At 35.8% G+C, this 288358-nt stretch overlaps 1 protein-coding gene, 1 long non-coding RNA gene and 1 pseudogene across 4 annotated transcripts; 1 reads left to right on the top strand and 2 right to left on the bottom strand.

The window, feature by feature from the left end:
• Positions 1-87499: 87499 nt before the first annotated feature.
• Positions 87500-221910, bottom strand: USP25 (ubiquitin specific peptidase 25). 3 transcript variants are annotated; one of them, XM_058522943.1, is made up of 26 exons: positions 221846-221910; positions 197459-197536; positions 193910-194054; positions 182163-182286; positions 171070-171232; positions 162284-162370; positions 156545-156682; positions 154599-154675; positions 148641-148714; positions 146661-146809; positions 141183-141310; positions 140676-140771; positions 139379-139540; positions 138523-138749; positions 135525-135595; positions 134584-134812; positions 132945-133145; positions 123481-123620; positions 118726-118839; positions 116087-116182; positions 105455-105633; positions 103339-103417; positions 100301-100380; positions 95953-96076; positions 91391-91586; positions 87500-91069 (listed from the first exon to the last, which is right to left on the bottom strand). In XM_058522943.1, exons 1-26 carry the CDS (start codon positions 221888-221890, stop codon positions 90897-90899), a joined length of 3375 nt encoding a protein of 1124 aa, XP_058378926.1. In that variant the 5' UTR covers positions 221891-221910; the 3' UTR covers positions 87500-90896. The 3 variants fall into 3 exon arrangements, with proteins under 3 accessions (XP_058378926.1, XP_058378924.1, XP_058378925.1); XM_058522941.1 differs by lacking the exons at positions 116087-116182; positions 118726-118839 and adding an exon at positions 189735-189818; XM_058522942.1 differs by lacking the exons at positions 116087-116182; positions 118726-118839.
• Positions 221911-244502: 22592 nt separating this feature from the next.
• Positions 244503-246436, bottom strand: LOC131392775 (uncharacterized). The gene is made up of 3 exons (XR_009215767.1): positions 246241-246436; positions 244969-245034; positions 244503-244794 (listed from the first exon to the last, which is right to left on the bottom strand). It is a non-coding gene; the product is annotated as an uncharacterized LOC131392775 (long non-coding RNA).
• A 2936-nt stretch (positions 246437-249372) lies between these two features.
• Positions 249373-251209, top strand: LOC131423048 (UV excision repair protein RAD23 homolog B-like; annotated as a pseudogene).
• The last annotated feature ends 37149 nt before the right edge of the window (positions 251210-288358 follow it).

Raw genomic sequence — 288358 nt, 5'->3', positions numbered from 1 at the left:
AAGGTTTTAATAATATACATGCACTTTCCTAGTCCCATAATTTACCTAGAGAACAAGAAGATAAGAAATGGGAAAAGTTGTACAACCTCTCTCTTGGTTCTAGGATTTCTTAACATTGGCAATATGAGGTCTTGTACTCAATCTCCTCTTTATCACCTTCCTTTATCCCATGGATTGAGCAGCTTTCTGGAGAAATCATATTAAATGATAGCTAGAAGCATGTACTTCTAGCCTTAGGACTGTTAATCCCATATGAGTGGTCCTAAAGTCCCCATCTGTCTGTGGGTCCAACAATTCTTGCATAAAAATGTTTCCCTAGGACCTTTGAACTGTAAGTAGAATAATTACAAAGTTTTGCGGGTAGTAAAAAAAAAAAAGAAGATTCCACTAAGAAATAAAATTTGTTTCCAATACTTTCAATTATTGTAAATAAACTGAGACAGATATATAAAGTCTCATACCTAATAAATCCTTTTTTTTCCTTTTTGAAATTATCTTTTTTTCTTCCCTGATCACACAAGTAACTATGGATCACTGTCAAATGTCACAAAGAAAAAATTAAAAAGAAATAATCACCCGTGATGCCAGTACTTAGAGATAACTACAGTTGGTATTGTGAAGTATATTCTCCCAGATTTTTATATTTATATATGCGTGTGTTTACCAAACTAGGACCTGTTAAACAGACTATTTTTTAATTTGCTCTATTTTACCTAAAACAACATAAACAATTTTAATGTACATAAATAAAAATGAGCTCCTTCGCTTTTAACCACATTGCATTTCACTGGAAGTATGCACCGTAATTATTTATGCAATCTTCTACTGATGGGTATTTAGGCTGCAAAATTATTTTCATTATTATACACTCTAACATGAACATTTCAGTACACATATTTGAGTGAGTTTGCCCTATTATTTCCCTTAGGGTAAATTCCCAGAAATGCAATTTTCCATGTTGAAGAGTATCTAAATTTAATATTTTGAATTATATTAATAAATAACCCTCTAGAAAAGTTGTAACAATTTACTCTCTCTCCCTAAGTGTCCAATAAGAGTATGTTTAAATAAATTATGGTATTTCCACAGACTAAAATAATATGTTGCAAAAATTAATGACATGGCAAACTATACATAGGGCTGTATCAAGTAAAACAAGATACAAGATATAATAAAGCATACCATTGATGTGATATGTTACCATATAAATTATAATATATATATAGAGAGAGGAATATATATATATGACAGCAAGTGCCATAACTGAGGGAAAGGATTAGAGCAAATTTTTAAAATTTCATTTATGCTCTTCTATATTTGTTAAATTTTCTAGAATGGGTGCATATTTTACTTGCAATCTGAAAAACAATATGTTAAGAAAATATTGAAAATCACAAAAGTGAAGAAAGAAGTCTTTACATATTTCGTAGTTCACCTGATGTTAGACATATAATTACAGCACTGAAACCTCAAATGTGCTCTAGTCCAGAATGTTTAAACATAATGAAATACTTTTGCCCAACAAAGAACTTGTTTTAACTCATGAAAAGTCTTCATGCCTAACCGCAAGCAGGATAAAACCTTTCTCTTCTCCATCAAGAGAAACCAGTAAGAGCAAAACTGTGAGTCCTTGAAAACAGAAAGAAAAGGCTCCTAGAACGAGCTAGAAGTCCCCGGCTGCAGGCATTTTGGGAAGCATTCTGGAGGGGAACAAAGCATTAACAAAGACCCAGTACTTACAGTGACCTTTGAGCAATTCCAGATGTAGACACGGAAACTTTTCCACAAATAATAAAGAAGGGTTGGCTACGAGAAGGGACAGTCAGAACAGGCTTGCAGGCGGCTAGAATTACACAGGACACAGAAAAGAGACTGGCAGAAACGAAACTTCGCAAAATGAATCCCGATCCTTGACCTAACATAACCAGAGGTAGATTCTCTCACAAGAGTTTTTACCAGGTCCTTAGTGAGGAGGAAATATAAGCTATTTTATATTTTCTGGATATGATTATGGTTTCATTGGTCTTTGAGATGTACTTCTTCTCCATCCTATCACTATGCTAAGTTTTTATACAGAGTAATTCATTTAATTCTCACATAAACCCAACTTGGTAGAGACTATTATTCACGTTCTATAATTAGAAAAGTGAGACCCAGAAACTTAGGTAGCTTGTCCAAGATCATGCATCTAGAATAGGGATCAGCCAACTTTTTCTTTAAGGGCCAGAGAGTGAACATTGGACTTGCTGGTCATAGGTCTCGGTCACAACTGCTCAACCCTGCTGCATGGTTCATAGACAATACTGAAATGAGTGAACATGGCTGTGTTACCCAAATGGCATGGTGGGGAGTGGGGGGAGGGGGCACTGGTCCACTGGCTGTGATTTGCCAGCCCCTGATCTAGAAAGTGGTAAAGCAAGACTCAAACTCAGGTCTATGCCTTTAATAATTAAACACCCATACAATAAGAGAAAATAAAATAAATGTGGTTCTCCTTCCACAGTATGGGCTCGCTCATTCTCAAATATTCTTTTGCCTCTCTATACAGTCTTGTTCTAAAGAAACCTATCAGTTAATGTGAATTGTTACTTATTGTGATTTTGGGGGCAGAAAGCTTTGGATGCACAGAGAGCATAAACAAGATATATAGATAAGATAAGCTCCACACATGAAACATACCATTTCAGGGATAACATTACATATGTTTTGCAGTTTCAAGAAATTATCAACACAGTATCAGGGACACCCTGCCCTCTACTGTCAGAATTACAGTTTTGCATGTTTAACTAAATAGTTAAATCACTTCGTTTAAGATCCAAGTTTTTTCTCTCCATGTTTTGATGTGTAAACATTCTGTTTTTATTCTATTAGCTGTTTTCTTATAAAAGGTAATGTGTATCTTTCACTTAAATACTAAAGTTAATTAAAATTTTTATACTGCTCCTAAACAAAGGAACTCAGAATGTTTTCATGCTAACCAGTCATTTCTCCATTTATAGTCTCTCGTTGTTCCGTACTAATTTCTCTTGATTTTTACCCCATCAATTAGAAAACGCTGTAATTATATCATATGGCAAATGTTTGCATAAAGTTGCACAGATATTTTCTATTTTATGGCTCACCTCTCCTTCTTGCATCTCAGACCTTCCTTTAAAATCAGTTCATCTTTAGTGCGGGTCTGCTGGTGTGAAATGCCCTCCATTTTATTTGTCTGCAAAAATCATTAGTTTGTCCTTTTTCTTGAGAGGTTCAGTGGAATACAATTCTAGATTAACAATTATTTTCCCTCACTATTTGAAGATAATATTCTTCTGTCTTCTAGCTTCCACTGTTGCTGTTGATAACCACTCATCTCCACACTCCAGTTGGTCTCTCTGGCTCCATTTAGCAGTTTTCCAATAAATTGTCCCACTAACAACCTCGCAGTCTAGTCAAGCTCTTGTCAGTGCTGATTTGGTGAGTTTAGAGTTTTGTTGAGAAACCTCACTTTTTTATTGGCTCTCTACTTCACCTGTGTTGTAGGTTCCTCAATTCTATTTGGTTTCTCTGGGTATCTGTCATTTCTTACAGTTTCCAGAATTTTCCTACAATGTAATCTCTAAAAGTTAGCTTAAAATATATGCAGATTTAAAATGTATGGTTTACATCATCTGCATTTATGTCAATGAAGAGGAAACATGTTAATGCATCACAATTTAGTATTTCACATCATCTCTGTATTCTGGATATCTATCGATGGTGGTCTTGTACAGTAATATTCAAAATGTTTACAATCACGTACTTGTATTTGTCATAAAAAATGGAGCATTCCCCCAATGTATTATACTTATTTGCAAATTACATGCATGTTCTACTATCAATCTTACGTTAAATAGTAGTGAAATATATTTTTATTTTTAGACAAATAAATTTAAATAGAATATATGGAATAGATTTTGCATATATTCTGAAGTGCATGTCCCACTGGTATCACAAAGGGTCTGAGAAGCTCTTACATATGCAGGCTTTCTGTTGAGCAATCCACCTTACAGTTGAGCTAGCTCTGTCCTTTGGACACTCTAGATATTTTCAGAGCCTTTTAGATAATTTAAGAAATGTCTGAAAAAAATGCACACAAAGTATTATTGTGTTCAATTACTAAATATGGTATTACTCAAATCACATTATGTTCCAACCAATACAGAAATGAAATAGGTGAAATCTTACCACTAGTCAAAGTACCCCTCATTAATTCAACAAAATTTGCTTTATGCCTGTAATGTGCTTGGTACTATGCTAGGTGCAAATGACAGAGCGATGAAAACGTGGACCTGGTCTGAGGTCACAGATTGTAAGGGCTCTTACGAAAGACTGACAATTATCAAGCCAGTTCAGTCGAGTCTGATGAGTGCCATGATAGGAGAAGAACAGCACATGATGTGAGTACATAATTTCAGAAACATTTTGAAAAGGTTCCAGCTCTTTGGATTTGGCTTGAGATTACACCATAGACAGAACCTTGAAAAGCATCTGTTTTATTTCTTAGCCCTGAGAATCACATCATAACTCATTTGTTCTCTCTGCATTATTTGAAATCCTAGATGGCCACTAAAAACAGTTCATAAAAAATTAAAACTTATTAAAAACGTTAGTAATGATTTACAAACAAAGCTTGGTACAGATAGTTGCAAGTCAATACAATTTTGAAAGGGCATCTGCTGTGATGGATGTGTTCACTCAAAGTGCAGATTATTGGAGATTTAGTGAATCATACAAATATATCTGGGTTCTCTGAAATCAAGACAGAGTGAGAACACAGCAACTAAAATAGGTAGGAGATGATATATGAACCAAATATACTTTTAAAAGGTACTGTACCAGTTTAAAATTTAATTTGGTATAACATGGTCCTGCACAAATTTAAAGAGCGTCACGTGATACAAGGTTGTCATGATTAGAGACTCATCAAAATGGAGGTTCTATTTTAAGTACAACAACCCAATAAGCATCATCTTGCAATGAAGTGAAATGACTCATTTTCTTTTTCTTTGTCTTTTCTGAACACAGAGAGGTGAAGGTAGCAAGGGCTAGTGCATATACACACTCTTAGAGGGATGTGGTGATGTGTCTGAGAGTTCACCAAATCGGAGCAAAAATACAGTTCACCTTCCTGGCACATAACATTTCTCTAATTGTATATAACTGAAACATTTAGATAGATTATGTGGAACGCGTACATTTGTATGAAATTTCGCAATTGGATATATGACTACATGGTTGACTTGTGTTTGCGGCTGGCCATGTCTGGTTGTGGCCTTATCTTGGGGGTACATGAACACAGCCTATTTTGGTGTATTTCAAGAGATCTGAAACAACTATGACTAGAAGAAGCACTCAAACAGATACAGAAGCCCTGGGTTTGATGATCTCTCTTCCACTGAGTCCAGGGCTGTGGATAAGGCCCCGAACCTCTGGGCCATTTGTCACAGTGTCCAAATTCCTCAAATGGGATCTCTGAGGTCCTTCACACTCTCGCATTCTGTGTTTCTATGTGGTTTCTGCTGATGCTTATTGAGTCTCAAGAGCACAGGAAGTCCACCTTCCCAACAAAATATCTTGAGGACCCCAGTATAATAATGAACTATGTTTATTCATTGCCAACACATGTTCAAGGAATTTATAAGCTTGGTGGCAACTGGGAATGGTGGAGCAGGGCTAATGAGGGACACATATTCATAAATATCTATTCTCAATATTGTCTTGTACTTCTTAGTCCTCTAATGGTTATTTTGCAGAAAATGATTTCATCCCAGATTGTAAATTTACATTGTAGGAATTATATCATACTGTTATTCTGCTACCCAGACAGTAAGTTCTCAGTAACTTCTTGATTAATCTCTAAGCCAGCTTTAAAAATAATCAAGTAATTATTTGGCACATAGAGTTTTTACCCACTTTAATTCAGACAAAGTTACTGAAGTGGATTTCTTAAATACAAAATAAGAAGATAAATAATACTTACTGGAAAAGAAAGGTAAAGAAAAAAGAGTGAAACGTGTAATTCCAAAACAAGAGTGGACAACACTCTCGTTTTATTAATACAAAACCGCACCTGGCTTTTCATGTTAAATATTTATTAGTAGTAAGTTGGAACATGAATTATTGGTAAGGAACTTTTTCATGAGGAAAACGGCCTTTAAAATACATCTTGTGTGTGAAAGTATACGGTCAAGGAGGGAAGGCAACCCCCACAGGAGACAGCTGCCGGGCTCTTAGGTATGAACATAAAAAATCTCCTCTCATTTCACCCCTTTCCTGAGGGCCAGATTGTTCTGAGAACTGAACCCATTCCAACCTGAATATGCTTAATATAAATGAACATTATAGAAAATGTGTTAACAAGGCCAAATTCTGCTACCACAAAAATTTTAAAACAAATAATCACCATAAGGAAAATAGTCATAATCTCTAGCTTGTGGACCATGCTCGCTTGAGTTTTTAAAATTTGCTACTCAAAATAATTCCACACAATTTTATCAAGTCCTTAGCACTCATTACTCCAGTGGCTTTTAACTTTTTACTGTGACTACATTTTACGTGTAGGCATGTACATTTTACAAAAAGTACATTTTACATCATGGCCAAGTATATGTATGTACATCTATGTGTATGTATGTATCTGTCTATCTATATACATGCATATATGTGTTATGTATAGTTATATATATGTAAACCTTATATATTTATAAATGTGAAATTATAAAATGGAAAAAAATTTCATAAAACAATGCCTACCCTTACTACATGCTATACACTCTGGTATTTTATATTCTCTTCTATTTCCTTTTAAAAGATGCGTTTGAGTCTCAGTTAGTTGATTTTGCAACTCAGTCCTATATCATGGACCGACGCACAATAGAAAATAAATAGGGACAAAATATTGTCTCCAAGAAAATGGAGAAAGAGCAAACGAAGAAGTAAAAGGAAATAGGGTGGAGAGAGGGGAAAGAAAAGAACAGCTGAACACCATAGAGAAAAGAAGTCAAGGCACTTTGGAAATGGGTATGGCTGAAGAGAAGAAAAGATCATCAGCCAGAAGACGAAGAAAAATTACAGAAAATTGTCAGGGTTGATCTTTAGGGTTTGAAAAGTGAATATAATCTTAAATATTTTCCTCCCAGATACAAGAAAACTCAAAATTTCACAGATTAACCATTACATTCATTAAATACATAAACTACATCGAAACTACAGGCCAGATGAAAACCAGGGTACCCTTGTGATTTTTTAAATTATGGCATATTAATTTTTGTGTAATATGGAGAATTTTTTATGATTCATGAACTTTGAGTCAAGAATAACTATACATCTCATTCAATAACTCTGAGGCCTCGAGTGCTTTCAGTATAATTGATAAATTCCTATGTCCTCAACTGGCACTCAGTTCATAAGATTAGCCAACTGTGTAAAGAGCATAGACTTCAGAGTTGGAAGACCAACTTTGTGTTTGAGTCTAGGTTTTACGATGCTGTAAAAGGGATTTTTACCACAGCCCGGGTTCGCTTCCCGTCAGGGAACCACATCACCTGTCCGTCGGTTGTCATACTGTGGCGGCTGCATGTTGCTGTGATGCTGAAAGCTATGCCACTGGGATTTCAAATACCAGCAGGATCACTCATGGTGGACATGTTGCAGTGGAGCTTCTAGACTAACACAGACTAGGAAGAAGGACCTGGCCACCCACTTCTGAAAAAATTGGCCATGAAAACCCTATGAATACAGCAGAGCATTGTCTGATATGGTGTTGGAAGGTGAGAGGGTGGTGCAAAAAGACCGGCGGGGTTCCCTGCTGCTGTACACGGGGTCCTAGGAGTTGGAACTGACTGGAGGACACTAACAACAAGAAAAAATGGGTACATAACAAAATATGGTAGAAACACTTTGTAAATCAGATCCCCCAAAGCAATGTAGCTAATCCTCAACCAACTTATAGTGCCATTATATTTTCATAATTGTTTAGAGTTAGAAAAAACTTTCCCATAGGTGAGCCCATTTATAAGTTGAATCTGTTTCTCCTTTTTCCCCCAATCATTCTAAAATCTTTCCATTTAATTTCCCCACTGCAAAATATTCTGTTCAGGAGATTTGACTTCATACTTGCCTGTTACTTTTTCAGAAATTCCCTCTTCTCATCTGCAAAGATTCAGCAAATATCATCTTGAGATCTATCCCAATGAAAACAAATGTTTGTTAGATTATCTTTTGAAATTAAATAAATCAGGACATGCTACATTGAAAATATTTCAGTGAAGCAGTGGTCTTGCCTCTTCTTCTATTACACTGAGACTTAGTAAAAAAGTCTATGCCCTAGTGTACTTTATTATCTTCATTATTCATTATTTTCTAGTTACTCTACTTCTGTAGTTCTCAAGGCTAATTGTAGGTTTGAATCCCCTAAGGAGCTGTCAAAAACTACGGAATGGATCAGAGAGTATCGTTTATCTGCCCTGGATGGGGTTTGGGCATTGACTGTTTTCAAGTCTGCAGGTGACTCTACTGGGCAGACAAGACTGAGAACTGCTGCTTTAGTTTTTCCTCTAATCAAAAAGCAGCTAAGAGGGGCCGGCCCCACGGCTGAGTGGTTAAATTTCTGCACACTCCGCTTTGGCGGCCTGGGGTTCACGGATTCAGGTCCTGGGTGCAGACCTACTCCCCTCATCAGCCATGCTGCGGAGGCATCCCGCAGATGCCTCAGATTAATCCCGCAGATTAGCTCGGAGACAATCTTCCTCAAGCAAAAAAACAGGAAGATTGCCAATGGATGCTTCCTCAGGGCGAATCTTCCTCACCGAAAAAAAAAAAAAAGCAAATAAAAAACAGTAGCTAAGAGACTCAAAATTCAGTCAAAAGACTCAAAATTGATTCAGTCAAGAAACTCAAAAATTACATCCTTCCATTCTGATGGAAGAAAGTTATGACCATATCAAAGATATACCAAGAGTAATTATCCTCATTCCTGCATCAGTAATTTTTCCTCTGAATATTCTGAATTTTCCTCTGAATAGAAACTATCTTTTGTCCCACAAAATTATTAAAAATAAAAACCTCTCCTAATCACACAACCCCTTCCCACCCCCACTTCATTTCTTTGTTTTTCTTGATAGCAAAACTCCTCAAAAAAATGGTTTATACAAGCTATTTCCAATTTCTCTTCTCATTCTCTCTGGAACTTACTCCATTTTGGCTTTCCTCACTACTAGGACTTCATTGAAACTGTTTGTTTCAAAGTCACCCATAATTGGTGTGATCCTGAATTAAATGGCCAGTCCTCAGGCTTCACTTCACTTGATGCTTCTGCAGCACTTGGTGCACTTGGCAGTAGTTAGATCATGCCTCCCTTCATGACACACTTTCTGCACTCCCTTCTGGATAACGCTTCCCCAGGAGCTATTCCTTCTCAATTCCCTTTGCTGGCCTCTCCTTTCTAACCGAGCCCCAAGCTCTAACCAAATCCTCCGTGCTCAGTCATTGGACCTCCTCTCCTTTCTGTGCTCATTCCCTTTCTGGTTCTCAATCTCTCTTAGAGCTTTAAATATCATCTATGTATTGAGAACCAACTAATTTAAATCTCCAGCTCTTCTCTCCTCCGCAGTGTTCTTATACCCAACAGCCTACATGATGTCTCAGTTGAATATCTATTAGGCATTCCAAACTTAATGTGTATTAACACAAACTCATTATTATCCCAGACTTGCTCTGTATACTGGCCTTCCATCTCATCTTCATCATCTTTCTAGCTCTTCATGCCAAAAACCTGGAATCATCTAGGACTACTCCTGCTTTTATTCCTCACATTCCTTCTTTCAGCAAGCTCTATTGATCTTACGTTTATAAATATATCCACAGTTCAACCACATCCCACCACCTCCACTGCTTCCTCCCTGGTCCAAGTTACATCACCTTTCACCTGTGGCATTGCAACAGCTTTCTAAATGAATCTCATTTCTTCCCTTACTGTCTACATCCACGTAGAAGCCAGAGAAAGCATTTTAAAATACATATCATATTTTGCCTTTTCTTTATCCAAAACAATTCTATATTTCATTTCACTAAGGGCAGAATTCAAAGGATTTACAATTGTTTATAAGATCCTATGTGATTTAACTCCCCATTTTCTCTCTAAACTCTTTTCCTGTGCTTTCCCACCATGCATGCTGCTCCCGCCACACCGGCCTCCATGCTTTTCTTAGAAACTACAGAAATCATGTCATGTCATGGTCTTTATATTGGGCTCTTCCATTTGCTGGAAATGCTTTTGCAATACTCCCCCCAGTACACTTAGGTATCTCCAATGGCTTCTCTCTCAGTTCCTTCAGGTCTTGCTCAATGATCTTATCCTGCCGAGTTATTTAAAATCATAATATCTCTCATAATCTCTATACCCCTTTCCTGTGTAGCTGATATATAGCATAACTTATCATCATCTGATGTACTGTTGGTTTAATTGTGTGACTCTCATTTCCACTAGAATGTAAACTCCATGAGGGAAGGAATTTTTTGTTTTGTTTTTTGTCTTTTTTTAAGTTCTAATTATTTTTTCCAGCTTTATTGAGGTATAAATGACAAGTTGTAAGATATTTAAAGTGCACAATGTGCACTTTGAAAGGATTCCCACCACCGAATTAATTAATACATCCATCACCTCACATATTTAGCTTTTTACCTTTTTTTGGTACAAATATTTAAGTTCTACTCTCTTAGCAAATTTCAATTATACAATACAATGTTATCAACTATAGCCACCATGTTATACATTAGATCCTTGTAACTTATTCATCTTATAACTGAAAGTTTGTACCCTTTAACCCAACTCCCCCTCGTTTCCCCACCCCCTAGCCCTTGACAACCACTTTTCTACTCTGTTTCTATGAATTCGACTTTTTTTTAAGATTCCACTTACAAGATTTGTCTATTTCGTTTATCTTTTCAAAAATCCAGCTCTTATTTTTATTGATCTTTTCTATTGTCTTTTTAGTCTCTATTATTTCCACTCTGATCTTTGTTTTTTCCCTCCTTCTACTAACTTTGGACTTAGTTTGTTCTTCTTTTTCTAGTTACTTGAGGTGTAAAGTTAGTTGTTTATTTAAGATCTTTTTTTTTTTTTCCTTAATGAAGGCATTTATGGCTATAAACGTCCCTCTTAGAACTGCTTTTGCTGCATCCCATAAGTTTTGGTATGTTGTGTTTCCATTTTTTTTCTCTCAAGATAACTTTTTATTTCTTCTTTGACCCATTGATTGTTCAGGAGCATGTTTTAAACCTACATTTATTAGTGAATTTTCCAGTTTTCTTCTTGTAACAGATTTCTAGTTTTGTACTGTTGTGGTCAAGAAAGATACTTGAGATGATTTCAGTTTTAAATCTACTGAGACTTGTTTTGTGGACTAACATATGATCTATCCTGAAGATAGAGACTCATGAGGATAACATATGGACTAACATATGATCTATCCTTTGTGGACTAACATATGATCTAGCCTGAAGATAGATTCCCATGTGCACTTGAGAAGAATGTGTATTCTGCTGCTGTTGGATGGAATGTTCTATAAATATCTGTTAAGTCCATCTGGTCTAATGTGTAGTTTAAGTTCAATGTTTCTTTATTGATTTTTCTGTCTGAATGATCTGGATGATCTATCCATTGTTGAAAGTGGGGTATTGAAGTCCCCTGCTATCATTGTATTGCTGTCTATTTCTCCCTTCAATAATATTAATATTTGCTTTATATATTTAGGCGCTCCTATTTGGGGTGTATAAGTATTTACTAATGTTGTACCTTCTTGATGAATTGATTCCTTTATCATTATATAATGGCCTTCTTTGTCTCTTGTTACATTCTTTGGCCTAAAGTCTGTTTTGTCTGATATAAATATAGCTATCCCTGTGTTTTGGTTTCCATTTACATGGAATATTTTTTTCTATCCCTTCACTTTCAGTCTATGTGTATCCTTAAAGCTGAAGTTAGCCTCTTATAGGCACTGTGCCAGGGGTGGGGTTCATGGTGAGAATGTGTCTCAGTGTTTTCTACCCTTTTTGACATGGGTATTTTCTCATTCGCCTAATGTGTGGGAATCACTCAGCTAGCTTCTGGATTTCTTTCACGTAATTATTCCATGTGTAGCTGTACATTTGGTGTGTGCGTGGGAGGAGGATTAGTTCAGGAGACTGTCTGTCACCTTGGTCCAGTCAGCTTGTTCTTCTTTAGCAGTGTTAATCCCAGCGCCTAGAACTATGCTGGGCACATAGTTGGTACTCGATATTTATTTGTTGAACAAATCAATGAAAAGTTTCAACTTTGTACTGGACACTTTAATCTCTTACTTTAAAATTTTTACCTAACCTGTAGATTGATAATCTCTAAATCCCCTTCAAGTTCTAGAGTTCTGTGACTCTAACATGAACATGTGCTCAGTTGGCTTGATGACTCCCTTTCTGATCCACTCAAGCCAAGTTAATTTATTGTCCCCCTCTTTGCTCCTACAGCACCATATTCTTGATTATAATATTATCATTTATCATAATATTTTCTTCCCAATTAGGACAAGGTGTGTTTTTATCTGTTTCTTCATACCCTCGCTATAATATACCGTGGTGTCTGGCACTCTTATTGTTAGGCTATCAATAAATATTTACTGTTGAGTGAGTGAGACTTGTATAAAATAATGCTTTTGGGGCTGGGAGAAGGATAATGTTTCTTTTATTTTTTTAAACATCTAGCTGAAGAGCATAAACTGGAGGGAAATATCTCTATAGTGGGTTACTAAGGAGCTTTTTTTTTTTTTTTTGTGAGGAGATCAGCCCTGTGCTAACATCTGCCAATCCTCCTCTTTTTTTGCTGAGGAAGACTGGCCCGGGGCTAACATCCGTGCCCATCTTCCTCTACTTTATATGGGACGCTGCCACAGCATGGCTTGCCAAGCAGTGCATTGGTGCATGCCTGGGATCCGAACTGGCGAACCCTGGACCGCTGCAGCGGAGCGCGTGCACTTAACTGCTTGCGCCACTGGGCCAGCTCCTTTTTTTTTTTTTTTAACTGATGTTTCAATAGTTTATAACATTGTGTAATTTTTGGTTGTACCTTTTTGTTTGTCCATCACCATATACATGTCTCCCTTCACCCCTTGTGCCCACCTCCTACCCCCACTGCCCCTGGTAACCACACTACAGTTTTCTCTGTCCATGTGCTGGTTTATATTCCACATATGAGTGACATCATACAGTGTTTGTCTTTCTCTTTCTGGCTTATTTCACTTAACATAATACCCTCCAGGCCCATCCATGTTGTTGCAAATAGGACGATTTTGTCTTTTTTTATGGCTGAGTAGTATTCCATTGTATATATATACCACATCTTCTTGATCCAATCACCAGTCGAGGGACACTTGGGTTGATCTTCTGCTTCTGGGCTATAGTGAATAATGCTGCAATGAACATTGGAGTGCATAAGCCTCTTTGGATTGTTGATTTCAGGTTCGTTGGATACATTCCCAGTAGTGGGATAGCTAGATCATAGGGTATTTCTATTTTTAATTTTTTGAGGAATCTCCTTACTGTTTTCCATAGAGACTGCACTAAGGAGATTTTTAGATTTTCATTATTCCCCACTCGTGAAATCCAAGTACTCAAGCAGCAGATTTTTTTCTGCTCTATGATGTTTTCTTTTGGAGGAATTCACAAGTCATCATATCCTCTACTGGACTGTTAGGAAATTAGAAGTCTCATTTAAAATGACAGAAACATATCTAAGTCTACCCAGATAACTGAGAACCTATTCCAAAGATTTCCAGAAATAGATATTGCTGAATTCCCCATTTTTATATTTTATTTCAATAATTTTTTTAAAAGAAACAAACTAGGAAATACATATCACTGAATATCATTTTTCACTGCACGCTCTAAATAATAATATTTAAAGAAAATAAAGAGAAAGACATAACTTTGTATAATAAGAACAAATTTTAAAGAAATTTTGTTTGATTTACATGTCTAATCTTAAGGAACTGGCAAGAAAATTTAGGTATTTAGTCCATTTGTGCAACTACAATATGAATTCATACTTCACTAGTCATTGCAGTACAAAATATCATCATTCTGTTAAACGAATGAGGTTCAAACATGTTTGAGTTTATCATCATTCCTTTCCTAAAACTTATTTGTTATGCATACAGAATAAACGAAATTTATTCACAGTATGAGTTTTCTCCTCTTTGAAAATAAAAATATCTCACCTTCATTGAAACAAGTATCAGAGTTCTCTTTACTTCATGTTTTGTTTTTTAACTTTCCATAACTAAAAGTACTGACTCACTCTAATTGCAAAATATATGCAGATTTATTCAAAAAGTAGAAAAATCAATTATAATACTAACCACATCTAAATCTATTCTTAAGTTGAAAGAAGATCTTACTAGCGTTCATTTAGAATTTGCACTCAAACTCAAAAGAAAGTTGTGATGTAAAGCTTTTTCTGATAGAAATTTCTTTTCATATTCAAAATAGTTATCATTACTTTTGAGATAGAATTTTATGTTTTTAATCACAACTGAAATCAAACACTCTTAAAAATGTCTTCTCTAAGACAAATAAAGCTATGCTTTCATTGGAGGACATGATTATCCTTAATACTGAATCAATATTTTCTAAAAATTCCAAAATGATGAGTTGCTATCATGTAATGACTTTCATCTAAATGCCTTTCATTAGTCATTTTACTAATGAAAGCAGAGGACTCTCAGAATCACCTTGAGAGGATCTCTCCTGACCAGCCCCATGCTCTGTCAGACATTTATGCATCCTATAATCCTTTATCAAGCAATTTCTACTATTGGGTATCAAGTCCTCTGCTAGGCATAGAGGTTTTAAAGATATACATATATACCATTGGTTCTGTTTCTCTGGAAAACCCTGACAAACACAACTGATATAAACAAGACAAAGAATTCCATAAGGTAGTTAAGACTAGAATGTCTAAATTAATATTCATACATACTTAATCCAGTCTGTATGTTTGACATATGCTAGTTGAGATATGCCATGAGGGAACAAAGGCAAATCCCATCTATAAACAAACAATTGTGAATGTTAAAGTTGGTCCACGTTACAGAAAAGGAAAATGAAACGCAGTAGGGTTAAACATTTTCCGAAAGACATACAACAAATCAGCGGCAGAACCATCAGTAGCACAACTTTTCTGAACCCTAGTCTAGTGTTCTACGCTTCACACCAGTCTTCTAATTCACACTTGTCTTTCCATACTTCAGTGGTTCAACATGCAAAATGACCTCTGAAGCTAACTCATACTCCCTATTTCATTTATTGTGCACATACTCATTCTAAAGAATGAGTATGAATAAGTGAATAAGTGAGGTCCTTGGGCTGGACAAGGAGTATACTTAAGCTTTAGAGAAGGTATGGCAAAGAGAGGCCAGGAGAGATGAGCAGGATGTGTCTGGCTTATGAGGGTCAGTCACAGAGAACCGTCTGTAGTCCACCCCAAGATGGGAAGGGAGTAAATACTGAGCTGGTGCCAAGGTATTTAGCTGAGCTGGTGCCTCAACTGCAAGGAGGGTGGGGGTAGAAATGCCAAGGCCTACAGGGAGGCATTATCCTGGTGGCCCTCTTAAATCAACCCGTCTCCAGAGAGCGCAGTGGTGACCTGAACATGCCATAAACAAAGGTGACACTGTTGCCACTAAGAAGCACAAAAATTTGCTTCAAGGCACTTTTCCTGCATATTCTTGTATGAGGCCCTCACTATCCGTCAACTACCTACTTTTGGTAAACTTCACCACTACCCTTATTCAATTTTCACACCCTTGGAAGTCTCACTCAATATTTAATGATATGCTGGGCTTGGCAAAATAAAAGAAACTGTAGATTATTTTTGCAAAACACATCTGCTTGCTATAGAAAAAAGTGTGGAAAGAAAAATAAGACATTGATTCAAATTTCCCTGGACAGCTTTTAAAGCCAGCTGAAAAAAATAAATCATATTAAAGAATACTTTCTAATTTTTAGGAAAGCAAATAAAACAGTCATTTAGTAAGTGTTTATCACAACTAGCTATATGTTTTTAGTCAAACCTATAATTAAAGTTTTATTTATATAACTGATATGTTCAGTATATTTTTCCCTACTCTGTGATTTTGAGCAAGCTTTTGCTAGTTTAAATTATTGTAGAATTTTATAGTTGTATGCTTTGCTCTGATTAATTTTATGTTGGGTCCTTGGTCAGAAACACAACACCTACCCCCACTACAATTGTTCCCACGGGAAAAATCAATCTTTTTGACAATGAAATAAGTTATGACAATTTCCATGAACATCCTCTTGTGAAAAGCAAGGATAGCCTGTTTTATGCCTCCACCACGTAGAAAAGACCAGAGGGGGCAATATCCTAGGGTTTGCTTTGGATAAATCACTCAGATTTTATGAGTCATTGCATAGATCCATTCACTATGCGAGAACCAGCCACATGTCCCTAAAAGGGTTTTATAGACCTCCAGGTGTTGCTGAGCTGTAGCGCTGCCTGTCCACAGAAGGAACATCAGTGTCCAGGACTACTTATGTGAAGTGTTTGACATATTCTGTGGTCAGTAAGCTGTGAATCCTAGGATATATTCAAGGGCTAGTTATTAGTGACCCTAACTGCATTCTCCTGGTGTCTCTCTCTTTGGGGTTGGGTGAGGGATATATCTGAGTGGGCTCACAAATGAAATCAAATGCTTAATCTGGGTGGTGGTGACATATCCAAGAAGAGAAGCAATTTTATTAGGAATAAAATATGCAAATATGAAGAATAAACTATATTACATAAACAAAAGTTATTTTTCCAGAAAGATATGTGGTTTAAAAGGTGTCTGTGACATCTAGATGTTTATTTTTTGACCCATCACTGTCATCAAGCCACACAACATGAATAAATGCATCATAAAATTATGACTTAAAAATTAGACTCTACTCAAAACTTTCGCTCCCATCTGATGCTAACTTCCGTTTTTACCCATCATACCAACCACTTAATAAAACCTGTCTATCAGTTCCTTGTCAGGAGTCACAAAAATCTGACAGTGGAAATTGATTGCTAAGTGAAATTATGAATTTTGCAAAAGATGTGAGATTTCATGAAGTCCATGAAAGTGATTTTGGAGGACTGCTTTTACTATGTGCACAGAAACTGACAAGGAAAATTTAGCGGGTTTACTCTAGTTAACAACTGAAGAAAAGACAATTGACTCAAAAGCAAATGACTAAGTATCAAAAGATTAGCAGCGGACTTTGGGAAAAGTTATGCAGCTTCCATTTTTTTTTCAAAGATAACTCTCTTAATAACCATAAAAGTCAAACGTGAAGTTAAAGCCCACTTGTCTTCAAAAAAATGTCTGAGAACTGTTGTTTTGTAGTACCTGTAAATGCTGAAAGAATTAAATCTTCTGAGCATTTACTCCCACTTCTATTGTGATCCAGTTAATCTACCACAACCTGACTTACCAAATAGCTCTCCTCTGTGCAGACTTTCTGTTTTCAGTTTCCTCATCTAAATATAGAGAAGAGTCTTTCTTGTGAAAATGAAGTGAGAACAGAAATTTACTTTCTATCCTGGAAAGAGGTTCATTCAACTGGTGATTTGTAATATAGAACAAAGCTGAGGGAAGACACTGGACTATCAGGTTGAAAGGTGGGAGAAAAAGAGGTATGTAGCTTGAAAACTATATTTAATGTGAGATTTATTTGAAATTTTACAAAGCAAACAAAATGTATTTTGTTGTACCATAATAGTAAATACAAACCACAAAAAATAAAGCTTATGAAATCTTCCTCATAAGTGGTAATATGCATATGATACAGTGATTTTTAAGAAGGTTTATCATAATCAGAGGGAAGGGAAATTTGAGAAATTTTTTTGAGATGTAAGTGTTTAGAAAAAGGGGGAGAAACACCCGTCTTTGTAAACAGGCAAAAAATATTTTAAAGGTGCGGAAAAAAATAAAATCCATTTGGTCATTTGAGGTTTGACTAAATCTATTCACTCTAATCTTTTCTTCTAATGAAATAATAAACAAACTGATTTAAATGTGGTGGATCTATTTTGACATTCTTTCTCCTCCCACCTGGATACAGACCTAGGCTCCAGAAGTGACTCCTTTATTTGATGAACAAGAATGGCCAGGTGAAGGGAAACACACACATTCCCGCTTTGCAAGCTCAATCTATGGCTAAGACACCCTAGTCTTTAAGGCAAGTCATGTATTCACATTGGTCTTAACTATATTTATAAAAGCAGAGCAGAGTTCCTCCCCTGATTGTATAACTCATTCTGAGTTCTGGAAGGTTTGTATAAAGGTCAGCTGTCATAATTGTTCATTTATTTGGGAATGTATTCTAACATTTTTATTGGGATTTTGGGATTCCAAATATAGGGATATATGTATATATTTTTTAACTAAAGCCTTTAGATAGGCTAGGAAATAGTACAGGATTTAAGCAACAGAATTTTGAAGGTAGAACAAATCTTAGCGGTCATTCAGTTTCTTCATTTTTATAAATATGAAAACTAAGGTCCAGAGAGTCCAAGCACATGCTTACACAATGATTCTGCAGAGGAAAAAGAAAGATTGCGGGATGTGTAAGCTCAGGCATCTGAATTCAAATCATCACTCCACCATTTACAACTGTGAGATACTGCGCAAATCACTTAATCCCAAAGGAAGATATTTTGACATGGCTAAAGGTAAATAATTTATCCATGCACCTCAGTTTATCCGTCTATAAAATTAGGACAATAATACCTATTGATAGGTTACTGATTAAAATACAGATAATGTATAAAAATGCTTCAAAAATCTTAACTGCTATTTTTATTTACTAGAAGAAATCCTGAATCTCAGCCCTTTGCTCTTTCTAACTAAGAGTATGATGGCAGTATAAGCTTTAAAAGTAAATTTATATTTTTAAAAATTCCTTTAGTAAAAAATCTCCTATTTCTTGAGACAATCTTCCCACCCTGTCATCATTAGGCCTAGATTATTGTTTGACAAAGAGTGGGTCTCAACGGTAGACTCCGGATGTTCCAGGAAAAATGAGGCAAATAATTCAGGAAATGCTATATATACCATGGCTCTAGAGTAAAGAGAAGCAGAGTTTACTAACATCCAAAAGGTTTCCGAAAATCCTGCAAGAAGTAAATCTGTGTGTACTAGCTTAACCAGTTTCTTTGGCAAATTAATAAATAACGTCCATTAATACCCCCACAGACTGGTGTTATGTGGACAACCTCCTTCCCTCAAAATGAAACGATATGGATATCATTTAGAAAATGCTTAGATAATGCTGCTAAAGGCACAAGTTAACTGAAATGATATGGATAACTCAAAAATAATGGCTTTAATTCCTTCTAAATGTTAAATAAATAATGTATCAAGTCAATTAATTAATTGTCACTTTGAAAATTTCACACGTGGGGCTAGGAGGCTGGGAGAGTGAGGAGAAACCATTGAATGGATACAAGATTTTATCTTGGGTAATGGAAGTATTTTGGAACTAGATGGTGGTGGTAACTGCACAATATTATGAATGTACTAAATGCCATTGAATTGTTTACTTTAAAATGGTTAATTTTATTATGTGATTTTCGCTTCAATAAATTATCTTTTAAAATTTCACATGTGCATAAAAAGTTCAATTTCAAAGTATTAAAACCTAAATATTTCAAGTGGTATATGAGAAACCTACAAAAAGTTTCACAGAGTTAAAACATGTATTACCACAAATATCAAATCATTACCGTGTAATCCCGAAACTAATAGAATATGTCAATTATACCTCAATTAAAAAAAAATGTATCACCAAATCAAAGAGCAAGTTTTCTTAATGGTCTCTAAAATGTCTGTATGTATTTATAGAAATAAAAATCAATATTTCTTTTGAGCTCTAAAATTGCAGAAGCTATATAATAAAGTCAATACTTGAAAAAAGGTATTTTCTACAGGTAGCTAATATTTTACAGGCAGATTACAAACCATCACAAGACACATATTGACAGAGATCGACTGTGGTGCTGTAACTTAATCTCAGCATTCGTGATCTCAAACCTCTTGAGTCTCACTTCATGGTTTATGATACAGTTACATCACAATCCCTCAATAGAATTACAGCTTTGTCACTAATCTCTCCCTATCAGTTATCTTGTAAGGCAGGAAGCTGGAAGGCACCACGAGAAAGAGGCAACGGCATGAATGATTGCACAGTCTCTTTCTACCACAATATCTGTAAGTCTGGGAGTGATAAATGGCACCCGAGTTATAAACGAGCAGCAAGGTCAGTAGCACCAAGCAGCCAAGAGTTCAAAGAAAAGTCACAATTCTGACGAGTTCAAGAAGAGGCCACATACTGCTGGCGTGCATTAGTAGGGATAAATCCTCGGAGACGCCTTACTGCAATTACAAAACAGAATTAGAAAAGCCTGTTACTGAAGAGCTAAGAGTTTTGTCCAGGACTTGAACAAAGAACATTGATTAGCATAAAAGTCATTCTTTTTCCAGAAAAATGATGAATTTAATAACATTCCAAGACCGGTCAAGAATCCTGGTAGAAAATACTTTCAAAATGTTAAATAATTCTTTGACGCTAAAAGATGTGTAACTGAACAACACTGATTTTCTTCTTGGTCTTCTCTCCTTAATCTCTTAAATACTTGTATAGAGTCCAAGAAGAGACATGGAGAAAAATGGCCTAACTCTCTAGAATTGTTTTAGCCTGAGTCTTCATCTCTTTATAAATTTCCTTAGGTGAATTGCATAAAATAAAAATGTGATCTTTTCTTGTAAACTAAAATATACAAATCTTGTAACAATATAATGAATAAAAACCACTCACGGAATCTTATAAGGGAAAGTCACCTGAGAAATTGCCTTGTTTGACTCTTTATGTACTGAAGACCCAGAAATTTTGAGGGTCTATCCCAAAGTCATGTCACTGTCAATTGGCAGATTTAGGATTAAAATCATCAGGCTCCTGATGCCTACTCCTATCTTCTTTCCACTGAAAATAACGTCCCCTCACATACCTAGCTACTGAAGGTCTTGTAGTATCTAGGTCTCTCGTTGGACAGGCTAGAGTCCTCAAATTTCATGCTGTATAGATTTGTAACAGATTTCAATAATCTTTTCTATTTCTCATTTATTTGTTCATGAAGATCAAGAAGAATTGTGTCATAATGGAAAATTAGCTAGCTTATCGTGATGCCAGGCTGGGGAAGACTACAAGAAGGGACAGTCATTGTAATCTCCCCGACTTCTCGGAGAAGGAAGCCTTAAACCAAAGGACTCTTGAAGATATTGGAAGAGCTTCTCTCCGCTTCCACTCCACTTCCTCACAAGGAGACTGACCATCCTCCTGAGATAGCCATGGAGATTTTCCTCCTTATTTTACACAGCCATGTTGGAGGATAAAAAATATTGTACCACATCTCCCCGGAGTGAGTAACATTAGGGTTATGATTTGCACAATGCTTTTCCCTTAAACCACAGAACGTGAGATGTTAAAAAGCTACTCATTGCATTCAGCAATGGAAATTTCAGGCACATTTTGTCTACCTATGCTTTTAAGATTCAAGATGAGGTTACAAGACTTTAACGACAGGACACTAATCAATGAGAAAAATATACTATATTTTCAACAGTGGCGTAAAACTGTAATCAGTTCTAATCAAAAGACATAGGAGCATTTATTATCCAAATTAGTGGACAACCCAAGAATTACTTACTTGTCTTTAAAGACTATTTTTACAAGCCGTTCTTCTGAGCATGTCTGATGTTCTGGAAGGACTTCAAACTAAGTATTGAAATTTTACCATGAAAGCTTTGAAGACTGGTTTTCTCTATTGTGTCCCATAACTGCCTCTACACCACTTTCCAACTCACTGTGAGAACCCACTCTGACTAGCACCGTGCTCAGGTCCAAAGAATTCCCGCAAACTTGCTGACTCACGCCTCTCCTTAATTTGTATAATAATGGTTTTGCTACAAAAGTATCTCTGTCCGTCCTATGCTGAACTTGAAAAACATAACATGACTATTTCAATTAAGTGCATAATTAAGATGTCTAGAATATGAAAGTGAGATTTTTTAACAGATAATGAGAAACATGGGTGATCAATAGAAAGCCACACAGCTTCAAATACACGTAAGAATTACAAAAAGTTGTCCTCTGATGGGAGAATAAGATCAATAGAAAACGTAGTCACTGAAGTGTTCTGTGTACTCTAGATTCTAGAAAAATTATAGTCTACGGCAAATCTTTCTACAACCACTTCAAAGATTGTCTAAATTCTTTCCTTGTGCTGGAATGTTCTAATTATTATGGCTAGAAAAACCAAATTGCAGGCTAATTAATCACCTCCTCCGTCAGAATCGGACTAAAATAAAACAGACTTCAAATGCTCCAGGACTTCTGTTGTCACCTTTTCTTTAATTTGGGTAGGTTCCTTCATAAATATGCAAAATAGAGAATTAATCATCATTTCTTTTCCCCATAAAATAAATTGCTCATGCTAATTTATCATGTAAGCAACACTGTGTACACTGCGTTGCTTTCCTCCTTTGCTGTGTGCTTCCAGAGAAGCTGTTTACCCCTCCTCACCCGAGTGTCACAGAAAGTGCTTCCTTTGGTTCTTGCTGAGCCAGAGCACCTGTGTTCCATTGTCATGGCAGAAGACCATGAATAGAGAGACATAACCTGGACAAAAGCACTTTTTAACTTAATTAAGACTAATATTGTAATGAGTACATTAAAGCACAAACATTGTCGGCAATCGGCTGCAGCTGAGAGACCTTTTTTAAAACCTGTAGTGGATTTTATTGTTATTATAATGGTTTTTTCCATAATGAAATTTAATGCATTACCAGGAAAAAGCCATGCCCTGTGGTAGGGTGCTGCTTATATTTCAAAACACGTTAGCATGAAGCTACAGTGAGATCTAATAATAGAAATGAACTTACCTAAAGATGCATTGATTTTTATATTAGGTCATGTTGAGAATTTACAAAAAACATCTAGTCCATGAAACAAAAATCCTCTTGAGAACAGCATTGATTGCAAGAAGGGTAATATTAGAAAAATGGAAATCCTCTCCTCCCGGAACGGTGTACATTCGTATAATGGATTAAGTGCACTAGGCAGTTTAGAAAAGGTCATCTTTCAGATAAATGATAAATTTCAGTAGATTTAATCACCCCCTGAGATTTGATCAAAACAACAATGGAGTAAGAAATAACCATCCATCTCACCCATATAATTTGCTTATTAAAAACAGGATTAATTTATTCTAACTTCTGAAATTATAAATACTATTTTTATCATGCCCTATTCAGTAAAATTTCTCACAAAATAAATTCCTACCATTTTAATACATACTTCAATCATTGGATGGCTTCAAAGAAGACAAGGAGATTCTCTCTTAGACAAAGTCCTGGTAAGAGAAGGAACAGAGAGTTAAGACAGTATTCAATTATATCTTTTATAAAACCAGAGATCCTCCCTAAGATGTAAGAGACTAGAAAGGAAGGGTTACTTTCTTATGCTCACATTATTAGACAGTTGAAATCAGCATTCTACAGTTTACAGATATATATTCAAAAACACTTTGCTAACAGTTCTCTTCAGAATAGTGTATTTCTCCATTTTCATCATTCTATTTTATGTCACTTATTCGTATTCTCTACTATAGTCCTAAAGTATTTTGTTTTGAGATAGGTTACAGTTTTCATCTCTTTGAGGTCATGTGTCTTGAACATTTTCCTTATCTGTAGGGATATTCTGGTACTCCGTACTCTCCTTTTTCCTATATTAAATTGGTATGAGATTCAGCCTACCTTTTTCTATTGCTTAATTTTAAGTAAAATGAGTTTTCGGGTCCTTTTTGAAAGAAGGGATGAGCCCTGCTATCTTTTCCAACTTCATGGCTCTAGAGCTCCCTCTTTTGTAGTTTTTGCAAAGTGATTAAAATAATAGGGAATCTTACTTTCTGAGATGGGCTTCCTTTGCTTCTCTTTCTCATTTTAACCTAGGTCAAGACAGACAAACTATTACCTACGGACCAAATATGGACCTCCGGCCTGTTTTTGTACTGCCCTCAAACTAAGAATGTTTTTCACATTTTTAAAACATTGTAGAAAAAGAAAAAGAAAAGAAAGAAGGGAGGGAGGGAGGAAAGAATGAAGAAAGACTCTGTGACAGAGAATGCATGTGGCCCCCAATAAAGCTTGCAAATTTACTATCTGGCCCTTTCCAGAAAAAGTTTGTCAACTCCTGAGTCCTGGATCAACATTTTCCTTTGAACTTGTTCACATTGTCCTATTCAGTCTGGATTCTATTCTGAGAATTTTCTCCTAGTTCAAGGCTTTGACCTGGAAGAGAGCTTCCATTTTTTTAGTATCAAGAGTTCTTGGAGTCCAGACCTCACAGTGGTCCCCAGGCACTAACCAGGACATTAGATCCCAAGAAATCCCTCCAGCTTTGACTGCTGTTTTCAGATTGCCACACTTTCCTGTTGGTTTTCTTCCCCTTCATTAGTGGGAAGATTCAGGGAGAACTGAAATTTAGGCTACCGCCTCCATCTTTCCAAAATCTCAGGTTAATTGTTTTCTTAACTGAATGATGAAGAGGACCTGAAAAGATGAGGAACATTTCTGCATTCTCTTTATGAACTGAAATGTGATTTTTTTTAAGGACCAGTATGCATTCAGTAAATGCTTATTAGCTTTATTTATTGCTTCTTTCTTTCTGATCTTTAATAAAAGTCAATTATTTGTTACATGTTTATAAAACTGATCAAACAAATAATTAAATTTCAATTTATATACCAATCACAATAAAATTAAATTTTCTTCAGAGAAAGCAGAGTATTTCCGCTGGGTTAATTTTATATCTCCTCTAATACTAAAGCGGCTCTCAGAGAGTTTAAGCTATTTTACTCTCTCTATTTCACATTTCCTTTTCAAGGATACAACATAATATGAACCTTCATAATTAAATTTATTCTACAAGAATGATGGAGTCACTTATATTGGACCTATCTACAGGTAACGATTCAAAATTCTGAACAAATATAAAAAGTGACTGAGGAGAATCTGGAGAGTGAACAAGAGCAGGAAGGAACTGGAGAGCATTTGACTCCTTCATGAAAGAAAGGAGCTGCACCAGGTAAAATCCTTGTTGACATAGCTTTCTGCTGAGGACAGTTCACCAGGCCACTCATGAGGAAGGGGGAAGGTGCCAAAACTCAAGCAAAGGCTCAGACTTGCTGGCTTCAAAAGTCAGAGAATGAAGTTTGGGAAGCTAATTGGCTAAAAATTGAGAGGGGAAAAATCAAAGAAAAAGGACCCAGTAGGAGAGATCCTCACACTGCATAAAAACTCCACCAAAATTCTTGGCTGATCCCTGGGTATGTCCAGGGTGGGATATGGGGAACTATTGGTTCACAACCTCAGGTGATCCCAGGGTAAAATCTGAAAACCGTGCCACATACAAGGAGGGCAAGGAGAGAGAGAAGAAAGAGGCAGACCACTCCAGGTTGGTAGGTGGGAGTTTTAATAAACAAGGAAACTTACTTAAGAGGCTCGTCTTGGGCGACCAAGAGACGAGGAGATCACTGCTCTTGCCTGCCAGAATCTTAAGAGTATATATAGAGACCTTAATGGGGTTCAGTCACATATGGTCTCAGTCCAGATGATGTCAATAACACATTAGTCTCTCAAAGCTGAGTCCTTGAGGTGGCTTCTAGTGCAGGAAAAGTGGGCAGAACACACATTCCAAAGAAAGGGGATGGGGTGCGGAGCCTCCAATTGCCTGAGTCTGGCTTACGGGTCAACCGGAGGTCACATCCCCTGGATGACCTCCTCGAAGAGGAACTTCAAGGTTTTATGTCAAAGGCAACAGCTGGGAATACTAAAAGAACTGAGCAGTTTCAGGAGCTGGCCATTTCAGGGGAGATAAGATTTTGGAATTTAAATCCAGCCAAATTAATTAACTGCTGCTAGAACAAAAATCAGCACTCTTGAGAAGATTACAGAACCCAGAGTCTCTCAGGAGAAAAAAACAGACAATAGACCAACCCTGCACCCCAATAACACAGATGTTGGAATTAGCAGACAAGAATTTTAAACTTCTATTATAAATATGTACAAGGACTTGAGGAAAAATATGGACATAATGAATGACTTGAGGAAATCACAGCAGAGAAAGGGAAAAATCTAAAAAAGAATGAAATGGAATACTTAGGACCAGAAAAGATAGTATTTTAAAAGAGAAAGTTATTGGATAACCTTTACAGCCAATTGGAAATGGCAGAAAAAAAGAGTGAAGCACATTTACCTCTCTGGATTAAAATTATTATTATTGTTATCACTATTATTATTATTTAATGTACTCATATGTGCTGAAATATAAACATTAATGACAAAAATTGCCAGCTACTGTAAAGGTCTGTTTCTTTATAAATACCAAGTCCTGGCATGCTACCTGGAACCCACTCTCCTTCGTATTAACTGAGCAGATCATCTAGAACAGATCACTACCAACACAGAGTCAGTTATTTGTCTGTGAAGCAGGAGACAAGAAAGATCATTATCTGGCTCTCATCAGTAGAAACTTTTCATATGAAGTCAGCTCAGACTGTCAACTTGAACCTTTAATCTTAAGGCCTGAAAGTATGATGATAAGAATTAACCTAGGTTAGAGAAACATGATTCCTAAAGCAAAAGTCTGGAAAAAAATTTTAAACTGCCTTAGCATCTTCAATTTAATATTTAACTACTCGCAATATACAGAATTTTACCTAAAGAAATCCCCCAATATCTCACCATTTATTTATTTCATAACTTTAGTGAAGACCTATTACATGCCCTGAGATGGGCAACACTGGAGATATGACGTGAATAGGATACGTTCTTAGCCTTGAAAAGAATTTACAATCTAGACTAGACACCAAGATGTACATATAACTATGCAAAAAAGCAGAGTATGATGAGTAATTCAAGGACGAAAGAACCAGGGAGTGGTGGTAGTTCAGAGAAGGGAATATTTACTTCCAGGGTGATTGTCTAGAGAAGATAGTGTTTTAGGCAACTTTCAAAAATGAAAAGCATGGTCATTGAGTTTTGACAGATGGATGTGTTTATATAGGTCATTTTAGTGGATAAGGTCATGTTAATAAAGGTACACAAGTCAGATTAAAGGACAGGTTGCAAGTTCAGACACTCTATTTTATACCATTATTATTCTGCCAAGGCTTATGCAATTTGAATTTCATGTAAGTTAAAAACAATTTATTTTAGATTCAGTCACAAACAAATCTCATCTCATTATTACTATTAAAACAAAATAATCATAGTTTCATCAGCAGCACATCCAAAAATTTCCTCATGGTTGCAATTTGAATTTTATGTAAGTTAAAAAACAATCTACTTTTATATTCAGTCATGAACAAATCTCACTACCTTATCTATATTATTAAAACCAAAGAAGCAGGTTTTAATCCTCAGCAATCCAAGAAGTTCCTCATGATTTACTCTTTTTAGAAATAAACAAAACGAAACAAAAAAATAAAATCATCCAAAGACCTGAAATCTATGCACGCTGCAGTTTATACACCAATTCTCAAGTGAAAAGAAACCAAATTGTTATTGAGCATCTTCCATATATCAAGTGTAACGGGAAAGCAATTTATCTGTATCATTATTTCATGTATGTGTCTATTCTGTGCAAAGCACTGTGCTAGATACTATAGAAAAAGAAGACAGGTTTCCTTCCTTAAGGAGTTTGCACATTAATAAGGGAAACACACATGAGCTCAGGTATGCATGAATGAGTTCTATGCATTTATCAGTCCAAAGTCATAAATATCCCTGGCTATTCAGAAAGAGGAAACATTTTTCCCTTACCCCTGTCAGGCTTACATCTCTTTCTTCAAAATCTCCATTATAGTACTGTTCCCATATTACAGCACTTCTTAGACTGTATTTTAATTGTGTACTTGACTTGCTCTGACGACAATGATAAGATATTAAAGGCAAAGACTGAGCCATAACCTCTTTTTGCCCCTCAGAATCTGAGAAGTCCTTGAGTATTCCATTATTCAATAAATATTTCATTAAAGGAGGACTAAATAAATGAATAATGACTTTAAAATAAATCATTTTTTATTGTAAATCCTTATTTAAGAAGAGAGCACTATCACAATCACAGAAATTACAGAGCTATAGAGAAGGATGGGACCTAAAAAGATCAATCCTTTTATTTTCTCAAGCTGACTTCCACAGTCCTCTCCCAAACCATTTTAAACATCTAAATTATTTTAAATATATATGCTGCAAAGCGTAACATATAACATGTTTTGGTATTATACCCCAAAGTTCAACTAAATATTTGGGTTCATATTTAATCTAAATTCTACTCATAGAAAAGTTCTCATCCTTTCTTCATTAGAAGAAAGAAATTAGAATTAGAAAACTATCATGTGATGGAAACCTCTTTTTAATAAAGTTTCCATGTCCTCCTTAGAACTTAGTATCAGTTCTTTCCTACTTTTTCTCCTTTTTTGAAAAAATACTTTATTTTTTAGAGTGGCTTACAACAAAATTGAGCAGAAGATACAGAAATATTTGTAGATTTCCCATATACTCCCTGCCCCACATACGCACAGCCTGCTCTACTATCAAAATTCTGCACCAGAGTGGTACATTTGTTAGAACTGATGAACCTACATTGACACATAATTATCATCCAAAGTCTATGGTCACATTAGGGTTCACTCTTGGTGTGGTACATTCTATAGGTTTTGACAAATGTGCAATGATATGTATCCACAATTATAGTATCATACAGAATATTTTCACTGCCCTAAAAATCCTCTGTGCTCTGCCTATTCATCCCTCCCACCCTCCCGCACCCTTGGCAACCGCTGATCTTTTTTTTTTATATACACTTTATTTTCTAGAGTAGTTTCAGGTGCACATCAAAATTGTGCAGAAGGGACAGAGATGTCCCCTGTAACCCCTGCAGCCACGCACATACTTTTGCTCTTTAATCATTTCCATTGCACAAAGAGAGATAAATGCAGAACCAGAAGCCAAATGTCCTAATTCTATCCTGTGTTCTTCCTTCTACTTTACAGCAAATCCACTTTTCTAAACACAGTAACTATGTAAAAGGCTGTGTCTACGGACCCACTCTGTACAAAGTCATTTGTGGGTGATTATGGCCCTAATTACTTTATTAAAAATTCTCCTGAGAAAATCATAAAATTTACCCTTTCAATCTTAACCAAATTTTAGTGAATACAAATATTTAGCATTCAATTATTTGTGAAGGCTCCTCAGAAAGAGTTTTGTGTATTCAGTTTGTGCTTTCTTTCAAAATTGCATTTCCTGTTAATAGTTTCATTGATAAATGAGGAGTCAGTCACCTGATTTCCTTCATTTGTAATAAAGGGCCTTTTGGACTAAATGATTTGTTTGTTTCTAGCAATAGAATTCAGTGATCACATGATCATTCCTTTCCCCCATAGAATCAGAATCTCTCAGAAAAAGCTTATTAATTTAAAAAATTTAAATATATTAATAAAATATTTTTCTATTCCAGAAGTGACATCGTCTCATAAGATTTAGCATGTGGGATAAAATTATATAGAAACAATTTAGCAATGTGTTGGATGACATTAAATAATCAAATTTATTATTTAGACAATAATTATAGTTATAGAGGTGACTGATAGTTTTTATAATGCTGATTATTAATAATAATTGTTGCTATTATTATTGTTATTAAAATGAATTGATGCCAATATCAGAGAATAAACAAAAATATTATCTCAATGGATAGCATTTATGTTTATAGAAAAGATGAGAGTATGATTGGAATCTGCTAGGAGATGGGAATTCTGAAGATGTTTCTCAGTTTTTCTCTTCAAATAACAGTTTTCCAGTTTCCAGAAATAGAGTGATTTGTTCAGATCCCAGCCTCTGGAGAATTAATTGGGGAAGGGACCTTGAACATATTGGAGAATAACTTTCCCTGTAAGCTGTTGATAAGACACCTAGAAGGGCAATGCACCTTCCAAAACAGTACATACGGCTGAAGTACAACATCTCCACCTACAAGAGAGACTAGTGAAAGCCCCTTGCATTTTAAGAGAAGGTGCTTAAGGCCAGAACCTCTCAGGAGCATTCTGTTGGCACCGCACCCAAGGCTGACGCTTCCTTTCATGCAGATTGCAGAGTTCACTTGGTTGAGCTAACCCAAAACTAAATGAGAAACCATGTGGATGGGGTGGGGGGTCAGGGGAGAAATCTGGAATTTGAGGATGAATAAATCTCTTTAAATTGAAATTTTGTGTCTTGAGGTGCCTTTCTTAAACTTTGCCTCTGAGATTGCACATGGCAAAAAAGAAAATAATTGTGTGGGTTTTTATCTTTATTTAGACATACTCCTTCATGCAACATTAAGGATGCTGGTTTTTCAAGATGCTTATATTTAGTAAAATTGGAGACTATCTGTAGTTTGACCCTGTTTTCATTTGAAAAAAGCTAACAAAGATAGAGGACTTTACAGGTTAAAATACGCAATGAAAGATTACATTCAGGTTACCATTCCAAATGTGAACATGAAGATGTAACTCTCTAAAAATATTGATTTTCAAAGTATTATCTAATGATTCCTATGACTATTCCATTTTTAATTGAAGCTATCAAGTGATTAAACTGGTTCCATAGAAACCAGCTTTTGGCTTATTAGGTGATATGGCTATCATCTATCCAGAAATCTGGCCCTCTGAAGGACTAGAATCACAGTGACCCTAGGAGACAAGGAAGAGAGAAGTCAATCGCTGCTTCCACTTTCAGAAAGAGACTTGACTTCTCATTTTCTTTCCAGAGCAGCTCCTAACACTTTGCAGGATGATAATTTACACTTCCTTTAATTAGAAGCTAGTGAGGTTGATTAGGTGATTGAAGCAATTACTTTTGCTAAAATAATAATATGCTTGAATGCTGATAAAATGTCAAAGGACATTGACTAAAACAGTAAAGATCATAATTTTCTGATTCTGAAAAAGTAGCCTAAGTGAAGGTTGCTTCAGCCCTTGCTTCAGTTAACTATCTATGTTGCTCACCAATCACGCAGTCAGACATTCTGTCATTAATTGAAGGAAAATAGGAAGTTCAACTAAGTTCAAATAAAGAATTTAAACAAGAAGGATGTTCAGAGCATGCATATATGATAGACTAGATTCAGCTAAATTCTCATATTTTCTATATCCAAAAAAAAGGACAATAATTGATTATAAAGATTAGCATGAAAAAATAATGATTAAAAGTTACATTGTTTTTGTCAACATATATATGGAGAGATATTTAAAACATTTGGGGGGGAGTTATCCATCAAAGAAATCTAAACGATGCTAATATTTACCGGGTCAGCTAGGGAATAATAGAATTTTTTAGAGCTGGAATGTGTTCTTGCCAATCAAATCTTCTGAAATCTTTGAAATTTTAATTATTCGTTACATCTTATTTCTCCAATGAATGAAGTCATTTTGAGTAAATAAAAATCCCAAAGTGAGTAAAAATATAAATCCAAAATTGAATAAAAATAAACCCCTATAGCACAGTGACCTAAATTTTTAAAAAACTAAAAACTCTCAAAAGCAGAAATTTAAATCAGTTGCACCAACTTTAAACCTATTGAAATACTATACTAAAGACACCCCTTTCCTGCTGTTGTCTGTCAAATTATTGTACATGTCACCACTTACTTGACAATGTGAAAGGTGTTAAGCAAAATATTTAACGTTAAAATTATGTTGTAGTTGGGGCCGGCCCTGTGGCTTAGCGGTTAAGTGCGCGTGCTCCGCTACTGGCAGCCCGGGTTCACATCCCGGACGCGCACCGACGCACTGCTTCTCCAGCCATCCTGAGGCCGCGTCCCACATACAGCAACTAGAAGGATGTGCAACTATGACATACAACTATCTACTGGGGCTTCGGGGAAAAAAAAAAGGAGGAGGATTGGCAATAGATGTTAGCTCAGAGCCGGTCTTCCTCAGCAAAAAGAGGAGGATTAGCATGGATGTTAGCTCAGGGCTGATCTTCCTCACAAATAAATAAATTAATTAAAAAAATAAAATTATGTTGTAGCATAACAGGGTCAACCCAGATATAATTTGTATCCCTGAGGCCTGCATTATACAATGGAATACGACTTTCTTCAACTACATCTACTCCTTTTTACCCTAACCCACTGCCCCAAATCCATCATATCCTATCTCTGCCTCACCCATCATCATAGACACATTCACTTACAACTGCCGTTCTTTGCCCTTCACTTCTAAAATCAAACACTCCTACATGTTTAAACAGTTTGCATAAACTCTCCCTTCTTACCCTAATTAAAGCCTGGCTCTCCCCTGAGTTTACCATTTTCTCTATAAACATTCTATAATTATAAAAGCCACTGTAATCCAGGTAATCTAGGGCTGTATCCTATCCCCATACAAGAAGTCTGTAAGACTTGAAGAGGAAACAGTAAAAGGGATTGATCTTGTGATTCTGCAAACCATTGGCATATACTCCTCACCATACTCACAATGTGGGTGTTTGATGATGATGATAATGATAGCTGACCAGGAAGGAAAGAAGATACTTCTCCTTTACATGTCCTTTATACCTCCTCTGCTCATCCACATTTACCCAAAGAGAGTTGACCTTAGATCCCAATGACAGATTAAGCTGTTCTTCATTCAAAGCTGTACAGAGTCCAAGAATGGAAACAAGAGTAGCAAAAACAACCTGATGCAGATACCTGCCAGCGTGTACCACACATTCTCCTGAAGGCCCAATCATATCCTGAAACAATAACTAAATCCCTGTTCCCCTTGTGTATCTTATACATTTTACAGACTCCGTCATCCACTTTCAAAGGTTTTTGTTTTCCATCAGGTGTCTGCTTGTATGCAGTGAAGATGGAGAAGCCTTGGCCTCATTGTCTGTTGGTTGGGGATATGAGGTATTCCACTTCAGGATGCAGCTTGAATCGTCTAAAGTATCTAAAGGAAAGCATCTCTCACTCTGTGAGAATTAATTTCCTTCAAATAATCTATATGAGATATTAAACTTTATCCTACTCAAGTAAGCTGATCTCCAAGAATGGCCCCAACAAATTTTCCCACTCTATATGCACATGTTAGTCTTCACATCAAGAAGTGAATCTGATTTCCTGTCTCCTTGAATCTGGACTGGTCTTGGAACTAGCTTTGACCAATGAAATGATGCAGAAGTGACATTCTGGGACTTCCACTTGAGTCTTTAAGAGGAATGACAGTTTTAATTTGTCACCTGCTATGAGAAGCTCAGGCTACATGGAGTGACCACATAGAGAAGAATGGAGACACTTGTCAGCAACCTCAGCTGAGCTACCAGCCAATAGTCAACAACAATTGCCAGCCATATGAAGAAGCCATCTTGGACATTCCAGCCCTTGTCAAGCCTCAGAGGCTGCAGATCTATTGTGAAGCAGAAGAACCACATAATTGAGTGCAGTCAACCTAAAGAATTGTGAGAGCTAATAAAAGTGGCTGCTGCTTTAAGCCACTATGCATTGCAATGATTTGTTATGCAGTAATAGATAACCCAAACACCTATTAACACAATTTTGACCTTATACCTTGGGAACTTAGTTTATTAAATGCATCAAGTAAACTAAGTGTTTTTTTCATTAATTCACTTTGACTGTATCTATGTACTTTCATCCAAAAATTATTCAATGACAATTTAAAGACCACAAAATAAATTATTACATTGAAATATGATTCCATATATATTGAAAATGACTAATTAGTTTATATTCTTGTACTTCACATAAGATCTTTATGTTTAGGTATTGTTAATGCATAATGATTAATTGGGATTTCAGGAAAGGCCAGTAACTAACATACCTCTTAGCTGCTTAAGTTCTAAACCAATTAAACAAAAAGCAAAAGAGTCAGTCCATGAAGACCAAAACATCACTTTTGTAACTGAGCGCGCTGATACTGGATTAAGCAGTCGTTGTATTCAGGAATGCTGAATAAGATCCTGAACCCAAGAATTAGACAGGTTTACGCAGTCACAGACATTGTTGGGCTCACAAGTTATATAGAATTTTGGGGAGAATGAGAGTTGATCCTAAAAGGAAAAAGGAAGAGTCTTGACGTGGCTCCCTAGGTTCTTCTTTCAAATTCCCCAGAGTATGCCATTCTTCCTCTTCTGTGAGAGAATGAGGAAGGATACACAGAGGTATAGGAATGTTGTGATAATGAACCTGCCTAAATATGAGAAATTACCAGAAGTAGGGAAGACAATTACCTTCTAACATCCACCTGCTATTGTTCTTTGAGTGGTATTAAAAGGCAACATTAATATGGACCAATGAACTTTCACCTTCAGTTGAATGTTGAAGGATATGGAAGAACTTTTCTCCAATTGTCATAACAAGAAAAACCCCAGATAACATTAAAAATCATACACTTTGATGGGGCTAGAGGAGAGCAGTGGATTCAAGAAAGTCTTAACTGATTCCATGAAAAATGAGCCCTTCATAGATGATCAGAGAGTTGCACCAGCATCAGTGAGCTCTAGGACAAGTTCAAGCAGCCTAATATATGTGCATATGGGAAGAGGGGGACAGAAAAAATATTTGAGGAAATAATGGCCAAAGATTTTCTAAATTTGATGAAAACTATAAACCTGCAGATCCAACAAGCTCAATGCACTCCAAAAACAAGAAACAAAAAGAAAAGTATACCACAGTATAGCATAATGAAACTCCTGAAAACTAGCAATAAAGAGAACTTAAAGCAAGCCAGAGTTAAAAAAAAAAAAAAAAAAAAGACATTACATACAGAGGAATAAAGTTAAAGATGACAGTAGATTTACAGCAGAATCAATGGAAGTCGAAAAAACAGTGGACCAGTATCTTTAAGGTCCTGAAAGATAAAACAGCCTAGAAGTCTATAACCAGTGAGACTATCTTTCAAAACAAAGTCAAAATAAAGACTTTTTCAGATGTACACATGCTGAAAAAATTTATCACCAGCAGACCTATAGTATAAGATGTATTAAAGAAGTCCTTCCAGTAGATGAAAAATAATAACAGATGAAAATTTATCTACCCAAAAGAATGAAGAGCACTGCAAATGGTAACTATGTATGTAAATATAAACAACTTTGTTTCTTGTTATTGTTTCAATCTCTTCACAAAATAATTGACTGTATAAAGACTCACCAAGTTCCTTGATAACTTGGTCAACAGCTTTGTCTACATTCTGAGTCAAAGTAAAAACTAATAATAATAATACCCTGTAAATAATCCATTTTGAAGCCTCAATTGGCTAGTTTAGTTCATCAATTAGGAATGCAATATGCTAGGGGGAAAAAAGTGTCCCAGAACACAGTAGTTTAAATAGAGAATCACCAAGAAGTCCGCAGGTAGATCAATACTGGATTTAGGCTGGCTGCTCTAGGATAACATCAAGGACAGAGGCTCTTTCCACTCTTTGTTCTCCCATCCTTGGTAGGGTGAGATGTTTTTCCTCATGCATGTAGCCTCCTGCTGCAAAAAAAGGCTGCTGCAGGTCCAATAGTCATGCTTACATTCAAGACAATAAAAGGGAAAAGGAAAGCAGCATCAGATATGCCTCTCACTTTCAGCAAAATCTTTCCCCAAATCCATCAGTGGATTTTCCTTACATCTTATTTGCTGAAATTTGGTCACGTGGTCTCTCTTAGGCACACTAGAGCCCTAAAATCCAGTATATGGCAAAGGGAGACACAAGTGCCAGGTGTGTGGCTCAGACCAATAATATTTTATGACATGGAGCAGGGAACATTGGCATCCTCCACAAAGCGGGGTTCTAGTCGCAAGGAAGAAGAGAGAAATGGACGTTGAAGAAGTCAGTGTGTTTACCAGTCAGGGGCTACAAATTACTCATTATGAAAAAACTTAAATGCTAAAAACTTATAGAACTGAAGAAAAAATGGAAAGTTAATATATTGTTCTTTATGAATGACTGCCAATGTTTTCACATTTCATTTCTTCAGTGTATTGTGTAATAATTTCATGAAATCTATAAAATGTGGCAAAATTTTTCTTTTCTTCTTTTTTTGTTTTGTGAGGAGATCAGCCCTATGCTAACATTTGCCAATCCTCCTCTTTTTTTGCTGAGGAAGATTGGCCCTGGGCTAACAACCATGCTCATCTTCCTCCATTTTATATGGGACGCCACCACAGCATGGCTTGCAAAGCAGTGCGTCGGTGTGCGCCAGGGATCGAACTGGCCAACCCTGGGCCACTGCAGCAGAGCGCATGCGCTTAACCACTTGTGCCACCCGGCTGGCCCCCAAAATTTTTCCAACACGATGAAAACCAAAGGAACATGATAGAGTGGAAAGTTTTGATTAAGGAAATGTTCATTGATTTCATCAAAGAAATTGCCTAGCCTGAGTTCCAATGCTTCTAGTGACCATCTACCAAGGCAATCTATTCCATATTTGGAATATGGACAGCAGTTATTTCTTATATTTAACCAAATGGAAATGTATTAATGGATTTATAGCTGTGCATAAAATAAAATTTCTATAATTTCTGGTAGAAAGTAGAAGTACCTCTTAGTAGGAGTTATGAGATTGAATTATAAGCACCATACAGAATAACTCTAATTTTTTACTCCTAAAGAATAAAAGGGGAGAAAGAGATGCTGTCATAAGATTAGCATGAGTGTCACAAATGCCAGAAAGGCACTAACTCCGATTGTTGGGGAATCAACAGAGACCACACAAGTAACCACCCCTCCCACCTTCACCAGGAGATCTCAGCATGACAGCCACCAGATGAAGCAACTGTATTAAGAAATAAGAAATAGGATGCTAGCCTATCCTTTTCCAGCACAACTTGAAAAATTCATTATAAGAAAAAAATAGTCATTATAAGAAAAAAATAGTCATTATATGAAGTGACAGGAATCATATGGAAAAAAATTAAATGGGAAATTTCGTGTCTTACAATCTCATAACTACTTCCATTTAGTTAAATCTCTTTCATTCTCTGGTGACTTCATTCTTTCTGACTCCATCCGGAAATATATTCCATTTCTTTGGGAGCTATTATATCTAATGGAAAAATAATTTTCTAGGCAGCTAAATAACAGTACTAGAAAATAGTGAATAAATAAGTTATATAATAAAATCCTTTGTTTAATAGCTTTCTATAACTGATTACGGAGTTTTTTTTAAATATGCTAAAACTCTGGAAAAATAGAGGCTTCTTTGCCTAATATTATTACTGCTGGGAGCAATTAGGTGACGGATAGGAGGTAAGATTCTTCTTCGATATCTACACAGCTCTAAAGGTGAAGAGCATGGTCACAGAGAAGCTAAATGAAGTCTTTTAAGTTAAGGACCTTTCATTTGCTTGTAGCCTTAAGCATAGGGGTGACAGTGATGCATCTCACCACTCAGAATTAGTCCAATTTAATCAACATACAATGACTACAGTTGGCTACATGTTAACTGATCAAACTAAGCAAAATTTATAAATGGTTGACAGGAATTCACCAAACACCAATGTTCTAATCAAGAGATGAATTCTATGACCAAATTTGAGTTGAGAATAAACAATATTAATAACATAATTTTAAAGTTACCAACAAAAGAATTAGTCAAAATAGAATATATTTTTAAAAGAGTTGGGTAAGAGATATTGAGCCTGGCCCAGAGTCTTTAGCAGAGTCTTGCCCTTCAGATAGAACATTAGGGCCACATTAGCAACGCCTTGTCTACAGGAGGGAGGAGTCTTTAAAGTTCTCTTGCCCAGGATAAATCCCTTATTCTGACTCTATACTTACTAAGCAAACTTCCAGTTATGATTTGGCTGCAGGTGCCTATAGGTAAAGAACATGATAGCCTGCCAACATCGTATCTGGTTTGTACAGAACTAACATTTATCTCAAAAACAAACAAAAAAATGGCATTCCAATCTATGCCTTAGACACCTGTGAATTTAGTTTAGTTTACATAAACAGTTATATACATTCTGGCCCTCCAAACTAGAAGACGGTGACCCTATCAGAAAACTTGCAGAGGGCGGGCTGCACCCCTCTTCCTCACCCTTTCAGGTCCACTATCCCCCACCATCCTCTGAATATGAAAATTATGTTACTAGTCCACTCTTAATAAGAGGCATCTAGTAATTTCCCCAGAATTTGGGGTAGATTGTGCTTAACCATCAATACATAGCCTTTTACCAATAGAATAAAACTGAAACTCAATTTTGGGAATAAGGATATAATCTATGGCCAATTATGGGAGAATGAACCTCTAACTTTAGCCTACTTAGTACCTACTGCCCACTCATTGGGTTATGAACCCAGATGTTATTCAATAAGGCAGCCTTGCTTGGCTGCCAGGGAGGACCTGGATCCCTGGGTAATGCTAGCAACATATTGAGACAATAGCCCCTTCTTATTTCCCCATGTACTGTTAAAATTTGATCATGGTCCTTTTCTATTGTTTTTCTTCTACTTCAACTACCTGCTACACTAATTATAATCACTATTACATTGATTTACATTTGCCTTAGCAAAAATTTCAATAATCTATAGTAAAATACACAGTATTTCGTGTCTATATGATGATCTGAAAGATTAGTCGACACCAATTAAGGCATTTGCTTTCCCTTTGCCTGGTACAAATATATGGATTCAAATACAGATCGTTAAGTAGCTTACAGAGACGATCAGTGAAGGGATAAAGGGAAGGATTTCTGATGTTTCTGAGACTTAACTCACTTTATGGCCTGTCCATATCACAATTGAGGCAATATTTGGGGCAGTGAGCCAGCTGAAGGAGAACCAAACTTGAATTGTAACAAACCTAGGAGAGGAGGCCCATGACAGGAAGCTGGAAGCAGTACAGTGTTGGCTAATGCCACACTCAATCATCTGCTAGATTAAGTTTGGCCAGGTCAGCTAGCAGGAGGAAAAATGTGAGGCAGAAACATGCTCATTATAGAGGTGTGAGTTGACTAAAAACAGAGTAATACTACTTAGTAATTACCGCCTTTTCCCCTCTCTGTCCCCTGCCCCCACCACGCACACACACATCTAATGAGTGGATATCTGGCATGAAAGTCTGGCCACAAGACAAACAAGCAAAGAGTCCAGGAAAAGTGCCCCAAGAAAGAACCCTAAAAACAGACACTCTGAAAATCTTCACTTTGCTTCTGTTGGTTTATCAATGATGTTGTCCCCAAAGGACCAAGTAAGATTCTCTTCCCAGATCCAGGAATCCTTCTAGGTTACCAAGAGACATCCTCTTTTTTCCAGACCAAAAACAAATGTTTTAAAGTACTTAGAGCTAAGAGGGGAAAAAAAACTTTTTAGTCTAACTCTGTAAATGTCTGTTTGCATTCATATTTTGTCTCCTAAAATTCTTGATAATGCACGGTAAAAGTAAAACAATAGGCAAAAAATAACGCTTTAAAGTCAATATGACAAAAGCTGGTTGAAGGATGTTGCCCTCTTCCATCTCTGAAACATAGGAAGATATCAACCCTGATATATATTAAATTAAGTATGTATGTCACTGCATTTACTAAGGGAGAAATGGGATATTTCCTAGAGATAGAAGAATTTAGACTAGACATTCATATTCATGTAGCACCATTGAGGAATTGTCAGGCTTTTTTGGGAAAATGACTTATTTCAGGTAAGAGCCAGAAATCAGTGCCATCAACAGCTGTACACAGCTGATTTTTTGTCCGTAAATTGCCATTATTACACCTCTGCTTTCTCTGTCTTCTCATTCTGTAACTGGCCCTATAATATGGTTTTAACCTGTTCCCTGCCTAATACCCCATGCCCACCCCTATAGCCTCCTACTACCTAGGGAATGAAGCCCTGTCCTGAACCCTAACCAGTATGAGGGCCCTAGGCTTATAGACAGGTCAGCTCTACAAACAATGACCACCTGTCCACTTGGCTCTCAGTATTTGCTGCTTTCTGGTTTACTCACTACCAATCTGACTGGAAAATAATTTTTTTCTGCAATTAAAATTAGACTGCAACACTCCTCAAAAATTGAGCCCTCCAGTTCATCACCCTTTTACCATCAGCATCTGTATCTGAGTCATTTCCCCTATGTCAGTTCTTCCCCAGAGAATAGGGTTTGTGCTACCACCTAAACCTGTGGAGGAGAGGTTTTTCCGCTCTGTCTTACTCTAGAAAGACCATCGATATTTGGGCATGAACTAGCCCAAGAAGTGACATTGTGGTAGGCATAATTCCAAAGATTCCCTCCCCCACAAGATTCCCTTCCCCTGGTTATTCAAACACTAATCTAGTCACTGTTAGTAGATGTGGTTAAGATTACGAATCAGTTGACCTTAAAATAGGGAGCTTATTCTGAATTATCTGAGTGAGCTCAACATAATCCTATGAAGAGAAAGATAGAAGAATCAGTTATAGAGATGCATTAGAGGAGGAAGAACAGAGATGTAGCAGAAAGAGGAAGTTAGATTCCAAGCAAGAGAAGGATTCAACTGCGCATGTTGCTGGCTCTGAGATGTAGGGGTCCACGTGCAAGGACCTCAGAAAGGTCTCTAGGAGCTAAGGGCAAATCCCAGCTCACAGCCAGCAAGGAAATGAGACTTTGGTCTTACAATCACAAGGAACTGGATTCTGCTAACAACCTGCAAGATCTTAGAAATGGATTCTTCCCCAGAGGATCCAGATAAGAGTCCAGGTCACTGACAACTTGATTCAGGTTTATGAGACTCAGAGCAAAGAAACCTATTAAGCTATTCTGGACATATGACCTGTAGAACGGTGAGGTCATAAAATTGTGTTGTTTTAAGACATTGACTTTATGGTAATTTGTTATGGCAGCAATAGGAAACCACTTACAGACGTACAATTCACTCATAAAATTTTTTGTGAAAAATAATTTCTTAGGGAAAAGACACCTCTGGTTAAGGTTAACATTAATATTCTTTTTTATATACACAGTTAGGAATTTATATTTCTTATAGTTCCTCCATTGCTTTGCTCTTAGAAGTTTTTTCTAACCAAGCCTGTCTTCACTCGTTAGACGTCTATTGGGCGTCTCCTACATCCAGAGGTCTGCGGCAGATACAAAAGATCCCTGCCTCTGGACTCCTTGTGTGGATGATCGGCTGACCCTCGCAGAACAAAGTCTAAATACCTTAACATGGTGTACACAGTGTTCAATCATCTACCTATGGCCCATAATTTTTCACTTGCCCCCTAAGATCCAGCCAGACATGACACCAGCTGCTTTTAATCCCTTGGTTTCCTTTCATATCTTTGAAACTTAGAACTTGCAGTTCCACACTCCAGGTGGCTTTTCCCTCTGTCTGGAACTTTCCTCCCCCAGATATCCAGATGGCTGTCTCACTCACCTTCTTCAAGTCTTTCCCACATTTTGCTCTTTAAAAGACTCTTACCCTATGGCTGACCCAGTGGCGTAGAGGTTAAGTTCGTGAACTCCACTTCAGCAACCTGGGGTTCACAGGTTCAGATCCTGGGCGTAGACCTATGCACTGCTTATCAAGCCATGCTGTGGCAGGAGTCCCACATATAAAATAGAGGGAAATGGGCACAGCTGTTAGCTCAGGACCAATCTTCCTCAGGAAAAAGAGGAGGATTGGCAACGGATGTTAGCTCAGGGCTAATCTTCCTCATAAAAAAAAAGAAAAAAGACTCTTACCCTGATCATTCTATTGAACATTGCAAACTACCATCACCTCCATCACCTCTAATTGCCCTTATCCCTGCACAAGTTCTACCCCATAATACTTAGCAATTTCTAATCTACTATATTATTCATTTATTATATCTGTTAGGTGTTGCCTCTCTCTTTCGCTAATGAAATATAATCTACACAAGAAAGTGACTTCTGTCTGCTCTGTTCACTGAGTTATCCTTAGCACTCAGAACAGTGCCTGGCTCCTAGTAAATAAAACTTTTTTGTAGAGCATTGAATGAATCTTATCAATACCACATATTTTCAACAGTTATTTGTAGGGTGTAGTTTGGCACAACTCAGTTGATGTCCATAAAAGTGGAAGACTTACTGACAGATCCACAGGTCACTTTGCTAAGACCAGAAAATGGACTTCAAAATTGTCATGTGTCTGGTATGCCCAGCATTCTTCTAGGACTAGTCTGGAAATATGGGAAGCATTGCTAGATAGGTTTTGGTGAAATGAGGGTCAACCTTGCATATATAGGATGCTACCAAAAATGAACATCTTTTGAATTCTTGAAAAAACAGAACAGTTTACTCATAAAAACCTTTCCCCAACTGTCCCTTTATGTTTCAATAAAGACATAAAAATAATACTTAATTGAATGCAATATTTATTACTTCTCCAGTGTCATTTCTATTGGCTGTCAGTCTACTTTCTGAGAAACGCTTCAATACACGAGTGACATTTTTTCTCTTATCTTTTTTTTTTTAAACCATTTTGACCTTAGTATTCATATACCAGGAATACAAGGATAAAAACTGTAAAAATTAGAAAAGACTTTTTCTTTCTCGTTACAAAAAGTTGTTCACTTTGAGGTTATTCTTTAACATTTTCTAATTGCTGACTCATTATTCTAAGTTGTACCTAGAAGAAAAAAGTTTGCAAAGAGCTATCAAACACCTATGAAGCCACATATGGCTCCCCACACATAAGCCAAAGCCAAAAATTGGTATTTATAAAATTTCAAAAGTTTCAGGAGGTTCTTCTGGGATATGTGGCTGAAAGGTACTGACAGTGTCAGTGACAAGGAGCTAGTGTGCTCACTGGTAAAGAAATTCTAGCTCATGCTGGCATTGGACAACGTGCTTGAACTCGCCCACCATTTAGTAGGTTATAGTTTGCCAACTCTACAAAGGAAAGGTTTATGAAGGAAAAATTTCAGCCTCTCCTTCTTTAGCCTTCTGTATCTTGTCCAAAGCAGTTTTGCCAAAGCCAAAGTTTTAAGGGTTGGGCTCAATTTCTCCATTTTAAATAGGGACCACAAATAAAACTGTCAACCAGTAAGAATAAATGTAGTGAGCTTCTTGCCCAAAGTGGTAGACTTAGTTTGGCTAGCAATGCCAGAGCAAATACACCCTTCGGGCTCATTCAAAGACTGGCAAATTTTGACTTGGTCCCAACAACAGCAAGTGGAAAAAATCAGTCCTCAAATCACCTCATTGTGGGTTTGCATGTTTTAAGTTATGCCTCTTGCTGCAAACTAAATAGCAGCTATTTCAGACATGTTTTCATCCCCCAAATCCTAAAATGGATCTAATCACATAGTTTCATACTTAAAAACACAGCAAGCAAACATGACCAATTTTTCTTTAAAGCTGGAGGCATAGCAGATAAACAAAGTTAGTCTGAAACTCAGCATGTTTAGACATGAGAAATGAAGGAAACAGTAATTTATTTCAAAAAAACTATGAAAAATCATTTTTTAAAAGAACTTCAACTTTTCCTGGCAAATTTCAATTTTAAAGGCAATCTCAGTCTGAAAACTTTATATTAGATGCTCCAAAGGATAGTCACAGTAGAACAATTGGTATGACTACGAAAGCATCTGATATTTGCATTTCCTAAGGTAATGGTTGTTAAAACTGAGTATTAGAATTACCTGAAGAGTTTTTAAAAATATCCTCTGCCCAGGGCCTACTTCAGACCAATTAAACTAGAATTTCTGGGAGCGAGATACGGGTGATTCTAAAGTCCAGCCAGAGCTGTAAAGTGAGATCTACAAATAAAGGAAAGGTAACAAGAATTGTGACAACAATGTTTCCCAAACTTGCCTGATGATCTGTGTCTCCTGGATGCTCCTTAACACCCACCCAGACCTACTATGCACCAATATCGGGGAAAAGCCTGGGAAATGTATTTCTAAACAGCGACACAATAATTATTATCATCAGGAACCTGGTGTCCTGGAAGGAAAAATGTGAGTAACTGTATAAAGGTTTTCACAGAGATCCGTGGAAAGCACACTTGAGAACAAAACATTATTTAACCTGACCTCCAAAGTACAACCTGAGCCTTTTTCAGGTAAGGTTTAAGGTCTACATTAACTGAGGCACATTGTAGAGGACGCTCTGCTTCCCCCTAATATTCTCATTGCACCCCCAAGGAAAAGGAGGTGTGAAAAAGGTCAAGAACAAGACAGAATCATCCGGGTCGCAGTGTGGGAGAACAGGTGGAGATTTCAGAGGGAAGAATTGGCTTGAGGCAAATCCTCTTGTGTGGTTTTCTTGTCTTCGCATAGAGTCACTCTCTTCACATCACATGGTGTGCTCTGTTCACTCTCTTCTGTTGTATTGAGTCAGGGCCTGGAGCACGTTCGGAGCAGCGGGTGCCTCCAACTTCACAAGGTACATGATACACATGATTTGGCCATTTATCAGCATACAGAAACATGGTCGTGATAAGTATCAGTTTAAATGGTTGCATTTTATCCAAGGTGTTTACTCTGGATTGTTTACGATTTTCCTCTTGCAACACTGGGGTATAGCAGCATTCTTTTAGTATCCCTCTAACAGACCATCACGTAAAGAGGGCAAAGGCAGGATTTTCCACTGTGCCATTGAATTTCCTGCATAATTTGCCCTGCAAGACCCCATGACATCAGTGACAATGCCCAATGGAGCAACGGAAAATCCTGGTGGGCATAGTAATATTTGCAACAGTCTGGTGGGATATGTAGTACCAGTAGGACATGGTGATACCAGGGACTGCATGGCAAGGAATGCCAAAGAGCATCTTGGGAACAAAGGGAGTAACCACCAGAAGATTCTCAGACATGACTTTGTTGTAATTTGAGCAAGACTTCAGGGTCTAGAAAGAAGGTGAAGCCAAAAGCCAGAAAAATGGGAGCGATTACCTTATCCACATCTCTACCCAATGGCAAAGAGGTCCAGAAATACTTGAATTTAATCAAAGTTTTTTTTTAAAATAGGATATAATAACATATATACAACAATTGCAGTTTTCTTAGAGAAATTTGGGTGCATATTTTTAAACTTCAATGATATAGAAGACACGGTTAACAGTGATTATCTCTGGGTAGTGGGTTTATGAGCAATTTTAGGGATTTTTTTTGCTTAATTTTATTTTCTAAGTGTTCTACAATGAATATTTATTTTTGCAATAAGACAAAGTATTAAAGTTATAAAAATATTGTGATTGTTCAAGATTTTTTGTACACTGTATATCTGTGGTTTAAGGAAGTTAATGTTTTCAAGCCTCACCATCTGAGGTAATTTGTTAGTTTAAGCCCTTCTCATAGCAACAGACTGTTAAAGAAATAAATATGTATTTTACGGAACTCAAGTTATACATCAAACCAACATGGTAGAGGAATAAGTAAGTATTCATGATCAAAATACAAGAAAATATGTAGTATTTTTTTGTTGTCAAATGCAAAGATTTTTCTGTAATAATTATCCACGGCATTGGTTAATATTTTTTTCACTCTCAACTTATTTTGTTAATCTAGCCTGTCTTACAAGGCATCAATAGTGTCAACATCATTGACTGTGAATAAATGCAAGACTCAGGCTCTTTAGTTCTGGCCCCCAAATCCTAGCACTAGCTCCACTGCCCAGCATGCTCGCCAATAGAGGAGGGGATGAGATGAGTTGAGAATAATTGTTTTAACTAAAAGTCATACTTTTTAAAGGCAGAGTAGAAAAATCTATAGTTCTATTCAGTTATTCCTTAAAAAAAACACAGAATTTTATAATATACTCCACTACAATCTATCTCCATTTACATTAAATTTAATCTATGACCTTTTTGAGCTTAGCCCAAAACAATTAATGTATTTTAATGAGTGAGTATTAAAAAGGGTTTGAAATATTCAACTACTTGTTACATGCAAGGATTATATGCAAGAAATGCCATATCTTGAGGGTTTTAATTATAATTTATATTTTCTCTTTGGTGAGAAAATGTTGAAGTTTTTGTATCATTCACAACTCAATATATGTCTTAGGAGAGAAGTAACAATAAGGTGGTTGGATGACAGTACTGGCAACAGAAATAATCTCCAACAACCCTCAGACCCCAGGCGGGGTGGTGGGTGGTGGAATGGGGAGGTAGAGTTATCATTTACCAGCATGGCATCATAAACTGAAAATTTCTAAATTTGCTCCTCTCTTCTCTTTATGATGGGGTACACTCTGAGATGGAATGACTTCATATCAGGCCCAGTAAGATTGAATTGTCTATTGATTTAAGAAAAGTATCTGATGAAAATTTAATTTAGCTAATTTTATTAAATAGAGAGAGATATAAAGGCACACCGAAAATGTTGCCATTTGAAACAATAAACTTACAGTATATATCATACATTTCATTATCCTGGTGATTGTTATCTATTTTATAGATAAGTTTCCAGAATATTGTTCTTGCCACTGTAATTCTGAAACAGAGTTTCCAGGATGGCATTTAAGAACAACATGCCCACACTTCCCCACAGCAAAAGTCGCCATCATCATCAACATTATCATTATCATCATCATAAAAATCATTATCATGATCATCCTAGTTATAGCAAATAAACTATATCCAGGAGGCATCATTTTGAATCTTACCTTTGGCCTAAGACATGGCTATGGCACCCTCCTGCCATGTAAGTTTAGCCTTTTAAGAAAGAATGTCCAAAATTAAAAACATGAAATGACAGTGAAAATCAGATAATATTTTACAAAATTATTTCAAATATTTACTTTAAATCATGAGAAAATAAGAATACAATGAAAGACACACAATTTTTGTATAAATTTTATTTTGTATTGCCTATTGAAAAGAAAAATGTCATACCGAAGCCCCTTCCTCTGTAACCTTATTCAGTATGCTTGGACATTATCATTTTTAGTCTACTATAGTAAAGAGTCTTTCATCAGAAAATAAGTTAAAACTATAGAGCTGGACATATAAAAATGTTGGCAGTATGATAAATATCATGTGTAGTAGTGAGAATAAAAATGAGTAAGTGAAACTAGAGAGGAAAAAACATGTGTAGAGATTCACTGAAATTCAGTAATAAACAGTACATAATAGGTGGAAAATCACTGTTGCCAACAGAACAGAATGTTCTGTAGCCATAAGAAAATTTATTGAGCTGTATTTTTAAGCAAAGCCTAAATATGTACACAGGAGGCATATTCCAATTATGATGGACACTTGGGTAGTGACTATAGTGACAGGTATTTGGAGAAAGACTATAGTTACAATCCGAAGCATAAAAGTCATCTCTGAAAATTGACCTTTTTAATCCTATCTGAACACATGGATCACATTTCCAATTCAAACCATACTCATCGTTACAAAAATGGGAAGATAACAGCATATGAGGGGCTGAAATACAGCTGTGTTGAACATTGCTAAAACATTAATATTAAACTAATCTGTTTTAAGGGAACGGATAGGCAAGAAAGAGTCAACCAAGAATATACAGGTGGAGGATCACTTGATGTATGTCAGTGACTAAAACACAGAATAATGAGAGAGTTAAACATCAGGCAATACAAAGGAACCAGCCCTCTTTTTGACTCAGAGATACTAAACGAGAAAGAAGCATCCACTAGAGAAAGTATCTACAGTAGTACTCCCCATGTGCTTGTCTTTTCAATTTCTTAATGATTTCACTTAAAGTTTAATTTTGTTCAAGTCCAAGTTATCAAATTTTCTTCATTGTGAATTATGTTTTTGATGCTATATCTAGGAAATTTTTACTTAACATGAGGTCATGAAGCTTTCCTCTTATGTTTTATTCTAGGGGTGTCATAGTTTTAGCCATGGCATTTAGATCTATGGTCTAGCAAAATTTATTGAGAAGGCCAGACTTTCCCAGTTGGATTACGTTGGCACATTTATCAAAAATCACTTAGCACAAGTTTAGTATTGTTAGGGTGGCAATACTCTGAAAATTCATCTACAGATTCAACCCAATCCCTATCAACATCCTAGTTGTTTTTTCTTTTTTGGAATTTGACAAGCTGATCATAAAATTCATGTAGAACTGAAAGGATTCCAGAATATCCAAAACAATCTTGAAAAAGGAGAACAAAGTTGGAGGAATCACACTTACTGATTTTAATACTGACTACAAAACTATAGTGAAGACAGTGTGATACTGGCTTAAGAATAGACATATAGATCAATGGAGCAGAATTGAGACCCCAGAAATAAACCCTTACATTTATGGTCCATTGATTTTCCACAAGGGTGCCAAGACCATTCAATGGAGAAAGAAAAGTCTTTTCAACAAATAGTTCTGAAATAACTGGATATCCACATGCAAAAAAATAAAGTTGGAACCCTTGTTTACACCATACATAAAAATTAACTCAAAATGAACCTAGACCTAAAGTAAGAGCTAAAACTATAAACTCTTAGACAAAAATATAGGAGTAAATCTTCATGACTTTAGAATAGGCAAAAGTCTTCAGAGATATGCCATGAAAGCACAAGAGACAGAAGAAATATTAGAAAAATTGGACTTTATCAAAATTAAAAATTTTTGTGATAAAAACTGTATCATCAAGAAAGCAAAAAGATAGCCCACAGAATGGGAGAAAATATTTATAAATCATATATATGATAAGGGAATTGTATCCAAAATATATAAAAGCTGTTATAACTCAATAATAAAAAGGCAAATAACTCAAGTAAAAAATGGGCAAAGGGTCTGAATAGACATTTCTCCGAAGAAGATACACAAATGACCAACAAGCACATGAAAAGATGGTCAACGTAATAAACCATTAGGGATATGCAAATAAAAACCGTAATGAGATGCTACTTCACATCCACCAGGATAGCTATAATGAAAAAGACAGATAATAGTAAGTATTGGTGAATATGTGGAGAAATTGGGACCCTCATACATTTCTGGTCAGAATGTACAATGATGCAGCCACTTGGAAAATTGTTTGGCATTTCTGCAAAATGTTAAACATAAAGTTACCATAAACCTAGTAATTACACTAAGTATATGTCCAAGAGAACTTAAAACACATGTCCACACAAATACTTATACACAAATGTTCATTGCAGTATTATTTGAAGAAACAAAATGTGAAACAACTCAAATGTCCATCAACTGATGAATGGATAAATAAATGTGATATACCAGTATAATAGAATATGATTCTGCCAAGTAATTCTTTGCAAAGGTGCAAAAACAATTCAATGGAGGAAAACTTTTTAACAAATGGTGCTAGAGCAACTGGACGTCTATAATTAAAAATTTGAATCTCAACTTGAACCTCACAGCTCATACAAAAATTGTCAGAATAGGTCACAAACTTAAATGTAAAATTATAAAATTTTTTAAAAAAACCTAGGAGAAAATCTTCAGGATCTAGGACTTTGTAGTTCTTAGACTTGATACCAAAAGTATGGCACATAAATATAAAAACTGATAAATTGGACCACATCTAAATTAAAATTATTTTGTGTTAAAAAACTCTCCTAAGAGGATGAAAAAACAAGCTATGGATTGGGTGAAATATTTGTAAAACACATGTCTAACAAAAGATTAATACCTAGAATACATAAACAACTCTCAAACTCAATAGTAATAAAACAAACAATCCAATTAGAAAATGGACAGACATTTCACTGAAGAACGTATATAGACAGCAAATAAGCACATGAAAACTTATTCAACATCATTAGCAATTAGGGAAATGCAAATTAAAACCAAAATGAGATATCACTTCTTACCTATCAGATTGGCTAAAATAAAAAATACTGACAACATCAAGTGCTGATGAAGATTCAGGGAAATGATCACTCATGCATTGCTGGCGGGAATGTAAAATGCTACAGCCACTCTTTAAAATAATTTGGCTGTTTCTTATGAAACTAAATATGTAACTACCATACAACCTAGCAATTGCACTTTGGGGCATTTATCTAAATGAAGTGTGATGCGTGAAGTTCAATGATGCTAAGACAGAGGCTGTTTGTCGGCTCTACCCTTTCTACCTTCCTCCTTTAACTTCAGTTTAGCCTGAAGGCTTTTTATTGGAATGATTTGGACAAAAATATATGGACGGAGGAGTGGAGAGGGAGAGAAGTGAGATTTACCTTGCAGTGTGCAGTGAATTTCATAAACTTCTGTCTTGCACAGCACTTATATTCTGATAATTCAGTAAATAAAATATTACATATGGAAAAAAATAAATTGCAAAGTACTATGAATGTATATAAAGATGTTCTTCATAAAAGGAATACTTTTTGCCAGAATTTTGTTAAACAGTATCCATAAGTTCAAAGTTATAAGATTTCAATTGCATAGGATATCGTACATGAGTGTTCAGTTATTGAGATTTGCTAGTATGTTTATAAAACATAATTTTATTAATTACAACAATGATATGGTATATTCTAATCTTATCAGCAGGCATTCTATTAGGTGAACATATTAATGGTATATTTCTAGAAAAGAAATCTCTTGGGACAAGAGTGCTGTTTTCTAAATTGCCACCCAAACATGAGATACTCTCAGTCCTAAAATCCAACAGAAAAGGTTATGTGAAGTGACTCATTTGGTTGAGATAACATTTTTTTACTTTGATGATTCTCATTTTATATTTTGCGTGAGCTTTAGTTTCAGAATAACACACATTTCTTTTGTATGTTTTTGTAATGATCCTTCTAAATAGTCAGTTCCATCAACATGTTCTTATTTTTATTACTTGGATAAAAACACTTTCCTAACAATACAGTTTTTGGGTTGAAAGTGATTGTGGAGGAATTTTAACAAGTTCTCCCATTGTATTTATGAAGAAACCATTCTTATCAATAGTTCAGACAATGGAAAATAGGGTAACAAATAATCACCCACTTATCCGTTAGTAATCTCCCTCGTCTGCATAGATATTGATTAATTACTTGTGATCATTTCATTATCTGTCATCACACCCTGAACACCCATAAGAGACACATTAGTGCACACTCTTTTCTCTTACTACCCTTTGCAAACTGCTTACATGAAGTTGATAATCCTTTCATGTTTATTAAACTCCCCAAGACTTGTCCACCTTTGAACACTTGGAATGGAAGGAGTTACTCTCAAGAAGTGTGTTTTCAAAGGCAGCAGAACGGGAAGGGCTGAGCTGCAGCCTAGTGAGCAAAGCGCTTAAGAGTTCCGCTCTCATCTCGACCCTGGTGACCCCTTGACTTCTCTTCCCTCAGCTGCAAAAACACAGAGCGTTGAGTTACCCTTTCTTACTCAGGGACATGAAAAAGAGGCCATGCAACAAAAATGAATGAAGGTCGGACTGGGCAGTGAAGTCTTGTGGAAAGAGGTGAGCTGAGAATAGAGGACCTGGACACACTTTTCCACTAATCAGGACTACATGAGCACAAACAAGTCGACACTTTCATTTCTTTATCACAAAATGGCCATAACCACAACAGAAAAAGTAAATGTGCAGACTTTTAAAAAAAGGAACACTTCCAAAAGTATTTCAAAATCTAAATATAGGGTGAATTAATTTGATATATTATTATAATTACCAAATAACAGAATAAGGTCTGACTTCATAATTCATTTTTCTAGATTTGAATAGGAACCAAATAATTTTTCAGTCTTACAGTAAATGTCCTTGAGTCAAAGGAGTTTTAAGGTTTTACTCAATAGGAAAATAGATTACCAAAAAACAAAAGAGCTTCTTAAGAACACTAGTTCTTGGATATCAAATAACCTCTAAAAACAAGGTTGTGATAATACATTGAAATGAATCAGACCCCAGTGGATTGTGTTCTGTCAAACGATTTTAGAAAGAGAGAAAAAGTTTACTCAGATATGGTAGGAATTTCAGGAAAGACAAACAGAATATATTTTATGCTGTGTTTCTGGTATTTAGTTTGCAGTAATGTGTTAAAACCATGTTAAATAAAGAGAAGATTTTTAAAAAGATGTCACTAACAAAATGTAGCAATTACTTTTAACCAGAAAATACCTATTAGCTACAATTAGGTAATTTCCTTTGTCATTTTTCAAATGCAAGGATTTTTAATGACTCTAGCAAATCAGCAGCTTAAAACACACATCGTTGTATGTGCACATTATCCTTATGTGGCAATTCCAACAAACAAAACTCAAGGTCAGTAGGAGCTAAGAATAATATCTGAGGAAGCTTACAAATGCAAGACAAAGACTTTCAACTTATCCACCTCTTTTCTTGATCGAAGACTACAAAATATCATATACTTATTGGCCATCCTTCTGGATATTAATAATAATACAGAAACATCATCTTGTTTTATTCTCCTAACTACTTACGGACTTTTATTCTCCTAAATACACTAGGATTTGATATTTTCAATTTGGATGGTGTTCAGATTATACGGGTATATTGACAGAAAATTGTTTTCAGGAAGAGTTCAAGTGACTTGAAGTCAAAACAGAGCTGAAAGGGAAGTGTCTCTTAGTTTTGCCCACAGTACCTGAAAATAAAGGTTGATATTGTAGTTCTCTTTTCCTTGCTGAGCTATTTGCTCTTCCATAGAAAATGAAATTATGCAAAAATTGCATGAAAAAGTGTGTCCCGTGACTTTAAAACGAGGGAGGGGGACAGAAAACCGCTTATGGGAAGTAGAAACTATAACAGGGAATCAGAATGCAAAAACCCAGAAAAAAACAATCACTGTACTTAAACATTATAATATATCTTTTACCAAAGTAATTATATAAACTGAAATCATAACCTAATTTTTGCCTAATTACACCTTATAATATAAAACACAATTATAATTGAATTTATGCCATGGTTAAGTGATTGCTGTTCTACCTTACACTACATGATCCATACAGCTCTGAAGCACTGACTCCCAATCGATGTTAACTCTATACGAAAGGAGGAAAAGTCTTCAGAAGTCTATTCATGCAAGTTTAGTAAGTTAACCTTGGAAAGTGTTTGAAACAATATCTAAGTGTGGGATATCCAAAACAGGGCTTATATCGGTGAGATTTTCCTTTTATACCATCGAATTAATAAAGACTTCAAAATAATTTTTAAAAATACACATGAAACTTTAAAATTCTTCCATTCATGGATCTGTAGAGACAAAATCATGATTACATCTAACCAAAATTATCTAAAGCATCTTTTCTATTGCTTAACCAAAATTAGCTTCTAAGTATTTTTTTCTACTCCTTACCCACTGGTGTCAAAAAAGGAAGGAAACTAATACTTCTAGCATCTTCTATGTTATAGGAACTTTCAAGTGCTTTCTTATTTATTCCTTACAACAATCTTAGGAGTCAGGTTTTATTATTTCTTTTCTACAAATGAGGAAACAGAGACACATAAGCAATTTTCCTAAGTAAATGACAGGACAGAGGTTCAAATTCACTTAGTTCAAGGAAATTTTATGGCAAAATGCTGAGAACGTGTGGTAAAAAGAATGTTATAAAGTGGCATTATTTCTTCTGTATGAGTGATTTTCATAATACAAATCACACAAGCTAAATAGGGGTCAGCAGATGATTTACCAAGCAACTAGTATATTTCAGAATCAGATCAGTGCAAGGGAGGACTAACCATCCCATATGGATCACTATCTTTTGAAATGATGCTCTGTATTGTTCTGCTATTGACACCAGTGCAATCTAAGCCAGATTTTCCACAACAGAGGCCCCGTGAGTTCTTTCGAATATTTTAAAAATTGTTTTATCATATTGATAATAATCTAAAAATCATTAATTAATTGCACGAGCACTGATACTGACTTCTTGCCTCAGTGCCTGCATTTCTCACGTGTAAGCTCTAATGATACCGCCTTCCTTTCACAGGCTAATGAGAAAACAGAAACCAACATAACGCTTAGTTGACGTGCTCACACCAAGTAAAAGCCAAATGATATCAAGTTATACTGTGTGAAGTATAGTATATGAATAGTTTCCTGGAAAAAGAGAAAGGCCTGGGAGAATTTAGTTATCAGGCAGTACCTGGAAATAGAGACATGCTAAATATTTTTTAATATACTATAGGAGTCAGAATTATCCTCTCATAAGCAGCATTTTAGTTTCAGGAAAAAAATCATCTGTCATATTAAATTAAAGAACAATGTATTATGATGTATTTATCACACACAAAAAAAGCACTTTGGGAATAATTTAACAACATATGAGCAAAACCCAAACATTGAAAACTGCAGAACACTGATATGAGAAATCAAAGAAGTCCTAAATGAATGGAGAGATAGACTATATTTGTGGGTAGGAAGAATAAATCTTGTTAAAATGTCAATTCTCCTCAAATTGATAGATAGATCCAACATAATCCTAAATAAAATCCAAGATGACTTGGAGAGGGAGGTAGAAACTGAAAAGATTCTAAAATTTGTATTAAAATATAAAGGACATAGAATAGCCAAAACAATTTTTTAAAGAAGGACCAATTTGAAAGACTTTTAAACTATCTGATTTCAGGACCTACTAGAAAGCTACAGTAATTAAGACAGTGTTGTATTGTAAGAAAAGACAAATAGATCATTGTAATCGATTAGAAAGTCTACAACTAGATCCACATATATGTAATCAATTTATTTTCAAGAAAGATACCAAGGTAATTCAATAGGGAAAGGATAGTTTTTTTCAACAAACAATGCTGAACCAATTAGGTATCAGTTTAGGACAAACTATTCTCAATGCTCACCTCACATTATGCAGAAAAATTAACTTAAAATGATCATAGATATAAATAGAAAAAGGCCTTATCAAATGTAAAAGCATTTGCTCTCAGAAAGACACTATTATCAAAATGAAAATGCAAACCACAGTCTAGGAGAAACTATCTGCAATTTACATATCTAGCACAGCATATGTATCCTGAATATATAAGGAACTCTTCCAACTCAATAATAAAATAAAATACAATATTTTAAAAAGAATTTGAATAAACATTTCATAAATAAAGACATATAAGTGGCTGAATAAACAGATAAAAAGATGCTAAACATGATTAATCATCATAGAAATACAAATTGAAACTACAATATGATATCACTATACACCCTAAAAAACAGGTAAAATTTAAAATGCAGACCATACCAAGTGTTGACAAGGAAGTAGAACAATGAAAATTCTCAAACATTGCTGGTAAAAGTATAAAATCGCACAATTTTGGTGAATTGTTTGACAATTTCTTATAAAGAAAAACACATACTTACCATGTTACCCAGTAATAAATAAAAAACAGATGTCCGAAAAAGACTTGTAAATGAAAGTTTATAACAGTTTTATTTAAAATAACAGCTTGAAACAATCCAAATGTTCACCAACTGTTGCATGGATAAAGAAATAATGATAGTATATGCATACAGTGAAATATCATTCAGAAATTCAAAGAATTAGATTACTGATATGCACGACAGAGATGAATCTCAAAAATATTATGCTTTCAAAAGAATGTAAATACAAAAGTGTATATATTGTATGATCTCATTCAGATGTAATTCTAGAACAGGTAAAACTAATCCATAGTGGCAGAAGGCAGATCAGTGATTGTCTGGGGCTGGGGGTGAATAGGGAGAAATTAACTACAAAGGGACAGGAGGGAGCTTTTTTAGATGATGAAAATGTTCTATATCTTGATTGGAATGGTGTCTGCATGGGTATATATGTTTGTCAAAATTCGTAAAACTGTACACTTAATATAGGTGCAATTCACTGTATGTAGATTATTCATCAAATAAAGTTTATTTAAAAAAACAAAACAGTACCTTGAATAAGGTAGATATAGGAAGTCATTGAGACTTGTTTTCTTGGTCAGAGTTGGAAAAACTTATCTTGGTTCCAAAGTGACTTCCAGCCCCCTCTTATTGAACTTTTCGTTATAATTGTTTTATCATCTGTTTCCAGAGTCTCAAATGTAGTTATGCCCCACCTTTAAAGCAGATCAAGGGGCCGGCCCCGTGGCTTAGCGGTTAAGTGCGTGCGCTCCGCTGCTGGCGGCCCAGGTTCGGATCCTGGGCGCGCACCGACGCACCGCTTGTCTGGCCATGCTGAGGCCGCGTCCCACATACAGCAACTAGAAGGCTGTGCAACTATGACATACAACTATTTACTGGGGCTTTGGGGGAAAACAATTAAAAAATAAATAAATAAAAAATAAAATCTTAAAAAAATAAAGCAGATCAACAACAATGGTGAGGATCTGTTGGCCTCTGTTGGTGCCCAGTATTTTTTTCTGCAGCTTTGGCTTAGGAAGGACAAAAAGAGGTTTTGAGAATAAAAAGGCCCCAGACTCCAGAGGAAATACTGATTATTCTATAGTCCTGGGAACATATAACCACCAGAACTGGTTTTAAACCTGTCTAATCCATCAATGACAGTTCTATAGCAATGATAACACCAGAATTGGTTTTCAATCTGTCTACTTGTTTGGGGACAATTAGCTTCAGTGAACATACCTTTGCAACCAAGACAAAACAGGCTCCAGGAATGCCACCACCCTACTTCTGCTTCTATTAGCAACACAAAACATGTTTCTAAGATTGACTTCAACCCACTCCTACCTTTATAACCAGCACAACCCAAAACAAAGTCTCCCTAAAGACTATTAATCTGCTTTGCTCTACAAGATTATGCCTAACCATCAGAGCTCTCCCTTGCTTATGCTGTAATTTTGGCACTTAAATTGCAGATATTGAGTAGTGGTCTTATCCTTTGGCAATTCCCGAATCCTATTTTACAGATGGAGAAAATGAGACATGAAAAAATTAAAGGTTTTGTTTTTAATATAACTAACAATCATATAACTAATATGATCCAGTAGGAACTAAATACCAGTCTACTGATAACAGGTCGGTATACGTTCTCCACCAGCATTCACATATACAAACATGCACACACATGCACATATGTAACGGACATAAAATTCTTTAAGATAATAGATGCTATATAATCAATTTCATGGTTATTTAATCTTTCTTGACTTAAGACATTAGGGATTCAAAGATGAACAATACTCCTCCTAATATCAAGGGGATCATGATTTAGTGAAGGAGATATAAGGTAAGAAATAATAGCAAAGTTGTGTGATAAATAGAAACCAAATAAACTAGATTTGTATTCTAGATTCATTGCTTATTAGCAATATAATGCTGGTTAAGTTACTTACCCTTTCAGAGTTTCAGTTTTCTTATCCATCAAATGCAAACAATAAAACATAATTTGAAAGAGTATTGGGGAGTTTGAAGATTCATGATAACATAGTTGAAAATCAGGGACCCAAACAAAAATAGTTGCCATTCTTATTTCATCAACATCATTATTCCCAATAAAATAGGTAGAAAGTGTTTAATCAACAGACATGAGGGAATGGTTGTCATTTTGAAAAGAAGGTGATATATGGTATGGGTTCGTGAGAGTGGATGAATAGGAATAATTTCAGCAGAAAGGAAGCCTGAGGTGGGAGTGGGAGGTGGTAAGGAAAGCATTCCAGGCACTGGCTAGAGCACATATAAATCTCCAGAAGCACAAATAATCGTTAAGTAACATTTACGGGATATATACTCTCCGCTAGGCATTGTGTTGTCATTAACATCTGACCGCATTCAATTCTCACAATGATCCTAAGATTTAGGTACTTCAATATTGCCATTTTACAGATGAGAAAACATGAGCACGGAAAGGTATTGTAACCTGCCCAAAGTCACAAAGCTATTCCATAGTAGGCCTAGGAATTGAACTTGAGTAGAATATGATCACCTATACGCTAAACCATTATGCAATAAAAAGTGTACTTTAAGGTATATGACTACTTCATATAATTTTCAGAGTATTTATGTCAGTTAAGTTTTTCAGAAGCCAATGAAGGCATTTGAAAGACTAGTATATCCAAAGAAGATTTAACAGATTCTTAATTTCTTTTGCAATATGATTTAAACGATTAACTATGGTACGAAACGCAGGATAAAAATTCAGGTGTGCACAAAATGCAATTTTATTTTTGTTACTCAGTTTATTTTCTATAACAAGCTTCCAAGGAGTCAGATCAAAAAAATTTAATATCCATTAAATATTCATTTGTCTTATCACTGTGTTTCAAATGCTGGGGTGGATAGGAGTTACTGAGCATTTGGCCCTTGTGTTATAATGTGTACATGCTGGCATCTCCTGAAATCAGCTGAGAAATTCATAATTCATTTTAGTCCATGGATTTCTGTCCAAACAAGTCACAGCTAAGTCATTCGTCCCTCCCATCCAAAATGCTCCTTCATGTATGCTCTTTCTAGGCAACTTCCCAGGACTTTTTAGAGTATATAGGATCTTTCTGCTGCTCCTCCTCGCACAATTCACACAGACTTACAGGATGAGAAGCTCCCTATGATCTCTCATTACTTCCCTGCTCCTCTTAGTTTCAGCAGATATTTGTACTTTTCAGGTACCAACCTGGGTTGTGAAGAAAGAACACGTTATCCTAAGTTGAGCAGAGATGTTTCTCCACCTAAATCTATTTTGACTTTTCCCTGGGCCAATATTCCATCCTCCCTTGCTGGGAGGTGTGGCCATGTAACTGAGTTTTAACCAATGGGAATGAGCAGAAATAATATGGGCCACTCTCAGCCTGGCCCACAAAACTTCCACACCTGCTCCTCTATGTTCTTTCCCTCTCTGTTGTCATGACACAGACAAATGAGGCCCTAGAGTCTGCAAAGATACAAGCTGTACAAGCTGGAAAGGACCTTGCTTCCTGAAAGATAGAGTGGAGATCCATCATCTGGAACACCCACGACGACTGGTATCGATCAAGAAATAAACTTCTGTTTTTGTCTAGCCATTACTAGATTAAGTCTGTTTCTTACCACAGGCTAGTGCATCCTCACTAATACACAGACCCATCTGATTAGGTATGTTAAACAGTGGGTTCTATTCTGTAACAGTGATGTCTCCATGGGGCGTACTTGGGGAAAGGAATACAGGCATCATTTGTACTCCAATCCCCCAAACCTATCTGGAGTGTCTGAATGACCCCCTGAGTTCATCCAAGAGAGAGGTCGTCCCTCTTTTCTAAAGGACTCTCATTATTTATCCACTCATTGCTTCTCCGTCTTGCTCTCTCTCTCCCCCAGCTCCAGGAATCTTTATTATTTTGTTGGGCAGGCAGAAAGTCTTGTGTTACTCATCAAATACTCCTTTTTTTTAACCATGTTGAAGAGATTAAAATATCATTAATTGAATATTTTGGAAATAAGTAAGAAAATAAATAAATAATCTCCCCCCCCAATTAATTGAGAGAGGAGCAAAGAGTACGAAGAAAAGCAAAGGTGGGGGAATCTCTGCAAATAGTTCCAAATATTACCCCACACCATTTGCAGTCCTCCGTCAAATGGACCACATGACTAGGACCTGCATTATCTTTTAGGATCTCAGTAATTAGCTTGAGTCCTACCCAGAATTGTGGGAACTTTGTTACTTGAAAATGATTAATATTTTTTGATAGTAAGGAATTTGGTCAATACACAAATGTTTATTGAATACCTACTACATATGCCAGCCACTGTTCCAGATATTGAAATCTCCAGAAGTACAAATACTTGTAATGAGTGACCAACAATCTCTATTTTTCTCCCAAGATGCAAGTACCCAATGGACATAAACCCCCTCCTTCAAGCATGACCCATGCTGAGATAGTAGAACAAGACAGAGACCAAGGCGAGGTTCTATAATTCTCCACAGATGTTTTTATGAAGTTGCTTGTGTGCCCTTGGAAACATCTAGGTGTGCTGATATGTGAAAAGATGAGTGCAGTTCCCCTTGCATTGCTTCTAGAAAGCAGTTAGTGCCATGGGCTGCTCAAGTCCAGTTCTTGACTTAAGGTACATTTCCTAGGACATACACAGGACTCAGATATTTAAGAAAATTGCCAACTGCCTCAAATTCTTCCAGGGCCTACCTCATTCCTCAAACTGAAAAGGGGCACATATTCAAACTATACTTGACACATGCTTGGATAAACTATAGTTTCCTGATTAAATATGCAGAATAAATTCCAACTTTGGTCCCAGGTGGTATGTTGGGTGTTAAGTTTCCTAAAATAATTTTTTTTCCAGTTTCTCAGTCGTGATTCTGTCTTGGTTTTAAACGTCAATCCATGTTGTACAAAGCCTCACCCCACCTGGCTAAGCTGAGAGAGAGAGAAATGAAAATTAGATATAATTCTCATGTAACAAATATGAAAATTGTGACTTCAATGAGGGAACATTGGAGAACTGAAGGATAGGGGATTTTTAGATTTCTGGAGAACTTACTTCTTTCAAAAACAACTTGATTTGCATGGGTTGGATATTTTGAGGTTATGGGCTGTGGGTTAAAATAAAATCTGAAGGCTCACAAGTCTGGTAAAACCACGAAGTTCTGTCTTAAATGGACTTTCTGGCAACACCAAGCTTTGCATTGCTTTTATCTGAAACCATAATGAGAGAAGTCAAGTTTGCACATGGGCAGAGAAAAGAGAAAATAAACAAACGACACTTGTTTATCACATAACCAAGCAAGCAGGCAGGCACACTGGTGCCAGATCTGCCTAGCACTTAGGCAAGAATCCTGGAGAAAGGTCCAAGAAGCCACCACTATTGCTTCAGCCAGTTTCTCCCCAAAGATTTGAGCATTCACATCCCCTCGTCCTGGGGGAGGGCATAGCGGTAAGTCTGCATATTTGCGGACAGTATGGCCTTGGTTGGGAAATACTGTTGTGGGAACATGCTGGTTACAACAGCCGATGTGCTGTCTCACCATATTCAGTCAAATTAATCCCTGTCTCCCCTCTCCCACTTTTTTGGCTTTCTTAGTAACTTCCTTCCTTCTCACTCCCATGTAGCTTAAGCCTTTTTTTTCTTTAATACCTTTACTACTGATCACTAAAAAATCATTCTCCGTTTTGGGAAGATGGAGGAGAGGCACATTTCCCTATTTCTCCCACCAAGTACAGCTAAACATCCTGGACTCTAAATAGAAAACAAACAAAAGAAGGCGTCTGAATGGTGGGGAGAAGACAGACTAGCTAAGGACTATGGACCCAAGGAATGACACCATGGTGAGATCCCTGGGTTTTCTTTCTGCCTCATATATTCCAGATTTGGAGCTGAAGAAGCCAGCAAGCAGGAAATGCTAATGCACACAGAAAAGCCTCAACAAAAGGTGATTTTTCTCTACCCAAAGGACCAGGGAAAGGGCAGCCTAGACAATAACAACTCAATTCCAAACAAACACCACAGAAAAAACTACTGCCTCATGCCCACCCCACCACCCAGGTCAGCAAAGGCTCAGTGGGAAGTCTAGCCTTCCATCCTGACCCAGGTGTAGAAGTTCCCCTCCACACCACACATCTGCTGGTGTGGTGTCAGAGAAGGCTGAATAAGGAGCTGAGAAGTCCAAATCCATCCAGCATTAATGAATCTCACCGTATCTGCAGGCATCAGTGGATACCACATGAGGAATCTGAACTTCTGCCCCCACGTTGTGGTAATAAAGCACACCTCCCCCTCCATGCTTCAGTGGTGTCAGACAAGGCCTAGTAGACAGTCAGAACTCTTACCACTGCCCAGAGGTAATGAGGCCACTCGTACCCTTGCCCTACATGTCAGTGAAGGCCATGTAGGAAGCAATAAGGAGGCATTCTAGCCAAGGAGGTATCAGTGAAGTTCTAGTGGGTGGCTTGAATTCTCACCTCCACCCAGAAGTAATGATGTATCCCTCAACAACCCACCCCTACATCGCGGTGTCAACAGAGGCCTGGTAGGAAACCTGGATTTCTACCCTCTCCTAGCAGTAATGAAGAGGTGCTCCCAGATCGTTTGCCAGTTTCAGAGGGGGCCTGCTAAAAAAAAAGATTTAAATAAGACCCAGTTTCATAGCATAATACAGTCATGTGCCACATAACAATGTTTGGGTGAACGACGGACTCATATGCAACACTGGTCCCATAAGATTAGTACCATAGAGCCTAGGTGTATAGTAGGCTATACCATCTAGGTTTGTGTAAACACACTCTATGATGTTTGCACAACAACAAAACCACCTAACAATGCATTTCTTAGAATATATCCCTGTCATTAAGTGACACATGATTGTACTCAAAATGTCCAGGATACAATCACAAATCACTCATCATACCTAGAACCAGCAAAATCTCAACATGAATGAGAAAAAACAATCAATAGATGCCAATATCAAGATGGCACAGATGTTGGAATTATCTGACAAGGAATTTAATATCATTCTTATTTGGCAGATTTACTGTAACCATTAGTTTCTCAGTGAAGTGGGCAGCTCCATTAAAATACATCTAATGGGGCCGGCCCCGTGGCTTAGCAGTTAAGTGCGTGCGCTCTGCTGCTGGCGGCCGGGTTCGCATCCCCAGGCGTGCACCGATGCACTGCTTCTCCAGCCATGCTGAGGCCACGTCCCACATACAGCAACTAGAAGGAAGTGAAACTATGACATACAACTATCTACTGGGGCTTTGAGGGAAAAATAAATAAATAAATAAATAAATAAATAAATAAATAAATAAAATTATATAAAAAAATACATCTAACGAATTATAATTCACATTTAATGAAATGTATTTATGAAAATGGTCATTTAGCACCAAGAACCATAAAGAAATTAATGACAGCAAACAGTGATGGTTTTTTACAAAATGAGACTGGAATTAGATTTAAAAAATTAAGAATCAGGTAATAAAGTATCCACGTTTTACTCCATCTATGCAAATTATTATCAAACCATTGCCAACTGAGTTATGGATTGGGGTTCATTTGTCCACAAATATTTAATTCCATGTCTTCTTTCACCATCCCTCCCAACTCCTGCACATACACCTCATAATCACTTACAAGCGCCTGCATACCTAATTGCTTATAAATTAGAATTATTCAAATATAGTCAAACACAATTATGAAGATTATTTGTGAGAATGGAACCTAGTGAAGATGTATTAGGGTTCTCCAGAGAAACAAAACTTATAGGAGATACTATAAATCTATATATATCCATCTATCTATCTATATCTATATATTTATATTTATACATATCTATATGTCTATATCTATGTATCTGTATATGCGTTGAGAGAGAGAGAGATTGATTTATTATGATGAATTAGCTCACAAGATTATGGAGGCTGAGAAGTCCCACAATCTGCTCTCTGCAAGCTGGAGACCCAGGAAAGCTGATGGTGTAGTTCGGAGTCCGAAGGCCTGAGAATCCAGGGAATCTGTGGTATAAGTCCCAGTCCAAGGGCAGGAGAAAACCAATGGCCCAGCTCAGCAGTCAGGCAGAAGGGGCAAATTCTCCCTTCCTCTGCCTATTTTGTTGTATTCAATGCATTGGATGATGCTCATCCACATTGGGGAGGGTAATCAGCTTTACTGAGTCCACCGATTCAAATGCTAACATCATCCAGAACCATTCTCACAGACACACCCAGAAGTAATGTTTAGCCAAATGTCTGGGCACCCCATGTTCTAGTCAAGTTGATACGTACGTATCACAAAAGACACGCGGCCCATCAAACTTTAAGTTAAATAATTAATTTCCCATTTACTCTGAACTACTTTCCTTCCTTCAAGAGGTCTCAGTATCTAGTTCCCTGAAAAACAAGCCCCAAATTATTTTACCAGATTTGATAGTCTTTAAGATACCATTTCACTGAAAATACTGTTTCTTCTCTCTCTTTTTATAGTCAAATTTTATTGAGTCTTTATTTATGAGATAATGTCATGATTCAGAAGCAATACAAGGCTTTTTATAGAACTTTTTTCCTCTGAGATAAGACTATAAAAGTTCTTGTAAACCTCCTCACTCTTAAAAGCAAGAGTTGGCAGATCCTGCTAGGGTTTCAGAACCATTGGATATCTTCAACTGCACAGTCATTTGTCTTAACATGATACCTTTCACCTGGTGTTTAATCTCAAGAGAAAAAAATCGTGGATGACTAACTTTTCTATTTAAACAAATGTAAAAAGATAAGTTTATCACTTTCCACTTATATTGGTTTTATTTGGAGATTTGTGAATATGCAGGACGAGTCCTGTTAGGGGAAAAAAGAGAGGGTACTCAATTTGAATATAAAATAAAAGAAGGAAGGAAGGAAGGAATGAAGTTCTTCTCTTATGCAGCTGTTCTAACATGTTACCATAATTGTAAGGAACCTTCCTTGTCTTATAAAACAAATAAAACCATCTGACTGTGTTGTGAATAGAGTTCTTGAAAATTGCCCAAAACACAGAAAATGGAACTTTTCTACCCTGTGCTGTGTAGTATTGCAGAGTTATCCGAGGTAGAGTACCAATAATTATAATTCTTTCCAAATTAGTAAACCACAAAAATGTAGGAAGCAGAAAATTACTTGCAAGCAAAATGAAACCAGTATTTATAGTAATTAAGAGATGAGGAGTTTGAGGGAATTAATTTAAGGAGGAGGAGAATCTACTTAATTAGATAACAGCACTATTATAGAAATTTTACAAAAACAGTATGTGCTAAACAGCCCAGGCTCCACTCTCTAGTATCCGAAACATCTACCCTTTCAGCTATACAGTTTAGTGGGAAATATGAGATTCAAACACTTTCGCTTCACCCATGCTGTATTTTCCTTTCTGCTTAAATTACAATTGATTGTGCGTGATTGGAAAACATGGTAATGATATTTGGAAACTCTTAAACCTTTATAAATTAACTTTGAGATATGGTTAATCCTTATATTAGAAGGTAAACTCTAGAGATCTTAGCACAAAAAGAAGCTCAACTGTATAAAACATTCTTTCTGACTTTTAGGATTCGGTAGTATTTCTGTGTAATATCCTGGGAAATAGCAAATCCTTGCTCCAATTTAGTTCTTCTCTGATTGGTTCTGCAGCCACCGCAAAACAAACTCTGAACAATAATGCTTCAGAACATTACAAAGGTGGCATGAAATGCCAGGATTTCTGGAGAAATGCCTGGGGGGTAGCTGCTATCTGAAGTTCTAATACTGTTCAGACCCACTTGGGAAGGAGTTAGTTTTCCTACAGAGGATATCTAGAATCTGTTATTTTATAGTAAACGCCAATAGTCAAAGAGTTATAAAGAGTAGATTGCAAACTGGCCCACCTGTTGTGTTCTGCCATGTCACATCAACAGCTTTCCAGAATTATTTCTGCAAGTAGAACTGGAAAAATTTTACGGCAGTTAAATGACACTAGAAAAAGCAGAGTCAAAACAGAAATCCTTCTGGAACAGCTTTTACATACTACTTTACAGTTTACAACGTGTTGTACATGCGACCTCAGCCCATGGCCTGTTTATTCCCATCCAATCACATTGGATGGAGTACAATTCCATGTCTTAGATGATTCAGCAGTACATAAAATCAGCTTGGCCCCAACCACGCAGATACAATCTCAACTCAATTTTTAAGAAACAACAGATTTTCCCCTTAGGAAATGGACCGTTTGGGGGCAAGCTGTCTCTTTTATAAGAAAATTATTTTCCAACAGAGCATTTTCACAGGCTAAAACTGAGAATTCCAGTACTTTCACTGCACAAATGTACCTAAATATTTCAAAGGAATATTTCAAAAACTAAACACGAATTATTTTTGTGTTTTTGTAGTTTAAACACCTATATGAAGCCCTATGTAAGATTCTACTCAAGGACGGATTTCTCTTATTGGATGAATCAATGGATTCCAAGTCTTGCAAAATCCCTTGCTTTCACTTAGAAAAGAGAAAGTAATCTCACTTACCTTGTGCCAGTTACCAGCTGATTACCTCTCATCTCCAAATCCACCTTCCACTGCCCTGCTTGTGATACTGGAGCTGGACCCTGTAAACATTTCTCTTTTCTCAGATGGCACAATGTTACGTGTTGTCAGCAGATGGCTCTAAAATACACTGCAGGAAAAAGAGGCTTTGTTCCAGTGTGTTTTTCTCTGCTTGCTCCTGTGATGCACAATATCCAGCAGTGCATGGGACACCCAGTGGTGGCCCTCCCCACCAGTGAATTCTGATGAATGGTACCTCCCCATGGGCAACTTCCTCTGGCACTTCAGAGGGCAGCTTCCCAGCAAATTCCATGAAGCAAGATTTCCCTATGGACAGTCTTCCAGGTACCCAGAAGGTGGCTTCTTAGCAATTTCAGCTGGCAATGTACCTCAGAGAGCTTCACCATCCAATGGGACATGGCCATGGCCACACCTTCTCCATTGGAGGGGAGAAGTACCTCTTCAAGATTTGTTCCTTTTTTTGGTGCTCTGCCTCAGGCCTAGAGGTAATGGCTTCTCCCCATATCCGTTCTTCCATTATTCTTTAGAGTTTTTTCTGTTGGTGGTGATCTAGATTGGTTATAGTTATTAATTCTTTATACTAAATTTTCTTTGTTAAAATTGTGATGTGATTTCAATCTCCTGATTGGATCCTGAATGATAATACCTTCAAACAGTTTTAAATTCAATACTAACTGTCAATACAAGTACAAAGTTATTTTTTAAAAAAATCATGATATAATAATGTAGGAAATCTTAAACACTTTCTCAAGAAAATATGATCCCACAACTTTTCTTTAAGTAGACATTATTTTTAAAGTACTCACTTATTGCCAACATAAATATACCATCTAATAAATAAGTATTATCAAACTAATTTGTTTATCTCTGCTGTTGGAAAGGAAATTTCCTTTAGCGGAAATGCTGTTGAAATACGCATGCAGGTATCGATCAGTAAAAATGCCAAACGAAATGAGATCAACTATGTACTTTTAAAAAGAAGTAGATTTGTATACATGTTAGATTACATAATTTAAAACACCTCTGAACTTACCAGAATGGAAAGCTGCTCCCGATCACTAATGTAGACATTTTAAGGCACATAGATCAAAGGAACTGAGATAATATTTAGAGATATTAAGGACCACTTTTGCCCTTAGCCAAATAAAAATGTAGGTTAACATTTCCTTTTGTAACTTTCCCATTAATGGTGCCCTCCTTTCCTTTCCTCCAAGTGCAGAATACCCTAAAGATGTCAGAACTTAGTTTTATTACTTCCTGTAGATTTAAGGTTATTTAGTTGCAAGCAGCAGAAACTTATGATGTCCAACTTAAGCAAGTATGAAATTTATTTTAATGTTATTGGGCAGCTTACAAAATTGGCAGGAAGTCTGGAGAGTCAGGCTTGGGGAAGACTTGGAACAAGAGCTTCTCTGGAGTTCCATGCAGCAGGCATACCATTGATCATTCTGTCAAGGGTAACTGGAAGAATTAATGAGCTCTGAACACTCTTCTGTCCTTAAGTCTCTTTACTCAAAAAGTCAGAGTCCTCAGAGGGCAAGCCCAGTTTCTCTAGCTTAGTTATATGCACATTCCTTGCTTAGAAGAGAAATCATTGTGATTTCAGTCTCACCAAAATGACACAAATTGAGAGAATTAATTAACTCAATGGAAATCAGGATGATATTAGCTAAAGTAGGGTGAAAGGATACTGGAAGGTCAAAAAACTTTTTCTGCTACATGGACCATTGAGGTCAAGTCTCTCATTCCTTAAGCACCACAGCTAGCAGGTAAGTGAGAGCTGAAATACACTCAAACAATAATTGACTGTAATAGTTTAAAGTCTGATAAACTTAGTCTCTTGTGGGCTATCTATACGTCAAAAGAGGAACATGGCAACTCCAAAAAACACTGTAGAGACAGGCCCCCTTTGCATGTTCCCACATGCATTTCTCATGGGGAACTACCATCAACATTTATCCCACCAAACCAAAAATATCAGACATGGTAGTGTGGCATCCATGCCTAAAATGTTCTCCCTTCTCCAAGAAGAAAAAAGGAGGTCTGGTGACTACTTAATTTCTTTCGTTGTCTTAAGGAGCCACTCAAAAAACATGCTCAAATGATCATGAGGACTTGCTGTCTGAATATATTAGTTTCCTGTGGCTACTGTAACAAATTATCACAAAATTGGTGGCTTCAAACAACAGAAATTTATTCTCTCACATTTCTGGAGGCCAGAAGTACAACATCAGTTTCCCTGAGCTGAAATCAAGGTGTTGGCAAGGCTACGCTACCTCTGAAGGCTCCACGACAGAATCCATTCCTTGCCTCTTTCAGCTATTGGTGGTTGCTGGTATTCCCTTGCTGTGACCATTGACTCCAATCTCCGCATCTATCTTTACATGGCTGTCTCCTTTTCTGTCCTCTCCTCTGTCTGTCTCAAATTTCCTTCTGCCTCTCTCTTATAAGTACACTTGTGATTTCATCTAAACCTCCTTCAGATAATCCAGGATACTCTCCAATGGCAAGATCCTTAATTTAATCACATATGCAAACACCTTTTTTCTTTACATGGTAACATTTGTAGGTTCCAGGGATTAGACTTAATATCTGTGGTTGGCCGTTATTCAGCCTATTACACTGAGCATCACCCAAAGAGCTTTGACCTTTGTCTGGATATGATAGCTGAATGACTTTGGGCTATTTCCCTTCGTGAGAGGGTAAATATGTTCTTTGCCTGGAAAGAAAAAGAAAGATTATGAAGCATCTGCCCCACTGGCATCTAGATGCAGCCACATGACTAGCGTTCGTTCAATGAAAGTGGGTGGAAGTGACTGACGTATGTCATTTTGGGCCAACTTATTAAGAAGCTAGTGTGCCTCCACAACAGTCTCTTTTCCCTTCTGCTGGCTGGATTAAGACTATGAAAAGTGAATCATTGAGAAACAGAAAGGAAGAACCTGAGTCCCTCAATGACTGTGAAAGAAAGGTATCAGCCAATATATCTCAAACAGGAAAAATACAAAGAAACATACACGTTTTTTGTAGTGAAAATGCAAACACCAAACACATAAAGAAGATCTTAAAAATATCAGAAGAAAGATAGACCACCTACACAGGCATGATAGATTGTCTGATGATAGTTAGATTAATGACAGAATTTTCAACAGTAACAAGGGAAGCCAGAAGACAGCGGAAAGACCTTAAAGTGTTGAGAGAAAATACATAACCACCAAGAATTGCATATCCAGCCAAACTCTATTACCGGAACAAGGGTGAAGTAAAGGAATTATAGAAATCAAAACCTTTGAATGTTTATCACCTTAACTAAAGGAACTTCAGACATACTACAATACAAGGAAAATTGATACAGGATGACAGCTGGAACATAAGAAATATTGAACAAATAAAATTGTAAATTTTTCTATAAACAAAATAATTTGTATGTATAAGTTATTAATGAAAGTATTTACTTTTGAAAGTTAAAAAAAAAAGAATAGAACTAAACTACTGGGTAGCTAGAGCATATGAGCTGCAAGGCTGTTATATTTGAGCCAACCGCCAATTATTAAATTTGAGTGTACATTCTGAATTTAGATTCTACCTCAGGTTACAGCGAAGACCTGGCTGAGGATGTCAATTAAAAGAAATAACCAAGAAAATTACTTATTTCTACAAAATACATTAATTGTCATTCACCAAGATAATTAAACAATCAATCAATTAAGCAAACAAGCTATGACAGCTGATAGACCGGGAAGAGATGTATTACCTCATTCCTATTATTTGGCCAGACATTCTATTTCCTTTGGCTGTTGTTTATTTGCAGCTGATCCATTGTTCACAAGTATTCTCTACCCAAGCAGCTCTAGGTGGTTGTAATAGCCTCACATAACTGTTTGCAGCAAGATCAATGTACTCTGGAGAGAGGCAGGGTGTACAGTGTTGTTCTTGTCTGTTGGGTGGCAGGCTAGGCACTTTATGCTAACCTGGGACCCGGGCATATTTTATATGTCTTACATTCTATTGGTTCAAATTAATGTCAACCCTACCAGTGGCTTTGGACTCAGAGTAAATAGGGTGTATACAACAGATGTTACTTGCTTACAAATTAAGTGTCTATCAGTATCAACTTTTTCAGAACTCTGGAGATTAACCAATCAGAAGGTTTCCATTTAATTTTGAAGGTTTCCATTAATGGTGGAATAATGTCACATCAGAGGACTCACCTCCCAAGAAGAAACTGTAAAACTTGGACTAATACAGGGCCGGCCCCGTGGCTTAGTGGTTAAGTGCGCGCGCTCCGCTGCTGGCGGCCCGGGTTCAGATCCCGGGCGCGCACCAATGCACCGCTTCTCCGGCCATGCTGAGGCCGCGTCCCACATACAGCAACTAGAAGGATGTGCAGCTATGACATACAACTATCTACTGGGGCTTTGGGGGTAAAAAAATAAATAAATAAAATCTTTGGAAAAAAAAAAAAAACTGGGACTAATACAAAAAGGCACTGGACAGTGAACTGAAGCAGACAGGTTTACATGTGGAATACACCCTCAACGGAAGGTAGTGGAGCCGTATGAAGTAAGCACCTATTTCTTTGACTTTTAGCCTAAAGTTGATTGCAGTCTTTGAGACCACCCAGTGGTAGTAGGAGGCACTTGTGGAAAATCATACTGTTTCTGGCTGGGGGAGCCAGAAAACTGATGCCAGAAAAATACCACTGAAGTGAGAAAAGACCCTAGAAGGGAAAGAGCCAGAGAAAGAAAATAAAATCCACGTCTCTCCTCTGAACAGATTCAAAATGGCCACCTTTTCTCAAGTATTTGCTGCCACAAATTCCAGCCATCTCAGCCTCTGTGTACTCTAATCTTTGCCTTCTCAATTTAGCAAGACCACCATGTTCTGCTTGGTTTCCTTTCTGTGAGAGATTAAGAACTTCTTTGGTCTTTCCTGGCCTGGGCACACCACAGCCCTGCCCACGTGTGTGACCTTCTAGATTCCCAGGAATATGTCAGGGCTTTTTAGAACCCCATACGGATATCTCATGCTCCAAATTTTTCTTTTATGTTTTTGGGCCAGCCTCTTGTTTGTCCCAACTGGTATTGCCAACTCAGTCGGCTACCTGGATGTTACATAATTGCCTCTGATTGTTTTTCACAAATGCTCTGGGTGTAGGACCTTTCCCACTGAGCAACTCCTGAGTCAGTTCAAATCAAGATAAGCCATTTGAAGTGGGCTTTTCCAAGAAGCTGCCAGATGGGTGAAGTAGTAACAATTATACGGGGATGGTGCTTTTTGGAGAGTACCAAACCCATCCTGGCCCCTTCAGGGGTTATTAAGTTGCCAGTTTTCAAGGCTATCATGGAGCTGGGGGAGAAGATGGGAATAGCGCAAGTTAAAATGCCACAGAGCTCACTTTTCTTATCAAGATTGTTGTTTTTCATGAATAAACACTTGTCAGATTGCCACAATCCTTTGATTAATTTCCAGAATTCTGATCATTTTTTCTAATGTTCTCATAGTTTTTATGGAGGAATATATTTTCAGAGGTCTCTACTCCACCATTCCAGAAGTGCTTCTTCTGCCATACATTTACTGTTTGTTTTGCTCTTCATTCTTTCTTACAACTCTAACTTCCATTTGAAATTTTCTATTTGCTATTTAATTCCTTGAATCTATTTATCACACATATTTTAAAGTCCTTGTGTGATCATTCCATGATCTGGATCTCCCATGTATCTTTTTCTAATGACTTTTTCCTTGTCATTTAAATTCAAAGTGAAGTCTTCTCTTATGCTAGTTTTTGTTGTATTTGTTTGCTGTCTGATTTGGTTTGCTTGAGGGCAGAATATTATATGTAAAGTTTGAAGAGACCATATCAAGCTCTGGATGATGCATCTTTACCCACAGAGGATTTACTTTTATTTCTGGCAGGCAGCTCAACTATGGGTGCTAGCAACCCCACTTCACATTAATCTCATCAGTCATTGAAATGATTCAAACCTGGGCTTTAGTCCCTTTGAGGGCCTATTTTTGTTTTCTCTTGTTCTTTTTTTTACATTATTTTATTGACGTCATATTGGTTTATACCATTGTGTAATTTCAGGTGTATATTATTATATATCACTTTCTGTATAGACTGCATCATGCTCACCCCCAATAGCCTAGTTTTTATCTGTCACCATACATATGTGCCCCTTTATCACTTTCGCTCTCCCCCACATCCCCTTCCCCTTTGGTAACCATGTGTTTGTTTATCTTCCACATGAGTGAAATCACACATTGTTCATCTTTCTCTGTCTGGCTTATTTCGCTTAATATGATACCTTCAGGGTGCATCCATGTTGCTGCAAATGGCACAATTTTGTCTTTTTTATGGCCAAGTAGTATTCCATTGCATATATATACCACATCTTCTTTATCCATTCATCAATTGATGGACACTTGGGTTGCTTCCATGTCTTGCTACTGTGAATAATGCTACAATATAATTAACAAGACAAAAAATAACAAATGTGGGAGAGGATGTGGAGAAAAGGGAACACTTGTATACTGCTGGTGGGAATGCAAATTGGTGCAGCCACTATGGAAAACAGTATGGAGATTTCTCAAAAAATTAAAATTAGGAATACCATACGATCTAGCTATCCCACTACTGGGTATTTATCTAAAGGACATGAAATTAATAATACAATAGATTTACTCTTGTTCTTAGAGTGTAACCCTTCAAGGTGACAGCACAATGTTTCTTCCAAGGTCTCTCCTCATATATGGGTACTGAACTCCAATCCCCCCAACCCATCCCTTCAGCACCACAAGTCAGCCTAAAGTGCTGCTCAGCTTCCCCACAGCTGTGCTGCCTCTATAGGAACTGGTAAAAGCATTGAAGAGAAAAGCAGACCCTAATTCTGGGCTCATCTACCTTGCCTTCCATTCTTTCCTGGATTCAAATCTGCACAAAGCCTCAATCCTCATTCCTTAGATAGCTCTCCAATGCCTTCATATAGATATATATCCTTTATTTTGTACAGCTTTTTTTTTCTTCTTTAAACAGGAAAGATTATTCTGAACCAACTGATTGTACCATTCCCAGAAATAAAAACTCCCCTCAGAATTTTAGTTCTTGACGTTGGGTTTCTGAATCTATTTGGGGGGAATTTTTTTTTTTAACCTCAAGGAAGAATCACTTCCTACCAGGTTTATAGAATTCAAAGAAAGGAATGCTGAACTTCTCATGCTGGTAGAGACCACCTTGATTAGAATCAGACCTACTGACCTCTGTGTGTTGTGCCCAGATTTGCATTCTACAAAGTTTTATTTTCATTTTTAAGCAAGAAAAGATTTGAGAACATTTCCACCAAAGGAAGAGACCAAAATGATCATCTAAGTGTTGGCTGGTATGTCAGTTTGCTAGGCCTACCATAACAAAGTACCACAGACTGAATGGCTTAAAATAATGGAAATTTATTTTCTCATAATTCTGTAGGCTAGAAGCCCAAGATCAAGGTATTGACAGGATTAGTTTCTTCTGAGGCCTCTCTCCTTGGATTGTAAATGGCCATCTTCTCCCTGTGTGTTCACATAGTCTTCCATCTCTACATGTTTGTGTACAAATTTCCTCTTCTTATAAGGTCACCAGTCATATTGAATTGGGGACCTAATCACTTAATCACCTCATTTTAACTTAAATACTTCTTTAATGACCCTATCCACAAATACAGTCACATTCCGAGGTACCTCAGGGTTAGGACTTCAACATATGAATTTTAAGGGCACATAATTCAGCCCATAACACCTGGAGTAATGGGTCTTGGCTCTCAGAAATATCATTATTTCTATACACTGGAGGCCACTACAATTTAGGGTCAAACCCAGAGAGCTCCTACAGAGCCTTCAGGAAATGGTTCTTCAAACCACTACACTCAATGCTAAAGTGAAGACACAACTTTCCCAGGGGAATGTCAATGGATGCTTATTGCTAAGTCCCTGAGATTGCCATACTTTCTTTCCTTTCAAAGGCCTGGGTCTTCAACATTTCCTTGAATGTAATGAGATGTCTCAGTATTTTTTTTAAATGATCTTTTTTTAACTTAAAACTATCTCATCTTAATTTTCAGAAAACAATAGAAAGTTAAAATTGCTTTAACTTCTTTAGCAGACTTTTAAAAAATAAGTGAAATATTTATAACTTTTTCCAGAGAATCTACAGCATTCCATTAAAGACTAACCCCATGGAGAGCACACATCTTCAGATTCCTGACTACTGAAGTATCACAGGCATTAAATTACCAAAATAATAGATCTCACACTGTAGACATCTAATCTCCAGGGTGTAGGAAGACTTCAAGGAGAGGCTAATTATTTAAACTTAAATAGTAGCACATTTATTCAACATGCATTTACCAAATATCTACTATATAATTTTGCATAGTAAAATATGCATTGTGGTGGTTACGAGAAACAAAACAACACTAATCCATGGGCCTTATCCTCAAAGGGTATATAATCTAGCTGGGGAGACACTAAATACATGGAATGTTACATGGAATGTTGAGAGTCATCCTTACACAGAGGCCATACTATCCTCTGAGCTACAACTATCTTAGTGTATGTATTGTATTGCCAAAGCAAATATAAGGATTACTGACATGTGAGGTAGGAAAATTAAGACTACATTCAATTCAACCAGAAATAGCTGGGTTTCCATCAACGTCAATCATTTATCATATAGATAGTTCCAAAGAGTAGCTAAAAGTAGAAAACATTTTGAGTGCAAAATAATGGTTCTAATGACAGGTCCTACACTCCTGTTTGATTTCCAGGACAAGAACAGTTTCTGTTTTCACATGTCTAAGATATGAGAGCAAAAGAAAGATCCTGGGAAATTTTTTTGGAAACGTTTTGGTCATCTTATTCTTTGACTGATCATGTAGTTTTGTATAACTCTAGAGAATAAAGGAATAAAATGCTATCACTTAGTATACACTTTCTTGTAAAAATGTGAATCAAAGAAACATATTATAGAGAATTAAGGCATTTATAATAGTGTCATCTTGGAAGAAAAAGTAAAGAAGCTTTTAAAATGAAAATACATACATTTGAGCAAGTAGATTAGTGTTTTCTTCTTTTTCCACTTTATGTCTTCCCTACACACAGTATTATGACACCACCTACTGGGAATTTAGAAGACAACAATCAAGTTATTTCAGTGTAACGATTCCTTCTTCAACTACAAGCATTTTTAAAATTATCAATAAAGTGATCAAAAGAAGGTCCAATATACCCACACTGGTGAAGGCATAGAGACATTTGACAAAATTATTAGTAAATTTTCACGTTAGGGGAGCCTCTAGTTCAACCATTTTTCTTTGCTATTTTGGGTACTCACTATTAACCAGGATGATCATACCTAGATGAACTAGTTTGTGTCATTGAAACTGATAATAGACTTATTTATTAACCCAAACGCTAATTTATTAACTTATACTGAGAGATAATTACTTATAAGATGAATTTGGCTCTATTTTTGCATCAACTTACTTGAGAAACCTAATCAAATCTAATTGGATAAATGTGTCGTACAGATTGAGTTTTCCCGGAAGCCCACACTGAGGCAGAGTTGGTGTGGATCAAAGCCTTGGCTAATCCAGTGGAGAACTCTGCAGCATATACGGCACTGCTTTGGGCCAAAATGGCCTGACCTTTACTCCGTGCATCCATGGGACCCCAGATGTGGGTGACCCCAAGAAGGGCATGCCCCTGAGTGAAGCAGCCCTCTACACTGAGGCAGACCCTGAAAGACCTGCCTGCAACAAGTGCCCCCTAGAAAGGAGATCTGGGTGGCTCCTCTCTGTGTCCACCTCAACATGGGATTAGAGACAGATTCTAAAGATATTTTAAGGCCACGTTTATTTGAAGATTTATCAACCTGATAAATGTGATCTTATCTATCATGCTATTTCAATCCTTTTACCTTTCTAAAATTCTTCTTTTCCTATGTATAACTGCCATCAAAACGGAGGAAAAATTGTGTTCCAGTATCAACATCTGAAGGCAGTCTTTATGCCAATTTCTGAAAATGTTTATGTTTATCTCTTGGTCATCGCTTATATAAAATCAATTTAAAAACTATGTTCCTCAGGGACTTTTTTTATTTTTAATCTTTCTGGGTGTAAGTTGCTTGACCCACAAAGGATGTGAATTTGCTACTGCCAGATTCCTGCTGTCACTACCAACCTGGAGCCCCTTGAAATGAAAAAGATCTCGTCTTGAGATATTTCAGACCATGTATGCAACGTCAATTCCTGCCTCAAACCCACATCCCCAGGTTAGCAGCTTGTGGTTGTGAATTTCTTCCTCCATCCAGAGGAAAGGATAAAAAAGACGTTTTTTCACTGTCTTCCTTGGGGAGAAGGTTTTCTCCCTCTTTCCTGATGCTTTTTCTTTTCGCCTGGGTGCTGCGCTTTATGTTCTTTCTTCTGCCTACTGGCCTGGATTAAGTTTTATGGGCCCAAAGACCCAGTTTACAGTGGGCGGAGGAACTTTTAAGTGAAAAATGTAAAATTATGCAGGAAAGTTAATACTTACTTAGAATAGGAAAAGAAATAGCAAAAGTTATAAAAATATGACAAATACCAACAAATATAATTAAATCCAGTCATCTCAATAATAGTTTTTCTGATATTTTTGGCTGCATCCCTTCATATGTTAACAGTTTTTTAATATTTTCTGTGAGGAGACTAGAAAAGTAATTTAGTTTTCCTTTTGGCATAGTTGATCAAAATGAATTCAGGCTTTCTTGATTCTTGGCCACTGAGAGTATTCTTCACTTCTTTCCCAGCCTAAGGGATGCGTTCGAACTTTTAATATTTTATCCAACATTGTAAGTATCTTGTTAATGGGAGTGTTTTCTAGCCATGTTCCTGGAAATATAACTCCCCGCTGAATTCTTGAAGCCACTCCAACATGCCTTCTGTCTACACCACTCCACTGAAATGACTCGTCAAGATAACTTCTTCTGCTGTCCTCATTTTACTCAGAAGCACTTATTGTAGGTGACCACTTTCTCCTTTCAGAAATATTCTGCTGTCTTGGACTAAGAGACACCAGACTTTCCTATTTCATTTGACATTCTTCTCTACTTCCTTTTCTGGTTTTTGCTCCAACGTAGCACCTTTTAATGCTTTTCAGAACTCAGTCCTAGGCCCTCCTCTCTCCTCTCTACGTCATTGTATACATATCATGAATTCCCTTGACTCGAACTGCATCTCAGAGCTGATGATTCTCAAATTTATATCGCTAGAGGACAATTCTGCTCCAAGCTGCAGACTTACAACTCCAGTTGCAAACTTACATACATATAGAAAATTAAAACATATCAAATCATATGAAATTGGAATCAAGTCCAGAGACCTCCTAGGTGTCCCTTTCCAATCATACTTCTTCCCTCCCTTTTAGAAGTTATCATTATCCTGATTTTAGTAATCCTAGTCTTTGCTGGTATAAATGCTTTTAAGAACATTTTTTTATGTGTAAGCTGAAACCGATGTACCCACATATCTTTAGTAAAAATACTCATGAATTGCTGAATAAGTACTCATAACTTCAGATGTTTTAAGATAATGCTAAATACTTTTCCAAGGTGGTTGTACTAATATACACATCCACGAGTGTAATTGAGTGTTCCTAATGCTACATATACATCATTACCAATATTAATTGGTAGTGCCAAGCATTAATTTTTTTTTTTGGTAGTGCCAATTTTTTTTTACCAATCTTGTGGACTTTTGGTGGTATCTCATTGTGGTTTTAATTTGCATTTTCCTGATTACTAATGAGATTGAGCACTTTTCCACGTTTTTCAGTCATTTGGATAGATTTTTTTGTAAATCCCCTGCCCAAGTCCATTTTTTAATTGTATTCTCAGGCATTTTTGTATGATATATATGTATAATTTTTTAAATTATTATTTTTTTGCTTTGTGGCTATGCTTTTCTTCTACGCCTTCATCATAGCCTGAACTGCGATAGCCTGAACTGTGTCAACTGTTAAAGTTGTAAGTCCATTTCTTACAATCTCTTTTTCCGTATGATTGGCCAAAAGAATTGCAAGATGAGGAAAGTAGAAGAATTAGCCTTTGTTCTCTAAAGGCCCTTAGTTAGATGTGGTGACTGACACATGCAGAGGTGCCCACAGGTTCTAGCTTGTACCTGCTCTCCTCCACTCCACCCTCAGCTCTTTGACTGCTAACTCTGTTCACCAGCAGTTGCCCTAGGCCCATCATCATGGTAGAAGTGGTAGCCATACAGGGCACACCTTCTCCCAGATTTCCCTATGGGCCTTCTCCTCAGAGTCCCACTTCAGCAGTTGGGCATGCTTCTCTTCCCAGGTTGACTGGTCAGTGACACCTTCTCTGATTCTCCAACTTCTGTCCTAGAACTTCACCTCCCAGATCCTCCCACAATTGTGTAAGTTTTAATTATTATAAGTATCTTATCTCACAACTCATAGTAGTTCTACTTCCCTCATTTAACCTCATAAATGTAGTTATTGGTATCAGAAGTGGTTCCAGGGTAACAGAATCTTGAATATGGTAATCTACAATTTTTATCTCCAATCTGATTAGATTAAAATGAATTAATGTTGCCTATCATAAAGGGGACACTGGTAGTCCATGGATTGCAGTGGCAAAATTGTGACTTATCACCTGAAATCACCTGCAATTAAATGCCTATAGAATGCAAGACTTTGGGTGACTAAGTAGCTGCTGCCATATTTTAATGAAAATTGGAATATAACGATTGATTGGTTGCTTCAAAGTGCACTGAAGAATTTGAAGAAAGAAAATGATGAGCTCAGGGCCTTAAATTCCCATCTCAAAGTGTGGGTAAAGAACAAGAAAGCTTCTGCAACTACCCTAAATGAAACCCTTGTCTCCTGACCACAAGGTCGTTTCTAAAACATACCTGAAGTTTAATCCTGTGGGTGGCTGAATTAAAAAGGAAATTGAATTCATAGTATTACAGGATCTGTTATGTTAAAGTTAGGTCACTGATTGTGAAAGAGTGGGACCCTGAAAATTGGAATGGGGAAACATGGGCAGTTTCCAACGAAGCTGAGGACCGTGAACCCCAACTCTCTGCTGAACCTTCAATAAGAAGGCCTTCCTCCCGTCTGAGGTTAGATTTCCTTTGTCTGAAGAACCTGTTACGGCCTCATCTGAGGTAGCTGTCTTGCAGGGAACTGATCTTCTTCAAGTTCTCACTTACCACCTCTCATTGCTTGTAGGCCTATATTCAGACTCAAGTCCCAGCAGGCCCCACAGTTAAACTACAAAGTGTGACCTAAGAGGAGACACCATACACATCAAAAGTAACGCAAAATTCTGCAATTTATATTGAGAGAAACCTGAGGACTCTGTGTGAGAATGGATGTTTGATCAGGGTAAAAGAATGTAATGTTGGATTGGGCTGAATCTATTGATATGGAAGCACTAAGCAGAGACTATATTTAATTGTTGGCTTCAATGGCTAGTAGCAGCTCTGTCAGTTTTCTTGGTTGGTTGACTGGAACTTGGACTCAAAAGTGGCTGCCACTGAATGAAGTTGAGCTGCAAGAACTTTCTTGGTATATTGTATATGGAATTGTCCAAAAGTTTTTGGAGATTGTAATGCTGGAGTAGATTTATTAGGTAAGACTTGCTCACCTACCTGCTATGCTCACTGGAGAGTCCAGAAGACACTCACTTCATCAAATCCTTGGGAAATATGTTGGTGAAGTGATCATGGGCATCCTTGAAGTTATTCTCTGTGCACCAGAAATGACAATGGGAAGTGCTGACCTCAAAACAGGTTCCCAGGATTCAATGGGAATAAAAGGATCCCAGAGAGGTAGGGGTCATGTAGCATCACTGAACTAGCAGAGCCGAGATGTGCATGGTTATTTTAATGGCAGCACAGCCAAAGTAACTGGAAGGTTTGATCTTTGGCAATGTCTAATTGTCATGGTCCCCTAGGACTGAAGTAGCTAAGTAGCCTATTTAGGAAGAAAAGCTTGTAAATCTGTTGAACAGAAGTTTGATTTGAATCACCAAAATGAAGAGTCATGCCCTGTCTACCAATTCCAAGACTTGAGCCAGTTTCAGCCCCAGAGTCTCTTGAATGAAAAGGAGAGCTAGTCCCTTTGAGAAAATTCCCAATTGTGCATCAGAAGTATCCATATTCTTAAGTCATACCTTTCCCCTAAAGGGACCTGTGCCCATTTACCAAGGTGACTGTGCATTGGGGAAAGGATATAATCAGGCATTTCAGGAATGATGGATACTATATCTGAACTGCTACTAATTCCTGGGGACGCCAGGAATGGTGTGGTATACCAGTAAGAGTAGGAATTTATGTAGGTCAGATGACTAATAGAGTTTGGGGTTAGGTCCATTTCAACTACCTTCTGTTCCCAGCAGGTTTTTGTCCAGGATGATCTCTGTCCTTCCGAAAGCTTTGTTTTTAAGCATATTTTATTTCCTTGAGGGTTAGACTGCCTCAGCACCCTCTGATTTTTTTGCAACACTTTCATGTCCATGTCTTTTTGTATTCATCCACAAACTGAAGCCAATGGAGCCTTCTCCGTTTTGCCAGCTGTTCTCAGATCTACCTGCAGAACATTCCAATCAGATTGGGGTCTACTTGCTTTATGGATATTTATTGGCAATCTCTGTTTTCTGAGGGTTTTAGGACACACAAAATTTCCTTTTCTTTACTCTGTTACCTCCTCACATCTGCTAAACCTGCCAAAGTCTTGCAAAAAATATTGTGGTTGCCTGTAGTTTGGCTCCAACCACTTGTATTTTGTGGCTTATGAGGATACCTTGTTACTTAATTTCATTGAAAAATGCAGTGCTTTTTTCTTTAGCTATCCTTGTTGCTTTTTTTTTTTTTTTTAAATGAAGAAAGGATCTGGGAACATTTCAGAAAGTATGTCATCATAATTATCTCATCCAAGCCATAAGTCCATTCTTTACATGATTTTATTACTGCTCGTTGCAGATATCTTTTCCCACTACATTACCTTGTTTTTCCCCTCTCTTTAGGGAATCTCTTGATGAACAGAATTCTTAATTGGGGTTAATTTTGTCAAAAATTTCCTTCATGTTTAATTCTTTTTGTGTTAGAAATTTGTGTTAAGAAATCTTGTTATTCGAAGATCTTAAAGATACTCCCCTATCCTATCTTCTAAAAGATTCATAGATTTCTGTGATTTAGCCCTTATGGAACAGCTAGTATCAGAATAACGTTCCTGCCATCAACAACCATAAAACTGGATAAAAATATGTGAAGCAACTCTTTTCAGTGTTTGACAATGGACAGTGCAAGGTTGCAATACTTGAGGGTAGTGAAGCACACCAGGTAAACTTTCTCCCTGAAGATATTTTCAAAATATGGGGTAAGGGAAGTGCAACCCAAGGAAAGAGAAGTTGTCTGATTGGGCGAAATTTCCAGGACTATTGAAGGCATACTGGAGTTCCAAACTGTTACACTTAGACGTTTTGATTTTTCTAAGAAATTAAGTGACCACTTTGAAAAATGATTCCTATCTTTTTTTAAATAATTGATATTTTAGTGCTTGCTAGTCCAAATTTTAAGTTAATTCTATGTGTTGTGTGGAAGTGTGAGGACGGCATAATTTTCATAATTGTTGTAAGGGGTGGGGCAGTTAAAATTGGTACTTCATTTCCTTTCAAGCCTCAGGCTTGTGATTTAAGCACAGCAGCCTCTAAAAGAAGGACCAGGCAGAAAATTTAGCTCTTTTTCACTGAAAATTTTTGTTAACATAAATGTTATGTTGATATTTTATCCTTTTAAAATTAATATAAATTTTTTACAGTTTCAACTTCTAATATGGTAAATATCAATAGATATAACCTGCCCAAACAAAAGCTCTTTTAGGCCCTAAATAATTTTAGATTGTGACGAGGTCCTGAGGCCAAAAAGTCAGAGAGCTGCTGTTCTATACCAATAATTTTCAATCAGAAAATATTTTTTTTGAGTGGGAAAAAGAAACATTCATAAATACCACAAAAAACATTAAAACACATTAAGATACCTACAATTAAAGACAAATGAAAATAATTTTAAAACTCTACTGAGGGACATATAAATCTAATAAAAGAACAGACAATATTTTTTTTTGGATAGAAAGACTCAATATTGTAAAGGCACCATGATTTCTCTATACGCCAACCTATGTAAGCCAATGTAACTACAATCAGAATGCCAACAGAATTTTTATTTGAAGGAATATTAAATAATTCTAAAGCTTATCTGTAAAAGAGTACATAAAATTCTGGAAAAAAATGAGTATTAAAGGCATGTATGTTTGGAAGTAACATGACATAGGAAAATGAATATTAGTTATAAAACAAATATTTCAAATCAATGTTAAAACAACAGTAATTAAATTAGTCATGGTAGTCAAATAGACAAAAACATAAATGGAACTGAATAGTGTTTATAAATATAAAATATGAAAATTTATTATCTAGTGGAGATTACATTTTAGATCAGTCAGGGAAAAGAGAAATTATTTTATAAATGGTATTAGACAACTAGATAACCTTGGCAGAATTTTGTGAATCTTTACCTCATCCCTTAAATTAATATAATTTCCAAATGCATTAAAAACTGACATAGAAAACAAAATCATAAAAATACCAGAAGAAAACATGGGTGAGTATTTTTATAATCTTGGACAGGGAACATTCTTTCTAAACATAGTGTCAAAGGCAGAAATTATAAAGCAGATCAACAGATTTGATCACATAAAGTTATAAAACAATAATATTATAAGCAAGCTTAAAATAAATGACAGAAAGAAAAATACTTGCAATGTGTGTAATAAAGGATTAATGATTCCAAATATGAGCTATTGCAAATTTATAAACACGAACACCCAAAAGAAAAAGTGCAAAGGGCATAAGCAGGTAGTTAAGTACACAATATATACAAACAGCCATTAATATATTCAAATATATTCACTCTCACTAAACATAAAAAATAGTACATTAAACTTTTGGCTGTCACTGAAAAATATTAAAGACTGCTAAACACATTCTCATGCACTGGAGGTGGCAGTGTAAACTGAATACTTTTGGTGAAGGACAGTTTGACAATTTAGCTCAAAATTTTAAATCTGTATACTCAGTAACTCAGGCAGAAATTATACATTTAACAATTTAGCAGAAAGACAAAAGGCATAAAAATAATACACACATAGAAATAAGTAGCGGTCTATATTTTATGTCCACGAATAAATTATAGTACATTTTCCTTATATTCAAATACTGTAGAGCAGTAAGAGAGATCTCCACACACTTTCTTGGAAACATGTCTACATTTATTATATTTTTAAAGTTTTATGAAAATCAGTTAGGTATAGTCGTGTGTGTGTGTGTGTACGTGTGCACATGCCTAGAAAGACATCCAGAGGCATCAACACAAAAATGTTAACAATGTCTAACTCTGGGTAGATAAATGGATTTAGGTGGATTATTGCTTTGGTCTTACTACTTGTTTATTTTGTTTTATATACGTACTATTGGGCAGACTGTGTGGCATGAGGCACGCACACAAATGTGTGAATAAATGGATGGGCATGAATTCATATTATATAAAAATCCCTTCACTGCTAATTTTAAAAATAAAGCATTAAATAGCATCATTAAAAGGTCTCATTTGATACAAAAGAGCAACAAGATTTTAACCAGAACTAGTGCGTTTACTCTTGAGCTCCCAGAGACAGCCTACAAACACATTCCTGAATAGTTAGCATTTTAGGGATTAACATCTTTGGATAAAAAGGAAATCTTCAAGAGGAAACTAGTGTGTTGGTTTCTTTACCTATGGTTTCTCAGCTCCAATTACACCCTCAATCCCCTGCTCTATGATGCTGGGGCTGGGACTCTGCCAATTGCATTTTCCCGACCCCATCGACTGCTGCGTTCCATTTAGGTCTTGCCAATATTCAAGTATTACAGGGAAGTTGGAAGGTAGAAGAGGAAATCAAGATTTACTTCTTCATCTTTGCTTGCCAATCCTACCAATGTTGACATAATAATGTCAGTTGATCCCAGTCTTCAACTACTTTCAGAACTTCTAGAATTATCTTCATTGCATCCCTCAGAAGTAGCAACAGTAGTTAGGTGGTAAACATCCTCAGAGGTCTGACCACCAACTCCATGGGGACCCCGTTTTTGGAGTTCCACAGTTCTGGTAACCCCAACTTTTTCCCTTTTGTTTCCCCACCCCTAGGAATAGTAGCTGCATCCCGTAGTTAGGATCTCTGGGTGATCCCCTAATGTCTCCACCACATCTCTTCTGGTCAAAGACTTAGTGTGGGCTTTCCTGATCGGACACATGCTGCTAGAGGTGCTATCTGAAGAGCAGATGTAGTCAAGTGGTTAATAGCTGGATCAAGATAAAGAGACATAAATGCTCAAGGCCGATTTGCTCAGGTTAGCACTTTGGAGGGTGTCTGAATGTTCCAGGGGTGTTAACAGAGGAAGATGTCCATATCAGCAAGGATCTGGGGCAGGTCTGTTTAACAGAACTTCCTGCAATGAAAATTTTGTAAAACGTGTTGCCAGTATGGTAGACAATAGTCACATGTGGCTATTGAACATTTGAAATGTGGCTGGCATGACCAAGTAATTTTAATTTTATTTGGTTTAAATTTAAATAGCCACATGTGACTAGTGGCTACCATACTGGACAATGCAGGTCTAAGGTAACTGGAGGGTTGGAGAACACGCAAGACTGCACCTCTATTAAGTTGCCAGATATTTTAACAGGTACTGGGGTTACAAAAATGAGACACTATCTTCCTCTAAAGGAGCTCAGTCCAGCAATGGAAGACAGACATGGAAAACCTCTTTGAAAGATGATTCTGCCAACAATGTGGAAGATGGATTGTAGAGGCAAGATCGAAGACAGAGAGGCAACTCAGGGCCAAATCCAATTGTCCAAATTAAGAGATGAGAGACCTCATCAATAGCAGTAGTGAAGGGATGCATGAGGAAGATATTAAAAAATCTGACCTGTCAACACTAGTTAATCAGTGGTAAATAAAAGTAGAATTGAGAATAATTCCCCATTTCTGGACTATTATATCATTCAGCAAGGGAATATAGAAAATCAGGCTTGGGAAGAAGTGGTGAAGGCAGTTTGGAAGTGCAAAGTTTAAAGTGCCTGTGAAACATCCATGTCAAACAGACAATTGGAAACACACATGGATCTAGAACTCACAAGGGAGGTTTCATTAGAAACATTGACTTGTGAATCATTAGCATGTAGGTAGCACAGGAAGATGAACTAGTAGACATGACCATCCAGGAATGGTGAGGAGTTAGAAAGGGGGCAAAGTATAGAATCTTGACAACACTGATATTTAAGAAGCAGAAAGAAAATAACAAGGAATGCAGGTAGGAATGAGTGTAGCCCAAAGAAGCCTGTCTCAAGAAGGCAGAGACTCTGAAAATCAGGAGTAACCAATAGTGACAAATTGTAAAGTGGGCTGACAATTATTGAACACTTATTATGTGGCAGACATTTTACCACTTTTATATATAGAAACCCACTTAAATCTATAATCCTCACTCCCCCCCCACCAAAAAAAACCACCAAAGAACTCTATAAGGTAGGTTATACTGTAATCCTATTTTATAGATAAAGAAACTGAGGCACAGACAAGTTAAAGAGCCCACTCAAGGTCAACATGCAGGTAGGAATAGCCAGGATCTGGACCTAGGCAGTCTGGTTCTAGAGCCTGCACTCTTAACCTCTCAGTAAAGAAAGAGAAAAGTCCAGTATGCAAAGGACTGAAAACCATTTGAGTGCAACTTTGGCTGGAGCACATGACAAAAAGGGCATGCTCCATGGTTGAAGGAGCCATCAGCAAATTTAATCCCTGCCTTTTCATATGATATACAATAATGCAAAAAGCAAATTTTTCCACCCTACTTTAGCCAGACTCAATTAGTCTCTCAAAGTAGAGCCATGAGTGAATCTTAGAAAAATTAAAAGTTGGAGCAGCACCTACCAAATGTTCTCAAACCAGTTCTTACTTTAAAAACCTTTAGGAATCCACATGATAAATAGGACCTTTTTAAGAAGAACACTCCTCATATGGGTGTGTTTTTTTTTTTTTTTTTGGTGAGGAAGATTGTCCCTGAGCTAACATCCGTGCCAATCTCCCTCTATTTTGTATATGGGACACCATCATAGCATGGCTTGATGAGCAGCGTGTAGAACTGTGCCCAGGATCTGAACCTGCAAATGCTGGGCCGCCGAAGTGGTGCGCATGAACTTAACCACTAACACCGGGCCAACCCCTCCTCATATGTTTTTGATGCACAACCGGGGTTTAAGAACACGAGTCTAGCTTGAGATTATTGAAGATGCAAGAACCACCTGCAAAAAGACAAACTGATGGTGTACAGGCGGTGGGCTAGCATAAGGCAAAAAAAAGTGAGGTGTTTTTTTGGTGAGGAAGATTGGCCCTGAGCTAACATCTGTTGCCAATCTTCCTCTATTTTGTATATGGGACGCTGCCACAGCATGGCTTATCAAGCGGTGTATAGGTCCACGCCCTGAATCCAAAACCCCTGAACTCCAGCCGCCATAGCAGAGTGTGCAAACCCAAGTGTAACTACACCACTGGGCTGGCCCCAAAAAGCAAGCTTTTTGAATTAATTCTGTAGAAGAATATGTCCCCCCAAATAATGGATGTACTTTTAACTAGATTTATAAGTTCATTTTATACATTTGCTTTTATTTATATTTTCCTCATAACACTCAATTATCAATAATGTGCATCCCCTTATTACATCCTGGTTAATAATTAACTGTAAATTTACAGGTATGGAGAAGAATAGTTGAAGGGGATCATACCCAATGCCACCAATTTTGTTGTGAGGCAAAGACAAGACAGGATCATCCTGTTTTACTGGAGCTGGCATTGAATTAGGAGGTTGAGCATGGCAGTGAAGGTTTGAAATAGCCATTGAGAAGAACTGTGCACGGAACGAATAAGGATATTTGAAACACTAGTCTGTGTGCAAGTGTGTATTCAATTGTGTATATAGTTCCTTCAATCATGGCTCTGTTACTTTTATTATTAGTGTTACAGTATTCATTATTATTTGATTATTCTAAGTCACCTCTATCAAAGCTAATTAGAAAAAGAAGGAACTGGAGGCTACAAAGTACAGAAGGGGGAAGGAGAAAGGATTTATAAAATAGATGGTTATTTTATTTTTGTAAAAGCAATGACCCTCTCCTCTTCCACTCCCTCCTCTCCCCAAAAAAACATCAACCACTGCTTATGTGTATACGCTGCATAACATTATCCAAACATGGAAAAATGTGGCCACAACGGTTAACAGTAGTACCTCCAGGCTGGGGGTGGAACTGAGGATGGCAAAGGGACATGGAGTAGGTAAGAATAAAACCACTAGCAAAATGGAAACAGACCCATGGTATAATGTGAAGTGAAACTGACGAAATAAACACATGAACAAGGACAAGTCAACATGGACTACGTCATTTATTCAGCAAAGATTTGTTCAATGAAAACACACTGAACTGATTAGATGAATGTATTGCGAGCAATTTCTAACTTGGTATACTGTAACTTTAATATAGTTTTGGAATAAAGTAAAAGAAAACAATAAAGCAGATGTTAAGAGCAGAAGTATGGATATTTGCACTGTAATCTTGAGGCTAAATGGAAGACACTAACAATCATACTTTTGCGCCCAGAAAGGAGGTATATAAAGTGGCCCATCACATACCGTGGACTGGTTGTGTTATCCACCCCCAAATTTGTATGTTGAAGCCATTATCCCAATGTGACTGTATTTGGAGGTAGAGTTTTTAAAGAGGTAATTACGATTAAAACAGGTCGTAAGGGTGGGGGCCCACTCTAGTATGACTGGTGTCCTTATACCAGAGATGCACGAGTGCAGAGAGAAAAGGCCATGTGAGGACAAAGCAAGAAGGCTACTGTCTGCAAGCCAAGGAGAGAGGCCTCAGGAGAAACTAAACTGCCAACACCTTGATCTTGGACTTTCAGCCTCCAGAACTGTGAGGAAATAAATTTCTCTTTTTTAAGCCACCTACTCAGTCTGTGGTATTTTGTTACGTCAGCCCTAGCTGACATTTTTAAATAAATTAAAAAAAAAAAAAAAGACTACATAAGGGTATGCCAACTCATTCCCCAAAAGCATGTGAGTGATGGTACTTTTTGGGGACGACAGTAGGACTCAGAGGCAGAAGTCAACAATTCTGAATCATAAAACAAGACACTGAACTTCTGGAGAACCAGATACAAGAGGAGAAAATCCACCTTAGTCTCAACAAATCTAAAACCAAGCAAAAGAATTTTTAGTTGCTTCCTCGAAATTGCAAGTGAGGGAATTACTGAAAAGCTTCCAAGAAACAAGGGATAAGTGAATGGAAATAAAACAGCGTCAATTTTAGGTGCTTAAAATGCTACTGATAGTCTTCTTTAGGGCCGTGCTTCTCAAACTTGAGCAGACATCAGAATCCTCTGAAGGACTTGCTGAAACTTGTTAAAACACTAGTTAAAACTTGACGAGTTTCTGAATCTGTAGTTTTGGTGTGGGGCTCAAGAATTTTCAGTTCTAACATGTTTCTAGCTGATGCTGAAGCTGCTGGTCTGGAAACCACATTTTGAGAACTACTGATTTAGCATTATTGTATTTTAATGAACCTGAAAAGTTATTACAGGGTCTCATAGGTTCACTTCTGGCTACAGTCTCCCTAAACACTGTGTTTATAAGAAGTTCCTACAAGTCTTTGATTTCTATCTATTTGAATTCTGCCCTAAATTATTTCAAAATGTAATTTTTGTGGAGGGGAAGGCACTACTATAGTCATCATAATTAGAGTCATTTAAATCAAAGTGAAATCTGCATGGCCAACAGTTCTATGAAGTTTCAATTTTTAAATTCCTAGCTATGTTATATTTAAACCAGTAAATAATGTAAGGAAATTTCACTGGCCTAAATCTTCAGACTAGATCAAAAGCTGATATCAAAACAAGTTGTTTCCCCAGGTCTTGAAAAAGGTCACTTTAAATAAGTACTTCAGATCCATTACTAGGAATGAATAAACTGGCTTTTAAGTACAAAGTAAATATAATAATAATACACTTACCTTCAGCATAAGAGCCACATATGGTTCCCTGGATGTGCCTTTTGAAAGGAGAAATTTCCACAAAGTGGTTGAGCACTTGTGTCTCAGCAGTCAATTACACACATAAACACAAACAACTTTACCGTTATGAGAGAATATCATAAAATACTGAAGATACTTTACAAACATTTTGATGACACACGTGAATGAAGTTTTTAAATTTTTGACAGCACTTGAAAACCAATGCAGAATACTGATTCTGCTCAGTAGAGAATTTAAAATCTAAACAAAAACATATTCTGACAGCTGCTTTATGCAAAATCTAACTTTACAACAGAAGTGGTACTTATCAGTACCTCAGAAGTACACCGATACGTTTATCAGGAGCATTATATAATAGCTTAATATTTTCTTCCTCCTCCTCCATCCAGGATCTTTTGTGAGAGGCACTTATAAAGAACAATAGTTTTGGCGACGCTATAACAAAACATACACATAATATAGTGATATATTTTACTATGCTAACAATCATTTATAAAGAAATTTTTATAAATTCAAAAATAGGTTGTTGGTAACATGATTACCTTAAAGCACTGATTTTCATTCACAATATTACTTCATTAATCTTAAACAGCAGTTCTATCTACAAAATGTTCTACAGCTTTTTCCTTTTTCAAAAGGAGGTAAATAAAAGCAGGTAAGATACTCAGAACTTTTAGTTCAACAATATCAACTTCATTTCACAGCACTGATTAGTAGAGAACATTTTCAATTAAAGTGGTATACAATTTACAAAAATAGAAAGATTATACAATGCAAAACATTGTCCTTCATATAAAGAATATGTGTGTGTGTGTGTGTGTGTGTGTATAGGTGTGTGTATGTATGTGTATATATACATATACATATTTCTTATAAGTTTCACTATTAAATAGCCCTTATTCAAGTAGCTTTTTTCTGGTATCTCTTGAAATAATCACCTTGCTATATTATTTGTAAATACATAAAAAAATAAAAGATTAATCTAAGAAAAGGTTAAAAGTTTCAGTGTGGTTGACTTAAATATCAGCCGCTCACTTTAGTGAAAACCTGATTTGAACTCAAAACAGGTTTAGGTGCCACACTAAGTTTAACAACTTAGTCGAAAATATAGATATATTTAAGTGTCAAAAACTTAGTACATTTTCAACGTGCTAACATTAGAGCAAAATTAAAAGTTTGTATTAATCTATACATCACCCAATCTTAAACAATCCCCAGACAAAATTCATTTATATAACTAAAATAATATACTAGTATACAATATACCTGCTTACAAACACGTAGGTAACCATAAATAAAACTTTATTCTTTCACTTCATTTACAAGCTACCAAGTTATGTATCGTACACAGTGCTGAACACTTAAATGGCTGTAGTCATGGAAGGATCCAGACCGAATGGAAAGCTGTAGATAAAGAAAAGATAAAAGCAAAGTAATACTGTAACAGAAAGGTGGCAAAAGCATAGTTTTGCCATCATAAGATCAATCAGATCTGTAATCATACATCAGTTTTGGTTAAAACAAAGTCTGAGCGCCATGCGATTCTCAGTTTTATTGTTTGCAGTCTGGCTAAAGTCTGTACAGTCATTTTGTCTTTGCAGTTATTAAAATTAAAAAAAAGTTAAAAACTATAGCAGCAACAAGCAAACCCTGTGACAGGAAGGCAAGGGTTAAGAACTAAAAAAAGTTTATACAGTGTGTTTAGGGGAAGTGTGGGTGCAGTTTATCTTCCATCAGCAGGAGTTCGACTGAGGGACAACATGATTCGGGCAAATCGCTCACAGAGTTCATGCGTGGAATATGAAGGTAACTTCGGTGGCTCGTGGAAACCTTTAATCTCCGTAGAACAATCGAGCAGTTTTGGCAGAAAATCTGTCAGCTTCTCTTGGAGGTTTGCTGCAAATACAAACAATTAGATGTAAGTGAAGATACAGAGAGAGGGAGAATAATTACCATCTTCAACATGATTTATTAATCTGGAGTGGTCAGTTGATGTGTCATTTCAAAATATGTAAAATAATTACCATTTTGGGGGAAGAGGTAAAATATAAATGACAACGGCAGTGTGCACAGCTTACTTTGTAAATAAGAAAACAGTAACGATATGAATGTAAAAATATTACACAATATAAAAAATGGTAAGAATAAATAACATCTAACTCTAAACTGCTTTTAATCCCAATAACTCAGGTGTCCACTAGCATTGTTTAAACTTACATTCCATTTCTTGTCCAAGATAGGAACACCATCGATTTCTCATATCTTCTACAGCAAGTATATCTTTCTCTTCCATTTCATCCACCAATAACATGGGCAAAAATGGGACAATAAACTCATTCATGATAATCAGACCATTGTTTACTTCTCGATCCTCTCCAGATTCAAACAGTTCTGCAGCTTGCTCATTTAATTTCTTAATGCAATGAGAAAAAGAACAGGTTTGTTTTCTTTTTTTAATTAAATAAAAACACCTGTAAGTGTTAATACTGAAGACAACATAATCAGTATATTCACAATCAGTATTACAACAAACGGCAATCAGGAAAACCAACCTCAACTATTCCAGCACAAAAAGTCTTAGAAAAAGCTATGCTCATAACAATAGAAACAAAAACAAAGTGGGGAAATATTGTCGTCACGTTTTTAAAGTTCATGCTCGGCTTAAATTACTTTGTTCATCCTTCTAGGAGTCATTTTTTATTTATTCTCCAGAGGTGAACTTCCCCTAGTTCTAAAATTTGATAAACACTCAAAGTAATTTTAAAAACAAATTCAGAATCCACATTAATTTTGAAAAACTCTTCATCACCTTCTCCATAAATGTCAACTGAATAAATACTGTTATATTCCTGATACAAAAACATAAAGGTAATCAATTAACTCATTTATTCCTTCAAAAAATACTGAGTACATGACATGTGCCAGAAATTGCTGTAGATGCAGGGGTACCCAAGTGATTATACAGAAAATTCTCATGGAGCTTACAATTTGGTACAGGGATTGACAAACTTTTTCTGTCAAGGATAAGACAGGAAATATTTTAGGCTTTAAGGGCCATTATAGTTTCTGTTGCAACTACTTAACTCTGCCATTGTTGTACAAAGGCAGCCATATCTAATATGTAAATGAATGCGGATGGCTATGTTTAAACAAAACTTTATTTGCAAAAACAAATGGTAGGCAGAGCAGAGGCCAAGTGTACTGACCTCTGATCTAGGAGAAGGGAGAAATCCATGAGATAAGAAATATAGATATAAGAGATAGACAAGGAATACAGGTAAAATAAGAGCTATACTATTTAAGTGTTTATGTCTGAACTCCTATGTTTATAGCATGATAAATATGATTTTTTATTTTGTTTAAACTAATTTAACACTAAATCATAGTTTTAAGCTGAATTTCAAATACAAAAATTTTATTATTTCTTATGTTTATATTATGCCATTCTTGCACAATTTATCTTGACTTTGTAGAGCAGCTTATGCTAAAAGTCCAACTCAGTAAGAAATTACCTAATTTTGAGCAAATAAGTAATCTCTTAGCTATAGTTTCTTTATACGAAAAATGGGATACCATTACCTTCCCTACATAGTAGCTAAGAGGACTAAATGAGATAAGTCTTGAAGTATCTAGTATAATTTTTACAATATGCATTCAAAGACATACTAGTTGTTATTAGTATCAAGAAATTTAATGTTAAGTTCACTGAATCAAAACATGTCCTAGAACCAACTTAAATATAGTACATTCAAAGCCAATCTTATTCATTCTCTTAGGAGTCCCCAAAGCCAAACACAAAACGAGAACGTTAGGCAGATTTGACGACGCTACTTCCTTCTTTCCACTTATCCAATAGTTACCAGGTCCCTCGACTTCATTTCATTCAGCGCCTTCTATAGCTTCTTCATACCCATTGTACTTCTGCCTTCCTTGAGACTCTCACCCTCCTTCCCCTGTCTCTCTCTCCAGGATGCTTGACTTCAATCGCTACTCCTTTCCAGTCCATCTTCTAGTATACTACTGTCAGAATTATTTTCTGAAAGCAAACTTGATCATGCCAAACCTAATCAAACCCACATTGGTGCAAACTCATTAGAATGGCACATAAGCTTCTTCCGAGTCTGACATCAATAAGTACTGTCAACTTCATCACTTCCACCTAACCTTGCTCCTCATAACCTAGCCACGATGGATTTATCTTCATTTTCTGTCATATACTTTCCATGCCTTTTCATATGGTGTCCCTTTGACTGGAATGCTCTTCTCCCTTCTCTGCAAGTCATAATACTCCTATTTATCCATCAAGATCCAGATCAGTGTTCATCTTATCTCTTAAGGTTCTCCCCAACAATTCCAGGTGTATTATTTTGCATATTTCTCATAAGGACACTTATTCTAAAACATAAAAGTTGTTTGTGTACATCTCTCACCAGACTGAGTTCCCTGAGGGCTGGAAATGGGTCTTACGTATCTTTATATCCCTCAGAATCTGAGGCTCAGTAAATACTCAATATGAAAAAACCTGAAAGGAACACTAAAATAATTCTCATGAGGTTTCATTTAGATCCCTATGTAAAACAACAAACTAAGTGTGGCTGGTTTACTGTAAAAAAAAAAAAATGGTAAGAGAAAGTCTACTACTTTTTAATGTTTTAAAGTAACCATCAAGTTTTCGTTGCATTTATGTTTAAAATAGCTTTACCAAAATATTTCCATATCCCAAGCCTTCAATGGTTTTATGTTAAAAATTGCTTTAATTCATTTAATGCAAAATTTTATATGTTTATATAAAATTGTATGCATATTTTTAAGCTGAAATATATATAATTCAGGTCTTCCTTCTCAGGAGTTGATTAAAAACCTTAGGAAAATGGCCAAATTGAGAATACCATCCTTGATGGAAACGAACTGTCAATAATTCAAGCTTTGAAATAGACTTGTGGAAATTAATAAAAGAAATCTTAATTAAACTGGAGTCGAGAAGGCCTGTAGGAGCTCTCATGCCCTATCATACATCGTCAATTACATCAAACAGGAAGAGAGGGAGGCTTCCATCTTGGACAGGAAGTAAAATCACTTTACTACTGAAGGAAGATTTCTCTCTCTACCTAGCAGCAGCCCAACCAATGAGAAATGCCACAGCTTGGCCAATGAGAAGCTGTTGCTGCCCTGAGCTGTTACTTTCCCCCAACAGACTTTCATTTAGAACAGCCCCTCCTTACTCCTCTTTTTTCTCTATAAAGGTAGCTCCCCTCCTTTGTTGGATTTGCCTTTGGTTTGCCATAGCACGCACATCCGGAACTGCAATTCTTATGGCTATTTCCAAATAAACCCATTTTGAGATAAAATAACAGGCAAATTTGCTTTTTAAGTTGACACACTGAAATGCAGTAAAATCAGCTGAGAGAAAAATAATAAGATTATAACCGTCTAACATTCCCATTTAAAAATTTTAAAGACATATTAGAGACTAGAGTTAGCATATACTATATAGTTCTACTGAAAGAAAACATTTCACCAGCATACCTAAAGTTTTTTCAAGTACACTTAAACCATGTAACTTACATAGTTTCAAAAGTCATACACTCTTAAATACCTTTCTCTCTATTTTTTTTTGTGAGGAAGATTGGTCCTGAGCTAACATCTGCCAATCCTCCTCTTTTTGCTGAGGAAGACTGGCCCTGGGCTAACATCCATGCCCATCTTCCTCCACTTTATATGGGACGCCACCACAGCACGGCTTGACAAGTGGTGCATTGGTGTGCGCCCGGGATCCGAACCGGTGAATCCTGGGCTGCCACAGCGGAGCACGCGCACTTAACCGCTTGCGCCACCAGGCTGGCCCCGTCTCTATTTTTTTTATAGAAAAAAAATTGCAACTTAGGAGTTTACAATATAGACTAGAGTGACATTAATAGTTAATTAAGAATGAAATCTAGCAGAAAAAAGTAGTATAAGGACGGAATTGGTGATTTTATACATAAAGGTTAGTTGACTCAAGGAACATTTACAAAGTACTCCAGACATCTAGAGAGTAAACTGCTGCAAAAAAACTGCTAAATAGATTTTAAAGTTACAATAGTACTATTTCAGCACATAGTGAAAATATTTGAGGAAATATATACCAATGATTAGGTGAAAAAAAAGATACTATATTGCAATGAATCCTTTGATATTATGTACACCAAATATACTGCTATTCATAAAAACTCAGAAAAATCTATTATTTTTCTGGAATAATAATAATGTTAATTCCTCATGCTCTATGCAGCTTTTCCTCTCCTATCAAAAAAGGGAACTGTAGAACAATGAAGAAATCTAAATATAAGAACGTAATCACTGGGCCAGCCCCTGTAGCCTAGTGGTTAAGTGTGGTGTGCTCAGCTTCAGCGACCTGGATTTGGTTTCTGGGTGCAGGTCTACACCACTCGTCTATCAGTGGCCACCGTGTGGTGGCAGCTCACATATGAAAAAAAAAGAGGAAGACTGGCAGCTGATGTTAGCTCAGGGTGAATCGTCCCCCCCCAAAAACATAATCATTCTGATCCCATTTCAAGAACATTTCTGGTTTATCATCTGCAATACTTAGACTCCATAAAGAAGGGATAAAGAATTGAGTGTATTCTCCCATCTTAAGGGAGTAGACCCAGATCACAGACATCATCATGACACTTACCCCATCAGAATTTAGAGTCAATCTCTTATACACAAGTCTGGAAAATCTGCCCAATGTAAGACAAAATGATAAAGTAAACACATACTATAAGCATTCAACTTACTAGTAAACATTCTCTTCTATAATGTGATAACAATTCTTCATCATGTCCTCTGTACTGGCCTTTGGACAAGAGTTCTTTGTTATTCTGATAAGCACAGATAAGGAACAGCAAGGAATCTATATAACTTAAAAATTAAGAGAAATATAAAGTATTAGTATTTCATCTTTATAAAAAAAAGTCAACTACAATTATAAAACACTTTAAGTATACATTTAAATTTTGGTTATCCAGAACATTACAGTAAAAAATATCATCTGATGTACTGTATGTCTGAGAGCATCCTTTTAGCAATAGCCGCCATCTGAAACCAGTAAATAGTTATGTTTTAGAAGTAAAAAACAGAGCCAGCCCTGACCGCCTAGTGGTTAAAGTTCAGTGTTCTCACTGCTTTGGTGGCCCAGGTTCATTTCTCGGTTGTAGAATCACACCACCCGTCTGTCAGTTGTTATACTGTGGCAGCGGCTCACATAGAGAACTAAAAACTAACAACTACAATACACAACCATGTACTGAAGTTTAAAAAAAAAAAAAGTAAAAATCAAACAAGCAAACAAAAAAATGGAGCTAAGAATTAAGAAAAGACTGGGAGAAAAAGGCCATTACTGATGACTTCAAAATAGTTCCTTCTGTTTTCTTTGGTATTCATTTTCCTGACATCTTCCATCTAGACTCAAAATTAAGACTGATGCGAAAGTCAACAATCTACATTTCAACAATATAATCTCATTTTTGTTTGAAGAAAGGATCAGGTTAGTTTGTTTCTTTATCACAAACATCATTTGGCTCATTCAGTGACTATTTAGTCAGGTTTTTTCCCATATGCAGGCACAGTTCTAGTCACTGAAAAGAATGTGATAGTCAGAGGGGAGAATATCCAAAGGAGACAGGGGAAGGGGAAAAGGGAGGCATGCTTCCCAACCTGGGAAATCTAGTGGGATGCAAACAAACAAAAAACCCACTAACATAAAAGGCTGGAAGGGGTAGGCCTTTGTTTTATATTTAATATAAGTAATATTAAGGTGTTATATTAATGTAAGTCCAGACATTATGGTGTTCAAACTAGGTTTTAAAAAGGGAGGAGGGGAAAAATGTTTGAGCGCTATACTTGCCTCTAAAATAATTATCCTTCTCCTAACATGCTGTCGAAAAAATACATACAGCTACATATTTGTGTAACTGAAATATGAAAAATATTTTAAGATATCTCCTTTGTGTCAGTTTTTCCAGTCATAACATATCTTCTCCTAGATTAATTCAGAAAAATATAACATCCTAAAAGGTACAATATTGTAAAGAAACACTATTTTAAAACTCTACGTTACACTGCCTGCCAATCAGTGTTAGTTTGTTAATTTCATGTGCTTCAGATATAAATCACTTTGTTACTCCAAATGTTAAATATAGAAATTATTTGGAAATTAATGTACACATTCATGACAAATCAAACTATGCACCTGAAACTATTTCATGAAAAATAAATTATTTTCAACATTTTTAAAAATGGCTTCTCCCAGGAATTTGTTTTTGAGAAAACTTAAGAGTACGACATTTTATTTTGAAATAATATGCATAATCCCAGCTTAAGATTCTATGTTTTACTTATGAAAGAAAAAAAAGAAGGGCATGATAATAACATTAAATGTTGTTTTCTGCTACTAAGTTAAGGTAGTTTGCTAGCACGGCTCCTTCTCTTGTATAGCTATTAAGTTTCCTGTTAAAAAGGCCTCCCTGAATGCCATTCATATCTGGCCTTCTAGACCTGAGTCACCTCTCTGAAAATAGCTCTGAAACCATGACTTTGTTCCAATTTTCTACTGAGGTACACAAAATATTCCACATTTTATCAACCTTTAAAGTGCTTACAAATATATTTTCACATAACTCAGAATAAGATTCAGCAGTCCAGTTACCACATTCTTACTTAAGATAAAATAAGACCATGTAAGCCTGGTAAGACTCTCTTTATCTTCACTTATACTACTATAAAATTATGGTTCCTAAAAATATGATTTCACTTCACTACTCATAGACTTGACAATGGTCCATCAATAAACATTCCATTCAAGGCTTTCAAGTGTTATGTTTTCATTAAAAACGAGTTTGACAGAACCTTTTAGCAATACTTTATACGCTGCTAGCTATGGTAACTGCTATATTCAAAGTGTAAAATTAACATTTCTTTTTACAATATTCCATAAATATTGTCACCATTACTAATTTTCTAGTTGATGTTTCCAACTTAACAAACATTTGCTATACTAGAATATTCACTTTCCAAACAAGTATATTTGAGAATAAGCAAATTATGAAATTTAACTATACTTCCAAGTTATATCTTAAAGTCCTTCAACAAACGTTAACTAAGAAAAACTAATTTAGGAGTAATGTAGAGAGCAAGAAAGTCACGGTTTCATCTTTTTAATTTTTTTTTTTTTTTTTGTGAGGAGGACCAGCCCTGAGCTAACATCCAATGCCAATCCTCCTCTTTTTTGCTGAGGAAGACTGGCCCTGGGCTAACATCCATGCCCATCTTCCTCTATTTTATATGGGACGCCGCCACAGCACGGCTTAACAAGGGGTGCGTCGGTGCGCACCCGGGATCCGAACCGGCGAACCCCGGGCCGCCGCAGCGGAACGTGCCCACTTAACCGCTTGTGCCACCAGGCCGGCCCCATCTTTTTAATTTTTATTGAGTGAGATAAGTGAATACTTTTTGTAATTATCTGATTTCATTAAATTATACAAGAATACAGGTCTCTATTTCAATTTTTCTCTCCCTAGTTAGTTGTGTGACTTTGACAAAATTATTGTATCTCTATGGAGCTTAGTTTCTTTATTTATAAAATGGAAATGCCTTTTTGATCTTAGACACTCTATTTAACTGTAAGATATTAATATTTTTCTCAGAAAAAATAATCTCAGATATCCTAAAGTGAATTTGAATATTCCTATTAAAGAAACAAAACTTTGGCCAAAACAATAACTCATAAAATGGAGCTACTGATTATGTTTTCTACTTCAGTGACCAAAGTGACTTACCTTATAAATTACACAATGACTAGGACTTTAATAATTTGTATCCAAGGAATAACATTAATTTTGTGTGATAACTTTAAAATTTTGATAAGTGTAAAAATGACAGCATTGTGCACTGTCCAAACAGAACGTTCCTCAATGATTAAAGTGTTATATTTGTGCTGGCCAATACAGTAGCCGCTAGCCACATGCGGCTACTGAACATTCTTAATGTGGCTAGCGTGACAGAGAAATACAGTAGCCGCTAGCCACATGCGGCTACTGAACATTCTTAATGTGGCTAGTGTGACAGAGAAACTAAGTTCTTAGTTTTAAAATTTTAACTAATTTAACTGTCATACGTGGCTGATGGCCACCATGCTGGACAGCATAGCTCTAGAAATAACAGTCCATGTTGTCATTAAAAAAAAATAGCATTATTACCTCAGTGGAGGTTTCTCACACTGTATATCAAATAAAGGAAAAGAAAAAAGCAAGGAAAAGAAAAAAAATTCAATATCCTTTTTACTTGGCTGCAATATTACAGTATATTTAAAATACAGCACGTTCCAAAAATAAATCACTAGTCAAGTAAATTAATGTTAAAGGATATGAAGTACAAAATACGTGAATAATAAGTAAATGCAAACTAGTGAATAATCTGTAATAGTAAATTATAGATTTATTAGTAACAATTAAAATACTAAACAATAAAATAATAACAATATTATAGTTTAATAAGTAGAAATTCCATTACAACTTTTAAAACCATCTGTAACCTAAACAAAAAATAATCCAAAATGTGTTTGCAGTCAGAATACTTAAAAGACACATGATCAGTTTTCTACAGCTATATTTTTTACAGCAACTGGAAGTTTGGACAAAGAGATAGAATGGACTATCTCTGATTGGAAGTCAAGATTAGACTCAGAAAGAATACGAACAAGGCTGGTGACTGAAGGCAGATGGTAGGGAACACAAAGAATTCCACGTGCTGGACTACTAGCTTCTTTGGTCCCCAGCAAACTTCTAGGCTTCAATCTAATCCTACTCCATCCTAAGCTTCAACTGTAGCGTTTGAGAGCTGATAAAAACAAAGACACTAATGCCAAACTTATAGACTTAAAGTGCAAAATATATTGCATGTGGGGTATATGAGAACTCGCTGTAGTAACTTTGCAATTTCTCTGTAAATCTAAAACTTTTCTAAAATAAAAAGTTTATTTAAAATGTACATTGTAGATAAAATCTTTTCTACAGATGAGATCATATCTAAATACAATCAAGTACAAAAATTAAGCTCTTCTTTTCATATTTGTCCACTTTGCCTTACCTTTCTCTTTGAAAATTTTCTAGCCCAATTATGAGATACATGGTTGTTTCCCTGAATTTTCTATAATCCTGATGCCACTCCTGTAAGTGAAAGAAAATATCAGAAGTATGCAGAGTAAAATTTAAAACTGTTCATAAAGTAATACATTGCTCTGATAACTATTTGAATTAATAGAAGCAAAGAGTTCAAAATTAAGATAAACTAGACCTAAATCAAGACTTTAATTTCTGACAAACAAGACTATTTATTAGTATAATAACCGATGTAAAAATTATTAGACATTGATGAGGAATTAAATAACAAAGATCTCACTAGAAGACAACAGAAATACAAAGGCAGGATAATCAATCAGGTTCTCTCTCAAAAATTCTTCAGTATAAATGCATATGATTAAAATATTATTATAGATCTACATCACATTGAATGTAGGAAGTAAATGGAGTTACTACACTAATATGAGTCAACACTGAAGACTGTTACTTGATACAGAATTTTAAGGAATTAAAAGAAAAAGAAAAATGTTACATCATAATAAATTTATTTAACCTTTTAATTTTGCCAAATTTGTGCTAAATTTGATTTCAAATGTGGTAGTTGAATACTTCATTCATCTGTGATATGGTGAAAAGGACAGAAGCATTTCAGATTTGAACTGCCTCTCCCTCCAAAAAAACCAATTATAGGGCACATGGGACTAAAACAACTCAGAGCTGACATCCTATAACTCCAAAAAACAACAAAATCAAAATTTTTTAACTTATTTAATAAAAATTGATTCAAGGAAAATCATAACTAAAATTCAATACAGGATTAACCTGAAACAGATACAGATTAATAAGTGTTAAAACTTTTACACACACATTATCGTAAGCAAATTAAAGTAAATAACATATAGACCCGTTATTGGCCAAATATATTCTCCTTGAAAATGAAACATTTAAATATTTTTTTAAATTTTTAATTTTGATTTTTTGAGGCATATTTTTCATACTATTAGTAAACCTTAATAACACATGAAGATAAAATTTGTCTTACAAGTATAAAGTTAGCTTTCCTGGGTAAAGTATTCAAATTGTCACTCTACTGTCATTCGAATTGCTTTAGAAGCTGTGGTAGGTAAACTTTCTGTAAAGGGCTAGACAATAAATGTTTTAGGCTTTGCAGGCCATGTATTCTCTGTTGTAATTACTCAACTCTGCGATCGTAGTGTGAAAACACTAATACACAATATGTGAACAAATGGCCGTGTTTCAGTAAAATTTTATTTATAAAAACAGGTAGTGAGCTGGATTTGGTCTATGGGCCAAAGTTGCTGATCCCTGACTTAGAGCAAGACATGCAGGACATACAGAATCCAAAAACATGTCTTGTAAATACCTGTAGATTTAATGGCTCTGCAGTAAGAATATGAGAATTTTTCAGAATAAAAATATGCTTAATCCAATCTAATGAAGCAACTTTGGGGAAGGACTGCAGAATCAAATCACAATTAACAATCAAGTCCCATGTAACTTGAATCTTGGGGACAGGAGTAGAGTGAGTAACCAATTTGCTTGCCATGTCTGGCATAGGTCATGTGTCCATTTATTTGTAGATATGTTCCTAGATTTTCTATTCTAATTTACCTATTCTTATGCTAATATTATTATAAAGAATAACAGCTAAGATAATATGCCTTGATTTCTAGTAGAATAAGCCTTCCTACCTTGTTCCTCTTCAAGAATGCCTGGGCTAGATTGAGATGTTTGCATTTCCATAACATTTTTGAATCAGCTTATCAAGCTCCATAAAATAACTTGTTAGAAGTTTGATAGGACTGCACTGAATCAATAAACCATTTTGGGGAAAACTGCCATCTTTACAACACCAAGTTTTCCAAACATAACATGTATATCCATTTATTTAGGTCTTCTAGAATGTCTCCTAAAGTCATGCACATCTTGTGTTAAATTTATTTCTAGGTACTCCATAGTTTTGGATGTTATTGTAAATGGCGTCATTTTTTAAAATTTAATTTTGATTGTTACTGGTATAATGGAATAAAATTGGTATTTGACATAGGTTTGCATGTTGCAAAGCTCTCTTACTAGTTTCAATAAATTTATCTGCAGAGTTTGTTTGCATTTTCTAGGTATAAAATCTGCAAATAACAATAACTTTGTTTCTTCTTTTCCAACTTTTTACTTTTTGCTTATTTTTGTTGCCTTACTGTCCCACTTGAACTTCCAGTACAATTCTGGATAGAAGTGGGGATAGCAGACATCCCTGTCTTTTTCCTGATCACAAAAGGAAAGCTTTCAATGTTCACAAATCTATGTATTTGCTGTAGTTTTGTTGTTTTTTTGAGACACTCTTCGGCAGATTAAGGTAGTTACCTTGTATTCCAGGTTAGCTAAGGGTTTTCATCAAAAATGAGTGTTTTTCTATATCTTTCCTCTTACTTGTTAATGTGGTCAATTACAAGGATTATTTAAGGGGATCTAAAGTAATTAAGTTTGTAAATGGGACCAAACATTAATCAAAGGCACACGAAATCAACTTAAAATTTACTAGATTTATAAATTTAAAAAGAATGTATAAATTTAAATTTAAAATCATGAATAAATACTAGGTGTTTGAATTAGTAAATTTAAAAAAAAAGTATAAATTTTAAAGCCAAAGTTAATACAAAGAGAATTCCATGCAAAGAAATTACCACAAGCACAATACGAGTGCTCACACGCGTGTTCTCTCTCACACAACACACCGTCCAATAATGACAAATACATACGGCACACAATGATTAAAATGAATTTTTAACTTCCCCTTTGATGAAGCAAACAAAAAAATATACAGCATGTCTTCAGTGTACTAAAGCATTTAAGAATGCAGGTTCTGCTAACCAAGTCGTAACCTGTGAGCTGTGAAAACTCTGGGCAGGTGACTTCACCCCACTACACCTCATTTTCTCGTGTGCTCAGCTGAGCTGAAATGAAAGGAAGATCAGTGGACTACAGAATTCCTCAGTCTACAGTTCAACCTCTCGAAAGACACATTACCTCATATTCCTCCAAGTTTACTTCTTCAGGTTTTATCATTTCAAGTTTGGCTTGAGCAACTTTCATTATGTTGTGACACCTTCAAATAAAAGAAACGTACTATTCATAACTCAAAAGCAAAATCTGTAAAAACTGAAAAATGTGTGTGACATAAAACTAAACTACCCAACACATATGAAAATGAAATCCATTGTCACTGAGCAATACATACTTTTTTGAGGAGATAACTCCTAAATAACCTTACGTGAAAAATGTCTTTTTTGGACCAATGTTGGATAGTTACAAAGTATATAAAGAAGATAGCATCAGTAATTCTAACTCAAATTTGCCATGTTATATTTACATATGGCCTTTAAATTACAGTCTAATAATAAAGATTGCATAAGTAAAAAAATGAAATGTGTTTTTTATAATGTATATCTATAAGCAAGCTCAAGAGACATTAAATCTTATTTTCCCCCTAAAGGCATTATTCACAAATAGTAAAAAGGACTACAAAATGTGCTTATCATTTTAGTAAGAATGGAAATATTCTGACAGATTTATCACCAGCATCATTACTAAAGAAATCCACACAAAATATATTTAGTTACCACATGTATCTTACTCTGTCTTTCAAGCAGAAGAGAAATTAGGTTATCAAAACAAATTGACTATTTGCAGTCCACAGGAAAAATAATTGCAAAAGATTGAAAAGTCAGTGTGATTACTCCATAAATATCTTCCCCAAATTCAATAGCATATATTCATTGGAACATAGTGCATTGACACCCCAGATAATGAGGGTCTGAGCTCTTTGTAGTCTAATGTAACAAAATAAGTGATGCCCACACTACTACTACTAGAAACAATAATAGCCAACATTCACTGAGCATTTCCTGTCTACCAGATCTTCAAAACCATTTACTCATACTATTTCACTTAATCCTAAATTTCACAGAAGATACACAGTAAGGCAGGAATTATTCTTTTTTTTTTTTTAAAGATTTTATTTATTTTTTTTCTCCCCAAAGCCCCAGTAGATAGTTGTATGTCATAGCTGCACATCCTTTTAGTTGCTGTATGTGGGACTCAGCCTCAGGATGGACGGAGAAGTGGTGCCTCGGTGCGCGCCCGGGATCCGAACCCGGGCCACCAGCCTCGGAGCGCGCGCACTTAACCACCAAGCCACGGGGCCGGCCAGGAATTATTCTTAAATGCTTTGTTTTTCCTCATATACTCTTCCACCACACATTTTTAATTCAGAATTTTTGAGACATTCATATAAAGATCATCATTTACTTTAGAATTAAAATGTGACTACACTGAACTCTAAGATAAATGTTTCTGTATTTTAAAATAACTTTTAATACTTTGGATCTTTACCTGAGGCTTAAATTTTCTTAAAGGTATTCATTCTAACTAGATTAAATTTTATTTTTTAACATTGGTAAATAGTTTTACAGGAGTTTCTAAGAGAAAACATTTTTGGGTAAACCAGAATTAATTTAACCATTCTAAGGCTTCTCTTTATGCCAAAGGTGTTTAATTACTTCATTTGTATATAGGATTAAATATTTTTCTCCAGTGATTCTCAAACATGGGTGATTTTGCTCCCTAAAGGGAATTCTGGCAACATCTGGAGACATTCTGGGTTGTCATCACTTGGGGGAGTGCTACTGGCATTTAGAGGGCAGAGATCAGAAACACTGCTAAATATTCAACAAATTATAGGATAGTGCCCTACAACTAAGAATTATCTGACTCAAAATATCCATAGTGTAGAGATAGAGAAATTTTTTATTTCTGTAAAATACTGAGTCCCAAAATGGCAGTAACTTATTTTATACTCTTCTGTGTATCCCTATATTCCTTAGCTCAGTACCTTGGTTCACACTTAAAATGTACTAAAATGATCTAAGTTATTTTCAGTTCAAATTTTAAAGGTCATGACTATAAACTCCAGAGAAATTACAGAGCAACTGTTCAAATTAAGTGAAGCCAAACTTTGTGCTGTATTTACCGAAATATGTCTTTGTGTATGTGTAAAATGAACATTCAAAAATTGCATTGGGAGCTATAAAAAGACAAGGACAGCCTGAGCATAGGAATTAGATATTTCACATTTTCAAATTACCTTTCATCAAAACTCAAATTTCTATCTCCAAATTGTTCTAGCAATGTTTTCTCAATGATTTTCTTTGGTGCCTGGTTCTGGATAAAGTAGACCACTACATGATGTAAACGATAATCTGTTTCTGGTGGGGTATCTTCTTGGCTCAATTTAACCAATCTTGAATACTCCAACTTAATTGCCTAGAAAATGCAACAAAATGCCAATTCGGGTTAATTATAATAATTAAAATTATTCAATACTATAACTTTAATTATTCTTGCATTCAAATACACTTCTTTCCTTTTAAAGTATTACAAACTAGGTAGTACATCCAAGAATATTGTCCCATGTTCCATAGTTTAAAAGAATTTCCAAAAACCTGACCACATGTGCCCTCCTTACCCCTTCAGTATATAAATGATCTTTTTCCACACAGAGAAGTGGTAAACTAAACAATACATCTAAGCTTACTAGGGGAATAGTTTTGTAAAACTTAGAGCCTGGTTAAAGTCTATTCAGGGACATGCTAACTGAGATACTAAGTACATCCTATCCTATACTTTCTAGTATCAGTCTGATGTATATCTCTAATATTCCAAATTCTAGGATTGAAATACAGCTCCCTAGAATACTCATATCTGAAAGAAAATGGCTGGCTCTTGAATGCATAATAATACCACTACAGTTAACTTTTAGCTGAATAACCCACAAATAAGGGATGAAAAAGCAAACCTTGAGATTGTAGTTACCATAGGATGATTTCCTTGTTGCTTCAAAAATATTTGAATTTTATTAGTGTAATAATTATTAATGAATATTATCACTATTACTGTCTTAACGCTTGAGCTTACTTTTTTTCTAAACAGAAACACCTCAGAATTTACAACTAATTATAATGGGAAATAATAAATACTAATACATATTTCCCCATATGAGCAAATGATTTGGAAAATATTTGCTCATATAGAAACATATGCAGAGTTATACATCAAATATTGCTGTATACAAGAAGCCCATATGATTAAAGGTAATACTTTTTAAAATATTCATTTATATTAGACTCATATCTAAATTCTAATTCTATTAACCATAAAACATTTTGGGACCATATGCAAAATATATTACAAAAAATCCACTCTATTGGAAAGGATTTCTTTAAACAATGCACGCCTTTCTTAAGCAATTCTTGGCCATCCAAATACACCTAGGTGGCTGTATTTTATAGAAGAGAGAAAACATAACTAACAAACAATACATGAAATATTCTAGTTACATATCCTTACATTTCATTAAATGGAAGGCTAATAAGTTTATATAGCTTAGCATTATAAATAGAATAAGATAATTACTTTATAGCTAAAATAAATTATTCCAACTTTTTTTTTAGGATATATATGTCATTCTAAAGTCTCATTGCTGTGGTTAAAATCAGCCATGAAAATTAACTATATTTTGACATATAAGATTACCAAGGCTCACTTCCCGCATACCTAATTAGCACACAAAAAGCTTTGCTTAGAACTCTTTGAAATATTCCTATATTCCCAATTTGAAAAATAAGGGACATATTCATTTAATAACCAAACTATACTGAATTTGAGAATAAATGCAAAGCAAAAATAATTAGTAACTGTTCTTCCTTATTATAGCCCTAAGACAATGATTGTCATAGGCTATTACAAAGTTTTTTGAACTTTCAAATATTTCGGATATCATGCTTTTGGCCAAACTTAGTATGACCAAATAAAATAAATTTGTACTGACTCTCTTAAAATAATATTGTAGGTTTAGAGATAAGGAATTATACTACTAAATGGTTATCCATTCTCCTACCTTCTTTCAAAATAGAGGCTGTGAATTTATTATAAATAGCAAATAGATTTCTACTATAGAGCTGGCATATATATCCTCTCCCACTCTAAGATTATGTTTATCTCTTGATTTTGCTCTATTTAAGATTCTCCTGGGTTGGCCCCGTGGCTTAGTGCTTAAGTGCGCGCGCTCCGCTACTGGCGGCCCGGGGTTCAGATCCCGGGTGCACACCAACGCACGGCTTCTCCAGCCATGCTGAGGCCACGTCCCACATACCGCAACTAGAAGAATGTGCAACTATGACATACAACTATCTACTGGGGCTTTGGGGAAAAAAAGGGAGGAGGATTGGCAATAGATGTTAGCTCAGAGCTGGTCTTCCTCAGCAAAAAGAGGAGGATTAGCATGGATGTTAGCTCAGGGCTGACCTTCCTCAAAAAAAAAAAAAAAGATTCTCCTAATTTTTACAAGTAATGTGAAAGTTACAATCTATAAGTGTTCAAACCAATAGAGGTAGAAAGGCACGTCTAAATTTCTAGGAGTAATTTTTCAAACACAAAAACACACTTTTTATCAGCATAAATTCATTTCTCAATTTTTTTTTTTATTTATGAACTTTCCTCAAGAAGTTTTCTGACTTTTAAGATATACTGCAATCATACCTATTCTCTCAAATTTTAAATAGATGTTCTATGCTGGTATATTTAGCAGAGCTCTACACAATTTATTGTTATGACTAAAGTTGACACTGCTCACTTGTTAAATTTGACTCATACTATTCCTCAGAATCCTGTTCTAGAATTACGTTTGTCCTTTCCATACTTTTTGGCAGCCTATGAAGGTAATTATTTAAGTTAATTATCAGAGATACTGCAATAAAACCACCACAAGTTTACAAAATGAAATGTGATGAAACTGCTTTGCATTTCATTTTTTAACTTTTTCACCAGACCTTTAACATGGTCCTACTAAACAGGCCCACCGTTACCTAGTCAGTCTTATTTCCTATTACTCTTCAACAAAGACCTCCTTCCACCTCACCTCGGTGAGGCTCATCTCCCCACAGATGCACACGTGCCTTTTTTCTTAAGTTCTCTGGATGCATGATCTCCTTTCTTGTTCATTCCCCATCTATCTACAGATGACCAATTCAATAAGACTAGTTTAAAGTCTCTTTTAAAATCACCTTCAGTCCTAAAGATCTAAATGAGCTCTACCTGGACTTTTTTCTTCTTTTCCAAATCATATTATAAAATCATATTCTAAATTTATAACTTTTTACAAACTTTATTTTGATGTAACTATACGTATATGTTAGAAGATACCAAATATACAAACATACAATGTACTCTGGAGGCAGTTAGATCTAAGGAAAAGTTGGCCCGACTAAGATTCAGAAAGCTAGGCATACCATTTACTAATTGTGACATAAAATAAGTCACATAATTCTCTAAGTCTGAATGCTCTTATCTCTAAAATAAAGTTAGTTGAGTTTAGAGAATGTATATACATGAAATGTTTATGGACAATTTTTAAAAAACTGACAGTGTACCAAGAGATGAAGAAAACCTACTTTAATTCCTGAGAATCAGAATCACATAAGCTATATTCTTTGACCACAATGCAATACAAATAGGAATTAAAGATAATTCTCAAGTTAAATACTTCAGAATTTAAAATTAAATACTGTTCTAAATTATTTTTGGGCCAAAGGAATCAAAATTATATTAATATTGGGAATGAGATATCAAAACCTATAGGATACAGCCAGACTGGCAAAGGAATATACAAACTTAACCAATATAGAATAAAATTTATTTCAAGAAGCTAGGAAAAGAAAAAAAATAAATGAAAATAAAGTAGAAGAAATAAAATAATGTGGCAACTGGATAAAAATTATCAAAGGCTTTTTCTTTCCAAAAAGCTGGATGGAAGACCAAAAAATGGAAGAAAAGTCAACACCAGAAATGAGGAAGTGGATAATACCAAAATACAGAAAAAAGTTTTAAAATTTATAAAAGAATAATAAATTTATTTAACATCTTGATTAAACAGATAATCATCTAGGAAAATATAAATTACCAGAATTGCGTTAAAGAGGTAGGAAAACTGAAGACTCAGCAAAACTACAGAAGAACTGAAAAGTTTGCCCAAGATCTGTACCCAATAAATGAATCAGGCCCACACTGTTTTAGAGCTGTGCTGCTATGTCAAATCTTCAAGGACCAGATGATTTCTATGATATCTAAACTGCCCCAAAGGCTGAAAAAGGGGATAACCAAGCCTAAGATAATCTGAATATCAAAAATTGACAAATATAAAAAAAGAAACTATAGACCAATTTACCTATGAACATAGATGCCAACATCTATATCTATTTTTGATAAACTACACTGTGTACAAAAACAATATATAGGAATAGTGTTTACAATGATTTACAAAGAAAAAAAAATCAATGATCTTTACATTCCAAGGATTAAGGAGAGATCTGTTCAGCATCTCAAATAGATGCATTAAAAAATTTCTAAATTCTAACACCAATCAGTTTAAAAGAAAACTCAACCATGAATTTAAGAAAGTGTTTTTAAATTTATAAGAGGGATCTATAAAAAAAAATACTACACATCATACTTTATAATAAAACACTAGAGATATTCTCATTAAAATCAGAAACTAGACAAAGGAGCTTACTACCATTATTTTAATATTTAAGTATATTCTCAAAAGTCTGATCAACATTAATAAAACCAGAAATGAAATAAAAAGTATAATGAAAATTATCCCAATAATGAGATAATTACTGGGAGACAGTTTACTGAAATAATCGAGAAAGTCAACTGAAAAATTATTAGAAAACACAAAGAGTTCAATGAGGTAACTGGATACAATATGAATACATAAAATTAATTTGCTCTCCCACTACCTACCCTATCAACAGGAATGAATTAAACAACAAAGCTATAAGGCCATTGTGAAGTAAAATTATAAAACCTTACTAAAGGACATAAGAAAGGACCAGATATTGAAGAGGCATATCATGTTCCTTTTTGGGAAGATTCAAAATACTAAAAAATATAATTCTCCATCTTACCCTAAATTAATGCAGAAATATAACGCAGGTACAAATTCTGAAAAGATGTGGGAAGGTGGCAATGGATTCTAAAAATCATCAAAAAAAGAAAAATGAGACTTGCCAAACTTTTTGTTTATAAGAGAAGAAAAATGAGAAAGTGTTTTTCCTAAAAAATGTCAAAATATATTACAAATGGTCCATAATGTAAATAGGTGTTCAAAAATAGAAAAATAGATCAGTGAACAGAGAGACCCAAACAGACCAGCTTATAAATGAGATTTAATATGTGATAAAGACGGTATTTCAGGGCCGGCCCCGTGGCTTAGTGGTTAAGTGCGCGCGCTCCGCCGCTGGCGGCCCGGGTTTGGATCCCGGGTGCGCACCGACGCACTGCTTCTCTGGTCACGCTGAGGCTGCATCCCACATACGGCAGCTAGAAGGATGTGCAGCTATGACATACAACTATCTACTGGGGCTTTGGGGGGAAAAATAAATAAATAAAATTATAAAAAAAAAAAAAAAAAAGACGGTATTTCAAGTCAGTGTAAAAAGGATGGCATTAGTCAAAATTTTATGTTTGGACTATGTGAAGATTTCTCTTTTTGGACAAAACTAAAATCCCCTATCTAGGAATCTAAACAAAAAGTAAAATCATGAAAATACTAAAATTAAAGATTTGCATAATTTTGGAAGTAAACATTAGCCCCCAAATCAATAAAGAAAACATTGCCATATTTTATAAGAGTTTAAAAATTCTGCACAGTAAGACACCAAAAATAAATTTAAAGATAAATGAAAAACCACAAAATACAATTTTGCAAATTATAGACGAATCAAATTTCTTAGCAGATCGAATCCTCATTTAATGTAAACAAAAAAAGCCTTTGAAATAAATGTCCAAAGATGAATAGGCAGTTAAGAAATATCAACTACCAAAAAATTTACAAAAAGACACTCACCCTCACCAAAGATCAAAGAAATACATAAAATAGTGGGATTTCAGATAGCCATCAATGGAAGGACAAACTAGTATAACTATTTGAAGGCAACTAGAAAATACTAGCAATATTTAAAATAAACAAACATTTTGACTTGGCATTTCTACTTTGCTATGTTCACGTAAGTTTTCAGCAACATATGCACAAGAATGTTCAGAAAAATACTGGGAGAGTATAGTGACATGAAGAAGAAATAAAGGTAGCTTTTGGAGTGCTGTAGTGTTCTACTTTTTGGCCCGATAGGTGGTTACATAGATATGTTTATTCTGTGATAATTCGCTGAGCTGTACACTCCTGCACTGTGTACTTTTCAACATGTTTTATGTTGTAATAAATATATTTTAATATCTTTTGAATAAACAAAGGGGTAATAATAATAGGTATTTCAAGAGTAAAAAAAGCGATCAAGTTATGTCAACTAGGAACAAATTGTTATGAAGCAACAAAATAACTAGTCAGTTAAAAAAAGTTTCGTTAATATAGAAATAAAATTCTATGGGCACTTTAATAGGTATAGACCAAAAAAATTTACAAAAAAGAAATTTTAATGTTTTTTAAAGTAAATGAAAAAAGTTATACTAATCCCACAATTATAATTATGGTATGGCTCTCCCACTTCCACCCCCATATGCACACATACAAGCAACTAGTACTTTGAGAACATTTATTCCTTTTTTTCCTTCTGGCTTTTATTTTTGCTCATCATAGTAGCCCTGTACTGCTAGGATTTCATTTTTACATGAGAAAAACTTCTCTCTTTAAGCCACTATTACTTGGGGATTTTCTGTTAACGATGGAAACTAATCCTAACAAATAAAGTCAATTTGAGAGAAGAATCTACGTGTCTTTCCTCATTTATTTTTCCAGATCTGCCTGCCTATCAACTCCTTCATACTGTATGTTTATGGAGCAGACTACCATATGGGAGGTCCTGTGATTGAAATGGTAACTGTGACTGACAGGGTTGGTAACTTTTCCTAATTAAGAGGATAAACCTTAGCAAGTCCACTTACCCAGATGTAGGTTTCATTCTCCAACTTATCTTTTTTATTTTTTTTATTGATGTCTTAATAGTTTATAACATTGTGAAATTTTGGTTGTACATTTTTGTTTGTCAATCACCATATACATGTCTCCCTTCAACCCTTGTGCCCACCACCCAGCCCCTTTGCCCCTGGTAACTACAATACAGTTCTTTCTGACCATGTGCCAACTTATCTTTTTGTTATTGGTAACAAAGCTAACACTTTCATCACATGGTTTTATCACTAGCAAACATATATAATATTTTAAAAATTGGTCTAATCATAATACATAAGGAAATCTATATTTAGAAATAGGCACACCTTCTTGTCATAGCCAAAAAGCTAATACAAAATAAACCCAACAAAGATTTTTTTGATAATGTGACAGGGTAGAAGATATATAAACCCTTTTCCCTCAATTCATAATAAACTGAGCATTAAAAAGATTAAAAATTAAAAATATATAATATCTAATTTAGGGAAAATAAGACAGAAGTGGGCATCATAAGTTAGATATTGTGCTATGCACATATTTTGTGAATTAATATCGAATGTTGATATTGATTAGATTCAACTGCCAAGAAAATATAGAACATTTAAATAGGCCAATCACTGTAGAAGGAACAAAAAAAAAAAACTGTCAAAAAATCTACAACCGAAAAAGGGGCTAGGCTCAAATGGTTTTAAAGTGAGTTCTAACTTAGTCTTACGGAACAAATAATTTCTATGTAAACCACACTAGAGTATAAGAAAAAAAGGAAAGCTCTCAAATTCACTTACTAAAGCTAACATAAGCATAATATCAAACCTGAAAAAGACAGCATAAAAAAGAAAAACACAACAAATTATTTTATTAATAAGGAATGTAGAAAGCTCAAATAAAATGCTACTGAGTTAAATGTAAATATATGTACATCTGAATTCATAAAATAAAAATTTACTAAGTGTTTTAAGAAAATACTGCAGAAAATTTATAATACCTTGGGTTGAGGAAAATTTTTTATACAGCAATGAAACTCCAGAATCCAGAAAGGAGGAAAAGATTTGAAAGCACAGTATTTTTAAAACTTCTTTATGGAAAAAGGTACCATAAACTAATTCAAACAGAAATGGCAGACTGGGAAAAAATACAGGACCTATGTCCATAAAAAGGGTAATACATAACAAATGAGAGTATATCTATACCACTGACTACTAAATGCAGGTAGTAAAGATAATGTGGTAGACATATTGCCTTAACTTTAAGAATGCCCACAACATATTTCGAAGTGATATAAGTTACAAAATAATATGAATAGTAAAATTTTAAAAATGAAAAAAGAAATTCTTCTTAAGCATGTTTGTATAAACAAAAGGAAAAAATCTGAAAGGCTACACGAGTGGTTACAACAAGGCAGTGGCAGAGACTGTCATTATTAGTTTTATTTTAGACACCTCTATATTATTGAATCATTGCATTTTGTATATATTACTTTTGTTATTTACATGACAAAGTTTCTAAAATTGTAGTTATCAGCTAGAATTTTCCAAATGTTAATCATTTACCTATACCAAAAATACACATTAATTATAAACAACTGATAATGTTTATGCAAGAATACACACATATACATTCCTCAATTACAGATCGGTGAAAATGTGCACAGATATAAACTTCAAAGATATGCTGCTGCCTCAAAAGCAGAAGGTAAACCAAAAAAGAAAAATACAGGAGATACAGAAAATACATAAAGGATGCAAAGGGCATGCCCAGGGTGATGACGAAAGAAGATCTCAACATATTAGGAGTAAAGGAGAACCAGTGCAGATTGGAGCAGGTCATAAAGCTCCAGAACAGACTTCCCCAAGAAGAAAAAATTGACAAATAAGAGAATAAGAGGAGATTTAAGCAACTGGTGGAGAGTTTGGAAGTGAATCAGTGATACACATAGAAAACTAAGCAAACCAAAAAACAAAACAACTAACTCCAAGGAAAATGAAACCTGCAGGGAAAAAAAGTAACAGCAATAATGTTTATGATTTAGCTCAATTCTGAGTAGCATCCACAGAAATAGCAATACAAACTGAGAATTCTGATTTAATCAAAATGACAAGATTTCACACATACGTCTGTGTGTGTCCGTTTGTGTATGTGTGTGTGTGTAGATGGAAGGATGGGAACTGTATATGTGTCAGTGTGTGTTTGTGGGGCAGGGCTAAAAGGAGGGTTCATTCTCATCACTCACATCCCTTAGCTGGGAATTCAGCAGGAACTGTGTAAACTAAGAATCACAAAAACAAAAGCATTCTACTTAAAAGATACAGAATTAATGCCAGAAGGAGGAGATAAAATAACTGGAAGCTGTTACCATGGTGGAGGGTGTTTGTGACTGTTTTTTGTAGTATGTATAATTAGTTGGCTCCTTAAAATATATGCAGATATTAATTTAATAAAAGTGAGATTTCCAATTTAACATCAAGATGCCCAACTTGACAAAAAATGGTAATGGCACTGTAAACAATAGATAACTTTTCCACAAAAAATAGATGAAAACTTTAGAAGACATATATTCAGTGTTTTTTAAGAAAAAAAACGTAGACTATCTGGGAATAAGGATGAATTTTTAAACAGAAAAGTTGCTTTTTAGTTTTTTTTAATAAGATAGTTTTTCAACCTCTCCTTAGGATATCTCCTCATGCTGGGACCAGTTTGCCAGGACTTCCACAGTTTCACACGTAAAGTCCCATACCGTACCCCAGGAAACCCCTCAGTCTCAGGCACACCAGGATGGCTGGTCACTCTAATCCTAACCAGTTCAGAAGCATTTATCTTATAGTGCCACGATGGACAAAGCCTTTGTTTTGTACTAAGTACTGAAAGAAACAGTGAAAATAGGCAGCTTTTTGAAGATCAAGTGGGATGATGGCAGAGTATAGCAAACTAAGGGAAAATTTTACATTCTTAATGTCAAGAAAGGGAACATGCAGCTTACTATAGGGAACTATACCTCAATAAAGCTGGTTTTTTTTGCTCCTGAGAAAAAACAAACACTAAAAAGCAGGAAGGAGTGAAAAAAACTTAACTTTTGGTTAATCTAAATAAAATGACAATACATACATAGTGTTTTCATCTTTCAAATCTGTAAAAGCAAATAATGTTGTATTCAAAACATTATAAAGATCTGGTATTAGAGGGAAAAAAGATCAAGCCATGGAATAACGCATCAACTTGATGGTTCAATGTATCTTGAAATGACTAGGTATCAAAAATAAATTATGGGGAAAACATAAGAAAATAAGAAACATAAAAAGATAATAAATTAAATAATTTTAAAAACAACCAAATGAAGAAAGCAATTTAGTATCAAATGATAACAAAATTAAAGAAAAATACTGTAATACTAAGAGTATTACCAATGAGGAGAAAATAAATACTACCGGAAGCAATTAGTTTCTACTTGTGCTCATCAATACTATTTATTTCCTTCAAATAAAAATATAACTCAAATTTCTGTTAACCAATCTGAGGTGCACTATTAGGGTAACTCAAGCAAAACGCTTTGTTTTTGTTGAATGATCTGTACTAAAAGAAAAAAATAATCAGTCAGATTCATGCATAAAAGAAACCCCCAGAACATCAGGTGGCCATGGTTATGATAGGAAAAGACAAATTATACAGGAAGCCAAATTTAATTCAAGGCAATAAAGAATTTTAATAACTTTAATTAAAAAAAATAAGAAAATAAAATGAAAATGTTAATTGTACCTTAAAGAACCCTGCTTCAGGGCCACACCTGTCATACACATTCCTGGATTTACCTATCGCCATGATAATACCTTGCATGTTCGGTGTCATCATGATCTGCCACAAGGGATTTAAAGTAACAGTTTTTGAATGGTTAACATAAAAAAAAAAAAATCCAAAATAATTCCTTTACATGCAAGTTAAAAGTCTTTTGTTTTTCACTATTTAGAAATCAAACGTTGCATTTTTTTTTATAGCAAATGTGATCTGATATGCATGTAAGTATCTTCAAAATCATCCATACAGGGCCACAGCTAGCTCATATGGTGCCTTTGTGCAAACTGCAAAAAGGCACCCTCTCAGAACTGAAGCATTTTAAAAAGGCAGCCCCTTCTTGATAAACAAATTAGAAAAATGTGCTGTTCTCTGAGAGAACCATTTAGAAAAAGCAACACTTTTTATTTATAAAGGTGCCTCTTCTTTAAGGCTTGGGGAGTTCAGTATAAGCTCAATTTCAATTCCACTTCTGCCTGTTGGCTCATCATCCCTGCACAATTGTACAACCTAAATACCCATAAGCAGCAGCCCCACATCATGTGACTTATTTTCAAAAGTTCCAAGGCACATGCACTGTTAAACTGTCACTCCAACGAATTAAAAACAACAAAAAAAGAACTCTGCCAACAGCATAAGCACTTGCAGAAAAGATAGTATTAAATGATTAATCACAATTCTACTTTTTTTTCTTCTTTTTTTTTTTTGCTGAGGAAGATTTGCCCTGAGCTAACACCTGCTGCCAATCTTCTTCTTTTTTTTTGTTTGAGGAAGATTAGCCCTGAGCTATCATCTGTGCCAATCTTCCTCTAATCTGTATGTGAGACGCCGCCACAGCATGTCTTGATGAGCAGTGTGTAGGTCCACGCCCAGGATCTGAACCCGTGAACCTTGGGCTGCCGAAACAGAGCATGCAAACTCAACCACTACACCACCTGGATGGCCCCACAATTTTACTTTTTTAAATGCCAGAAGGTTCACCCTAAAACAAGCACTCAGGTGCTTGATCAAAAATTAACACTTTTATTAAAAACACGCCAGTCTCCGTAATTTTCAAGCACCAACGTGGTAATAAAATAGTTAACTGGAACAACATACTTCTCTTCAGTACTAAATACTTAAGTACTTTGTTTTCATAACAGCTTATTATTTTTAGCTGTTTACATTTTAAAAATCTGCAAAATGAAATAACTGAAGGCATTATGAAGCTATCGTATTAGAGCAATCAAGAGATTGCATCCATTACTTCTCATTCACTGAACCTATTACCCATACTTTGGACTATACACTAAGAGTTGCAATATATCTAACATTATCCGCTTCAGCAAATCCTCCTGACCAGTTCCTACCTCACAAACCAGCTTCTTATTCCTTTTATGGTCCATGCTGTCTTACATTGGCACAGTAATATTAATCTCTTCATGACACCTCTGATTTGGGTGACTAACTCTTACACAATAGCTTAATTATAACCTTGGAATAAGTCTGAAAAAAAGCTACTTGGAAAAAACTACTTAATATATATTCAATTCTCATCCATGCCAGTAAAAACTAACAAATGATAGAATCCAAGGTCTTCTCTGTTGATACTATTCAGAAACAGCTTTACTGGTCTTCCCTCAAATATGTAAAAGATCAAACATAAGAGTCTTAGGAAAAACATGGAAAGGGGGGAAAAAATCTGATGGGACCAGGACAATAGCACATTTTCCTCTGGATTCCCAAGAACACACCATGAGAAACAAAAATGCCTCCATACTGTTAGGAAACTAAGTAGGTGAGAATTAACAGTGAAGAGATAAGAAGAATTAAGATGGAGGTACTACTGTGTTTTACATACAATAGTATATAGAGATTCTGTAGTGTTGATGAATCATTCAATTCACAATTCCAGGTTGCAGAAACAAAAATATCAATTATCTGTTTGCAATCAGGCTATAGGATCTTCTGGCAGGAAATGATAGGCAAAGTATTATAATAAATAATTTGAGTAAAACAGAAAAGGAAAATAAAAATTATCTTTTGTGTGTGTGAGGAAGCTTAGCCCTGAGCTAACATCTGATGCCAATCCCCCTCTTTTTCGTGAGGAAGACTAGCCCTGGGCTAACATCTGTGCCCATCTTCCTCTACTTTATATGGGATACTGCCACAGAATGGCTTGCCAAGCAGTGCGTCAGTCCACGCCCAGGGTCCGAACCCAGGAACCCCCGGCCACCGAAGGGGAGTGCATGCACTTAACTGCTATGCCACCGGGCCGGCCCCAATAAAAATTATTTTTAAATACTCAACCTGTTTGCTATTTAATTTAACAAACTTTATTGTAATCTATCAACCTGAGAGTAAAATGATCCTATGTCTGCATAAAAGAATAAACTCTAGAAACATAAAATTATTCTTTTGAAAAATTCCATAAGCTTTCTACTTAAATTTTCATTTGAAATTCAAAGTTCTGTTAGCAATCAGTAAGGTAATTTCAGACCATGGGTGGCAAAGCTGAATGTTATGCAGCAAAAGACACAAGTGTGAGGGTGCGGGCATGCCCAAAGTACTTGTATTAAATAGCAAAAAGTAAGTAGAAATAGTGCAGAGGACTATAATAAAGGTACCTCATCATCATAACCCCCCTCCTTTGACTCAATCATAAATTTCCCTACATGAGGAATCGCCACCTCTACAACTTGCTGGTTACAAGGTGGTTGGCTTGTGGTATTTTCAGGTTTCTGCAGAAGAAAATCATTAGTATGAACATTAGAAAAGAGAAAATCAAAGAGAAAACAATCAAAGCACCAAGTTTAAGTGCATAGACTCTTGAGTCTTTTAAAAACACCTGCATTTGCTTAGTATGAACTGAAACCACCTAAAACTGAACATCAGAAGCAAATGCACTAATCAAGTAATAATAGAAGATCTACAGCTTTCTCTTTACATCTCAACCACTAAATTAAGTTTTCATGTTTTTTCCACCAAGCATTTTGGACTCCAAATCCTTAAAAATACTAAATACTAGAGTTGTATTTCCTACTGCTGTCTATATAGCTGAAGGTTTTATTTTTTTAAAAATTCCACTAACTCCATAAAGCCTTTCTTGATATATCCATCAAAATAAGAAATGACCTCCTCTGAACCCAGAATTTGTAGGTTTTCTTTCTTATGGTCTTTACCTTTCTATCCTTTCTAGTAATCAACTGTATGTCCATTTATTGTGCATACTCTATTGTGTTTAACTCACTCTGTATAGCCTATGAGATTCTTATATGATATATTTACATAATAAGTGTCCAACGTTTTTGGAAAAGCTGTTGGAAAGTGATATCCATTTTTAACAACTCAGATTTATTTCATTTTCTCTTTTCTTTGTTAACAAATTCTATGAATTTCTCTAATCCACATTAGTAGAGTGGAAGCCAGTGTGAAATCCAGCAAAGTCCACTCAAAGATACTAATATGGTTCATTCAAAATACTGTTCAGATTTCAAAGGATCTTATTTTACTGAATAGACTTATAACTAGCAGATTCACTATTTACCTATAAACAAATTTCAAAAGAACCTAAGGTGCTTAAAAGCAGTTTGCTTAAGTAATTTCAATCTGCATCATAAAAGTTTTCCTAAGGAAAGATAAACTTTAATATTGATATAAAATAAACAGAAAATTTTAATAAGTACAATTAAAGGGGTTTTATTTTAATTTGAAATATAGGTAAATTTTAGCGATGAAACATTTTCTTACTTTCCAAAAGTACACATGCAGAAAGAGTTTAATTAAACAATAACACAAAACTAGTGGCCAAGACTGGCATTATCCTTTTTAAAACAAACGTTATTTTTAACTATACCATATTTAGAAAAGGTTCCCTTACTTTGAGTCCTCAACTTTTCAAGAGGAAATAACCAACCTGCATGGTTGTTGTGATCATGAGAGAGAATATTCAGCTAACTCAATATCTGGTACGTAATAGTTGTTCTATAAGTGACAAGTATTACCAATATTATTATATGATTATGCTACTTTAAATGGCTTATATTTGAATAGTTCTAACCCACTATTACTATCATACATATCCTATAGAGATATGCTTGGCCTATGACATTTAATTAAGGATTTTTAATCCTTTTAGTATAGGAGAGAAGAACAATTGTGCTAGGTCTCCATTCACAAGAGTGAAATATAAGCAGGTAAATTAAGAAATTTGTCTGGACTTTATACTGAAAAATTTCTCACAAGCAAACCAATCTAAAACAGTATTATCTTAAGAAGAGAAAATATAAATTTAAGGCAAGTAGCAACTGGAGAATTTATTACTTAGAATACTGATCCTTACAAAACAACATATTCCCTTTGGAAAAAAAAGAGACTTAGGAAAAATAAAAGTTTTATAAATCTTTCCAGTTACCACAGAAGAGTTTCAGCAGCATAATACTGACAAGTTACATGGGTGAAAGTTAAAAAAGGGTAGAAAAGGGTGCATATAATAATTCTGTTGTATGATTCATCAAGTTAAATATCCTAAGGTACCATAAAATTTTTTCATATAAAGAATTTAAGGATTCACTGAAGTCAAGCACATGCGTATTTACATTTTTCTAATATTGTCAGGCCCTATATGAACATCTTAACAAAGGCTATACTTGAAAAAGTTGAAAATAAGTTCTTCAGTTAACAGGTTGCAAAAATTATTAAAATAAGATTTTATTAATTGCCTGAAATCCATTAAATACATGATTTTTTTAAAAAAGTGTTCTCACAAAAGAACTGTTAGAAAGCTATATACAACTCTTCTGGCCCCCTTAATATGCTCATACCAGTAATTCAACTATGGGGAATGTATTCTAAAGAAATAACCTGAACTATGGAAAAAGCCTCATTTCTAGCAGCCTAAGTAGAAACAAATACACAACAGAGAAATGGGTAAGTAAACAAGAATTTAATCACTCAATGGAATAATACTCAACCATTAAATGTTTTTTACAAAAAGTTTTTAACATAGGGAAATGGTTATGCTATAATGTTAAATGATTAAAAGAAGAAAAGGCAAGATATAAAATTTTATATGCAGTAGTAACTGAACTACAAGAATAAATCCCAAACCCATATATAAAAATAAGAATGAAAGATAACATACCAACATATTAACAGCGATTAACTTTGGGTAGTGGGACTATGCATGATTCTTTCTTGGAGCATACTTTTCTATATTTTTCAAATTTTCTAAAATATTCCATTTAAAATTAAAGACATTATTCTAAAAAGTAAGCTGTCTAAACATTCGAAGAGTATCTCTGCATGGTTTCTGTGATTTTAGGCTTTCCAGGGAATTCTTCTTACACTAAGGTTAGAACTTAATATATTGGATATTTGTGAAATGATTAGGATTTAAGTAACAGAAGGAAAAACTTAATAGCTACTTAGTACCTACACTACATGCTAGGCACTTTCAAAAAAATGATCTTAATTAATCCCACAATCACTTCCATTTTACGTAAAAGAAAACTGAGGTTTAGAGAAATTAAGCAACTTATTCAAGTTTGTGTAGCTAGTAAGAAGTAATACCAATATTCAAAAACCCAGGACTATCTAATCCCAAAGTTTGAAGACTCTTTTCATCTATGCAATTTAGTTTCTAAGGTATACTTTAAATGAGAAAACCCAATAAGTGGTTATCATGATCCTAAGCAAGTGACCATGAGACCAAGAACCACAGGCTGCTTCAGACAGCCATGATGAACAGACAGCCACGATTAAGATATTCTTAAACATGCTGCAGGATTTATACAGACAGTGGGGCCAACTGTTCTGGTGCTTCTCCAGAACAAAAGCCAAATGGAAAATGCTCGCTGTCTGTCCTATTCTCTCAATGCCATCCTCTTTTCTCAAGCAAAGGGAAGCAGTAGGTTGCTAGTTTATAAGATGATATCCATACTAATAAACAAAGCAATCACCATTTACGTGCTGACTTCTACAAATTTAAAGACAGCAAAACTAAAAAAAATCATGATTCTACATTAAGCTAAGCAATGCTTTTGGCTTTCTAATACCTGTTAAAAGAATGATACTTATTAACCAGAATGTAGGTTGTTTAACAAACAAAAATTCTAATTAGCAAAGGCCCTGGCAAATTAATGTTTTATAGGCAAAACTATTTCTCACTTGTATCTCCTTCCTTGCTTTTCTCCCTCCCTAGGTGTTCCTCTTCTACCATCCTGAAGAAGCAGACATCCCAGATCCGTTAAAAGAAGCATTCTCCAGGAAGCGCTCTACAGTTAGCAGGTGTTCATCTCAAGCTCATTTAGAGTCTCTAGGGCATTTGCAAAATTTGGAATAATCAAAAACATCTTTCTATATTAATACATGGTTTTTTATGGTAAGATGATATATAATCAAAAATTTTCAGACAGAAAGTGAAATAAAAAAGTAATTTCTGATTATTATTTCATTCATCAAAACATAACTAGCAGAATACCCTATTAACTGAACATTCTGGTTAATAAAGGTTTTATCATATTAAAGACCTCATTGCAATTAGCAGGTTATTGGTGGGATTAAGTTCACTAAGTAGCAAATTGTCTGTTGAAAAATTATATGTCCTGTTCTCTTTAGTTCTCCAGGAGGGGAATCTTCAAATACTAGAATTAGCTATCATGAAACCTGCATTAGAGCTGCTTGTAGTCACTAATTAAAAAAAAAAGCCACAGCAACTGAATGATTTTGTAGCATAAAACTCTTGAAATAACATCTCTCAGATGTTATATTCACTGAAAACATAGTTCAATACCAATTTGCTCAATTTATTGCTATAAAAAGACCCACTTGAGAACTATAATACAGAAGGATTAGAATGACAATTTTATACAGGACACTCTATTGAAATATGCATAAACTATTTTGTAAGCGTATTTATCCTGCTAATAATACTCTAACCTAGATTATCTAGTATTTTACTGTTAAATACATTCCATGGAACAATGAAAATTATACCTTATATTCCCAACTATTCCAATGTAATATGACTAAAGATGGAGGGAGGGGTGAGGGAAAGGAGAAATAATGCTAAATTTTATACTTCTCTCTTGAAGTTGCAAATCAAATGACAAATTTAGTCTATGATTATGATTTTTCATAATTCTCTAACAGGAAAATAGAAACCTATCTTAAAAAAGAAGCATTTTAAAAATTACAGCTGAGGAAACAACAGCCTAGGGGTTAGGTGACGCCCCCACATCCCGTCACTCACTAATGATGTTCAGGGCAGAGTGGTCCCCTGGCCCGTCTCTCCTGACTCCCAGACAGGTCGCTCTCCATTACACTGCTAGGAAACGTTGTAAACATGACTATGTTCAGAGAGCTAAAAGAAAAGTTCTTACCGACTGCAAAACTGTTTCAGGACTTTTATCTTCATGTTCATGTGATGCCTTGGTAATTAATCGAATAGTTTCTTCTTTCAAGTGCTTTGAGAAATCACTTCTTGATGGCTGCTCTAGATATTCTGGTTCTCCTGCTTGTGCTTCATGAGAAAAGAATCAATTGTATATCTAATATAAATCACAGAAAGTCTACACTAAGATGAATTTGTTATTTATTTCTAATTCAGAGTGATATAGTAATCAATTTTACTCTTCTATTTAAAGTAATATATCCTTCAACATACAGCACTTTCCTCAGAATTTACCAAAAAAACCTAATAATAATAAATAAATCAGATCCAGTAGTAGTCAAATAATTACTGAACGAAGTACTCATTATCATATATGGTAAAGAATTCACAGTAAATTTGTCTGCCATGATAAGTATCAAAACCTCATTTTTGAAAATCATGAGCATTCTACCAAATGAAAAAAAAAAAAAAAAAAAGAATTTGGTTTGTATAACAATCCTAGTCAGTTTCCACAGAGAGCACAGTAGCTGTTTTTCTGGCCCCAGCATCCTTTTTCATAGCTACTTGATGAAACCATAACCCTGAAGGAACCCAATCTTTTATTTTTTCTGAACCTACCTCTGGCAGCTGAGTGTTGTCACAGGAAAAACAATTATAACTCGGCAAAATAGTATCAATACAAATTTAAGACTTCAAATACCATCCCTGCGAAGAACTCCCCAAGTTATATCAACTACCTGTGTTCTGAGCTCCAGACCCACAGATGCAACAATGTATGCTGAACGTCCACTGGGTGTTCCGTAGCCACCCCAAAGGTTTTACGTAAGTGGGCCTCTGCCTATCTCTCCAACATAACCTTGTGTCCTTTGCCCTTTGCTCAAAAACGAACATACACTAGCCTTTCTTCAGCTTATCTGAAACACATCAAAGAAGAGGTTTACCTTCCAGCCTTCAGATCTTTCCCTCATTTTCTTCCCTCTGCCTATATGTTCACCCACTCTCACTCCCCCATCTAATAACTTCAATATATTCTTTTGTTTAAATACCACTTCCTCATGGAAGTATTCCCGATTACACCACCTCTAGCGCAGGGCCTCCTCAGCCTCAGCACTATTGATATTTTGGTTTGGATGATTCTTTGGTGTGGAGAGCTGTCCTGTGCATCCTGGCCTCTACCCACTAGAAGCCAGTAGTACTGTCCCACCAGCTGTAACAACTAGAAGTGTCTCCAGTATTGTCAAATGTCCCCGGTGCGGGAAAAATCACTCTGAGGTGAGTACCACTGCTCTAAAGTAATTCATACTTTCTTTTTCATAGCACTTACCACAATTATGACTTAGTTATTGTTGTAGGTATCTGTTTCAAGCCCATATCTCCTGCTAGACTATAAGAATCTCAAGAGCAGGGATGCTATCTCCCTTTTCTTTGCTATTTCTTCAACACCTAGCATATAATAAGCACACAATAGTTTAATGGAGCAAATGAAATAATAAATAATTAATGATTGGACATGATGAATAAGAAAGTACACTAAAATGTTCCACAATGTTACTGGGATTGGTTAAGTGAGTCCCTAAGCTCAATCAACTGGTGAGTCCTTAAATTCAACCATAAACTCAAACAACTGATGGGACGTAACAGGGCTACTGTCATCCTTTCCAATATTTATTAATTTAAAAAAATCTCTCAAAGTAGAATATTATTCAAAAAGAAATACTATAATTTCAACATACATGTATGGTTATCCACTTATCCAATAAATTTTAATTAAGCATCTAACTATGTGCCAGGCACTGGGCTAGATATTGGGACCTCAAGGTAAATGAAGCAGCCAGTCTCTGCCTCCATAAAGTTTATACTCACCTATGGAGAAAGTCATTAACCAAAGACTCACACATATGAATTGGGACAATATTACAATAATATATATTCTAGGAATAAAATGGGGGAGGGGTAATTTAGATTATGTGATATGAGATAAACTGACTTTTTAGCTGAAGGATGATTGGTTGAATTTGCCAGAAGGAAGAATGAATAGCTCATGTGGTGAGCACGAGCTGGATGTGAGAGAAGGCCAGTGTGGCTGGACTCCAGGAGAAGAGGAAAGAGATGGCAAGAGATGATGCAGGCAGGGGCAAAATCATTAAGGGCCTTGGAGTCACATAAAAGTTTTGATAGCAAAAGGAAGTGAATAAAAGTTTTAAATACAATGGTAATGTGGCAAGTTTAAAAAAAATTATTCTGGTTACATTGTGAAGAATGGATTAGAGAGGAAATTAAAACTAGAAGTCAGTGAAGGTACTAGAAAGTACTAGAGCAATACAAGCAAGAGATGACTGTGCTTTTGGATAACAGAGATAGCAACAGAGGTAGAGAGAATAGGTGAGATTCAAAATGTATTTTGGACATAAACATTTGGAGACTGATGTGAAGATGACTCTAAGATTTTGGGCATGAGTAACTAGGATGATGGAGGTGAACTGTACTATGACGAGGAAAACTAGAGGAAGGGATGTTTACAATGTGTGTGACGAGGAGAGGAGTTAAAAGATGTTAATGTCCTCATTTCTGTATTTTCTGACTTTGGACTGCAATGTTCTTTCAGTGCCCCTATATGATGAATAAGGTAAAAAAAAAAGTCCTAGGCTACTCCTCCAGCTTAGCAGGGCTTCTGCTTCATGATCAGTGCTTAAGCCAGCTGCTTTCGGGCGTAACAGAGAGAAACTTCTTGTAGATAAAGTTTTTACTTGTGTTTGCCCCTCTTTGTTTCTTCTCACTATAACAAATAAAACACCAATGTTGATAGTAGGACATGAGCTTAATGCAACGAGGGTCGAGAAATTCACCTGGTCTGACATTGGTCTAACCCATTGAAATCTGGACAATCTACATAAAATAAGTCTTTAGGAACAAAAGTAATTTCATCTGATCAACACAGTCAAATATACCTTAGGTCATCAGGGTCAAGGTTTCCTTCCATACAGGGACTTGCGTACAAAAACCTTATGAGTAATGCTGAATGACTTTGCCTAAATGCCATACAGAACTATTTCCTCTGGAGTTTTCCCTGTGTAATATCTTCCATGGAACTTATTTGAGTAATGCCGTAGTCACAGTACGTGCAACTATAAGGAGTCAAGATCTGGGAGTTTGGAAACAAAAACCCAAACTTCATTCCCAACATGTTTATTGAGCCTGTGCCATTGTCAGTACTGTGCTAGGTAATAACAATGTAAAAAAAGAAGTTGACATAAATTCACTCATTTTAAGGAACTATTGATAAAAATCAGATAAATATATACTCCATTACAATACAACACACTGAATGCAATAATGGAGTTATGCACAAGGTTCTACAGAAGCACTGTGGACCCAATACACACACGTGGGATGATGTTGCATGTTAAGAAAGACTTTCTAGAAGAAATGCCAACTGAGCTAAGTCTTGAAGGATTTGTAGAGAGGATTATCTTGGAGATGAGAAAGAAGAAGGTTCCAAGCAGAAGGAATAGCATATGTAAAGGCACTGTAAGGACAGATAAAAGATTAACAAAATCTTTGCTATTAATGAGCCTTTACACTAGTAAGCAAGTCAAAATATAAGTACAACATAAATTTGGTAGTGAGAATAGATTGGGATTAAAAGGAAAAATATAACAGCTGCTACAGAGGTAATATCAGGGGAACTCATAAAGACTTTGGGATATGAGAAAGATCTTAAAGATTAGGCAAAATTTCAAGAATCAACGATTAGAGGACATTTTTTAAATGAAGGATACTTCATGAGCAAAGCCATAATGATACGAAAGTTCCCTATAAGCAAGAGTAATGGGGAATAATCTGATTTCGATATAACATAAGGTAATTCATAGGGAAGTCATCTTGGAAGAATTACAGGGAGTCAGTCAGATTATAAATAGAGGGTCTTCATAAAAAAGAAAAGAGGTTTTGGCTTGATTTTGTCAAACTGGAAGAGTAAAAAACATGATTACTAGAACAGACATATAACTAAAATGAGGAAAATCAAAAGCTCTTTCCACTACCCAGAGATAAGCAGTATTAATATTTTTAGTATTATATACTTTCAGACTTTATGCACATTTTTCAAACAAAAAGAATTATTCTGAATATAATGTTTTTAACTTAATACAACCTTTTTCATGTCAATATAATTTTTACTGGTTATATTGTGTTCTTCTGTATGGAGGGCTCATATAACTAATACCCTACTATACATTTAGGAAATTTCCATATCTTTGTTAAAAACAACTGTAGGACAAAAAGTTTGATTTTTTGTGTGTGTATATATACACACAATGGTTTTTGTTCATCCTGTAACCATAAAGAAGCCTTATCATTGCTGGCCTGTATAAATGGTAGGAACTCAATAAATAGAGACCACACTGCTTCTTTATGTATGTTCTAACTGGCACTTCATATACTAACTGGCCCCTCAGTTTAATATATTATTCAGGCTTCAGTTTGGAATACAGCTGGTAATTACTTGTGTACCATTGGTTATTCTTAATTCTTGGAAGTCTTCCTTGGTTCCCTAACTACAGCTACAAACTTCTAAATGCACGCATTTCACTGTGAGTGACCAGTTTTCTATGAAGGTATATAATATCCCTGTACCTAAAATATCTCTCAAATCATTTATTTGTTATATAGGGGCTTCACTGAGATTTCTGGATGGCTATCCTCCACATAAGAGATTTTCTAGCCATGCTCTATGGTGATGTATGAGCTTCATTCACCTGTGTGGCTGTTACAGAAGATCCAACATTCTGAGTACTCTGCTCCTCTGGTCCAAGTTCACGCTGAAAGTAAGGGATTGGGAGGGCCTGGGAGTGTTCTACTTATGTGTATTTCCTGGTTATGCTCTTCAACATTTTAAGAGGAGAGCCAACTCGACAACCAATTAGCTTTCTGTTAAAATGTAAAGATCTGCTCTTTAATCAACTATATATTAAAAAAAGGAGCAACATCTCATATCTTTAAGAAGTATTTGATACCTTGACTTACTAATGAGTCATACTTATTACATTCACATTTAGAAGAATATATAAAGAGGACTGCTTCAAAGATATGCAATCAATTCATTTCTAGAAATGTATTTAAAATCAATGATTCCAGGCCAGCCCCGTGGCTTAGCGGTTAAGTGCGCGCGCTCCGCTACCGGCAGCCCGGGTTCAGATCCCGGGCGCGCACCGATGCACATCTTCTCCGGCCATGCTGAGGTCGCGTCCCACATACAGCAACTAGAAGGATGTGCAACTATGACATACAACTATCTACTGGGGCTTTGGGGAAAATAAGGAGGAGGATTGGCAATAGATGTTAGCTCAGAGCCGGTCTTCCTCAGCAAAAAGAGGAGGATTAGCATGGATGTTAGCTCAGGGCTGACCTTCCTCACAAAAAAAAGAGAAAAAAAAAAAATCAATGATTCCCCAAAAAGCAGCTTAAAAGAGCTATGCTAGGCTAGCTGCCTAGAATCACCAGAGAAACTTTTAAGACTTCAAATTCCTGGGTGCCACCACAAACAGAATCTTAGGAATGTAGTGAGTAGAGGCTTAGGAACCAGAGTTAAACCTAAAATTTATCCAGGACAGAGCTGTATCTGCACCACACATTTTTAGCCTGCTTCCCTAATGTATAATTATTTTGGCTATGCTTTTAAAATGTTGGTATTCCCATGCACTGAAGATCACTCCTAGGAAACTCATTATTGGAATCTCCATAGGAAAGGAATTCAATTCAGAAAACATTCAAGGGGCATCTACCATACATCTTATATTATGCTGGAGATTCTGGAGATATAAATAAAATCATCACCCAGTCCCTGCTTCGAAATAACTTGAGAATACTGAGGATACTGTTCATTCTACCAGGTCTCTCTCAGGAACCAGCTGTACTTTCCTGGACCATCAGCTTATTTTTAACTTGTAGACAGTATTTGTAGAGAAGTCTCAGAGCCAATTCTGCATTCCACTTTAGGGGAGCTTATGAAATCTTATGGAATGCATTTCATACCAATATTAACAATTTTTACCGTATTTTTTTCTACCCTTATTTTTTTCCTTCAATTTATTATTTTTTAATCTTCTTTTTTAATGTATGTTGTAAGGACTTCAAATACTTTTTGAAAAAGATAGGAGTAACACAAGTAAAATAACTCAGGCAAAGCTCTTTTCTCCTTGAGAATAACTTCTCTGTTTTATAAATACAGCCTAAAGCCATGCTGCTTAACCAGAAGTACACCTCAGAATTATCTGAAGATCTTTTGAAAAATATATATTCTAGACCCTTCCTCCAGAGATTCTGATCCCAATAAGTCTTAGGTGGTCTTACGTGGGGTGTGCTGTTTATATTCAGAAAAAACCCCCCCAGGTATTTCTAATATATACACCCATAGTAAACGACTGCTAGCTAGATCTCTAAACGTAAGTGTTCAGGTAAGTTTCTTGGCAGTAAGTAAGTTTAAGGAGGTAGCGTGAGATGGACCAGATAATACTCTCCCATCATCTATTACCTAGTTTCAGTAAGACAATGAATGGGACTAGAGAAGTGATACCTATGGATTTCTTGGTCATATGATAGCAGAAGAGAAACAAACACTCATTTAATTAATACTATACAAATATATATTCTTATTTAGAATATCACTCAGACGAAATAGGATTTTAATGGTTCTTGTGATATAGCTTCATTGAGAAGATTTGCAGAGAGAATAAAATCACTTCAATTTTATGAACAAGATTTCCTTGTATTACTTCCACTAGTCACTCATAATCCTAGTACACACCTGACAGATTTAAATACAGGCTCTCTTTGATATTCTGAAAGTATTATACTAAATTAAAGAAATTACTTTTTTTTAACTGTATAGAAAACTGTGAAGAGAAATAGGAAGAAGATGGCATGTGCATTAAAGTAAAATTTCTCTGCTAATAATAGGGGATAAGCCCCTCCAATAAACATTATAATAAGTGCCCTTATTCAATTGTGATCTGTTAAATTCCCCTGCAACAAAGGATAGATTTCTTAATATATGTATGATAATATAGTAATAGAAACCACTCTTTTAAACGATAACCTCACTCCCCAAATTTATCGACTTAGTACAGACTATTTCCACTAACTCAAAGTGCCTATTTTTAGCATTTCTATAGAGGACACAATGTTTCCTACTGAGGCAATACTGCCACTACTTTCTAAAAACCCAGTCTGGAAGATAATGATCATAACAGTTATACATGAATTGACCAATTCCATCTTTTTATTTTTTAGTTATTTTAGCTCCTCTCAGAAATATATCTGCATCTCTTCAAGTTTTTTAATATTAAAAAGAGAGACATAAAAATATATGCCAAAACACCTACTACTGAATTATTTTTAATTACAAAACAGCATATGAAGTGTACGGTAGAAAGAAATGATCAGGATAAAAGGTGTGGGGCATACAGACGTGGCCTTTTTATACAGAGGGAATATAAGACGACAAATGTAAATGGTGGTGCAAAGTTCGCTAGTCCTGGCAGACAGGAATATCAGTAGGGAATAGGTATTAGTTTGACTTAGTAGAAATAAAATGTGTTAAGTCTGTAAACTTAAAGATTCTTGTGAGAAACAGACAAGATGAAGAGGAGGAGACTGTATAGACAGAATTTAATATTTTTGTGTCACAAAACAGGTGAGCCAAGAACAGAGTTGCAGCTTAACCAATGAATGGAGGATTCACCTTCGTCTGAGCGCTTAGGTATCACTACCACTTACGCCAATTATGCAGGTCTGTCCTTCCACTAACAGTAAGAACAGCTACAGGCAAATGGAGTACATAAAAGTTAGGGAAAGAATAACCCACTAGCTCTATCTTGGGGTAAGTTCTAGGGAGTGATTTGGGTAGGATATGTACAGAAGACGAAGATGAAATCACAAAGGAATGGAATTGGCTCAAAAATGAAAGGAACTATAAAGTAGTTACTACACTGTGATTTGAGCTCAGGAACCTCTTGATATCTACCTAGTTATTTCATTTCCTACTAATGTGGACAAAATCACTGTAATGAAACTGCACTGTTGTGAAACCACAGAGCTTCACCTGTTCTACATGGTGGTCCTTGATGTATGAGAAGAAAGTGCAGGTCTGCATAATGGTAGAGCTCACCAGAGTACAATGGTGGTGTTCAGATATACTGTATTGCATTTAAGTATCAAAATGTTGGTATAATACCATTATCTTGGTCTTTTAAAAATTCTGATTCAATGCCTCTTAAGAGCGAAATCAAGGACTCAACCTCTCAATTTATATGAAAACAAGTTAGTAAGTCTGGACAGATCTGTGCGTGCCTGCATCAGTCAAAATACCATACTGTGGTACCGTGAATCTCCCACTGAAAGAATTCCTTCTAAAGTTCAAACGAAAATGCTGAAACCCACCTAGGGAATGCTGCACAGGAATCTGTCAGTAAAGAGGAAATTAAACACACACCTAAAATACTTCCTTAAAAAATTAAAAAAAAAAAAAAAAACACACACAAACATTGCAAAAAAAAAAAAAAGATATTCAAAAAGGTCCACTCAGTTAAAAAAAGAGACAAATGAGTTTGAGGAAAACATCTGTGCTTAATTTATCTCTTCTCATTTCCCCAACTACTACAGAAAAAAAGCACTTTTTCTACAGTAGGAAATATGTTGCCCTAAAATATATTAACAAGTCAGTGATGATGAAATTAATCTTTAAAAAAAAAAAATCAGATGACACTCTATTTTCAATTTTGCTAGAGCATATTTTCTTTCTTTTTGTACAGTGTTTACTCTGAATATTTTATTGATTTCATCAGCTAAAAATTTTAGAATATTTTTTAATATTTATACTTTTACATCTATCTCTGTTTTAAGATCTATACACATTTTTACTTAGAAATATTAAATATTTAGTTTTGACGATTTTTGTTTTTAATTTTAAGAATTCTCAAAAGATTCTTAAAACACTCTACATTAATAATGCTATTTCAGTACTACACAAAATATATATGGATATAACAGTAGGATAATTTTGCTCAAACATGAAATTACTAGAGTTCATTCCCTTGATAGCTTTAGTGAATTGGTTTGAGTTACTTGCTGGTTTCACAGCTTTTCCAAGCTTCCTGCCAAGAAGGGTGAAGCCCCATCAAACGAGGCAGGATAGGTAGAAGGAGAGTTAGCAGAATCACCTCATTTAATTTGAGAAGGTAAATATGTATACAGCAGTATCTGGCAAACAGGAAACTAAATTGTTACCTGTGGTTATCTCTGAGTGATGGAATTTCAGATGATTTTTACTGGCTTCTTCAAACTTTAAGATAACTAAAGCTTTTTTTTCAATGATTATATCTTATTTTTATAATAAAACATCAATAATAAATATGACATTAATAATAAAATACAATTTAATAAAAATGGACTAACCTGTTGTTACAGAAGATTCTGACTCCCTCAATTTCTGAGATGCTAAAAGTTTTTCCTGCAAAGCTTTCTGGGCAAGTTGTGCATCCCATTCTTCTAGTTCTTTTTCAAATTGGTGGTTGTCTTCCTCAACAAAATCTCTTAAATCCGGTGGTAATGTTTCTATTCCAACAAGGGCCTGCCCAGTTTCTTTATTAAACTCCTCTGCAAATCATATTTCAAAAACTAGTATAAAATTAAGAAGTAAAGGAAAAATGCAAAGCTCAAAATTGAATGCATTTCGAATGGGATTGAAAGTATGAATTATTACCAATTAGCAAATCAGTGTTGCCTAAAAATTAAAAGAAAACTCAAACAAATGCTCAGAAAAGCAATGATGCAAATATTTAACAATCCATTATAAATAATGTTCTCAGCTTTTATTTTTAACCTGAAGAGTAAAAAAATGGAATAAGACATAAAGCCAAAACTGTATGCTATTCAAACACTGACACAGTACTACTTTTTCTATTATAAGAAAATATCAGGTCTTTGATTATTTGTTAAGTAAAACTTATCACAAAATGAGAATAACTCATAACATTAAGCTCAAAATAGAACTAAAATTCCTGTTCATCTGAAGCAGTTAAGCAGCAATACTATACTTATAGGGAATTTGAAAGAAATAAAGCAAGACTTTTTAAAACATTACATAAGTAGTATTTTTTTAAAAGAGTTAGTCAACTTCTACTACCACATACAAAATAAATTTTAGCTTTCAGTCATAAGTGGACCACCTAGTTAGTTTTGCTGCATGGTTAAATACAAAAGGAAAGTTGATTTTATCAGTTTCAACCAACCTTTATTCTTAACCTTTACATATTTTCTATACGTAAAGCCTATATTAGAATATGAGAAATAAAAAGATTAAGACAGAGTATGACCTGGTCCCTGGCTTTGAGCAGATCAAAGTAAAGGAGAAAGACAAGTCAACATACAATTCCAACACACAATAAGTGTCCAACAGAGGTAAGCTATGAGAACACAGGGAGGCAGACTTTCTGCCACGTCAAAAAAAACCTGTCAGAGCAGATGACCCCTGAATTGAATCTTTGACAGATGAGCAGGAATTAGACAAAAGAAGAAAGAAATAACAACATTACTGGCACAAAATAAAAATAAAAAACATAAGAACATATAGATATACATGTGTGAAATGATTTGGTGTGAGAAAACAGCAATAAGTTCAAATATCAGTAAAGTATAAAAGTTTGAAATGGACAATGGTTAAAAATGAAGCTGCAAGACAATCAGAGGCCAGAAAATGGAGGCCCTATATGTTGGGCTAACGAGCTTAAATATGGGTGAATGTGTGATGCAGTCTTTACAGGGGATTTTAGCAAGGAGAAACAGGTCAGACTTACATTTTATAATAGTCACTAAATAGTTAACGTTGAATACAAAATACATTCCAGTTCTCAGCCCTGGTCACATTACTTTTCAATTCCAGTTTTTGCACTTAAAAGAACTCAAGAGCACTTCCTAATCATATCCATCACCCTCTACGTGAATTACGCTTAACAAATCATACCAGAGACCAGAGTCACGTGAAAGGGCCACTTATTTAAAAATGTACACCACCCTATATATTTCATATTCTTACCTTGTATTAAGAATTGTGCCTTATCATTTATGTACATTAAACAGTATGCACTGGCATTTCTATAACCACCAAAAGAGTCCCTCACTAGCTCTTCCCATGATGATTTTGTCACAGCAATATCATTGTACTTCATCCACCTGTTTTCACGATGATCAAAAATGTATGCCCAGTAGTGCCCGGCATTCGCTTGGCCTTCATGAACTAAAACAGCATGTAAGCGATAAGGAACCTAAATATGAAAACAGAAGAGTTAAAGTGCAGTTAAGTAGTCTATTAGACCACATTCCATAAACCCCACAAACTCTCTGACTGGATGATACCATAGGAGCATATGGTTTTTACCAAGAGAAAAATGGCTGAGACTAAAATTTGAAAAAATTAAACTATGAAATAAAAAAAAGAAGTGGAAGGTAAATAAGCTCAAGACATGTAAAGCAGGCAGGTGTGTAAATAGGGTCATTTTCAAAGCTTTGAAAATGTATTTGTTATGTATGTATTTGTTGACCTATTTAAGTTATTTCTTGCAAATAAAGAACTTATGATGAACATTTTTATATACAGCACATGATTTGTCTAAATCTTCACAATTATAAATTGACGGCTGAGTTTAGCAAAATGGCTTATATAATGTATACGAAAAGTTAAAATGTAATTGACTCCTATACTTTCTCCCATAATCTTAATATCCTTAAACAACCATATAATTTCTCCCATAGGACTTTTTCTTTTAAACATTAAGGCCTTTTGGAAAATTCTGGTAACTTTTACTGTAAAATAAAAAGAGTAAGCAATAAATACTGTATGAGAACACAACTGAATGGGGGAAATGTTAATATGGAATCTTTAAGTTCAGCAATTTTACAACAAAACAGGTAAGGAGAATTAAGACAAATAAAAATATGTAAATAATTTTGATAATGCTGGCTTAAAATTTAACTTACTTGGATCATAGATTTGTCAGAGTACATTAGTTCAATTGTTCGATGGATTCTGGATATGCTTTCCTGCAAATCTAAGGATAGAAGACATCATTTAATGATTAACATCAACTATGCTTCTACTGAGACTTACAAGGTAGGGCCTAAAGGTTTTCCTACCAATATGTTAGAAGAATAAGAAAAAATTCCTAAAATTATTCTTAAAAACATTACTTTTTGTAGTCTGTATAAAATAAAATATAGTTCTCCTCAATAAAAGATACAGCACAAACACATAATTAAAACCAAAACAATTATGGTTCATCTAGAAAATGTGCAGAGCCAACAAAACTGAACTTCGTTCAAATCTATAAAGTTTCAATGAAAATTAAAGCTAAACCCCCTTACATATTTATATAAAACAGGAAAACTTCAGAATGAAATAACTTCACCACAAATCTTATATATACAAGTAATTTAATTAAAAAATCCACTTTAATCACCAATGGAAATAAAGTTATGTGACTCCCATTATTCATTATTTCCTCTTCCAGTAGAAATTCGCCCTACAAAATTATTCAAAGGCAGGGATATTCACAGCTATATTGTCCATAATAATTAAAAAAAACTGGAGACAACCTAAATATCTGTCAATAGGGAAATGGTTAAATTATAGGACAACCACACTATACTATGAAGCTTTGCAAAGAATGAGGAAGAAATCATGAAAGACTACCAAAAAATATTAGTAACTTTAGAGTGGTGAAAGGCCTTTCTAAGCCTGATAAAACAAACCCAGTAACGATAATGGAAAAGATAAGACTCCCTCCCCAAACTTAAGAAAATCTACATTATAAAAATAAAACAAACAAAAACCAATACAAGGAAAGTCAAATGATAAAGAAAAACTAGGAAAATAGTTATCTGCAGCATACACTACAGGCAACAGGTTAATACCCATGACATTAAAGTTTCTATTAAGCAATAACAGAAAGACAAATGGCTCAATATAAAATATAGATAGGTGTCACAAACAAGAAATTTATCATAAAATAGAATTTCACTCATAATTTAAGGAAATGCAAATTAAGACACTGAAATATTTTTTCAACTATCAGACTACCACAAATTAAAAAGTGCCCAGGACTAGGGAGTATGTTGGAAGACAGGTTCTCTCATACACAGCAAGAATGTAAACTGGATCAATGTTTTGGGGGGAAAATTTTAAAATAGTCAAAATTTAAAATATATATACCTTGGACCAGAAATGGTACTTTTAAGAATATACCCTACTCACAAAAGTGTGTCAATACGTATGTAGAAGGCCAGCACTATTTGCAGTGAGTATCAACATAGAAATTAAATTACATCATATTCGTATGTTGGAATACTATATAATACTTTAAAAAATAATGCTCACAGCTAATATCAACAAGGATGAAAGAGAGGAAAGAAATATTCCAAGGAAAATTTTCTTATAGATCACTATATAGCATTATTAAGGTCCAAAGTATTAAGCATTAAGGCTCAAAATCTCATTGCATGAATGACTCTCAAGTTCCTCAACTTTTAAAATGGCCAAAAGTGGACTCCCCATATTCCTACTTCCTCCCCCGAGGTGGGGACCTGCTCACCCACCTGTGTGCCCTTTTCCAAAGTGCATTCTATCTAGTTATTCATATTACTATGAATAACTAAGGGAATCATCCCTGATTCCTCCCCCTCTCTCTCATCTCTTGTCAATCAATGACCTATATCTGTCAGTTGTCTCCAAAGAGAATATCAAATTCATTCATTTCTTTCCTCCCTCAACCACTATCTTGGTGTCAAAAGCTTCCTAGCTTCCACCCTTCTGAATGTAATTTTATAAAGACCCTTCTGAATGTAATTTTATAAAGACAAACACAATCTGCCAAGTCCAGTAGGAAATTATCCAACACCTAGCACAGTGTTCAGGAAACACTATGTGCTTAATTTAATATTTGCTAATGAATTCTTATATTAAAAACTCCCTTATATATAAAAAATACTAAGAGAAATCTCTTTACAGTTACTAATGCTAATTGTTAGTCACCATCACATCCTATTTACTCTCTATTAAATTAAAACTGCTCTTTATTTACATATTGTCTAATAAAGAGTCAAGTTGGGCAACTAAAATCCAACAATCAATATTGTTTAATATAATTCCAATCTTCCGGTATGAAAGAGTAGCTCCTAGAATTTTCTTTTTTCAAGATCAATAAAATTAGGATAACATTGGGGGACAATAACAGGGTATTATATTTTGACATGTAAGGAAAAGTTATAATAAAATCTACCATAAAACATGGACAGTACTTCATTTAAAAAAAAAAGGACATTTTAACAATAGTAAGGTAGGAAGAAGATAATTTCAGATAAAAGGAGAGTTCCTTCCAAGAAAGGACAGATGGCAACTTAACCCCAACACACACACTTGCACGTGCACACATATACACGCCCCACACAGCACTGTCCTTATTTTTCTTACTTTGCAACATGCCAGTTAAAACTCATTACAGACTGGCACTGAGCTCACAGATCATATTTGGAAATCTCTGTTAGAGTAGACTGAAAATTAAAATTCACATTTCTAATTCTTAAATCTAAAGAAAATTTTCTATCACTTGAACTCATTGTGCAAATATCAGGGGAAGTACATAATTGATAGGCACAAAATTTGATGCTGTATGTTTCACAGTGGAGTAGCTGTGAATACAGGATGATATAAACTTAGAGCACTAAACTAGAAAATCAGATCCTCTGCTATGTCATTAATCAGCTAAGTAATACAGGGAAAATCTTTCAGTCTCTCCGAACCTGATATTAAGATCATAAAAACTGGAAGCCAGACTAGTTTATCTTATAGAAAACACTTTCTAGAAAAAAAAATACTTTATAATATTTACATATGAAATGCAGAGGTGATTTCCCTTCTCAATTGTAACGTTACACAGATCCATCTGAGGCGACCGTAGCTATGTTGTGAGACGCTTCTTACCTCTGGTGTCATTTTCTATTTCTGTCCTCCAGCGATGTAAACAGCTTTCTAGCACAGAAAGTTCTTCTTCTGTTATGTGCCTTGGTGCTGGATGCATGGGCAAATCTGGAGGTATCCGAGACTGCGTGAATGGTTTATGTATTACAGATCTCGATGAAATGGCAGCTACTGGTGCAGGTGACGTGCTTGGCAGTTCTGAAGAAGGAGTTCCCTGTTGTTCTGCTGTGCTGTATTTTTAAATCACAGAATATTTATTATTAAACTTGCCAAACTAAAGTTCTGGACAAAGACTGTACCAAACACGTAGTATTAAATTGGCTGATAATTTCAAAAGGAAAAGATCTTTTTTAAAAAAAGAGAAATATGTGGATTAATCTAATATACTAATGAGATTCTTAATATATGAGGGATGCAGTATTATAAGGATGAAATTATGGCTTTATAGTAGAAATGGTTTAATCATATTTACTTAAAGAAAACAAATCTCATGTATACTGGAATTATAAAACCTTCTCTTGCTAATACTTACCAGCATATATTATAGCAAAATAATCTAATTTATCGGTATTCTTTTCATGGATAAAAGGTTGAAACATTTAACATACCAAAACAACCTAAAGTATAATTTTGAACAGAAAAAAACATGACGAAAATTTCAATCCACAACTATAAAGTCTATTGAAACAACGAAATAAGAAAGCCCCCAGAAGACATACAATCTTCTAACTCAATCTAATCCTTTTAGAGTCCACTAAAATAAATCACAACATGCATTTCATAAAACCTTTACAAGCATCAATTACATTATTATGTGATATAGGTAACATAGCTGTCTTGCATCAAGAAAACTTTTTACCTTGGTAACGTCTGTGATGGTACGGAACCACTAGGTGGGGAACTAGCATCAATATCATCAACAGGAGAAGTGCAGACAGGTTTACTTGAGGCAAATTCCAACGCGTACTGTAGAACATCTACCAGGGGGAATCGTTTGGGACCCGAACCATAGCTTAAATATCTGTTAACCATAAAATGTATGAATGCTTTTATTTGTATATAAAGCACATTTGTTTTTTTCAATAATTGTTATAAAACATGATAAAAATATTTCAATAATCTTCCTCAACAATGAAATTAATTTTGCTTTCAGATGAAGACAGTAAAACTGAATATACACTCAGGAAATAAATTAAATGTTCTCCAAAGCTGATTAAGACTGAATGTGTGTATAAACTGTTAAAAATTTAAAATGCTGCTCTAAGTTGTAATCCAATAAGAAAATGAAGACTGACAGTTCCATCTCCTGAGACCATTTTTATTTTTAGATGTGTTATCTGGTCTCATGATCAAGATGGTGGCTAATATTATCCTCCTACCTTTTACTTCTGATTATTTCTTAGTATGATTACTAATACCTTTTAAGAATAAAAATTATTGAATATGATACATTATTTTTGTATAAAAAAGTTTTAGGCTATTAAATTTCAAATTAATACTAAAATGAGAGAATACAGATTAGATCTCTCAGGCCACATTTCAGCCTGTAGACTTTCATCTGATCTACAGAGCATCTGACAGTCTAGATTCTGGCATCTTTTGGAAACAATCCGAAGCTCCAGACAACGAGACAATATTCACACACGGCACCACCCACTAGTGCGGGTGGCAGCCACTTGCTCTCCACAGGGATGTGGTCTCTAGGCAACCCTTGCCCACCAGCTTACACGACTTGTTTCCCTTCTTTATACAGCCTCCATGAGGCATCTGAGCTAGTATCTTCTGTGTTAAGGAGAAAAAGTCACCATTTGTTTTAATGGAAATCTCAAGAGTAATATTTAGTCTCACACAATAAGAAACTTTAATAATAGATTAGTTTAACTTTATATCTATTTTCAGCCCATGAGCATTACTAATATGAGAATATTTAACTTAAAACGCTAAAATTATCTTCTTCCAATTATGCCAATTATGGATTATTTTAGTTTCTAACAAAACTCAAAACTAAACTATTCTAGCAAAATAGAAATCCAGAATGATTATCTACTCCTGGAATTATAAATCACTCAAGGCAAATTTAAAATTAAAGATTCTAGATAGTCACCAGAAATATGACTTTCTGCAGTTAGCTTATAATTTTGTAAAAGTTACAATACCTTTCTAGTCTCTGTTGTAATACTGTGAGGTAATCTTTTAGTCTCTTGATCTCTTCCCTCTTAATTCTTGTTATTTCTCTGTTTCTGTGCATGTATCTATCAGGAAAAAGAAAAATAGCAATCATTAGTATTTCTAAATATCATGGAAGTAGATACAATATTAAGTCTAGCCAACACCACTGAAGATCAATTCATTTGAAATTTTATGATAAAATATCAGACAATATAAAATAGTATTTTTTAAAACTCTGACAGAATTATAATACAAATACAAAAATAATTACTTTTTTAAAACTTCCTTATAACAATATTCCCAGTAACTATACTTCTCTAAATAGAAAGAGAACTCCATTTTCCTTGACAAATGGAATTAGATATATGATGCAAAAAATAAAAGATTTAATTCTAAGGAAATTAAGCAAAATTTTTCTCTAAACACAGTTAACAATTCTTCACTTGCTTATGAAACTGTTTCAAAAATAAGTCACGTTCTATTCCAAGCCATACCTGTCCAGATATAAAACTTGAGGAAATTCTAATTTGTTGTGAATTTTTTCTGGTCTTCCCAATGCCTGATTAAATTCAAATCTTGACAATTCAAATGTTAACACGGGTGGCAGTTCAGTAAACCAATGCTGAAAGAAAACAACAAAAAACCTGAATATCACCTGCTGTTTTCTCAATCACAACTTTAGGCACAGGATGTTAGCACTCGCATTTTAACATACATCGTCACAAATAATTGATCAGGTATGCAATTTAGTTAAAACTCAACCTCAACTTCTTTCTAAAAATTTTCCACACTTCTTGGAAATTCCAAGGATGGTGATAACACACGACCAGGAAAGAGAAAAATCTTCTAATTCTCATTTTTCCATGATAATCCTTTACATTAGAATTTCTAACCCAAAGAGAGAGACATTGGTTAATTTTTCATGGCTTAGTAGCTCAAGTCTTCCGGTTTCTTCAATATTATGTCACTATTACTACCACGAATGGTATATATGCTTATTACAATCAACCATATTGTCAAAAACCTAGGACAACGTAATTTTAAGATGTAGTACACAAAGGAAAAAAAATATTTTAATAGCTAAATGATCACAATTCTTATGCTAGAAACTAGAAGCTGATATTTTCCTGCCTTAAATTTAATCTTCCTACATGAATTTTGACTAATTTAAGAAAAAGATCTATGACTAACAAATATGGAGTTTATACTTAACGGTTAACTATATTTAAAATCTTTTTAAATGATTAGCGTTTAAATAATTAAATGCCTTAGTGGTAGGAGCCAACTCCTCCACAAACTTTGGCAACTGTTTAGTTAAGCATGAAATGCAACAAAACTTCAAAAGAAAATTATTTTCATAAAACAGGTTCAAGTTTTACATAAACACTATTTACTTAAAGAGAAAGAAAGATGAATAAATTGAGACTCAACAAATACAGAAGTATAAAATAATGTAACAAATACTTTTAAAGTGCTTATTATAAGCCGTGCAATGTACTACTATAGAAAGAAATTGCCACATACTATACCGTGTATGATATTTTCAAGTGCCACAAAATGCTACCACACAAATGTCAGTAAGCTAAGAGTACACTAATTCAAATTTCAAATTCAAACATCCAAAAAATGCAGGAATGATGCACACTTGACAAACTGGATTTGACTAAGACATTGAAAGTTGCTACTTTTCTCTAAATAAAGCTCATAATAGTAAATGGTTATTCAAAACTATTTCTGCCTCCAAAAATACTAATGATTACCTGAATTGATATTTCCTGAGTTGGATTTAGTTTATCTTTTACCCAAAGTTGAAGTTTAAGGAATTTGTTTTATATGGATGTTACCTGAAATTGACTAGAGAAAGTTATGAAAGATCAAATATCAGAAACTTCTCTTAAGTTTTAAAATTTCTTGAGCAAAGTCTGCTTATTTATTTTGTTCTTACATAGCACTTGCCAGAATTTTAGTTAGTTCTAATCCACACCTGAAATTACTACTAAGAATTAAAACATACTCCATATACATCACAAAGAAAACTTTTGATGCCTGAGGATAAATTCTCTATTCCATTTTCTGATACTCAAACAAGTAAACAGACTTCAAAAACTATTACTTTCACATTTTATTGCAATACTTCAAATGCCATCATTACAATTAAACAGTTACATACTTTAATTCATGGAAACCTACAATGGCCAATAGAAATCAAATGAACGAAATATGGTATACGCTTCTCTGTAGACCATCTAAAGTGCAGAAAATAGCTGCCATACCTCACAAAAGGATGTTCACAATATGTGAAGTTAATATATCTCTGTTGTGAATGCATTTCCTCTAACAGCAGTGACAGTTTATTCCTACTACAGGAGTAAAGGAATTTCAATTTCTCACTCCAAAGCTGATGGGAACAAGAAGAGAGAGCCAGACATTCCCTAAATTCATTTAAAAAAATATTATGGGTACATCTAGCTCTGCGATTTTAGGATGAGAAGTATAGCAGTACATAACCAGAATTTCAAATGATATAAAACAATGAGACTTTTTTTCCTTCAAAATATTTTTCCATTCAACAAAAAACTATATTTACTTCTCTAATCTAACTGGTATGCCATGCTTGTGACACACAGGTCATTAAATGTAAAAATGATGCTTATATTCTCCAAATCTCTAAACACATATTATTATTATTACATTATATAAGGAACTTTCAGGGATAAGAGATTAATACAGTTACTGAATAAAGAACTTACATAATCAGCATTAGCAACAAAAGTGCTCCTGAATTTATCATGACTATAAATCTGACCTGTTAATAGAAATATTTTATAGAGAGAATGCAGTCATTTTTATGAGTTATCATAGCTAATTTTCTATTAATATGTTGTAAATACCTTGCTTTTGTGAGATTACACGAATGCTGGGAAAAATACAGAAAAAAAACAGACCTACCATTTCAAATTCCCCACAGAATACCAAACAAAGCCAGGATGTAAACCAAGCATGAGAAGCAAAAACTTCCTATTCCAATTCAAAAATTAGTTTCAATCATTTAATTGTCATCACTCATTTGCCCTTTTCTTTTTAAAGATAAATTTCCCACGTAACATCTACATACATCTAATATGGCACATGTAGAGACTGTTTCTCTAATTTAGTTTCTAGTTAAAGTTCTGTTCAATTTTCTTTCAGCACTTTAATTACAACTTAGTACAACTTTGTGAAGGGAAATTCGGCAGTTTTAGATGAGTATGCCCTGTGACCCACAGATTCCACTTCTAACTATCCTTCATTCCTAAGTGCTCTGGATATTTATAGACAGACATTCTTTGAAATAATTCTTTGTCTAACTACTGTCATAGAAGAACTAAATCAATTTAATTTTATAAATACAAGCTATGAGATACTATGCAGGTTTTAAAAAGAATGGTGTAAAGCTATATATGGACATGGAACGATGCTATAATATGCTGCTGGTAAGTGAAAAATGAAAGTCTCAGGACAGTCCAAACAGATAAATACAAATATTTATAAGTGCATAGCAATAGTCTAAAATAATGTACAACACATTATTAGTAGTGAACACCCACACCAGAAGTGAGGTATTTACTATTCGAAATTTTTTTCCTCCAATAGGCAATCAAAAAATATCTCCAGGTTCCCTGGAGAGTTGGACTCATAATTTAAAATTTCATGATTTAGAAAAATATTTTGTAAGTAGTTATCTTACACAAAATCATTTCTAATTTACTCAGTTGTCCCTTAGTATATCATTCCAAAAATTTAAATTCTTATAGTCCACCGGATGTTTTAACATGACTGATTCTGGAGACTAAAGATCTTCCTATATTAGTTGAGTACAGCTATTTTAGCAAAAAAGATGTTTTCTATATCAAAGTAAAATCAACAATTTTTACTAAATAATAGTGTAAGAGATAAAAGGTGTTATCAAGGATTGCCAATTTAGAAACAAGCTAAAATGTTACTCATTGGTCTTTAAAGAGACTCAACAAGAAATAAAACAGTTATTCTGAAGGATGTAACGAAATGAGACTATAATTTGAGTATATTATTAAAAACTTGTAAGATAGTCTACTCTAGCAGGTTACAGTCTCTTAAACCAAGTTGATTTATTATTGAAACTAAGTGTCCAGCAAATCCAGGCAAATGGTACTGGGAATCACAGGTAACCAAATTTGCTATTACTGAGACTGCTTAGAAATTGCTAAATTCAGAGAAGACAAACAACTGTATTCCTTCGGTTGGAAAAACCTAGGCAGAAAACATATACTGTAGTATCAGGCATTCAGAGTGGAGCCAAAGATGGAGGACAAACTAGATTTTTTTAAAATAAATAACGAAATTCAGATTCGATGTAAGAAAAACATTTTTAAAGGCTAGGGATATGTGAGAAAGATTATTTACCAATTAATTATTAAATTATTTACCAATAAGCCATAGTGTATTTCACTCATAAGCTACTTTGACAATGTAAGGAAAATGCCACCCCTTCTTTCTCTTCCCAAACCCATCATCCTTTTATTTAATAGAAAACAGATCATACTTTGGGACAGGGGGGTCTGCTTTCTTGTTCCATTATGGGATCCTGGGAGAGTCCCAATCTTTGGAGATCTGTTTCCCAATCAATAAAATAAATAAGTTTAATTTAAATATTCTCAATTAGAAGTCTGTATCAGAATCAGTTGTGGAGCTGTAATGCCCAAGCACCATATTCCTACCCTAGATTCTGATTTGACAGCTTTGAATTGGGGCCTAGGCATCTGTTGAGAATCACTGAAGCAGATGACCTATTATGTACAGAGAAAAACTATTTCAAATATTTTCTTTCTCTGCTTCTTTTCCTCTTAAAAAAAAAAGTCAAAAGATAGTCAATATTATTTCTTTCTTTTTTGTTTGAGTGTGTGAGGGGAGAGAAGAAAATGAGGATGGAATAAGAAAAGGTTAATTACATCTTTTTTAAAAAAGCACATAATTCAGATAGAAGCAATTTATTCTTAAAAATACAAGAACCCAGTCCCTTTTTAGACAAACACAGTGATATCATCCCTTAATATTTATTAAGCACCTATTCAGGGATAAAGACCTCAGAAACTTTTTTTTTTGGTAACACTGAGACATTTCATTCAGTCCGTCAATAAATACGTGTTACATAATTCTATTTGCAGTCACCGTACTAACCACTAGGGATAGAGCAGTGAATGACACAGATGAAGATCCCTATCCTCATGCATGGAGCTTACAAACAGACAACTACCAGCAATTGCTTAATGATGACTGATTTTGGAGCACATGATTTGTCCTTTGCTTTCTATTACAGGAATACTCTCTGATGGATGAATATATGGATGGATGGATGGATATACAGATGGAGCTAGAGAGATGAACGGAGAGACAGAGGTGGGTGATGAAACACAGACCAGTGGACAAAGATAAACAGGTTTATAATATATTTTTAAAATTATTTCTTTCTTGAGAAAGCAAGTTCTGCTATCTGCCCTTCATGCAATTAAATTACACAGCAATTTTACAAAAAAAGGAGTCTCATGTTGCCTATTTAGGCATGAAGAAATTCCAACAATACTTGACGTAAGTAACATATGTCTACATAAAATTCCACCTTAATATCAGTGTTTTTCTTCTTTACTTCCAGGAGTAGCATGCTGTAATGACTAGTGCCTTGATTAAAAAGTCTGAAAAGACTGAACAATGTACTAAAGGAGGATTTTAACAGAAAATTTTGAGATAAATTGTGTGACTATTTAACATAGATTATAGACTGTATTGACGGTATAGGTCTCTCAAATATGTCTAAATTACCATAATGAAATCCAAATACATATTCTGAGTATTCTCTCAATTATTAGGTAGCTACAGAATTAAAGCCTTAAATTGTGCTTTACAGCACTATAAGAAAGACCTAGGGGGAAGGGGAATAATGAAGACGCTAAACTCACCTCTTGGCCTGATTTTCCTGAATTCTCTGAATGTAAAGACTCAATTTCTCCTTCAATCATAGCAGCTTCTAGGCACTCATGTAGATCTTTGAATCCATTGACCTGAAGTGGGTACTGACCAAACATTTCAGTATTTTCAAATTTTTTACCTATAGGAGGGGGGAAAGTTAATTAAATTAATATTCCTCACTATGGTCTTTTAGCTACTAAAAGTATACATGAATTATCTCCTGAACCTGAAACTATAACTCTGACAGGTTATGTTCCAGAGAGTAGTGCGTTAATGTGATTTCCTGTTGGTTTATACATGTACAGATGTACATTCATATCCAGCACAGATATTAATTACACACCTATATGTGTGTATATATATATTTATTCTTTCAAAAAGTGCCTTCTATGGGCAAGATACTGTGCTAAACACTGAGAATATGTATAGCAGTGAACAAAAGGGAAGGGATCTTGAGCTGAGAAAACTCTCAGCCTCATTCAGAAGAAAGACATACAAATTAATTGCACATGTAATTATGAACAAATAAGTACTATAAAAGGTATAGTGAGACAGAGTGCTGTGAGAGGGTATAACCTAGTCTTTGGGGCTGGAGGGTTGAGGAGGGAGGATTTCCATAGCAAAATGACATTTTCGCTGAGACTTGAACGGTGAGTGGAAGTTAGACAGGCCAGAGTGTCAGGGAGTTGTGAAGGATTCTTGGCCAAGGAATCACACACGCAAAGACGTTAAGGCTGCAAAGAACTTGGCATGCTTGAAAAACTAAGGGGAGGAGAGTACAGCTTAGGAGAGCAATACAGAGATGACGATGAAGAGTTAGGTAGAGGGTCAAAATCTACTAGCTCTTGTTAAGAATTTTTTTTCAGTATATTCTAAGTATAACAGAAAGTCATTGAATAATTATGTCTAGGAATAATAGAATCAGATTTATGTCTTTGAAACATCCTTATGGTTTCTGTATTAAATGGGTGGTAGACCGTTAGGAGACTATTACAGAATCCATCTAGAAATACAGGTAGCATGGTATTAATAGGGTATTAATAGCAAAAGTGTACAAAAACAGAAAAAATTACCCATACACACATTTATACATATATACAAGAGGGTGCACCAACAAGACCTGATTGACTGGCTCGTAGGCAGGATGGGGGACAGAGGAGTAAGGAAGGTATCAAGAATGATACTCAGATTTAGTATGAACAATTGGATTGATGTTTATGTACTGAAACGGATACCACTGAAGGAAGAGCAGAGGATTTTTTTTTCCTTTTGTTTTAAGGTAGTAGCGGCAATCGTTGTAGAATGGCCCATGAGATTTCAAGTTGAGAAGAGAGTTGGATATATGAGTCTGTAACTAAGATTAATCTTCTACTCTGAAGCTATAAATTGAAGAATTGCTGGCTTATTGATAGCAGGAAATCAAGAGAGTGAACGAAATTGCCTAAGGAATTAGCAGACAGGAGAAGGAAGAGGGCCTAAGCTGAGTCCCAAGATCTCCTACATTTAGATACAAGAAGAAGAAACTATAAATATAACTTCTAAGAAGTACCCAGAGAGGCGTGAAGAAAGCCAAGAAGAATATGACAAACAAAAATGTACAACCCAAAATTTCACAATGTTATAAACTATTAAAACATCAATTAAAAAAGAAAAAGTTCCACTAATTGCCGCTTAATCTCTATATCTCAACAATTCACAGTCACAGAAGCCTTCCCAGAGAAAGAACATCAGGATAACATTAAGTATCAATTAGCATGTGATAACACACTCTGTACCTTCCTTTTCATTCACTCAATTGTGTGCTTTCTATATAAATGATTAGTAGTAGCAATGCAACACGAACTACTAAACAAAGTAAGTCAAATTAAAATTAAAAACCATTCAACAAATAAAGAATTACTACCAAGACAAAGGAGTTAACAGATAATATCTCTTCAATTGTAATAAAAAGTAAACATGTGTAACTATACCTTCAAGTACTCCCACAGCTAGGAATCTTCCATAGAACAACTCTACCATGGGGTTCTTTGGCTTCTCTTCATCCCTAAAGCATGTTAAAAAATACAAATGTGGTTATAATTTTTGGATCTACAAATAACAGAGAAAACATTAAATAACAATTATATAACAAGATGATAACATTTATGTGATTATCACGTACTCAGCTCTGCTATTTACAGTGTCACCTTGGATGAGGTACTTAAATTTATTCTTCCATTTCTTTACCTGTCAACCGAAGATTATAATGGTAACTGAATCACAGGGCTGTCCTTCTTCACAAAAAAAAAAAAAAAGGAAGTGGATACAGTCATACCCAGAGAAAGCGGACTTCAAGATAAAAAAGATAACAAAAGACAAAGATGGACATTATATAATAACAAAAGGGAAATTCCACGAAGAAGACATAACACTTATTAACATATGCACCTCACACAGCAGCACTAAAGTATATAAAGCAACTATAAACACGGAGAAATTGACAGCAACACAATAATAGTAGGGTACCTCAACACCCCACTTACATCAGCCGATAGATCATCCAGACAGAAAGAAAACTCAGAAACAGTGGCCTTAAATGAAACACTAGACCAGATGGATTTAAGAGATATATATAGAACATTACATCCCAAAACAGCAGAATACACATTCCTCTCAAGTGCACATGAAACATTCCCAAAGACAGACCATACGGTGGAAAACAAGGCAAGCCTCAATAAATTTAAGAAGACTGAACTCATGTCAAGCATCTTTTCCAACCACAATGCTATGAAACTAGAAATCAACTACAAGAAAAAAGCTGGAAAAGTCACAAATATGTGGAGACTAAGCAATGCATTACTGAACAGCTGCTGTATCAATAAAGAAATCAAAGGAGAAATCAAAAAATACCTAGACACAAATGAAAATGAAAACACAATATACCAAAACTTATGGGATGCAGCAAAAGTGGTACTAAAGGGAAAATTTATAGCAATACAGGCTTACCTCAACAAACAAGAAAAATCTCAAAGAAACAAGCTTACCCTATACCTAAAAGAACTAGAAAAAGAAGAACAAAGCCCAAGTCAGTAGAAGGAAGGAAATAATAAAAATTAGAGCAGAAATAAACAAAATAGACTAAAAAAATAATAGAAAGGATCAATGAAACTAAGAGCTGGTTCTTGAGAAGATAATCAAAATTGACAAACCCTTAGCCAGCCTCACCAAAAAAAAAAGAGAGAAGAAGAGTCAAATAAATAAAATCAGAAATGAAAGAGGAGAAATTAGAACGGACACCACAGAAATACAAAGGATTGTAAGAGAATACTATGAAAAGCTATAGCCAACAAACAGGATAACCTAGAAGAAATGGATCAATTCTTAGAATAATACAACCTCCCAAAACTAAATCGAGAAGAAATAGAGAATCTGAATAGACCAATCATAAGCAAAGAGATTGAAACAATAATCAAAAACCTCCCAAAAAACAAAAGTCCAAGACCAATGGCTTCTCTGGTGGATTCTACCAAACATTTAAAGAAGATTTAATTGCAATGCTTCTCAAACTATTCTGAAAAACTGAAGGGGACAGGATGCTTCCTAACTCATTTTACAAGGCCAATATTACCCTGATACCAAAACCAGACAAGGATGACACCAAAAAAAAGAAAATTATAGGCCAATATCACTGATGAACATAGATGTGAAAATCTTCAACAAAATATTAGCAAATCAAATATAACAATACATTAAAAGGATCATACAACAATGAAGTGGGATTTATTCCAGGGATGCAGGGATGGTTCAACCTCCAAAAATCAATCAATGTGATACACCACATTAACAAAATGAGGAATAAAAATCATATGACCATCTCAATAGATGCAGAGAGAGCATGTGACAAGATCCAACATCCATATATGATAAAAACTCTAAACAAAATGGGTATAGAAGGAAAGCACCTCAACATAATAAACGTCATATATGACAAACCCACAGCCAACATCATACTCAATGGAGAAAAATTGAAAGCCATTCCTCTGAGAACAGGAACAAGACAAGGGATGCCTGCTGTCGCCACTCTTATTCAACACAATACTGGAAGTTTTAGCCAGAGCAACTGGGCCAGAAAAAGAAATAAAAGGCATCCAAATTAGAAAGGAAGAAGTGAAACTCTCACTATTTGCAGATGACATGATTCTATATATAGAAAACCCTAAAGAATTCACCAAAATACTATCAGAAATAATCAAAAAATACACTCAAGTTGCAGGATACAAAATCTACATACAAGAATCAGTTGCATTTCTATACTAATAATGAACTAACAGAAAAAGAAGTCAAGAATACAATCCCATTTACAATGGCAACAAAAAGAATAAAATATCTAGGAATAAATTTAACCAAGGAGGCAAAAGACCTATACACTGAAAGCTATCAGACATTATTAAAAGAAATTGAAAAAGACAAAGAAATTGAAAGATATTCTATGATCATGGATTGGAAGAATAAACATAGTTAAAATATCCATATTACCCAAAGCAATCTACAAATTCACTGCAATTCCCATCAGAATCCCAATGATATTCTTCACAGAGACAGAACAAAGAATCCTAAAATTTATATGGAACAACAAAAGATCCTGAATAGCCAAAGCAATCCTGAGAAAAAAAAACAAAGTTGGAGGTATCACACTCCCTGAATTCAAATTATACTACAAAGGCTATTGTAATCAAAAAAGCAAAAAAACAGACACACAGATCAATGGAACAGAATTAAGAGTCCAGAAATAAACCCACACATCTATGGACAGCTAATCTTTGACGAAGGAGCCAAGAACAGAGAATGGAGAAAGGAAAGTCTCTTCAATAAATGGTGTTAGGAAAACTGGACAGGCACATGCAAAAGAATGAAAGTAAACCATTATCTTACACCAGACACAAAAATTAACTCAAAATGGATTGTAAGACCTGAAACCATAAAACTCTTAGAAGAAAATACAGGCAGTACACTCTTTGACATTGGTCTTAGCAATATCTTTCCAAATATCATGTCTGACTAGGTAAGGGAAACAAAAGAAAAAATAAACAAATGAAACTACATCAGATTAAAAAGCTTCTGCAAAGCAAAGAAAACCATCAACAAAACGAAAAGACAACCCACCGACTGGGAGAACATCTTTGCAAATCATATATCAGACAAGGGGTTAATCTCCAAAATATACGAAGAACTCATACAACTCAACAACAAAAAAATGAACAACCCGATCAAAAAACGGGCAGAGGATATAAACAGATATTTTTCCAAATAAGATACAGATGGCCAACAGGCACACAAAAACATGTTCAATATCACTAATTATTAGGGAAATGCAAATCAAAACTACAATGAGATATCACTTCACTCCTGTCAGAGTGGCTATAATTAACAAGACAAGAAATAAGTGTTGGAGAGGATATGGAGAAAAGAGAACCCTCATACAGTGCTGATGGGAATGCCAACTGGTGCTCCTACTATGGAAAACAGTATGGAGATTTCTCAAAAAACTAAAAATAGAAATACCATATGATCCAGCTATCCCACTACTGGGTATTTATCTAAAGAACATGAAATCAACAATTCAAAAAGATTATGCAGCCCTATGTTCAACATAGCCTTATTCACAATAGCCAAGATGCAGGAGCAACCCAAATGCCTATCAACAGATGAATGGATAAAGAAGATGTGGTATATATATATGTTCAATGGAATACTACTCAGCCATAAAAAGACAAATTGTGCCATTTGCGACAACATGGATGGACCCTGAGGGTGTTATGCTATGCGAAGAAACTCATCCATCAAACAGGGCTGGTCCTACATGAGGCAGAAGCTAAGAAGCAGGTTAAACTGTTAAAAATTCAGCCAAACCTTCCTAAAAGAAGAATGAAAAAATATATATATATGTAACTGAACCCTAGAGGCATATCTTACCCAGAAAAAGACGTAGAGGGATGAAATATACTCAAGGCCTAGAACATGGAAAAGCTGAGGAAAGAGCATTATCAGAGATAATGATCTTCATTGGATGCTGGGACTCAGGGTTCAGAAGCATTAACAGCAGATTCAGTTCAGGAATACAATGGGGAAATTTTCCAGAGGAAACCAACATGAATAGAAGAGAGATATTAACATGAAGAGAAGAAAGAAACTAACCTAGGAGGCAGGTTTCACAGGCTGAAGCAGTTCCATACCAGAACGTGATGGCAGCAACTACTGTGGCATACACGCATGCCATTAGAAAGAGCTTGCACTCAGTGCAGCATTGGGGGTCAGCAAGCTGAAGCACATGGAAAATGCAACTGAGTTTTGGTGGACAGGAAAGAAGGGCATCTGATGACCAGAGCTGTCAGCATCATAAACCCCTAAACATACCAAGACGGAAACAGCTTTCAAATGCCACATTCTAAGATAGAGATAGAGTTTGCTAAAACAGAATTTTTTTCCCTCAGATATTGTAGATTTAATGCCAGTTAATCTCTTGAGTAATTTCTCCCAACTTAGTTTAAGCTCACAGGTAGTTGTCTGCAACCAACTGGCCCTTAATGACAGGCACCCTGGCAGAACTAAAGTGAAGATGATTTCTTCAGTTTAGAGCATTACCCTAAGTTTCTGCCACAGTTTTCAGCAACAATTTGAGTCTGAATTGCACTAAGTTCCAGGAATATTATAGTTGTGCCGACAGCTAAAGTGTTGAAGTTTTGCTTTTGTTTCAAAATTTCAAAGGACAGAGACCAATATTAATCGTGTGTGTCCTCATAATCCTCTGAAATCAAAAAGCATAAGAAATTCAACATTTGAAGGACCAAAGGAACTACACACATTCAAGTGAAAGAGGGTGCAGGCTGTGCTGTAGACTCCAACTCTACTCAGGCACAGAAACGACACGCTTGTAGCTAAGACCATACAACCTCAGAAACTCGGAAATGACTTTTCTTTTTGTTAGACTGCAACCACAAGGGCAAAAGAATCTGATTTTTAAGGATACTTTCTTTGGACTTGACCTTAAAAGATCAAGGGAACGTAGTTTGGGAACCTATCTTTTCCCTGGGAATTTGAGAATGAAAGAGGCGTCTCAAAGATTGCGACATCTCTTAATCGTTAACATTGTATAATTAGAATATTTTTACTTTAATTTAATCTCATTGTAGATCATGTTATAATGACTTTTATTGGACAATGAAGCTGGCCATAATTTAAAAGCAGACAAAAGAGAAGAGAGAGGATTTTCAGCCTTGCATTTCTACCTGGATTCTAGGTGTTAATTTAAGTACTGCACTTTGTAGAATCCCATCAGAGCCTGTCATGGCAAATCCTAAATGGTCCAGTAATGTTTCACACAAAGGAACCAATGGTTGGTATCAGGAGAGTGGCCTTATGAGAGTGGGAGTAGGACATCCTGAAAGTGTATGGATTTCTTTCTTGAGGGAGGCCTGCCACATGTTTTAAATAACCAAAGGCTTAATGGTTCAGCCTAATGGGTAGAAAATGAAAAGCTCGGGAGTGTTGAGGAGGAACTTCATATCCCTGTCCTCAGGATTCCAGGTAAAAGGACTTCATCAGAATTAACACTCCTGGCATTTCCCCACCACTAACCCATTCCTCCTCACAGAAAGTGATGGTTGAATGTAATGAAAAGAACTGGGCGGGTGGGATTAGCCCTTTCAGGGACTGCTTTTTACATCTTTCTGGCTAGATTCTGATCTTATAGTGGAAATCTAAAACTACCCAGCATTTGTGGCCACAAATTCTAACAGCTTCTCAATAACACTGACAACATTTGGGTTCCCATACACCTATCTCAGATTCCTATCTCTCTGTCGACATTGACACGTAAGAGGAAAAACATGAGTGTTACTCCTGAAAACCTATCTCCTAAAAACCAATCACCAAATTTCGTGGTAACTTACGTTTCCTCTTCAGCTTTCATTTGGAAGGCATCTTCTAACCAATCTAATAATTTGTGTGTAAACTCACTCACGTCTTGCTGTGGAAAGAAAAAAGTCTTGTTGATATTTGAGCCTACTAATAAAAATACTAAATATTACAACATAAAATTTACAGCCAGTCATTTCAAACATAAAATTACTGACTCCTCACAAAGGTATCATATGAGATGTTTCACATCCAATGAAGAAATATTTATAACTTAACCAGCGTACAAAATCAGTATCTGAGAAAAATAAGCATTATATTGATAATCACTATGATCGGATTTCACATTAAAAAAAGAAGAAAATATCTATATATACAACTCAAAATTCAAACTTACTAATGAGATTTTTAAAAAAGAATTATCACTCACCAAGAGCTCTATAATGAATCTTTATAAAATGAAGGGCCCACATTACCAAAGAGTTCTTCACTTTATCAAGAATTATTACTGGCTTCTCTCTTAGAAGGAAGATGTGCTTTTTGACAATTCATTTTCTTAATTCAGCTTTTACACACAACTTTTTAAGCCATATCTACTTTTACTAAGATACCTGTTAACTTGGACAGATTGTCCATTCTAACAAAACTGAAGTCTACCTAACAAAACTGAAGTCTACCTCTGTACATACAAGGCTCCTAATGTAGTTTGTGCTATCTCACTTTTAAATATGAAAAGATACCCAAAGATCACTCATCTATAGAAAGCTTCAACACCAAAGAGAGTAACCCAGAAAAAGACAAAGAAAAAGCAATTCCAGACGAGAAGTCAGGGAACAGAAGTGACTTTTTAAATTTAATTGTATACTCAAAGCCACTAGAGAAAATAGTGCACATACTAAATAAGGAAATAATGCTACAAAAAATAAAGAACACACCTAGAACCAGGAGTACCTGAAGTGGGGGTTTGGGATCATTTTTATGAATATTATTTCTTTTGACTTGTGTTAAGCATTGTTGTTAACAGATAAGATTAAGACACTAAACCTGATGGGCACTAGAACATTGTTAGAAATTTTTTTAAAACAACCAAAAAATAATTCTGATGTGAGCACCTTTTTTGTTCATTTACCTCTGCCATAAAATCTGAATTAAAAAACAAAATAAAAAGAACAAGGAAGGCAACAGCAGAATCAGACATCTTTCAGAACCCTCCTCCAAACACCCGCTCGACCCATCCACGTAACAGATACACATCCAAGAGCTACGGAAACCACACTGCTAGAGCACTGGCTTTTTGCATCTCTTCTGAAATACTGTTTTATCTACTATTCTTCCTCACTGCCGTATGTCCAACACAGTTGCTATTATTCTTTGCTACTTTCTTTGCTTGTCTTCTGTTATTGCTTCTTTAATTTCTCTTTCTCATTTATATGTGAAAATGTTAGTTTGTCTGTAGACGTTTCCTATTTTATAGGAAAATTCCCAATATTCTTTTTAAGAAATGGATTAAAAAGTCACCAAACAACACTACATAAAGATTGAAAAACAAAAGCAACAATAACAAAGTTAATATATTTCAGAGATCTTTTCTGAGTAATTCAGGAAAACTACTCCCTGCAGCAACAACAGGCACATAAAAGCATGGGTACTACTCTGGCAGCAGATTATCACACATTCGTGAAGGTTTCTAATTACACATTTGAGAACATTCTTAATTTTACCCATGGTTTTCACTTACCAATTTCGATCATAATATAAATTACAACTTCATTTATCTTAACACTTTCAAGATCATAATTACTTTTTTCTTAATTTAAAAGTAAATCTTCCAAATAATGTTTTAAATGGCTCTAGCTTACTTTTAATAAAGATGAACAACCATATCTTCAACTGTCATGTATCTTTGAAAAAACTGCTTATGGAAAGATCAAATAAAATAAAATTCAAATGGTTAACAAACAAACAAGTACAACAAAGCTACCTGCTGGGAGTCATTTGATTTGAAAGCATCTTTAAGAATTTCAACTGCTCTTGATGGATCAACATATTTCCTTTTAGTACCAACAAGAAGTGCAAACAAATACCTCAGCTCCCGCATAAAAGGCAAATTCCGATGCTCCTATTGGAATAAAAGAAAAAACCTTTAAGTGAAGATTGACAAAATCTTTACTGGTAAACAGATATTCATTTTAAAATTAACCAAAAATTTAACTAACATAGATCAGGGCTGAGTCCAGCACTCCTATATCATAATTAACCAAGAGTATTGGTGTCATCTAGGACTCTCAAAGAAAGAGTCAAGCACAAAAACAGCAGAGGACCTAGGCTAAGCTCACAATTCCAGCATAAATGCCACATATTCATAGCAAATCATGTCATTACCCAGCCAAGAACATCCCCCTTATTCAAGTCTGTTTACTATAGTCCTTTCCATTCAGCAAGGCCCAGCTGCTACTGAGGACAGCAATAACAACAGCTAACATTCAATGAGTGCTAACTACGTGCCAGGCACTGTTAAGTACTTTACCTCAATAAACCCATTTAGGCAAAAATCACCCGCCACCCCCGCCGAAGGCTTCCCAGACCCCTCAAAGTCAACAATCCCTTCAAACTCCAAATCTTCTGAAATGAATGTCTTTCACTGAGCAATGAATCACCATCTGCCACTGTCCTATGATCTTATTTATCAGATTAACATAAGTCTGACAAGTAATTGGACTAGATCCTAATATTAGACTAATGTATCCTCCTCCTAGTGTTCCTTTGAAATCTTATTTAACTTTTGTTCCTCAAAAAGACTCTAAGCTTCTCAAAGAGAACTTCCATATCTCTTCCACAACTTTTTGCTACACAAGGCAGGCATTCAATTCTTACTGGTAGATTAAACGAAACCCTCCAGAAAGAATAAAAACCCAGTATTAAATAACACGAACAATTTATTTTAAAACAAGAAGGAGACCTTTTTAGAAGAATGTAATTCACATACCTTATTAGTGAAATACTTTATGGCAACAAATCAGACAGGTAGTTCGTACTCTAGTTAGCTCTTGCAATAACAATTTTAACATATAAAGCTTATATATACTATTTAAATATTAGAAAACCTTTTCCAAGTCTGCATAGTTGGCGTCCTCAACATCATAAAATTATAGGGGGTGGGGGCGTGTGTATGTGTATAGTTGCCATCCAGAATAATAGGATCAACGTAGAAATAGTTGCTCCCAGAATGCATTAAAAAAAAAGGAATAGGTGTAGGGGTCGGCCCCATGGCCTAGTGGTTAAGTTAGCGTGCTCCGCTTCGGTGGCGTGGGTTCCATGCCTGGACACGGACCTACACCACTCATCAACAGCCATGCTATGGTGGTACCCACATACAAAATAGAGGAAGACTGGCACAGATGTTAGCTTAGGACAAATCTTCCTCAAGCAAAAAGAGGAAGATTGGCAACAGACGTTAGCTTAGGGTGAATCTTCCTCAGCAAAAAAAAAGGAATAGGTGTAAGAGAATAAAATGCTTATCATTTGATCCAAAATCTATATACCATTATAGCAATCACAAAGTGCACTGTCTGACATAAAAAATGCTAAGTTATGGAAAACACAGATTTTATTTAAGTATAATAAATTCCATGATCAATGATAAGGGTTAAAAGCAAAAGTTTTAAATGAGATTGAAAACTAATACATAGTTTTTCTGCGGGACTTCCTATTTCCCCACAATTGCCGTATATAAATAGGGTCTAAAAGTGTAAATACTAAGAATTTTAATCCACAAAATAATTTCCACAAATAGCTTTAATTTCCTGAGATCAATTTCTTCTTTTATCACTACACTTAAGTCAACGCAGCTTTTTGAGACATTCCTTGCCAAGTAACAAGGATGAAATAAATGACTTCTGAAAATTAAGTAAAATTCTGCTAAGAAGCATATTTGAAAAGTAAAATACTTCACTATAAAGAAACACTTTTGCTCTCAGCCAATTCCTGTGACTAGAAAATCTTTTTTAATTTCAAAAGGCAAAACTGTAAATGATGTTAAGAGCAGCTACTGCGTTTGGTTAAATTATGAAAATACTACCACATATAAAAACTATTCAAACACTATTCTTTGTCTATTTTTAAACAGCTTTATCAAGGTATACCTGATATACATTATACTGCACATTATAAAGTGTACAATTTTATGAGTTTCAGACATGTATACATCCATGAAAGCATCACCACAATCAAGATAACGTACCTATCCATCACCCACAAGTTTCCTCATTCCTCACTCCCCTACGTAATCATCCTCAGGCAACCATCGTCACTTTATATTTTCTAGCAATTTATATAAATCAAATCATACACTATATACTCATTTCATTCTCGTTTCTTGCAATACGCATATTTTGAGCTTCGTTCATACGATTGTGTGCATTAATAATTCATTCCGTTTTATTGCTCAGTGGTATTCCACTGTATGGATATACCACACTTATTTATCAATTAACCTGTTCCAGCTCCTGTGGATATTATTGTACATGTCTTTGTGTGAACATACACTTCCATTTCCCTTGAGTAAAAATCTGGAGGGAAAGGGCTAGGTTGCATGGTAGATGTTTTCAAGAAACAACCAAACTGTTTCCCAAAGGCATTATACTATTTATATTCCCACTGGCAGTGTAATGAGAGTTCTAGGTCCACATTCTACAACACTTAGATATGGGTTATATTTTTAACTTCAGTTTTTCCTGTGGGTACACGGTGGCACCTCTAGTTTTCATTTGTATTTTCCTAATAACTAATAATGTTGAGCACCTTTTCATGTAGTTATTTACAATCTGCATATCTTCGTTAGTGAATATTTGTTCACATATTTTCCCAATACAGTAATAGGTTATTTGTCTTATTATTGAGTTGTACAAGTTCTGTATATATTCTAGATACAATTCCTTTATCTGATATATGTTTTGCTAATATTTTCTCCCAGTCTGTGGCTTGCCTTTTCATTTTGTATGAATTTTTCAGAGATTACAAGTTTTTAATTTTGATGAAGTCCAATTTATCAATTTTTTCTTTTACGATTTGTGCCTTCTTATTGTCCTACTTCAGAAATCTTTTCTTAACCCAGGACACTAAAATTTTCTCCTATGCTTTCTTCAAGAATTTCTATGGCTTTAGTTCTTCCTTTTAGGTGTACATCCCATTATGAATTTTTTTTCCCAAATACAGTGTCCTGTAAGTGTTGAGAATTATTTTTCTGTTTATGACACCATTAGTTTAAAAGATTGTTCCTTTGCCTACTGAATTGTTTTGGCAACTTTGATTCAAATCAATTCACCCTGTATGTGTAGGTCTATTTCTGGACTCTATTCTGTTCCACTGATCTATATAACTATCTTTTCATCAATAACATAGTGTCTTGATCATTGTAGTCTGATAATTCCTCCAACATTGTCTTTCTTTTTAAAATTTCTATGGCTATTCTACATCCTTTGATTTACCATGTAAATTTTAGCATCAGTTTGTCAATTCCTATAACAAAGCCTGCTGCACTTATGACTGGGATTGCAGTGAATCTACAGATTAAACTGGGGACAGCTGATGTCTTCACAACATTGAATCACCTGCTCCATGAACATAATATATCACTTTATTTCTTTAACTTTTCTCAACATTTTGTGGTTTTCCACATATATCTTTTCCCCACTTTACCCCTAATATTCCATATTTTATGCTATTGTATATAAGTATTTTTTAAATTTAAAATTCTAATTGTGTGTGGCTAGTATTTAGAAATACAATTGATTTTTGTACGTTTGCCTTGTATCATGCAATCTTGCTGAATTCATTTCTTGGTTCTAGCATCTGGTTTTGGGGGGGAGTACTTAAGATTTTCTACATAGACAGTCAAGTCATATACATAAAGAAGACAGCTTTATTCCTTCCTTTCCAATATACATGTTATTTCTTTTTCTTGCTTTATAGCACTGGTTGAGAACTCCAGTTTAATGTTTAATAGAAATGATTGAGTGATGATATCCTTGCTTGATCCTGACCTTTGGGGAAAAGTATTCAGTCTATCAATATTAAATATTACATAAGTTGTAGATTTTTTTCATAAATGAGCTTTTATCAGGATCAGAAAGTTTCTTGCTATTCCTAGTTTCTGAGAGATTTTGCCATAAATATATGTTAGCTTTTGTCAAATCCTTTTTCTTCATCTACAAAGATGATCATATGGTTTTTCTTCTTTAGTCTGTTAATATGGTGAATTACACTGAATTCAGAACACTAAACCAATCTTGTAGTCTTGGATAAACCCCACTTGCCAATGAGGTACTATCCTTTACATATACTGAGGATTCAATTTGTGAAAAATCTGCTACATCTAAGAAATTAAAACTCAGTAAAGCACTAAAATCCAGGAACATAAAAGAAAAGGTCAAGATATATATGAATACTTAACTGGAAGTAATAATTCTAAATAACGTCACGTAAATTATAAACATACTTCAACTGAGACATCAGAAGAGAGAACCATTGATATTAACAAATTGCAATAAAGGAAGGCAATAGGTCTAAAAAGTTTTATGTACAAATTGTAATGATTGAAGGGGTTTTTCTTAATTTCTCTCGAGGTATGAGGGGTCGTCAGGTGATCTTAGTACCCTTTTGAAAATAGCTTGTTTATCAGCCTGACACTTTATAGCCCAAAGATTACTGCTTGAAAAGCGGGTTATAAATCAAGTTATATTCCCAGTAGCTTGCATTATAAATGTTTCATATGTCTGCAGTAAAAGCAGCTTTCAAAGTTATACACTAAAAGGAAAACATAATTTAATAATGTATCATTACTACTAACAATAGTTCACACAAAGTTCAACACTTTATTGAAACCTAAACTTTAACTTCTATGTCTTCGTGACCAGTTCCATTTAGGGCTACAAATTCTTTATGACAAGATCACAAAAGCCTTATACTCAAGCATATCATCTCCATAATTAATTTTTTTTCTATTAAGCATGAATTTCTGCATGCAAATCAGTCTTATCTTTTTAAAAGCTAATATGAACAATGTAATAACTAATAGCTGACATCTGGTACTTACTATGTACCAGGCACTTCTAAGCCCCTTAGGTGTTTTATCTCATTTAATTCTCACAGTAACTCTATAAAATAACTGCTATTATTACCTACACTTTTCAGTTAAGGAAAGTGAGCCGAGACAGATTAAGTAACTTGCTCTAGGTTCACAGCCAGAACCTAGGCAATCTGGCCCTGGTGTCTGAGCTCTCTGTCACATTATATTACCTAACAACATTAACTTACAAAACAGAAGTTACAGATTTGCACTGCAAAGACAGTCAGTGCAAAACTAATCTTTTAAAGGGCTCGTCTATAGAAACAATAGAAAAAATTTTTGATTTCCACACAATTTTTCAGGAGACAAGTGAGGAAAGACCTTGAATTGTAAATTGTAACCTATAAAGTTTACTGAAATTTGACAATCCAAAAAGAAGAAAAAGCAATTACTAAATGACACACAGGTGAATAAAAATTCATATTTACAACATACTGCCAAAGAATAGAAAGTTACTAATTGAGATTAATGGGTTGACATTCAAATTTGACATTGTTTCAGATTTGATGGGGCAAGTGCCCCGAAAGCAAGCATAGATAATAATATGAAGACCATATCGTATATACTCTGCTTAAAAATCTTTTATAATTTTACCTTTTGGTTTCGAGGTAAATCTTGAGCATTTGACGGAGGCTTATAATTCAGAACTAATCTTCTAAATTCCAAAAGATTGAATAATGACTGAAAAAGAACAACAATTTAAGATAACTAAGGGGAAATTCTATTAACAGAACTGTAAAAATATGACTAGTCTCAGAGATTTATTTTTGACAATTATACTAGTCATACACAGAATTGATGCAATTAGCATAAGAAGGCCTATTTTCTCCCTGAGAAAAAGTCAAATTTCTTATATTTTAACATACTATTCTTGATCATTAACAATATTTATTGTACTACAAAGCAGAAAAGTATACATGGACAACTCAAAAAAATATATACTATATTATATTACTAAAGCTTTCTTTCTTTATATTACTATTAGCTTAACAGCTTCCTCAAAATAAAAGATAAACAAACATAAAGTCTACAACTTTTTAGATATTTTATGTTCACTATGAGTTAGTTGTCTAGAGGTACCAATTCTACAAAAATATAGTATAAATAAATTTCCAGGCCAGATGCTCAGTGATAGAAACACTAAGAAATTACATATTATCTCTACGCCCAAGGAGAGACACAACCTAGAAAGAGACAGATACATAATTATAACAATACAAATGTGACTCCAAGATACTCTAATACTGATCATTACAGAGTATAGTGACAGCATATGAAAGATGCCCATGGAAAAGCTTCCTGAAGCTGTTTTTTAAACTATAGCTTATAATCCATTAATGTTATCATGATGAACATGGTTAAAAAATGAAATAAAATACAATGGAAAATATCAGAACATATCATACACAGTAAATGCACCACAGGGTATAGTTTGTAAAATTTTTGTTGTAGATATTTTACATACATGTGTACATGTAAAGTGTTTTACAATGTAAAATATATTCCTTTCTGTGAATCAGTTTACAAAATTTGAAAGTCACTGTACAGGAGGCAATAATGTATTAAATCTTAGTAAAGATGGGTTAGCCAACTTGACTAACACACAGATAAAGGTGGCATCACAAATGAAAACAAGGTTTTGTTTAGCAGTTGGGTGTTGGGAAAACTGGCCCAGTATATATAAAGAAATAGAGTCAGATATAGATATATAGATATAGATGTGGATTAAATGCCTAAATATGAAAGGCAAAACCATAAAACTGATAACTAAAAAATTTTCCTACAGTTTCTGTTATCTTGTGATCTGGAAGTATTTCTTAATTTAACAATATGAACATGAGATAATTCATTTATTTATTCATTTAACAAATATTTATGGAGCACTCACTACAGGCCAGACACAAGGAAGACAGGCAATGAGAATAAAATATATCAAGTCTCTGCTCTGATTACAATCTTGGGATTGCAGGTTAATACAATGAGAGTAGATATTATAAATCAGAAATAACGTGAATACAATAATAGTAGACCAAGATCAGAACCTTAGGTAAGAAGAAGCATTTAAAAGCCAGAGGAAAAAGAGCTATGAGAAGGACAAAATAAGAATAGTAAGGAAAGTGGAGAGTATGAGATCACAGAAGAAAAAGGAGTAGAGAAACCAAGAGCTTCCAAATATAGCTGTGTATCAGAATAACAGTGGAGCTTTAAAAAATACCTGTGGCAGGGGCCTCTCAACAAAGATACAAAGTACCACAGAAGATTCTGAAGTACATCGAAGATACAAAGTACCACAGAGGATTCTGAAGTACATGGAAGAATCACTTTAATTTTAAGAAGCACAAGATTAGCAATACTCTCAAAGGTTGCCACATTCCATGAAGGTAAGGGCAGGAAAATAACCTTTGGATTTGTCACTTGGGAAGCTACCTTTTCAGTAGAATGGTAGAAGACGACCAGCAGCAATGAGTACTGAAGAAATGGGATATAAGTAAGGGACAAATTATGGGCTGTTCTTATGAGGAATTTAAACTGGAAAGAGAACATTGACAAATTAGGAGAATCCCAATCCCACTTCTATGCTATGAGTATGCTATGAGTTCCCACTGGAGAACATTTTCCTTCTTCCTAAACACCCATTAGAATTTCCTCTGGTGTAGGTCTGCTGGTGATGAATTATTTCAGTTTCTGCTAGACTGACAATTGTTTTTTCTTCATTTTTGTAAATATTTTTGCTGGTTATAGAATTCTATACGGCTGGTTATTTTTTCCCAGCACTTTAAAGAATAGTGTTTCTGTTGAGAAGTCAGCTGTTAGACTTACTTTTGCTCCTTTTTAGAGGTGATATATATCTTTTCCATCTGGCTACTTTTAGGAATTTCTCTTTGTCTATAGTTTTTTCTGTCTTATTATGATGTGTGTTGGCACAGTATTCTTTATGTTCATACTACTTGATTCCTATGGCTTCCTGAATCTGCAGCTTGATCTTTCATCACGTTTAGAATATTCTCAGTCATTTCTTCAAATATTGCTTTTGCCCTATTGCCTTTTAACTCTCCCTCTGGAACCACAAATAGACTATGTGAGTACTATTCAACATGTTCAAAATATCTCATATGCTCTTATCTGTATTTCACGGCTTTAAGTCTGAAAATATTCTTCAGACCAACTGTCCAGCTGACTAATTCTCTCTTCGGTTGTGTCTAACATGCTGCTATAATTCATCCATTGATTTCTTAACTTTAGTATATTTTTCAGTTCTAAAATTTCTATTTGTTCTTTTTTATAGTTTTTAGTTTTCTATCAAAATTCTCAATCTTAAACAAACACATAGATAAGGAGAACAGATTTGTGGTTACCAGAGGAAAAGGGGGTGGGGGGAGGGCAAAAGGGGTACGTGTATGGTGATGGATAAAAACTAGACTGTTGGTGGTAAACACGATGCAATCTATACAAAAACTGAAATATAACAATGTACACCTGAAATTTACACAATGTTAAAAGCCAATATGATCTCAATAAAATAAAAATAAAAAATTCTCAATCTTGTTTTTAATTCCTTGAGCATATTAATAGTTATTATCATAAACAATTCAATTTTCAGGCTTCCTGTAAGTATATTTCTATTGCCCATTATTTTCTCTTAATTTTTAGAAACATCTTATTTCCTGGTACAACTGATCATGGCTGATTCGAGTGCTAGACATTATATGTGAAAAACTGGAGAAAATTGAAAGTTCTAGATGATATTACCTTCTAACAGAATTTACATTTGCTTCTGGCAGGCAGCAAGACTGGGGCCATCTGCAATCCCAGATCAACTTAATCTAATCAATTCTGAGATGAAGCAGGAATTCAGAAACTATAAAGCCTGGCCTATTTTCAGTTCTCAGTTAATCCTAGGTTCTAGGCCTTTAGAATTCTAACTGAAAGTCTGAGGTGTTTACTAGGGCTCCAAGTCTTGCTTAGCTTCCCAGCCATTCAGCAACCACTTCTGGAATTGCCTTAAGGATAAAATCAGCCCAAAATGTGAAGCTTACTCTCTGAACATCCTGTTCTCTCAGAGTTTAGCCTTAAAATTCCTCACTGCTTTAGGGTTACGTGATGCCTTCAAAAACTTGGTTTTATTTTTGTTTTGTTTTGTGGCCCAGCAAAATATGACCATGGTAGATGGTCTATAACAATCTAATAAGCTATTACCAAAGTAGAACTTGTGACCATTACAACAAATCATAGAAAATAATTTTTTTAAGTACAAAGCACTAGGTACTCTAAATCACAGTCATAACAGTATTGATCAACATATTCCTTCAGAAGGGGTGGGAAAGAGTAAATATCACTACTGGCTAAATTGTGTTTATGATTGATGCACGCTGAAAACAAGTATCCTTTCATTCAGTCTAAAGCTAAAATGTGAATTCTGAAGAGCACTTGCTAAAACAGAGTTTGGCTAAACTTTTGCTAAGAGCAGAGAGCTATTTGAGATTAGAGTTCAAACAATTTGTGGAAAACAAAAAAGAGTGATGACAAGAGAGCAAAGGAAGATATAAACTGTCTATAACGGAGGATACTAAGGAGAAGCAAGATAAATTCTCCTTGGTGGATTTAAAAAAAATGAAATGGTATCACGTAAGTTTCAAGGTGAGGTAGGGACGAAAGCAGATGGCATAATTAAAAGATGAAAGTCTGTATACAGAGCAATTAAATCCCTATGTCCTTCCCAGACCCAGAAAAGTCAGACAACTACTATCTCCTTCTGTGGAATATAGAAAATGTAGTCTTTGGATATAACTAAACTTAACTGACTCAGGTTCAGAAAAATCAGTCATAGAGTGTGTCAGGGTAGGGAGAGAGGGTGAGATTCACTGCTACAAATAGGAGGATTAAGTAAAAACCTGCAAACTGAGCCCCAATTGACCCTCCCCTAATCCCCTTTCTCTAGACCTGCTTTTGGAAACCCAGCAACCATGCTTAAAACACAAAAAATCAGAATCCAGTCTGGATTTGAGGCAGAGAAATCTTCTATGGTAAAGGAGTCCCCCCACCCCCCAAAAATGGATCTAATATGTTTGAGCAAATAAAACATATTGTTGATAAGACCATAACAGAGACGTTGGAGCATTTGGAGTTTTAAGAATGAATATATAGAAAATAGAAAGAAAAAAAAAGTGGCAAAGGAAAACAAAGGATTACAGAGGGGTAGTCCTAGTAAATCACTGTAATATTGACAAAGTCATAGAAAATGCCAACACTACTGACTATTTTTAACTTGTGATATAACTATGTTGGGAGATGAAAGGAAAGCCAATTCTAGGTAGGTGAAATGAAAAAGCTAAATCCTCATTTATCTCAGCAGGAGGGCATGCCATTTAAAAAAGTGAAGATAACAGGAGAAACAGCTAGAACTGGTTGTAGTTGCCTTTAAGAAGCAGGACTAGGCGGTGGGGAGGTTTGGGGCAGATTATTGCTATTTTTCACTGTAAGCTTTTTATTGCTATGAGATTTTTGGTTTTCTCTTTGAATTATGTACTTAGGTTCTCTGATGAAAATTAAAGAGATAAGAGCAAGTAATGTGAATAAATATGTTAAATGATATCCTGAAATTTTCTGAACACTTGCAGCATCTTTTCAATCCCATACATCATTAGGGTGATAGAAGCATCTTAAGTCTTCAATTCCACCATAAATAATATATGCTCCTTTTTGGTTCATTCATTTACTCATTCAATAATTACTTAAAGGGCTCCTCCAACGTGTCAGACATTGTACTATATACTGGTATAGAACAATAACCTAGAAGATGTGTTCTCTGCCCACAGGATGCTTGTATTTTAGTCAACCTGGAGTTATATGATTTATGAGTAAGGTGACCATATCCTTTATCATCCAACCCACAACTCTTCTGAGTATGAAAGAGGGCTTTAAGACTAATTAATAGGCACCGGTGGATCTACAATAGGAGTAAACTGGACTGTACCAGGCAAACTGAGAAGTATAAGCACCTTTCTTCTCAGCATCTCAGAAGCATCCAAATGCTAAGAATCATCATTAGAATCCACAGATTACACCCCAAACCAGCGAGAGAGGATAATATATACCTCTAAATAACTACCTCATTCACTGATACCCTAGTGGAGAAAGCAGCCCCAATTAGTACTTTCTACATAAAATTTCTATTTGAACAGGATAAAAATAGTCCTGACGAGATAAGGGGTAGGTACCCAATCTAAAGACAATCAGGCTAATATTGCTAGCATCCAAAAGATTATTTAAGCCATTCTCTGTAAAATCTTTTCTTTGCTTATAGTCCCTTTCTGACATTGTTTCCCTCTTTTCCCAAAATACTGTCCCACTATCTAAAAGAACAAGTATAACAAAGCTCTACCTTTTGTAGCCTACCCCTACTACCTACTCTGAAGTTAGAGGTTTATAATCTCAGTAAACTTCTAAAATTGGTACATATACTTACAAGGAAAAGAACTCCCAGTTGCTTCCTACTAGTCCTTCCAACTAAGTAAACTCCATCCCTGAGAAAATTTTGTAACTGAAAATTTATAGTACCTTTACGTCACAGTTTGAACAAGCTCCAACTCGTTTGGAAAACATAAAAAAATTTTCCAACACTAATACAGACTTCCTGCCCAACTTTTCTTTCATAAGTGAAAAGTTCCATTTATGATGATAAACTGTTACATCTCAGATTATGTCTATGAAATTAAACAATGTCAGAAAATGAAAAAATAGATTTTAATTACTAGAGATGAAAATGAAAAACTACTTAAAATATGATAATTACAGTAAAAAAAACAAAATGTGAAGTGATCTTTCAGACAAATATTTTTCTGACCCACAATATTCCAAAATGTGAGAGTTAAGGTTTTTTTCACATCCCAAAAGTCAATAGCTTAATACTTCATTATAACCCAAAATTTTCAAGGTTAGAGGTTACTTCTCCTAGGTGTCTAGATTTCTCCAAAAGAAAAAATAAATAATCCCAAGTACCTTATTCTTGCGTATGTTAGGAGTGTGGTAAAGCCACGCTACCAGTTAAGCAGCCACTAATCTAAGATAAAATTTAAAAATTAGGAAAATTACTTCAAATTTTAAAAACAACAAGCAATTTTTTCTAGTCCATTCTGCTCCCTACCAAAATACACCAAAAATTTGAAATGTAAAGCTAAGGTCAGCAAATACCACTTAGGGTAGAAATAGATGGACAAGGGCCGGCCCCATGGCTTAGCGGTTAAGTGCGTGCACTCCGCTACCGGTGGCCCAGGTTCGGATCCCGGGCGCGCACCAACGCACCACTTTTCCGGCCATGCTGAGGTGGCATCCCACATACAGCAACTAGAAGGATGTGCAACTATGATATACAACTATCTACTGGGGCTTTGGGGAGAAAAAGGGAAAAAAAAGGAGGAGGACTGGCAATAGATGTTAGCTCAGGGCTGGTCTTCCTCAGCAAAAAGAGGAGGACGGGCATGGATGTTAGCTCAGGGCTGATCTTCCTCACACACACACACACAAAAGAAATAGATGGACAACTGATTCAAATTTGAACTAAGATATTGAGAGAAGTTTACCTTATGAAAACAGAAAGGGGTGATCCCCGTATCTATTAATATTAATTCAGTTATCATTTCAAACAGGTCTTTCTTACAATATGGTATGGAGAAATAACAGAACTATTCTAACAAACATTGATTATTTCCAAGTTCTTTCTTCTTACAGTTTTCTAAGAGAAACTTCTAATCAATGAGCCTCATTTATTGGCCATAATAGTGCAGAGATAGCATTCACTTGTCCAAATAGAGACAGCAAAGAACACCACGAACACTCAGATCACAGCCTTAAAACTGAGCTTCATATTTTAAAATGATGTCTGAATTATAAAATTTAGATTGGACAATGAAATATAAAAACCTTACTAATAGTGCAAGTAAAGTAAAGCTATAGATAGCTTTCAAGCCTATCAAGAAGATCTAAGAGATTCTAGGATAGCAAATAAAATTTTAGATATTGTTGGCACGTAAGGGAATAATTAACATGCAATCAAGGCTAGGAACAAAGTTATTATTACAGAATTATGTTAATCCAGATATTCTTTAACATTTTAATAGCCTAGAAAACAAATAACATAGCATAGCACTCACTAATTAGTGTTTACCATGGTGTATTAAAGAGGTATAAATCCACAAAACTAAAGGAAATCAAATTATATGATATCATGTGCCAGAAGCCAAAAAAGGGGGGAAAAAAGTTGAAAATGGTAACACTGAAGTAGAAAAAATGTTAAAATTACAAATTAATATCCTAAACACAATTAACAACCTTGTAGAAAATGAACTACATAACCAGTTAGTTGTTTTAATATCATATGAAAATTTACGCTGTCATACATACAGGTTTCAAAAGGTTTCAAAAGCTACAAATGAAGAGATATTTTGAATATAAAAAGAAGTGGCATATACATCCAATGATTTAAAAAGTCCTCATCCGGAACACTAATTAATAAGCTACAATTCAATTGTATTAGGAAAATAAAGAAATATTAATTTTCTTAAAGGGTAATAAAAATTAAGAGCACATTATTACTCATAAATTGTTTTATTTAAGGAGATTTTCTAAGGTTTTACAATCTGACATCACATTATCAATGTCTATCAACACGAGAATGGCAAAGAATTACGACAACAGTCACATCACATAAAAGAGTAAAAAAAAAGAAAACTAGTTCAAATTGAGAAGAGGATAGATATCTATGCATACAAAGATTTTTCATTTTAGAATAAGGGGCTCAAAAAACATTCCGTTAAGGGCTTTCCAAGTTACAAAGAAAATGTGTTATTCTTGATGCATCAATATTTATTCTTCACATCACTCTTACATATATATTGAGAATTATTTGTCAATCTATACCCTCCTCAAATAAAATGCTTCCTTGTATTAAAAATAGTATTCAAATGACTATAATTCTATGAATAACATTTTCCATTATATACAAACAAATATAATCTCAAAAAAAAAAACAGTTGTGACTTCATATCTGGTTACATCCTTCCCTAAATTTGCAGGACATACAAAAATATTTTCCTTACATTCTGACAACAATTCCTAACAGCAGGGAGGAAGGAGAAATTAATTACAAATAATTCCAAATAAGGCACAGATAGTGTTCTATTGTTAAAACTCCATCCTGGGAGGGAGGAACAGAGCAGGGTGGGGAACACTGCAATCTCTAAACTAGTTCATTAGACAGAAAGGCATATTAAAACCTTACCTGAAGTTATGTTTAAAGTATATAACTTAAAAAAAAAGACAACCCCAAGCCACTTTCCATTGCTATCATGCCCACCAAACAAGATCTGCATAAAGATCCTTACCTGAATAACAGCACTAAACCAGCAAGTATTGCCAACATTCTTTAGACCAACAGGAGCTTTGTCCTGCCTTTTTCTATCATAAGGGTTTCGAGAATCTCTCCAAACTTCCGTAGGTGTCCTCTTCAAACATGCTTTATTTTCTGCTATGCTGGCTTCAAGAACTCTTCACAAATGGGGAGAAAATGATGGAAAAAAATACAGTATTAATTTAGTGCTGTACCCTAGGAAATAGCATACCATAAACTATTTTAATTACTTAAGCTCTGGATAATATATTTGAGGAAGTAATATTTAACGCTAACTTGATTCAAGTAGTGGTTAGCTTTCTTTAAGAATATAGTGGTGGCAATACCAACAGATCAAGAGACATACAGCTTTTTTCCCTAATAAAAATGAAATTTCAAATACAAAAAGACAGTGTTATAATATAGAAAGTGTGTTAAATTATGTTTCAACAAATTAGAGGTTTAGTGCAAGGAATATAGCACCTAGACAAGTTTTCTGAGCAATCATTGTATTAAAGTATATATTTACAATATAACATAATGACTAGTTTTTATAACAGTTACTTTGAATCATCAAGAAAATATTAAAAACTGGACAAATTGCACTTTTACTCCTCTAACCATTAATTTCCTTGCCCATAAAAAAAGTTAAATAAGGTAAATTCTGGGGTTCTTTTCAGTTCTAGACATCTATGACTCTACGACAGCTAAATAAAGGAAGAGAATACTTTTGTGTTAACTTCTTCACCCAAAAGTTTCCCTGGCAAAAAATCTAGTGGAATAAATATCTACATATCCGAATAATAAAAGATTAACCTCTTCAAAATAAATTCACTTACAGAATATCTTAAATATATCTAAACACGGCAAGAGTAATGCTACTTTGCTTAATGACCTTTTTCTTGCTCTTAAGCAAGAAAACCCTAATTCCCACATATGAACTAACCAAGCATTTTGCCTGCTCAAGACATGTGTTACTTAGTATTCTAAATAAGCATAAATAATATTCAGGTGTCTTGACCCATTTTGTGTTAATCACAAAAACCTCAGCAAGAATGAGTTTTTCCAACTTTTTGGCTTCTTGAGTAAATCTCATTTATGGTACATCATCTTTATCACAAAGATTTTGCATCACCAAATTAATGTTAAAATAATATAGCTATACTTCTTAATGATGGGGAAAAAGTAAACTATTCTTTTATCTCTAACAACAGTATTTACAACATGACATTAGATACAATGTAGTAGGATTCCAAACTATCATTACTTAAAATAACTTATGTGAATACAGAATAAAGTCTTTCCTTGGGAATCAATGAAACCACATATTTAAAAAAAGCAAGTAACAACAACATATGTTAAAACGTAAAGATCAAAGTAAACTCATATACTTAAACAGTTTACACCTCTGTCATTTTAAGCCTGATCCACCATTAGCAGCAATATTCTCTGCCCCAAAATCAACTCCCACATGCAGCCACAGCCCCCACCTAGGCTTTCTCTCTTAAACTATGTACCACTAAAATATACCAGAACTCTTTGGAAGGTATTTATTTAGATGAATTGGGGCAGAAGAAAATCAGAATTTATCCAGAACACCCCACAGTTGCCAGAAAGCAAGTTTTCAAGAACATAAGGGGGAGATAAAAAGTCAAAGAGCCAACTTGAGAGGGTTCCTACTATGCAATTGTACAGGTCAGCATAACATAATACAGTAACAATAATACACTGGAACTAACTGAATACGTACAAGGTAATTAGGTTATGCTCAAAAGAGAAAAGTTAACACACAGTACACAAAGGTAAACGTAACACAAAAGGCTGCTGTATATAAGAAGGTATATTTAATTTCTTATTGACATTCATAAACGGGAATGTTTTCATTTGAAAGTTTTTTTCCTTTTGTAATGCATATGTATATTTAGAAGTATAAATAAAGGAATCTTATTTCCATCTTGGTAATTAATTAGAGATGAATGAACAAAAACAAGCAATGAGTTTTGGGAGAAGTAGCAACAATACCATGAACAAGAGAGAAGAATTAGCGCCAGAGGTCATCTACAAGAGATAGAAGAGACATCCGGCAATTGACTAGCAACAGTGGGCATGTACAATAACCATTTAAAAAGAGGATTCTACAACATATTCTAACTGTATAAACTGGTCAAAAGTCTAGGAGAACTACACTCAATCCTGAATCTCCTGGTGGATGAACCTCTACCATTATATATATTTTTTACTACTATGATAATCAAATACTAATAAGAAATGAACCCTTCTGAATAATGCCTACAGACCAGATCACATATATCATAATGACCAGGCAATAGATCACATAGACATTTGTTATGAAAAACTTGAGAATACCTAATTTCTACAAAATACACCCAATCTGAAAAATTAAAATCTATATATGTCACATGAAATAATAACAAAAGGAGACTCAGTCTCAAGATCAGATGGATTAAAACTAGGTCTCATGTTCCCCACAGCTGTCAACAACCCAACCCAAATCTACAACCCAGACTGACCTGAGATAATGATATTCTTCTTATTCCAGAGAAGATTACTAAAACCCAGAAAGGTTTTTTTTTATGTTTCGATATTGTCAGTTCCCTCACTCTCTTCTTCTTCCCCTCCTCCCACAAAGAAAATACACCTCTTGATTTGTATGTTTACATACAAATAATGTAATGTAAACATTATTAACGGAATGAGATACTGTAAGCTTTTTGGTTCCCTTGCCTACTCTCTCCCCAACAGGATTTGAGAGAACGTATGACCTCAAACGTACTTTCTAGCATCAAGCAGCTTGCCTGCACTGTTTGTTATACTATTCCACAAACGAAGTTGGAAAGGAAAGAAAGTCAAGGATATAAACTGAAGACACCATCTCCCCAGCATTTCTATATACCCTTCTTTACAGAGGTAAAATTAGGTACAAACTGTAATAACTGTTTGATTAGGACTCAAGAGATACATGCTCATTGCTCCTCAAAGTAACCTAAGATATAAAAATAAAAGAATATCCATTTCCTAAATTATATTTATATTTTGTCTGTACATGTATAGGTATATATATAATTAAATATTCATATAACTTAATTCTGTCATATGGTAAATATCATTATCACAAAAGTATGGGTTTTAAAGAAATAGGTGGATTATAATACTCCTTAGCCACACCATATGGTGGAATTATGGTACTAAAAGATGGTGGATGAAAGAATGTCATGACTTTGTGATCTCTTTGATTTAGAGCTTATAACACATTCAGTTTTGTATCACCGGGGACTTACAACATGCTTCAGTAGGTTTCCTTCTACCGCCTCCTCCTGGCTACTAAAGGACTTCATAAACACATCTATCACACTGCACCAAAAACATTTATTAATTAACCAGTCTCTCCCATTAGCATCTGGAGCACAGAAACACAGATCTGTTTCATCCCTAGAGCCTACATGATATATATAGGGGCTAAACAAGTGTTTGAAGCAAATGGACAATCAAGATGTTAGATGCTGCTATACCTCTTTGTTATTTTTTTAGCAAAAGCCCAACCTCCAGCCAAATACTACTCTATTCCTAAGCCCTTGTCCCTTTCTATAGTCCAGTACTGGCATAATGAATACAAACTTTCTATCAAGTCAAGTCCTACGTAAGAGTTCCTTCCCTAGCCTCACCAAAGTAAAGCCAGTGATACTACACAGGCTTTGAATCAGCAGAGTATGCACTAGCTATATTCCAGGTATTAAGCCTGCTAGTAGAGAGAAAGAAAAAAAAATAAACACTGCAAATCTCAGAGAGCTCAGAAATAGCGTGTAACAAAATGTAGCATGCCAAGAGAGGCAACCCCAAAGCCACAATCAAAAACCAACCCGCCCCTACACATTACCTGCTTTCTTATCTTCCCAACACTGGTCATGACCATGGCATTCAGCAATATAAAAAGATAACAAAATGTTTTGCTGTTTCTTTTCCTCCCACACACTATACTGAACGTTTAGTGCACTTACTTATGGTATATGTTTACCTTCCCATTAAAATTTTGCTACACTGATGTGGGTTTGGGTTTTTTGCTTGTTTTATTTTGTATTGTTATTTAAATTGCATTACAGCAGTAATGTTGCCAACATTCCACTTTAGATCATCTAAGTCCATTTTGGGGAAGCGTCATACTCACTGGAAAACACGAATATCATTTAAGTTGCACAGATCAACCAAAAATAAAAGAAAAAAGAAGGAAGTGAGGGAGGAAAGGAGAGATGAAAGAAGGAAGGAATCATATTGTTAATTTACTTAAATAAAAACCAACTGGTGGGGCCAGCCCAGTGGCGCAAGCAGTTAAGTGTGTGCGCTCTGCTGCGGCGGCCCGGGGTTTGCAGGTTCAGATCTCGGGCAAGCACCGACGCACCGCTTGTCAGGCCATGCTGTGGCGGCGTCCCACATAAAGTGGAGGAAGATGGGCACGGATGTTAGCCCAGGGACAGTATTCCTCAGCAAAAAGAGGAGGACTGGCAGATGTTAGCTCAGGGCTGATCTTCCTCACAAAAAAAAAAAAAAAAAAAACCAACTGGTATCTTGATTGGATCACACTAAACCCATAAGTCAATTTAAGGAGAACTGATCAGTTTTACATGTTCAGTCCTCCAATTTGCAAAAGAAAACATATTTCCAATTACTTACATATTCATTAAAGTGTCTCAATGATATTTAACAATTTTCTTCTTGGAGTTCTTGCACATTTCTTATTAGATTTATTCCTGGTCTTTAATAGTTTCACGTGTTTTAAAAGGTAGCTTTTAAAATTTTACCTTCTCATTCTTTCCTATACATAGAAATATAATTTTTGTATATTGATTATTAATCAACATAGCTAAATACATTTTTTCTCCTTGGTAAGAATACTTTATTGAGGGATAATTTACATATAATAAGATATAGAAATCTTAAATGGACAGTTCAGTGAAATTTTTTACATATGTATACACCCATGTGACCACCACCTAGACCAAGATATAGAAAATTTCCATCATTCCAGAAAATTCTCTCAGGCCCTTTTTCAGCCAACAGTGTCCTTTCCTTCCCCCAGATAATCACCATTCTGACTTCTATCACCATAAATCGGTTTTGCCTGTCCTTAAACATCACATAAATGCAATCACACAGCAGTTACTCTTTTGTGTCAAGTTTCTTTCACTCAACATATTGTTTTGAGTATTCCTCCACATTTTTGCCAGTACCAGGGAAATGTTTTCCATTATATTGTTCAGTATTCCATTGTGTGAATATACCACTATTGTCTACTATTCTGCTCTTATGGATATTTGGTTGTTTACAGTTTTTAGTTATTATCAATAAAGGTACTCTGCGCTCCCTTCTCAAGGGTCTATACCTAGGAGTGGAAATACTAAATCCTAGCATAGTATATGTCGATATTCATTAGAAATTCCCAGTTTTCCAAAAAGGTTATACCATTATTCATTCTTACTAACACTATATGACATTCCAATTGCTCTACATGCTCGCCAATACTTGGTATTGTCAGTCTTTTTCATTTTTGCTATTGTGATGGATATACAGTGGTGCCTGTTCTCTAATGAGATGACTCATCAAGCTTGCACTACCCAGATCACCACCATTTCTGCAATCTATCATCATATCCAATACGGCAACATATTCACAATCATACTAAGTACCATTTAAGGGACTCTATGTTTCTGACATAGAGGTTACCACTGCAGGTCAGACATGTGACTGCTCCCAAAAGTTGACCTGTTTCTATCATGGTGAAGGAGTTCACATTGTACAGGGGGTGTGGCTGCCCACTCCTGGCAGACTGACTACATTAGTCCTTTGACCACTCCCCACCTGCCCCGACCTTTCTTAGCACTACAAGTGGTACCTCAGTGTTGCTGATACTTTTTCAAGTGACAGTGTTGCTGTTCCAGTCTTATCAGCCAACTCTGGCCATACCCTTGTGGCCCTTGGAACTAATCTGTTTCATATTTTCAACCTTTCCAGACCACTTGTAATCTGATACTTTCCAGACCACTTGTAATCTGATAATGGTGTACCTTTTATCATAAAAGCCACTCAAAAATGAATGATAGTCAAGTATTCAATGGACCTTCTACGCTTCCTACCATCCACGGACATCTGGTATTGTTGAGCCTTAGAATTCTCCTCATAAATCAACTTAAAAAGGTTTGCAATTGCCTCCCTCTCCTACCACACATCTTAAGGCAGTTCCCCCTCACAGCTGCTTCCTAGGTAATGATCAGGATGAAAATGATAGTAGTTATAGAGACCAACTTAAAAATTGAGAATTTCGACCTAACCACTCCTGGATATGATGTTCTTTTCTTTCTCCAAGTGGCAACTCTCAGCTGTCCTGGTTAGTAAACCCTCCAGGTGGCTCCCAAATTTAATTCCAGTTCAGACACCTGGATTTCCTTGTTGAACTGAATGGTCTTAGAATGTAAAGATAACGATTATTTGGTTGAGTACACTGCTCACCCAGTTTCATTACAGTGGCCCATGTTGGCCAAAGTGGGAAGCACAATGGGTCCCTGTAAATTTTATAAAAATGGCTTTGTTCCTCTTGTACCTGCCCTTCTGGACAAAAAGTTGGGTACAAGTAGGAAATTACTGGAAAAAAAGGTACAATTACTGGGACACACTGATTTTGTGGCAGTGGAGGCAATATAACCACTCCACATCTGGGGGTATAGGAGACATGAACAGGAGGGGCATTAATAATCTTTGTCTTTCAGAACTGCCCCTGGAGCCTTAATCACAAAGAAAAATGCCCTGGTGAGACTACCCCGCACTGTTTCACTGAGTATAATATTCTGGCAATTATTTTCTTTCCATTCATTGAAAATCATTTTATTATTTTCATGTTGTCTTATTGCTGTGTCAATTTGCGTCATTTGTCACTTTCTCTGTCACTAATTTTAGGATAATTCCACCTTTTTTCTCTGAGTACTTTTAAGATCTCAGTCTTAAGTGCTCTGGAGTATCACTGTAATGAACCTAGGTAAGGGTTTCTTTTAATTTTCCTGACTGGCATTTGTTGGGCCTTGTGAAATTACAGGTTATCTTTTCACTTCTGAAAAATTCTCAGTGATTATCTCTTTAAATTTGGCCTCTGACCCACTCTCTCCCCTCCTTGTGTAATACTAATTAATGTACATTAGACCTACTCACTTTTTTTCCCATGTCTTTCAACTTTCCTCTATATTTTCCATCTTTTTAGCTGTCTGTTACAGGTTGGATAATTTCTTCTCACATATCTTCCAGTCTACTAATATGTTCTTTAGCTACATCTAATCTGCTATTAAACCTAGGTCCTGTACTTTTTTTTTTTACTTGAGTAATTCTAATTTTCATTTCCAGAAGATTATGTTCAGTTCTTTTTCAAATGTGTTAAATCATATTTTTAAGCATTTATTGTTTCCTTTAAAAGCTAAAGCATAGTTCTATCAATCACAATATCTAAATACATGAGTGCATTTTTGCTGTCTATTATTTTTGCTGATTCTCACAGTGACTTCTTCCCAAGTACCAGGGTAATTTTGACTGGTGGTGCTTGTAGAGCTTCAAAAGTTACTGAAGGGGATTCTCTGAGGCCAAGGATAAAGACAACTTCCTAGAGAGAGAATGTATCTTTGATTCTGCCAGGACCTAGAGACAACACAAATCCAACACCATTTAAAACTAATTTCCCAAGTTGGGATTTATTGGACCACTAAAGTGACACAAATTACCTGCAAAACCATGGTACAACTTCTCAGGGGCAAGTTTCATCACCTCAAATAGCACCCTTCAGAGCTAAGGCAACTATCTTTGTAGTGCTCTAGGGGTTCTGAAAGAGGGGGATACTTCTGATTTACCCTTATTGTGAATATGTCATCCTTTGACATACCACTTAATGAGGGGAATGATCTCCTATTAAAGCTCTCCAGCATACACAGATGATGTCCTTTGACTTCTTTTTCCCACCCTCAATAAGGATATCATAACTGAAGTTTATACACACAAGCAAATTTACACACACAGGCAAATTCTATCACATCAAAAAGTGACTTTCAGTGTGCTGAACTTATTCCTTCGGCTTCCTGCTTTCACTTTGATTTTAGTAAAATTTTTAAATATTTTATATCCAACAGAAACAACACATTCCAGTTGTTTCCACTAGAAAATTTGTCTTAGTCTACTATATTTCTTGAAATAGCTGGAGGTGTGCTCTTTTAACTAGAACCTAGCCCTACCTTCTACCCAGCTAGGTCAAAGTCATTTCATAATGCAAGCCATTTTCACAAGAAATATGCCATAGACACAAACCTGTCACAACGTAGTTTATTAGTAAATTTCAACTATCTATACCCTACTTGTTCCCTATCTAAGCAATGATAACCAAGAGATAATTATAATATAATACATCCAATCCTGACATTAATGAGTAATTATATTAAGAAGTACACTTTAAAAATGTTCAACTTAAAAAATTTTACCATGAAATTTGAGTGCCTAAACACAGGATTATAAGATATAAAAAGATAGGCTTTATCTCATCTAATTATACACAATAATGTAGTATTCCAAATGTGTGAATTCATACTAAAGTATGTCTATTGAAATATAACCAGAGTCAAATGATCCCAGGATTTTATTTTGGCAAGATTTCATCATCTGAACTTGGATAATGAACAAGTAGTTAAATTTACTTTTAAGCATGATACATAATTTGCATAATTTTGCCTTTTGAATTTAGAGTCCTAAGCCTTAATAAAACCCATAAAAACAAATATATCTTTGCCAAATGTGTAGCTAGAACTGACATTTCCTTTTCTGTGATACAATGTGATTTACATATGTGCTTATTAACTGCCTATTTTGCATTTAACACTTTTTGTTAACTGTAAATTATAAAACCTACATATAAAAAAATTACATTTTGCAACAGTAAATTAACACGACTTTTTACTTCTACAGCGTATAATTTAATGTAACATTTTATGGCATATTACACTATGCCAAAGCTCTGTAATGTTATCTACAATAAAAATATTTATAAAATATTTACTATTTTAAAAGTACATTAAAATTTAAAAGACGAAGAATAAAAAAGAACATTATCTTATTTTATTTTCCATTTGGACAAAAATGAATATCTAAAACAATATATAATATATACATTAAACTTAATAACAGATTAGGAATAGTTTTAATCCCTTAACTCTTAAGTTATTTTTACTTTTTATTATCTAATTAGTACATGTTCTTTTAATTAGAAAACACATGATAAAAAACTACTGACAATATTTGGTATATAAGCTTCCAGGGTTTTATAAATTTATATACTAATATAAATTCATTAAAAAAATACATATACTCTTTAAAATAATATTTGTATCATAGTATGTATTCTATTTTATAACCTCTTTTTCACACAATAGATCATCATTCCCCTTAAACATGAAATCCAACTCACGTTATTTCATGTTTAAAATATTTCTCAAAGCTGAAATATTGTCAAGTTTTATAATATTAAAGATAATTATTTCATTCCAATCCATTTTTTTAAGACAAAACCTAATTTTATAATTGTTCCAAAACCTTGCAAAATAAGCCTGACTAAAACGTCTAAGGATAGCATATGCATTTTTGGTTTTCATTTAAAATTAGCATTAAATGTTATTAGCCACAATGAAAGAGAACAATGGATTTTAATTAAGTCTTTCCCTCTTAAAATAATGTCTTACAAAGTAGTTTCCAAAGTACCATTTAAAAACATTAAGAAGTATTACTAAGAAAAATTAGTGCCTTTGCTACACATAGCATTTTGAGACATCTCTTACCATACAATAATCTCAGATTACTTAGAAAGAAATATAGTACTGATATTGTGCCAAGGGAAATTATCTGAGGAAGCTGGTACATTCTGCTACCAAACAACTGTGTTACAGGGAAAAGAACACTGAAGTCCTAACACCCATCTCAGCTGTGTACCTTTGGAAAAATCATTTAACCTCTTATAAGATAAATTTCTTCTTCAGTAAGATAGAGTTACCACAGCTTCCAAAGAGTTGTTTAGAAGATCATACAGTCATGCATCACTTAATGACAGGGATATGTTCTGAGAAATGCATCATTAGGTGATTTTCTCATTGCATGCACATCACACAGTGTGCTGACACAAACCTAGATGATTTAGCCCACAACATACCTAGGGTATATGGTACTAATCTTACGGGACCACCACTCTATATGCAGTTCATCACTGACCAAAATGTCATTATGCAGCACATGACTGTAGCTACTTATAACTTAAAGTTTTTTAAATCAACATGGCTTTGTAATAAAATCAAATTTATTTATTTGATCCTTCAGTGGATCAAATTGTTTTAAACGAAAAAGTTTTGGTTATTAAATCAAAAGATGTATTCTATCACATCTCTTGGAATCTTGCCCAATTCTTAAAAAAAAAAAAAAACCCTATAAAGATACTACCGTATTATATATATACCATATTATAGATCAGAGGTTGGTAAACTACAACGCATGGACCAAATGCAGCTGGCAGCCTGTTTTTGTAAATCAGGATTCATTGGAACACAGCCACACTCATTAAAGTATGTATTATCTATAACTGCTTCTGCACTACAACAACAGAGTTGACTAATTGTGACAGAAACCATATGGCCAACAAAGCCTAAAATATTTACTATTGGCCCTTTACAGAAGAATTTTGCTGACCCCTTCTATAAATTACTATAAATTGAATTGGACAATGTATCCAAAAGGGATTGAGGGGAAAAAAATCAAACTTTAAAATATACACCTAAATTTAATGCCCTAAAATGCCACTCCAAAAGTCCTAAAAATCTAAGCTTCAAATGCAATTGGAACTAGAATATGAAAATTTTGGTTACATAAAATATAAAAACAATACTGGAGTATATTAATAGCTTATTTAGAATAACAAAGTATATTTTTGTGCCTCTTGAAATTAAGTAAAGCCAATTATTATTTCTATTATAAATAGTACTTATATCTACTTTACACAAATTATGTTTTTACCTGCTAATGGCTTGCTCCTCATCAGTTATTCCAGTCTCCCTGAATGCCCTGTTTGATTCCGCCAAACTCAAGGCAATTGCTCTCTGAAGATCATCTTTATCATCTCCAGTGAGATCAATCACATCTGAAAAGCAAAACTAACTTTCTCAAAATTAAAAGTCAAACAAAATGAAAGGTAATCTTATTAGGGAGATTTTATACCCAATATACCCTTTCAAACCAAAGCCAGCACCAACTTAATTCTGCATAACAGCCTCTCTGAAGAGAATGCAAACACATTTTAAATTGAATATACTCTGAAACTTAATGTTCTTCTCTACAAAATATACCTAAAAGCAATAAGGGCATAAATATTTTTCATTGCAGAGGAATCTCAATATTTACTATGAAGTCTCTGATTAAAAGATAATAAGCAGAAAGACTGCTAAAAAGTTTCTTCACCAACAAAATTTGAAATCAACATAATTAAACATTTACATTTACGCTTTCTGAGGTTAACCCAAATACACACACATTACAGCTCATCATACTACCACCAAGATGTTATCAAAGTATAATAATTAACAACTGAGCTCTCAAAAATTATGTTTTAGAAACTAATTGACCATAGAGATATATATATATATATATATATGTTTACATATACATTTTTTAAAGCCTGGAAGAATGTGCCAAATTGTTAACAGTGGTTAAGTTTGATGAAGAGGGTTATGGGAGGAGGAAGTGTAAGGATGTTTCATTTTTCTACTTTAAATACTTCTATACCATCTGAATTATTTAATAAACATGCAGTCCTTTTAATCTAAAAAAAGATTTTCATTTCGCAAAAAGAAACACACAAATAAATGAAACTATTCTCTTTTCTTCATGAAAGAAAATAGTCTTTACCCTAAAAGTATTCTTTTTCCAAAGAATAAAGGCTACAATTATTACCACTTTCAGAAAAACACTTTTTAATCCAATTTTCCAATATATATTGGTCAATTTACTTAACCCAGAAGACAACAATAATACTCCCATTACCATTTAAACAATGCTAAGAACTGTAATATGCTGCTAAGTAGGGGATTACAAGACAATATGATGAGAAATAGAAAGAAGTATAGCTGTTATTACCTTATCTTTGTGTGGCTGGGATTATGCTTATTGGTATTTTGGACAAGTTTTGTATTCATTTTGTTTATTTGTATTTGAGACATGTCAAAAATTAATTTTTTTCATTGTAATCCTATAAGTTTACAAGAGGGAAACAAACAAAAAGGAGTAGGGGATGGGAGATAAAATGCTTGCATTTTACCATCTAGCTGTAGGGTTATATAGATGCTAGAAAAGAATATTCCACACTCAATAAGAAAGAAATAATATATATTGAAGTCTGCTTCTATTGTTATCTACACTTTTTCTCCAAACGGTAGCTTACAAGAATATTAAAAATATTAGAAATAATAGTTGGCCATGGAACATATTTTTTAATGACCTTAGAAAGTATAATAAAACCTCACAAAATGTAGTAAGTAGGGTCCAAAAAAATTCAATCAAGTAAAATGTAGAACACATAACAAGGTCATTGAAATGATGGAGTATGCCTAAACATATTAGCAGGCCACAGGTTTCCTAAGTCCAGCTTACAAGACCCACATACACCCAGACCACAGCTGATGATGGGTGTCACCTGAGAGTAACCACCCAGTCCAACTTAAATACTGATGAAGCAGAAGCTAGGACTAGATAGGTAGGAAACGGCCTCATAAAAATGAGAACTATGTTGGTCATTAAATAATGACTCACTCTTAGGTGAGTAAAGAGAGAATAATAGAAGTAAAGGAAATAAGATGAAAATCACAAAAAAAAAAAGGTTTTGGGGATATGATCACTTAGCGCTCAGACTCCATTCTCTCATCCTCCAAGTACTCTTTCTTCAACTACATAAGCTGGAAAGATCAAAACATACAAACAAATCTATTTTCCCGATTCACTGCAGTTAAGGTTCTGGATAAAATTTAGATTCCACCAACTGGATGCACTAACATGAGTTTTGGAAGGCAGAAGTGAGGGGGAAGCCCTTTCCTGCTGCTTTTGGCTGTTTTCTCCAGCATGACTGAACAGATGTGGGTTGTTCCACAGTGGCTTTTCAGTGTCCAATTTTCAGCTTCAGGAATGTCAAGAGATAGAGCAGAAGTGGCAACTAGACTCTGCATTCCAATGTCCAGGCACAGCTCAGCAGCAGTTACCTAATCCTGGCTGCTTGTTCCCTGGGCTGCAGCTAGAGTATGTTCTTAAACTCAGGGGTCCCAGAGGCAGCCTCCTGATTCACTCACTGCCTTCCTGATTGTGGCAGAGGGAGAGCTTCCCTGGCTGGCCAGTCCCATGAGAATCTGGGAGTCATTTCTGAAAGCCGAGCTAGAGATCCTTCCTCCAGTCCTTCCGGTGATTTTTTAAGAACCTAATCCTCCCCTGTATTAAATTTCTTCTTTGAAACTATCTGGAGTGTTTACTGTTTCATCATTGACAAGTAAACCAAACTGGCTAAAGCAGAAACTCATTTAGAAATAGCAACGACTTAAACTTAGAGCTTCTCCATAATTTATCAATTGCAACTCAAGCAACATAAAAGCAAAAAACAAGGCAAGATGTTTTTAACTCTATCTCATACAAGAAATAGAAAACTGAAGTTGTGAGAAATGAAGTATATCATTGTAAGAATCAAGAATGGTGGACAGACTTCAAATTTAAGTCTTCTATTAAATCCAGTGGGATTTCCTTCAGACTAGCAGTTCTCCAAGTGTAGTCCATGGATCTTTAGGGATCCCCTATAGCCGTATGAGGGAAAGGGGTTCCTTAAGTAAAAAATATTCTCATAACACTAAGGTGTCATCTGCCTTTTCTACTGTGGTCACATTTGCACTGATGATGCAAAACAACAATGCATAAAACTGGTGCACCTAGCACACAAACCAAGGCAGTAGCACCAAGTTGTGTGAGCAATTCATTGTATTACACACAACTATGCATACTCACTATTCAAAAAAAAAAAAAGCCAGTCTCCCTTAAGTCCTTGACAAAAAGGGAAAAATCAGTTTTCTTAAATCTCAAACACTGACAAATTTTCTTTTAATTCTATGTGACAAATAGGAAGTATGCATAGTACTTCTACTGTATATCCAAAGCACACTGTTGCTAAAGAAAAAACACAAGTGCAATGCTTGAGCTGCAAGCTGAAGTAGCTGATATTTTTCATGGTACACTATTTTTACTTGAAAGAACAACTGACAAACCACAAGCTATGATTATTCAGACTTGAGTAACTGACAGATGTTTTCTTGAAAATAAACAAAGCAAATCTGTTACTTGAAGGAGAATGAATGACAGTATTTGTCGTCAATGATTAATAGAGAATTTTCAAGCAAAAATCAGAACTTTGGAAAACTTGTTTCCACCACTATGAGTGTTTCCACCACTATGGATATCTTCCCAAAACTTAAAAGGATTTCTGGTGAAATCAGGTGATATTAACAATTTCAATTTCTTTTATAATGTAGATATTCTTCCAACATTTGAAGGGAAATCTCTTCCAAATTACCAATGCACAGTATTATAAAATCATGCATGGGTAAACAACCCATTCAAAGAGCAAGGTAAGCGATAAAGACACTAGAAGCATCTTTTGTTCTAATATTTGGTCTTTGACCCTGGATCCTGACACAGAGCTTCTAAATCACCTGGCATTTCCTGGGTGATAAGAGCATCTTTTGTTCTAATGAAGTGACTCTTGGTGGGCTCCTGTATAGCTTCAGGATGGGCACTGATCACAAGAAAGACCAAACCATGATTAGAAGCTTAGAACTTTGAGCCCCATGTCTCATCCTCTGGGGAGCAGAGAGGGGCTAGAAATTAAGTTAATAATAGATCACGCCCACCTGATGAAGCCTCCATAAAAATTCCTAAAGTACAGGGCTCAGAGAGCTTCTGGGTTAGTGAATATATGCACATGCTGGGAGAGTGGCATACCCCAAATCCATGAGACAGAAGCTCCTGCACTCAGGACCCTTCCAGACCTTGCCCTAAGTACCTCTTCACCTGGCTATCCATCTGTATCCATTATCAGATCCTGTATTACATAATAAACAGGTAAATGTGTTTCCCTGAGTTCTGTGAGCCCTTATAGCAAATTATCAAACTTGAGGAGGGTGTCATGGGAACCCCCAATATGTAGCCAAATCAGACAGAAGTATGGGTAACCTGGGAACCCACTACTTCTAACTGGCATCTAAAGTGGGGGCAGTCTTGTGTGACTGCCCTTAACCTGTGGGATCTGATGCTACCTCCAGGTAGTGTCAGAATTGAACTGAATTGTAGGACACCCAGCTGGTGTCAGAGAATTGGTCAGGTGTGGGAAAAAGTCACACATCTGGTGTCAGAAGTATTGAGTGTGGGCAGAGGAAGAAACAAGCAATGGTAGCCTTTAATGCTAGAAAGGTTGGTTGGCCAGAGACTACTGTCCTCAACTGAAAAGCTGGGACTTTTTCCTTTAAGCAATGGAGAAAGTTTATTTATTATATGTAGTTTCACTGTAATTACCATAATTTTCTCCATGATGTTCCCATTATTCCATAAAGCCTCTTCTTCCCATAAGATATTTTAGAACAATATGGCAATCCTGAAAGAAGACTATTATAACCTACTCACATACCAAATACATATGACTTTAAGATCAGATATTAATAAAGTAAAATGCTATTTCAATACAATGGTTAAATCTGAATTTCTTCTTTGTTTGGAGTTAGTGGAGTGATTTCCATAAAACATGTAATGAACTACCAATTTCACAATGAAAACTAGCCCTCTATGATTTTCTTATACACTCACACTCAAAAAGGAACAGAGAATAAACTTGGCGTAAACAATTTCTAATTGGCAAAACTAAATAAAAGTTTAGCCTGTGTAACAAAGTATTATGAATATTTTTATATCTGTGCCATGGGAGGACCTTGGTAAAACACTCAAACTTTGTTTTAACCAACCCTCCCTCTAGTATTAGTGTGAACACAATTCAAGGGCACAGGCATGTTAGTGTTAGTTGAATACCACTGTAGAAAATCACACATTACAAAAGCCTATGCACAGTAATCTCCAACATTTTCAAGACTGCTCAAATTAAAACATTTTTCTGTAAGGTCGGAAATATATATACCAAAACATAACACTCACCCTAAAAATTCTTGTACATTCCAAAGAATTACCATTTCAGCAAAACTTAAATATCAACTACCAAACATTTTTCTGCTAACTCCAAAATATAGGCAGTCATCAGCTTGTCAATGAATTAGACTTCAAATGTATGCATTGTTTTTAACTCATAATTCAATTTCCCATAAAAACAGTACATTAAATGACAAAAGGCTTCCAAGTTAGTTCAAAAAAAAAACCTACTTAGCCCATAATACAGTTGAACCACAATATATGTAAAGATTTTGATTTTAGAAGGAAAAAAAGCTCTTCCGTTGTTTTCCTTATCTACATAAGGCTAAGCATACGTGAAATACTTTATTTTATAAGCCACGTTTATATTTACCACCAGCAAAGATTTCTGGGCAGGAGAATGATGTGAGCAGAAAGAACTCTGTTTTAGGACTTAGGAGTTAAGAGTCTTGAACAAGAGTTTGAGAAGAGTTGTAGGAAGAATATATAGCAGGACAGGAGCAACTGAAGGAAAAGTATGCATACAAAAACTGATAGAACTGCAAACTAAATGGTTGTCTTGGGTGATTAGGAAGAGCAGTAAAAAAAACTTTTTTTTTTTTAAATAAAAAAATAAAATCACTGGGCCACCGGAAGTTGTGATGCCCTTAAGAGAGAAAGGCAAATAGGAACATAGGGATGGTCAGCAGGAGATCAGAAATGAGAATACTACCATTCTCCCTCTCACTATTCATCTCCTGAGCCAAATATACTCCTGCCTGGAGGCCCTAACCTGGGATGCACTTCCCTCAGACATCCACGAGCTTCGCTCCCTCACTTCACTCAGGTATCTGTATAACTGTGACCTCATCCAAGAGACATTCCTTGACTGACCCTTTATCTCAAATAGCATATCCCAAGCCTGACCTACAACCACATCCCCGTCACCTCTGTCCCTTTACCCTGCTTTATTGTTCTTCATGAACTTACGACTACCTGACATTATTTATTTATTGCTTACTGTCTGTCTCCCCCCTTTGTAAACTGACACTCTTTGTGTTTTTTTTAATGGTCTAAAAGTACCTAATACATATTAGGCAATCAATAAATATTTGTTAAGCAAATAAAGGTTAATATCTAGCCTATGGAATAGAGATAAAAATTAATGAGTCATCTTCATAGTGGCACTAACTAGAAGACTTAAGAACATATGCTTTATCCATCTAAAATTTTTTCTAGTAAGTCAAAGGACAAATAGAATAAGGTATAATGTTAAAAGAATACTTAAAAGCAAGAAGACACAAGCAATGTAAATTATGCTCTCCTATACTCCTCTGCCCTCAGTCAGCTATCTTAAAGATGTTTCTACTTTTCCAATCTTCTTACTGCTGAACTCAGATTCTCTAAAACAGTGATGTTCAATAGAACTTTCTGTGATGATGGAAATGTACTATTATCTGTACTGTCCAATATGGTAGGCACTAGTTACATATGACTACTATTTAAAATGTGTCTAGTGCAACAGAAGAACTAAATTTTAACATTAATTTTAATTTATATTTAAATTTAAGTTGCCACACGTGACTGTCGGCAACTATATTGAGATGGTCTTGTTCTGTTTTTAATAACAGCTGCTAAAATTATAAAGGCAGCACTGGTAAGGAAGGAAGGTGGATAGTAAAGGAGCCATTCGTGAGTTTTGTCATCAATTTTACTATGTTTTCAAACTTGGATTGTGGAAAAAAAATAAAGTTAACATTCTATATTAATCAACAAAAAGTGCAAATGCCCATGGCTACCATTCTGCCCTAAAATTAAATAAAATTCATAAAGTTATGCAAGTCATTCTATAGCAAATGTGTTAACACAATATAAGCCTAATTGCATGCAACCAGTTACAAGTAACTTTCACACCATCGTAGAATTTCATTTTTAAGCTTAACCTTAACTTTTGGTGAATCATCAAAACAATTTTATGCATTAGAAATCTCTATGGAAAAAGAGATTTAACTTTCATGGCATTAATTTTTTTCTCTCTGAAGTTCCTTGTTTAATAAATTTAGGGAATGGAAAAACTATCAGTGTTCAAACAGTAAAATCCTAAACTGCCTAACATAAGTGATTTGCCCTCAGCAGATACAAGAGCACTAGACTTGGATCTATCACTTGTCCTTTAAATCATTTTTAGGCTGGCCAAGCAACATCACCAAGACCAGAGTTCTAGGACAGAACTTCAACATTTTTCCCACTTTCTATGCAGTCCTTACCAAATAAATACACTGATTCTAAATTCGTGAAGGATCGACCACTTAACACTCATTCCAACGTGTTACACCAATTTCTCTAAAACTTAAGCCAATATGTGACATTATTTTCTGTGTTAAAATTACCTACCCAAATCCCTCTTATCTTTTGATCCATACTTTGATTGCTCAATTGTAGTACATCTCGTTCTGGTGGGCATATACTGTTTTTTTCCTGTTTTAAAAAAGTTCAAAAGAATTTAATGGTCATGAAAGAAAGAATATTACTATTGAATTTCAAATGGACAAAAGCCTTGTAAGGTCATGTCTATGACAGAGTTTGCCACGACACAAAAACTTCACAGAATCTCTCCTATGACTATTAAGTACACCTATAATATCTTCATATCTTGCATCGTTTCCTCCTTTGCATTAGTATTTTTTACTGAAAAATTCCAACACAATTTTATTTTCAATTTAAGCTGGAGGTGGGAGGTACTCATTTGACAATTTACAATATCCAATGTGGACAGGAAATCCAAGTAATGAAAATAAGTGCCTAAAATCTTTGTTAATAATACTATAAATGATTTCAGCCTTTTCCCAGAATTCAACAGTTATTAAATTACAGTATAGAATGTTACCAAAGCAATATAAAAACTCCAGGTACAGTACTTAATTCCTTATTACACAGAATATAAGCTTTCCTTGAAATGTTTCTTTTTTCTCTCAAAAATGAAAGGTAAAAATACACTATAAAGGCCAATCATTGTCCTACTAACTAGTGAAAATGTAATTACTCCTTCAATATTAAATGAAGGTTCACAAATATGTGTTCTTCAAATCGAGTGACATAATTTACTTTATCTTCTGATGTACCCAGGTATGGATACATGAAAATTTCCCCACAAGCCCCAAATGTGACTTCTATGGGATATTAGTTTAAAAGCTGAATTTTTCTAGTCATTAAAAAAACATGTATTTTATTCCTTCTAAAAGAGACCCCCAGGGGCCGGCCCCATGGCGTAGCAGTTAAGTGCATGCGCTCCACTGCTGGGGCCTGGGTTCGATCCCAGGCGCACACTGACACATCGCTTGTCAGGCCATGCTGTGGCGGCGTCCCATACGAAGTGGAGGAAGACGGGCACAGATGTTATTCCAGGGCCAGTCTTCCTCAGCAAAAAGAGGAGGATTGGCATGTATGTTAGCTCAGGGCTGATCTTCCTCACAAAAGAAAATTAAAAAAAAATAAAATAAAATAAAAGAGACCCCCAGTTATAAACAGTTATATTGCAGCTTACACAAGTAATCATACGTATTTAGCATTAGAGACTTTTATTTCAAAATATAGATGTTTTGTCAGTACGACAACCAATAGATGACACACAAAGTTAGCAAGGCTCTGTTTACGCTTTAGTCCTGTTTGCAACAGACTTTATACTTAAAAAAGAAAACAAGGAATTAAAGAAATAAAACCCTGCCATATTCGAAAGAATTAAGTTAAATTATGGTCAACTTTCTGATAACAATAAATTTCACTCAAAGTTGAGAAAATGCTCGAAGGGGTTTTTATATCTAGAACAATCCCTTGAAAACTTCCTCACACTCTGATCACTCCAATACTCCGCATTCCTTCAGCACTTACACAGTTTTTTCAAGAGAGGCCTGCGTTTGAACATATATTCATTTGTAATTATTTTCTATCTTTCCTTCCCACGTTTTACTACTTCTTCCAAGAATTAAAAATACACGCAAGATTTCATTTCTTCTCAGCAATAACAGCATAGTAATTTAAAGAATCTGGTAAATGCATGACATCTCCTTACTTTCTCAGTTTTAAACCATGAAACACTATTACGACACTACAAAATTTAAATGCTGAATCAAGACGATCTCCTAAAGGCAGCTGTACTTCTTAGAACTTTACAAAATATGGTGCAGATCTGCTAAATGGAAAAGAATTATTGTTACTCATTGGCTATTTTTTCCCAGTTTGATACTAACACTATTATAATACAACCACCACATTATATTTCTACAAGTTTTTTCTCAATAATCTCAAACCAACTTTATGGACACTATCCAAATTATTGAATTACTAAATACGAATTAGCATCCTGGTTAGAAGGATAGCACATTTTATTGATAAAGAAACCACAACAGCAAGCAGTTTGCTCAATATGACAGTGAATCAATTGAGATAAAACCAGAAACTCCATTTCTCTACCATTACTTTCAAGTACAATATAAAATTACTTAGTGGATATTTTTCAAAAGCTACATATGCAAAAAAATTTTTTCAAATTATCAGCAAATGAGACATATACCTTCTGAAATCAGGTTGCCTTCTCCCTAAGAGCACCTATTCAAATCTCTTTTTGTCCAGAACATTTTCACTATTCCTTGTCAAAATCGTGAACAGGTGTGAACATCTGGCTTAAACAATATTTTCTGACTTTAACACAGCAAATAACATACCTTCTTTTGTTTACGACAATCTTCTTATCCTGATTCTCCCCTGCATACCTATATCTGCTTTCTCATGTCACAAAGTCTACCATCTATATTAAGAGTTCACAGCTATCGTTCTTAAAATCTTTTCATCCTTTCAACTAGAACACTGAACGATGTGTAGTCAATTTCCTGTTTCCTTCACTTTAACCAGCTGCCTTCAGTCAAAATCATTCTTTTCTTCCTTTTTCTACCTAATTTCATTTTCCCCCCAAGTCTCAGAACCGTGAAAGATATGAGCTGTTGTTCTTACATATTAATTCCTCCTCTATTTATACCACTGCTCTCTTTTCCAACTTCTTGCAACAAGCTTCTCAATCTCGTCCCTTTCATTAGTTTTGAAACAGCTTTTTTACACATATTATCAAAAATAACTCAACAAACAACCTTTGAGAAAGTATGACATTCTAGTATGATGGCGGGAACATCAATGGTCTCTTGCCCTGTTACGTTTCCTGTTTGGTAAGCAAGAAAGGACTCAAGTAAATAATTTCAAAATAACACAGTACTCATTAAGACAGAAGTATGCTCTGGGTGCTAGAGAAGCACTTGGTCCAACTTAGAGGCCAGGGGAAACATTCTAGAGCCAGTAATTCCCGAGCTAAGTCTTACAACACCAGAAGAAATTAGACTGGGGGTAAAGGCTAAAGGGGATGCCAGACAGAAAGAATAGCAAGTATAAAGACAAAAAAAATTAAATAGCACTAGGTGGACGAGAAATTCAAGCCATTCTGTATTATCACAGTGTAAAGTGAGAGTAGGAAAACAGCAGAAAATGAAGTTAGAGATGTAGACAAGGGCCAAGCCACAGTTTGTCTTCAACTTGGACATAAGCAATTGGGTCTGTCTTACATACATAAAACTTCTCCCATCACCTATTATCTGTGTGAGATAGAAATAGTCCAGCTTTGGCTGACATAAGATCATTCGTAGAGCAAAAATATTAAGATTACTCTGAAAATTTGAAATTAAAATATTTTATCAACAAACAGTATTCAACGCCAATTAATAGCTATAAACATCTATGTCAATGGGTTCTTCCTGGTTGTTTCCTAACTTTGAAAAAGTCTATAAACAACATCAGAAATTCTCTTCAAACACAAGTTACTAGTCAAACTTCCCAAATCCAGAATGCACAAAAATACCTACATCTTATATAGTGCAATTATTACACCATAATGAGACATGGAGGGAAGTGAACGTATTTTGAAAAACTCAGTGCTATATAAGCACAAAGTATTCGTACCATGAAGAAAAATTAGTCTCATAAAATTTTCCGTATGTATGTATGCGTACACGTGTGTATGCGTACGTGTGTTTATTTTGTTACATGGTAATAAGCCTTTTTCCAAAATCTTTATGTTGGGGAGGGGCAGGGATTGAAGGAAGGGAAATTCTACTACATGGTAAAGCTATTAGTAATTAGAAATAATACTTTACCTTCAAAAATAATACTAAGCCTCTATCAACATTTAAAATCCATAAAACAAATGATTTGCCCATTTAAAATTCTAGACATTTTTGTTTGTTTAATGAGTAACACCTGTAGCTGTTTCATATTTCAAAACAATGAATACTATATGAAATGATCTATGAAAGGATATATAACTTAAATACAATCTTTTATTCCTAAACTGGAAAAGAATATAATGCAGCTAAATAAAACATATGCTCCTTTCAACTACACTAAGAAGAACCAAGTTTAAAGTAGTTTTTTTTTGTCCTTCACCTCTGTTTCAACAAAATTAATATATCCCCAAGGAAAATTTTTCATTACATTCTTATCAAAATATTAACAAAGAGAAGTAGACTTACTTGTATCTGCTTGGCTTCCCACACTAATGTATCTATCGTTGCCAGGAAGTGCTGTTTGGTAGTAAGCTGTCTCCTCCTGCTGAGGGGTCTTGGCATTCTTTGCAGTAAGGAAAGCCACTGCTAATTCCAAGTTTCCATTACTATCCTTCAAATATCAAGAACAGAACATCAAATACTTTGGAACAACTCTATGCATTCTCATATGATTTATATAATTTTTTCCATAACAACTAATACTTAGTAGGAAAAATCATTTTCAGATTTGAAATCATTCTGTGTGATTCTAATCTTATAGTATAAATTCATCATTAACAAAGAATACTATATCAATAGTAATTTCTTTATTAATTAAAAATACTAATATAATGTAAAAATCAATTCTATAACTAATTTCTTAGTTTTCCACTACTTTCATATCTGCTTAACAAAAGTCAATCACAAACTTACACTTCTAAACAAACGAACAAACTAAAAAATGTTTTCTGGAACTTGTCATATAAAAGGATGAAAAATGAGTATTTAAAACAGTTCTTCTGCAAAGAGGAACAATAAAAGATATTCCCTTTAAGGGCCAGCCTGATGGCACAGCGGTTAAGCACGCACGCTCTGCTTCGGCGGCCCGGGGTTCCCAGGTTCGGATCCCAGGGGCACACCGACACACCGCTTGTCAAGCCATGCTGTGGTGGCGTCCCATATAAAGCAGAGGAAGATGGGCACCAATGTTAGCCCAGGGTCAATCTTCCTCAGCAAAAAGAGGAGGATTGGCAATGGATGTTAGCTCAGGGCTGATCTTCCTCACACACACACACATAAAAAAAGATATTCCCTTTAATATGGATGCTGAATACATACCTAGAAGCAAACTGTCAAATGTCAAAGCAATGTCAAAGACATGTAGGAAGAAAACAGCAAAATGTTCTGAAGCTTGACAGTACGGAGAGACACACAGAACTCCTAGACAGAAATACTCAATATTGTCAAGATGACAATCCTACCCAAATTAAATAGAAATTTTATGTAGTTCTCATCAAAAGCATACCTAGACAAAATTATTCTAAAGTTAATTTAGAAGAAAGTAGATGCTAAAAAACTAAGAATTTTTGAAACTGCAAAATAAGAGACATCCCCAGTTATATCTCTATATTCTCTGTACAGTTAACAATAAATATAACACTAGCTCTATGACAGCTAATTAAAACAACATTAGGAAATCCAGATATTAATAATGAAGCTATCTTTGTGACAGAAGGCCAGAACACGTTAAGACTGTGTAGGACTTAAGAACTTCAGCATACAAGCAGAGTGCAACGAGAAGCCAGTGGAGGGTTTTGGACAAAAATGATATGGTATGACTTACATTTTAAAAGGATCATTCTGGCTGTGTGTTGAGAACACACTATAGGCAGAAAGGGCAGAAGCACAGAGTCTAACATTATTTGCTATCATATTAAATGTAGGTGGTGACAGAAGGGGAAAGATCAGGATGATCCCAAGATTTGAGGCCTGAGCAACTAGAAGAATGAAGTCCCCGACTCACCCCAACTCCAATTTTAGTAGCCGGGGAGAACAGAGAAAAAGTAAGAGTACAGTTTGAAAAGCACCACTGCTTTAAACTTTGTTATCTGTCACAACCATTATAAGATTCTCAAATGACTCATCCAAACTACGGGTATAACATATTCTGTAGTTAGATAAGTAAACTATAGTAAAATAATTTGCAATAACAATGGCTAGCATTTATTGAGCACTACTATGTGCCAAGAAATGCATTAAGTGCTTTTCAAAGACTACCTTATATAACAAGAATAAACTGTTTACAACAGGGATTTACACAATTTGAAGGTCACTTACTTTGGGGAGCTAAAAATAGATGCTCAAAATAAATAAAAGTGCTTAAATCAATCAATGACATTGTGGCTCCCAAAAGTAGACTCCTTGTCAGTATTTTACTGAGACACTCAACTCATTAATAAACCTCTTACAAATTTATACTGGGCAACAGTTAAAGTTTAAGTACACTGTTTTCACTCCCAGCTACTGATAACTAAAATGAAAGTTAAAAAAACTACAGCCACACAACTTACCTCAAAGGAAATGTAGACAAGAATTAATTTAATTCCTTATGTTTATTTAATCAAACATATTCTATACATTTCCCAAGTTAAAAAAAAGAAAAGTGAATTCTCCAAATTTTCCCTGACAACATACTGGGTGTAGCGTCACACTCACTGATACAGAATGGAAAAAGCACTTTCTGAAAATAGACACGATTTAGTCCCATTTATCAGAATAAAGAAAAGACTAGCAATCATCTAAATGTCATAATCATAAAAACTGAGGTATGACACTTTTACTTCCTCTCCAAATACTTACAGCGGCTTCGGAAACCCTGCATTAATGCTCTAAACAGTACTGTTCATCATTGTCCTGATGGGGCAAATATGAAGCAAAGCCTCTAGTAAAAGCAGAAATTAAGTGTGGTACTCTGGGATGAGACTGCTTGGTTTCTATTCCAAGCTCCTCCACATACTAGCTGTGTGATCTTGATCAAGTCACTTTAACCTCTGCTTCCTTATCTTTTAAAAAGGGATGAAAATACTACTTCATGGAGTTATTAGGAGAATGAGTTAGCTACATAAAGTACTTAGAATAGCACCTAGTACGGTAAGTGCTTAATAAGTGCTTAATAAGCATCACTATCATTATGATGATTATGATTACAATCATCTAAAAGATAAATTACTGCCAGAAATAAAGAGCTTTTGGCTCAGAATCAAAAATTACATAATTTTGTCTCACGGAGCAAAGGATTGAAGCTGTGTGTATGCCTATAGCGGCAAAGAGGCTATACTGCTGTTAGCTTTTAGTACAAATATACACACACACACACACACACACACACACAAGCGTAAAATGCAGTTCTAGTTCTTGAACATCTTTCATTCACTTGATCTTTTTCCCCATGCATATCCATATGATTTGACTCACCTGGGTGCCTCTGTGTGGAAATGAGAGTACTTCATAAGATACAACCAAAATGATGCACTTCATTTGTTGCATATACTAAACAGTTTGACATTTGATGTGCAATGTTCTTAAGGTGCAATTAGCTGAATGTTAGCCAGTTTATATTTCTCCTTCTTAGAAGGGAAAAATGTAAGCTTTTGACCCTCTATTAATTTTCTATTTCTCCCTCCTCCTCTCCCTACCCCACCTCACTCTTCACCCCTATTTAAACTCTAAAATCATGGCTCTTGCGTAAAACCAGCCATTAGCATTTCGATTCACATCCCTCCATTTTGCACAAAAAGTGTTTCACATAGAGAGAGGTTATGTCACTCCAAAGTATCTTGGAACATTAGGATGCTGAACGTTAACATGCTCAAAACTGCAGTATACGTTAAATAAGGCTCTTCCTTTATAAAAGTTCTTTCCTATATCTCTACTACGACCACCACACAGTATAATTAAAAAACTCAACTTTCAAATATGGCAGGCAGTAGAGATGAGGGTGTAACACAGCTGTAGTTCATAAAACACAGACCATACCTTCAAGGCTTGCTGTAGTATCTGGGCGTCATTGATCCCAGTAATTTCTCTCAGCTGATTCAAAAATGTCTGCTGGTGCTAGAAAGAGGGGAAAAACCAAAATCATTACACTCTGAAATCTGAAAATACACAAGGACAAGAACATAAATGACCTTTGGGTAAAAAAACAGAAAACACAAAATGAACTAGAGTAAAAGAGAAAAAAATAGAACTTGAGAGAGACTGAACAAATTTCATTATTTTAGGAAGAACAAACCATACTGTAGGGAACCCTTATTCCATTGTCACGTTTCCACAAGGGAACTACTACGTTACTCCTCAAGAAGAAGTCTTACTGAATTAACACTTTCTGGCCCATTCTTCACCACTTCATTTATGCCTCCCAACAAGAAAAGGAGTGATTAGCGTGAGGCTAAGCCTGAGAAGAACTAAGGAAAACAGGTATCTATTGGGCCACTTTAATTAGGGAATGGCACCACCAACTGAAATCCAGGCAGCTCTGGTAATCTCTCCCTGTCCCCAGGGTCAGCCAGCATCCAGGCACCCGGGATGTTTGAAAAAGACATGCTTTTGGCAGGTCATGCACTAGGTGGGTATATTACATCAGTGGAATCCTAAGATCTATTCAAGGAAAAAAAGAACCATCTCATTCTCCAGTCTGCCATAAAAGATCCTAAACAGAATTGATCATTTGCCTCCATTTGCTTCAGATCTGTTTATACTCCATTAGTCTATATACTACATAATCTATTATAGTCTATTGGAGAGAAAAAAAGGTAGAGGTATAGGATTCCACTATCAAACCCTTCCCTGAACTTCCTTAATTAAGAACTATGTTCCTCCCTACATCTCTGTATTTCTTAAAACAAGTGCCCAAAAACTGTAAGATAGCACCATGAAATAATGAAAGCTCAATGGATATGATATGGAAAACAAGTCGTCACTAGAATGAAAGGATCTGCAGAAATCTTTCTTGAAAATGTTTTACATTCATCTCAGTAATAATTCAGTGAAGAATCATCAATGGATACTAAAACTACTGAGTGAAAGCTTAATGAGAAACAGGATAGTTACACAGTTTCAAACTCTTCCTACAAAGTACAAAGGCAGAAAGAGTAATTTTATAATGAAGAAATGTAACAGATACCACCTCAACAAAGTGATCAGAATTAATATTACCAATAATGGGATAAAATTAAGTGTGTGCCTCTTGATACGATATGATACACCAAGAAGACAATATCACCTGTGGTTTTCCTGCCAAAAATGCATAACCTGAATCTAATCTTGAGGAAGCATCAGACAAATCCAAACTGAGGAACATTTTGCAAAATAATTATTCTGTTATCTTCAAAATGTCTATATCATGAAAGACAAAGGACAAGTTTCCAGATTAAACGGGACCAAAAAGGCATGGCACCTAAATGTACTGTGGGAGACCAGATTACATCTCAAACTAAATGCAATACAGGATATTACTGGGACAACTGGAGAAATACGAATATGGACTTCATAGTAATGATGTCGTATTAATATTAAATTCCTGAATTTAATAAGTGCACTATAGTTATGTAAGAAAATATCTTTTTCTTAGGAAATACACCCTGAAGTATTTCAGGTGGTCAAGGGACATCACCTCTGCAACTTACTCTCAAATGGGTCAGGAAAAAAGTTATGGAAGTTTTTTGTACTAACCTTGCAAATTTAAATTTGAAATTACTTCAAAATATAAAGTTTTAAAATGTTCTTCATACATATTTATTGATGTCAGAATTGTAAAATGTGCATTTCAAAACACGCTTGACAATTTAAATATGCATAATGTATATACACTCAGAGGTGAAGGGTCCTAAACAAATTACAAAATGAAATGAAAAAATAAATAATTTGCAAGTCAGGTTTGAGATAACCTAGTCTAGATATCTTTTACAGAAACCACATGTATAAGTTAGAAATTATATTCAGCTACACGGAAGAGTCCCATCTAAATAGTAGCTTTAACATACTGCAGTCTGTTTTTTCCTAATATACTTAGACTGGAGGTGGGCAGTCCAGAACTGATAAGGACATCCCACATGATACTCAAGATCTAAGCTCCCGGGGCCGGCCCCGTGGCTTAGCGGTTAAGTGCGTGCGCTCCGCTACTGGCAGCCCGGGTTCGGATCCCGGGCGCGCACCGACGCACCGCTTCTCCGGCCATGCTGAGGCCGCGTCCCACACACAGCAACTAGAAGGATGTGCAACTATGACATACAACTATCTACTGGGGCTTTGGGGAAAAAAAAGGAGGAGGATTGGCAATAGATGTTAGCTCAGAGCCAGTCTTCCTCAGCAAAAAAAAGAGGAGGATTAGCATGGATGTTAGCTCAGCGCTGACGTTCCTCAGAAAAAAAAAAAAAGATCTAAGCTCCCTCCGTCTTCCCACTAAACATTCTTATATACGACATTCATCAAGCGTCTGTCACTCCATGTCTCCTCCTCCAGCATCCTTTCCAAGTTCTAGGTAGGACAAAGGGAAAGGCAAAGGACAAACGGTGTCTGCCAAATGATTCTGCCTTCTTTATCAAGCCCCGTCTAGTGACTTCCACTTAAAGCCTCACTGAACAGAACAAAGTAATGACTTCCACTTAAGCCTCACTGAACAGAACAAAGTTGCGTGGCCACTCATAATTGCAAAGGCAATTGGGAAATGTATTTTTCAGCCACGCACAAAGCTGCTCTGAAAATGAAATCAAGGTTGTTTGTGAGGAAAAAGAAAGAATATATATTGGATAGGCATTGGCAGTATCTGCCATGCCATCAATGAATTTTTATTTCCATAAAAATCTTATTAAAGAGCTGAGATAACCGAGACTATCTAACAATAAAATATACAATGAAGTACATAAACAAGGCCATATAAAATGCCAAGAATAATCAAAATAGTTGAATAAAAGAATTGAATTGCCAAATTTACAGGGCTGAAATACAAGAAAAATAAAATTCTTTTTAAACTTGTCAACTTTTCTACTTTCTTTTAAAAAGTTACCAATAATTAAGCAATGGAACAATGACTAAGTTACACAATACTCAACATTACAAATTAAAGATGTATAAAAAGCTTACAGAAGTTCTCCTTATCTAATTCAATGCCTTATTTTAGTGAACATAAAATACTTAAAAGACTGTATAAGCCTGTCTGTAATCTTACCACCACCAGCACTCCAAACTCCATCCTTTACACAGAGTATTATTTTCCTCAACTGCAAATTATTCTATCATGGATCAGGGAAAGACTATTGACTACCCCAAAGAAATTAGTCATTTGTACAAATGTGGCTGGCTATTATTTATAATGCTGGAAAAATGAAAAAAATGCAAATGTCTTTCCACAAGGAAGAGGTTCTAAACTTTAATGTGCAGAAGAATGACCTGGTGAGTTTGTTAATAATGATGATTCCCAGCCCCCACCCCAGAGACAGTGATTCCAGGAGGGTCTGGGTTAAGGCTAACAGATCTGCATTTTTAATAAGCATCTCAAATGATTTTGATACAGATGGACAAATCCAAACAACTGTATATTTTTAAATAGTGAATCTATATAGAAGTTTATCTTTACAAAATCACATTAAGCTAAAGTGGTAGAATACAAAATAATATATATACACATTAATGACTATAAGGTGAAATGTAAACACAAATATAAAACCCAGAAAAGATTATATGGCCTGTGTGAGCCTCCCAATTCTTCTCCCATCTCTGTACCCACACTCTTTGCCACTTTTCACTGTCTCCCACTAGAGACACCATATATTTCCTTGTTGCAATGATGTGCTTAGCCATGTGACATGCTTTGACCAATGACATAATAGCAAACAGCATGCAAGCAGAGGTGAAATGTGCTTACACGGTTGGGCTTGCCCTCTTTAACTTCTGCAACTTCCTTAAGAAGAACATGACCTGGGTAGCCCACTTGCCCTAGAAGAATGAAGCACATGTTGCCCCAGAAGAATGAGGCACTTGTGAAGAAGAGCCACCCCAACCAAGCTGCAAATCTGTGAACATGATGATAATCCTTAGTATGCCACTAAGTTTTGGAGTGGTCTGTTACGGTGATAGTTGACTAATACAAAGCACAACAAGAATATTGAGTATTTTTGTGTGTGTGTGAGGAAGATTAGCCCTGAGCTAACATCCATTGCCAATCCTCCTCTTTTTGCTGAGGAAGACTGGCCCTGGACTAACATCCATGCCCATCTTCCTCTACTTTATATGTGGGACGCCTGCCACAGCATGGCTTGATAAGAGGCATGTAGGTCCGTGCTCGGGATCCGAACCTGCGAACCCCAGGCCGCCAAAGCGGAGCATGCGAACTTAACCACTACGCCACTGGGCCAGGCCCAAGAACATTGAGTATTTTATGAAATAGAGAAGCAATGTCTTTGAAATTGTGTTACCATTTGGTATTTCATTACCTTTCAAAATAAAGTCAGCTAAAACCTAGGAAAAAAAATCCAGATGTATCTGTAGCACAGTTTAGGACCTCACAAGTTTGGACTGAAAATGAAACAATGAAAAGAAAAGGATTAGGGTGGGTGAAGAAGGCTGAGTGGGAAAGAAAAAATGTGAAAGAACTTTCTCAGCTAAGTTAGCAAGAAATAGAAGAGATCAAAAGAGGTGATCTACGAGAAAAATTCTAAGTTTATGGCAGAGAAGCCACCTCATTTGTAAAGTTTTCCCCTCTGTTACTGGCGTCTTCCAGCTATGCTTTTTCCTGTCTTTGAAAACCTGCACCTTCATTTCCTGCAATTATATGTTTTTATTGCTGCTATTTCTGTTGTGATTAACACCCTACTTTTTATTTCAAGATTTTCACCTTCCTATTTACTAAACTTCTGGTCTGTGATGCCTCAACTAAAAATGTCCTGCATATGGTTCTTTCTTTCTTGACTAGCAATTTTGCATCCAAGGTGGATCCAACCCACTTCCGTCTCTAGAGCTCCTTTTCTGAGCTCCAAGGTCTTCCTTGTAGGGACTTCTTATCTAATAAAGTAAAAGGAGGTGGGTGCAACCTAGTCACATTTATTAAAAAGGAGACAGCAGGCCCAAAATGGAGTCACTTATGTTAAGGCCCCACAGTGAGAAAACCAAGACTTAACATCTAACCTAACTGCAGTTTCAAACCCCCAGGAATGTAACCTTTGAACAGTCAACATAGAATTTCCTGGTCAGCACTAGGAGGTTATCCACTGATAGACCCCTTCCATTCCCCTTAGGAGGGCAACCTTGCCTAAAACAATGCATTCTTTGCAATAATTTCCTTTTTTCCCATCCCTCTCTGCCTTTAAAAACATTTCCTTTCTGCAATTCTATGGAGTTCCTTTCTATTTGCTAGATGGGATGCTGCCTGATTCATGAATCATTCAATAAAACCAATTTGATCTTTCAGATTTACTCAGTTGAATTTTTTGTTGTTTAACAGATTTGGTGGCAGCAGCAGGACCAAAGGACACTTCCAGTGGCATTCAAGGACAAGAAACACAGGGATGGCACCTGCAAACCCCTTTTTGAGTTCACTTTTTTCACTGTTTCCAAGGGCTGTGGCTAAGTTCCCTCTGGGTTCTGAGTTCTGCTCTTTTTGCATTGAGCTCCCAATCTAATTGGCTTTCCAGTTAGTTCCCCATTGGTCTGGAATCACTAGTTCCACGTTGGGAGCTGCTAGCAGTTCGGACCACAATGCCCCATTCAATTGGAAACCCCAGCCCTTGGTTGTAGTCCCAGATTCGATGTTGGGAACTGCTGGTGGTTCAGTCTGCAGTTTCCCATTTGTTTGGAATCCTTCCCCAGATTCCACGTTGAAAAGTGCTAGTGCCAACTGCACTTCCCCATTTCTTCAGAATCAGTCTGCAGTCCCCATTTGCTGAGGTCTGCTGGTTCAATCGTACCCAGTCCCAGGTTCCAACGGTGGGAATTGTTGGTTGTGCGCACAGGGCCTTTTCTCGGCCAGGATACAGTACCATCTCTTGGTTACTGCCAATATATTAAGGTGCACCTGTTTGTCTTGTTTTGTGTAGACAAAAGCTAATTGCTAAGGAAGTCAAAAAGCCACAAAACTCGTGGGCACGAGTCAAGTATTTAAAGGTTGTTAGAGAGCTCACTATCTAACTCAAAGACTCCTGTGTTAGGATAAGTTGGTCAAGAAACAGGTTACACTGACACTAGGTCACCTGCCAACCTCAAGAACACTTTCATGCAACAACGTATACCGTAAAACTCACTCAATCCCCAACCCGGCAGCACATTCCTTTTAGGTGTTAGTTTGGCTCCAAAAAACCCAAAGCTTAGCTAACGGGATCCTCAAATTCTAAAGAGTCAATCAAGCATGCCACGTTCTGGCATAACTGCTTATTTTATATCTAAGAACTATGGTCGAATAAATTGTTCAATAAAGTCAATTTGAGCTTTTAAATCTACTCAGTTGATTTTTTTGTTGTTTAACACACTGCTGGACCAAGAAGGGCAAGGCACAATGTTCAAAGAGATTCAGTGGCTTGCAAACACCACAAAAATCAATAAGCAAACAAGCCAAGACTACATACAGGCCTTCAGATTCCTTCCTCACTGTAATTTTTACTGCACAATCACATCCTTAAGTGCCTAATACGTGGAAAATATAGTACTATGCACTCCAGGGAGAAGGAGGCATCAGTAATTTCAATATAAAGTAAGGATCAGAGGGTTTCACTGAAATTCTTTCCCTCCTCAGTTGACCCTACTTAATGTTGGGTCTGTTTTAAATCTATTTCAGTAAAGACTACAGCATATTTAACATTGGTATAACTTCTTCAGGATGAAAAAAAAGGGGATCACTGGCTTAGGCCAAGGAAAGAAGATAAGCATTTATTATGCTCTTGCTGTAGGCCAAATTCTGTTTTAAATGCTTCCAGCATATAATCCCATTTAATACATGCACATGTGCGTGCGCGCGCACACACACACACAGACACACACACACACACATACACACCCTCTAGGAAGTTCCTCTCATTTTATAGCTAACAGGGGCTTCAAGAGATTAACAAGTACAGAGACAGGAATGAAAATAGGTTTTTCAAATTCCACAGCCCATGTCCTTTCCATATTTTCTCTTCTCTATCATATCTGATTTCCAAGATTAAAAATTCAGTAAAAAACGAAAACTCAGTGCAAAAATCCACTACTTTGTTGACGTAAAATACTTAGGTAACAGTACTAGAAAACTGGAGCACTGCTGACTACAAGGCAGGAAAGCTTTCTATGTTAAGGAGTGAATGACTCATAAGTCAGTCATTGGTTCCTTGAACTGAATTTCCAAATATAAACAAAACTTGGTTTAGCGCAAAGGAAAAAGTCAAAGGTTTCCATCTTCAGGGGGAAAAAAGGCAACTCTTAGAATGACCTCTAAAAAGACTTCCAAACTTTCTAAGAAAAGAGGAAAAAACCCCAATGTAATAGAAAATCCCAAGGCATCCTTAAACTTCAGAATCAGATGCACTAAAGTATTGCTAGGCACTGAGTGGCAAGCAGTTCAAAATTACCTATTGATGAAAGGATTAATTATACTACTGCCTTTAAGGTACATAACCATATATACATCTATTTTTGAAAATACCTTCTGCATCTACTGATAACACTAAACTGCCCTAGTTTGTATTATCGTATTATCTTACCATAACAAGAAATCCCCAAACTTCATTGACAGATAATTCCAAGTACATAATGTGCCCTTCATATAGCTCTTTGTAAGCCCCAAACCTGCCCCTAGCCAGATAAAAGCTATAAGCAAAAAACAAAAACAAAAAACCTTGATTTCCCAAGTCTTGTTTTTTATTTTTATTTATTTTTTGTGTGTGTGAGGAAGATTAGCCTTGAGCTAACATCTTTTTGCTGAGGGAGACTGGCCCTGGGCTAACAGCCCTGCCCATCTTCCTCTGCTTTATACGGGATGCCACCACAGCACGGCTTCACAAGTGGTGCATCAGTGCGCGCCCGGAATCCAAACCTGCAAACCCCGGGCCACTGAGGCGGAGTATGCCACCAGTCCAGCCCCTTGTTTTTTATTTTTATCTGTAATTTTAAGGAGGACAACATGACCTTTCATTTCCCTTCACATGTAACATTCTATGAACTCTCTGAGGAATTTTCCTACAGTACAATCCTTATCATGGCTTAAAGGGCCCTGGGCATGCTACAGCTATCTCTAGCCTCTCCTTGCACTACTTTCCTGTCTTCCTCTTCCCTCGAACTTTCATTCAGGGTCTACAAAATACCATTCTGCTTCCTCATTCAAAGATCTTTGTATATTCAGTTGCCTTCTGTTAAAGTGAGAGGTCTTCCTGGCACTCACCACAGATTATAATAATATACTATGGTTAATCACCAGATTCTAAGTCCAAAAAGAGCAGATTGTCTATTTCACTCATCACTGTATTCCCTGGTAACGAGTACAGTGCCGGCATGTGGTGGGCACTCAAAAAATACTGACTGAATAAATGAATACAGCAGAGTTTACAGAGGTGAACTGGAGTAAGTGAGATCACAGGGCTTGAACTCATCCACAAGAGGTACTAACTAATTACCGGAGATGGTAATAAGAAGCATACATAAATTAGGCCCACTTACTAAACAAACTTTCTACACTCTCCTACAGTCCATCTAAAATTTCATAGGAGACTTCCTTTCCTAGTTCTGGTCCTGTCCATCCTGCTTGAAGTTGAGTGTACAGTACAATATTACTGAAATTCTCAATTGCAAATAACCTATATACCAATCCCATGAATGGCTGGGGTATCCTGTGCCACAGAGCCAAGGCTTATCTCAACCTTTTTGGGTTAACAGCACTTTACTATTAAAATAAACTAATCATATACCCCTCTGGGTGTAAAAATCTGAAGATATGCTTTTTTATACTTCACTACATTTAGACATAGAAATGCCAGAATTTCTGAATTTAAAGTCTTTTCCTATCTTTTTATAAAATCCCAGACCCACAAACAATCTTTAAGCATTCGTGTAATCCCCCCTCACCCCAGCAAAAAGAAGAAAAGTAACAAAATTGAGATACTTTATGGGAAATAGGTAGCAAAGAGCAATGGATATAGTTAGTCCTCAATAAATGTTTGTTTCCATCCTTCCTCACCTCAGAGTTCATATCCCTACCTGCCACCCCAACCCTTCAACCAATCTAACACCTGCATAATGTCCCAGCCACTAACAGAAACCCTCACCTCTATTAACTGGCAGACAAAAGAAAGACATCATAAGCAGAAATTCTAAATGCAATTTTCCCCAAAAATATTGTTGCACAGCACTGTAAACTAAGTTCCTACAGAGTTAAATACATTTCCAGGCCAAACAAGAACCCAACACCATGAAACGTGGTTTCTACGGGAACATGCATTTTGAGTTTGAAAAACCCAACTTGCAAAATCTCATGAAACAGTGTGTTTTTAAATTATAGTGCCCATATTCAGGAAAACATGTGCGTAAACAAAACTTCTGTGAATCAAATCATATCCTTGAACTTCAACACCGGCAGTTTAAATAAAATGTATTTAACTTGTTTTTGATGCTAATAATCTGACTGATTCCTAATATATCTCTCTCATCCAATTAAGTCTTTATGTATCTCTAGTTTCTGTACTTAAATTTTCATAATTAACTTACAGTCCAAAAGTAAAATCCCTATACTAATAAAAAGAAATAAACATGTTCTAAGTAGAACTTTCAAACTAGAATACTATATGATTCCAAGCAGCTCTATGTGTCACAAACAACTCCTTACAACAAATACAGTTTTTGCTCATACTAATTACACACATACTACACCCTATGGACTATTAGAAACTCCATTCATCTAGATAAAATGCTAGGTTTAATAAAGCATATGCACTATACCACTTAAAGCATATGCTCTATACCAGTTTCTTTCCCAGACCCATAAAAGAGCTATTTGCAGAAATGTCCCAGCCTCCAGCACCTCAGCAAACTTGTCCTCTATCCAGTGGGCTTTAGTCACAACCTCTCCAACAAGACCTGCATCTCAGTCTTGCAGCTTGTGGAGGACCTCTCCCAAATTTACTCCTTCCTTTCTTCTTTAGAGTTCTCTTTACCCTCTAGTAGCCAATCATCTGTTAATAGTGAATACTTCTTTGTATTACACTTTCCCTGTCCAAATTATTATGTGGTTTCTGTGTCCTAACTGGACCCTTACTGATATAACTTTATTAAAAGCAATTTTTGTATCCTAACAATATATTAATGATGTAATTCTGTATTTTTAGGAGACTAAGCCTCAGAAACAATTAGGAAGGAAAAAAATTAACCATATATGCTAAATTCTATCCTGGAACTACCATTTACTATTCACATATTAACAGTATATAAAGCACCAGAGATTTTATTATGTAGGCACAATTGATTAACCATTGATGACTGAACTCAATCTCCAGCCCCTCTCCCCTCTCTGGATTGGGGAGTGCGCTGAAAGTTCTAACCCTCTAATCACAGTGGTTGGCTTTTCTGAGGTCCAGCCCCCATCCTGAAGCTATCTTGTCCCCCAACCAGAAGTTATCTCATTAGCATAAAAAAAGACAATAAATGCCAAGAGTTATAGGAGCCCTGTGACAGGAACCAGGAAAAGGGACTAAATATTTATATTTTACTGTACCACATCTAGCCACATAAAGCTACTTGTTTAGATAACAGAAGGCACCAAATTGGTTTGCTTATTTGTTCTTATTCATGAACTTCTCTTTGCCTAGAATGATACCGTCAATCTGCCTATCCATCTTCAACAGTTCATTTCAACCATTATCTCCTCTATGAGGCCTTTCCTATTCTTCTTAGATCCTCTCCTTGGTCCTACCAATACATCCTATAAATACTTCCTTTAACTTCTAATATCATACATGCATTTCTGGCTCCCGTCACCACCAACTATAAGCTTTTTGTGAGTTACTTATTTCTCAATCTGCTTAAAACAAAGAAGAAAAATGAATGCATGGACATGATAATGAGAGATGACTGGATATCTAAGTAGAAATGTACAACAGGCAACTGAAAACCTGAAACTAGAGCTTATGTTAGGGTGTAAAATTTAATTTATTTTGTATATACAAACTTAGTAGTAACGACTGAGAAAATACATGACCTCTCAAAGACAGAGCTTGCAAAGAAGAAAGCAGAAAATCAAAGACTAAATCTTGGGAAATTCCCAGTTAAGAAGTAGAAACACAGTACATTGTATTAGTAGCCAAATTTTACCATGATGTATACAGCCCAAATGTAAATAGTTAAATATACGTAATGAAAGTTCACACAGCAAAAGCTGATAAATTCACAAAAATCTTGCCCAATAGCTAGACCTACTTGCTACAGTCTTCTTACCTAATAATTTTTAACTTCTTCATGTTTGTAGTATGCGCTCAAATACTAACAGTTTTTGGTAGCGCACCTGAAAAGGTTTAAAACCTTGACCACAACAAAGTACAACAACCCTAAGGGAGGCAGCAATAATCACAACATAATTATTACTCCAAGATAATAATACTGTCTCATGGTGTCTGCAAAAGCAGTTACCACACTACATAGCAGAATCTCACCCTCTTGATTGCCCAGGCACTAAGATATGTTCACAAGGCAAAGTACTCACAAATTCTCAGAAATACTATTTATTTGGCACTAACTTAAAAGTAAGCTATAATTGTTACTTCTTATTCACAGCAGGTGTACAGATCTTCCCTGACTTACAATGAGGGTTAAGTCCCAATAAACTCATCATAAATTGAAAATATCATAAGTTGAAAATGCATTTAATACACCTAACCTACCAAACATCACAGCTTAGCCTAGCCTACCAAACGTGCTCAGCACACTTACATTAGCCTACAATTGGGCAAAATCATCTAACACAAATCCTATTTTACAATAAAGTGTTGAATATCTCATGTAATTTATTGAATACTGTACTAAAAGTGAAAAACAGAATGGCTGTATGGGTACAGAATGGTTGTAAGTGTATCAGTTGTTTATCCTCATGATCGTGTGGCTGACTGGGAGCTGTGGCTCACTGCCGCTGCCCAGCATCACAAGAGAGTATCATACCACATCTATCGCTAACCTGGGAAAAGACCAAAATTCGATGTACAGTTTCTACTGAATGCGTTATCACTTTCACACCATCTTAAAATTGAAAAATCCTAAATCTAAACACCGTAAGTTGAAGGTCATCTGTATCCCACCTACACTAAATCACGCAACCTGTTCAGTTCAACATTCTGCTTGAGAGACACTTCAATAATTACAATACATTTACAGTGGTCCTCCCTTATCTGTGAGGGATACGTTCCAAGACCCCTAGTAGATGCCTGAAACCACAGATAGTACCAAATCCTATATATACTGTTTTTTCCTAAACATACATACCTATGATAAAGCTTAATTTATAAATTAGGCACAGTAAGAGATTCACAACAATAACTAATAAAAAATAGACAATTATAACAATATACCATAATAAAAGTCACCAAAGATCTTAACAACCTCAGCATAAGAGTTTTTTTTCTTTCCTTGGTAAGTCAAGAACTTTTATCTTTTCACTTAGAACACAAGCATTGCATACCATGATAGTCAATCTGATAACTCACAGCTACTAAGTGAATAAGAGGCAAGTAGCGTATACAGTGTGGATATGCTGGACAAAGGGATGATTCACCCCTTGGGCAAAATGGAGTGAGATTTCATGAGGCTACTCAGAACGGCGCACAATTTAAAACTTACGAATTGAATATTTTCGGACCACAGCTGACCGCGGATAACTGAAATCACAGAAAGCAAAACTGCAGGTAAGGGGGGACTAGTATACTGAGCCATAGCAAAAAAAAAAAAAAAAAAAAGTTTTAAACTATGATCAAACTTGGAGGCACATCTGTGAAAACTCTCCAACAAAAAGGTTGAGAACCCTACTCTAAGACAATGGCTATCAACTGAGTACTGGGGTCACAGATGTAATGTGGATGACAATGGCAATAAAATCTACTCCTAAACTTTAATAATACATATTACAAGAATATCCTGATGCACATACATTAATTTCTTTGGTGGAAGTTGGAAGCGCCAAGTTAGCTTCTGTAAAACACTACCATCTCTTAGTAAGTTAACCTTGTTAGTCCAAATTTTACTAATTTTGTAGTTTTGGTTACATCTAAGTTATTAGTTGGTTTTTGGTCTTAGGGCATAAGAGCTATACAGTAAAACATAATAAATTTATGCCTAGTTTACATTTATGCCAGCTTCAGTAAAACTATAATAAAAAATAGTTTAATTCAAAGGGAGAGTCCCTGAGACCTGTTTTCCTTTAAGAAGGTCCCAATTGAAGGATAAAAAATACTGTCATCAGGTGGAGCATTAATGAGGACAAGGAGAAATTTTTCAATAAAGTTGCTGGTTCTCCATATTCATGAATTTGGACACCTACACAAACAATATGCAAATTCAAATCCAAGTGGAATAAGACTTAAAGAATGAAGGCAAAACAAGAAAAAGATTAGAGGACAATAAAAGAGAGTATCTTTATGAAACAGGGTATGGAAGTTCAAATAATAAAGGAAACTAATCACATGCGACTAAATTGAAATGAACTTCTATTCATGATAGAACACCATAAAGGGAGTAAAAAGACATCCTGAAAATGGAAAAAGATATTTACAAAATATCTAAGTAGGAAAAAAAAAGTATCTAGACTAGAAAGAACTCCTTCAAATCAAAAAGAAAAAGGTAAAACAAATCAAAAGAAAAAACGAACAAGAGAAACAAATGCAAATTTCACAGAAAAGAAAATCTTAATGGTCCATAAACACACAAAAAGATAACCAAATAGTTTATCAACAGTAGAATGGTTAAGCTCTGGTGTATCCAGAACTAAAAATGAACTATAACACAAGGTTCATTTATTTCATATAAACCGTGATTCTTACACCTCAGAGCACACACAAAAATAAACTCCACATAGATTACAGACCTAAATGTAAAAGCTAAAATGATAAAACATTTTAGAAGAAAACATAAGAGAAACATTTTTGCAAACTAAGTTTCAAAAAACATACGTTAAAGCACTAACCGTTAAAGAAAAAAAAGGGTACAATGAACTTCATCAACGTTAAAATACTTGACTTCACAGAAACTGATAAGAAAATGAAAAGACAAGCTACATACTAAGGGAATCTTTAGGAGTGATAGAAATGTTTCATAGGCCAAAATTCTTCTAATTATAACACTTTAAATGGGTATTTTCATTTTATATTTTGTAAATTACAGCATGGTAACGTTAACTTGGAAAAGTCAAGATAGCAGCTAGCAAGATGTGGAAGGAAGGGACAGTTTGGGTGAGGCACAAAGAAAACTTCTTGAACAGTAAGATATTCTATTCACATCCAGGGTGGTACAAAGGGTAGTAATCTTATTACATATCTTTGAGGTATACATAAGTTTTCATATGCTATGCTTCTCATACCCAAAAAAATCTTTCAAAAATGATGCATACACACACACACCATAAAGAAAAGAAACAGGCAGATTGCAACCTTAGCATACACAATAGTTTCCCAACTCCCTGATGTATGATTCAATGAATAAAAAGAAGACTAACTTTGCCCTACTGGAGTTGGGGGTACTGGTGTCCCATCTATGCACCTGAAGCTTTGGTTTCCGTAGAGATGTTGGCCATGAAAGCCTGAGGGAGGAGGCATTTTCCTTACAACAGCAAAGCATGTCAGTGCACTGATGGGGAGAAACACTTGAAACATAAGAAAGCCTATGTGTTCAGAGACTCTGCTTCTGGGTTAAACTGGGTATATTGTACTAACTCAACCCCTGCAATCAATTTATACAAGTGTTAAGGCACCCTCATCTTTAAGAATACTAATATACCACAACTACTGGTCCTCGACCTTTAAGTGCAGAAGAATCATTTGAGATTCTTGTTAGGAATGCCATAGTCCAACCATCAGATTCTTGAAACAATAGGTCTGAGGTGAGGCACAGAACCCTACAGCTTTAGCAAGTACTATAGGAAACGAAGATAGTCCACTAACCATACTGTAAGAAACTCTGATCTAAACCTATATGAACATGGCTAAGTAAACAAGGAAAACATTATTGGACATTTTAAAATATTTAGTGGCTCAAAAGACCAAGACTAAAAACAAAGCAGATGGATTGTATTAAAAGTCAATCATGGAGGAAAAAAAGAGAAAACTTTGAAAAATTACTTATCACATTTATAAAACAAGATCATCATGACAAGGAGAATATTCTTGGAAATTAATACAAGTCAGCCCAAAAAAACGCAAGGGGTCACTTTATAAATTCAACTTCCACATCATCTACTTTGCATAGTGACATTCCAAAACCTGGCTTTCATAAGCCATATTTGGTCTTTCATATACAGTCGTACCTCGAAGATATTGTGAGTTTAGTTTCAGACCACTGTAATAAAGCGAATATTGTAATAAAGCAAGTCACACTAATTTTTTGGTTTCTGAGTGAATATAAAAGTTATGTTTACGCTAATAGACCATAGTCTATTAAGTGTGCAATAGCATTATGTCTAAAAAAACAACGTAGACACCTTAATTAAAAATATTTTATTGCTAAAACATGCTAACCATCATCAGAGCCTACAGCAAGTTACAATCTTTTTTCTGGTTGACGGTCTTGTAAAACACACAATATTTGTGCAGTACAATAAAGCAAAGCTCAGTAATATGAAGTATGCCTGCATAATATAAATCAACGATTATTATGAGCTATGATACCATTCTCATCACTCGTATTTGCAGGAGAAAGGTAAGACACTGCTGCAAGTCAGTGCAAATGGTAGTTCTATGACATTAGAGAGTAAATGTGTGCTGTAGTGTCAGAGGAAAGGCTCTTGTAACAACTCTTACACCAACCACATCAGGGTAGAAATGAATGATTGTGAAATGGCTCCTGGGAAAAAAGACAAGGGAAGGCCCATGATAAAAAAAGAAGTGCACTGCCTGATTTTATAGGACCTAGGATGACAGAGAAATGGCTGACAAACCAGCTTTCTCCCCATCAGGATACCGAGAGTGAAAATTTTCACAAGAGTCACCAGGACTCAAAGGAAAAACTACACACAAGTGTCAAAATGTAAAATACTACAATATCCTTTAGTTCTTTAGAAACAGAACCCTCTTTATAACATATGAGTTTGTACAACTAACACTTGTAAATACTTTAGAAGTACATTAGGTCCCAAATGAAGGAACTGTCCTTTAAAATCAGCAATAATATCCAGTACCATTGCTTCTAGTCAATGTTATTATTTACTAAAGGTCTCACCTAGTATAACAACAAAAAAAATGAAATTACAGGCATAAAAATTGGAAATAAATAAAACTGGCATGATTTCTTCATGATATGATCTTTTACACAGAAAATCCAAAATCATCTTTGGAAAAGTATTAAAATAGAAAAGTTTAGCAAGGTGGCTGGATATGAGATCAATATACAAAAGCCAGTTGCATTTGTACACACCAGTAACAACAAATATTTTAAAACACCACATATACTTGTTAAAAGAAATCGTCAACTATCTAGGACAAATGATGTGTTAGAATTCTACAGTTAAAATTATAAAATGAATAACAGATATTAAAGAAGATCCCAATGACAGAAAAAGTATATCCTGTTCGCAAATAGAAAACTCAACATTATAAAGATGTTAATGATCCCAAACCAGTCTGCGGATTCAACGAAATTAATAAAAACTCAAACGAGAGTTTTTCAGACAACTTAGTAAGATATTTCTAAGGAAGAATAAAGTGCCATGACACCTTGGAAGAGGAGGAGCAAACTTACTTTTCCAGTACTAGAGACTATTATGAAGCTACAGCAATGAAGACAGGATGGTATTCACAAAATGAATGATGGCACAAAATTGAGAGGACAGGAAAAAAAAAAAGAGCACTTTACATAAAGCCTTTGTATATGATAGAGATGGCACATCAGTTCACCGGGGGAGAGCATTAACTTTTCAATAAGGTAAGATTAACAACAAAAAATCATATATATAATAAAAATTAAATTAGATCCCTACCTCACACCAAGTACAAAAATGAAGTGTAGATGGAAAAAGGTTTAAATGTTGCAAACGTAACTTTAAACCTCTTAGTAGAAAAGATAGGTGAATATCTTTTAGATATTGAGGCAGAAAAAAGTTCCTAAAGTTAAAACAACTAAAATTAAAAATATACACCTTCAGGAACTCATAGAGATGCAATAAAAAGAAAATCAAAGGCAGAATGAACACAAGATTCAAGATGACTACTCAAATGAAAATAGAGGGATGCGATAAGGGGACTATAAGGTTAGATACAGGTTACTTTCAAAGTTCTAGCTTTTGTTTGAAGTAGTGGGTTCATGTGTGTTTATTATTAAAAATTAATAAGAAATTTCATAAATAAATAAAAACATACTTGCATGGACAGCTATTATGAACCAATGTTTATGATTAATTCAATTCTATGCACTTCAGAACCAACTAAAAATGTATATTATTAAAACAAACCCCCCAAAAAAGTATCTGACCACCTACGGAGGTAGTAAATATAGAAGTGGCATTACAAAAATAATAACCTAGACAATCAAACTAAGAAGTTATCTGAGCATATAGAACAAAAAGGGAGAGAAAGAAATTATAAAATTTGAAGCAAGGAAAAGAGATGAATGTTATCTAACATTCAAACAATGCAGTCATAGAAGGAGAAAAAAAGAATAGAGTAGAAGCAATAATTTTAAAATACATATCTTTTTCCTGAGAAGAACACTAAAGTTTCAGATCAAAAATCCTAGGTAAAACTGTTCAAGATACACACACACACACACACACACACACACACACACACAGAGTGAAATTTCTGGATTCTAAAACCAAAGAGGAAATCTTACAAGCTTAAACAGAGAGTTAACAACAACAACAAAAAAGTAGAGTAACACCAACTATAAAGAAAAACAGTTAAAATTAAATATCTAATTTTTAAAAATTAATTAGCTGCTAATGTAACACAATTAAGTAATATTTTTGACATAAGGTATACCTTAAGAAATTTAAAATGTCATCATTTAGAAAACAGATTAGTGGTTACCAGAGGAGAAGGGGGTGGGGGAAGGACAAAAGGGGTAAAGGGGCACATATTTATGGTGGTGGATAAAAACTGGACTGTTGGTGGTGAACACGATGCAGTCTATATAGAAACTGAAACAGAGTGATGTACATCTGAAATTTACACAATGTTGTAAGCCAATATGACTTTAATAAAATAATTTTTTTTAAAAAGTCATCATTCAGAATTACATTTCATATTATCCCAACAAAATCAGGAATGCTATAAATAAAAATAAGCTAAAAAGTCTTATCTTATTGGGAGCAGAGAGAAGGATGGAAAGCCAGTTATTAACAATTGGCCCTACCAGAAGAATATGTTTAGACGTATTTGTTTAAAATTAAAAGAGCAGAGGGGGCCAGCCCCGTGGCCTAGTGGTTATGTTCGGAGCACTCTGCTTCAGTGGCCTGGGTTCACAGGTTCAGATCCCAGGCACACACCTACACCACTCATCAGCCATGCTGTGGCCGTGACCCACATACAAAATAGAAGACGACTGGCACAGATATTAGCTCAGGGCTAATTTTCCTCAAGCAAAAAAAAAAAAAATTGAAAAAGCAGAAATGAGAAAGAGATTTCCAAATAATTAGAGACTATAAAAGGAGGGTAAGGAAGCTGATACAATGAAAACTTGATCAATCCATCAAAACTGAGTGGGGAAAACAAGACTAATAAATGGAAACTCAGATGACAATAAAAAAGTTTATTAATTATCACCATATATGTAAATGATGAAATCCTACTAAAAGACCAGCAAACACAAGTTTGGATTAGATCCATTAGAAATATAAAGAGAATTTGATGAAATTACATTAAAAGTAGAGATATCACATCCCTCAGAATTTAAGAAATAAAGGAAAAAAAACATGAAATATTCAAATCACACTATGTGTTTATTTAATATACAAATACAGAACTCTATAACTTTCAAAGAACACATCCTTTTCATATGCTCATTAAAACCTCATGTACATAAGAAAATCTTAATTTCTAAAACTATTACAAATGATATTCTCTAAACAGTGTAATTGAAACTAAAAATCAACAATTTTAAAAACGCAACATCTTGAAAAGTACCCCCCCCTTTAAATAATGAAAGAAACATAGAGTCAAATCCAAAACAAAATTAGATAAAATCCACAAAATGTTTTTCATTATTAAACATGATTGGAAACTCACCAAATGTTGAATATAAGTATAAAAAGAGCAACAACAACCATCAAAAAGAGAAGAAAGATGGAATTACTAAAGACAAAAGCAACAATTAATAAATTAGAAGACAAAACAGAAGTTATAAATGAAACGAAGAGCTGAATTTTGGAAAGACCAATAAAATAGATCAACATCTGGTAAACATTACTGAGAACAAAACAAAACAAACAGGAATGAGAAAGGGATCTATCTACATACACACAGATTTAAGAGAAAACATCAGACCAATATATATATAAATCTAAGTGAAATAAAATCTAAATCTATAAAACATTTTTAAAATTGACTCTGTAAGAGACAGAAAACCTAAAAAATAGTCACAATTTGGACAGCTCATCCAAAACTTGCTCTAAATTGCCTGATCTAGTCATATTCAACAAACTTTCAAAGTAACAAGTACTTAGATTGAATGATAAAAATTGCTTGAATACCCTCAATTTTGAATGGTTTAACACAATAATACATTAAACAACTCCAAAAGCAAAGGAAAACACATAAAGCTTTCTAATGATTTTATGAGTTAACTTTCCCTTGTTAGCCCATATACACAAAAGCCCATATACAAAACTATGTAACCAATCTCACTTAAGAATACAGATACTAAATTCCAGATTAAAATTTAGTAAATTGAATTTGGAGGCATCATGACTCAATGAGATTTTACCAGAACGCAATACATCATAATGGTAAGAGTGGGTGCTTGGGAGTTTAAATCCTACCCTCAACATTCTAGCAATGAAATGTTGCTTTAGTTCTTAGCTTCTCTAATACTGTTTCCTCAACCACAACATGAAGGGGAAAAAAAACAGCGCTCACCTAATAAGGTGGTTAGGAAGATTAAATGAAAAAAAAAGTTTAAAAACCTCTTAGTACAATTCCTTATCATAGTACACAGTAACTACCCCATAAATGTTACCTATTACAATCGTTGTTATTGACACATACATCAGTTGTTGCAACAACAATAAAAAAAAGAAATTTGATAGAGTCAACATCTAAATCTGATTTCAAAATATTTTAAAAACGTAAGACTATAGAGAAATATCCATATTATAATGAAACAATACATACAGAAACTAACATTAATCTTAGTAGTATTCTGTAATCTTAGCTAAAGCAATAAAATAGTAAATGAAAAAAAGAGGTCTGAATATTGACAAGGAAGAGGTCAGAATGATAATTATTTGCAAATAATATGGACTGTATATATAGAATATTGAAGAAAATCAAGAGAATATTTATTAGATCTGATGAGAATTCATTAAGGCAGCTGGATACAATGTTAGTATACAAATCAAAAATTAGGTGAGAAAGGGAAGGAATAAGAAGGGAATAAGCAGCTGGATCCCCATCTCTCTGGCCAGTGGAAGTCATATGCTAATAACAAGATAACCAACTATTTAGTACTGAAGAACATCCATTTTATGTAATGTTTACAGCGATTTATATAACGTACACTGTCCCTTGAAAGGCTCTATTTTATTTTTATAACTTTAGATGATAACCTAAATTAGAAAATACTACATTGCTTTAACTAAGAAATTTATTCTGAATCCAGTTTGTATTATTTTTCAAGTTTTGTTTTAACTCTTAATTTGGTTAATCTGTGATTGGTTAATCCTTCCCACCTAACCCCCCACTGTAATTAACAGAAAATTGACTGTTGATCCATAAAATTTCTTCTGCCGCCATCCTCTACAATTTCGTTTTTATCCTCCCTATCTGGAATAAACGCATGCTTAACTCCACTAAACACTCAGATCTAAAAAAGTTGCTAATGTCTAATCTTACTAACTGTAAGGCTTTAAAGGAAGATTCAGAGACATTTAATGACTTGACTGAGGTCATAGAAAGGTGATTTAGATCCAACCATCTTTTCATTACACTACCTATACTCCAACAGTTGTCTGAAGTTTCCAGCTTTCATTGTTTCCCAATAACGTTAAATTGGAGATTCAGTTAAGGAATTAAAATAACTACTTGCACTTGAACTCCTTTTAGAAAACATTCACTCTTGATTACACTCATCAAATATTTACTCAAACATACTATGTGCAAGGAACCAGGGTGAAACAAAACAGGCAAAATACCTGCCCTTATGAACCTGATCTTTTATTCAACTCAGAAAGATGCATTTAATGCAAATAGTATCCAGCTCACTTTACTCTATAAATCAATTTGGTCCCTGGGAGGAAGCCTTCTATTGCTGCCCTAAAGAATCCTCATTTGGTACCTGAATCTAGGTATCAAATTTCTGAGCTCTAAGGATCCTACACTTAGGTCAATATCAAGCTCAAAGGCTGAAGATGCATGTTCGAGACTCAAATTATGGCAGGATTTAACTGCAGCTAATCTGCCCCCAACTCCACCTCACCGGTGGCATCTAAACCTCAGAAAAGCAGCTCTCTGCAGTTTTACTATATCTCATAACTCCCTGCCATGGCCAAACTTCAGCATCAAGCAAAGAACACGTCAGAGGAAAGGACAGCCCCCTGCCTTAAAATATACTGTGACAAGCTACTTTGTAGTTGAAAAAAGACCTATGAAAGTTCTGCGTTGTGCTTTTTTTTAAACTAAGAATTACTATATTATTATATGAAAGATTCATCTTTCTGGAAGAAAAAAAAGAATCCTGAAAATATAGGAATCCGTTCCAACCACCAGAATATAGCTATTTACATAAAACTAATGCTATATACATGCATACACACACACAATCACTTTAAGGAGAGCAGAAAATAGGCTCAATTTTGGTTATGCAATATGAACTAGTTACCTCATTTTACTGATAATTCATAAAGTTGCTAAGTGAAAACAGAGTTTCACTTTTGTTTCTTCTGAAGTATGAAGTTCACTTCCTAGTTACTAGCTTAAGTCCACTTTCTAGCTACCAACTTGGTGGACTTCAATCTATCAATTTATTTGAAGTCGATGGCTTTAAAGTATTTATACCCATATAAGTATTTTTTAAATAGTTCCAATATGAGTAACAAAGTAATACTATGTCAATACGGAAAGCAAACAAACATATTAAGTGTTTCTTTTTTAAAAAAAAACATAAGCAGCTTGATGGAAATACAAAAATAAATGCATTATATTGCTCTAAAAAAATTTCCCCAATATCAATGAAATGATCTGACACACACACTAAAAACAGCATCATAATGGTAATATTCTGGATTAACAACTATTCCCTTTGTGTAAGGAGGGGTTCATTAAACTAGGAAATTAAACTTGATGGCCAAGATTACTGTCAGTAATTTGATTCTTGATCCCATAATTTTATGCATAAACTTCTGAACTAGGCAGATCTGCATTATCTGATTCTATGCTACAGAAGTACTTTAACGAAAATCAATTTAAAAAACTCACAAACTTCTTGCCATTGTTCAAATTTAAGAGATGTGAAAAATATGAGCTACATTTCCCACTTTGAAACAAATTGGCAGTGTTGACTAAATATTCAACACTGAAGAGAACTAGAAACAAAAATGATACCAAACCTATTAAATATTGCTTAGTATACATTTGACCACGAGATCCTGCTCTAAGTATTAACGCTTTATCACATACTCAACATCAAAAACTAAAGTTTAAGGTATTCAAAATAGAATAAAGGGGATTAGGAGATAAACTGTTCTAAACTCCCAATATTAAATGCAGAATTATTTCACTGTAAATAAATTGCAGCCTGCAATAATCTTCTAAATTTAACCAGTAACAGTTAACTAACACACAAGAGCTCCAACGACAACTTTCCCAAAGTGCCTAAAATAACAATGCACTATCCTTGCTTTCCAAAATTCTTGAGCATCTTCAATTACCTCAAGTACTATCATCAAATTCTAAAAATAATCTCAAAGCAAAAATCTAGAAGGCTGTGAGTATATACATAGTCCATTTTAGGATATCAGACCTTATTCTAAAATGAAGCACAGGTAGGACATAACTACAACAGGGTGGTGCATTCGTTACTCACCCAGATAAACCCAACACAACCTTGGTAGCTGCTCACAATAAACTCTAGTTACCCCCCTAATTCCAACACGACTAAAGCAATGTTTTTCTTTTGCCCAAAACGCTTTTCACACAAATGACAAAAAAAAAATTAACTCATAGCTTACTACTCTTCAGGAAATGGTGCAAGCCATGATGGTGCACTTGAGATTCTGAAAGCCAAATCTAGAATAAGAGGAGCATTTCTCACTACTCACTATAAAATGTTTGAAGCTTCACAAACCTAGATTTTTTTTTTTTTTTTTTACTTAGGTAAGTGACCATTTGAATGCGTGACTGAGTCAAGAGTAAAGGGTGAGCGACGGAACAAGGTCAAACTCAGGGGACAAAAGATTCCTGGAATAAACATGGCCAGAAAGGTTTCCTTTCTTAAGGGCCAATCTCTATATTCAAGAACGAAAAAAAAAAAAAAAAGGAAAAAGAAACAGAAAGAGGAAAAGGAACCAACCAAATCCTCTACCTATACACAGAGCCCACCTGGTAAATGTACCTGCCCCGCCAGGCAGGCAATTCGATTCTGGTGGAGACCATTTGCATACAGCAGGCCTGGAATGCTCCTATCTTCAAAACACAAACTGTGTTCAGAAGGGATGACCACTGGCTATTCTATTTTTTAAAAAAAGGAAGGCAGAGGAGAAAGTTTAAGAAACCAGATAGAGGAGTGGAGGAACGTATGGGTCGCTCTCAAAAAATACCCGCCACCGTCTGTTACAGAAAAACAATCGGCCAGAAGGAAGTGGATTGAAACCCCCTAACTACACCCCGCTTCCCACACGCAGCCCGGCCCTGGGAACGAGCCCCCGAAGGCGACGGGAAGGGGCGAGGGAGGAGGCCCCGGGCGGCGGAGGCCGGAGCGGCGGCGGGGAGGCCGGGCTCCGGGCCGAGACGGGGGAGGCCGCCCGTCGGAAGGAGGAGCGGAGCGGGGCCGCGCCGGCCGGCGGGCTCGCCTCACCTTCTGCGCCGCGCTCTGCTGCAGCACATTCTGCTCCACGGTCATGGCCCCCGCGGCGCCGGCGGCGCCCCAGGCGGCGGCGGCCGGCTTCTCGCGCCTCCGCCGGCCCTGGCTGCCGCGCTCCGCCGAGGTCCAGGGAGCGGCGCGGACGGCCGGGGAGGACAGCGCCCCCGCCAGCCAGGCGCGAAGGCGATGGCGGCCGGCGTGCGCGGGCAGCGCGGGCAGGCGGCGAGGCGCCGACAGCGAGGGCCACGGCGGCGGCCCCACGACTCCGCGCGGCCCGCCTCAGCGCGGCTCGCCGGCCGCGGCCCGGGCCATGAGCGGACGGCGGACGCCGGGAGGGCGCGAGCAGGGCGGGCCGCGTCAGGCGCGCGCGCTCCTTCGCCCGCGGCTCGCGGGCCACTGCGGGGAAAGGAGAGGGGACGGAGGGAGCGGCCGTCCGGAATGGCGCTGTCCTTCTCCCTCCGCGACTCCTCCTCCCCTCCCCTCCCCCAACCGCCGTCGCCGTCCCCGCCCCCGCCCGGCGGCTCCTCCCCCGCCGAGCCCCGCCCGCCGGCCGCCCTAACCCTACATTGTGACCCGCGGGGCGGTGGGGCGGGGCGGGGCCGCCTCGGTGCCCCGCCCCCCGCTCGCGGCCCCGCCCCCGCCCCGCGCGGGCCCGCGCTCCCGGCGGGGGGGCGAGGGCGCGCCCCGCGGGTCTGGCCTCGGAGGCAACCCTGCGGCAGCTTGCGCGACGCTTGTCCTTGGCTCCGCAAAGCTCCAAGCCGAGGCCGGAGGGCAGCTTCCTCCCCGTGCCCAGGACTTGGCGGCTCGCCGGCTTTCCGAACTCCTCCGAGAGCGAACATTTCCCTCCAGGCCCGGTAACGTCCCCAAACCGCGTTGGGTCCGGAACGCCGGCTCCGGTCCTCTCCCCTCGGTTTTCTAGGAATTTCACAGGCAGTCAACTTGCCTGAAGGGAAGAGTCAAGTGTGATTTATGCAAAGGGCTATCAGAAGTTCTCATGCTGAAATGTACTTTTTTCCTTAACTAATCATTACATAAATGAATATTGACATTCTCCATCTACTTCATTCATTCAAACATGTGCCAGTCACTGCTAGGCTCTGGAGAAATAAGGTTTATTTCCCGGAGATTTGATATAAATGAACTATGATCTATACAACAGGCAACCTAGATGGTACATAATTCTAGCATCCTAGTTGCCAATTATCAGTTAACCACCCCGCATGGAATATTTGACTGTATATGGAATTACAAGGATAACCTAACCTTGAGAAAGGAACCTCTAGCCTCAAAAATACCTCAAGTTTCACGAGCTAATCTGGGGATAGGAGGTGAGGGTGCGGCTGCGGGAGGGGCGGAATAATCAGTGCATATTGTTAGAAATACTATACTCACATATGCAAATCCGGGTATAATTTTTAATCTGATGACAAGAAAAGAAAGCTTGATAAATGATCATTGAAATATTATCTGGCTTTATTTAATAATCATGGATCATGGTAACTCTTAAGGCTTTTACAACTGTCTTTGCTGTGTACCCTAGATATCTTCAACTACATTTTAAGATCTTTCCCTTGCGTCTTCATATTTATTTGCTCATTTGATTTTAACAAATTTTATTTTATTGATATCTCATGTCTTTTCCAGAAGAATGTGTAAAGTTGTGAAATGGTTGGAAACCCAGAATTTTAGGAATAATGCAACACTTATGATAGAATGCACAAATTTTTTATGAGAATGCTGAGACCCAAAGATGGTGACTTGTCAAAGAAAGCATACTAGAGTCCATTTTTTCTCGTTTATAGACCAAAGTTCTTTCCAACATATCAACTTCCTGTTTCTCCATATTATAGATTAAAAGAAAAAAATCTATCCAGTTCATGACATTTGAATTTAAGAAAGTTAAATTTAACATAAAAATCTAGTACTGTGGTTAAAAGAAAATATTGCCAGATACTAAATTTTAATTTCAAGAATTTGGCAATAAATCTTCCTCTGAGTTAAATTTTTTAATTGTACAAAAAAAATTGCTTATCAAAGCTCACCAGATAATCATCAAATAACGCTCTTTATAAGGTAGTCATACTTGCCCACTTTGAACATTCATTCCCAGCTTACTTCTAATGGTTTTTTACTTATTTTTATTTTTGATCTTAATTGTTGTTTTGTAGAACTTCGAGAAGAAAATTTCAAGTTTCCTTGTGGACATTCTTTTTTAGAAAATGTACAATTGGAATGAATAGAGGATGAGAATTTGAGATAAAATTGCACATAGGACCCACTGCCAGATATCCTAATTCATTTTAAAAATTTGTCACAATGTCAGTTTTGCTGCTCATGAGTCCACCTTAATATGTATGGTTCTTGGAATTATATATCCTCAGGACATTGCTTGATAATTCCTAAACTGTTGCGTTACTCTAGATTGTTGACACTCAGGTAAACACATAAAGTGATAGATTTCACATGAAATTAAAAATTTAGTTCTTAACTAAAAGTCTATTTTTCTATTTTGGATCAAGATGATGTTTCTAACAATATTCAGTATGTGCCTTGTATGTGAACCAGGGAAATTGGTATTCTTCTATCTTGACTCTTCATTTCTCTTTGTTTAGAAAGAGTTTGAAAAATCCATTTCTGGACACCAAAAGTCTAATATGTTGCCAAAGCACATTTGTAAGACGTGAATAAGAGAGAAACATTCAATTCATAGTATAGATTTGAACAATTTCCATGACAAAAGAGTGGTTCTTAAATCTACTTTGAGGAGGATCAGAATTATTTCCCTTCTTTAGGTGTATTGACATTCTGGGATAAGGTAACCATAAGCAATCATTCAAAGAGTAGGTTGCTATGATGTCACCATTGTGATAGAGATGTCATTCTGTGATAGGGTGGTCATAGAGTAGCACCTGTAAGAGTACTATCTGCCTAACACGTGCACAATAAAATGTGTATTGAATTAAATGAACAGCCATGAAGGCAAGAAAACAAGTTTATTTATGTTTTTATAGTGTATCTCTAACTCTAATTTCTCATTCCAACTGGGACAGCTTTGTGGTCCTGGCAGCCATATTGTTTTATATGACAGAGCATATCATTGTTAGCATCTCCAGCTGTCAATGGTGCCTCACACACTGAGAGTCTCTAGATGTTGCTTCTTTGGTCAGTTTATTAGTTTGCTAGGGCAGCCATAACAAAATACCTCGGACTAGGTGGCTTCAGCAACAGAAATTTATTTTCTTATAGTGCTGGAGGCTGGAAGTCGAAGATCAAGGTGCCAGCAGGGTTGGTTTCTACTGTGTCTTCTCTCCTGGGCTTGCAGATGCCACCCTCTTGCTGCCTCTTCATATACATTTGACCTTCTGCCGTGGTATCTCTTCCTCTTTTTGTAAGGACACCCGTCATATTGGATTAGGGCCCACTCTAACAGCTTCATTTTAACTTAATCACCTCTTTAAAGACCTTATCTCCAAATATGGTTATATTCGGAGGTACTAGGGGTTGGAATTTCAACGTGTGAATTTTGGGGGGACACAATTTAGCCTATAACAGTCATATTCAATCTACTTCACTTAATTCTACACTTCATACCTAAGTGCCACCAATATCTTTTTTCCTGCCCCATCCCATAACCTCTTAGATTGGTAAGAGATGCATTTACATGTTAAAGGATAGTACCTCCACGTTTTCTGCCAATATTGACACTTTCAACTGGAATAGTTTTGGGAGAAAGAGTTCTGTGAATTAAAAAAGGAGTCTAGTCTAATGTGAACTATTTCTTTACAAGGTTTACTTTGAAACCAAGGTCTACATGGAGAAACAGCTACTTTGTCAACTGAGAGTCATCACAAAAGTAGAGATTTCTTGCCTTGATCATTTGCTCCCCTTACCTTGAACATGCCCAAAGGCATACTCTGACACTGAAAATGGCCTCGAGTCCCCAGACCCTTTCTCATTTCTTATCTTTCTTCCCCTTGTATCGTGGTAGGCATGCATTTCCCTGAAATTACCCTACAACATATATGGATAGAGGAAACTACATATCAGAAAGTGTTTAATGCACTTACCAAGACCTCTATCTCCCCTATTCAGAGCACATGATCGCTACATATATACAAATTCCAAAGAACAACCACGGGACTGCTAGCCCAGTGATCTTGGGCAAGTTAGTTAAGCCTTCTGCATAATCTTTGCCTATTTGCTATCGGGTACATTCCTTGCACTTCTGTTGCTTTGCTCTGAATCACAGAAAAGACAGTCCCTGCATGGCCCCCATGTTCTCAAGTCAGCCGGCTTCAGAACGGATTTAGCCAATGAGAGGTATAGGTGGGGTATTGGAGGGTGAGAGAAAGGGAGAAGCCAGGCTATTTCTCTTTCTCCTTCTCCCTCTCTCCTTGGGTGGCATCTACTTGGGCTGTACAGACAGTCCCCAACTTACAATGGTTCTACTTACAATTTTTCAACTTTGCAATGTTGTGAAAGTGATACACATTCAGTAGAAACCGTACTTCAAATTTTGAATGTTAATCTTTTCCCAGGGTAGCAATATGCAGTACGATACTCTCTTGTGATGCTGGGCAGTGGCAGTGAGCCACAGCTCCCAGTAGCCCCGCGATCACGAGAGTGAACCACCAATTCACTTGCAACCATTCTGTACCCAGACAACCATTCTATTTTTCCCTTTCAATACAGTATTCAATAAATTACATGAGATATTCAACACTTTATTATAAAATAAACTTTGTGTTAGATGCTTTTGCCCAACTATAGGCTAATAAGTGTTCTGAGCATGTTTAAGTTATGCTAGGCTGAGCTGTGATGTTTGGTAGGTTAGGGGTATTAAATGCATTTTTGACTTTAATGATATTTTCACCTTAACAATGGGTTTATTGGGACATAACCCCATCGTAAGTCAAGGAAGATCTGTATGTACCTCTTCGGCGGTTCCAGCTTTCATCAGACCGGCCTACCCTGGTTCAAGGTCCTCTTGGTGCAGTAGTTCCCTGAGCTCTGAAAATCTTACCTCCTTCCCTCATCCCTCCGAATTAAGAGTCATAATGACTTCTTGCTATTGTTAAACTCTAGTTTAGCTCACTGTCCCTTTTTGGCTTCTCAGCTTTTCCATTACCTGTAAAACCAATTCTTTGGATTAAGTATCCCTTGACTTAAATATTTAGACAGTATTCTGTTTTTATGACATGACCTTTATTGACATATGTTTTCTGGGTCCGTTGTGTCATCTATAAAATGGGAATAATTATATAGGGTTATTTTGATGATTAAATGATTAGGTGCATGTAAAGTATTTAGAACACTGTAAGGCACGAAGTAAGTACATGATAAATGTGAGCAAGTTCTTGCTATTATTATTATTAGGGCTTCCTTGTGACCTATAAATTGAGAAGTTAAAACCGTTAGATGAGCACGAAGAAGAATTAGTCAGGTGGGACTGAATATTCCGAATCTGGGAAAACAAGACAAGAAGCTGAGTTAAGTGAGATCACTTTACAAAATCTGCCAGTCTAAGAAGGGGCTGTTCCACTGACATTTCTGTGATAGTTTCATATATCAAATCATGTACAAAACAGCTTGTCTAGGCTTTGTCGCTAGTTTCAGACTCTTGGTGATTATTAGTGTTCTCTCTTGGATAGTGGAAAAGATACAAAGTTCAGATGTAAATGTCTTTAATTTTAAAAAATACGTACTAGAGGTATGGCAAATCAGAAATTTATTTTTGGATAAATGATGCTGTTAGCAAGTAGAAACAAACAAAAACTTAAATATTAGGCAGAAATGCTATTCATTTTTGGATTCTGCATAATTACATTTATACTGAATGGTTGCTCAGTAAGTGTAATTGAAATGAATTTATAAACAAAAATTAAAACAAATTTTAAAAATCTCCTTTCCTACTTTCTAGGCTTTCAGAAAATGTTTTTAGTATATTTAGTATATCTACTGTCATGTTATAAAATGAGACAGTAGTAGATTAGTATACAATAATCTACTATTGTCTCAGCATATTAGGTTGGTCTGTTTTTCATCAAGAACAACACAGGGCATTTTTTTTTTTTTTTTTTTTTTTTTTTTTTTTTTTTGTGAGGAGATCAGCCCTGAGCTAACATCCGCCAATCCTCCTCTTTTTTCGCTGAGGAAGACGGCCCTGGGCTAACATCGGTGCCCATCTTCCTCCACTTTATATGGGACGCCGCCACAGCATGGCTTACCAAGCAGTGCGTCGGTGCGCGCCCGGGATCCGAACCAGCGAACCCCGGGCCGCCGCAGCGGAGCGCGCGCACTTAACCGCTTGCGCCACCGGGCCGGCCCCCACAGGGCATTTTTTTATGTGAAGATTATTAAATGACTCTGTTCAAATCTACCACAGCTTTCAGTGTGGGCTATCGTGTTATAAACACCATGGGAATACTGACTGGGAATAAATCCTGTATAAGTGAAAATAAGATAGCTTATTTTAAAATTAGATCCTATTGGTTTCAATTTCAGAACATTCCCTCTAAGACTGGCCTTACTGTCAGGTGAGTTGGAATGGCTCTTCTAGGCCTTCTATTTTGAGAGGCATACGGGAAACAGTCTGATACATCAGAGCCAGCCACTATTTTGTGTACACTTACTATGTACCAGGACCTGTGCCAAGCTCTCTACACTTCAAGCAATTTGATCTTTACAGCAACCCCGTGAAGTTGGAGTTATTAACTCTTTTCACAGAGGAAGAAGCTATGGCTTATTGTTTAAGTAATTGCCCAAGGACACACAGCCCAAACATATTAACCCGTTTGAACCCAGATAGAAGGTCTGTCTGGTTTCAAAGCTTCTGAATTAAACCCCCTATACTGTAGAACAGCCATTTTCTAAGTGTGATTGATGGATTCCTGTGGGTCCTCAAAATTCTTTCAGGGTGTTGGCAAGATGCTTCCTTTTCCAACTATATATCTGTGTGAGACCAGTTGTTCCTCATTTACTTCAACCCAAACAATGTATGGTAACAGAATACAGAAGCAGATTAGAGAATTCCATCGTCTTCTGATAAACCAAACATTAGAGATTTGCAAAAATGTAAAACAATGTCATTCTTTTCCCTAATCTTTTTTGATTTGGAAAGTATGGTTATTTTTCATAAAAGTAATATTTACATTAAAATGTAATGGGTTTCTTATTTTTAAATGAAATAATAAATAAATATTTTTGAAATTTCTCCATTTTAACTTTGTAGACAAAAAAGAGTGATATAACCTATAGATATAAAATCTCATCAGGGTCCTCAATAATTTTTAAGAGTATAAAGCAGTCCTAGCACCAAAAATGTTGAGACCCACTGCTGTAGACTTCCATTGTCATCAGGCATTTTGCAAGAACTATGAATAAAACTGATCTGACAGCTCTTTATGTCTCTCGGGTATCATGTATCACTATTGTGATCTTTCGAGAAAGTGAGATAGAAATACAGTAAATTGAATCAAAATTTCTTCCTTATCCAAGTACCATTTAAAAGCTGGTTTAGCTCTAGGTTTATAAATTATCATGTAGAAAAGTAGAGCCCTAAAAATGTGTGGGTGAAAGTATGTGGAACCACCTTCTTTGTTGTTGAAAGAATCAAAGATGAATTTTTTGACAGTACTCTGAAAATGGTTAAGGACAATTCGAATGTATGATATTGTTATAATTTACTATAATATTTTGGTAATAATGAAATTGTGGAAGTAAGGAATTGGCTTTGAGAGATAACCTTAGCGCTGTTTAATAAATATAACTTTATTGTACTAATATATAACTATATTATATATGTGTTATAACTCTAACATAATATAATAAATATAATCACTTTATATTTAAGTGCTTTGCCATATATAAATCACTTGAATATACAGTGTGTCTCATTTGAATCTCGCTCACTATTCTATGAGGCAAGGCAGGACATACTCTCTATCCATTCTACAAAGGTGGAAACCTATTCTCAGACTAGTTGAATGACTTGCCACCAGTACACAGCAAGTATATGGTTGTTTTAAAACTTGTACCTAGCATAATACCTCAGCAAATATTTATCAAATAAAAAACTGAAGAAATCAGGTCTTCTAACTCCTAGTCCACTGTCTTAGCTCTGGCATATGCTGATTTAAGAGGGTAATGTATTTTGCAACATGCCTCATTTGCCAACAGTATTCAGAATGAATTCAAAAGGCACATTGTGGTACTCATTTAACACTTACTTATGCAGATCTTTGTCAGGAGAGCAGTAACAGATGAAGAGGATACTCATTCTTGTATCAAGGGCTTATACTCAATCTTCAAATTTATTTTTTTCCATCTTCAAAGAGTAAGTGATGTCATGCTAACTCTTTTTCATGTGGCATGTTAGGATTAACTTTCAAAAAACAGAAACACACACATGAGTTTCATTGGAATTTTAAAAGTATGATAATTTTGCCAAATAAATAGGAATTTAATATACTTATGACAAACCCACTTAAAACCAACCAATGATCTCGCCCTAATGGCTCTTTCAAATTTCAGTACCATGGACAAAGTCAGAAGAAAAACAAATGATCTCTACCCTCTAAAAGCCTACAGCCTCAGGGGGAGTCAGCTATAGAAACAATGTCCTAGTGTACGAGGAAATGAGGAAACCAGGAATAGAGGGGAACCTAACTCTGCCTAAAGAAGACAGTCTTTGCTCTGACACAGTTCACAATCTGGTGGGAGAATCAGGAATATAGACAACAGAATATGAGATGTTAATAAGCTAACTTGTTTACAAATTACTGGAAGTCAGAGGAAGGAGAAATGGACTCAGTCTGAGAAAATAAAGCAAGGTTTCACAGAGAAGGTGACAGTTTGGAGAAAGAATGAAGTAGAAGTAATTGACAGCACAGGCCTCAGGTCCCAGCCTACTGAATGAAGGTACTAAAAACTTGACCTTATCTTTACCTTTGCTTCACAGAAACTTGAAGTAAATGATCATGAACCTATTGTGTTTATTTTGAACCAATTGCCTGCATGTGGTGAGCAGGAAGTCCTGTAGGCAGAATCTCTATGACAGTTAGACTGGTGAGTAGGAGACACTGGGCGGAAACACACCCTTGAGAATGGCAATCACACTTCTTGAACATTGTAGAATCTTCATTCCACTTAAATGGAATTATCCACAGCTGTGCATATAAGTGGCAACTTCTGGGAAGACGAGAAGTCTCCAGAACCGTTTTGTGTTATCTCCTTCTTTATGCATCCATTGCCGAATATGGCCATACACTTGGCCATTAAAGAATCTTACTCAGGTGTTCTAGATTTCTCTGCCCTGTCTGTCCTGACACTTATATATGCTGCATGGTTTTTTTCAACAATATCATCAAACTAAGCCAATTTCTAGAAAATGCCAACACTTTGTACTGGATACATCAGAGGTTGTGTTCTTGGGTGGGGACAGCCCACTATCTGAACCGCATGTTTGGGCAGTGGGCCATTGTATCTTGGTGAAAGGTAGGGCCACACCTACTGCCACAGAAACCAAAAATGCCGGATACTTGCTCTCTGAGATCCATAGAATGAACTCTGCCAATCAGATGCTCCCCCAGGCCCACTGAATCTTTAACTAATGAGGCAAAGAAAGAGACAATTTAGAATTCTTTCTGGTGGTGGGAATGGTGAGGGGGTGAGAGGGTGGTGGTGGTGAGGGCTTCCTGAGTGGTGTCCAGTGTCAAGCCAAAGATGTAGCAACTTAAAGGTCATCTCTTTATCTAGAGTTCTAACCTCCTCCCTCCCCTGGTTCCTACCCATTTTCCAAGCTGGAGTCTCTATCCTTCCTTTTATTCTGTCTGCTGCCAGGTAGGTTTCCAACACTCTTCTTTCTTAAAGGCAGAATTGGTTTCTGTCTCTTATAACAATGAACCCTGACTGGCCCAGTTTTTCCTAAGTAACAGAATGTATAATGTAATTGTACCTTGTAATGCTTCTAATTGGACAATTTCTATGGGAAATGCATTTTAAGAATGTCTTAACAATTGTTAAGTGACAGGTGATGGCATCCCAAAAAAACGATGTCTTTATGATTGAGTATGAAGAAAGATACATTAATTTGAGTAGCTCACATGGACTCCCAAACCCAAGGGGATAAACTTTCACTAGACTTTGCAATGCTAATGCTTGCTAATTGTAACCAAAACAAGGCTGGTTAATGGATACAACTTATTTTCCAGTTGGTAACAGTCAAAGGAAGGAATAAAACTAGGAGATGGGAAGAGCAGTTTCTTAGCAGAAGGATTGAACATAAAAAGAAGGAGAGTACTCCAAAAAGGAATTCATCCACTTATTTTATTCATTCAAAGAACATTCAAGGAATGTTTATGTGCTAAATGAAGGTAAACAAAAAGAGAACCAAAGAGGAGTTCAGCTCTCAAGAAGTGTAGGAGAATATAGATACATAAAAACTTAATATACTGATACAAAGCTATGAGAGTTACTTAAAATATTCCATAGGCTTGTGTATTAGTTTTCTATGCTACATAATACCTTACTACAAACTCAGTGGCTTAAAATAAGTCACTTTTATTATCTCACATTTCCATGAGTGAGGAGTCCAGGCCCAGCTTACCTGGGTCCTCTGCTCAGGGTCTCACATAGCTACAATCAAGAAGGCACTGGGACTTGGGTCTCATCTGGGCTCAGGATCCTCTTCCAAGCTTACATGGCTGTTGGGAGAATACATTTCCTTACAGCTGTGGAAGTCGTAGCGTTTTCTTCTTCAAGGGCAGCAAGAAAGGGAGAGTCTCTATCCTTCTTTAGAAGGGTTCATTTGATTAAGTCAGACCCACCCAGGATAATCTCCCTTTTCATTAGTTTAAAGTCAACTGATTAGAGACCTTAATTGTATTGGCAAAATCTCTTCACCTTTTCTTTATAACATAATCTCAGGAGTGATATCCCTATTCTATTGGTTAGAAGCAAACTCTGGGTCCCACCCACACTCAATGGGAAGGGATTATACAAGGGTTGTGGGTGATTAGAATTCTCAGAATTCTGCCTACCACACTGCTACCACAGTGTCTTCAGTCATAAATGAATGATGGAGAGGGAAAGTTGAGAGAGACAAGCCAGAGAGAGGTCACTCAGACTATCAGCCTAGCCCTTGCACTGGAGTAGAGGCCTTCTTTCACCCACAAAAGTCAAGTCTTAAACCAGTTGCCCAAGAAAAGGTAAGAGGCATTTTCAATTCCACTCAACAAAGCTTTGTGCTATACACTATAGTCCAGGGAAACCCAGGAGAATATAAGAAGTTTCTGTGTTTACTGGGCTTCTAGCCTAAATGAAGAGACAGACAAGGGCATACCTTCTACCCAACATGCATTGGCAAGTATTCAGATTAGCGGTGATTTAACAGCACTTCATCTCCTTTAGAGCTAATGTATTTATCTTGTTTTCCCATGCTGCCATATTTCCCCATATTCATGTGCATATTCCTTTCCAGAGATAGGTTCTCCTCCCAAGTTAGAGAAAAGATTGAGCCCAACCTCAATTTAATGAATATTACCGAGCTTCCCTGTGTATGAGATGAGGAATGGAGTGACCTGCCAATTCCCTTATGCAGTTCCCATTCTCATTTCAATGATATGACCAGACAACATCTGACTAGTACCAGAAGGGCATGGGAAGGTTCTGGTCCCCTTAATGAGAGCTAAAAGGTATAGGCCTTACCTTTCATTGCCTGAGTGATGTACTTTTTGCTGTGATTTTTTTGTGTGTGTGAGGAAGATCAGCCCTGTGCTAACATCTGCCAATCCTCCTCTTTTTTTGCTGAGGAAGACTGGCCCTGGGCTAACATCTGTGCCCATCTTGCTCCACTTTATATGGGATGCCGCCACAGCATGGCTTGCTAAGCAGTGCATTGGTCCATGGCTGGGATCCGAACCGGCGAACCCCGGGCCGCCACAGTGGGGAGCACGCATTTAATCGCTTGTGCCACCAGGCTGGCCCCGCTGTGATTTTTTTTTAAACCATACATTCAGAACGATCTAGAAGAGGCACAGTTAACTGTTTCCACTTTGCTCCTAGGTGAGAGGATAAGGGTGGCTGCAGCCCCTATCCTCTTCCTGAAGATACCAACTGCTACTTCCTTACAGGCAGGTGCAGTATGCCATTGTGGGGAGGCTGGGCTGTTGAAGCTTCTTTTGAGCATCCTGGATCGTCCTGCACAAGGACCACCTTCTACCCTCCAAAGGGGTTATCATGGAACAAGAAGACAATATTCAGGGTGCAATGATGTTGGACCCTGGGAAAATTTGAAGGACATCCCCAAAGTACTGATCTGGGGTCTGAGTTTGCCTGGAGGCTGGAAGGGGGCTGACTTGCAGCACTGTGTCCAAAAGAAGAAATGATGGGATACCAGATCTTCATGGATGCCCTACACAACCTGAACAAGTAGGGACATACCGGTAGAAGGGAAGGCAGAGAACCATGGGACTGCCCCACATCTATCACCCTAGAGATTGGGAACCTCTCTGTAATGTAATTTGACTTCTCTGGTATCTGGTAACCACACATCTCCAAGGCCTACAGTCTTAGCTTTGAGTCACTGTTTGCCCTTGCAGGTATCTAGGGTTCAATTAATTCATTACTATGGCCTTCAAAAAACAAAAGTTAGTGAGAATATCATATTGTTGACACTTGCTGACATTTGGCCCTGCAAAAATAAAAAATTTTAATGACCTAATAATCCTGTTATGTTGAAATTTATTTCCAAAAATGCTTCCTCGCTATAATGTAAGGTAATAGGAGAATGGCAGTTACGTATCTGCATTACCCTTGTCAACAGGAAACATAAAATTCCTTCCCCCCATCATGTGCTTCTCTAGTTGGGGAGATAAAGGTTATATTCTCATGTAAATATCTCTTAAGAGAAGGCAGTAAGTGCCAAATGAGAGTTATAGATTATGCAAATTTAGATACCACAACCAGAACCCAGAGATCATGATTCAGTAGGGCAGGGTCCCCAGCATCTGTGTAGATTTTTTAAAACAGATAATACATGCATATAGAGCCAAATTTTACATTTAAAAAGAATATACAGATGAAAATATACATTTCATTCATTCCCTTTGTTTTCTTCAGTGGGGGCAATTGTTCTTCAAGTTTCTTTTCTATCCTTTGTGCATATACAAGCATATAGAAACCAGAGAAAAAAGATAGCATCACATACACTCTATTCTTTACCTTGCTTTTTTTCATTTAATAATATATATTGGAGATCATTTCATGTCCTTAAAAACACATACTCTCAAAGCATTTTAATAGATATAAGACACTTCAAGTAAAAATCTTCAAGGCGCATTAGGCTCTTCCAGTCGTCTATGGAGGCAGTTCTGTGCTGGAACCACACTGATTTCAAAAGATCCCATCTAATCCACATTCTTTTTATCTTTATCTACTAACCCAAATTTACCTACTAATTTAAGTTTGCAATTTTTTTTTTCATTTAAAATACAGACTTCTAATGGGACTGGCTAGTACAACCGGGACCTTCTCCTAAAGGATCTAGGAAATAAATATCCCTCATAGAATTCTAGTCTTCTTCTTATTTCCACATAAAATTCAAGCCTTCTCATTACTTCCACTTTTGATATTTGTCATGCAGACAGTTAGCAGAATTGCAAAGGGTTTTGTTTGCAAATATTTATACTCTAAAGACTCTAAATTGTATGCTTAAGGAAAAAATATTAATCTATCATCCAAAATAAGCAAAAGAAAAATAAGAGGAGACTTATCTGCCAGTGGCTAAGAATGTGGATTTGAAAAGGATTTTACTTTCTGGAAATTTTAATTTTATTGAAAAGCATACAGGTAAACAGAAGTTGAAGAAGAGCCCTTTTAATCTTCCAAATAGTTTTATTGCCTGTTCAGCTTGGACCAAAATTAATCTGGAAACTACTTCACATTGAATAGACTGAAAATGATTAGACACACACACACACACACACACACACACACACACACACACACGCACATCAAAAAGCCTTGTATCAGAATCCCCAACTTTCAGTTAGTAACATGGGAACAGTAAAAGACTTTCCATCTTACTTTAGTTAGAACTTACCCAGCACAAGTACTTTGCTGTTTAAATATTTATTAATGTGTTTAAATATTAAATAGAAAACCTCTCTGATGCTAGACATGCACTAAAACAAATTGGAATTGGTTTCTGAGTTTCAGTATTGATGTTCTCTTTGGAAACAGTTGAGAAAAAGAAAACTTAATGACAAAAAATTGCACTCAGGGCCATCCTCAAATCCAGAAATAAGGTATGTTCACTGTATATTGATGTCTAAAAATTATAGAACTTTACATATTCTTATTCCCCAACTCAACTAAATAAAAACTTAATAGTACAATTCCTCATTATCAGACTAAGTGGTTGTGAAATGTAAGTAAAATACACATAGTTGGGAATTATGTTCTCTTTTTGGAGGTGAAAAGATTTTTCAAATTTTGGGGTTTTGTTTTGATATTTTGGTCTTTCCTGAATATAGAGTTGACATTTGAAAAGAGTGTATTATGCCTATAGCTTGTGACACAAACAATATACATTGGATTTACAAAGTTAAGTAGTTACTTTTCATATTTTGGATAAAATAGCATACTAATAGTTGCTGATTTTTTCACATTTTAATTTTTTTTTTTACTAATTCTACTGTTAAGATGATAAACAGATTTTTTTCTCTTTCCTTTATATCTAGATGAATATCCAGCCAGTCCCCTAAATTTAATCATAAATATGAGTCATAGAATGAATATGAATAAATCACAGGGCTAAAAATAAATTTTTCCTGTTTTAGTACAGTTCAATAAGACCTCTAACAATCTCAAACTTTTAATTCACGTCTATGCTAATTCCAGGGTATTAGTGGTCTGGTCTGCACTAATTTATTGCCCTAACTCAGACTGTCTCACTTTTAAAAGGTAGTGATAGTTTTTCACAATATTCTTATGCTGTCAGGCATTCCGTTTTATTGACATAAATTCAAATGCAAATATATGTCCTATTCTTTAGAATGGGAATTAATTTAAAAATCTTTCTTATTGCCTATCAATTTTACCAGGCATCTTAACTGTATTTTTTAAGTTTAAATTGATTTTTGTAACATCGGGGAAATATTACCCTTCTGTTTGATATTACATTAGAAATAATGATTAATGACACTTCTAGATGACAACTACCAGCTAAGTATCTTGTGATTTATATATATACCAATATTGTAAACACTCTGAAAGTGAGAAGATAAGTTTGTTTTCTCAATAAGCAGACACTATAGCTGGGGATGTTTGGAATTATTCTTAATTAAGAACAATTCTATTTGTCAACAGAATGGAGACTTTTAGGAATTTTTTTTTAATTGAGACTTAGTCACAGTTTTTTTTTTTTTGAGACTTTAGAGAGCCATCTCAGACTTTATGAAGTAGTTGAAAATCACACCTTTATCTTTAAATACACTATTGATACTAGTTCTGACTAAACTATTGATGTTGTATGCTTACCTGACGCTTTGAAAATAGAATACAAGAAAGAGAAAAGACTCATGATATATTAAACTCTTGTCGAGCATAATTATGCCTTAATGTGGACAGTACACATACACTATTTTTCTTTCATCAAAGTCTGTTGTCTTTTAAGTTTGGAAATGACCATTCAAATGAATATCCGTTCAAAGATTCAAAGGATATTTACTCAGGCAGTAACCAGGCTGAGGTTCAAGAGTAAATAAGGAAATAGTCCTTGCTGTCAAAAACCTTATTGTCTGCCAGAGATAAAATACAGGTAAATACAGGTGATATGGGTGCAATGATATGAGTATGTTCAGGCTAACAAAAACAGATGTGATCATTTCTGATGGGGAAGATCAATGCAATGGACTGAATGTTTGTGTACCCCAAGAAAATTCATGTGTTGAAATCCTTACTCCCACATATAATGGTATTAGGAGGTGGGGGCCTTTGGGAAGTGATTAGGTCATGAGGGCAGAGCCTTCATGAATGAACTAATCCTCATGAATGGATTAGTGCCCCTATAAAAAGGACCCCAGAGAGCAATCTTGCCCTCTTTCCACCATAGGATACAATGGGAAGTCACCAGTCTGCTATCTAGAAGAGGGCTCTCATCAGAACCTGGCTGTGCTGTCACCCTGATCTAGGACTTTCAGCCTCTGGAACTGTGAGCAAGTACATTTCTGTTGTTTATGCCACCCAGTCTGTGGTGCTTTGTTACAACAGACAGAACTGATTAAGATATTAAAGCCTTCACGGTGGCAGTAACACAAGTTGTCTCTCAAGTGATGTGAGTGCTCCCAAGGTGAATGGACAGAACAGCATGAGCAAAGGCACAGAAGTTTGAAGCATCACGTGCCTTCCGAGAACCTCGAGAATACTAGTTGGCAACATGAGGGCCTGGTGGGGTAAGAAGAGTACAGCAGGGGTGAAGGCTGGGAGAGGCCAGGTAAAGTAGAGCCTTGCACCATGCAAAGAAGGTTAAGCTTCTAAGACTTTATGTTGGCTGTCACTTACTTTTGATATTTTTAAAGCTACTGGAATTGGAGCTCCTCTTCCTAACAAATATCCTTTGGAAACCCAATGTATAAAAATGTATATAAGTGGAGCCTCTCTGATTGAAGTGAGTGTGTGGTGCCCAGAGTCACTGTAATAATACAAAGACTTGTTTCAAATGCTTGTCACACAAATAACATACGTCCAAAGAGCAGGCACATTTTGTCTTTTGAATGTTGAGGAGGCATGTCCACTCAGGCCTTTGCCAACAGGAGAAAAGGTTTTTTTCTTAGTTCTTTAAAAAAACATGAAGAAGTACCACAACAGAGGATAATGTAGCAGTATGAAGAAACTGTCTATTGTTATTTTCCTAACAATAGACGTCTGTACCCCCACCTAGGAGGAGATCTGCTGTTGTTTGGCAAGGTCCTGAGAATGAGGTTGGATGTGGTGAGTAGTGAAACCAGCTAGGAATGCATTACTCTTTTTTGAGCTCTCCAGTTTATATTTTGCTTAAGCTATTTAAATTTGGGATTAGAGCCGATGCTGGTAACAATACAGTGGTTTGCTAGATACTGTGTGCAAGAAGAAAGGAAGAAAGAAAGAAAAGGGGAAAAAAGCTGTTTAGATTTGGAAGAAAGCATTTGGGAAAGAAAGACATGAATAATCCTTATGTCTAATGAGAGTTTTGCTCAAGTGATGGAAAGTGTGGTGTGTGATGTGACACATTCTCCCTCTCTCTGCAAAATCTCAGTAAACCACCCATTTCTTGTTACTGTGTGGTGGAGTATTAAGTGCTTTGTGAAAAGATACAAAAAAGTGCTGGAGACAACCTCCAGGTGGGTGAAGAGCCAAGGCTGAGGCTGGCCCAAGAAGCCTCCATGAGTGAGTTTCATTAAGGATGAGTGATTTACAGTTTATTCTGAAACCTACCTCCTCGCATATTAACTTAAAAGATACATGTCACGTTAGTTCACTGTTAAGATCGTGATGCATGATTCTGATGTCAGTTAGGGTTGTAATGGCATCTGATCCCCAACTTTCCCTGCTACTTGGACTCCAAGTTATAACTGCTTTCACTCCTTCCTCCTGCCTGTCTAGCAACTGGTAGTAAATTAATATCAAGTGTTTGGACAACCGTGAAGTGACTGGGGGTCATTTTGAACATCAGTTCCTCTTCAGGAACTATAAAATTCACCTACGCCAGGAACTGGTTAGAATAATAACTATTAGGGATACAAGTTCGTTTTTCCCACAACCAGAAAAGTTCCAGCTTCTCAATTTCCTGTCTTAACTGTGCTAAGAGTATCAAATGACAGATTCAAGACAAATGATGAAGCAGCCATAAAAGGAGAGTGCTCAGGAAGACTTAGCTCAGGACTAGGAGCTGACCTTCAGAGCGTACCTATGGGGTTCCTTGCTATCATTTCTTTGGTGGAAAGTAAAGAGGCAAGGTTTTGGGGATTGCTACTTTTGTTTTTGACAGGCCCATAAAAAGAAGAGCTAAGTCGTGTGTCTGAAGGAGAAAGAGCAAGTTAACTACTGATATATGGGGACAATATAATGGTTAAGAACCCAGACTTAAAAGCAGTGCTTTTCAAACATGAGTGAACATATACATCACCTGGGAATCTTGTGAAAAGTCAAATTCTGATTGAGTAGGTCTAGGATGGGGGCAGAGGGTCTGCATTTTTAATACTATCACCAGTGATGCAATTCTGCTGGTCCATGTATCCCACTTTGAGTAGCAAAATTCTAGAGTCAAATTGTCTGGGTTCAAGGCCTGGTTCTTGACTCCACCAAGCTGAGTGACTTTGGGTAGTTTAACATCAGTTTCCTCATCTCATCAGTTTCTTCATCTGTAAAATAGGAATAATGATATTACCTACATCCATGGGTTGTTGTGAAAGTTAAAAGAGTTAATATGTAACAGCACTGAGAGGAGTGTCTGGCACATGGTAGGTGCTCAATAAATATTTGGTGAATGAATTACTTAGCAGCAGGATAGGAGGGGAAAACAAGGACCTATGCTTTTGAACCCAACTCTTTTATGTCTCCCCAAAAGAGTCATCTGCCCTTTTGGCTTCTAAGTTGGTACTACTGGTTGCCTTTAAGTCAACTCTGTAGAATCCTAATTAGGGCTCAAAAAAAGAAAATGGGAAGCCTCTGCAGAAGGTAATAAGGAGTTTGTTTGTTTGTTTTCCCACCTCAGGGTGGGAAATGATCAGATTTATATTTAAGAAAATCACTCTGAGAGTGGATGGGAGACAGATAATAGGAGCTGGACAAAACTAGGGCTGAGGAGATAAGTTTCTAGACTGTTATAATTGGCTAGGGAAGAGACATTAAGAACCTGAGATTAGGGCAGTGGAGAGAGTTGGGGAGGGGAGTCAATACAAGCGGGATTAAGGAGGTTGACTTGGCAAGACATGGTATTAATTAGTGGGCACAGCTGATATTCAGGGACACGTGTGGGACAGGCTCCAAGCTTTCTAGCTTGGGTAAGAAGATAGATCTTAGAGACCATTTGCAAAGATAGAAATAAAGAGAAAGAGAATACGTAACAATAAAGAAGATGAATAAAGTGGAAGGGGAATAGATGGTAATAGGATTAATTCGGGACAAGTTGAAAGTAGCTGTGGTGCTAGACGACCACAGGCAATTAGAAATCCAGGTCTGGAGCTGAGGAGACATGCATGTTGACCACACAGATGTGGAAGTTATTGGTATTTGTGTATTAAGCCCTGGAAGTGAATAAGTCTATCCAGGAAAGTCTGAGTGAAAGAGGTGGACACAAAATGAGGCCATGAGGGAGACTGAGAAGGAAGGATGGGAGAAGTAGAAACAAAGTCAAAAGAGAGGTATGGCAGAAGGCCAGGGAGGAGAGTGCTTCAGCAGTGAGGGAATGATCAACAGGGCCAAATTCCACAAAACAACATCTACACTCCCAGAAACCAGTTTTTCCCGTGATTCACTGAATGTGTCAACACCACATCATAATTCTAATCTCTCAGGCCAAAGGCTAGTATCGTGGTTTGACACATCCTGCTTCCTCATTCTATATATTTAAGACACTGAGATTTCCCTCCCATTCCTTGATATCCTTCCCTTTCTCTCTAAGCCCTAATTCATACACTAGTCCAAACACCCCTAGCTGACACAAAAGCTTCCTGTATGTGACAGCTGGACTCAACTTCCTGAAACACCTTTTCATTATGCCTTTTTATTATTCTCTTCAATACTTTACAAGATAGTTTTTAACTTGGAAAATTTGTTTTGTTTAGGAGCATAAGCATCTACATATCTAAGTATTAAGAAATGCATGAGAGGGCCACCCCAGGTGGCCTAGTGGTTAAGTTCGGCGTGCTCTGCTTCAGCGGCCCGGGTTTTGTTCTTGGGCACAGACCTACACCATTTGTCTGTCAGTGGCCATGCTATGGTGGTGGCTCACATGCAAAAAAAAAAAGAGGAAGATTGCCAACAGATGTTAGCTCAGGGAGAATCTTCCTCATCAAAAAAAAAAAAAAAGAAATACATGAGAATAATAAACACCAAATTTAGGATGATAATTACCTCTGCAGAGGGTGGGACCATTATGATGAGGAAGAGGAGCACAGAGATTTTAGCTGCATTAACAATGTTTAATACTTAAGCTGAGTAAAAGGATCATGGATTTAAGTTTCTGGACATTTAAATAAAACAAAAAACTATTTAAGAAATGCTTTATAATGACAGCACCCTGAAATTCAAGTTTTAAGATCTTTTCAATTTGGAACCTTGTTCCGTGTCTCATCTTATTTCCCACACTTCCTTACAGTATTCTCCTCTGGATCTGTCTCTTCTCTATATCATTCAAAAAGGTCATTGTCAAGAGCACATCTTTGCCTTCCTTCAGTCATAGTGTCTCCCTGCCGGGAATGCATCTCCACTTAGTTGGGTATTCCTCTCCAAAATCTTTACAGCCTTTTAAGCTCAGAAACCTTTGGTACTGATTTCTTCATTGGATATAAACTTGTCCTCTTGTGAAATCTCATGAGTGTGTGTATGTGTGTGTGTGACATTCTCATCTATCACTGCCAAATCTCTTTGCGAGATATTTTTCTTACTATGTAGTTCAGTAATTCTAATCTTGATTGCATGTTAAAATTATCTGAGGAGCTCTTAAAAAAATATTGGTGCCTGGGCTCCAACTCAAACAGGCCCCACTTCAAACAGGCCTGAATGACAGCATTTTTAAAAAGCTTCCAAGGTGATTCCAATACCACAGTTATAACCTGATCATGCCTTGAAGACAGGGGCATCCTCATTTTAGCCACCTCTACATCAGCACAGAACTTCATATATATGACATGTGAAATATGAGTATGCGAAATACGTGACTATGAGCTCAAATACCAATTTCAGTCAAAGAAAGTAGGAAAAGCTAAGAATCTTAAGAAACTGCTGCACTATTCTTCTGCTGACATTCTAATATATAAAAAAAGTCCACTTAGCAGTAACTTGACCTTCAATAGTTCAGTGTCATGAATATTTGGAAGCAAGTTACCTAAATGTGCAAACATGAACAGCTGGACTGAAATCGAACACTGACCGAAGTGATGTTAAATACTGGAGTCCGAGGAGGCAAGGCCATAAATAAGAGCTTTTAGTTCCAATGTTTGACAACTGATCCTTAATCCCAGAAAGGATCAAAGTAACAGTACACAAGTGTAGAGGATACAGCATGAAGAATATAGGGCATTTAGTAAAAGAATGACAATGCAAAAATCTTTAAAAAATTGATCAGGATGCTATGTAATAGTGGGAAAAATGTAGACTCTTACTCTGATTCTCCTAATTAAATTGTAACTGTATGTAACTGGTGTGTTGAATTATTCTTTACAGGCAAATGGTATTTAAATGCCTAAAGTTGTTTCATCTGTGATAGTTGTGTTAAAATTACATGCTTCCATTTGCAATAGTCTTGAAAGCAGAGTTACATGTTTATTTACATTATTGGCATCCCATCAGAAAAGAGAATGTATTGTTTTTGTTTTGTTTTTTGTAAGGAAGATCAGCCCTGAGCTAACATCCATTGCCAATCTTCCTCCTTTTTTTCCCCAAAGACCCAGTAGATAGTTGTATGTCATAGTTGCACATCCTCCTAGTTGCTGTATGTGGGACGCGGCCTCAGCATGGCCGGAGAAGCGGTGCGTCGGTGTGCACCCAGGATCCGAACCTGGGCCGCCAGTAGAGGAGCGCGCGCACTTAACCGCTAAGCCACAGGGCTGGCCCAAGAGAATGTATTTTTAATCCAATTTTTCATAAGGAAAATAAGTAGATATACTAGATAACTTTTAATGTCTCTTCCAACTCTTAGATTCTTTAACTAAATTGTTTCTGTGGATCTATCTTCAAGCTCACTGATTCTTTCCTCGGCCATGTCACATCTACTGATGAGCCCATAGAAGGCACTCTTTATTTCTGTTACAGTGTTTTTGATTTCTTGCATTTCCTTTTGATTCTTAGATTTTCCATCTCTCTGCTTACATTACCCATCTGTTCTTGCATGTTGTCTACTTTTTCTATTAGCGCCCCTACCATATTAATCATAGTTATTTTAAATTCCCTGTCCAGTAATTCCAAAATCTGTATCATACCTGAGTCTGGTTCTAATGTGTACTTTGTCACTTCAGACAAAGTGTTTTTTCTTGCCTTTTAGCAGGTCTTGGAATTTTTTGTAAAAAGGTGAACACGATATGTATGGGTAATTAGAACTGAGTTAAATAGGCCATTAGTGTGAGGATTTATGTTAATCTTTGCTGTAGCTATAGGTGCTAGAAGCTTCACATTTCTCTAGTTTCCTTGTTTTGTTTTCCCTCTTGATATTGGGCTTCCCAAGGTACGCCTCCTCAGAGAGCCTTCTCCTTGCAGGTCTTACGGGTATAATCCACTGTTACACTGGAGCCCTGTTGGTGTGGTGGTATGGTGTGGGTGAGGGGGAGCAGTCTATAATCTTTTGATTAATTTTCACTGTTTTAGTGGGTCTTTGTTTTTGGAAGGTGGGTCACCTTCACAAGTGTTTCTCCAGAGGTATAGCTTCCCCCACCCACCACCCTCTACTCCCATCCTGGCTGCAACCTTTCACAATCTAAATATATTTCCTTGAAGCCCTGATTTCTGTTGACTTTATTTGTGTTTTTGTTTTGTTTCCCCTCTTTAGATGAAACAGGAAGCCTGGAGGGCGAGTGGAGTGAGAGGAATCCCCTTCCACCAGCTGGGATCTGGCTCTGAAAAAGTCTTTTCCCAAGGAGACCAATCCTTTGCTGTGGTTAAAACTGTTGGTTTCTTTCTCAGTGGTTACTATTCCCCTCCTCCTGCCAGAGCCACAGGGATCTGCCTTGGATCTTCACAATGAGAACCTGTTGGGGGTACAAGAAGCAAAGCCCATGAAAACGTGGCGGGGGTGGGCCTTAAGACTGCAACCCCCAGGAATTTCTCACTCTCACCTCAGCTTCCAGCCATTCACCAAAATCACCATTTCACTGTTCCTACTGCTTTATGACTCCAGCAACTTCCAGGTCAGCAAGTCTCACCTGTGTCTCTCGGGATGAACCTGTCTTCAGGTTTCTGGTGGCAATTTGCCTTGTGACCTCAGTTGTCTGATGGGTTCAAGAAAAGTCATAAATTTTCAGTTTGTCCAGTTTTTTCTTGTGGTAAAGAGAGCAGTGACAAAACTCTACATGTCAAAGCCAAAACCAGAAGGCTAAGTTATTTCTAACTTCATATTTCTGAACTTTTAGGTATATGTAATAGTTAAATTCGAGATTTTAAAGTATTCTATTGGCACTAAATGTCTTATCATTTAAGTATATTTTAAAACAAAAAAAATTATTTTTAAAAAGTTGTTAGTGTTTAATATTAGTTGAAGATTAATGTTTTAATTTTGGGCAACTTTTATTGTTGACATAGTGAAAATCTTTTTTAGTTATTTAATTTATAAAACAATTGCTTCTCAATAAATATAACGGTCCCAATCACTGTCATTTTGTGACATCTTCCTCAGAGGTTACATTATTTATACAACCATTAATCAAGAGTAATGTCTGTTCTTATTTATTTTGTTTGTTTATTTATTTCAGGGAAAGATTTGCCCTGAGCTAACATCTGTTCCCAATCTTCATCATTTTTTTTTTTTCTCCCCAAAGCCCCAGTACATAGTTGTATGTATCTAGTTGTAAGTCCTTCTAGTTCTTCTATGTGAGCCACCACCACAGCATGGCAACTGACAGATGGGTGGTGTGGTTCCGCGACTGGGAACCGCTGAAGCAGTGGGAGTGCTGAACTTTAACCACTAGGCCATCAGGGCTGGCTCCATTTGTTTTTATTTTTTTTCTGTCAGTTTACTTTGGGTATTAATATATTCCTTTAAATAACTCATGGTATCTGAAAACTTTGATTGAATTCAGCATTTCACTTTATATTTATGAGACTATTTGTTCGGGTTTCTTAACTTAAAATATTTTTAAAATCACATTTAGTGTCATAATATCAGGATTATTTTGATTATTGAAGTTTTTCTGAAATAAAGGGAAAGTGTTGTTATTGATGGGGTCAGAACATGCTATCCCAAAATATGGCACCTGGCATATTGAATATTTTAAGTTGAAGGAATTTGAAAAACAACAGGTGCTGGACGAACTCTCCACCCTTCTCCCCTGAAGCAGGTCCTAAGACCCTCATGTGAGAGGTACCCTCCTTATACCCAGACAAAAGGAGCATCCTTATCTCTGAATGTGAGTGAACAGGTCTTGCTAAGTTTCCCTCTTGCTTAGGTCTTCCCTAAGTTTCCCTAAGTTTACACTTACCTCATACCCTTTTTTTCCTTTCACATTTTTCCATGACATCCTACTTTTCATCAATCCAGTATAAAAACACTCAGGTTTAACTGCTTCTTTGGGTCTTCACTTCCTTATGAAGGCTCCCCTGTTACATAAAACTTATATTAAATAAACTGGTATGCTTTTCTCCGGTTAATCTGTCTTTTGTTACAGAGATCCAACCAAGAACCTAGAAGGGTGGAAGAAAAAAGATATTTTTTTCCCAACATTACAAGTAAAGAAAGTTTTATTTTTGTCTTTTGTTTTTTGTTAGTATGAGGTGGTCACTGACAGATGGTGTAACAAACCATCAACATTATCCAAGTTTAAATGATCATTATTTTGGCATTTTAGAATGAAGGATTTCCTCATTTGAGTAGCTCTATGATAATTTGATTTCTAGTCTCACATGCCAGGGAAATTGTGGGTCAGAGATGAGAACCTTTAGGCTGTGGCTTCGTTGAAGTAAACTAAAATCCTGAAATTCTGTAGGACAATGAAGAAGGTAAATTTTGGAGCTTAATACTTCTAGATACATTTCGTGAAGAATGGAAACTAATTGGGATACCTTGCTTTTTCCAGTGGGATGAAACTCTACAAAAATGCCCCAAACTACTTTATCAGTGTGAGAATCCCCAGGAGAGGTATGTAGCTTGCCTAAGAGGAGAGTTTGTGAGATCTCTCTGAGTCAATCCGATATCCCACTCTCTCATAACTATTTCACATATTCTCTTCTCTACAAAAGCCTCTCCCCTCCTCCTCATTCTTAACTGATGGCCTTGTTTCTTATTTCATGGAAAAAAAATACCGATTTGCCAACCTGCATCTATAATCATATATCCTGTATTCCCTGCTGTAGTTAAACCTGATTGATCATCCAGGGTTCTAAGGTCAACTCCTCCTCTTGTGTACTGCCTCTCATCACCTCCCATCTGCTCAAAGACTTCACTCCTGCAATTTCCCCCTCTCTCTTCCATATTGAAAAAAAAAAAAGACAACAAACTCACCTTGATTCCACATCTCCTTCAGCTTCACTTTCCATTTATCTGTTCTCTTTACAGCCAAACCTCTTAAAAAGAATTGTCTCTACTCATTGTCTACAATTCCGTTTTCTCACACTCTCTTGAACCTACTCTATTCTACTTCTATCTCTTTCCTTCCATAAGAACGGTTGGTTCAAGGTCACCAGTGACCTCCATGCAGCCAAATCCAATGGCCAATTCTCATCCTGATATTGCCTCACCTATGAGCAGCTTTTGGCCTGTGAGCAACTTTTGACACAAATGATCGTCCCCTCCTTCTTGAAACACTTTCCTCACTCCACACCAAGACCCTCCTTGCTCTTGATTGTCCTCTATCTCACTGACCACTACTTCCCAGTCTCCTTTGTGGGATCTGGTTCTGCCTTACCTTGAGAATTTCTAAGTTGGTCTTCCCCAGAGACTTTTTTTTTTCTCTTTATGTATATTCACTTTCTAGGTTATGTTATTTAGTCCCATAGCTTTCATGCTGTATCTGTAAAAATTCTAAAATTAATATCTGCCTACTCAACAACTACACATGGATATCTACAACTACCTCAAACGTAGATTATCCAAAACTACACTCTTGATTAAACCTGTTCCTCCCAAGCCTCTCCCTTGTATGTATTTGGTTGTTATTATATGCCAGGTACTGAATGCCAAAAACAGAAAGGTGGTTTTTAAATCATTTTTTAATAGTTAAAATTTGTTTTTAAAAATATAGTATGATGTAATTTCTCCAGTGTGAACTATGCCTCTTTAACTAAAAATTTCTGATATTTTGGGATGATGAGAGCTAACATACTAGTGGAGGACTTTCTTCTTCCTTTTTCTTTTTAAACTGAGAGACATTGATTCTCTATTTAGTCATTTAAAAACTAGTTTGGGCTGTGCGTGGCAGTGGGTCTGAGGAGAGGAAAGCTTTCTAGAGGCCTGGACAGTGCACTGTGACATGGGGATGTGAGGGGCAGGAGGCTGGCTCTGGGAATGTGATGTGGGCTGTGGGCTCCAGTCTTAGTCAGTGCCTTGGTGCCAGAATTCAGCTTGGTGCAGGTGACTACACCTTTTGGAGTTGGCTGCAGCTTTGTAGTAAAAGCACTGAAGGTAAATGAAGCATTTTGGGTAGTGGCACAAATATTGATTTCTGCAGACAAAACTCTTAATCAAAACAAAATGATGATACTACTCTCAAAGATTATAACCACAATGAGGAAAAGTTCACCATGGTTATGGTGACAAATCCCAAAGCAGTGACAACACCAGCCCCAGCTACAGCCCAGAGATCAAATCCTGCCACCACTGCCACAGTTGGCTCCCCCACAGCAGCAACTGTGGCTCAAGCCCCACCTCTGTCCCTGCTTTGGCTCTGCCTTCTGCACCTGCGCCCACCGCTCCAGCATCAAGGACGGCGTCTTCGGAACCTGCACCTCCTGGAGCAACTGAACAAGAGAAACCTGCACAAAAGCCAGCGGGGACACCAGTGACCACTAGCCCAATACCAACGGACGACACAGGAGGAGATTCTTCTCCGCAAAAACCTTTTTGAACATGCAACCAGAACACTTGTGACAGGTTGATCTTATGAGAATATGGTAATGAGATCATGTCAATGAGCTAGTTTCAACAACCCTGACAGCAGTAAAGTATCTTTTTTTACCTTACCAATTATTAACAAAAAAAATGTATTAATAATAGACTATTTTTAGAGCAGTGTTAGGTTTACAGAAAAATTGAGCAGAGAGTACAGAGAGTTCCCATATCCCCTCACCCCCTTCTCTCTATTATTACCCTCTTGCGTTGGTGTGGTCCATTTGTTACAATTTATGAACCAGTATTGATACATTCATTATTACCTGCAGTCCTTAGTTTACATAAGGGTTCACTCTTTGTGTTGTACACTTCTGTGGGTTTTGACAAATGCGTAGTGTTATCTGTTCACCATTACACTATCATAGGGAGTAGTTTCAGTGCCCTAAAAATCCTCTGTGTTCTGCCTGTTCATTCTCCCCTCTCTCCTTCCCTCTGGCAACCACTGATCTTTGTACTGTCTCTATAGATTTGTCTTTTCCAGAATGTTGTGTAGTTGGAATCATACAGCATGAAGTCTTTTCAAACTGACTTCTTTCACTTAGTAATATGCTTTCAGGATTCTCCATGTCTTTTTGTGGCTTCACAGCTCATTTCTTTTATTATCGCTAAATAATATTCCATTGTCTGGATGTACCACCGTTTATTTATGCATTTACCTACTGACATATTGGTTATTTTCAATTTTTGGCAATTATGAATAAAGCTGCCTTAAACATTCGTGTGTTTGTTTTTATGGGGACATAGTTTTCAACTCCTTTGGGTAAATACCAAGTATCACGATTTCTAGATCATATGGTAAGAGTATGTTTAACGTTGTAGAAAACCACCAAACTCTCTTCCAAAGTGGCTGTACTATTTTGCATTCCTGCTATCAATGAATGAGAGTTCCCGTTGCTCTACATCCTAGCCAGCATTGGTCTTGTCAGTGTTTTGGATTTTTGCTGTTGTAATAGATGTGTAGTGGTATCTCATTGATATTTTAATTTGCAATTCCCTAATGACATTTTTTATGCTTATTTACCATCTGTATATCTTCTTTGGCGAGGTGTCTGTTCAGATCTTTAGCCCACTATTTTTTTTTTCTTTTTGCTGAGGAAGATTTGCCCTGAGCTAACATCCGTGCCAATCTTCCTCTGTTTGTATATGGGTCACTGCCACAGCATGACTGCTTACAAGTGGTGCAGGTCTGCACCCGGGAACCAAACCCGGGCTACCAAAGCAGAGCATGCCAAACTTAACCACTAGGCCACAGGGCTCGCCTCCTTAGCCCACTTTTTAATTGTGTTGTTTGTTTTCTTATTATTGAGTTTTAAGAGTTCTTTGTATATTTTGGATACAAGTCCTTTATCAGATATGTGTTTTGTAAATATCTTCTCCCAGTCTGTGGCTTGTCTGCAACTCTACAAGTGTCTTTTGATGGGAAGTCTTGGAAAGAGAGAAAGTCAGGCTATGGTTGACCTCTCAAGCGGTGAGAACTGGTCTCCTCAGTCTTGAGCAGTGGCTACAGCTGCAGCAACTACAACAGCAACTTCTGGAGGACCTGCCCTTGGATTTTTACAGAATCAATCTTGAGTGAGATACATCACTCAACAGAATCCTTCTCTGCTTCCCACATTGCTGCCTCAGATAGATCAAGAAAATCTTTGGTAATTGTAGCAAATTAGCCAACCTTGGGAGCGTTGATTCAGACGTTAAATGGACAATTTCTAGAAGCTGGTCGTCAAGAAGGAGGGGCTGGAAATGGCAGTGGAAGAGCTGCAGAAGCTGGAAGTACTCGTATGAGCGACTATTATGGACTGCATGTTTGTGTCCCCCCCCCCAAATTCGTAGGTTGAAATCCTAATCCCCAATGTGACAATATTAGGAGGTGGGGCCTTTGGGAGATGGTTAGGTCATGAGGGTGGAGCCCTCATGAATGGGATTAGTGCCTCTATAAAAAGGACCCCAGTGAATTCTCTTGCCCTCTCTACACCATGTGAGGCTACAAGTCAGCAGTCTGCAATCCAGAAGAGGATTCTCACCAGAACCCTGCTGGCACCCTGATCTCACACTTCCAGCCTCCAGAACTGTGAGAAATACATTTCTGTTGTTTATATGCCATGCAATCTATGGTAATTCATCATAGCAGCCCAGACTGACTCAGATAACCACATTCAAGTATTACATCAAGGAAAAGATGCTATAGAAAGGTTAAAGGCTTTGGGGTTCCTGAGGCACTTGTGATATAAGCATATTTTGCTTTTGAGAAGATTGATAGGGACGTTTTTCCCCCTCACATTTTACATCAGTGTATTACATTATCTCTTCCCTGGACCGTGAGGGATGATTTGGGCTCATCTCTATAACTTGGTAAAAGGTAGTATATTTTCAGGTTGGGAAGGGAGGGATATAGGAAATAGGGCAGAGACAAATACAGTGTACATCTACTTAAATTAAATTACATATCCATACAGTGCATAGAATATTATACAACCAAAAATTAACCTTTGATGGTCTTTATTTCCTCCATAAAATGGTAGAAACCTTTCCCTAGGTGTTTACTTGTAGTATACTAGGTCCAGAAATTTAGTGTCATGCCCTATTTTATATTTCTTTGATTTTACCAGAAATAATCTTTGCTACCTAAAATCTACAGTCTCTATTTCACGGCAACACTGGATAATGGCTTTGTGAAATTGAAAAATATCTTGGAGCAACTGTAAACAAAAATGCCACGTTGTTGATACTATTGTTGCTACTTCAAGAAAGCACATTCTTTCATGATTAATATTTTGGAAAAAGGGAGACTTTTTTAAATGAAAATAATTACTAATTTAAAATAACTTCTTTATCACTGAATTTAAGACCTTTCTTAGATGATTTGAAAAGCTGTGCAATTATAGTTACGATACACAAATATAATTAATTTCTTCACATTTTTTGTTTGTTTTGGGTAAAAATTGGTAGTTGTCTAGGTTTCAAAATAATCATTGTGGGTTTGACTTTGATGTATCCTTTTGGGCAGTGTACACATTTTGGGCCAATGAAGAAATGCAACAATCTCTTTCCTTCTCTCTTCCCCTTCCCTCAGCAGAAATGTGTTTACCATTAAGCTGTGAGTTCAAACTGACACCTTTCTTTTTTAAACCCACAAAATGCTGATTGGATTAAAAACTAATGGAAATGTTTCAAAACCAGGTTTCTGACATTTGTAAATTTTTTCCTTTATTAGATAAGGATGTATGACAAATAAAATCATTAATATTTATAATATTTTCAAAAAGAGAAGGGCAGAACTATATCCAGCCTCTTTTATTGCATCAAGAAGATGGAAGCAATCTTTGGAGGGTTGGAAGATGCACCTGAAACATATTTTGAAAAATGTAAAATCAAGATTTTCATGGCATATTAAAAGTAAAGTCAATAGGAAAACAAAAAAAAATCATTTTAATACCCTTTTCATTATGTAAATATGATGGCAGTTATCTACACAGTATCTCTTGTATGATGTACAGGCATCTTAAATCTAGCATTTCCTGGATAAAATCCTTGGTTTTTCTCCCAAACCTAATTCTCTCCAAGGCTTTTCCATATCAATAAATTGTAGCACTAGTCATCCTCACTCTTACTGACTTGTAAAAGCACTTTATGAGCCCTTTATCACATATATATAACAAACAATTCTCTAGACTTTTGTTAGTGTTTCAGTTTTGTTTGTGGTATTTCTGACATGCCAAGGATGCTAGGTTTTATGTCATCAAATCTATCAGTACTTTCTTTTATGATTTATATTATTAGTGTTATGTCTAGAAAAGCTATCTCTAATCAAGAGATATTATCTGCATTATTTTAGAATTCAATTTGAAGATCTGATATCTCTGACCTATTCCATGGATATTTTTTGACTTAGTCAATAGTTGGTTCAAACTCCTATCTGGGGTCTCTTACAATTGAAGACTGAATTATCCAGAGTAATTATTACAGAGTGGGGATGGGGTAATGATGGTGGTGTTTGTAGTGGTGATGGCCTTTTTACCACTACAAACACCACCATCATTGTGATGTGTGATCACATCACAGATCACAGAAATGGCTTATTTGATACCTAGGCTACCTGATCTTTTAGTGCTTCAGAAATTATATTTAATATCATCAGACACAATATAATTAAATTATACTGTGTTATGGGATGAATTATGGCTCCTCCAAATTCGCATATTAAAGTCCTAACTCTCAGTACCTCAGAATGTCACTGTATTTAGAGATAGGGTCTTTAAAAAGACCCTAATTATGGTTAAATGAGATCATTAGCATGGGCCCTAATCCAATATGACTGGTGTCCTTATAAGAAGAGAAAAATTAGGACACAGATAGATACAGAAGGAAGACCACGTGAAGATGGAGAGAAAAGAGGGTCATCTATAAGCCAAGGAGAAAGGCCTCAGAAGAAACCAACCCTGCTCAGACCTTGATCACAAACTTCTAGCCTCTAGAATTGTGAGAAAATAAATTTCTCTTGTTTAGGCAACCCAATCTATGGTACTTTGTTATGGCAGCCCTAGCAAATTAATATGTATTGTACAAGAGAGGCCAAAAAAAATAGTTTGGTTGATTTTATCAGTTGTTTCCTCAGATATTTTGTTCTCATGAGCCTCTCATGGTATAAGCATCTCCTCCATCGAGTTGTGATTCTAATATATACATTTTTATTACAATGTGGTCCTAAACTTAAGCAAACTATGTTATTTGTTCCTTAAAGAACAAAGGCTGAAGGAAAACTGACCAGTTGGACTCGAGAGATGGTACATTATATTTTAATGTGGTTTAGAAATACTGTGGTTTTTATTTTACTAGCAATTTAAGGGATTTTCAAGGACAATGTTGACTACATGCAATTTTTCACATCTTTGACTCCAGAACCAAGCTCTCACCTAAAATTTGCCTCCAGTATAAATTATAAAAGAGAAGGCTTAGTTTGAGCCAGACATAAAAAGAATTCGTACTTACAAGATATGTTAGGATACAACAAATCAAATTCAAAAAGAGTCAAAGTTTTCATAAAATATTGAGTTTACCTGGAACATTAAAAAAAGATGATTTTTACAAAATAATCGCAACTTACCAACACATTTTGCAGAATACATCAATTAACCAAAGTGTCATTTATCTAAGTCAAAATGTAAACACTAACATACCATCTGACTTTATATCTCTGCCTACAAGGAGGCAGAGATCCTTGTACAAGGATTTGTACAAAATCAAGTTTCTGCAGCATATGTGGAATAACTATAACCATCAGAGTATTGCTGCATTGCCCAAGCCCGGAGTCTCCATTCGTTCACACTCAATTTCCCATACAAGGCACTCTGCAGTTCCAAATGGCCCCAACCATTTAATCTATTCAATCTGTAGATCCTTGTTTTGGCTAGCTCTGTATAAGCACTTTATTTTTCTTAAGAAAAATGAAATTTCAAAACTACTCTTTGTGTGGGCAGAGGGCTATGCTAGAGTCTCATAAGTAGTAAAATATTTCTCAATACCAGGAAAATACTCCTGACTTTTTTAAAGGATGTTTTTTATTAAAAAAAAAAAGATCAACCTCAATCATTTGAGAGGAAGTAGAGATGGTAGTCTATTTGATGTTGATAATTTAATTTTTTTCTTGTGAAGAATTGCCCCTAACTAAGAAACAAATCATAAAATAAGACTTGTATTTAAATATTGTTAGCTTGTTACTTTTGATTATTCTTACACCACTCATTAAGGACTTCAAAGTGAAGTTCATAAGCACAATTACCATCTATTCTCTCCTCTCTACCGCACTGTCCCGTTCCCACACTCTTGAACAGAATTTTTCAAATCAAGTTGGCATATTTGCTCTCATAGAACAGCAGTAACAGAAATGTCTGGGAGGAAACGTGGCTCAGGACAAGCATAAGCCATCATATTTCTCATACTCTCTTCCTTAAAACAAAGCTATTTGTAACCTCTGTAGATTTCACTTATTTTTCTAATTACAGTGTAAGCCTTCTGAAGCAATACTTATGTATTTGAAGCAAACTTGTATAGGTTGAATCCTACAAGAGTGAATTCTAACACACACTTCAAAAATATTTTTTTCATCAAGGAGTCTATTTCATTGAATAACCTTTAAAATTAAAAAAAAAGTATATAAATTACATTATAACATTGACTCTTATTGGAGAGGTGGAGGAAGAGGAAGCTGAAAACACGCAGGCTTGGGCAAGGAGGTGGGAGATCAGAATCTTGTCATCCCTGAACAGAGAGGAAGGGCGTGTTCCCAGAAGGAAGTTAGCAAGTGTCGGATGTGTCAGAAAATTAATGACTGAAAAATGCCGTTTGATTTCAACAGAAAAGTTGGTATCTTCAGTGAAAGCAGTTTTAGGCAGGTTTGCAGGGAGGATTTGGAACTCATATAGCTAAGGGCTGGAGGTAAACAGGATGTTAGACAGTAGAAAATCTAGTGTAGGGAGTCCACTCAAGAAGCTTGGCGGGGAAGAAAAGAGAGAGGAGGAAGGAAATGTGGGTCTGGGATAGAAAGTACAAAATTACTAAACATGGGAGACATTAGAGAGCTTATTTAAGTACAGAAAAGAAGGATCCAGAAGAGAGGGAAAGATGTGACGACTCAAGTGGGAAAAAGGATAACCAATGGAGCAGAGAGACCCATAGGTGGCAGAAGTGGATAGGATCAGATGGGATTCATTTTTATAGGAAGAGAAATTCTGCACCATTGTGACAGAAATGAGAGAGGATTAATGGACAACAAAGATAACATTGGAGTTTGCCTCTAGTATCTGTATTAGGGCTGCACATTTGTATGCATTGCTATTTGCTGTTTCTGAAATGCCCAACTTCCTCCCTTCAGGTATGCATATCTCCTAGGCATACTTCATACATAGCTCAAACATGGTTTCTGGAAAGGCTTCCTTGGCATGTGCCATCTGCTTTAGAAGTTTCTCCTTGTGCTCCCAGATGCTCCCTGTGCATTGCCTTGTGCATATTTTGTCCTATAATGGGTATTTACTTGTCAGTCTCCTCCTTCAGCTTACAAGCACTTTAAAGGTAGAAGCATATCTTATTTGCCTTTGTATCTCAGAGCCTAATCTAGATGAGGAACTTTGTCTGTATTTGTTAAATCAATGATCACTTCTGCTTAGTTGAAATGAATTGTCATAGGCATATGTCTTATGAACACTGTTGAGTGGCAGAGTGTGGGGATGGTAGGTGGTCTCCCTGTCCTCTATGAGTTTTCAGCTTGACTCACTAACCCTTCTAATCATCTTCACGCTATAGCTATTGTTCTTTCTCAGCTTGACTTTACTCCAGGCACCATGAACGTGGCTTCACCCACCCTCTTCTTCATTCCCAGAAGTCACCCTAAGTAATAGATTTTTCATTAAGTGTTAGGGCTTAATGGAGAAATGCAGAAATGTGCGGAACAGGAATCAGTGCAAAGTGAGATATTAAAAACCAAGGTGAGAACCAGTTTAAACTCTCGTTGGAAATCCTCACTATAGGGAAACTCTTACTGGATATCTTTCTTATGAGAACACAGCCTGCCACCCTTTGCAGGAGCTGCCCTCTCCTTATCTCTCCCTGGAATTCCTTTCTACTTTTCTCCCCATGCCATGGCACCCATCCTTCCCTACAAGGATGGTGGTTGGCAGAACAATGATCCTCCAAGATGTCCCTGTCCTAATCCTCAGAACCTGTGAATATGTTACATTATATGGCAAAGAGGAGTAAAGGTTGCAAATCAGCTGACCTTAAAATAGGGAGAGTACCCTGGATTATCTGGGTGGATTCGATGTAATCACAAGGGTCTTACAAGTGAAGAGGGAAACAGCAACATCAGCGCCAAAGTGATGCAACGTGAGAGACTCCACTGGCCATTGCTGGCTTTGAAGATAGAAGAAGCCACAACCAAGGAATGCTAGTGGCCTCTAGAAGCTGGAAAAGGCAAGAAAATACATTCTCTCCTTGATCCTCCAGAAAGGGACTCAGCCCTCCTGACATTTTGACTTTAGTCCCCTAGACCTGTGTTGGATTTCTAACTTACAGAACTGTAAGATAATAAATTTGTGTTGCTTTAAGCAATTATGTTTGTAATAATTTGTTACAGTAACAAATAGGACACTAATACAAGGACCAAGATAACAAACTCAAATTTATTTTATGTGAAATATCTTAAATCTTTTGACTCAAAATCTGCTCCAGCCTAAGCCCTGGGAACTTTCTTTGCCAAATTAAAAAGAACGTTAACAAACTTTCCTTTACAAAACAGCCATCTAGCCCTAGGATGAATGGAAAAGAGCCTTCTCATGCTCAAGCCCTCTTAATCATATTTATGATAACATTTTTCATTTCTATCACAAATACACTGTTCAATGTATGAGTCTAGAAATAACATTATCCCTCTTCCAGGAAGACATTAAAATATGTTTGTATATTCTACACTGTGCATTTTAAATAAGGATGTATAAATAATGTGCCTACTGAAGGGAAGGATAAGAAAAGTTTGAGGAATAGGAATTTTTTAAAATGTTGATTTGCCGAACTCTTCCAATCTGACTCTTACAACTCAATATTAAATGACGGTATATTGAAAGGGCAGAATATTATGTGTAGTGAAATTGAAGAAAAACTTCATGCAACTTAACTCTTTCAATTATTTAAATAGAGCTTCCTACACTGGATGTGAATACAGTTCTAAGACAATCCTTCTCAAACTTTAATGTGTTAAAACATCATGTGGAGAATATGTTAAAATGCAGATTCTAATCAGTAGGTCTGGATGGAGGCTGAGATTCTGAGATTCCGACTTTTTTTTTTTTTTTTTACTTCTTTATTTTTTTTATTTTTTATTTTTTTGTTTATTGTGGTAACATTGGTTTATAACTCTGACTTTCTAACATGCTTCTAGATGCTGCTAATGCTGTTGGTCTCCAGACCACATTTCAAGTAGAAAAGTCATAGGGGAACTTGAGGGTCATAGCAGAATCTAATGCTTGAGTTCTATGCTTTTATAAATTAAATATATCAAAAGTACATATTTGCTAAATCTCAGTTTATGTAGCAAAGAGAAAATTCTGTAAAATTATTTGGAATTGAAAGTGATTTTATGACAAGAACTTAAGATTATGAATTTCACTTGCAATTGTATCATTGAACAATTCTCTTTCAATGACTCTGTAATCATCACAAACTCTGTATTCCCCCCAAGTGTGTACATCAAGTATACATTTCAAAATAGTTTCCCGCTAGCTTATTGTAAGAGCTTGTTCATCTGTGTACCAGGAAAAGGTAGGATCAAGAAGTCAGATGCCATTAGCTAGCTTCTTTTCCCACTGCTGTCATTGCCTGAGAGAGGTTCCAAGCTTCCAATAGAAGACTTGCATTTGGCTAAGTTTTGCATCCAACGTGGTGCAGGAACAATAGTGCATCAAATCTGATCCTGTTATCTAAACTTAAAATATGTCAATGTCCCCTCAACGACGCCTACAAGACTCCCCCCTAACCCCATGATCTATCTCCTGTCTAGCTCTCCAATCTCATCTTATGCTGGTTTTTCTTTCATTGCTTCATCTCCAGTCACACTGCTAATTTTTCAATTCTTTTTTTTTTTTTAATAACTTTATTTATTTATTTTTCCCCCAAAGCCCCAGTAGACAGTTGTATGTCATAGTTGCACATCCTTCTAGTTGCTGTATGTGGGACGCGGCCTCAGCATGGCCGGGCAAGTGGTGCGTCGGTGCGCGCCCGGGATCCGAACCCGGGCCGCCAGCAGCGGAGCGCACGCACTTAACCACTAAGCCACAGAGCCGGCCCTCAATTCTTTCAATATTCCATTCTCCCTCCCACCTCAGGCCTGTGTTCATGCTCTTCTCTCCCTGTAAATACAACTCTCCCCAAACTCCTCGCTTTATTTAATTCCTAGTCATTTTTCCAATCTCAACTCAGAAGTCACCTTCTCATCAAAGCCTTCTTTGACTCCTCAGACTACATCATGTATCCTTGCCACACACTCTCAGAGCTTCTTTAAATGCACTTATCACAGTTCATAATTATACGCTTGGGTGATTGTCTAATCAGACTTTGTGTCTTTAGATGACTATATGTTCCATGAGAGCAGGGTCTATGTCTGTTTTCTCCCCACTGTATCCATATTGCCTAGCACAGGAGAAAGCATTTGATAAATATGGATAAAGGAATGAATCCAAAATTTGCTTTTTTTAACGGGCTAGCTTAGCCAACATTAGAACCAGAGACATATTTTCTCATAGAAAAATGATTGCCTTGGAAATGAAATTTTGGAACATAACTTTTTAATTCATTGAAGACTGATAATATGTTAGGCTAATCAATTATCACCTATATTATCTGTTCATTTTTCATTCACCACCAGGTATTATTCCAGGTGTCGGGAGTATAGACATGGATCTAGCTGGACTCCTCTCCTTGGGCAGCTGAGCCTAGCACATGTTCCCTGTTGACTGAGCCATGCTCAAGTGACCTGAGAGAGATTTGTCCACGGTTTCCATTTGTGTCTAAACCTATGATTACAATGGAGAACATGCAGTCAATGTGGTTAGAATCTGACTCAGGTCATTTCCAGGATGAAGACCTGTGTGGACTGCCTGCTCTATGTTTTAAACAGGAGGATGGATAAATATCATTCTATCACAGTGAAACAAGAAATAGCCTTTGCCACCTCCTCCTTTCAACTAAGTGTTGTTTGCAAATTCAACAATGATCAGAATCTGTGTTATGTAAATGCTTAAAGAAAAATAACACCTACACACTTCATAACACTCAAGCAATAACATTTCCATTGTAGTTGGATTTAAACACAAGGCACACATTTTGATATTTTTCCTAAACTCACAAAACAGAATTTTACCACTGTATTTTTTTACTTTTAAAAGGAATGAAAATGTAAACATTAAAAAACTGATGACTTCCATCTTAGTTTTAAAGAAATTCTTTGTTAATGTACAGTCAAGGGGCACTTTATGAAACTTCAGGTTTTCACCAAAAGTAATAATTCCTAGCCAGAAGAAGAAAAATGGTAGTGATTCTGAAGATTCATTCATAAAACAAATATTTATTGAGTTTCACTTTTATATCAGGCATGGTCCTAGGGACAAATATCCTTATACTCATGGAGTTTATATTCTCATTAGGGGAAACCAACCAGATAATGACAGATAGTGATAAATATTATGAAAACAATGCAAGAGTGTTTTGAGACAGAGTTACAGAGAAGACTGATCTGGAAAGGAGTCATTTGGACTGAGACCTAAATGTTCAGAAGAATGCCTTGCAAAGAGCTGGAGAAAGAGCAGAGGGGATGCAGAATGCAAAAGACTCAAGGCATAAACCATGTTGCATATCAGAGGAATGGAAAGAGAGCCAGATGGCCCAAGCTACAGAGGGAGGTTGTGGCCAGATCACGCAGGTTTGAATTTTAAGTGCAATTGAAAATCACAGGAGAGTTCTAAGCAGGAGTGACGTAGTGTTTAAAAAATTACTCTGGTGCTATGTAGAAAATAAATTGTAGTTGAGCAAGAGAAGATGGAGGGAGATTAATTAGGATATTGCATTCGTCCAAGGAAGAGACGGTAGTAGCTCGAATCAGAGCAGTAGCCATGGGACTGGAGTGAAGTTCTGGAAATCAAAATGCAACTCTGCACATAAATACTGCAAATAAATTCTAGTTGACCAGGCATCTTACACAGGAAGGTACTCCATTAGGCACTCGCCATTCTCCACAGGCCATTTTATGAAAGCACATAATGGCTGTGGCTAAAGTAATAGGTGTCTTCCACATATAGGTTCAGTTAACAGACAGTACTTTGAGTTCAGCCAGTACTTTGGATTCAGTCAGCCATCTTTCCAATACTTGTCTTTAGTCACAAATAGGCCAAGACATTGAAAAGGGATTGGCATGATTCTATCATAACTTTCTGAAAACATACAACCCACTGTTTATAAAGAAATGCAATTACAATAATGCCTTATCAAGGCACTCATTTTAGTAAAACAAGTGGTAACTTCATGCACTAACAAAATTATTATCTTCTGATAAAAGAATGGAAAGACAACTGAAAATTATTTACTATCTTGAGTTTTTAAGTTTGTATTCTCTAAACACAGGTACTACCGAACAACATTTAGAAAACAGAATAGCTTTCTAGTTCTTATTTCACCCCACTATCAAAATAGTTGTCCAAAATACTTGTAGACAACTGCATCTATTTCTCTTTATTAGGGAACCTAATGCTTCAACATATAAGAATCAGCTGTACAATATGGTTAACCCTTTCATGCTAGGCTATGATTGGAGCCTGTTTTACTTTAATGGCCAAAGACATTAAGGTTGTTAATCACCAGAGTATAACACACCAATACTTGTTGATTTCTTAAATTAGAATTTAGGTAATAGATGAATTTTACAGAGCCATTGTACCAGATGGGATTGAATTTATTAAGACTACTAAAGGAAAATTAAAAGTACCTTCAGGGGCTGGCCCTGTGGCCTAGTGATTAAAGTTTGGTGAACTCCGCTTTGGCATCTGGGTTTGGTTCCCAGGCACAGACCTGCACCACTCATTGGCAGCCATGCTGAGGTGGCGACCCATATACAAAATAGAGGAAGATTGGCACAGATGCTAGCTCAGGGCTAATCTTCTTCAAGCAAAAAGAGGAAGATTGGCAACAGATGTTAACACAGGGCAAATCTTCCTCAGCAAAAAAAAAAGTACCTTCAGCAGCAGTAAATAATGTTTAAAGAATAGTCATTTCCAAATCATATTTTCCACTGAAGTGTAATTCTTCACAGAATAACTATATATATATGTAAGAAATTGCATTCATATTCAGAACCATAACCATATGATTTCAAATAGTATGATCTATCCATTTTCAAAAATATCTTATGTCAAAATTTCTGCTCTTTGTTTTTAGATAACAAATTCTACATTCCTGAAAATATACTCACTTTATCCATTGTTATTTTTGGTCACTGAACGTGTAACTTACAGAAAGTGTAACTCCTAGACACAGAATGTTTTAATTAACAATATTGAACAAATAATATTTCTGATTTGAATTTTCTACATTTGAACCAGGAATGAAAATTGATACTAATATTTTAAAGAATGAGTTATTTCTCCCCCATTATTTTCCGAGTTTCACTATGCACAGAAACAGAGTTTTCAATGAAGGCTAATTAGTGGGTGGAATAATAAGAGCTGTTCTCTTTCTGTTGTTCTTATAACTAAAAATGTTCCTACGTGTATCTATATCACAATTATCTTCTGGAGGAGTCTTATTCTTTATTCTATATTAAAACTTAACATATGCAATGATAATTTTAATTAAAAATGGTTGATAGTATTATAAAATAGTTCTTGAGTAGTAAGAGTCATTGTATTTATGTAAGTAAAGCTGGGCTAATTTGTATTATTTATGTTTAAATATAATTCATGCCTTTAGGCTATTAGCCTAGTCTCCTAATTCCGAACACTTTTCTATTAATTTTTTGCTGCTTTGTGATCTGCAGCAATTGGAAACCTATAAATCATAGGTTTCATAGTAATCACAGTATCAAATGAAAATTTAACTGTGGGAAAGAAGGCTCCCAAGTTCCTTAGAGAATTAAAATGATGGGTTGAACTAAGTATCTAAGAGACAAAGCTATAGCCAAAATGCTTTGAGAAAAAAATTTCACTTTCAAAGAACATAAATGATCAATATTATGAGAAACAAATGCTAAACATTAGTTTTTGGGTAAATTATATTTTGGTGTAATTTCAAACTTAGTGAAAAGTTGTAAGAATCATATGAATAGCTCCTGTATATTTTTGACCCAGATTGAACAACTGTTTATATTTGGTCCCATTACTTTATCATTCTATCTATCTATGTATCTATCTATCTACCTATCTATCAACTTTTTCTGAACCATTTGAGAGCAAGTTTCAGACATATTACTGCTTGACTCCTAAATACCACTGTGAATTTCCTAAGAACAAGGATATGCAATTATTAATATCTGGAAAATCAATATGGATGTAATGCTATTACCTAACACATATTCCTTTCTAAAATTTCATCATTTGTCCCAATAATGAATAATGTCCATTAAAGTCCTCTCTCGCATCTTCCTGTGCCCCACCCCCTGTCTAGGAACCAATCCAGGATTATGCATTGCAATTAGTAGTCATGTCTCTTCCGTCTCTTTTAATCTTAAACAGTCCCTCAGTCTTGTGTTTCATGACTTTAATATTTTGTGAGTACAGGTCAATTATTTTGTAGAATATCCCTCAATTTGGATTTGTCTAATGTCCCCTCATAATTAGATAATGTTAGGCATTTTTGATAGGAATACCTCAGAATCATATCAGTATTTGTCTCATTATTAATGATGTTAACTTTGACCAAATAAATAGTTGGTGTCTATAAAGTTACTATTTCTCCTCTTATAATTAATAAGTTTGTGTTGAGTTATTTTGAGATTATATAAATATCTCTGTAGTGATTAATTTTATGTGTAAACTTGGCTAGGTTATGTTGCCAAGTTGTTTGGTCAAACACTAATCTGGATGTTGCTGGGGGAATATTTTGTAGATGTGGTTAACATTTATAATCAGTTGACTTTAGTTACCCTCAGTAAAGTGGGTGGGCTTCATCCAGTCAGCTAAAGGCTTTAGGAGCAAAATCTGACGTTTTCCAGAAGGAATTCTGCCTCAAGATTGTAACATAGAAATCCTACTTGAGTTTCCTGCCTATGGCCTGCTCTACAGATTTCAGACTTGTCAGCCCCCACAATTGTGTGTGAATCAATTCCTTAAAATAAATCTCTTTATATATGTGAATATTTATATAAATAGGATATACATAATAGGATATGTATCTTTATATAGGATTTCATATTTTCTATGAAGATAGATAGATGTATATCCTATTGGTTCTGTTTCTCTGGAGAACTCTGACTGATACAATCAATTCCTCATAATACTTTCACTCACTAGGCTTAGCATTCACTGGTGATTCTTGCCTGGATCAAATATTGCTATGATGGTTGCTGAATGGTAATTTTCTATCATGGCCTTTACATTTAGTTGGCATTCTAAGGATGAACTTGCTTTTCACTCCCATTTGTTTATTTCTTCACATATTTATTTATATAAGCATAGACTTGCAGATTCTTATTTTATAGTTATAATCAGTTACTATCTTTATTCATTTTGATGCCTAAATTGTTCTGGTTTGACCACTTGGAGCTCCTTCAAGACAGCTCCTATGTCCTTTTGGTGTGTCCCCATCATTCTTTGAGTACTTCCATACTTTCTGTTACAAAATGTTCCAAGCTTATCTCATACTTTCCCTGCCCCAGTCATTTCTCCAAGGAATCCTTTTTTTTTTTTTTAGTGGAGAATGGTATTTAGAAACCTAGGTCTAGGTTCTAGGTAGTCACTGTATATTTTCATGGCAGTTGAGATGAAACTTCACAGTAATTTAATCAATTCAATTAAATCAACATTTGTTGATTCCCAACTATGTAGAAGAACTGCAGGATATTCTAATGAGAAGGAAATGAGGGATTCAACAGGGTTTACATTCTATGAGTTCATTTAAAGTCAATTGAAAATATTACCTGTTTTCAGATTTGGAAGTGTTCATCTTGTTGTTGTTCTTGTCTTCTCCAAATTTGATCTGTAAGTTTAAACGTTATTAGAAAACTTAACAGGTGGTTTAAAGATCTAAACAATCTTAAAACAAAACTATAGAAATTGGAAGAAATATAAAACATATCATTAATCAGCGGGGTGGAAGAAGAGGGTGGAATGTGTTCAAAAGATGGAAAATATCTAGTATTGACATAGGTGTGGGGAAAAACCATTATCCCAATACACCGCTGTGACAGTGTAAATTGTTACTGTGTTAAAGAGGACAAGTTGGGAAATCTATCAAAAAGAAACGCCCATGCCCTTTGAAACTCTACATCTACAAGTCTATATTAGGGATATACTTGTTCGTGAGCACAAAGAGATAAGTACAAGTCTATTGATTGCAACAGTTTTGGTCAGAGTAAAATACTAGAAACAATACAAAAGTGCATCAGGACGGGGCAGATGAAATAAAATTGTGATATGGCTATGTTATAGACAATTCTAGAAGGTAAAGGAATAAGATAGATATCTATGTGCAGCCATGGGAAGATCTTCAGGACAAGTTAGGTAAAAAAAATAGTTGTAGAATATTCCATTTTATTTCTGTGAAATAAAACATCATAAATGAAAATGTTAATGCAGAGAATAGGTCTGGAAAAATAACTTAATAATTAACTCGGGAGGGATTTGGAGTTTAGGGAGATTAGAGATGGAATTTTACCTTTTTTTTTTTTTTTTTGGTGAGAGACATTGGCCCTGAGCTAACATCTGTGCCCATCTTCCTCTATTTTATATATGGGACACCACCACAGCATGGCTTGATGACCAATAGGTCAGCGCCCAGGATCTGAACCTGCCAACCCTGGGTCGCTGAAGCGGAGTACGCGAACCCAACCACTATGCCACTGTGCCGGCCCCGGAATTTTACTTTTTATAACTCTTTAGTATTTGAAATCTTTTGATCAAGAAAAAGTTACATATTACTTAAATAAAATGTTTCTAAGTTATTGGAAAAACTGACTTCTAAACCTGTGATCTTAACACTATATTGCTATAGAATCTTTGGCCTTTCCCTTTGGCTATCTATGATTGTGTAATAAATTCCTCCACAACTTAGTGCCTTAAAGGCTTAAAACAACAATCATTTATTATCACACAGTTTCTGTGGGTCAAGGATCCTGGGCCTAGCTCAACTGGGCGCCTCTGGACCAAGATTTCTCATGACTTTGTAGTCAAGCTGTTGACTGGGGCTGCAGTCTCAGGTGAAGGCTCAACTAGGGGGAAATCTGCTTCCAAGCTCCCCATGACATGAATCTCTTCACAGGGCTACCCCAAGAGCAAGTCATCAAAGAGACAGTACAAGGAAGCAAACAGGATGGAAGCTGCAGTCTTTTAAAACTTAATCTTGGAAGTGACATCCCATCACATTGGCTACATTCATTCATTAGAAGCAAGTCATTAAGTTCAACCTGCACCCAGGGGGAGGGCATTGCATGAAGTGGATGAATACTAGGAGTCAGGGTTCATATGTGGTCATCCTACAGGCTGCCTACCATATCCTTCCATTAGTAGAAACTCCCCTACTCAGAAACAAAAACTTTCTAAGTTTGTGGGGTTTTTTTAGAGTTTTGGAGAGGTACAGCCCCTTTCTTTTTATTTTATTTTATTTTTTTGGTGAGGAAGATTGGCCCCGAGCTAACATCTGTTGCCAATCTTCCTCTTTTTGCCTGAGGAAGATTGTCCCTGAGCTAACATCTGTGCCAATCTTCCTCTATCTTGTATGTGGGATGCCACCACAGCATGGCTTGATGAGCAGTGTGTAGGTCCACGCCTGGGATCTGAACCCGCCAACACCGGGCTGTGGAAGTGGAGTGCCCAAACTTAACCACTACGCCACTGGGCCACCCCTCTTTTTATTTTTTGACACTTCTAACATATTAAAAATGAAGGTATCTAAAAAAAGAGTTAATAAATTTGTAGTTTACCTTTCCTGTTACATTAAATAAATATACCCTTTCAAGATGAAAATGTTGACATGTTAACTTCAGAATTTATAAAAACGGTTAATTAGGAGTTTACTATAGATCTTGTGGTCTGGTACTAGGATACAAATTTAAAGTTGTGAGAAACATCCTTTCTTTCAATCTTGTACAATTTGATGTTACTTGTTTTGGAGAATATAAAAAGTCAATGCTTGATGCCCTTCGTGAATGTGCAATTCTAGCCAAATGACTCTCCTGGTAGTCCTTTTTGTGACAAGCCCTAAGTTATTCAATGTAGAATGGGTTTAATGACATGGGATTCTAAACTCTTTTCTATTACACAAAATATTGTAGGCAGTTTTATTTTAAACTTAGGCTAAAATTCTGCAAAACATAGAACATAAAATTTGGCAGAACATATACAAGAAACTATATATACATTATAATACAAATACTAAGAAAACATCTTTAAAATTAAGCTCCAGGAGAAATGTTCCGAGCCTTCCTGGTGATATTAACAATAATGAAAATGTCTTGATAAGCATATGCAATTATTGTCATGGGGGAAACTTATTCCCTGTTCCTGATGTTTCTTTTATGTGGAGGAAGCTCTACTAAGACGACACTCTTGAGTCCTTTTCTTTCTCTTCTTTTTACTGGGAGGGCTGCCAGCCTAAGTGCAGAAAGGACACATTTTGCTCTGCTCCTCCATTCTATATGTCTTTCAGGGCCAAGCAATCACAAGAAGAGATCTGTGGCTGTCTCTGACTGAGTAAGTAAGTAAATGCAACTTCGGTGTCTAGGATTAGGAAGCTCATCTGCCTTCAGATATGTCAGAATCTCTAAAATGAACTTTATCATCAATAAAAATGATATTTTAATCATCATTCCCCTTCTCTTTAGATTTATTTCTCAATTAGTTCAGAACTCATGTAGGAAACAAACGTGTTATATTGGTAGCTCCCTATTATGGGTTGAATTGTGTCCCCTAAAAAGATACGTTAAGTCCCAACCCTCAGTTCCTCTGAATTTGGAAATATGGTCATTGCAGATGTAATTAGTTAAGTTAAAATGAGGTCATACTGGAGCAGGGTGAGCGCTTAATCCAATATGACTGGTGTCCTTATAAGAAGAGGAGAAGAGAGACACAGGGAAGATCGCCATGTGGGGATGGAGCCCGACATCGGAGCTGTGCTGCCACATGCCAAGCAGTACCCAGGGTTACCAGAATCTGGGAGAGGCCAGGAAGAGTCCTCCTCTAGAGGCTTCAGAGGGAGCATGGCCCTGCCAACACCTTGATTTCAGGCTTCTTGCCTCAGGACTGTGAGAGAACAAATTTCTATTGTTTTAAACTGTCCAATTTGTGGTACTTTATTATGGGAGCCCTAGGAAACTCAGACACTTCCCCTACTCCCCCTTAAAATACCAACAAGTATGAGACCTGAATTAACTAATCTGGAATTTTACTTTCTTTCTTCATATCAAGGTGAAAAAAAATTGTTACCGGTCTTCATTCACTGTTGGTGTTAATGAAACCAGTTTAACCTTAAATTACGTAACTTATTAGAGTATAGAGACATCATTTCAAAAATTACCAGTGAAGATCTGATTTAATTAATTAACAACAAAGATTAACTTTACTTAATTAACTGCAAGGAAAAGACTTGAGCTCAGTAGTGAATATTTTGGTGATCAAATGCTTTTTCCTGTATATGGATGCATATTAATTGTACACCATGGAATGAGGATCTCTGAACATAAATTGCATTTCTCAGGAAGTTTTCTTTTATTACAATATGCTATTTCTGCACATTAAAAGTCTTAATGCATAGTTTGTAACTTAATGCAGAATTCGGCATTCTTAGATGCGTCTTGGTGAAATATTTTTCTCTCTTTTTAATCAGAGTGAAGAAAAAATAAGTGCTAAAGGACTATTTCGTTTCTGAAAGGATTCCTTTCAATGTATTCAAGACAGCCTGATGTCAGTGGTTAAATCTAACTACAGATGTATACAGAGGGAAAAACGCTCCCGGTAGTCGGTAGAGCATATTGATGTGTGTGCTAGACAGAAGATGATTTGGTTGACTGAATTACCATCTTTGAACAGGAAACAAAAAGGATCATGAGTGAAACATATCTCAACTTAATTTACTAAAAACAGAAATGGACTCAACTTTTACTTCTTTATGCCAGTACCTCTAGGGGGATCTGTAACATGAGTGATACAGAATCACTCCTCTGTGCATGTGTCAATGTTTTGAGATAGGGGAATGGTTTAGATGGCAGGGGAAGGCATCAATGGACACTCCAAAGGGGAAAAAATATTTTTGTTCAGACATAAGTAAAACTTAATTGTATTTTTCAAAATATTTTGTTGTGCTTTTGATTTAATTTTGTATAGAAGAAACAAAATAGCACTAGTGCGAGTTCATCAGCTAAAAATCTCTGCAATAAGTAAACAAGGTCTGAATTTAATTTAATTTGTCATTTAGAGTGTTCAATGTTGGTATGCACTATAATGCAGTAAGAAATGTATCCCTTTTACAACTGTATATTTCTATAAATAGTTAGCATAGTAATTAGCTGTGTTTGAAAAACAGATTTCTTAGTTGATTGTTTGGAACAAAGAGCATGTTGCTTCATCGTAAACTTCCTAGTTCCCGGGCTAGCCCACAAAAGCCTATTTAACACATGGCACAGCCAAGGTAGTAGATTTGTAGAAGAAATACAGAAGAAAATACTTTATAACTGTTTTATGACTATTATGATATAAAGCAAGAATGGGAAAATATTTTTCTTTCCTTCTTTTTTGAAATTCTAGTATTTGATAACTACATTTAAGTGAGCAGAAAATGGATGGAGCCTTTTTCTAAATTCTGAAGGAAATCTATTTTCGAGGCTTTAGAAATTAATGGAGCCAGTCCATGTGGGCGTCTTATAAGATCACATTACTAGAATTTGACTAAAGGAGATATTAAATGAGAAAGTTATGTTACATTTTTTCAACAATTTTTTCAATGGGTCTTTTATGTTTTACTAATATAGAAATCTATTTTCATACAATAATCTGTTAATTTCCATTGTGTCAACCCACAAACGGTTTGGACTAACATCACAGCCAACTCTAACCATGACAGTAAGCATTAGGATCCATAGTTTAATTTGAGGATGTAAACCATATATATAGACCAACTGAAGTTCAAGATCCTTATACATAAGAGCAACATCAAGTCTTTTAACTAATGCAACTAACTTCTGACAATACACAGGGTCCTTAAGGCTCCTAAGTTTGGTTACACACTCCAGCCGAGAAGCCCTGGACATGAAGTCTCCCTTACAACATGGCACCATGGTTCAGATACCATGTAGTGTATCTAAATGCTACAAAATAGAAAGATATATATTATATACAAGTATAAATTTATATATACATTTAGTATAAATTTAAAAGTCCAGTAACCCTTGGGAATAAATATTAATTTTATACTATTCTTCCCATGAGAAAATAATGCACTGAATTATTATAGTCGTTCTCCCATCCATCACCCCCCACCCCAGAATTTTTTCTTTGAGATCAATTTGTTTTGAACTTTTAAATTATTTTGAAATTCCTTTTTGGCATAATTATCCAGTTCTATGCTAAATGGTTTTTCTTGTTCTCAGATTAATCTCACCAACCCCTTTCAAGTAAGAGCTGTTTTCTCTGAAATACCATTTTCACATAAGGACTTCAGATGCATTGTGTTCTTTCATCTGTTTAAAATGTGCTAACAATTTTTTATTGATAGTTTTACTGCAAATTCATATTTTTTCCAAAATTCTAATTTCAAATGCATTCCACTTAGAAGTCTTCAGGATTTCCTAGAACTTTTATCCAAACAGAAGTCTTTAACTGCCATTTCTCCTCATAATTCAATTTTTGTTGGCAGAACAATAAGTACAAGGAAATGCTACTTGTTTATACCAGTAGCTATAATCAGTGCAAAATATGCTATTCTAGCAGAGTATTTATTTATTAAATATTACTTTGTTTTTTGTATTTATTCATATATTTCATTATAAGCATAATTAATATCCTCATCATATTCAGATTTAATATTTAATATACAGTGATCAAACTCTTGTGAGTTGTCTATGACTAAAATCAGACAGTAATATATTTTATCTTAGCACAAATGAAGTGAATGCCATTGCTGAATTTTATGTTTATATGTTCTCTATCGTTTTTGTTTTCTATGTATCCCTTGCAAAAAGCTTTCACAAGACCATAGGAAGATCACAGACATGGTTGGAAAAACTTTTCATCATGACATCAATTATTGTGTTTATTTAATGTGCCTATTTTATTTGCCCCCAGTATTCTTGCATTTCTCTGCTATGGAGAGCATTTGTTGGATGACTTCCCAGCATTCGTTCTCAATGGTATCAGATTTTTTTAGTGGGAAGGGGGATCTTTATGGTTCCGTATGGTTCCAGGGAAGCTAAAGAAAAGTTCTAGCTATGGAGCGTGTGATCTAGGCTATGCCAATCAGTTGATTCTACCTCCCTAGATACAAGGTGTGGTTCAGGAGGTAGGCATGTGGCATCGGCCAATGCAAACAGAATCAATCTTGAGACATTTGCAACAAACACACTTTCGTCCATAGTGCAAATGAGAAAGCATATGTCCCCGGGATCTACATGTCGTCATCATGATATTACAAGGAGAAGCATCTTTAAAGTGCAACCAGCTCTGCAGAAGACCAAGAAACTGGATCCGTGGTGAAGGGCTTATGTGGGTAGCTCAAGTCCCTCCTGAACAAGGCATACCTTTGGGTTTTTTAGTTACAGGAGCCAATACGTTCTCTTTAAAGTCACTTTGAGTTGAATTTTCTATTATTTGCAAACAAAGTATTCTACCTGATATTAACACTCACAGTGGGAACACCCCTCCTGTGATATATTCCTCCACATCGACTCGCCCTGTGGCAACTGGTCTTTGTTTCCAGTTGCTCTCTGCTTCCTTCAGAGTACTATTTCTTGCTTACATGGGAAAGAATTTTGTCCTAATTTTTAGTCCATTTGATTTCTCTTTTACTATTTTATTTAGATTTCTTCTTAAAGTTCTCAAAAAGAGTTCAGCATTATTTATACTTTTACTTTTTAAAATTTAAATCATGTAAAAATGCTTAGGAGGCAGAAAACTCCCATAAACAATTTTATGCACTTTCTTTTTAGTTCAAATGGTTGGAGGTGTTTAATACAGCAATCTGTGAAATTCTGGCTTAATTTAAAAAAGATTAAGCATTGAAAAAATGCACAAAATTCTTGTATATAGTTGTTTACCTGTTTGTTACTTGACTTGTTACTTGACACTACTAATTTGATAAATTGAGTGATAAATTAATTGATATTAACTTGATAAAATAGGTATATTTTTACCATGATCACTATGTTTAATGGTACATAGGCTGGAGTAATCACATAAAAACCTAAAAAACCTAAAAGCCTAAAAAAATACCTAACTCAACTTGAGAAAACATATCTAAACATTTTACATATGCTGAATAAGAATATAAAGTAATCTAAGAAATGTAAGGTTTTTTTTTTTTTTGGTGAGGAAGATCAGCCCTGAGCTAACATCTATTGCCAATCCTCCTCCTTTTTTTCCCCCAAAGCCCCACTAGATAATTGTATGTCATAGTTGCACATCTTTCTAGTTGCTGTATGTGGGACACGGCCTCAGCATGGCCAGAGAAGCGGTGCGGCTGTGCGCGCCCGGGATCCGAACCCCGGGCCGCCAGTAGCCGAGCGCGCGCACTTAACCGCTAAGCCACGGGGCCGGCCCCTAAGAAATGTAAGTTTTAATACCAATATTCTTAAAAATTTCAAGCTTTGTTTTGAGCTTTTATCCTTTATTGGTAAATTTTGGTGCAGACTCCTGATGTGACATTTTGTTATTATCTATATTTGTCCTAGTAATAGCTATACGCTGATTGAACATCTGATGAAATATTCTATTATTCCACACATTAGTACCTTTGATTAATATAGTAGCTAAACTTTTAGAATTTTTGTGAAAAGCAACAGAATTTGTTTTGACATTATTTTCATATGAATCAAAATTTCTGGTAAAGAGACCATAGCTAGCCAATGTTAAAATGCTAAATGATTGAAGTACAGTAAAATATGTAAATAGCAAATGATGCAAAAGTATGTGCCACTGTGAACAAGCAAGTTCATTCTCGTTGTTAGGCAGAATATCATGCTGCTCCTGACCGTGAATGGGATGTCATCAGTAGTTGAATTATATCAAGGCAGGGCTTAAATTCAGGTGGTACTCACACTTTTGCCTGTACAGGTCGTTACAGTAATGGAATACATGTTAACGCCTGTTAACCCCAGGCCTTCCCCTGGGCCCCCAGGCCTTCTAAGCTCTTTTCCAACACCCTGGCCTGTGTCCGTTTTAACTGGTCACTGCCCATGCTGTACCAGTGTTCAATATTTTTATACCATCCCTGGATCAAAGTGGTAACAGCATTTGTAGGTTGGTATACTCCATACAGATTTCTTCTATGTAATTTTCATATTGTTCTACTAAGCAAATACAACTGCAACTTCAGGCTTATGTTTGATTTAGCTGATTTCTTGTACTGTTGCCAATTCTTCCACATTACTGGTATAAAAATTGTTTTGTCGCTTTGTGAAAGATGTGGGGAGGTGGGTGTCAAGCAGCTCTCCCCAGCCCTCCCCCAACACTGCTAACCTGTTCCCTGTAATCGGGTGTAGTGGGGGGTGTCCCAAAACATTCTGACACTCTCACAACCAGGTGAAGTAACTCTCTTGGGATTGCACTTGGGCAATTCTGCCCTTTATATCAACAGTTACTGATTCCTTCTTTGGTAAGAGCTCTCTTATGGCTGCCTTTGGAATGAAATCACTAGCTACTCAGCTCATGGCAGGAGCTCCCTGCTGCTCCTCCAGTCTGACGGTGCCAGTGACAGTAGACACTTCAATGCTTCTACTTCTCCTCAAAATCCTCAAAATTCTGTCCTACTCCACTCTCTTCTCCCTTATCTTCCCCCACCTCACCATTCCCTACCCATACCCCCTTAGCCACTTAGGGTTTTTAAGAAAGCAGAAGTTAGATGAATGTGAAAAAAAACATGAGGGAAAGGTAAGGAAGATGTGTTTAGTGAGGTCTCTGGAAGCATACATCTCTGGCCTCACGTTTTACGAAAATTGAATTCTTTAGCATACATCTGCCCACTCTCTTCAAATTCACATGTACATTCTTGTGCCCAATCCCTTTAATATTGATATCTCTTACTTATTACCACATAAAGAAGCAACATTTTTCCAATATGAAAATCTCATAATTCTAAGCAAATATAATTTTTCCCCAAAATAATGACTAAATGAATCTGTATTCTCTGGGCTGCTCATGACATGATTTTATAAATTACATTATAATATTTTGTTTGGGTAAGTAATTAAATCTGCTTGCAGTCTCTAAATACACAAGGACTACGCGAAAATACAGGCAGTCTATAGCTTGAGTGGGTAGGTGAGGAAGAGTGATAGCAAAAAATGAGCCTTGATAGTTAAGCGAAATGAATGAGCCACACGGATAAGGATGCAGTGTTGACCACAGTGCGCTCACCGTAGGAGTGCCTTCTGCACCCATTTAGGTTTCCAATGCTGGCAGTAATAGTAGTGGAGACTACGAATCGTCTGATAAGAATAGCTTGGCTGATGTCCATTTCTGAATGGAGAAGTCAGCGAGAAGACTGCTGAGCTTGAGAGAACACAGGAATTATCCCTGAGAGGAATAACAATATATTTTGGAGAGAAAAAGTGAGCAATTAGGAAACAGACATGGAGATGCCACATGGAGACAACATCACGTGAGAATCAAACAGGAGCTTCTCAGTCTCAAAAGAGACTTAACTACCAATAAATTGTAAAAATTTCAAAATCTTATTTGCTTTACTATGTAAATACATCCAGAGACCTACACCAAAAACAAACGAAAAAAGAAAACTTGTTCAATAACCGATCTTAGGCTATTGAAGTGAGTGGCACTGACAACTAGGAAATCTGTTGAGCCATTGGAGGAGTCAGTGGAGCAGTCTAGCATTCCATAGGCCTGAAATTCCAAACCAGTAGCAGCTAATCCCCATTCAATCCCCTTGAAGTTTCATCCCTGCTTATACCACAATCTATTCCCAAATGCTTTCCATCAACGTTTGACGTAGGAAGCTATAAATTATCTGGATATTCAGATTTGTATTTATGTATAGTAATTACTGATTTCTTTAAGATGACTTAACTCCTTATACTGGAGTTCAATTCAGTGCCAGGGTATCAACAATGTGATGCAGAGCACGGTGTGCTACGGTCCAGAGGTGAAGTCTGAAAGGTCATTTTAGGAATAGCATTATTAATTTTCATTATACACATGAAGGAAATAAATGCTTGGCTAATTATATCTCATTGGTGTAATAATTCACAGCCAAGTTGACACCCTTTTAAAAATCACATAATCTGAACCAGAGCTATTTATATGCACATATGTGCATGTGTGCGTGCATGCGTGTGTGCATGTGTATGTGTAGTTTTTCAAGGTTGCAGAAGAAAAAAGGTGTTACCCTAATTCTAGTTTATTGGCATAAGAAATAAAGTTATAATTTTTAAGTATTTAAGAAAAACTTGTATGTTTTAAATGTATAGGATTTCACTTTCATTTTACAATGAACTTCAGCATTTAAGGATTTATTTCAAAAATAACATTTGAAGTTAGATGGGAAAAAGATATAACTAGGCTATACATAAATCTTAATTGCTGGCAATCTAGAGGCATATTAGTTCAATAATAATAATTTCTAGATTCCTTTTGAACAGTTACATAATTGTCATTTTTTAAGAAATTAAAACCCAAGCAAAGAAGTCATTGTCAGTGATTCATCTTTGAACACATTGTAACATCGAATGAGAATTAAATAGGAGCTTAGTCTAAAAAAGAGACTTAACAACCAATGATTGTAAAAATTTCAAAATCTTATTTGCTTTACTATGTAAATGCACCCAGAGAACTAAACCAAAAACAAACAAACAAAAAGAAAGAAAACTTGTTCAATAACCAATCTTGGTGAATCATTTTTCAGTAATACTGATTACTTGCTCAGATTTGTTTTGAGGTCTTTTGTTTTTATTTTAGAGACTACATTTCAATGGGTTTAGGGGACAAAGGGAAGCTGAATTACATTCCTCCCACTCCTGGCAGATATTTTTAAAATTGCTCAGCTATGAAAAATATTTAAGAAAAAGAAAACTTTTCCATTTGTTTTTTCATTCCATTTGTTGAAGTATAGATTATGGGCTACTGTTAATATGTTGGGTTAGGAATAATTTTTTCTAATTAAAATAAGAAGCTCAATCTTACCACCTTTATATATACTGCATTTTATCATTTGAAAGCTCATTTTTATATATTCTATTATTTTAGCCTCACGTTACCTCTTTGTGACTACATAAGAAGTTGTAGGCGCTGGACACCAGGTCTTCTCTATTCTATCGCTATTTTCTTCTAATTAGATGACTTGACCTGCCTGGAAGATTTCTTCTATTTCTCTTTTTACTGATTGGGATAGGTGAAACTTTATTTTCAAAATTGCTACGACATTTATATAGTACTCATTTTCTTTCTAAGTAGCAATTTATAGAAAAAGTAAAAATTCATTTTGAACAATGCTATGTTGAATAATACAAAATAGTGAATAAGTTTAAAAGTTGTTTGAATGATTATATATCCATATATAAAATGAGTTAAGGAAATAAGAATAAACAAGTCATTTAAGATATTCAGAGATGATACTGAGAAGAAACACTGTCTATTGCTGATGTATAGCTTTAGTTTTACTATCAGAGGATTTGCATTTATAAAGAAGGATTTTAAAAATAACACGTGAGTGATATTTTATGATTTAAAAAGAAAATAAATCCATTTAAAACACAATCTGGCTTTGTGTATCTAGAATCTGTAATGTTCCTAAGATTTTGTTTTAAAAAAATATGGGGAAGGAGTTGAGAAAGTTTTCTCTTTTCTTTCTTAATATGAAACACACCTTTTAAACTTATCTTCAGCTATTTTTATTTTGATAATTTTACTTACCTACTATCCTTCTATCTACCCTTGCCGTATGTCTATTATTTATTAATGCTTTAATACTTTTAAAAGTTTTTGTTTTGCTTAAGAGGAATATGTATTGCTTTTTTAAAATTAAAATATGAGTTTGGGAAAGAGAGAAGAATCTCAAAGAAACAAAAACACTCAACATTATCATTTTCCAGAGATAATGTAGTCTTCACATATATTTTTTTTCTAAATTGAGATAATATTGTACAGTGTTTCATAACCTGCCTCTCTTCTATAAAATGAACATTTTCCATGTATCAGGATTTTTGATACACAACTACTTGGGGTAATCAATTTTTGGCAATCCATTTCTTTGATTTAATAAACGTACTCTGTTATTCAATTTCAGAACATAATTTCTTCATATTTATTATAGAGCTATATGCTATTTTTCAGTGGATGGTCTTTCTCTTTTAAGTTTTAGCTAAGTGAATCTTTTTTATAGATGTTTGATAACCAAGATACACATAATGGCTTTATTCAACAAACACCAGTAGAGGCCTTATGGTATTAATGGGGAGGATTTCAAAGCAAACCTGTGTTACCCAGTTACTCCTCCTAGCACCTTATTCCATGTAATTTTATTTTATTTTATTTTTTTATTTTTTTGTGAGGAAGATTAGCCCTGAGCTAACATCTGTTGCCAATCCTTCTCTTTTTGCTGAGGAAGATTGGCCCTGGGCTAACATTCATGCCCATCTTCCTCTACTTCGTATGTGGGATACCGCCAGAGCATGGCTTGACAAGCAGTGTGTCGGTCTGTGCCCGGGATCTGAACCTGTGAACCCCAGGCCGCCGAAGCAGAGCATGCAAACTTAACCACTACATCACGGGACCAGCCCTGCATGTACTTTTAGACATGGTACAACTTCAAACTGTAAATTTCCTCCTCTTAAATGGGTATAGCACTACCTATCTCCATGAGTTTTTATGAGGAGTACATATCACTCTGACAGTGAAAGCACTTTATAAACATTGAAAATGGTTAATTGGTATAAAATACCCATCCCTGTTTCCTTCTTGTGGGCCTTTCTGAATTGCAGAGGCTGGAGGATCAAAAAGCGCAATACCCAGGCTCTCTTGCATCTATAGTCCTGTATTTAAAATAAGTGCCCTCAACATAGATGCCAGATCCCAGGAAGGTGGAAGTGAGCTGGGCCCATCTCCTGCTTGCTTTACGCTGTGTTCTGCTAGCAGGCGTACTTGAAAAGTGGGGTTAAAGATGTCAGGAGGAAATTGCCCTGGAGGATGCAGCTGGTCTCTGTGGGCCAGTGTTCCAGAGCCAGTTTCATGGGAGTTGCTCTGGCGGTGGCTTTTTCATCTTTAGAGCAGAACAGCAGTGGTGTTTTTTTTTTTTATAATTCAGTAGTTTCATCAGTGATTCCCAATTCCCTGCCTTCCTGATTCTGGCAGAGGTCAGATCTGGAGGCCCAGATCAATCTACGCCTCCACTTCTTCCAAGGATTTTATATAATTCCTTGATTTGATTCCTTTCCTGCTTTTAGTACCTAGAGTGTTTCCAGTTCTTGAACTGAACCCTGACTAACACCGTCAATTCTAAAGCAATACCAAAATGCCAGAGATCCAATGATTGACAACATGTTTCTATTTTCTTTTGAGTCTTTCAGCTTATGTAGCCATAAACTAAGTTGTAGAGTTGAGATTCTGAGGTATTCCATGATGTATTTTCACATGATTCATAAAAGTTTCCTTCCTTTATTTTTTTAATTAGTTATTTATTAATCATATCAGCAACTTCTCTCCCTCCTCATCACCCACATTTGGACTCCCAACTTTTTCTGCTTAAGAAGTTGTATTGAATTTCCTTCTTGTTTGGGAGTCGCTGGAGACTTCGATCTTAGTAATTTATGTATTAACTCTCATTTCTAGGCTATAGTTGTAATTTCCCCCCACATTCATGTTAGTAAACCCAAGGAATAAAACAGAGCGGATGGTTTCTAAATTATCTTTGACATTCGACTAGACTGACCATTTTTCAGCCTGTATATTCTTAACAAGGTAAGAATTCTCAGATGAGAACCCACAAGGACAATGAAGATGGGGAAGACTGTTAACCTTCTCATTTGTGAGTCCGATTGAAAGCCACACTTACCAGCATGTATAAATGAAGCACAGCACAAACCCAAATAGATTATCTGTTTAGAGTATCAGTCACTTCACAAAGACAAAAGACCTATGGATAATTTGAGCTGGCTGTATTTCAAAGCACCTTGGCATGCTTCTGGTCATTAGGATATGGCTGATGGCTATGTCAATATGTGTCATATATTAAAGAAGAATTCATCAACATCACCATTCTGTACGCTCAATAAACTAGCAGATGGTGTATGACAGTTTCTTCAAGGTGACATCAAAAACATTCAGTGGAATCCCTTCTTGTTTCCTTCAACGTCAATATATTAGAACATATTTTCATTTGCAAAATGAAAAGAAAACCAGACATTTGATTGACTTGTGTGTGCAGAGATAAGCGAATGTTCAGGATGTATTTAAATTTGCCTCAATGATCTTGTGTGAAAAGTATTGAAAATCATAGAACAGAGTTCTAACAGTAGGAAAAAAAGATTAATATAGAAGAAAAAATTGCTGATCATCATACTTTAATCTGGCATGTTTCTTGCTTAACCAGAAATTGGATGAGATCTGTTGAGTTTGAAGATAAGCTAAAGATGGATTTTAAATACTCTCTTTTCTCCAGAGCAAGCTAGGACAGCATGCATCCATTGAGGGCAATACCTCTATCTTGAGGCAGTTTAACTTGAGAAATGCTGAAATACTACTATTAATACCATTTTTTCATTATGAACTGTTAGAACTAATAAAATAAAACACCAGTACTATACATTTAATATGTTTTATGTACAAATTTATAAAATATTTATAGATAGGTATTTACTTTTATAAAACATTTATATAGGTACTATATAACATGAGTTAAATTTGAAAACAACACAATCAATATACGTTATTATTCTGATATAAATGATTAGCAGGTGAGGTTAATAAAAGTAAAGTTTTAAGTAAAAATAAAGTCAACATTACACAAAATGAGGGCAATGTAATCATGTTACATTAAAATTGAATATTATTGATTTTTTTAACCCACATGAATCAATTGTGTCATAGTTGAATAACAAGCTTATTTTTGTGAAAAAATTTCCAGTTGCTAATAAAACTTTTTCTGATTTTAAACTAGTCGGGGGCGGGGGTGGTACACTGAGTTTTATTTCTAGCCGATCAAAATGTTTCCTTCTGTCACCATCTTCATATCTCATCTGATGACTTCATGAAGTGCTTTTTGAACAGCTTTTTGTTTTTGAAAAGGCTGTAATATTTTATTGATGTCAAGCTGAGTTTGTTTTTTTTTCCAAATAAAGCATTGTGAGTTTGTGATCTACTTTCGTTTCATTATCCACTGACTGAGGTTTTTTTTTTTTTTGCTGGAGGAAGATTAGCCCTGAGCTAACATCTCTACTTTATATGTGGGACACTGCCACAGCATGGCTGGTGAGTGGAGTAGGTCCACGCCTGAGATCCAAACCCATGAACCCAGGCTGCAGAAGCGGAGCACCTGGAACTTGAACCACTCAGCCATGGGCCGGGCCCTGATTGAGATTTTGATGTACTGCCCTGTTCACATTTATGTTCCACTTGTTCTGAAAGGCTTTGGACTAGAAAAGGATTTTTCTGCATCTGACTCTTGATAACTCCAGGATACAGTTGCTTATTGATGTTTACACTGGTATGGGTCTGCCCAGACATGCAGATTGCCCCATGGTTTGTCATTTTTTTAAACAAATTAAGTCCTTGATTTAAAATGAGTCCCCCAAACTTAAATGACTCAGATGTCAGATTTTTTAAATCCGGAAATAGTAATATTCAGCTGATAAAATGGTTGGGGTGTGAATTTTTAAATAGTTCTATTTATTAGAAAACTGCAAACCAGAATCGTAAACACAATGTGTGTAAGCAACACCATGCAAGAATACTGCCACCTTGCAGTGATAAAGGATTGTCTGAGAGATTAAATTAAGAGGATTTTTAAAAACTAGAGACAGCAAAGAATGAAAAAATAAAACGCCCTGGCAACTTAACCCTCTGTGGTGGCAGCAATGTAGAATTTAGGGAAAGGTAGAAAGTTGGGAGAGATAAGGGACGACTTTGGTTTATCTAATTATTATGATGTCAATAATAGCAAGAGCTAATTAATTTTGAATGCTTTGTCATTCAGTATCCCAGATACTGTGCAACCTACTCTATACGGATTATCTAACTGAATCCTTACAGCAACCCTATGAAAGCAAGTACTGCTGTAATAACCATTTTACGGACACTTGTAGATGTTAAGAAATTTGCCCAAGTCACACTGCTCAAAGCTCATGAAATTGAGGAAAAGAAGCATCAGCTTTGACTGAGGAGCTCAGCCATAAGCTCTACTCTGCTCTCCTAATGTCTTCTTTATACTGATCTTACAGCAAGGGAAAAGGGAGGAGGAGGCCTTTTCTTTCCAGTTAATTTTAACAGCTAAGAACTTGCATGCATTTGAGCATTAAAAAAAATCCGTAGAGTCATTGGGAAAATGGTCAAAATCTATTTGCAATAACAGTCCAAACAAAAATTCTATTTTGACATGCTAAACTTGAAAATGGTTTAAAAAGAAGCCTCTGTGTGCTTTGCAAAGGATAGACTCTGCCAATGATTAACGCACATCACTGTGATTGCCACTACAAAATACCTTGTTGAGGCCTAGCTGGGGATTTGCATGTTCATTATCTTAGTTAAGGATAGTAAGTTCCAGGTAGTGGAAGAACGAGGGCAGAACGGGATCAAGGAGTGCATGGCATCGGGAGATTTCAAAAACATGAATAAAACCAACTAACGTCAGTCTGCTTTTTATTATCACCAGGCATCAGCACCTCCAAACACAATGTCAATGATAAACTACTCCTGCCAGAAAAAGACCTCTTGTTGGTCTAAATTTGAAACACTTGCTGTGGTAACTACTGAGGTTTAGTAACATGTATGCAAGCTTAAAATTGGCACTTTTTTTACTTACCCTTTAATGAACATTATATATATATTTTTTTGCTGAGGAAGAATAACCCTGAGCTAATATCTGTGCCAATCTTCCTTTATTTTGTATGTCATCATGGCTGCCGACAAGTGGTATAGATCCACGCTGGGCAACCGAACCCGGGCCGCCAAAGTGGAGTGTGCCGATCTTAACCGCTAGGCCACAGGGCTGGCCCCCTTGAATGTTATAGTCTTTACGGAAGTAACTTTGGAAAATTTTTGGATATAGTTACCTCCCCCTATGCATATGCACGTGCACACACAAACTCAGGTTCACAATTTCATTCTAGCAGTTTTAAGTTTTAATAGTTCAGTCTCATTTGCGTTTTCTTTGGATGCAGTTCATCTCTCTAAATCCTGCTGTAGCACATGTCCCTATATTTAAAGGGTGGATCCAAATAAATGAGGAAAGCACATTGTAAATATGAAGAAATGGAACTTGACTTACTTCAATTTTAACATTCTATGTGACCACTTGCAGTTTTTACTTGTATTTAAACTTTAAAACAGTGAAAAAGTATGAACTTCAAAGTGTATTATATTTATTTGGTAAGTGCCTATTTTTGTTTATATGAAATATTTTACTAAATCTAAATAATAGTATTACAATTAAAATGTATTCTTTTTAATTGTTTAATTATTTTAAAACTAAAGAATAAATCAAGAAAATAGAAACTGTAATGTTATTATTCATTACGGTTTCCTTTTTTCCCAAAAAATATGTAATGCAACTGAAAATATTAATTCCTTGCCTTTTCTCTTTTTTATACTATTTTCAAAAGTTGGCATGTTCATATGATATCTCATAAAAGAAGACAATTTCATTGTCTGCATTTCTTTTCTGGCTATCATTATGGGCTTGGAAACCCATTAAAGAAATTCCAAAATTTTACTGAGCACTTATTACATGTAAGGTGCTTTGTGGAACACTATGAAATGTGAATTCTGCTCCCTTGACAGCTTAGAGTATATATTAACTACCCTTATAGTCATCTCGTTAGTAAAATACAGTTAAGGAATACAAGATTGCCCTTGTCTTTTTGGAGCCTACGTGTCACTGGAGATCGTAAATATATACAAATAACTATGACAAAATGAAGTATCTGAATATTCCAGACAAATGCTAGAGAGTTTCAGGAGCCAGAGAAAGGGAGAGATCTTGTAGTCAGGGTAATTACAACGTATGCCGTGGATGATTATTTAAGCTGCACCTTGAATAACGTATGAAGAACTTATGATGAAGGAAAAGCTTTAATGGGGAAAGATAATGAGTTTGGGTGTGGATATGTTGCGTGACAGGAGACTTTAGTCCGGATCGTGAATACGGGGTTCTGTTAGGTATATTAAGTGCTAGTAAATAGATTTTTAGTTAGAACGTGAAAACATTTTTTGACATGCCTAAAATAACAGACAATTTATTCATCGGTCCTTCACTTAGAAAGTATAGAATATTATTAAACTTGAAGTCAAATGCACAATAATATGGCATAGGGTTTTGTTTTTGGTTTTTAAAATGGGCTTAGCTTATTCTATCATTCTCTGTATAAAAATATGCAATATTTCATTCTCCCTTTGGGAAGGTACTGTAAAAAGGAGATCAGAGAGTTAGAGACAAGAAGCCACCCGCCGAGCTATGGTCACTGCAAACTATGGCGCTGGAAAGTCACCCAAGGAGAAGAAATGGTAACAAACTGAGAAATGTGACTGAGACAGTGGGCAACATCATATTCTTCTCTTATTTCTAGCCTACATCTCTCTTGAGATCTAGAACTGGGCTTGTATTGTTAGATCTGAGTAACAGTGGATTGAAATTTGAAATTTGTGGAAGGAAGGCTTTTAGCTATTCTGCCTAAATATGTACATAGTTTTAAAATAATTAGTATTTTTCTTTCCAAACAAGGCTGAAAATAAGTCTGAATTTATAATATTCTTTATTCTGCTAAGTGTTATGATTCCAGTTTATTTTTTGGAATCCAATTTACAATCATTCTATTACTGTTATTGTTATTTTATTTCTGGATATCATAATTATTCAGATTCAATTTTGGTCAAATAGCCAAGATACACCAAAACCATGGGCTCAGTCTGCACATTTGGCTTCTCTGGTTCCTATGATTGTGATTTTTTTTTTTTTTTGGTGAGGAAGATTGGCCCTGAGCTAACATCTGTTGCCAATCTTCCTCTTTTTGTTTGAGGAAGATTGTCCCTGAGCTAACTAACATCTGTGCCAATCTTCCTCCATTTTGTATTTGGGATGCCGCCACAGCTTGACTTGATGAGTGGTGTGTAGGTCTGCACCCAGGATCCGAACCTGTAAACTCTGGGCCGCCGAAGTGGAGCATGTGAACTTAATCACTATGCCACTGGGCTGGCCTCATGATTGTGAACATTTTTGAAGTTGCACACCTTTACAAAAGTGTGCCTCTTCCATATGCCTCTGACCGCTACTTCCCGTAGCCTTACTTCAGCCTATTCCTAGAATTGTGAGACTCTTGAAGGCATTTGAAGTTGTGACTCCTGAAAGTTACTCTGTTAGTTTTCAAAAATAAATTGTCCATTTTTCTAACAATAATAATGAGAATATATTAAAGGAGTCTTGGTAAAGTAAAGCTACCAATGATGCCTGGACATTTATGTGGGCCTGAAGGTCTTGGCAGTGCAAAGGTTTAAGTAATTTACTCAGAAAGAATAATGTATTTCCTCCAGTTTATTTTGAACAATTAAAAGAAAATGGTAAGAACTTAAAACAATCAGTATTCAAAACCTGAGGCCAAAGTATCCTCAAGTAGCCACTGCTAGTTCAACTGACATTCAGAAATCAGACAGAAATATCTTCTTGTTAATCACAACTAATCTGCTGTCTTAGATTTGTAAGACTTGAGATCTGGTGTGGCTATCTTTGTCTCTATATGTCTATGATAATTCACTTCACCTATTTGAACTCCAGTTTTATCTGCAAAGGGACATGAGGAGCTGGCCCCGTGGCCTAGTGGTTAAGTTCAGTGTGCTCTGCTTCGGTGGCCCGGGTTCACATGTTTGGTTCCTGGGCACTGACCTATACTACTCAGCTGTGGCCATGCTGTGGCAGTGACCCACATACAAAATAGAGGAAGAGGGGTAGAGATGTTAGCTCAGGGTGAATCTTCCTCAGGAAAAAAAAAAGAGAGACATGAAATGAAGAATTCCTCTCACATGGCTGTTGTGGCTCTTAAATGAGCTAATGTAAGAAGGTGACTGATTCTCATTAATAACTCAGTTTAAAAAATTCTAACTATATCATCATAACACAAGCTAAATTATTTAAAAATGCAATGACTCATTTTGAAACAAAGTTGATTTAAAATTTCTATTTGTATAATTTAATTTAAATAAGATATTACCTCTTTAAACATTACTATAAGTTTTCACAAAATTATCTAGTTTTTCTTTCCTTTTTGGCCGTAGGTTCAATTAAATTTTCATTTAACATTTGAAAAAAATCAAGGTATGAAAAATTTTCTACTTAGATTTGAATTTGTGAGGTAAAAAATTTTGTATTAAAAAGTCTTCAAAGTCCTAATCACTGATTATCTCTTTTGAGACAAATTTTCCGTTTTAATTTTCCTCTGCTTTTTAAAGTTTATTTTCTTAAATCATTTTGTGGTTAGTTTGCTTTGAACATATTTCTGACATTTCACAATTTGTGTATGGGAAATCTGAAGTTTTCTCATGTCTGGTTAATATCTCATTTCCAGAAAATCTAATGATAAAGTGGTCCCCTGTTTAACATTTGTAAATTGAAACATACCAGTTGAAATGGGGAAACAGATCTAATTATTCAGATGACTTCCTTCTTCTCTATCCTTTAGAAGTACCGAAACATACTTTTGCCTAGATTTTGAACATTTGAACAACACAGTTTATGGTTCAATCCTTGGATAATTGCATCAGTTTAGTGTAGGAGGGAACCTGAGGGAGAAGAAAAGCAAAGAACATGTGGATACACTCCAAAAATAACTTGAAACTTGTGAAAAAACATTGCTTTCCTCTAATCCATGGCTCTTGGGAATATAAATTCTTACCACTGCTTATGGAGAACGTTTGGCAATTCTTATCAAGATGTAAGATGTCGGTACTCTTCAACTCAAAAATTCTACTTGAAGATATTTATTCTATAGATAAACTCTCCTGTGTAAAATGATGTGTGTACAAAGATATTCTTATAAGACTGTTCGTAAGAGCAAAAGATTAGAATCAACCTAAATGTCTGTCGGTATGGTTTTGGCTGAGAAATCGTTGGCTGTATGTGTTTCATGCTGAGAAGCAGTTTAACCCTTGGTAACAGTGCAGTCTCGGGAGCTGCCCTGCTTGGTTCTCCTCTTGGCTCCACTGCTCACTGCTGTGCGGGCAAATGGTTTAGCCTCTCTTTGCTTCCATTTCTGCATCTGGAAAATGGGATAGTAAAAGTACCTACTTCGCTGGATTTTTGTGAGAGTTAAATGAGTGCAGTGAGGGTTAGATATGTGCAGTATTTAGCACAGTGCCAGCACAGAGGAAGCATTTAACAAATATCACTAGATCCTCTGCCCTGCAAAAAACATCTGTTGCAGGTGGACACAAAGAAATAGTGACACACCAGTAGTCAGTGCTACCATAGAGAGCACGGCGAAGGGAGCCAATAATGTTGTCTGAGATGTAAACACGTACGTGTTAAGGCAGATGATCCTACAATGTAGATGATTTACATGTAGATTATGGGAGGGTTAACTTACCCATGACACTGTAGACGGAAAAACAAACAATTCAAATATTTACCTCCATAATTGGTACATGATAACGTGGTGATATTCGATTTGATTTGTGATCTATTCTCCTTTGGACTATTGCCCAAGTCCTTAGGAGGTGAAATCTGTGATCAAGACTAAATGAAATAAAAGTTGGATCACCAGTCTTTTTACAGGAAAGTATGGGGCTGAGTCAATGCTGCCAGATGACTAAAATATGGTACAAATGGGGAAAGAACATTTGACCTCACTGGAGTAATTAGGAAAGGTCATAATATCATTTGGATGGGCATTCCCAGGGCAGCATCGGGTCATCAGAAACATAAGAAGTCATCACTTGGGGATGGCTAACAAAGTGACCTCTGGTGAGGAAACCGAGAGGAACATGGAATAGGAAGGTAGGTGATCTACTCAAGAATCTTTCTGTAATCCACTTGGACCAGATATTTGAGCAATCTAGCTTGGTGGCACAAAACAATTTGTTAAGTATATTGTATGAAAAACATGTCAACATCATCTGTTTAGATTTCTGAAACATCAGGAAAAGGTAGGATTGTACCACCCAGGGGGGTCCTTGCCTGTGTGTCCTGAGACTCACTCCAGAAGCACGGCATATTTTATTTCTTTAACAATTTTGAAGTTTTACACCTGGATAGTTATTTTGCTTAGTGGAATATAGGAAAGATTTATTGATGATATGAGAAAAAGGAAGAATGGATTTTAGTCTTACAACTCACAGAATCAACTGTTTTTTTTGCCTTGTACCTGCATAATTAGCCTGTCATGTGTCTTTAAGGATAATAAAGATTTTCAAACATAGCACCCTGAACGCAGAAAAACCAAAACATTAAGCATAGTACTCGTGAGTAAACGCAAACATCTCTGGTAGAGACCCTGGAATTTTTTTGTGTGCAGAAATTCCTGAAGGAGCCATAGGTACTTGGAGTTTTAAAATAGCAGACATTGTTTCTTCCTGGTTTCTCCTTTCTTTTTTTTTTTTTTTGCAGTTTCTCCTTTCTTAAGCCAATCAACAATTTAGTGAAAATAAAGACTTAGAAAGGGAGATGTCAACTTTAATGAAATGATGTAACTCTTTAGCTCTGCAACTTAGTACACATGTATGAGGTAGGGTGGTTAGGGGCAGGGAAAATTTTATCCAAGGAAAAGAGGAAAGCAAGAAGAAATAAAGAGGATGTGTTATGAAATTATTAGTTGGTTTTAGAAAAGAAGAAGAACAAAGACAAATAAACAAATAAATGTCTGCTCTTTGAAAATTGAAAGTCTCCATTTGTTTTGAGGAGCTCTCTCCACAAAAAGTTCAATGGTGTCTGCCGTTAATATTGGCGTTTATTCCTATTATGTGTAATTGTTTTTATTTTGTTGTAGAGTCAGGTGAACTTAGTTCTCCAAAATCCAAGGCCTTTTGCTCACACCAAATAATTTGGTATCTACAGGCTGCTGTGGCAAGTTTCTGTGGAGCCTGTTTGAAGAGATGTCATCTTTGCAGAATCTTTGTGGTTGTTTTAGTGTTTATAGTATAAATCTTTGAGGGCTAGCCCAGTGGTGTAGTGTTTAAGTTCACAGGCTCTGCTTCAGCGGCCCGGGGTTCCCACATTCAGGTCCTGGGCACAGACTTACGCACCGCTCATCAGGCTGTGCTGTGGTGGCATCCCACATAAAAAATAGAGGAAGATGGGAATAGATGTTGGCTCAGGGCCAGTCTTCCTCAGCAAAAAGAGGAAAATTGGCAACTGATGTTAGCTCAGGGCCAATCTTCCTCACCAAAAAAAAAAAGAAA

Source organism: Diceros bicornis, chromosome 27 (genome assembly GCF_020826845.1).
Source record: "Diceros bicornis minor isolate mBicDic1 chromosome 27, mDicBic1.mat.cur, whole genome shotgun sequence".
NCBI lineage: Eukaryota > Metazoa > Chordata > Mammalia > Perissodactyla > Rhinocerotidae > Diceros > Diceros bicornis.
This window is presented reverse-complemented; position numbering and strand designations above follow the sequence as displayed.

What these genes read in the sequence shown, in the direction of transcription:
- USP25 (XM_058522943.1), bottom strand. Translation starts at nt 221,890, where the DNA reads ATGACCGTGGAGCAGAATGTGCTGCAGCAGAGCGCGGCGCAGAAG. An exon ending in ATTTACCTCGAAACCAAAAG is followed by an intron (nt 156,683 to 162,283) that starts GTAAAATTATAA and finishes TTATTCCAATAG; the next exon opens with GAGCATCGGAATTTGCCTTT. An exon ending in GGCACAATTCTTAATACAAG is followed by an intron (nt 133,146 to 134,583) that starts GTAAGAATATGA and finishes TATGATTTGCAG; the next exon opens with AGGAGTTTAATAAAGAAACT.